The sequence below is a fragment of the Eschrichtius robustus genome, chromosome 3, assembly GCF_028021215.1.
Source record: "Eschrichtius robustus isolate mEscRob2 chromosome 3, mEscRob2.pri, whole genome shotgun sequence".
NCBI classification, from domain to species: domain Eukaryota; kingdom Metazoa; phylum Chordata; class Mammalia; order Artiodactyla; family Eschrichtiidae; genus Eschrichtius; species Eschrichtius robustus.
In genome coordinates, this window is record NC_090826.1 from 167,348,396 (window position 1) to 167,569,251 (window position 220,856).

General features: G+C 44.8%; 2 protein-coding genes and 2 pseudogenes across 2 annotated transcripts; 3 read left to right on the forward strand and 1 right to left on the reverse strand.

Moving 5' to 3' along the window:
* The first annotated feature begins 54,251 nt into the window (after window positions 1-54,251).
* TP53BP2 (tumor protein p53 binding protein 2) lies at window positions 54,252-121,593 on the forward strand. The gene is made up of 18 exons (XM_068541771.1): window positions 54,252-54,604; window positions 80,254-80,401; window positions 85,769-85,882; window positions 89,474-89,556; window positions 93,066-93,167; window positions 100,581-100,755; window positions 101,547-101,728; window positions 102,085-102,249; window positions 102,632-102,860; window positions 104,253-104,366; window positions 104,681-104,829; window positions 105,601-106,066; window positions 107,404-108,179; window positions 111,046-111,183; window positions 111,888-112,021; window positions 114,973-115,139; window positions 118,248-118,447; window positions 120,812-121,593. Exons 1-18 carry the CDS (start codon window positions 54,578-54,580, stop codon window positions 120,851-120,853), a joined length of 3,411 nt encoding a protein of 1,136 aa, XP_068397872.1. The 5' UTR covers window positions 54,252-54,577; the 3' UTR covers window positions 120,854-121,593.
* A 3,768-nt stretch (window positions 121,594-125,361) lies between these two features.
* On the reverse strand, window positions 125,362-180,635 carry CAPN2 (calpain 2). The gene is made up of 21 exons (XM_068541775.1): window positions 180,375-180,635; window positions 175,688-175,757; window positions 150,236-150,354; window positions 149,571-149,704; window positions 148,291-148,459; window positions 146,999-147,082; window positions 145,104-145,189; window positions 144,115-144,189; window positions 143,257-143,417; window positions 140,794-140,963; window positions 139,124-139,135; window positions 137,858-138,069; window positions 136,573-136,609; window positions 135,570-135,635; window positions 134,221-134,278; window positions 131,883-131,947; window positions 130,562-130,630; window positions 129,923-130,001; window positions 128,403-128,519; window positions 128,089-128,147; window positions 125,362-126,327 (listed from the first exon to the last, which is right to left on the reverse strand). Exons 1-21 carry the CDS (start codon window positions 180,609-180,611, stop codon window positions 126,304-126,306), a joined length of 2,103 nt encoding a protein of 700 aa, XP_068397876.1. The 5' UTR covers window positions 180,612-180,635; the 3' UTR covers window positions 125,362-126,303.
* On the forward strand, window positions 171,087-171,950 carry LOC137763043 (poly(A) polymerase alpha pseudogene; annotated as a pseudogene).
* A 10,219-nt stretch (window positions 180,636-190,854) lies between the features above and the next one.
* LOC137760764 (homeobox protein OTX2 pseudogene) lies at window positions 190,855-192,008 on the forward strand (annotated as a pseudogene).
* Window positions 192,009-220,856: the final 28,848 nt, after the last annotated feature.

The window sequence follows — 220,856 nt, forward strand, 5'->3', positions numbered from 1 at the left end:
ATGTAATTGATCATATTTTTTTCTTCTGTCCTAGAATCCTGAATATTCAGAGTTCAGAATTTGTGGCTCCCACCTCTACCCAGTGAATAAGCCCTCCTAGCTTCCTTCTATTTTTTCTGTCCTGATAGCCTCTTCATTCTGATTTCCTCACTAGATTTTATTTTAATTTTATTACAGTGTATTGTAGGATTACTGAGACACTCTATACCCTCTTTGGAAACAATGGCATATAAATAAACAGTAGTTAAGAACTTGTGGGGGAGAAACGCTTTGATAGTAAGGGACCTTGGGCAGTTATCTTGTGGTTTTGCAGTTTGAATTTTTATTGCACAGGTTCTGGACTCTGGCCACTGTGGGTTCAAATCTTCACTTTACTACTTCCTGTTTGATCTAAGGGAAGTCACTTAATCTCTCCATGCCGGTAGTTTTCTGCTTAAGCAGATCCATCTCATTTCTATCATTTACTTAGCATTTCTTAGGAAATCCATTTATTTGGTTTAACCTTCTAGGTTCTCTGTGTTCAGGACATCACTGTCTTTTAGTCACAACGTAGTCAGTATATTAGTTATGTGTATTCTTACGTAACAAATTATCCCAAAATTTTAACAAATTAAAACAACACATATTTATTATTTTATAGTTACTGTGAGTCAGAAATCTGTGATGGGCTTAGCTGGGTCCTCTGCTTCACAATTTCTTATAAGGCTGGGACTTCCCTGGTAGTCCAGTGGTTAAGACTCCGTGCTTCTACTGCAGGGGGCACAGGTTCAACCCCTGGTCCAGGAACTAAGATCCCACATCGGAGTGGCCAAAAAATATATATGTATAGAGAGAGAGAATTTCTTATAAGGCTGAAATCAGGGTGTTACCTGAAGGCTCAACTGGGGAGGGATCAGCTTCCAACTTCACACACATGGTTGTTGACTGGATTCAGTTCCTTTTGGCTTTTTTAAAAATTGAAATATAATTGATTTACAATATCATGTTAGTTTCAGGTGTACAGCAACGTGATTCTGATATATATATATATATATATATATATATATATATTCTTTTTAAAAATTATTTTCCATTATAAGTTATTACAAGATATTGAATATAGTTCCCTGTGCTGTATGGTAAATCCTTGTTGTTTATCTATTTTATATATGGTAGTATGTATCTGCCAATCCCATACTCCTAATTTATCTCTCCCTCTCCTTCCCCTTTGGTAACCATGAGTTTGCTTTCTATGTCTGTGAGTATGTTTCTGTTTGTAAATAAGTTCATTTGTATTATTTTTTGGAATTCACATATAAGTGATATCATATAATATTTGTCTGATTTGCTTCACTTATATGATCATCTCTAGGTCCATCCACGTTGCTGCAAATGGCATTATGTCATCCTTTTTTATGGCTGAGTAATATTCCATTGTATATATATACCACATCTTCTTAAACATCGTATGTTGATGGGCACTAGGGTTGCTTCCATGTCTTGGATATTGTACATAGTCCTGCTATGAACATTGGAGAGTATGTATCTTTTCAAATTAGAGTTTTAGTCTTTTCCAGATATATGCCCAGGAGTGGGATTGCTGGTCATACAGTAACTCTATTTTTAGTTTTTTAAGGAACCTCCATACCGTTCCGCATAGTGGCTGCACCAATTTACATTCCCACCAACAGTGTTGGAGGGTTCCCTTTTCTCTACACCTTCTCCAGCATTTATTATTTGTAGACTTTTTGATGATGGCCAATCTGACCCGTATGAAGTGATACCTCATTGTGGTTTTGATTTGCATTTCTCTAATAATTTGGATTCTGTTCTTTGAGGGTTGTTGGACTGAGGCTTCCCTCAATACCTTGCCTTTTGCTTCATCGAAACCAGTAATAGATTTGATCTGCTAGCAAGATGAAAGTCACAATCTTTTGTAACCTAAAGTATAATAAAGAATTTTTCTTGTCTTTGCTCCTGGTTCCTGGAAGATAACCTCTACATCCTTGGAATTTCCTGAGTTATAGGAGTGTCTTTGTTATTCATGGTGGGACCCTTGACCATACCTGAGTTTATGAGATGAGAAGGATGGAAAGTCAGATTAGAGGGTTGGAATTTTTAGCTCAACCTCCAGGGAGAGAAAGGGGTTGGAGACTGAGCTCAACCAATGATTAAATCAACCCAGGACAAGTAATGAAACTGCAATAAAAACTTTGGAAACTGAAGCTCAGTGAGCTTCCTGGCTTGTGAACGCACTGACATGCTAACAGGTTGCTGTGTCCTAATGTTACAGGGAGAGGACGTGAAAACTCTGCATCTGAGACCCTCCCCAACTTTGTTCTGTGTGCCTTCATTTGCCTGGTCCTAATTTGTATCCTTTACAATTAAACTGTAATTCTAAGTATAACACTTTCCTGAGTGCTGTGAGTTGTTCTAATGAATTGTTGAACCCTAGAGGGTAGTGAGAATCCCTAGATCTGGAGCCAGATGCTCAGAAGAGTCAGTGGCTTGGGGATGCCCAAACTTGTGGCTGGCATCTAAAGTGCGGGCAATTTTGTTGGGGTCTGTGCCCTTCAATCTGTGGACTCTGTAGTCACTCCCGGCAGTTAGTGTCAGATTGCATTGCAGTATTGCACCTAATCATGAAATGACATCCCATCACTTTTGCTGTATTCTGTTGGATAGAAGGAGTCACGAGGTTCAGCTCACACTGGAGGGAAGAGGATAGCATTAGGGTGTGAACCCCAGGAGGCAGAGAACATTGGCAGCCTTGTCAGAAGTTTTTGATCGCAGTCAGTGTAGCCCCACGGAGTGAGGTGACCTTTCTTAGAACATCTTGATCGATTAGATGCACATGAGATCATGGATTATGAAATTTTAATGCTGGAAAGGACGTTAGGTATTGTCTAGTCTAGTTCAACCCTCTTGTTTTACAGATGAGAAAAGTCAGGCTTAGTGTGCGTAGGTGTCTTGTTTGAGGGCATGTGATGAGACAGTGTCAAAGTCAGGACAAGAACTCAATGCTCTTTTCCCAATACCATGCTGACTAAATGATTTAATCTAGCCAATAAGTAAATCAAAACTGCTATAGGTAAATCGTTACATTCATTAAAGTACATTCACAAAGCTTATGAGCTCCTTAGCCAAGGCAGAAAAACTCCTAGGATGAGAAGATTCAGGTAGGGTCAAAGATTTTGAAAGGCAAAGATTTTAACTGGCAGAAAATTGGAAAAGCTCTTTGTTTCCAGTACATGATCCAGTGATTTTTAAAAAATTAGAAAATCAAATTAAGAAGGAAACGTAGAATTTCAGAGGTTAGAAAACAAAATGTAGAAGCAAAAGGGAATTAAGCTTCAGACTCCTAGTTCACAGAGTATTAGTCACGTTCTCTAGACTGGTCCATACATGAATTCAGCTTCTTGATTAGTGTCGTGATCAGTGGCAGAGGAGTTCTAGAACCAGTACTGAAATGAATGTTGCACAGCTCACAACACGCTAGCAGAAATTATATGATGAGCCAAAGTGGTTTGACCTCAAATAAGATGGGCAGAAAAAAATGCTATTAGGACATAATAAAGGAGCTAATTGTGGCTTCTCTAATTGGTTTACAAAATAGCTTCGATTCTGACTTCTGAGCAGGTTGCCAGGAAACAGCAGACTTTGGCATTGTCGGGGTTGGAGGGAGTGGGTAAGAAGCAATGGTCTGCTTCATTTTCAGCAAAGGCAGCAGGCAGCTTGCAAAGTCAAGTTAAACTTCAAACAGCAATTCAGGACTAACAGGGGCTCTGGCTTCCAAAGGCATTATTGGACAAAAGGACTTCTTACAGCAGAGTGTGTTCATGTCACTGACCACAAACAATATCACTAACTCTATTATCTTCACCAATAAGACCGTGCCCTTCAATGTGTAATTCACAACTGATATTCCCAGCAGTGTTGTCTCTCTTGCCACACTCAAAGCGAATCCTTTGTTCCATTCCCACGAGGTTATTCAGGGTTCCTCAGTCAGGCTGTGACATTTTTGCCCTCATGCCTTTCCCTGTTCCATCTAAATCTTCCTCATTTTTCTGGACCAGATAAAGTCTGCTCCTCTCTGGGAAGCCTTCTCATACTACTACCACTTTATCACTGAACAAAAGCCTAGCACTGTGCTAAGTGCTTTATAAATATTAATTCAATCCTTATAATAGCTTTAAGAGGTGGGTACTATTGTTACTGTCAAAGGAAGGCTCAGAGACAGGAGCATTTCAAAAAGGAAAGAAAAAGTTTACTTGCAAAGAATGCGGGAGAGTCATACTTCAGAAGGTCTGGCACAGCAAACCCAAACCCAGGGATTTAAGGAGATAAAACCTACCAAGTTGCCAAGGTTACATATCTGTTCACAGTAAAAAACAACTTTCTCGAGTGATTATCATATTCTCAAAAGTCATGACGTCTGTACAAAAAATAAACAAAATAAAATTCAAAAAAAAAAAGTCATGATGTATTTTCAGACAACAACATTGCATGAAATAGGAGATAGAATTGCTTTTTTAAGGGAGTTTATGGGAAATAGTCAAGATTTCTTTATTTGGGGGGACAGAATCAGACATTTTTGGTTTATCTCGGAGTCAAAGTGGTTTTTGTTCATCTGACTGTGGACTGTAAAAAACATAATCATGTTGAAAACAAGGCGAAGTATCAGTTTTTCCTTCTACGTATCCCCCACCCCTATCTTGGCTCATTACAGATCAGGACACTGAAGCAAAGAGAGGTAAAATAATTTGCTTCAGGTTGTAGGGGTGGCAGATGGTGGTGTGGCTTTGAACACAGGTGGCCGGGTTCCACTGGGTGACGATACCTGCCCATTCTCAATGGTACCTCCTTCCTCAGAAATTACTAGCTACCTCCTGCCCATCCATTCATTTATCATTTAATGATTCATGGCCCTATACTATTATTTCATTTTGCATATGTAATTGTCTTATTTCCCCACTGGCCTGAAGGAACCTTTCTAGCTGGGACTTGGTGATGCTGGCATTAGATAATGCTACGTACACAGCTGTTGTTCTATAAATATTTGAGAATGGTGAGTGACCTTCAGGCCCATTTCCACCTGTACAAGTTGGTGGGGGACTGCTCGTTATTCATCAAACTTTACTCATACTCATGGTTATTGGAAATGTATGCAGCATTATTTTGAGCAAAAGCGAAGTATTGAACATTGAGATTTCTGTGAGGATCCAGAAAGACTTGCTCTAGGCTTGGGAATGCCAAAACTTAAGGTACTTTTCTTCCTGTTTACATTGAAACACTTCCCAGGCCTTCTGAAATGTCATTGAAGGTCAAAATTTGAGGTGGCAGCAAAGAGCTGCTGCCACCAAAGGACATGTCTCCAGCCAATTCCTATAGCAGTGACCAAGGAAAAATGGCTTAATCTTCCTAGGCTTTCATTTCCTATAACACAAGCTTAAGAATCCATCAGTATAATGATCTCCCCAAAGAGTTGAGGTGAGAAATGTCAGAAATAAGCTTTTCAAGTGAACGAGATTCACAGTAATAAACTTTTGCTAAAAAAGCCATCAGTATATTTAACAGGCTAGACAAATAACCACCTTTTCTTTTCCAGTGAAAAATAATGTGTTCTTAGCATTATCGAGAGCTGACTGCCGGTTAGGCATTCAGTATCTGTGGGTTATTTTATGACTGCATTTTAAATTCTTGCAAAGAATGGTTTCTGTCACAAAGCTTGGCCCATCATCATACCACAGAGGTATCTCCAACAGTACCACCTTCATCTCTGTAGCTTAAAAAAAATCTAACTTCCTCTAAGTATTTACACAGTGCATAGTACTCTTTCCTCTGCAAAATGTTGGCTTCAAAATGCATACTTTGGATGTCATTCTGTTGATGCAGAGAATTTTGTAATCTTATTTTAACATACTAGGATATGGTACTCCTTTCCCACTTGGATAATTTTTTTCCCCAGTCTGTAGAAATCCCTTTTTATGAGAAGTAAAGAAAACCACACAGACTGTTCAGTTTCTCTCTGAACATATTATAGTAGCATGCTACCTAAATTTTGTTTTTTTGAATAAGCCAGGCTCTAAACAACACACAAGCAAACAAATAAAAAGAAAACTAATTACGGTACAAGGATGCCACAAAAACAAGCCATCATTCCAGTTTGGGGTAAGTCAAGAGATGTGGCATTGTCAGCCAGTGAAAGAGTTGGTTCTAGGCTTAGGCAGTTATTGAAATTGTTATGTTTTGCCACTGACTCTTGGTTTTGGCCCTTATTTTTTCTTTATTTTTCCTCTTTCTCTTCAGGGACTGTTTCATGTTCCCTGACCCTGTGATCAAAAATTCTCCCAAATATTCTTGGAACTAGGGTGTCTCAAGGCTGGGTTTTTTGGCTGCCCTCGGTCCTAGCTTGTTAAGTGTCTAGGCTCTGCTCAATTTCGCCACCGGCCACTTGATTATGCCTCAAGCTGCTCCATGGAATAGGTCTGATGAGCCAGGACACTGCACATAGAGGGGACACAGTGTGAGCACCTACAGAGAGGTTCAGTGGCAAGTGTTGTTCTGAGAACACTGTTAACCTTTCCATCTTCTTTTATCTTTATTTAATTTACTTATTTATTTAATTTATTTTTTGGCTGCATTGGGTCTTCGTTGCTGTGTGCGGGCTGTCTCTACTTGCAGCAAGCGGGGGGCTACTCTTCTGCGGTGTGCAGGCTTCTCATTGTTGTGGCTTCTCTTGTTGCGGAGCATGGGGTCTAGGCACGCGGGCTTCAGTAGTTGCAGCACGTGGGCTCAGTAGTTGTGGCACGTGGGCTCAGTAGTTGTGGCTTGCAGGCTCTAGAGCACAGGCTCAGCAGTTGTGGCGCGCGGGTTTAGTTGCTCCACGGCATGTGGGATCTTCCCACACCAGGGCTCGAACCCGTGTCCCCTGCACTGGCAGGCGGATTCTGAACCACTGCGCCACCAGGGAAGTCCTAAGCTGCTTCTTTTAATATTTATCTTCCTATCTCTAAATATTGTCATTTAGAGATATTGTTTATATTGTTATTTCTTGGTATTCCCATTTTAGACGTTATCTGTTGACTTCCTTCCATGAAAGGTAAAGATTTAATTCTCTTTCACCACTGCCCTCCACTACAAGATATATATATACACATATATATATGTATATATGTATATATATATATATATATATATATACACACACACACACACATTTCCCATCACGCCATCCCATCTTGGTTAGAGGATGATTCCATGTTTTCATTATTATAACTATGTAAACACTATTCGCAGATGAGCCAGGGAGCATACTATGATTACCCTTTCTTGCAGAACTTTTTATTTCCCCTGAGGTTAATAATTGTCTTTGAAAAGATTGTTGTTGTTCCTTGGTTTTCTTTATACTTGTATTAAATCAACCACAAACTTTCCACAATTGTCTAAATCTCCTCTTAACACTTTCAACCTCATCTATCATTTTCATCTTCTTGAAGAAATCTTTCCCTGAGCTTTCCAACATGCTCCAGTCTGACCTGGTTGCTCTCTGTGCCTGCAGCACAGCTGTCTTCCCAGAATATCTCTGCACCATCATTCTAGAGAAACCCTTTGCCTTCCTCTTGACTCAGAACTTCTGTTTCTTGTAACTTCCCCTCCCATTGTTGACTCCTTTTTTTGGTGGCGTACATACTTCAGGAGCTTCCTGAGAAACTGTACGTAGGAGGGAAAATTTTGAGACTATTCATATCTAAAAATGTCTTTGTTTTACGTTTATACTTAATTGATATATGAGATAGAATTTTGGTTTGAAAAATCATTTTCCCTCAAAATTTTGAAAGCAATGGTGCATTTTCTTCTGTCTTCCAGACGTTCTGATTCCTGATTATATATGGCCTGTCTTCTTTGAAGATTTCCTCGCCTCCATTTTTTTCTGTTCTTTCTTCATTCTTCATATAAATCTTACTGTTCATATATTAGACATTCTTTTTTTTTTGACATTTTTTTTTAAATAAATTTATTTATTTATTTGTTTGTTTTTGGCTGTGTTGGGTCTTCGTTTCTGTGCGAGGGCTTTCTCTCGTTGCGGCAAGCGGGGGCCACTCTTCATCGCGGGGCGCGGGCCTCTCACTGTCGTGGCCTCTCTTGTTGCGGAGCACAGGCCAGACGCGCAGGCTCAGTAGTTGTGGCTCACGGGCCCAGTTGCTCCGCGGCATGTGGGATCTTCGCAGACCAGGGCTCGAACCCGTGTCCCCTGCATTGGCAGGCAGATTCTCAACCACTGCGCCACCAGGGAAGCCCTCAAATATTAGACATTCTTGAATGATCTTTTTATTTTCTTAACTCCACACTCCTGTTTCCCATCTTTTGGTCATTTTCCTCTACTTTCGGGGAAATTTCTTCAACTCTTCTAAACCTTTTACTGGGATTTTCATTTCTGCTAATGGTTTCTAAATATTCTTATTTTACGAATGCAACATCTTCTTAACATTGTGAGGTTATTAATTATTGTTTTGCGATGTTTTATCTCTGCAGTTTCTGTTTCCTCCAAGTTTGTGTGTGTGTGTGTGTGTGTGTGTGTGTGTGTGTTGTGACCTGTTTTTCACACTGGGGATTTTCCTCAGATGCATGGTGAGCCTTAGAAGTCTCCTTATAGTTAAGAGAGGCAGCCTTGCAGGTTGTTTGGAAACTCTGAGGGTGTGGGTGGGGATTGTTTGTGGACTTCACCTATGATGATGGCCTGGCTGAGGTATGTGTTTGAGGAGCACTTAAGTCTCAATTCTTGGCTCTTTCCTGTTGGACTGGTTGGATTCTGTACAGAAGAAACTACTAACATTTTGTCTATAAGAATGATGCTGAGCTGAAAATATTCCCTTTAATCCTCTGAAAACAGTATGCCAACCTTCGATGGTGCCTTATACGCCAGATAATACACCTCCTACTAAGAGGGTAGGGAAGGGGCTCCAGGGGTTGAATAGCAACCTTCATCTAATCAACTGTTTTAGCCCATCTTCCTCTTCACTCTCAGTAGAACCTGAAGCCATCAGTTCTTAAAGTTTTTAGGACTCTGGGGGAGCGCATGGAATTGTGTCTTTCCCCACTGCTGGCTCAGGGACTGGCATTCTCTGAGGTGCTAATTTAGTTACCACTCGTCCATCAGCTTTTCAGATGCCAAAATTTTATTAGTACCATGGCCACTCCGTTCTCTTTATCTTTGTGAGTTTGTGCCTTAAACCAAAAATCCCTGTTTTGTTGACTTACTGGGGTTTTAGGAGGCAGCAAAAGTAAATGCAGGGTTCAGTCTGCCCTCTTAATTTAGAAGTCACTCAACTAGGCTTCCTAGTTAACTCTTTGCTTCTCTGGACTTCTTTCCTATTTCCTTTCCTTGAAGGTCCATTATGATCCCTTTTTGCCTTGAGATTTTCTTATGGAATCTTTCAATACTAACAAGATGAAATCCAACAGGGGTAAACTTTAAGATTCTACACTCCGAATAAAAACCCTAATTAAACATGAGGTGGGGCAAATCACAAGTTAAAGGACAGGCAAAAAGTCTCAAATCCAAGCACACTGGGAAGTCAGGCCCAAAGGCCAGCACTCAGAACACTGTGATGGGAACCTCCTTCCGGGGCAAATCAGAAATCTAGGACGGTATGGGCATAAGCTTGAAAGTCACTTATCACTGTGATTATACCTGGTCAGAGAGGGGATCAGATTCTTGGTAGGGTCTGCTGACCAAATTAGAGAATAGCTTTGAGAATGTCATACTTCCTCCTAATTGACCATCTAAGGAAAAAACTGTATGGTGATACTCACAATACTTTGCAATTATAGGGCACTCCTGCCAGAAACACCAATTAATTCATTCCCTTAAATTTCAACTGGAGAAAACAGTTTCATTCTTGGAAGATAAAGGGCAGTTACAATTATAAATTCCTATGCTGCAGTTTTAGGAACTGATGGGGCAAAGTTCAAAACAGCTTTTCCTGTCTGACCATCAGAAATGAACCAGCACCCCCTAATAGCAAGGTCCTATTTTATCTTCTCCTTGTTCTTTCTCTGTAAGTAAAAGCAGAATAGCACCAATCTTTCTGATTGGGCAAGGGTCAGGAGGTTACGGTAGAGAATAATAGTCAGTGAGTAAAAAGAGTAGACTAAATATTAATTTCTTCATGGGTAAGATGGGTGACCACAGATGAAATGCCCTGTAACCCATGACCAGGCCACTGAGTCATCTAGTTTGAAATGACAGGCTACTATTAAAGTAAATCACACAGTGATGAAAGGAGACCAGAAAAGAAGTACTGAACTTCTTATTTATAAACCTTTTCATTTTCTTAGCTTAAGCTCATTTTAGGAAGTATAATTGTTCCTCTTGATCCAATCAAAGAGGAGTTTCTTTTCTTACATTTTTGGCAAGACTTGAATATGATAACCTTATCCTAGGAGACTTCCTGATTATCTTTGAAATGAGAGAGAGGGGGAAAGCATAAGAGAATTACAAAAAAAACCCAATGGTTGGAAAAAACTTTTAGAGGTTATTTAATTTAACTCTCCTGAGTAGCAGCTTCACTTGAAACCTGAACTATTTCAGGAAAAGGAGTTTCTTTTCTTAAAAGCTCTCAGGGAAGGGCTTATAGCCATTTTAGGCACTTAGGCAAGTACTTAAGTGTTGGGTTTCAGTTAAATTCATCCTGATGTTTCTTGCTTCTTTAAAGGATTAAACCCAGAGGTAATCTGCAGAGCCCTTTTGGTTTTAAGTGATTCCATAGGGAACTTAATTCTTAAAGGGGAAGCTACAAGTTGTATTACTCAACTCTACCAAAAGTTTCATTTGGAACTCATCTTAATATTTGTAGTACACTTTAAACACCAGCCCTAGGGCATTCATTCAACTGTGCATGGCAGGTACAGATGAGGAAACTGAGGTACAGAAAGCTCTGGTAACACTATTCGACAATCTTGCTTTTGCAACAAAGATGATGCTTTCTTTCTGGGTAAAGATTTGTCTAGACAGTGGTTTTTGCAGATGGAAAATGAGTTCAAGAAGAGCCTCCAGCCTTCCATTTGCTCCTTGTGATCAGAATCTAAGATGTAAACCTGGCAATGATGAGTGAGGCTTGGTGTATGCTGTTGCTTGGAATAAGTTTATATTTCAGGGACTTTTTCATGATAAAGGTTGATAACTGACTTTGAAAAAAATTAAGTAAAAAAAAAAAAAAAGGGAAGAAAATTGCCCTGGGGATTTCCCTGGGTGCAGTGGTTAAGAATCCGCCTGCCAGTGCAGGGGACACAGGTTTGAGCCCCGGATTGGGGAAGATCCCACATGCCGCGGAGCAATTAAGCCCATGCGCCACAACTACTGAGCCTGTGCTCTAGAGCCCACGAGCCACAACTACTGAGCCCACGTGCCGCAACTACTGAGCCCATGTGCCGCAACTACTGAGGCCTGTGTGCCTAGAGCCTGTGCTCCACAACAACGAGAAGCCACTACAATGAGAAACCCACGCACCGCAACAAAGTGTAACCCCCACTTGCTGCAACTAGAGAAAGTGTGCGTGCAGCAACAAAGACCCAACGCAGCCAAAAATAAATAAATTAATTAATTAAAAAAAAAAAAAGAAGAAAATTGCCCTTAAAAATGATCAAATAGCAATGGAATTTTCACAGACCAACTGCCTGTATTTGGGACAGTTTAGTGGTTTGCTTAGGTTGTAACTTCCTTCTCATGCTCTTTATCTTTTACTTCCTTTCAATATCCTCCCCAAAAGATGGCATGAGGAGACTTTCTGGGAAGTGAGAACACGCTCATTTTCTACTTTTAGCAATCTGTTTCTTACAGAAGGTGATTAGATTCCCTTTTAGGCTTCTGAAGTACTTGCCACCCATTATCTTTTCATTTTATTTTATAATTTTATTGAAGTATAGTTGATTTACAATGTTGTGTTAATTTCTGCTGTACAGCAAAGTAACTCAGTTATACATATACATATATATATATTCTTTTTCATATTCTTTTCCATTATAGTTTATCACAGAATATTGAGTGCAGTTCCCTGTGCTATACAGTAGGACCTTGTTTATCCATCCTATATATAGTAGTTTGTCTCTGCTAATCCCAAACTCCCTTTCCTTCCCTCCCCTACGCCCCTCCCCTTTGGCAGCCACAAATCTCTTCTCTATATCTGTGAGTCTGTTTTTATTTCATAGATATGTTGATTTGTATCATATTTTAGATTCCACATATAAGTGATATCATATGGTGTTTATCTTTCTCTTTCTGACTTACTTAGCTTAGTAGGATAATCTCTAGGTATATCCATGTTCCTGCAAATGGCATTATTTCATTCTTTTTGATGGTTGAGTAGTATTCCATTGTATATATGTACCACATCTTCTTTAACCATTCATCTGTCCGTGGACATTCAGGTTGTTTCCAAGTCTTGGCTATTGTAGATGGTGCTGCTATGAACATAGAGGTGTATGTATCTTTTTGAATTATAGTTTTGTCTGGGTACATGCCTGGGAGTGGGATTGCTGGATCATACACCCATTGTCTTTTTATATCTTGACCAGTGGGCTTTTGCTTGATGAGTATCATTTTATAACTTATGAGTCAAAAACTTAAGAAATAGATTTGCTGAAATGTCTCTCTCCTTTTTGTATTAGTCTATATTCTGCATTGCACATTATTGGAGGTAAAAAAATCATGATTGTTATTGTTGTCATAAAGGGAATAATGATAGTAATAACAATATCAGACAGACTTTCCAGTCACTATTCAAAGATATGTCTAGAATACTTTTACAAACAAAAAGCCAAGGAAACCACTCTTGTTGTCCTGGTAGATTGGCTAGCAATTGCTCTGTGTTAGAATGAGAGGTCTGCCTTTGCTAGCCATCATTCAAATTCTATGCCAAACCTCACTTTACATCTCATTTTCCCCAAGCCTCTTTTCTAAGTTCCTTGGTATCTGAGCTTACTGAAAACCACGGTTGACTTTGAAATCCTTCAGGATTCTCTTTCCTTAGTAAAAGTGCCAACATGATATTACAGTAATCCTTCTTGCAAAAACTAAATTAGACTAAAATCAAACTTGCCATTATAAAAAAAAGAAAAGATTTAAATCCAGATGGCTCACAATGAAGAACCTCTTACGTAAGAGCCCATGAATATTAGTGGATGTGAGTTCATACATTAACCATGAATGTCAATAAATTTGTCTCTTGAATCATTTACCTAATACATTAGATTAGATGGTTTGAAAAAGGAAGGCCTCAAATCACACAAAACAGGAGACCAGCACAACAGCCTTTTCCCTCCTCATCTCTAACTCAGGCACTGATGGTCAAGTTCACTGGGGAAGGTGGGAACCCTGGATCCGCCCTCTCTTCCTCCTCCACTGTCAGCCCTTCCTTTGTTTCCCCAGCAGTTACACAATGGCCTCTCCACAGAGCTACTTTTTAAATTTTTATTGGAGTATAGTTGATTTACAATGTTGTGTTAGTTTTAGGTGTACAGCAAAGTGAATCAGTTATACATATACATATAGCCACTCTTTTTTAGATTCTTTTCCCATACAGATCATTACAGAGAACTGAGTAGAGTTCCCTGTGCTATACAGTAGATCCTTAGTTATCTATGTATAACAGTGTGTATACGTCAATCCCAATCTCCCAATTTATCCCTCCCCCCACTTTCCACCCTGGTTACAAGTCTGTTTTCTACATCTGTGACTCTATTTCTGTTTTGTAAATAAGTTCATTCATACCATTTTTTACAGATTCCACATGTAAGCGATATCATATAAGATTGGTCTTTCTCTGTCTGACTTACTTCACTCAGTACGACAGTCTCTAGGTCCATCCATGGCATTATTTCATTCTTTTTTTATGGCTGAGTAATATTCCATAGTATATATGTACCACATCTTCTTTATCCACTCCTCTGTTGATGGACATTTAGGTTGCTTCCATGTCCTGGTTATTGTAAATAGTGCTGCAGTGACCATTTGGGTGCATGTATCTTTCCGAATTTTGGTTTTCTCTGGATATATGTCCAGGAGTTGGATTGCTGGATCATATGGTAGCTCTCAGAGCTGCTCTTTTAAAAAGATTTGACTCAGAATTCATTGCCTTAATTTGGTTTCCTTATTCTGTTCTGTCTTGGGTTGGCCATTAATGTTTATATAAACTCTTTGACTCCAATGTCCTAATAAGATTATTCTATTTTCTTATATCACTGGATTTAGAAGAGATATCCTCTTTGATTCTTTTTTTTAAATTAATTAAAAGAGGGAAGTCCCTCTTTGATTCTTTAGTTCCAATTCTTGCTCTATCTTATGAACAAATTTACCATCTCTTTTTTTTCTGTAACCTTTTAAAAATAGAAATATATCTGACATGTAACACTGTGTAAGTTTAAGGTGTACCACATGTTGATGTGACACACTTCTGTAATGCAATATGATCACCATTGTAGCATTAGCTAACACCTCTATCACCTCACACAATTATCATTTCTTTTTTTGTCGTGGGGATAATTAAGATCTAGTCTCTAAGTAACTTTGATGTCTATCTGCTTTCTTCCTCATATTTGACTGGGCTCTTTCTGTAGCGCTACTATATAATAGGTGCTTCATAAATATTTGTTAAAATTTGGACGGAGTTAAGTCAGGTAGCTGTGATAAGATGAGCTTATTACTTGTGAGCTGTTGGCAGCTCTAATACAATAGATGAAAGTACACTTGTGAGAGGAGTAGGAATGAGCCATTCTATGGTTCACAGGCCAGTCCATTTGATTTTGCACAGTTTTTAGATTTCGTTCTCCTTTAGTAATTAGATGTCACCCCTATAAAGCCCACACATTTCTAAAATCAGAAAGTCAGAACTTTGGTTCATTTAAAAACCTCTCAAGGGGCTTCCCTGGTGGCGCAGTGGTTGAGAATCCACCTGCCAATGTAGGGGACACGGGTTTGAGCCCTGGTCCTGGAAGATCCCACATGGCGCAGAGCAACTAAGCCCGTGCGCCACAACTACTGAGCCTGCGCTCTAGAACCTGTGAGCCACAACTACTGAGCCCATGTGCCACAACTACTGAAGCCCACGCGCCTAGAGCCTGTGCTCCGCAACAAGAGAAGCCACCGCAATGAGAGGCCTGTGCACCGCAATGAAGAGTAGCCTCCGCTTGCTGCCACTAAAAAGAAAGCTCGCACGCAGCAACGAAGACCCAACACAGCCAAAAATAAATAAATAAAATAAATAAATTTATTTTTTAAAAAAACCTCTCAAAGCTCAACCACTGACACTATTCAATAAAAATGTTTTATTGATAATAATTTTTCTTAAACTGTGGAATAGAATGGCTTTATAAAAATACCAAGAATGATGCAGATGATAATGCAATCTTCCATCATTTGATAATTGTCCTACAAGTAATTTAGATGTTTAATAAATACCGTGTTTGTGTTTGTGAATTTGGAAGGCCTCTGTAGGTGAAAGAGTTGGAAAGCGGTAAAGGGTTTTTTTCTTGAAGATGGAAGCAAAACTTCACGGAACACTTGGGTGAAGGAAAAAGGTTGCAATTCCTTGCAAATCAGAATTTCTCAGAGAGCTCGTTGCAGCTGTCTGAGTTCTTCTGCTTCTTGCAAATTCCCTTGGGGGAGCGATATTTAACACTAACTATGTTCACCCTCTTTTAAATGGGAGGAATAGTAGTAGAAATAATACCACTGGGGGCCCCAGCACCTTTAAATTAAATGCCCCACTCCCCATGGGTGTTTCTACTAAAAAACACACAGTTTTCTGTCCAAAAGTGTTTTAAATGTTCAGAAGGAAAAAGGTACATCTTCATTAAAGGGAAATCTCTGGAAGGGACAAAGGAGTAGTAGCCCCCTGCTGCTGGATGTAAATTTCCTCCCTGGTCCTCTTCATTCAAGCCCTACCTTCCCTGCCAAGATCTGGATTATTTTTCTGTATCTGCAACACCCTTTTCCCTCTGAGCCTATAAGCATGTTCAAATTTTCTCCCATCTAAGAAAGCAGCTTTCTCCACATTGCATTTCTCTATTTTCTCCTTTACATCATTACTCAAAAGAGTAGGCTACAAAAAAAAAAAAAAAAAGTAGGCGAACAGAGTTTGACACAGAGTAGGGCACATTATACTTTTAGAATATTTTTTGATGCAAGTTTTATAAAGACTTGTTTTGTAAAGAAAAATATTCTCTCCTGGAAAAGTAGGCTTTGATAAGGAAGGGAGGGGAGTTATGAGCTCTGGCAGTGTTAAAACATGGCCTCCCAAATTCTTTGACCCTCCTCTAATTGAGAGGTGGGGTCCACGTTCCCTCTCTTAGAATCTGGGCTCTGTGACTGCTTGACCAATAAAACATGGTAGAAGAGAATGGTGCCAATCTCTGGGCCCAGGCCTTAAGAACCTGGCAGTTTCCACTTCCTGTCTCTTGGTTGCTTGCTCCCTCCTGGAACCCAGCCATCATGTGGTGATGAAGCCCAAGCCACACGGGAGACTTTGCTTAGATATTCCGGCCTAAGCTTCCAGCTGGAGGTCCCAGCTGACAACCAGCATCTCTTGCCAAACGTGAGTAGAGACGATTCCAGGTGATACAAGCCCCACTCATTGAATCTTTGGGCCCAGGCATTCTGGAGTAGAGACAAGCCTCCCCTATGTGCCCGGTCAGAGTTTCTATCCCACGGAGTTTATGGGTACAATAAAAAATGTTTATTTTGGTATTCCCTGGCAGTCCAGTGGTTAGGACCCTGAGATCTCACTGCCGGGGGCCCGGGTCAGGGAACTAAGATCCCACAAGCCACGTGGCCAAAAAAAAAAACAAAACAAACAGGTTATTTTATGGCATATAGGTTTTGAAGTGGTGTAGTACAAAGTCCTAGATAACTGGAATTTAGCCTATCTGTTCCTTTCCTAATCCCATTTCCCTTAATCCTGACTGGCAGGTAGAATTTCTTTAACTGGCCTGTTGTCTCTCATACTTCACATCTTCGGCCCTGTCTTGCCTCTAGGCAGGGGTCACCAATCCAAATGAATGCAGGGTGTGTAGGGCAGAGTGCAGGAAGGATCCAGACCATGGAATTTTCTGTGATGATGGAAATGTTCTAAACCTATGCTGTCCAATACACACTGTCCGGCACATGAAATGTGGCTAGTGCGATTAAGGAACTGAATTTTATTTTATTTTATTTTCTTAAATTGAAGTATAGTTGATTTAAAATGTTGTGTTAGTTTCTGGTGTACAGCACAGTGATTCCGATATATATATTCTTTTTCATTACGGTTTATTACAGGATATTGAATATAGTTCCCTGTGCTATAAAGTGGGACCTTGTTGTGTATCTATTTTATATATAGTGGTTTGTATCTGCTAATCCTGAACTCCTAATATATCCTCCACCCGGAACTGAATTTTAAATTAATTTTAATTTAAAATGTAAAAGCTACATAGAGCTAGTGGCTATCATATACACCAGAACAACTCTAGACTTTAGGTGGTAAGGTGCTTGGACCAAGGATAACAACTGCCTAATTACATGGCTTTAGCATTTTTTAAATCAAAGTTTAATTCCCCTTAGATTTGTAAAGGATTCTTTTTTTAAAAAATTAATTTATTTAATTTATTTATTTTTGGCTGTGTTGCGTCTTCGTTGCTGCGTGTGGGTTTTATTCTAGTTGCGGTGAGCGGGGGCTACTCGTCGTTGCGCATGGGCTTCTCATTGCGGTGGCTTCTCTTGTTGCAGAGCATGGGCTCTAGGCGTGCGGGCTCCAGTAGTTGTGGCACTCAGGCTCAGTAGTTGTGGCTCACGGGCTCTAGAGCTCAGGCTCAGTAGTTGTGGCGCACGGGCTTAGTTGCTCCGTGGCATGTGGGATCTTCCCGGACCAGGGGTCGAACCTGTGTTTCCTGCATTGGCAGGCGGATTCTTAACCACTGTGCCACCAGGGAAGTCCCCCCCTTAGATTTTTTAAAGTAGCACTAATGGTACTAAAAACAGCAGACCCTGCCCTGCCTTTTAATCTCACTCCCCAGAGTCACCCACTTTCACTTCATTTAGGCTTTTCTTCTGGTATTTATCTCCATGTATAAAGAGTATGCTAAACTGCTATTTTTTGATTTATTGACTTTGGACATTACCTATTGATTTTCTGTTTTGATAGAGGAAGATTTAGTGAATATTAGGGAAGGAAATAGAAAGTATTCAATCTTTTTAGCTTCATAAATGTGGCACCATCTCTCACTTTATTAGATTCCTATTGCTATCTGTACAAATTACCACAGATGTAATGGCTTAAAACAATAAAATGTATTATCTTACAGTTCTATAGGTCAGCAGTCTGACGAAAGGCTGACTGAACTGAAGTCAAGGTGTCAGTGCACTGTGTTGCTTCCTGGAGGCTCCAGGGGGAGAATGCTTCTCACCTTTTCCAGCTTCTAAAAGCTGCTAGAACTCTTGGCTCATGATGACTTGTGCTCACAAAGCATGATATAAAGCTCATATAAAGACGGCCCCTTCCTCAATCTTTATAGCCAATGATGTTACATTTCTCCAGCTATTCTTCTGTTGTCACATCTCCCTCTGACTTTGAACTTGGTTGAGAAAGTTTCTCTGATCTTAAGGACCATGTGGTTAGATTGTGCCCACCCAGATAGTCCAGAATCATCTTCTCATCTCAAGGTCCTTAACTGAATCTCATATGCAAAGTCTTTTTTGCTGTGTAAGTGTCCTGTGTTTATTCACATGCTCTGGTGATTAGGAGATGCACATGTTTGGGGGCTATTATTCTGCCCACCAAACTTACCTTTCCTCTTCTCTGTATTCAGGGTTGACATTTTGATGTGTAACCTTTTAAAACACTGTGCTGGTGGGTTTTTAAAGTCATCAAGCTGTTTCCTTGTGCGCTTTACTGCATTATGTATTTTGCTGTGCAGAGCATAAAAAAAAAAAAGAGTCTGCAGGACCTGTGTAGAGACTGGCCTCCAGTCTGTAAGGGTTGCACCAGAGGTACTGTAAAGATTTCTGTTTCAGTGCTTTCTCATTGATGGTCAAATGAGTCCTGTTTCTCAAGACTCCTTGAGGGCAGAGACTAGTCTCCATTGTAAACCAGTGCTTGGTACATACTGAGTGCTCAGAAGATACTGACCACATGAATGAAGGATCTCTTCCTGACAGTGGAGAGCCCAGATTGAAGCCACTTCCCTGGGTTTACAGTCCTTGTCATGTGTGACCTGGAGCATCAGTCTCTAGGACCTATCATGACCTTGTAGAGGGGCATTTGACCTTATAGCTCATCATTCAAGGACTGCTCCCAATGCACCCTTGCTTCCAGGCTGCAGGAGCCTGATGACTGGTTCAATGTGGTCTCTGATGTGCTTATGTCTGCCTGGTACCCTCTCCACCAAAATCGGGGTACTTTGCCTTCTTCCCACCAGCACTGTCCTACCACCAAGTACTAGAATCTGCCCAAGAGACACAGTCTAGTGGTTGGTGCAACCATCTGACAATTACCTGATGTTAACTCCCTGGATTTCTGACTATTACAGGTAGGGTTCCACTTGCCTGTCAGGGCACATGACATATCATGTTAGTCACAGATACTAGCTGTGACCTGTATACCACCTAAGTCAATGCTCCGCCCTTCCTGGAGACTGTCTTCTCTTAGACCAGATGCTGTCCAAATGCTGCCATACTCCAGCTGGCAGATCCAGTTTAGATCTGGGGCCTCCCCATCTGCCCATCCTGCTACTGTGCCAAAGCCTAGAGCTCAGAGTGATAGAAATGTGACTACATGCAAAACAGGTGCAGCCCTGAGCATGCACAGAGCATGACTCAAGTGTATGGAAACAAAGATGACCAAATGGGATGGTGTTAAGTTTAAATGTTCTATTTTGGTGACTCACTTGTGGGTTATACATAATTGGAGAACAAATGGAACCGTGTCATCAGGAATGGTGAACTTTCTATTGATATAAGGCTGATTTCATGAGCTTCCAACAGTTTTATTATTTCCAGGTCATTGTAAGTTTCTCTCCCTCTGGGAGGTTGAAGGGGCTGGGTCTCCCCTCCCACTCCATTACACATTCCCTACACTTTGCTTATGGGTTTCTGCGTCCAGAGTGGGTTTTGAGTGGTATTAGTCAGAGGGTGTCACAGGCATCCATGCTTCTGCTTGACAGAACAATCTGTTTTCAGCTTGAATTCCCTTCTATAATTTGCTTTTCCTGCCCAAAGTAGTGGAATAAAAAAATACCCCTCCTGTTGCCCCAAGGAGGACAAGGCAGGGGACAGAATGGTGGAACTCAGTGGTTACTGCCAGGGAATTATAGAAACATGCAGATTGGAAGGAGACAGAACCTGTGATGATCTGTGGGTGTTTTGTACGGCGTGTGTGAGGGAAGAACCATCCCATCTGGGACTTCAGCTGAACTCTGAGTTGGTGTGGAACAAAGTGAGGGGAGGGCCAGTGCCTCCTCTCCTGTAGAAGAGGCTCAAGGGAAAGGGATGGGGGAGGCACGCATGGAAGGAGGTCTAGAGACCCCGAAAAGCAAGGGGGAAATCCAAGACGGGGCACGTTAACATCAGAGTTCATCTCTGCCAACTTCATGTAGATTTCATTACACAGTGTGAGTTGGTTCATCGTCTTGGCTGTCTTTACAAGCCCTGAGTTAAAGCCCCCATCCAGTGCTGGTGTACAGAGTGGAAGGTGGAAAAAACCACTGGGGTCAGGGCAGGGGATGAGGCCCTTCTTCTGTCCCTTAAAGTCTTCATAGCCTTCTCTGGCATGTGATGGTTAGGGAGATACCCAGACTTACCATGGTATCCAATCCTAGCGCCAAGAGTAGGCACAGCAGATAAATGCCACTCCTGACAAGATGCTGGCTTAGCAAGGGCTCCTTGTGTCTGGCTGTCTGGTAGTAGCGCAACAGTTAGAAGCATCAGTGCTGGAGTCAGATAGACCTGATTAATTCCCGGCTCCTCCATGGAGTAGTTTTGTGACCTTGTGAAATGTATTTACCGTCTCTGTGCCTCAGTTTCTTCACTTGTAAAAATGGCTATAATAATAGTACACATCTCATAGGATTGTTGAGAACCGAATGTTCCAATGCCATTAAAAGATTAATTCAGTGTTTCGTACACTTCACACATAAAAACTTACTACTCATCAAGTATTATTATTTGTGATCATTGAACAACACACCCTCCCTTGGACTGAATGTGTAGAATAATTCAGGATTAATTAGGAGAATCTATGAAGCAAATCAATGCCTTCTTTCTGGTTAGAGAGTAACCTAGCTAGGGCAACCTAGAAAAATAATCTAACCCCCAATGGTTGGCCAGTATTATTCTCAACTTAAAAATGCATTTGCTGTAAGAGCTACATGTAAACTCTTCTCTTACTTGTATGAAAAACCTGTCAAAACTAGAAGTGGAAGACCTGATTCTTGAATGTTCTTCTATTTTTGTGTTTCCTCCTTTCTCTTTCTTTTTAAAGAAAAAAATTCAAATTTACAGAAGAGTTCAAGAATAATACAGAGAACTCCCACATTTTCTTTATCCCAATTTTTAACATTTTGCCACATTGGCTTTATCACTGTTCTCTCTCTGTATGTTCACATTATTTTGTTCACTAAATTATTTGTACCCTTTTGCTTCAAAATACTTTAGCAAGTATCTACTAAGAATAAGGACATTCTCTTGTATATCAATAGTTTATTTATAAAATTCAGGAAGTTTAATCTTGATATAATACTATTACCTAATACTATAAAGTCCATATTCAAATTTTGCCACTTGTCTCAATAATGTCCTTGAAATGACTCTTTAGCCTCCTTTGATCTGCAACAAACCCCTCAGCCTTTGCTATCTTTCATGACTCTGCCATTTTTAAAGAGTATCGGTCCGTGGTTTTGTAGAATGTCTTTCGATTTGCGTTTGTTTTATGTTTTCCCATGGTTAGTTTCATTTTTAGAAGAACAGCACAGAAGTGGTGGTACACCCTTCCAGGTGCATTACACTGGGAAACTCAGACTGTCACTTTGTCCCACCAGTGGTGATGTTAACTATTTCTGGTGTTTTGATCACTGACAAGCACAGTAAACACTGAGGGAACAATGAATAACCAATGTGTTGGAACCCAGTTAAGTGGAGGACTTCTCAGACTAATGCCATAAATTTTCTGAAGATTTTTGTGTCTCTGTTTTCAAGTTTCTTTTTGTCCACATCTTCTAATTTTCAATTAGTTTGGAAAAAGCAAACAATTGTAGTGCTGTAACAAGATGGATTTAGGGAAAGAGGATTTGAAACAATTTGAGACCGGGAGAAGATGAACTGCAGGGCTGATGGGCGCCCCACTTTTGAGTAGAGAGGGTGAGCTCTGGTCCTGGGACTCATCAAAGCCATAGATGGACCTGAAGATTGGAAGGAGGGGCCTGACATCCCCACCACACACACACTCACCTCCCCCTACTTCACATCCTGTATGACTGGTACTCGCCATCCTGCTTCATACTTCCAGTCTTTACACAAGTGTGCTGAATCAGTTGGATGAGAAGCAAAGGGACTGACGTTTATTGAGCTCCTGCTATGACCCATGTACTTTCATGATGCAGAATGGAAAGCTGAGTAAGCAGGAAGTAGAGGTCATCAGAAAGAGTAATCAAACAAAAGCTAAGGTAGTCAAGTGTCAACATCCAGAAGTTCCTTTCCAGAGAGACTTTCCTTACCTTTTTAAAGTCTTTCAAATGTCATAGCAGAACTTGTCACCTGGTGGGAGGGGGCTGTCCTTTCAGGCAGATAGATCTCTCTGGGGAGAGTACTAATAACAACAGTAACAGAAATAGACCTGAGATTAAATGCTGCTCTTTTTATTACCCAGACTATCCCAAAGGATAATCAAGAGTTGACAATGATGAGAATAATGTTCTCTAATGATTGAGCCCTTATTTAAAAAAAGAACAGTGAAACATAATATGTATTTATCTTTGTGACTCAAGTGCTACTTTAGTATGCTTATTGTTTAATAATAAAATATATTGCTGTGTTTCTGGAGGAGAATTGGAGAATGTGCTGGGGTGAAGGGGTGGTTTTCCTGTCATTAAGTACTGAATCTTGATCGCTCACGTGCAATAGTATGTGGTATTTCCAGAGGAAAGATGATAAAGAGAGATATTATATTGATTGAGGGTGACAGAAGGCGTGACTAAGAACCCTGACAAAGATGAGAGGAAGTAGTAAGATTTGTAGGAAATAGTGATGATAAACCAGGAGCCAGTAAGGTGCTTTTGTGTGCATGTAAAGCTGGCCAATAAATGGTGGTCAATCCAAGTCCTACTTAGTTTGTCTTGCTACATCTGAACTCCAGGAATCAATTGAGGTGTAATTTTCTGATACAGCCGCCAGGTGGCCTTGAATTCCCTTGGGTGTGCACGGGCCAAGTCTAGCTGGCCAGTTGGACTGCCTGGGTGCCAAAGGTGGGATATCAGTAGCCTGATCGAGGTATTCTTTCCTCTGCCGGTACTGACCTATTACTGTGCCCATCTGCTCCTCCTTGTTCTGCCTTAATGCTTGCCAGATGGATGTGCTCTTTTCTGAGAATTGAAGCAACCATTCAACCCAAGCCTAATGAAGACTTCATTATAAACTGTTTCCACTCCTCCAAATTCATCTTTTTAAATCTTTGATAATGCCTCTACACAGGCTTTATATAACAAGTTTTTATCTCCTATTTGTTGTTCTGCTTTTAATTCAATGTTATTTCACATATTAGAAGTAGTATAGTCTACATACTTATATGTTAGAAAGTTAAATATTGTTTCAGTGCATTTCACATGTTTTCATTATTATAAATAGCATGGGTAGGAGCATGAGGCTTTTTGATCCAAAATAGAAGCAAAAGATAAAGAATGATTTTACAATTCTTTTCTTTTTTTAAAAAATTTATTTATTTTATTTTTTTATTTTTGGCCGCATTGGGTCTTTGTTGCTGCATCCAGGCTTTCTCTAGTTGCGGCGAGCGGGGGCTACTCTTCCTTGCGGTGCGCGTGCTTCTCATTGCAGTGGCTTCTCTTGTTGCGGAGCACCAGCTCTAGGCGTGCAGGCTTCAGTAGTTGTGGCACGTGGGCTCAGTAGTTGTGGCTCGCAGGCTCTAGAGCACAGGCTCAGTAGTTGTGGCACACGGGCTTAGTTGCTCCGTGGCATGTGGGATCTTCCCGGACCAGGGGTTGAACCTGTGTCCCCTGCATTGGCAGGCGGATTCTCAACCACTGTGCCACCAGGGAAGCCCTACAATTCTTGCTATAGGGACGTCCCTGACAGTCCAGTGGTTAGGACTCTGTGCTTCCACTGCAGGGGGTGCAGGTTCAAACCCTGGTGGGAGAACTAAGATCCTGCATGCTGCGTGGCGTGCCCAAAAAAAAGAAAAAAAAAAATTCTTGTTCTATATTCCCACATGACTTTACAGGAAAAAAATATATATTTTTTCAATTGTCACTTTTCCTAAAGCCTCTAACTCCTAATAAAAAATAAGTTGCTGGTATTTTGAGAAGTTGAAATATGCTCCGTCACCTTCCCCACTTTATGTATGACTTGCCACCTTCTCTATTCAATTGACTGTGAACTTGTTCCTTCTGAAAGATTAGGTAGGATGAGAACTTAAATGTATTTCAGCTGATACATATCAACAATGTTTGGGGAAAAGCGTTCAGACTCCATTCGAATGATAGAACCATTTCAAAAGTTCCAGGTTTATTGGTTTTCATCTTTGATAGTATAATGTTTTCTGCTTTGCCCGAATCTTTATTTCTTTCATTAGTAACACGTGTTGGCCCTCCCCTGCAGTGATTATCTGTTTTCTATTTACTTGTCTGAAAACAACTCACCAGCTCTGACCACTCGTCACAGGAAATCTGAGCACCAACTTTGTTTTTTTAATATTTTTTTGGTAAGTTATGTTTTTCACCTTATTTTCCTGATTTTCAATTTTCGTCAAAATTTTTGTTGCATTTTTCTTGTGAAAAAGTTTTTTTTAAAAAATCAGATGATCATCAATTTTTAAAATTTTTATTTATTTATTTATTTTCTTTATTTTTTTTTGGCTGCGTTGGGTCGTAGTTGCAGCACGCAGGGTCTCCGTTGAGGCGTGTGGGATCTTTCATTGCGGCTCGGGCTTCTCTCTAGTTGTGGTGTGTGGGTTTTCTCTCTCTAGTTGTGGCGCGCGGGCTCCAGGGCACGTGGGCTCTGTAGTTTGCCGAGTCTCTCATTGAGGTGTGCAAGCTCAATAGCTGTGGCACATGGGCTTAGTTGCCCAGGAGCATGTGGGATCTTAGTTCCCCAACCAGAGATGGAAGCCGCGTCTCCTGCATTGGAAGGTGGATTCTTTACCATTGGACCACCAGGGAGGTCCCGAAGAAGCTGTTTGGAAATTAAATAATTAATTGCTTTCAAGTAGGTTAATAAAATCCAAAATGATCAATAGATTATAAGTGAAAAGGAGGTGTCCACCCTTCACCAAGTCTCCCAATTTCCTCTGCCAGAACCAACCACTGTTCCTGGTTTTTTTATATTTCCCAGATATAGTCAATGTATAAAAATGTGTATGTATTTGTACTTATATGTTTATATATGTGCTTTTGTTTTTTAAACACTGAGAATAACTACATATATACGATTTTAGTACCTTGCTTATTTTTAAATTTTATGATATATCTTGGAAATCTTTCCATATCAAGATGTATGACCTGTCTCATTGTTTTAACAGCTGCATAGTATTTCATTGCATGGCTGTATCATAATTTATTAAGCAATCTCCTTTGGATGGGAATTCATGTGATTTCCAAACTTCTGTTACTACAAATAGTAGTGCAGTGAATATCCTGGTATTTACGTTTTGCATCCACTTGCAAGTGTGTCTGCAAGATAAATGTTAGAAGAGGAATTGCTGGGTCAGAGTATCTGAATTTGAAATTTGATAGCTATTGCCACTTTTCCCCCAGAGAATTTTTAATTTGCGATTTTAACATTATAAGTAACGTCAAGTATTTTTTGATAAATTAAGAAGCCACCTGTTTTTTCTCTTCTGAGGAATATCTATTCTTTTGTTTTAAAAATAATTAATTGATGTGAAATTCACATAACACAAAATTAACCATTTTAAGGTGAGAAATCCAGTGGCATTTGGTGTGTTTACAGTATTCTGCAACCCCACCTCTGTCACGTTCCAAAACATTTTCATCACCCCGGACAGAAATCCCATGCCCATTAAGCAGTCACTCCTCACTTCCCTTCCCCTCAAGCCATCCCTGGCAACCACTAGTCTGTGTTCTGTCTATGGATTTATCTATTCTACATAAGAAATATCTATTCTTGTCCTTTGTGTTTTATCAGGTTTTAAAAATTGATATATAGGAGTTCTTTAAATATTAAAGAAATGAGCTCTTTGTGATATGTGTTATAAATATTTTCTTTGGTTTTTTGATTGTCTTTTGTCTTTGTTCATCATAGTTTCCTGCAGAATTTTAATATTTATGAAATTAAATATGTGCAATTAAAATACATATGTACATTTATATGTATATATATTATGTATATCATGAGTTTATATTACCATCCAAATCTGACATCACAAGTTTTTTCCCCACCTTATCTTATTCCCTATTGTATCTCCCTTTTCCTACAGAAAACCTTGTTCCCTGAAACATTAATGAATTTACCCATTACCCTACAATATACACAAGATAGTTTTGGAGCTATATCACCAATGCAACTACTAAAAATAAACCTATAAAGTTCAATATTTTCTTTCTAGTTCTTTTTGTCCTTACAATATGTCCCACTAATGGTATATTGTGTTAGTAATTTCTTTTAATAAATTCCTTTCTCTGTGTCCAATAGAATCTCTTTTTGAAAATGTAATTTAATTCATCGATCTTTTTAAAAAATGGCATCTGGGTTTTGTGTCACACTTAGGATAGCTTCTTCCACTAAGATTATGTAGAACTTTCCCCGTGTTTCTTTAAGTACTTTTAATTTTTTATTTTACATCCAACTGCTATAAGGAATACAAAATTTAATACACTAGTAACAGAGGAGAGAAGAGAATTTAAAAAACAATTACTGGGGCTTCCCTGGTGGTGCAGTGGTTAAGAATCCGCCTGCCAATGCAGCGGACACGGGTCCAAGCCCTGGTCCAGGAAGATCCCACATGCTGTGGAGCAACTAAGCCCGCGCGCCACAACTACCGAGCCTGCGCTCTAAAGCCCGAGAGCCACAACTACTGAAGCCCGCGCGCCTAGACCCCGTGCTCCGCAACAAGAGAAGCCACCGCGGTGAGAAGCCCACGCACCGCAACGAAGAGTAGCCCCCGCTCGCCACAACTAGAGAAAGCCTGTGTGCATCAACACACACACACACACACACACACACACACACACAAAACAAAACAAACCGTTACTAATAGCTACAGACAAAGTATAGACAAGACAGACTTCCAGTCTTGCAGAACCAAGATAGTGACGACATGAGCAGAGCAGGGATCTGGGCTGGGGAACCAGATTCCCCTGCCAGGAGCAGGAAGATAGGGAAAGAGCTCTGTCTCAGGAATGGATCAGGCCTGGGAAACGTGACACTATTGTAACACAGGTGTGACTTCTAAGCATTCTGATGTGTAAAAGGCTTTTTTGGGGGGCGGGGGGGTTGTCATGGGAATCCAGCAGGTCACACAAATGGCACCTCTGAGAGGTCCCTGAGTTCAGGGCTCAGCTCAGTCCTTGGATTTTTAGGTCCAGCCTCTGGATTTTCTTTGTCTACCCAGTGATAGACTCATGCCTCTTAAGCTGACAGCAGACTGACTTGTTCATTAGAATTCCAGCAGAATGACTTGCAACAGGGGTTTCCCTTTGCAGTGACCAGGATGCGTGAGTCTCCAAGCCATGCCTGTGGGAGCAGAGCCATCATTTGTAGTAGAAGGGCTCTTGGGTGACTTTGCCTATGTTCCTGTAAAGCCTGATGAAAAATCCCTTCTCTTCATCAGAGGATACTTCTCTGGTGACAGGGCTGTTTGTCCAGTGACCCCAGGTGCAAGCTCTTGGATAAAAACAGATGCTATTGGTTTCTTTTGTCTCCCTGAACCCATTCTTTCTCCCTAACTCACCTCCTCTCTGACACTTTCTTCTTTAGATGGTTTTAGTATCACTGATTGAAGCTACCATCAAGGGCTATTTCTGTCAGCCTGGCAGATGCTTCAGGTCAAGCTTTCCAGAATTTCAGGGGTGGATTACTGTCTCAGCTTATAATGTTTATTAAATCAGGAGTTTGGGAAGGATTTCAGCTACCCTGAATTTTTTCCAAGTTGACTAATCTGTTATTTGTGCTGGGAAATCAACATGACCCCCTTTCCCAGCAGCCTTGACTACTCTTCTTTCTGCAACTCCAGTAAGAGGGGGTAAGCCAGACTGGATGGAACATTCTGGCTTCTACTCCAACTCCTACAACATGCCTTGGATTCCCCTCCACTGATTTCCCATTTCTTCATCCACAGGAAGAGTAGGTGGCTTTGCTACTAAGCATGGTCCCGGACATTTTTCTGGACCACTGTTTCCATTGTGAATTGTCAGCTCACATTGCTCTGGCCCTGCTCAGGGTCAGAAGTCCTAACCTTTGAAACCTCTTCTAGCACTCCACCACGTTGCAGGATTGTGTGTATGTGTGAATGTTTTCCCTATGAAAACTTTAGAAAATCGTTTGGTGGGAATCCTCTTTTTCATTCCCACTGCAAACCCCTCACAGGCACCAAGGAGTAAGCCTGCAGTGAACACTGAGGCAGAAGGTCTTTCAAGTGGAAATCCCAGGGGGTGGAAAGATGCAGGTCAGTGAATGAATGCCTTCAGGGTTGCTGGCAGGTTGCTACATGGATGAGGACCAGAGAGGATGAGACATCTCAGGAAACGTAATACACGGGTGGAGATGGGAGGTAATGTCACACTGGGCACACTTGTTTTAGAGTTAACTTATTAGTATTGACCCCAGGGATTTAAGCAAATCATTTACCTCTGTTTTTCTGGAAAATAAACATGGAAAACCCCGTGTAATCACAAGGAGGAGATTAAGGGTCATTGACCCAAAGGAAATAGTGCTGACCTGTCTTCTCCTCCGTGGCCTATCACTCTTCAGCTACCAAGCCCACAGGTAGGTCAGGATTACATAGCAGAAAGAGTGGGATTTGGAATCAAGCAGATCTGGGTTTTAATTACAGCTCCACTTACCTGGCTCACATTACCATACCTTTTTGAGTGGTTGAGTATTTTTCCTCTGTAAAATGGAGATCTAATAACTACTTCACCAAGTTGTTGTGAGAATTTAATAAAATAATATCGTAAAAGTTCTCAATAAATTGTAAGCACTCAAAAAATGAGAGCCCTCATTATTTGGAAGAGCTAACAATGTTATTTTTTAAAAACAGTTATTTATTTATTAATTATTTTGGCTGCGCCGGGTCTTAGTTGCAGCATGCGTGATCTTTTAGTTGCGGCGTGCATGTGGGATCTAGTTCTTCCACCAGGGATCGAACCTGGGTCCCCTGCATTAGGAGCGCAGAGTCTTAACGACTGGACCACCAGGGAAGTCCCTAACAATGTCATTTTGTTCTTTTAGTCAGCTGGAGGAAAAGACATTTGGCAAACCTTAAGGTTTCATCTTTGGTTCTATTAGAATCTTGGGGACTAGATTTTATTTCCACATAATTCAGGTTAAGTTATAATACTATAGTTTTGCTGGAGGCTCGGAAAATACACACTTTTTGTTCTTGTTATTTGTTTGCACGTAAGGATAAGACAAAAATCTTGCATCTTCCTACCCAGGAAAGTAAGTTCTACATTGGTTCTAGTAGATTGTGAAAGTCCCGTGCTGGGTACATTAGGCACGCAGAATTCCACTGGGCATGTGATAGCGGGCAAAGGCCAGGGAGAGGATGTGACCACCACAGGCAAAGACACCAGTGGGGCTCATGGAGGTGTGTAATAATTTAAGAGCTGTTGGTACCATCTGGAGCTTTTTCCTCCAGATGGTGGTGGTGGTGGTGTACTGCCACCCCGTTACACAAATAGCAATTGGCATCTATGACATATTTTATGACAAAGGGCAACGGGATATAGGACATAAAACATGACATTAATTGTGGTATATGGCTCTATAATTTGTATATATATATATATATATATATATATATATAGTATGTTAATGCAAATGTTGGTCCAAGAACTGCACAAATTATACATCTCCACTCCACGCTTGACTTTTCCTGCCAATGACCCTCAGGTTTGAAACACTGGTATCTTCTTGGGCTCTTCTCTCTTTGTTCCCTTCACATCCAAAAGGTGAGGTCTACTGCCCAGTTGCCATGCAGTGTTTCTATCCCTTTCTCATCCACACTACCAGCCTGGGTTAGGCCCTCTTTGCCTGAATGTATTGGTGTGGATTTTCCCCAAAGAAGAGACTGATAGAAGGACCTGGGTGCAGGGAGTGGGAGTGACGGGGAGGGGAGAGAGAGAGAAAGAGGAAAAGCCAATATCAGGGCACGTTGCTGAGGGTCTGGATTGCTTTGAGCAATGGAGATGTGATTCCACTGGGACCTTTTAAGAAGGGTAGAGAATACCTCCCAGAACAGTCTACCTAAAGGACAGAAGACAGACAAACATTCAATGCTTCTGTCTCCCATTAGTTGAGGGGAACACTGCACTTCTGAACTGCACTAGCCCAGGGCCTGGAGGGCTCTCCGAGCCTTAGAGAAAGCCTGGGACTGTCACCTGAAATCACAGGTGGGCTGAGGGGTTGGGATGTGGGCCCCATGGTGTCTGGTTCTCTGGGCAATTGTGATAACTTCCTAATTAGTCTTCCTACCTCTGTATCTTTGTCACCGATCCACCCTACATACAATGTCAGCTTAATCGTCCTCAAGAACAGCTCTTATCATGTACTCCTCTGCTTGAAAATCTTCAATATCTCTCCTTGACATCCTGGAGAAAAGATAAACTCCTTGGGATGGCATTCCAGATCCCTGTAAGCTGACTGCAAACTCTTTAACCTCTCAGGAAACCTGACGCCAACAATGTTATCGGCTGCTCCTTGAATGCTTCCCGACACTTCCAGCTCTTACCTTTGGCCATGCTCTCCCCTCTGCCTGGAGAGTTTTTCCTCCTCTTCTCTAGATTTTGAAATCCTGTCCACCCTCAAGGGAAAGTTCAAATGTCACTGTATTAGTTTTCTATTGCTGTGTAACAAATTAACTCAGTGGTTTAAACCAACAGCCATTTATTACCTCCCAGCTCTGTAGGTCTGATGTCTGAGCAGGCTCAACGGGGTCCTCTGCTCAGGGTCTCACATGCTGGAAACCAAGGTGTCAGCTGGGGTGGGCTTTTATCTGGAGGCTCTGGGGTAGACTCTGCTTCCCAGCTCATCCAGACTGTTGGCTGAATTCTGTTCCTTAAGCTGTAGAAAGAAAGTCTTTTTTCTTGCTGGCTGTTGGCTGGGGTTGCTCTGAGCTCCTAGAGGTTGCTCTCGGCTCCTTCCACGTGGCCCCCTCCATCTCAGCGACAGAGAACCTCCCTTGAGTCAAATTCCCCTCACAATTTTAAGTTTTCTTCTTCTAGAAGATTCATGTGATTAGACCGGGCCCACCTGGGTAAGCTCCCTTTTGCCAAATAAGGTAACATAATCACGGGAATAATATCTCAGCATATTCACAGGTTCTGCCCATACTCAAGGGGGATGATATTATATAAGGGTGAGGGTCACTGGGAGTCATTCTTAGAATTCTGCCCACCATACCACCTCTTCCAGAAAGCCTCTTCTGATCCCTTCTAATGAGAGCTATCTCCTTCCTCTGCACCTCACAGCGTGTTGTGGAAATGAATTCATCGTGTCTGCACTGGAGTTACCGTGATCTGTTCTCCTCTCTCCACAGAGAATAAGAACCCATTGGTCTTGCTTACCTCCCATTTGTCTTTCATAGTCTTGGTTCCTCAAAGTCCCTGAATTACTTTTGTGCCAGAATATATTTTGGTATTGTACTATATTTAAATACAGAAAGACCCATGAAGGACAAAACCTTAAAATGTTAAAAAAAAAAAAAAAGTACAGAGCCATGAAATAAATGAAGTTCTATAGAAAAGGAAGTTCTTGAATATAATTTTTACAAGAGCTTTCCATGACATTTTTAGTTATGTCTTCTTGGTGGGTTAAGTATGAAATATCCCTCTTTGTTCCTTTTACTGCTATTTCCTTAAATTCTGTAATGTTTTTATTAAGGTATTAATTTTCTTTTTATAGGTAGTAAGCTGTATGTCCTATAAAGAACATTTAGTTGGAATTTTAAAATCCAGTCTAAGAGTCTGTCTCTTATTTGGTGTGTTTTACCATTTACATTTATCATGATTACCAATATAAGTAGACTTGAAACTGCCATCCAATTTTGTTTTCTTTTTTCCATGCTTGTATTTACTACTTTCTTTCTTCTTTCCTGCCTTCTGTTGAGTTGATAAAATTTTCTTCATGCTACTTATTAAAATTCTGGGTGTAATATTTTTGTGACTACCTTAATTATTTTTTTAAATTTTTAATTTATTATTTATTTATTATTTTTATTTTTGGCTGTGTTGGGTCTTCGTTTCTGTGTGAGGGCTTTCTCCAGTTGCGGCGAGTGGGGGCCACTCTTCATTGCGGTGTGCGGGCCTCTCACTATCGCGGCCTCTCTTGTTGCAGAGCACAGGCTCCAGACGCTCAGGCTCAGTAGTTGTGGCTCACGGGCCCAGTTGCTCCGCGGCATGTGGGATCTTCCCAGACCAGGGCTCGAACCCGTGTCCCCTGCATTGGCAGGCAGATTCTCAACCCCTGCGCCACAAGGGAAGCCCCTGTGACTACCTTAATTTTTAACGTGCATCCCTAGTATTTTTTCTAATAAAGTTTGAAGTTAATCAGTATTTATATCCTCTTCTTGCATGAGGCAAGAATTTAGTGTCTTTCTTGCAAACTCTATTCCCATACGTAGCCTGATATTGGTATTTGTTTTTGTTTGTCTTTAAACATGCAAAAGCTATTTTATTATTACTATTAATGATTTAGGTTTAGATGTATTACCATATATTACCAGTTTCTCTGTTCACTCTTATTCTTCATATTCTACATCTTCCTTTATTCTTTTTTTTTTTTTTAATTTATTTATTTATTTATTTATGGCTGCATTGGGTCTTTGTTGCTGCACGCAGGCTTTCTCTGGTTGTGGCGAGCGGGGGCTACTCTTTGTTGCGGTGCGCGGGCTTCTCATTGTGGTGGCTTCTCTTGTTGTGGAGCAGAGGCTCTAGGCGTGCAGGCTTCAGTAGTTGTGGCATATGGGCTCAGTAGTTGTGGCTCGCAGGCTCTAGAGTGCAGGCTCAGTAGTTGTGGCGCACGGGCTTAGTTGCTCCGCGGCATGTGGGATCTTCCCAGACCAGAGATCGAACCCGTGTCCCCTGCATTGGCAGGCGGATTCTTAACCACTGCGCCACCAGGGAAGCCCCTCTTCTTTTATTCTTTTGCATCCTTTGGAAATTTTTCAGTGAGAATAGTTCGGCAGTAAACTTTCTAAGTTATTGTACATTTAAAAGAATTTACTTTTTTGTTGTGTTTTTTAATTTTTTATAACACAAAATATCAAACAAAGGCGGAGAGTTGTTTTGTGTTATAATCTTTCATGTGTTCATCACAACTTTAACAACTCTCAATGCATGGCCAACATCATTTCCTCTGTGTATCTTCACCTACTTACACTCACTTCCACAGACTACTGATTATTTTGAAGCAAATTCCACATTATTACTAAACTGAAGACAAACAATAATTCCTTAGAGTCATCAAATATCCAGTCAGTGTTTAAATTTCCCAATTCTCCCTTTTTTAACTCTCTCTCTGTAGTTTGATATTCAAATCAGTATTCATATATTGTGATAGTAATATGTCTCTTGTCTCATTTGTCATGGGTTCTCTCTTTCTCTTTCTCTCCCACACTTTTTTCTTTGCAATGTAGTTTTAAGGACATGGGACCCTTTGACCTATAGAGTTTCCCACAGTGTGGGTTTCACTGATTGTTTTTCTTGGATGTCACCTAACCTGTTCTTCCATGCCCTGTATTTCCTGTAAGTCAGTAGTTAGCTCAGAGGCTTGACCTTCTAGGTTCAATTGATTTTAGCAATGACTTATATGCAGAATATATAAATAATTCTCAAAATTCAATAATACAAACAACTGAATTTTAAAAATGGATAAAAGATTTAAATAGACACTTCACTAAAGAAGATATATAGTTGGCATGAAAAGACCCTCAACATCAATAGTCACTAGTTATTTGTATTTTAAATACAAACAAATACCACAACAAGATACCCCTATCTAATTAGCGGTCCAATTAGGATGACTAACATGAAAAAGAGTGACCATACCAAGTGTTGGTGAGGATGTGGAGGAATTAGAACTCTCATACACTGCTGGTGGGACTCTCATGCACTTTGGAAAACAGTTTGGCCCTTTTTTAAAAACGTTAAACATACACCTATTATATGACCAAGCCATTCCACTCCCAGTTATTTACCCAAGAGAAATGAAAACATGTGTCTATACAAAGACTTGTATACTAATGTTTATAACAGCTTTATTTGTAATAGCCCCAAACTGGGAACAACCCAGATTTCCATTAACAGATTAATGGATAAACAAATTGTGGTGTAACCAGACAATGGAATACTACTTAACCAAAACCGCAACAAAAAAATTGGGATAAAATATTGATACACATAAAAACATAGACGAATCTCATAATTATTCAGAGTGGAAGAAGCCAGACAACCCCCCAAAAGTACATACTGTATGATTCCATCTATATAAAATTCTAGAAAATGCAAGCTAATTCTGTACTGACAGAAATCAGGTTGGTAGCCACGTGGGGAAGAAGGGGGAAAGGGAGAGGAAGGAGGTAGAGATTATAAAGGGGCACAAAGAAGCTTTTGAGGGTGATGGATATGTTTATTATCTTGATTGTGGTGACAATTTCAGAGATTTGCGTATATGTTAAAACTTATCAACGGTACACTGTAAATATTGCAGTTTTTAGCATGTCAATCATATCTCAGTATAGCTGGCAGAATAATGGCCCCCCAGAACCAGTGAATATATTACATGGCAAAAAGGAATTAAGGCTGCAGATGGAATTAAAGTTGCTAATTGGCTGACCTTAGAATAGGGAAATTATCCTGGATTATATGGGTGGGCCCAATGAAATCACAAGGGTCCTTAAAAGTGACAACCCTTTAAATATTTGAAGACTTTTCTTAGCATTTTATTATGGAAAAATTTAAACTTATACAAATAACAACTTATTAACAAGTTATACAAATAATTTGTTATAAAATACAAATAACGTCGAACCCTGGTCCGGGAAGATCCCACATGCTGCAGAGCAACTAAACCCATGCGCCACAACTACTGAGTCTGCGCTTTAGAGCCCACAAGCCACAACTATTGAGCCCGTGTGTCACAACTACTGAAGCCTGCGTACCTAGAGCCCATGCTCTGCAACAAGAGAAGCCACCGCAATGAGAAGCCCGCGCACTGCAATGAAGAGTAGCCCTGCTCGCTGCAACTAGAGAAAGCCCACGTGCAGCAACAAAGACCCAACGCAGCCAAAAATAAATAAAAAAAAACAAAAACAGAAAAAAACATATATAGAGAACAATATAGTGAATTCCCATGCACCCATCACTTACGTTTAACAGTTATCTACTTCAGGCAAATCTCATTTCAATTATACCCTCATCTACTCCTGCCATCCTTTATTATTTTAAGCAAAAGCCAGATATCATATCATTCTATCTATAGCTATTTCAACATGTATAACTAGAAGATAAGGACTTAAAAAAAAAGATAGCCACAATAGTATCATTATCACTCTTAAATCTGTAATAATCTCTGATATCATCAATTATCCAATAACTTACTCTTAAGTGATAGTTTGGTTGAGCATATAAACTTTTTTTTTTGTTCTGAAAACAATTCACATAAAAAGACCTGTCTGGTTTTTTATTTTTTAAACATCACACACTTGGAAGAGGAGTATATAGTTTCACCTCTAAGTTGCATGTGTGACAAATTTTGTGCATATGATAATTAGGAAAACGGCTTGGGACTTCCCTGATGGCGCAATGGTTAAGAATCCCCCTGCCAATGTAGGGGACACGGGTTTGAGCCCTGGTCCAGGAAGATTCCACATGCTGTGGAGCAGCTAAGCCCGTGTGCCACAACTACTGAAGCCCGTGTGCCTAGGAGAAGCCAGGCTCTGCAACAGGAGAAGCCACCACAATGAGAAGCCCGTGCATCGCAATGAAGAGTACCCCGCTCGCTGCAACTAGAGAAAGCCTGCGCGTAGCAACGAAGACCCAACGCAGCCAAAAATAAATAAATTAAAAAAAAAAAAGACGGCTCACTTGGAAAGATGAGGAACCTTGTTCACTTTGGTGTATGGTAAAAACTTTATCCAGACTTGCAAAACAAAAATGTTAGGGGTTTCCCTGGTGGCGCAGTGGTTGAGAATCTGCCTGCCAATGCAGGGGATACGGGTTTGAGCCCTGGTCTGGGAAGATCCCACGTGCCGCGGAGCAACTAGGCCCGTGAGCCACAAGTACTGAGCCTGCGCGTCTGCAGCCTGTGCCCCGCAACAGGAGAGGCCGCGATAGTGAAAGGCCCGCGCACCGCGATGAAGAGTGGCCCCCGCTTGCTGCAACTAGAGAAAGCCCTTACACAGAGACGAAGACCCAACACAGCCAAAAATAAATAAATAAAAATAAAAATCCTTCCCTCTACTAAAAAAAAAAAAAAAAAAAAGCAACAAGGTGCCCCTGAGCTCAGTACTCAGACCTCTTTAAAAACAAAAAAAACAAAAAACAAAAAAACCCCCACAATAATGTTAAAATTTATTTATGTTATTTTAAATTATTATTATTATTATTATTTTAATTTATGTATTTTTGGCTGCCTTGGGTCTTCGTTGCTGTGCGCAGGCTTTCTCTAGTTGTGGTGAGCGGGGGCTACTGTTCGTTGCGGTGCACGGGCTTATCATTGCGGTGGCTTCTCTTGTGGAACATGGGCTCTAGGTGCATGGGCTTCAGTAGTTGCAGCACGTGTGCTCAGTAGATGCGGCACGTGGGCCCCAGAGCGCGTGGGCTTCAGTATTTATGGCTCGCGGGCTCTAGAGCGCAGGCTCAGCAGTTATGGCGCACGGGCTTAGTTGCTCTGCGGCATGTAGGATCTTCCCGGACCGGGGCTCGAACCCGTGTCCCCTGCATTGGCAGGCGGATTCTTAACCACTAGCACCACCAGGGAAGCCCCTATTTTTTTATTTTAAAAAATTCTATTGACGTAATAATATTCAAATTTAAATCTAACTCCTTTACAGAGTTCAGTTAGATAAAAATGTCATTTTTAATCCAGTGAATGTTTATTTTTGCAAATGTTTTATTATCACTTAATTGTTAATTCCATTTCTTATAATCTGATGGAAACTATTTGTATGATTTCATACCATTTACAAAGTGTTTCCACATCCGTAGCAGGTATTTCCCCAGGCTCTTCAACCTCTGGAGACGCTCAGACTGTGATATGATAATAAATCTGCTATTCCCTGGGGCCATCTTGCAAACCACCACAGTGGGGTGCCCTCGTGTCCCCAAATTATCTTGGTATGTAGTGCCGCTCCTGCTGCTGAAAGCATCTGTCTTTGCAGCTACAACACCTACACCCAGAGGCTCTGCTGCCCTCTCCACAGCCCCTCTGTGCGGAAAGCACCTGCGCTGTGAGTCACAGCGAGCGAGCAGCTAGATGACCTCATTTCAACCTTCTTGTTACCTGCTCGGGTCCTAGTACAGAGCTGACCACATCTTGCACATCTTATCTTAGTCCTGAGCCATTTTGGTCATTAGGGACCAGATTCTGTTCTCTTTTCCTCTTCCGGGTGGCCAGTCTCCTCACTGAATTTTGCTAGGTCACTTGCTCTTTCCTGAAAAGCACCTTTTCCTTTTTTTCTCACTTCTCGCCAGCTGCTGGTTCTAGAGTTGAGTCAGACATTTTGACCTAAGTCTTATATTTCTCGGTGAGGTTTCACTTCACCTATAGAGTAATATCTGATCCCTACAGCAATCCCATGAGGTGGGAAAAGCAGGCACGATTATCCTCATTTAAAGACAAAACCGAGGCTTAGAAAGAGTCAAGTAGGGCTTTGAGGGAGCATAAACCTGTGAAGGAACGGCTGGGATCAGACACTGAGGTAAGACTAGAGAGCCGCTTTGCTTGGGGCATGAAGGACCTGAGGAAGACGGTCACAGAACCAACCGGGCGTGGGAGCCGGGAGCGACAGGGCTCCCAGACAGAGACATTCAGATTTTCCCAGAGGGTTTGCTCTGTATAATGAACACCAACAGCCAGTGGTCTAGGGTGGGGAAGGTCTGACTTTGATACTATGTAAAAGTACATGTAGCCCCCTTATTGAATGCTTACCAGGACCAGGTTCTGGGCTAAATCTTTTACGTATACTACCTCCTTTGATATTCACAATAGCTTGAGAGAGCGAAATAATATTTTCCTCATTTTACAGCTGAGGAAACAGAGGTTTCCAGAGATTTAAATAACTTGTCCAATGCCACACAGCTATTTAGTGGCAGAGGTGGCTTCCAGTATGGTCCTGTGTGACACTGAGTCCGTGATTCTAGCCACTCTGCTATATTTTCTACAAGGACCGAAGTTCTTAAACATCAAGTAGGCTTTACTTCAGGGGCAGAGTTAGACAGGTGAACCCAGGTTGTCTCTAGTTAAAGAGACTAATTTTCCCCTGCTCGTGGCTGAGAAACATTTATTAACAGAGACTCAGTGGCTCTTTGATTTCTTGACAAATCAATCTGTTGCTGCCCTGCAGTTCTTGGTACCCGAGAACTAACATGCTTGGTCGAGGTTTTCCTTTAACTTGTGGAAAGCACTTCTATTTATTATTGTCCCATACCCCCCTTTCTTTTTTAAAAAATGAAACTTACTCTTAGACTGACTTAAGATTCATGACTTAGGCTGCGGGCATTATCCAGAAGGAGCCATTTACCTGATCACTGTCTACCAAGATCTGCAAACATCTCTCGCCATCCCTAGGTTCAACTATCTTGGGTTCATAGGCCCAGCTTACCACTCAGCTTGGTGTTTAGATTTGACACATCTCCCCAGCGTCCCGTTTTCAGGCTGTCTTCTCCAGCCATCCCCCTGTCACCCCCCGCCCCTCCCTGCTCCACATACACACACAGACATCCCCAGGGATGATGGTGTCAACTCACCTGCTGCTTCTCAATGTAACTGTGAGGCCGCAGCTTTATCCCAACTTTGCCTCCTGGGAGCCGCCTGGCTGTCATCTGGCTCAGCAAGTTCTATCATTTCAGCCCAAGTCCAGGAAGATACTCCTTGTTGGACGCATGTGTGTCCTCGTCAGGACCCTTCACAAGACGTATTTGGGCCCTGCCTCAGGACATTGTGGTTTATAAACCTTTTCATGGTCACCTAGAAGTTTTGGTGACCTTGAATTTGGGGAGGGAATCTGCTAGTTAGTGGACACCTATGCATTTTTGTCCATATAAAGAACTAGATAAGCTGACCAAAAGAAACCTTTTTCCGTCCTCATATAGTTCTAAAAGACGATGAAATCCTTCTTGAGGGTTGAATGCATCAACCTCATCCTAACGGAACACTTCAATTTTTGCAGTCTTGAGCTACTAACAAAAGTGACAGACTTCAGACCCTACTGGGGAGCCTGCAGGGTTGTAGCTGCTGCTGTTACTGCTGCCATAGTTGCTGCTCAGATGTACCTCCAAGGTTTCTTCTAACCATAAAGTTAGAAGTATATGCTTTCACTTCTACTTCTGGCCAAGATGTAGTAATTGGTACTAGACTAACCTTCCTGCCATAAACAAGCGTAAAACTAGACAAAATATATGTGGCAACTGTCTTCAGGCATTTAACAACAGACAGTATGAGATCGTGATCCTTGAGGACAAGGAAACTCAAGGGGTAAGTGCCATTTGCCCTTTGACTTTGGGCAAATTGTACCTAGGGACAGTTTCTTTGGCATCATGATATAGAACCCAGACAGAACATGGAAGTCCCTCTGAGCTGAGGAAGCAGAGATCAGAGTTAGGGGCTGCTGACATAGCTTGAAACCATGGGCTGGGGGGCAAGATACTGGAGAAGAGGGAGCAGTGTGGGTATCTTGATACTATGGGACGTGTAAATCAATGGGATGGAGTGCAGAGCCCAGAAATATACCCACACATATATGATCAGTTGATTTTTTTTTTTAATTTATTTTATTATTTTATATATTTATTTATTTATGGCTGTGTTGGGTCCTCGTTTCTGTGTGAGGGCTTTCTCTAGTTGTGGCAAGCGGGGGCCACTTTTCATCGTGGCGCGCGGGCCTCTCACCACCGCGGCTTCACTTGTTGTGGACCACAGGCTCCAGATGCGCAGGCTCAGTAACTGTGGCTCACGGGCCCAGCTGCTCTGAGGCATGTGGGATCTTCCCAGACCAGGGCTCGAACCCATGTCCCCTGCATTGGCAGGCAGACTCTCAACCACTGCGCCACCAGGGAAGCCCTATGATTAGTTGGTTTTTGACGAAAAGGCCAAAATAATTAAATGAGGAAAGGATAGTCTATTTCATTGGAATAGACTATATATCCATATTGAAAAAAGAACTTTGACCTTATTTCATAACATACACAAAAAAGTAACTCAAAATAGGTCATGGACCTAAGTGTAAAAGATAAAATTATAAATTTTCTAGAAGAAAACATGGGAGAAAAATCTTTGAAACCTTGTGTTAAGCAAGATGTCTTAGGACACAGAAAGCACAAAACATAAAAAAAAACATGATAAACTGAACTTCATCAAAATTAGAATTTCTCCTCTTTGAAAGACACCATTAAGAAAATGAAATGACAAGCCACATAATGGGAGAAAATAGTCTCAATGCACATGTCTGTCAAAGGACATTTCCCCAGAATATATAAGAAATTCTTACAACTCAATAATCATAAGACGAACAACCCAGTTAAAGATGGGCTAAAGACTTGGACAGATACTTCACAAAAGAAAATATACAAATGGCCAATAGCATGAGAATATGATTACCATAAGTCATCGGACAATACCAAGTGTTCTCAGATACGTGGATCAACTGGAACTCTCATACGGTGCTGGCAGGAGTGTAAAATGGTCTAACCACTTCGGAAAAGAGTTTGGCAATTTTTTATAAAGGTAAACACACAGTAACCAAATGACCCAGCAGTTCTATTGCTAGATATTTATTTGCCAAAGGTAAATGAAAATACATGATCACAAAAAGACTTATGAATGTTCACAGCAGGTTTATTCATAATAGCCAGATCAGGAAACAGCCCAAATATTTATCAACAGGTGAAGGGATTGCTGGAGTAGGACATTCTGTGTACCTGGATACAGAGGAGAGGCCCAGCCCTTTAAGACTGAGATTTTTTTGGGACAGGGCTGTGCAGTTAAATCCAGGCTAACTTGCCTTAAAATGGGCTCATTTGACCCAGCAAGGTATTAGCAAAACTCGTTGCTCTTGGATTCACATGTGGTGTTTCATTTCGATAAGGTTTTCTGCCCTCTTTGTCTATGACAGTTTGCCTGGCAACTTGAGCCTGCCCTGCCCACAATTTGGCCCTCTGCCACTTACCTTATGATGACTATCTCAATAACAACTCCTGTCTGAACCTACCACCCCCTCCCATATGCGCACCGGTTTAATCACACCTGACCAGCCAACCCAGCATGGTCTCCTGCAGAACCTCTCGCCATGATGGCTCCTGCCTGCCAAGAGTTCTTCTGTTGGAGCCTCCAGAAGTAGGGGCCCTCCAGACTGAGTAGTTCTCTGCTGGCACCCGTGAGAAGCAGGAAGAATTTTGGACATTAAGCTTATCTGAGCTCCTAATCTGAAGTATTAGAGCTGCCTCCCATCACCCCCAGGGGATTTCAGTCCAAGATAAGAACTGCAGATGCATAATGGGCTGAAGTTAAGCTCAGGGTTAGATGAAACTGGGTTTGATAGAGCTTGTGCAATACAATGCTTTGTTTGTCTTCTTAGCTCCTCTCTTAGGGAAGCCTTTCTGTTTGCAAGACTTCTTTTCTGACTTTTGATTTGATATGTTACTTTTTCTTTGGATTTTGGATTTTCTTTGGATTTTTTTCAAGTTAACTTAAAAACACAGTCAGTGATGACAATATGTAGAACATTCAATTTGTCCCTTTAGGTGATTAGTTTAGTTGTAGAGTGCGGGCTTTGGCTGTAGGCAGAGCTAGATTTGACTGTCGTCTGTGTTATTTATTGGCTGTCTGACTTGGGGTAAGACCCCCCCTGCTCTAGTCACTCTGGCTTTCCTTTTGCTCATTGAACATGCCAGGCTCACGTCTCCCTCAGGGTTTTTGCATGTGCTCTTTCCTCTGCCTGGGACCCTCTTCATCCAGATCTTCTGAGGATAGTTTCTTCTTGTCATCCAGATCTCAGTTCAAATATCATCTCTTCAGACAGAACTTTCCTGACCACCATTTCTAAAGTACCTACCCCACTCCAGTCACTGTTACATCATCGTATTTTAACTTCTTCACAGCACTTGTCCTATTTACTTGTTTATCATCTGCATCCTCTATTAGAACAAAAACTTCTAGACAGCAGAGCAGGACCTTATCCATCTTCTTCACTGCTATATCCCTAGAGCTTAGACTTGTACCTGCACATACATAATACACCCTTAGTAAATACTTATTGAATGAATTAATGAGTTAGCATCTCTAAGCCTTAGTTTCTCCATCTGTAAAATGGAGATTTCAGTACCTCCTTATACAGTTAGTGCAGATCATACAAGAAAAGGTTTGTAAAGGGCTTAGCATGGTGTGGGCATGGTGCTATAAATGGTGGGCCTAGTTATTATTATTTCTGCCTACATTTCCTCCTTCCCCAGTTTCTAAGCTTGTCAAGGGCACAGATCAAGTCTTATTTGTATATTTCATATTGCTATGCACATAGTAGACACTCAATAAAACTTTATTTATTTATTGGCCATGGCGTGCAGCATGCGGGATCTCAGTTCCCTGACCAGGGGTCGAACCCGTGTCCTCTGCATTAGGAGTGCAGTCTTTAATTAATTAATTAATTAATTAGTTTATTTATTTATTTATTTTTGGTTGCCTTGGATCTTCGTTGCTGCACGCAGGCTTTCTTAAGTTAGGTCAAGCAGGGGCTACTCTTCGTTGCAGTGTGTGGGCTTCTCATTGTGGTGGCTTCTCTTGTTGTGGAGCACGGGCTCTAGGTGTGCGGGTTTCAGTAGTTGTGGCACGTGGGCTCAGTAGTTGTGGCGCATGGGCTTAGTTGCTCTGCGGCATGTGGGATCTTCTCGGACCAGGGATCGAACCCGTGTCCCCTGCATTGGCAGGAGGATTCTTAACCACTGTGCCACCAGGGAAGTGCAGGAGTGCAGAGTCTTAACCACTGGACCACCAGGGAAGTCCCAAAACTTAGTTTAAATGAAATTAAATTTCCTTCCAGTTAACCAGGGCTTCAAATAAATGAAATAGAAAATACACCCACTTGGGACTTCCCTAGTGGTCCAGTGGTTAAGAATCCACCTTCCAATGCAGGTGACACGGGTTGGATCCCTGCTCGGGGAACTAAGATCCCACATGCCACGGGTCAACTAGGCCCTCATGCCACAACTGCTGAGCCTGCGTGCCATAACTAGAGAGCAGCCCACACGCGGCAACCAAAGATCCTGCATGTCACAACTAAGACCCAATGCAGCCAAAAAATAAATAAATAAATAAATAAAATAAATATTTTTTTAAAAAAGAAAATACACCCACTTCAGGTAAGCTCACCTGTTTTATTTTTTGTTTTTGTTTTTTTTTGTTTTTTTGGTAAACTCATCTTTTAGACTCTGCTCCTGAGCCCTCCTCCCTATGAGGGCTTTCCAGATTGTCCCAACCTGGGGAGGGTCAGGGGATTAGGTAACAGTTCCCCATGCGGACTTCAACCAGAGCACCTGTACTTGTGATTTCACGCATGCACTCATAAGGACGTTTTCCTCTACTAGGCTGCATGTGCTCTGAACCTTACTTATCTTTATATCCTCACTGGCTGGTCCCGTGCCTCCAGGCATTTGGTGTAGAAGTGTTGAAGGAAAGGACAGCATAAAGGAAAGTGGCATATGGGGAGTTCCCTGGTGACCTAGTGGTTAGGACTCCGGGCTTTCACTGCTGTGGCCCTGGGTTCAATCCCTGGTTGGGGAACTGAAATCCTGCAAGCTGTGGGGCCTGGCCAAAAAAAACTACCTGGGCTCAAATCCTAGCTTCTGCCACTCACCCACTGCCTGAACCCACAGGCTTCAGACAAGTCACTTAACCGCCCTGTGCCTCAGGCCCCTCATTTGTAAGACAGAATAACAGAAGCACCAACCTCACAATTACTGTAGCAATCAACAGATTCCCTGCACACAGCGGAAATCTAAAAATAGTGCCTTCAGACTTCCCTGGTGGCGCAGTGGTGAAGAATCCAACTGCCAATGCAGGGGACACAGGTTCGATCCCTGGTCCGGGAAGATCCCACATGCCGCGGAGCAACTAAGCCCGTGAGCCACAGCTACTGAGCCTGCGCTCTAGGGCCCGCGAGCCACAACTACTGAGCCTGCCCGCTGCAACTACTGAAGCCCAGGCGCCTAGAGCCCATTCTCCGCAACAAGAGAAGCCACCACAATGAGAAGCCCACGCACCACCATGAAGAGTAGCCCCCGCTCGCCACAACTAGAGGAAGCCCGTGCACAGCAACGAAAACCCAACACAGCCAAAAATAAATAAATAAATAAATAAAAAGAGTGCCTTCAATTCTATATGTGTACCTCATTTCACATAGATATGCCCCAGAATGTTCTTGGTTCATAGTAGACATTCAGTAGTATTTATTGAATTAAACAGAAAAGCTCTGTGTAAATTGAAATTTAAGGGTAAATAAAAGCGTATTTAAACAGACTAGAAGAACTTGCTATAGTCAGTCCCATAAGCACGCCTTCATCGATTGGCTTTTTTCAATTGCATATTTATTCTATTAGATGCAGTAAATGTGAAGTATATTTGAGATGAGATTTATACTTTTCTCCCAAATCAATTACAAACACTTTCAGAGAGCAAATTACTTTAAGAAAAAACAAACAAACAAACTTCAGTGGTTACAGCTTGGGGACTCATTAATTTGAAGTGAAAATTCTCTCCAACAAGATTATACTCTCCTTTTTCAGTTTTACAGTCTTCTAAGTTTACCTTCTCTGTGGACCTTTCTTAAGCTTCCTCTGGGCCTTAACTAGAGCAGTAAAAACTGAGTTCAGCTAAGACTTTTAGAAATGTTAGAAATGAGTGTTCTCAACTGTCAGTTAATAACTAACTTGAGTGTCACACATAATTGTTACTGGAAGTGAGTTGCGGACTCCACATAAATGGGTTTTAAATGACAGTATCGAAAATCTGATTTGTTTCTCCTTTTCTAATTGCTTATCTTTAGCTATGGGCATGGGCGGGGTGGGGGGGCGGGGGGGAATATATAGTAGCAACATGATTGCATTTATGTAATACTTAATTGATGATGATGATGAAACATTGTGTGCTCGCCTAAAAGGAATATCAAGAACTTTCAGAATTGGTCCTTTCCGCAAAGGAACTTTGGCCATGTATGTGAAACCACAGTGTTTTTCACAGGCACTCTCATTTTTTTTCTTTTTTTTGGCTGCGTTGGGTTCCTCTAGTTGTGGGGAGCGGGGGCTACTCTTCGTTGTGGTGCGCGGGCTTCTCATTGTGGTGGCTTCTCTTGCTGCGGAGCATGGGCCCTAGGTACGCGGGCTTCAGTAGTTGCGGCACGCGGGCTCAGTAGTTGTGGCTCGCAGGCTCTAGAGCGCAGGCTCAGCAGCCGTGGCACACGGCCTAGTTGCTCTGTGGCATGTGGGATCCTCCCGGACCAGGGATCGAACCCGTGTCGCCTGCACTGGCAGGAGGATTCCTAACCACTGCGCCACCAGGGAAGCCCCTTCACAGGCACTCTTGAAAAATATTTGAATAAAGCCCCGGTTTAAAAATGGTTTTAAATGGTTTTGAACTGACTAGAACTCAGTTCATTCTGATCTAACATGGTGTATTTTAACAGAGACCAGGAGGAAATACATGTATATTCCTCACAGTGAAATAAAAACCCCTTTGCATTGGGGAGAACAAAGCCACAGCAGGCTCTGTTGATGGCCAACGGCCTTTGTGACACCTCGGCACTTGAAAGTGTCCATTTTCAGTATTTCAGGCTAGACTTCTCTTGCTTGCTAACAGTGAAGCCTCAGTTTAACTTTCTGAAGTAACATCAGGTAGACTGTCTTTCTTTTCAAATGCTGTGTAGTAATTATCAGTATAGTCCTTTATGGATGATGACATCATAGACCAATCAGCAGAAGGGCAAGCACATTAGGTCTGTTTTCCAGCAACGGGTTTTTGTTCCATACATCCTTTCACCCTCATTCAATCAGAACCTCTTATAGGCATTTATGAGATGGCTTTTTGGGGTGATGAGTATAACGTATGGCCATAGGATTGGGAAAATGTGCAAAATGCTGACTGTTGTGGACTGAATTGTGTCCCCCCCCCCAAATTTATGTTAAAGCACTACCCCCCCCCAGTGTGATGGTATTTGAGGGTGGGGCTTTTGAAAGATAATAAAGTTTAGATGAGGTCTTGAAGGCCCTCATGATGGGATTCTCGCCCTTATAGGAAGAGACACCAGAGAGCTTTCTTCCTCTTTCTCTCTCTGCCGTGTGGGGATACATGCTAAGACAGTAGCCTGTAAGCCAGGAAGAGAGCCCTCGCCGGGGAACCAAACTGGCTGGTACCTTGGTCTTGGACTTCCCAGCCTCCAGAACCATGAAAAACATAAATTCCTGTAGTTTAAGCCACCTAGTCTATGATATTTCGTTATGACAGCCTGAGCTGACTAATGCACTGGCTTTAATCACATGCTTTACAGGCAAATGAACAACTCATTCATTATTCACTCTTTTGTTCATTCAGTTATTCATTCTACTACTATGTACCGGGCCCCATTTTAGGTACTGAAAAATCAGTGGTAAACAAGGATGAGCTGAAGTCGATACGCTACAGTTTAAAGTCTTGTGGGAGAGACGGGCATGAATTGAATAACACTAGCAACACAAATCGTCTAAATATTCAGTGGTGGCATATGGCATAAAGGTGAGGTTCTCGGAGCCATGCTGCAGTATGTCCTGGAGGGCGAAAGGGACTGAAAAAGGATGGCATGGCTGAGTCTCAGGGGGGGAGGGGACTATACCTGGTAAAGGTAGAGAATGGGCAGGGACAGACATTCAGGGCTTGGAGGCGATGTTAAGGAGAGACTTTCAGTAGGGTTGTCTATAATCAGACGAGTGAGAGACAATAGTGGCTTCAGCAGACTGGCGGCGGTGATGGAAAATGGGGATTTTGAAGACATGTTTAAGAAACAGAATGAACACAGCTTGATGATTGAATAGATGTTGGAGATGAGGAAGAAATAAAGTCAAGCATGATTCCTGGGTTCTCGGCTTGAGAAAATGGATGAACACTTGTGCCATTCACAGAGACAGAACATACTGGGGAGAAAGATTACATGTTTGGTTTTAGACAAGTTGAGTTTGCCATACTTTGAGACAGCCAAGAGGAAATGACTAACAGACAGCTGGATATGACTGGATATGGCTATGCAGCACCCTTCAGTAGAACTTTCTGTGATGATGTAAGTATTCCGTATCTACACTGTCTACCACTACCATCCACTTATATTTAAATGAATTAAAATTAAAATTTTAGTTTCTCAGTTGCACTAGCCACATTTCAAATGCTCAATAGTTATATATGGTACGTGACTTTCTCACTGGACAGCTTAGTTCTAGAGCCCAGAGAAGCAGTCTGGTTTGGAAATATAAAAATTCATACCATGTGTAGATGAGGTTTAAGACTGGGGATAAGACTGTCTAGGAAGAAGGTAGTCAGTGAAAAAAGGAAATCGTTAGAATTGAGCCTTGAGGACCTTCAACATGTAAAGGCTGGTGAGGAGGAATGAGCCTTCAAAAGACACAGAGAAGAAGCAGTGAAAGAGGTAGGAGGAAAACCATGAGAGCATTGTCCTAAAAGTCAAGGGAAACGGGTGTTTTGAGAGGGAGAGAATGAGTCACAGCTAAGTGCTGGTGAAAGGTCAAGAAAGATGAAGACTGAAAATGTTTATTGCATCAATGAAATAGAGGTCACCAGTGACTTCATCAAGAGCTATTTCAGAGGAGGGATGGGGCTGGAAGGCAGGCTGGATGAGGGAGGGGAAGGTGAAGTATGGAGAGAGAATTGACAACAGAAGCTGAGGAACCAGGAGCCCCTGGTTCCATGACTTGCAATAAGCAGGGAATTATTTAAACCAAATCAACATACAGTCAGTAGCCAGACAGATGTCTTCAAAGCACTGAGTTTATTCTGCAAAGTTACCAATTTCAAATCATTTTTTCATGAATTTGGGGAGGTAATTACTGTTCCTCCTTCCCACCCTAACTGTCTCGGAGAGTAGGTATGAGCAAGACCAAGCAAAGGCTTGGAGGCCATGTATGGAGTATTCTTTACCCTAACAGCAATAGAAAGCAATGGAAGGGTTTTCTTTATTCTTTAAAAAAATTTTTTTTATTATCCAGAATTTAGAGTAAACACAAGAAGACAGAAAAGTATGATTAACTTCTATGTACATTTATCACCTGGCCCCAATGTCCTTCAGACCTCAGTTCTACCCCATCCATATGCGCATCCACTTTGATGAAAGACCTTCAAGCATGGGAGTGACATGATTACACTTTTGCTAAAAAGATCATTCTTGTTGCTCTTAGAGCAGGAATGGCAAACTTCCTCTTTAAAGGGCCAGGTAGTAAATATTTCAGGCTTTGCCGGACATACAGTCTCTGCCACAACTACTCAACTCCCCTGTCGTAGTGTAAAAGCAGCCACAGACAACATGTAAACAAATATGTGTGGCTGTATTCCAATAAAACTTTCCTTAAGGACACAGAAATTTGAATTTCATATAATTTTCTTGTGTCACAACATATTCTTCTTTTGATTCCTCCCCTCTCCCTCCAGCATTAAAAAATGTAAAAACCGTATTTGCTCACAGGCAATACAAAAACTGGTAGAGGGCAGATTTGGCCTGTTGTTTGCCAACTCCTAGGGTGGAGAATGGATTGGAGCAAACAGGGCAGGAAGATCTGCCTGAGGCTATTGCAGGAATCAGGAACAAAACCTCACTATACCCAGCAAAGAGAAAAGAGAGCATGGTAAACACTGATTAAGTACCATCAATTCTACATTTATTGAGTACCTACCACGCCCAGGCACAACGTTAGGGCTGAAGATACACAAATAAATGAATAAACAAATAGCTTTTGCCACTGAGTCTAGTTGGGGAGACAAATGTGTTCTTTTCTATATCATAAGGTAAGTACCATAATAAATAAATTACTTATATATATATAAATGGCTATGGAATATAGATGAGATATTGATTAATTCTGTTTGAGAAACATCAAACATGACTTCCAAGAATGACATTTAGGGAGGCACCTAAAAGATGAGCAGAAGTAGGGTGTGGGGGAAGATATTCAAGGCAAAGAGAAAAGTGTGGATGGAGGCAAGGAGGCTTGAGACTCAAAATTCTGCCCCATCTCTGTCTTTTGGTTACTGCTAATTTGAAGGGAGTGTAGGAGAGAACCAAATAAACTTGTAGGCGAAGAAACCTGAAAAATGGAGTATCTGAGATTTCAAGAGGGAGCATAATTGGTAGAACACATGGTCCCACGCGATCGATCTTCTTCCACCTCCCTGACCACTCTTCTTGTTCACTCAGCGCCAGGCACACTGGTCCTGTTTGCTGGTTTTTCTTTTTTTTTGGCTGCACCCTGTGGCTCACGGGATCTAAGTTCCCCTACCAGGGATTGAACCCAGGCCCTCACAGTGAAAGCGCAGAGTCCCAACCACAGGACTGCCAGGGAATTCCCTGCTGTTTCTTTAAGATGCCAGGCACACTCCTGCCTCAGGCTCTTTGCCCTTGTTCTTCCCACTGCCTAGAGTCCCATTGCCTCCCTCACTTCATCCCTCAGAGGACTGCTCTGACCACCCTATCCAAAACAGGCACTACTCTCTTTGGTTTACCTAGTTGTTTCGCCCGCCCCACAAAGCATTTATTATAATCTCATTCATTTATTGTCTAACTCCCTGACTAGAATCCAAGCTTCATGAAGGCAGAGTCTTTGTTTTGCAGGCTGTTGTGTCTCTAGAGTCTAGAATGGTGCCTGGCAACATTCAGGCACACAGAGTGAAATGAAGGAGAGGAAGGAAGCGGAGAAGGCTGCATGATGGGTTGGAAGTGGAGGAAAGGATATTGCAGGAGTATAATGTAAGCTCCAATAGCCTCTGTTTTATTGGGTAAGGAAACTGGGAGTTCATCTTCTGAGCGGGGGGAGGGATGCAAGGTTTGGAACACCTGAGGGAAATGGGAAAGAAAGTAACATGGGGAGGAAGTTGGGAACTCAAACATTTGAACTCAAGCCAAACAAGTGATTAATTGTACTGTGCCTGGGGCTGAGGTGAGATCCAAAGAGAACACAGCTCATCCCCACCCAGCTGGTGGTGATTTGATTTATCTTTCTCGGAGTTGAATATAGAATTATAGAGTCGGGAGAAACGAGGACAGGCTCTCGGCAGAATAAGCAGGTGAGAGCGGGAATGAAGAAATAGGTGGAACTTTGGAAGGGAGAAAACAACCCATCAGAGAGCTATATGTGATGGCACAGAATCTGAAGGAATGAAACCAAAGCATAGACAGGGGTTCACTGGTTTCATGCTCAAGGCTAAAAAAGAAAAAAAAAAAAAAAAGGAAAGAAAGAAAAGAAAAGAAAACAAAACCCTCAACAGAAACACGCCTGCTATTTGGCAGCAGGGAATTCTCAATTGGCTGGAAGTGAGTTTTGGGACAAATTGCCAGCTGCTGTCCCCTTTTCTTCCTCTCCTCAGAAGAAACAGGCAGTAAAACAAACTGTTTGTGAGAACAGGCAGGAAAGAAATAGACCTGGGCCATCTTATTCCAATAATTCTCTCCTTTCTTCTACTGCTGTTATTATTAATAAGCCAGGGCTGTCGATGCTCCCTCTAAATATAATTTACTATTGTGTGTGACCAGTTTTTGGATGGCAAAGAGAGATGTTTTCTCATTGTTGAGAACGGGAGGTTTAGTGACCGATATCCAGAATTCTTTTCCTGGATGACCTGGATCATGGTATCTTATAGTTGTTTCTGAGATTTCTTTGTATGCCAGAAAATAATGAAAGCCAGCGGAATATGAGGTAGGTTTTTTTGTGTTACACAGTCCCTGCCGGTTGCCAAAAGGGAGTCTTGCTTTCCACAAATGTGCTAAATTCCAGGATTAGGGTTTCTCTTATTTTTATTAAGATTCTTAAATTTAACATGATCGCCTCTTCCCTGCAACTTGCCACTCAGGGTCTTCTCCGTCTCAGTTGGTAGCAGCTTCCATCCTGCAGGACAAAAACCTTGAACTCACCCTTGACTTTTTACTCTCCTATTCCATATCTATCCTATCAGGAAATTCTATGGGTTCGGCCTTCAAAATACATCCCACATCTGACCACTTTTCACCACATCCACTGTTACTGCCCAAGCCACTTTCATCTTTTGCTTGGATTATTGCAAGTTCTTCCTACAGGTTCTCTGCTAACTTTCTGTCTGTTTTCCACGGCAGCTAGAATGATTCCATTAAAATATGTCAGATCATGGTACTCATCTGTTCAAAATCTTTCCATGACTCCCCATTTCACTCAGAGTAAAAGCCAAAGTCCTTACAATGGCCCTCAAGGCTGTACATTATCCGGCTCCTTATATCACTCTACCTCATCTGCTACTTCTCTCCACCTTATCTAGTCTCCTCCAGCCATCCTGGCCTCCTTGACGTTCCTGGAGTATGCCAAGTAGGCTCCCACCTTAAGGCCTTCGCACTGGCTGTTCCCTCTGCCTGGAAGCCTTCATGAAGGCTGTAGTTCAGAGATCCCCAACTGCCCGGCTGTGGACCGGTACCAGTCCACGGCCTGTTAGGAACCCGGGCCTCACAGCAGGAGGTGAGTAGCGGGAGAGCTAGTGAAGCTTCACCTGCCACTCCCCATAACTCGCATTCATCACTCGCCTGAACTATCCCCCCACCCCTCCCCCTCCGAAAAATTGTCTTCCCGGAAACTGGTCCCTGGTGCCAGAAAGGTTGGGGACCGCTGCTGTAGTTCACTCCTTCAAGTCTGTGCTCACAAATCATCTTTTCAGTGAGGTCTACCTTGACCACTTGATTTATTTATTCATTTATTTTTAAAGTTTTTTTTTGATGTGGACCATTTTTTAAATCTTTACTGAATTTGTCACAATATTGCTTCTGTTTTATGTTTTGGTTTTTTTGGCCCTGAGGCATGTGGGATCTTAGCTCCCAGACCAGGGATCGAACCCACACCCCCTGCACTGGAAGGGGAAGTCTCAACCACTGGACCACCAGGGAAGTCCCTTGACCACTTGATTTAAAATTGCACCTGCATGCCTCATCCCCTTAGCCCCTTTAATTTTTTTTCTTATAACTATATTTGGTAATTTAAGTAAGTATTAATTATTAATATACTCAGCTACTGATTTTTCCACCCAATTTTTGTTTTCTTCATTAATGTATCCCAGCACTTAGAAGAATACCCAGCATGTAGTAGGTATTGGATAAATATTTACTGAATAAAGGGATGAATTCCCTTTACTTGACTTAGGACAATCCTCTTAAAAAAGCTAGACTTTAAACTAGAGTTTTGGAGAAATTTTAATACTAATCAAATTAGCCATAGTTTAATACTTAATATTTCCAGATGTGTAGCTGGGAGAGTAGGATAGGACTTTGATGGAGATTCTGGTAAGGGATATATTGGACAACGAAAGAATTGTCCATCCTTGAGGCTAGATAAATCCAGGTGCTTCACTCCACTTAAGCTCGCTCACAGGGACAATTTTGCCAGAACTACGGCTTCCTGGAGTTAGGGTTCCCGGAATCTGTCTCCCTGGAAGGTAGAAGAGGGTGCCTGAACCAGCTCTGCTACTCTTTCGAAATGAGCCTCTGCAATTCTCCTAGGCCTTCGCTTAGCTCCCTGCAAAGGGAGCAGTGTGTGGTCATATCCGAGACTGTCCTGAGGGTGTAACAAGCACCCTTCAGAGAGGAAATCCAGGACATTGTTGAGCAACAGAAAAGCAGCGCCTCAGAAAGCTGCTTTGCGCATTTCAAACTTTTTTGGTTTTATTTACTTATTTTTATTGTGGTAAAACAGACAAAATTGACCATTTTAGTCATTTTTGAATGTTTGGGTTTTTTGTTTGTTTTTAGTTATAGTAAGTCACACGTGAGTTCTAAATCAGAATTTGGACGATGGCAAATGAGACGAAAGGCGACAGCCCGAGGACTCCTTCACCAGGAACTCTCGGAATGCGCTGCGGGCTGAGACGGCCCCGCCGATCTCCATCTTGCTGGGACGGGGCAGTCGCCGGGCCTCCAGGGACATCGGCCGATCCAGCCGTGCGGCCGGGTCCTCCCATGAGGTCCGGTCGCCTGGCTCCGGCCGAGCCCCGCGGCACTGCCGCGGGGAGGACCCGTCCAGGTGCCGAGTCTCGGGCCAAGGTTCAGCCTCCCGGCCCAGTTCGAAACTGCGGGGAGGTGACGGCCGCGGCCCCCGGGCTCCTCCGGAGTCTTTCATTATTCCGTCTTTCAGAGGCGGCCTTACAGTCCCCGGCCCCGCCTGCAGGCGCGCGCTCCGGTCGCTCCGCCGCGCGCCCCCGGCGACGCGTCGTCCGAAGGCAAATAAAGAAACGGTGACCCGGCGCCCGCCGACCCGGGCGCGAGCCAGCCACCTCGCCTCCCTCCCGCCGCGGGCTCGCGCAGGCGCGCGCGGCTTCGTCCCAGCGGCCTCCCCTCCCCCAGCCAGCCTCGCGCGCCGCGGGCGGGGCTCCGTGCGGGGGGCGGAGCCGGCGCGGGCTCGGCGGGGGACAGGCCCCGGGATTAGTTGGTTTCGGAGCAAAGAGGGGAGTCCGGGCCGTCGCGAGCGCTGAGGAGACAAAGCCGCGTCCGGGGGCCCGGTCGGAGGTGGGCCCGGGGCTCGGTGGCGCCCCAGACGGCGGGGAGAACTCTGCGGACCCGCACGCCGCCCCGCCACCCGCCGTCGCTTTGCAACAGGTCCGCCGCCTCCCGGGCGGCCTCCCTCTGCGCTCCCCTCCCCCGCACCGCGCGACCCCGGGGGCGCCTCCACTCGGCTCCGAGCCGCGGTCTGGCCACCCGCTTCGATGCGGTTCGGGTCCAAAATGATGCCGGTAAGCGGGCTGGCGGGTAGGGGCCGGGGCCGGAAGTGTGCGGGGTCGCGGGCGGGGGTCTGGTGCGCGCCTTCGTGCAGGTCCCGAGAGGAGCCCGGGGCCTGAGTCCGCGTCGCGGGTGGTCTTTGCGTTGCAAACCTCGGGAGAACTGCTGCGGCTCCATCCTCCGGGCTCTCCACCCCAAGCTCCTGCGTGCGGGAGTGGGGGGACCCTCACCGAGGGGAGGGGTTCCAGCAACTGCTCCAGAGTCGGTGAGGCAGCCACTCGAACTTTTCTTTTTCTCTTTGGCTGGGTCCTGACTTTTTGCAGTTCTTGAAGGTCAAGAACAAGGGAGCCGGGAATCTTGTTATTTGCTTTGTCTTTAAACAAACAGCTTTAAGTTGGAGTGAAATATACCTACTGAAAAGAGAACCCTTGCTTTTTAGTTGAATTTCGATCTTGATAGCTGTGATGGCAGCCAAGCCACTCTATCTCTTTCTGGAAACTGGTTTTAATAAATGCAACCTCAAAGTTTTTGATCGCAGTAAACGCATTTGCCTGGTTCCTGCTGTTTCCCACAACTTGTTTAGCGAGACTTCTGAGAAGATGAGTGAGTTCTTTATAGGCTCTGTAGGCTTTTGACGTGGCCACCAGGACACAGGTGAACAGCAGGTTTGAGACATTTGAAATGCCCCTTTCCTTCAACGGTCGCAGAACCTGGAGGGTTGCAGTGGCTTATGCAGACTTCATTAGTGTGTTTCCTCGAGGAAGTTGTACTTACACCTCTCCCACTGAAGCGGGATCATCTTGCAGTCATCCGATGTTTTCTTATGGCTTCATTTGTTAAGACAGAGAAACAACTTTTCTTTTACTTTTATACAATCTGTGGAATGAGTGGCGACAAATTTTGTTTATATGCAGTCACAGATGCAGAATATAATATTCTGTCCCCAGGCCCCCTAGGTTGTGTTGAAGGAGGGTGTCCTAAACTTTCATGTACTGGTCACACTTAATTTATTGGATTTGATAATTGAGTTTAGATGGTTTGAGATAGTTTGTCCTGCCAGGATTCAGGGAATTTGAAAGTGTTAATAGCATTATGCATCCTATTTTAGTTTAATACCTGTTTATGAAGTTAGGTTTGTGCTGTGAATGCCCAATATTAAAATACGGACATTGGATAAGGGTGAGGGATTTTGCTGTTAAAATTTTTTATTCCTTGGATTTACATTTCTTTGCCTTAAAATAACTTTTGCAAGTTGTCTGTGAATTCTTCTTAAAAATAGGAGCAAGACAACAAGTGTGAGTTGTTGCAATATGATTTTTCCTTGAAGAAGGAAGGTATTCTTTGGGCTTTCTTAATGCTTATGAAAGTTTTCTTTCTCCCAACTACATACCAGATCATCACAATCTATAAAAATGTATGTAGCTCTTTAGACTATATTTGAAATTTAGCAGCATGGTTCTTCTGATTGCCTTTCCTAATGTCGTCAGTAGACTCTTATTGAGACTCTGTGTGGTGTGATGGCATGCGCAGTATTTGCTCAGCTCCTACCTTTGTGACTGTAGCCTTTTTTTTTTTTTACTGATTTGTTCCTCAATTTCACCATCTGCAAAATGGGGATGATAGTAGCTCTTAGGGTGGTTGTGAGGATTAGAGTTACTGTCTATGAAGCAGTTAGTGTCTCATTGCCTTGCTTAGAATAGTTGCTAGATAAGAACTTCTCCTGAATTTGCAATATTGGTTAAACTGGAGATTCTTATACTTGCGACACATAAAAATATGAAACAAATTTTCATTTAGTAACCTCATGTTATATGTGTCTTTATCCTGTAATGTTTGGGGTACTTGAAAATAAGATTGTTTTCTTAAATGTATTCTCCTCTTTAGCTTTTAATATGGATTTTTATTCCACCAAGTGAGGTTTTGAATTTATTACTTTGAAAAATTCTAATTTATCAGGAAGAGCATTATGCTTAATATGGAAAAATGGATAGTCTCAGAAAGTAGATAGTTGCCTTGATATGCTTTCTTGTTGGGGTAAAATGTACGTAACATAAAAATGACCATTTTAACCGTTTTTAAGTGTATAGTTCTGTGGCATTAAGAGTACATTTTTTTGATCTGCTTTTAAAGGCATGTTAAAAATAATTTGCTGTTGATATTTAGACTGCGTTATATTAAAAATGTGCAAATAAATTGTGTTCATGTGTTTTCTCACCAAATGTTAGAGAATCAAGTGATTTTCTTCCATGTGGGACATGAAGTGATACTTGGACCCCAAACCAGAAGGGGATGATGTATTTTAGCAGGCTAACTAGAAATAAGTAGACAAGCGCTGAGGATCACAATAGAGGAAATGATAGGGCACTGCAGAAAAGGGGGTAATAATTACACTCATTTTCAGATACCTGCCATAGTTGGTATGTCTGGTTCTGTGATATTTCCACAACTTGGTGAGGAGAAACTGATTATTCTTTCATACTTGACACCTTATTTTTTCTTCATTAAAGAAAGGGTCATTTGCAGTTTGACAGTATGGCTTTTTAGTGAGCCACTCTCACATTGTATTTACTTATCAAATAAAGGGAAATCATCATTAAAAGCAAAATTTCTCAGCCATTTAAAATTATAAAGAGATATCCTTTTTTCATTACTTTCATTTTGTGAAGTGTTGTATTCAAAGAAGAATATTTTTATGAAGGCGCTTAGCTAACTCTATAAGCATTCACTGTTCTTTTTAGATACAGTTTTATAAAAATTTTTGTTTGTACTTGCTGCTGAAACGTAAATTAACAAAATGAACACACAGAACCACACACAGTATTCTGCAGTGCCACATGGAAGGCCAGAGGACTTGAATTTGCCTGTCTCAGTGGTTGATGTCATATATTTGGCGTTTATATCCAGCTGTGATGGAAACGAACTGCATCTGTGCTGTCCAGTATGGTAGCCACCAGCCACCTGCAGCCACTGCGCTTGAAATGGGACTAGCGGGACCAAGGAATTGAATTTTTAAAAAAAATATATTTAATTTTAATTACATCGAAATAGTCACATGTGCCTGGTGGCCGCTGACTGTATTGACAGTGCAGTTTGACGAAGTGGCACAAAGGATAATTTTACATTTGAATCCCATATTGCAGCTTCACATTTACATTAATAGTTTAAATGAAATAGTGATGGCCTGTTTATCCCTAATGACTTGGAGAATGGTTTTTCCGATTATTTAATTTAGTGTTCTGTTTAAACAAATTTTATCACGTAGCCCTAATACAGATAATATTTTCGAGAAAATAATAGCTTATTTTAAAGAGCTCAATTGAACTAATCATGATTTATTTTTAGGTTTATGGCTTCTTATCTTTTGGTGCTTCAGAGGTATCGTAATTATTTCTAGTTATCCCATGATGCTGTGAAATAATATCTGATTATTTGAGCTTCTAGTCTGGGGAGTCTGGGACCAAAAAAATGGGATATTGTAGTAGCTCCTTTAGAAGTTTGATACCTGGTCAGTCAGGTTTATATATTTCTAAAGGTGACTAGGTGCAGCTTCGTTAGCTGTACAGCCCAAGAGCTTAACTTCTGCTGAAATACTTGTATTACTTTCATGTAGAATTGCTGGTTTTATTTGCACGTATTTTCCCAAACTGAAATTGTGTTTTGAAATTACGAACCTTTCAAGTTATAGCATTGGAACATTGTATTATTATGATTATACCATGTCCTGAAAGAATTTCTTTTTGTTGTTGAGTAGTAATGTAGTGAGTTAGTTAAGGTTTTATTCCAGAAGAAAGTTTAAGGTAGGTTCTCTATAGAATTGTAATTCTCAAAGGCTGTTAAACAAATCGTCTATTTTAAAAAATGTGCAATGTATCTCACATTTCATGTGCTGTAGTGAAAGTTGTTGCCTTGTGACTTCTGCTACGCTAATTAAAAGCTGAAAAGCATTTAATAATTTCTGTATTTTTACCTGTTTCAGAGAAACCAGATTTAGACTTTATAAAGAAACGTAGCACAAACGTATACCTGCTTATATTTAAAAAATTAACTTAGAACTTCTTTATCTGGGAGGGACACGGAGGGTCATTTATTCATACACTGCTTCTAGGAAGAACTGTTTTCTCTCCCTCTTCACGTCCCCTGCCCCCCAGCAGCAGACAGTAAAAACAAGAAAACAAAACCTCTCTTTTCTGGAGCTTTTAAGGAATACTGTAGACCTTTATCTCTTGGTAATCTACCATGGTGTGTGAGACTCCTTAAAAAGTCTTTCTAAAGCTAACTTAACACTGAGCCATTCTTGCAGCTCATGTGAGGTCCAGCCTCTCTCCAGCTCAAATAAGGTAACTGCGTACCAATACATGTTGGTATGATTTGCCATCATGTATTGTAAACCTCTCACCACCCTTCTCTACTAACAAGTATCACAAAGAATATGAAGAATGGGATATAAGAATTCAGGAATCCAGGGTGTTCTTTTCAGCTCATGCCATGTAGTCAAGTCAAACATTATTTAAATACTTCTTTTTTTGACGGAGTGCTAGGTACTGAACAGAACATTTTCCTTAATCAGATGTCGTTGAGAAAAGCAAACATAGGTGACAGACCATGTGAGAGGTATACTTACGCTGGAGTGGTAGGTGAGACAGTAAAATTTTTCATCTTGTTGGGGAGAGCCAAGAAGTCTTAGTCATTAGGAGATCCTTTAGGAGCACTGAGCGTTAAGGAGGATTCTTAAAACGTTCTGCATACTGTCTTATCAAAAGAAAACTATCTTATCGAAGAAATGCAAATTCTCAACATAGTTAGATCATGTGCAAGAAAAGTAGCTTCGCAGACTCAGCCACTGTGGCCATTTTTAGCTCTTTTCTACATAAAATTTATCCAAAAAACAGATGATTTATTTGGTTAATGGAACCAGATTTTCATTGAAAATGTTCATGGGGCCAGTAAATACTGAACTTTCCCTTTTGAAATGCATATTTCAGTGGTTTTTCTAGAAACAGATTTATAACTTAGTACTATTTATTTAAATTTGAAACATTTCTACCAGAAATCCCTAAGGCGCAAGTTTAGGAAAGTAATGGAAAACCATAAGGAGTAAACTATTGTAGAATACCAGTTTAAACTGCTAGTGGTAAAAATAAAAAATGGTCAAGGCAGTGTAATGGTCTTCCACAGTGGAATGAACAATTTCTTTGTAAACCAGCATGGTTGAAAGCCCTGTGCTCTCATTTCCCACCCAGGATGGAGAGGGAGCTTCTCCTGGAACCCCTCATGTGCCCAACACCTGCCTTGAGGTTAGGCTGCTCATCCCAGGTAATCTCCTTATGACCCTGTGAAGCGAGGCTACCCCCTTCTTATACAACAGATAAGGAATTTCAAGCTCAAAGGGTTTCGGTAATTTACTACAGGTCACTTGGCAGAAATGAAATGAAAACGAGGTCTACCTGTGAAGAAATGTTCTAGAATGGTTTTATTTTTGTTTTGTTTTTTTTGGCTGAGCCACATGGCATGTGGGATCTTAGTTTCCACACCAGGGATTGAATCCATGCCCCCTGCAGTGGAAGCCCGGAGTCCTAACCACTGGACCACCAGGGAAGTCTCTCTAGAATGTTTTTATATACTGGGCAGGACAGTAGTCATGATGTTCTTTTGGCTAATGATAACTTCAAATATTGCTTTTCAGAGCATAACTACAATTATTTTTGACGTAGAAAAAGGAAAACAGAGGTATCTTCCCATATTTAAATCCAAACTGGATGAGAAGATTGGTAAATGTTTCTTATCAAGTTTCGACTGATGTGGAGCTGACCTCACCCTGTGCAGAGTAAACATCTCAGTGACTATTTTTTTTTTTTCTATGTCCAATACTTCCATAGAGATCTTAGTTCTTCCACATCAGCAGGGAAAGAGAAGGGGTGTAATGATTACCCTTTTTTTTCTCTTCTTTTTTTTAATGTTTACCTTTTGTATGAGGGGTGTTGGATAATCTTTCTTTCGACGGTATCTTTAAACAGGGTGTGAAGGTGATGAGGTAGGAAAGAAAGGGCAGAGTAGAGTAGGCGAGTTGGGAGCCGTGGAGGGCAAGGAAAGTGTGGCGTCTGCTGAGAGATTGCCATCGTCATTGTGCAGTCATTTCCAGTGGCTTGAGAGGTACAGCAATGACTTGAAGGAATGCCCACTGCTGGTGGGATCTCCGGACGGGGGCAGAGTGACAGCATCTCCCCTTGCTGCCCCAGGGTGGTCTGTATAGTGAGGAATAGTGATTCAGTTTAATCAGATGAATTTATCGGAAATAAACTAGGGACTGATGTCAAACGAAATCACATTAAATCATCGCTCTTCATTCTTCCTCATTAACCTGCTGATTGTTTTTGGATGGCCTTTTGGAGACAACATCTGTTCAACAGGTATTTAGTGAACATCCACTATATTCCAGCCACTGTTCTAAGTGCCATGGACACAGGAAAGAAGAAGAGAGTTTTCAGGGAGCTTACCTTTCAAGAAGTTTAGTGTGGGGCTTGGAGGGGGGCGGATATGGAAAGTAAAAAAAACAAAACATGAGAGTTATGTAGGATTTAAATAGCATCATGTGACTGGGATGGCTGCTTTAGATTGGATGGTCAGGGAAGTGACATTTCGGCTGAGACCTGAATGACAAGACGGGGCTGGTCCTGTGAAGATTTGTGGGAGGGGCATATCAAGTAGGCAGAATTCCCAGGGGCTGGTGCAAAGGCCCCGAGGAAGCAATGGGGATGGTGAGGCTGGAGATTAGCGGGCTGGGGGCGAGTGGCAGGAGTGGAGGTGGAGAGGTGCAGCGTGTAGGCTTTCCTTGGCTGGGGCAGAGATTTTAGGTGCAGGGGAGGGGATGTGGCAGCCACTGGAAGAGTTTTAAGCAGTAAAAGTGACATAATCTGAGAGATTAGAAAAGATCCCTCCGTTGCTGTGTGAGAATGGATGATGGCGGTGCCAGAGCGAAAGAACTGGGAAGGGTGCGAGAGACTGATAACCCACGTCATAGGAAGACTACAGAAAACCACCTAAGATGGACAAAAGCGTTATCACACCGAGGGCCCAGCTGTTATCGTGAAGTGGCTGTGGACTCAGTCCACGCAGTGTGTGACTTGCTCTAGGCGTTCAGAAGCTTCAGGGGTGAGAGAAGAAACAGTAACACCTGCCCGGGGTTGGGATTAAGACCAGGACAGGGATGGGGAGGGTGACGTGTCCACAAGCTCCTCCTGTGGGACGAAAGAGAAACCAGACTTTTTATATCATTAGAGAGCTCTGCAGAGCTTGAGAGAAAGCCTTCTTCTGTCCCCGTGGTTCTTTAAACGGAGCGGGGCACATCAGGTTTCTTACAGAAAGCCATAACCCTGCAAGTGTTTTACAACAACTGTGCCTTTGACCATGTGACCACGCCACCTTGGAAGCTTCTGATACTTTCACCTACAAGTTCCTTGACGTCCTTTTTTTTTTTTTTTTTTTTTTTTTTTTAGCACTGTGATAACCTTCATTTTATTGACAGATACAAAGCAGCCAGCGACCTAGGAAATTCAAGTCAGAGGTGACTTGAATTCTAGAAAGGGTCTCCTCGTGCCAGTGTTTTTCTGCACCACAGCAATATCTAGTTGCTAACTGATAGCTGGTTTGTGATGTGTAGGTCGTTTTTTGGTAATTTATTGATCTCCTGGAAAGGGGGGCTATTTTGGATAACACTTTTATTTTAAAGTTAGATAGGATCCTTTCTCTGGTAGGTTTTGCTTGCTGCTTTCAGTGGTCGGGAGACCTGGGCGTTATCCTGCTTTCCTTCCGTTCTTCTGTTTTCTCCCATAATGGTTTCATCACTGTCACGGACCCCTCCTCTCTAGCCCCTCGTGCTCCTCTTCTGCATTACCCCTCGCCTGCCTGGACTGGGGTGATCCTCTCCTTATTTATCTTCTTACCCTTACTGTTCTTCATGCCTTCAATCCATCTACACACTACTTCGTGGTGGTCTTTCTTACACTACTTCGCGGAGGTCTTTCTTTCTTTCTTTTTTTTTTAATTAATTAATTGATTTATTTTTGGCTGCATTGGGTCTTCGTTGCTGCGCGTGGGCTTTCTCTAGTTGTGGCGAGTGGGGGCTACTCTTCCTTGCGGTGCGCGGGCTTCTCTTTGCGGTGGCTTCTCTTGTTGCGTAGCACGGGCTCTAGGCGCATGGGTTGCAGTAGTTGTGGCATGCGGGCTCAGTAATTGTGGCTCGCGGGCTTCAGTAGTTGTGGCTCGTGGGCTCTAGAGCGCAGGCTCAGTAGTTATCGCGCACGGGCTTAGTTGCTCCGCAGCATGTGGGATCTTCCTGGACCAGGGCTCGAACCTGTGTCCCTTGCATTGGCAGGTGGCTTCTTAACCACTGCGTCACCAGGGAAGACCCCTTGGTGGTCTTTCTGAGACAGCAGTCTGTCTCTTTCCCCTCCAGAATTCTTGAAGACAGACTTGTATTACTTACAGACTATGATATAAACTGCTTAGCTAGATACAAAGTTTCTTTATTGTCTAGCCCAGTGGATTTTGGCCTTTTTGTGTCAAGATAGACTTCCAGAATATTTTGCCTCTAGTGGGCAGTGGAAGTGATTGAAAGACTCAAAACACAGAACAAGTCAGCACTTCAAACCTAGCACCCACCGTGGTGGGGGAGTAAATAGTGTGTTTGCTTTGTGCTGAATGGAAGAGCGGCTACCTCCTCACTGCTCAGCCGGCCTTCCTTCGGGATCGAGGGGCAGTTCTGGAAGATCTGCTCACCACCTCCCATGTGCTCCCAGGGACCCTGCGTTAGGACTGTTTGTGGGGCCTGATCCCTTTTCCTTTCGCTCCTGGTAAGTTGCACCTTCTTGTACATTGCCATCCACCACCTGCTCTGCACCATCTGACTTTGCCATAATTTTCTGTGTGTGTAAAACAAGTTTTGTACGTTGTAGGTTTCTACGGCGCAGCTGCGGCTCACGGGTTGAAAAGTGACCTGTCTCTTCTCTTTGTCCTCACATCTTCCTGTTTCAGCAGTTCCAGGATTGCAGTGATGACAGCATGCTAGGTTTTCTCACTCCTTTACATGTGATGTTTTTCTGCCTGGATGGCCCTCTTCCTGCTTGTCTTACTCATCCTGCAGTTTTCGGTTCAGTAGTACTCCTTGAAAGGAGTGTTTTTTTTCCCTGTTCTCACTGCACGTCATCTGAACCTCCACCAGGAAGTTCTCCCGTTGTCACGTGTTTGCTGTGCCCCTGTGTTGCTCTGTGTGCTGCTTGAGTGTGTGGCCGGTCCTCTCGTCTCTGTGTTTCTAACACGGAGCACAGTGTGTGATACACTGTGCGCTTTTAATAAATGTTGTTTGGGTGACGAATGTTCTTATTTTTGATTTTCTTTGGCGAGGGTAGTTCTTGCCTATTTAAATTTGTGTCCATAGTTGGGTTTTAAGCTTTCCCAGAGAATTTCACAGAGGTGAAATCTTTGAAAATGGAGGACCACTTCCATAGCAAAGTGCGAGGTAGAAAGGAAAGAAGTAGAAGCAGTGGGTTGGTTGTACTCATGGCATCATGGATGGATCTTAAAAATACACTGCTTACAGGGAACTCTACTCAATACTCTGTAATGACCTATATGGGAAAAGAATCTAAAAAAGAGTTGGATATAGGGCTTCCCTGGTGGCACAGTGGTTGAGAATCCCCCTGCCAATGCAGGGGACACGGGTTCGATCCCTGGTCCGGGAAGATCCCACATGCCGCGGAGCAGCTAAGCCCATGCACCACAACTACTGAGCCTGTGCTCTAGAGCCCGTGAGCCACAGCTACTGAGCCGCGTGCTGCAACTACTGAAGCCCGTGCACCCAGAGCCCGTGCTCCGCAATGAGAAGCCACCGCAATGAGAAGCCCACGCACCGCAGCAAAGAGTAGCCCCCACTCGCCGCAACTAGAGAAAGCCCATGCACAGCAGCGAAGACCCAGCACAGCCAAAAATAAATAAATAAAATAAATAAATTAAAAAAAAAAGTGGATATATGTATACGTATAATTGATTTTCTTTGCGGTACAGCAGAAACTAACACAATGTTGCAAATCAACTATACTCCAATAAAAACTATAAAAAAAATTCGGTGCTTAGTGAATAAAAGCAGAAGATAGAATGAGGTCTGTAACAGTATCTTTATGTAAAACAAGACACATGCCTACAAGACAGCAGTACTCAGTTTAGAAGAAAGCATACTAACCAACGTTAAGCTTACAGAATGGTTGAGATGGTGAGATGGAGAATGAACTAGTTGAATATATTTTTTTAGTTCTTTTACTTTGTTGTTTGTCTATGACAGACATTTAAAGCAGAGTAGCCTAAAGCTTTGGTGGAATTTGAAATCTATCTAAATCAGGCTTCAGGCATAGTTGAAAAGGAGAGAAAAGATTTCTGAGGTTATCCCAAAGTTAGCAGAATGCTTTGTTTTCTTCACTTGAGACACTGGCTCTGAGAAAGCTCACTTTGAAGTTATACCACGTGTTCGCATATAAACGCTTCTTAACGCCTGATGACGTGAACATACTCTCTACAAGTCTGTCTCCTGTTCACGTTCCCATCTTCTGGGGAACTTTGAGTCTTCGAACCACAGTATTGGTTCAGTTGAACAAACACGTATTACTGATTTGCTATGTGTAGTATTTTGCGGGGGGAGGAGAAAATCTGGGAGGAGGAAGCATTTAAGGACCAAAACCTCTGTCCCAAAGGAATTTATAGATCAGTAAGACAAATGAGACAGGGATCCAAACAACTATGGTGTGAGTGGTTGTGTGAGAAGCAAAGAGAAAGTTTACTTCCGGCTGGAGGTGTATATGGGTGGGAGGGACGGGGTTGGAGGCAGTTTTATGGCTTTGAATTATTCAAGAAGGATAGGGATGACTTTGACACTAAGGAACAGGGTGGAGGAAACGTGAGCTATGCTAGCGAGAGAAGTGAGGAAAAGAGTGGGTTCTCTAGATTTCTCACTTGGTGATTTGAGGCCCTAACTGTGGGGCAGATAATTTAAAATGTGTTTTGGGTCTTAGTATTTCTTTTTTTTTGTTTGTTTTTTAATAAATTTATTTATTTATTTTTGGCTGCGTTGGGTCCTTGTTGCTGTGTGCGGGCTTCCTCTAGTTGTGACGAGCGGGGGCTACTCTTCATTATGGTGCGCGGGCTTCTCATTGCTGTGACTTCTCTTGTTGCGGAGCACGGGCTCTAGGCGCGCGGGCTTCAGTAGTTGTGGCGCATGGGCTCAGTAGTTGCGGCTCATGGGCTCTAGAGTGCAGGCTCAGTAGTTGTGGTGCGTGGGCTTAGTTGCTCCGCGGCACGTGGGATCTTCCTGGACCAGGGCTCAAACCCGTGTCCCCTGCATTGGCAGGTGGATTCTTAACCACTGCGCCACCAGGGAAGCCCCTGGGTCTTAGTATTTCTTGAAATTGACCAGAAATTCCTTGAAATTCAAAATCTGCAAAGATAAATACCATTGTATATGAATCTGATTTTTTAAATTGAAGTATAATTGATGTTCCGTATTATGTAAGTTACAGGTATAAAATCTGTGATGTTTTGACATTGTCACTGGGTTAACCATTGGCATTATAATAGTTAATATACACTGTACAGATGAAGGTGCACTGCTGTTATCTGTTGGTGAAACAACTAGTGCTTTACTTTATTTACAGCACGTTACCCAGAAACTTAGCTTCGTGTTACGTCCCTGCTTACAACCCCCTAATGCAGTGGTTCTCAAACTTCAGTGGGATTGCTGAGCCCTACCCCAAGGTTTTCTGAGTCAGGAGGTCTAGGCAGGGGCCTGAGACTTTCTGTTTCTGACAAGTTCCTAGGTGATGCTGATACTGTTGGTCTGGGGACCACACTTTGAGAACTACTCTAGTGACTTTTCCCTCATTCTTCACCCCGCATCCCTATTCTTGACCTACAAGGCCCTGCATCAGCTGTTTACCTCTCTGCCCTCGTTCACACGTGCCTGTATTCCTGATATACTGGCCTTCTTTGTGGTCGTGCAACAGGCCAAGCCCGTCCCCCATCTCAGGGCCGTTGCATGGAATGTCGTCTCCGGATGTTTCGAGTGGCCGGCTCCTTCAGCCTCAGTTCAGCTGCCCCTCCCCAGACGCCTCCCCCAACCATGATTGGACGCTTCCTCTCATCATCTGCATCACTTTCTGTCACATCACCTTATACACCGTGCTCATTTGTCTATCATCAGTCTCTTCTTCCCGCCCCAAAGAGTGCAGGCTTTCCCATCACTGTGTTCCCAGTGTGACATTGGTTCTCAGTAAATCCTAATGGATGAGTGGATGAAAGATGTTGAAGTCAACAAGGAGTTGGGATTGAGAGGAAGCAGAACCAGGAACTTCTTTAGAGTGACTGACGTTGATGGGATAAGGCTCCTCTTAGTCTCAGGGGAGGTGACTGTTCTGTTTACGTAGATGAAGTGGTTATGTAATCAGATACCTAAGACCAGCTATTTTTCAGTATGTAATGAATTTTTCCCACAATTAAAGTAGCCACTTCATATTTGCTGTGTCATTTTCCCCAGAATGGTAATTATCTCAGAAAATGATTGTGTACGCTAGGTGACACTGAATGAATGGTTAGGATATTCCACATGTGATGAACTTTTTTAACAGTACTGTTTAAATTGGTAGACGAATGTGTCATTGATTTCTAGATTCTACTCACTTGCTCTTGTGACCACAGAAATAGCTTAATGATGTTAAAAAAAAAATCCATTGAATATGATTTTATAATTTTTTTTTAAATAACTCAGATGTCTCATAGGAACTGATGGACTGATGTTTAAAATATTCCATGCTAAAAAGGCAGTACATGTGGTGTATGAGTGGTACACTTAGTGTAGAAGTAGGTTTAAATATCATTGATCTTTAATACAACATTAGTAGATGTAACTCATGGTAATTGATGAAGATTTAATAAAGCAGTTTAATGGCCTCGAGAGTAAACTCTAGGCAGGAGAGACAGCTCAGAAGTCATAATAGGCCTCTGTAAGCAGTGATCATCTGATAACCGTGATAAGGTTGGACTGATCATCAGGGAGGCTGGAGAGTATCTCTCTGAGGGAAAGGACTCAAAGGTGTAGTGTCCCCGCTGCTCCTGAGGGAGGCTCCACAGAGACCTCTGTTGGGTTGCCCACTGAGATGCGGGGAGAGGGGGAAGGGCCGACCAGGCTGGGATAACTGGGGTAACGGGACAGCACACTTCCTACAGAAGGCTGGCAGCCCAGCCCGCCGCTAGGACGGGCACACTTCCTACAGAAGGCTGGCAGCCCAGCCCGCCGCTAGGACGGGCACACTTCCTACAGAAGGCTGGCAGCCCAGCCCACCGCTAGGACGGGCACACTTCCTACAGAAGGACGGCAGCCCAGCCCGCCGCTAGGACGGGCACACTTCCTACAGAAGGACGGCAGCCCAGCCCGCCGCTAGGACGGGCACACTTCCTACAGAAGGCTGGCAGCCCAGCCCGCCGCTAGGACGGGCACACTTCCTACAGAAGGACGGCAGCCCAGCCCGCCGCTAGGACGGAGTGTGTCCAAGCTGGGGAGCCAAATGAGCCGCCCAGTGTTTTCGGTGCACGGTCCCTGCCAGCAGAGTGACCACAGGAGCAGACAGCCGGGACTCCAAGGAGCAGGACGCTGAAAGTCCCGGAAGATCGGAACTATCTGCATCTCATTTCTAAGCCCTTCCAGGGTTGTAAGCCGTAGTTGGGCTGAATGGCTCTGTGCGTTTGAGAGATTGAAAGACGCTTTGGTTGTTGTTGCTGGGTCTTAATCAGATCCCCTTTCGGTACGTATGAGTGTTGAGAGAGCTGTTCTTCTTGACCAGGTACAGGAAGCCTAGCAGCAGCATCCTCTCCTGGAAGGAAGTCTGGGGACTTCCTTCATTCATTGCATTCTTTCTCCACAGAGGAATTATTAAATACAAAACCCATCTTGACTTTAACCTCACCACTAACTAGCATTATTACCTGGCTGTCCCTATGGTGAGTTTCCTGTGAGTTGTAAGATAGGGGAGGATTTATGTCACTCTTTTTACGGATTGTTCGTTTTTTTCCTAAAGGGCAATTTTTTCTCCTCTTACATTCTTTTTTTTTTTTTTTTTTTTTTTTCCCCTCTTAGGTAATCCTAAGCAATTTGAGTTTTTGTAAATCAAAGCTCTGAAGGTATTATTGCAAAGCTTAATTTCCTTTCTCTGACAGGGAACGTCTTAAACTCTTAATTCTTTTTTTCTTTCTGTGGAACTTCACATGGTGTTTTTCAATAACAGGAACAAACTTTGGCCTCTGACACAAGTAAATTTCTTGTAAATGCACGGGCCAGTTTTTTTTTTTTTTTTTTTAATTTCCTCTTGGAAAAGTCTTCCAAATTTTAATCTGAAATAATTCCTCTTTAAAATGAGTCATTCTTGTGTTAATAGCATAACATTATAGTTACAGCGAATACATGTCCTGTAAAAATGGAACTCTTAAAAATAAATCTTTGATCTATTCTTTTTAAATGAAAATTCTCTGTGATTTTGGATGTTTGGAAAGGCAAGCCTTCCTTCAGACATGACTTGGGTGTGAATTACTGTGCACAGCGTGTGGGGAGGTGTGGCCTGGCCCAGCTTAACATAGTGTTTGATCTTTCCCTGAATCTTCTTTCTCTTCAGATTGATCACTTTAAGAATCGAACCACATTTACTGTTTTTACTGAAATATTTTCACATTCTTTTATCACAGTTTGTATTGTGTTATGTGTACCTTTAAATTGTAAATTATTGTAAAAATATATTAACATTGAGATTTAAACAAATTTAAAGTGACATCTATACCCGATCTCCTAATACCACGGATTTCACTTATGTATTCCATACAAGTCAGTTCCTGTGTCCATATGTTTTAGACTTTTTTTTTTTTTTTTTTAATTTATTTTTGGCTGCGTTTGGTCCTTGTTGCTGTGCGCGGGCTTTCTCTAGTTGTGGCGAGCGGGGGCTACTCTTCGTTGCGGTGCACGGGCTTCTCATTGCGGTGGCTTCTCTTGTTGCGGAGCACAGGCTGTAGGCGCGCGGGCTTCAGTAGTTGTGGCTTGTGGGCTCTAGGGCGCAGGCTCAGTAGTTGTGGCGCATGGGCATAGTTGCTTCGCCGCATGTGGGATCTTCCCGGACCAGGGCTTGAACCCGTGTCCCCTGCATTGGGGCAGGCGGATTCTTAACCACTGCGCCACCAGGGAAGTCCCCAGATGTTTTAAATGGTTACAATCTACAACTTAATATTACTGTTTTATAACTTTATCTTACCATTTTTCTGACACTATGCTTACAGTAGTTGGTAGCTGGGTCTTAGTCCTGCCAGCAGTTGTATTTTAACTTACTTTTCCATGCTTAACTTACTGGATATTCAGTTTTCTATCTTGCTGTTTATTGATCTAGCACTGTAGTGAAAATCTTCAGGCATTTAGAGTTTTTATTCATTTTATTTATTTCTCTAGGGATAATTCATGAGGTATACATAAATTTATGGTTTTTGATACATGATTCATTTTACTTTCCAAACGCGATTTTTAACAATTTTTAGTACCATCATTATGTCTTTGAATGAATCACTTTCCCACAACCTCATCCCTGTTAGATGTTATCTTTTAATAGAAGACTAATTTAATAGTTGTAAGTGACACCTTGTTGCTTTAATTTAATTTATCCTCCCACCCCCAGGTTTTACCATTTGTATTGCCCTGTGTGATCTGTCTGTTACAGCCTCTGCTCTTAAGTATACTCTAGATTTGACTCTTGTTGTTTATTGGGTAATCTGTTCTCTTTGTGGCTCATACTATAAAAGAAATGAAGTTCTTGATTTACAAGTTGGAAAGAAGTTAACAGTTTATGTCTGTATGTCACTGAGAAGGGCTGACCAGCTTTTAAGGGAAGAAAAGCCATCTCCTCTGTTCCATCCAAGCTAGACGTCATGAGCATTTTCAGATGCTCCAGCAATTTATTGTCCTCGTAGCCGCAGGTACAGCTGTAAAGGCTCATGTGTTGTTTTGATCTGATTATTGCTGCAGTCTTTATGATGAAATTGATTTACGTCACAATTTCCCAGGAGCACAGTTGTGGGTCAGTGAGAATAACCGGCTTTCTCACGGCAGCCTCCCAGGGGATTTAACTCTAGGGAACTCCATTTTCCTTGCTTCCATAGGGGAAAGAAGCTAAGGAAGTCACCTCTATTTTCTTGAGAATATGGTGTTTTAAAAAATCTAAAGTGTCAGGAAAAGATGGCATTTTGGAAGTAAGGTTACTATAGATTATTGTTTTTCTATTATTTCTTTATGCTTTCCATTAATTCATGCCTCTTTGTTGAAATCTCAGTCTACCTCAGATCACATTCATCTTTCTCCTTTCTGAATTTCCGTTTTACCTACAGCCTCACTCATGTAATTCGGTACTAAATTGTTCTCTGATCTTTTCATGAGTAAATTTTATTTCTTTTAAGAGATTTTTATATTTCTCACATAGTAAGTATGTAGTAGGCATTTTTAATTGTGATATAATTCACATACCATAAAATTCACCCTACAGAGTATATAATTCAGTAGGGTTTTTTTTTTAAAGTATATTCACAAGGTTATCACCACTAATTCCAGAACATTTTCATCACCCCAGAGAGAAACTCCATCCTCCAGAGTCACTCCCTATTCCGCCTCCCCACAGCCGCTGCTAAACATTAATCTAGTTTTTGTCCCTATGGATTTGAATATTCTGGATGTTTCTTTTTGTGTCTGGCTTCTGTCACTTAGCATAATGTTCTCAAAGTTCATCTATGTGTAGTATGCATCAATACTTCATTCCTTTTATGGCTGAATAATATTCCATTCTAATGGACATTTAAGATATATTTCTTGATTGTTTATTTTTAGTCCCCAGCTAAAGTTAAGGCAGTATGGTAACCCTAGAAAGGCATTGTCAGACAGATATTTGCCTTACATATCTCATAGCAAGGACCCAGGGAATAAAAATGGTACTTTATGTTTATCTTACTAATTTCATTATTGATTCCTTAAAAAATCAATTTTATTATCCAAGTGATGTTTAATCATTCTAGAAAACTTAAGCGTAGATAAGCTCCCCCAAATTTATTTCATAATCTTATCACCAAGGCATAACTACTGTTAATTTGGTGAATTTAATTCCAGGCTTTTTTTTTTTTTTTTTTGGCATGTATTACATGTATGTATGCACATATTATATTTTTCCATTTGTATAGTAAGATATGGTGAATACTGTTTTGTAATAAAACAATACATAACTGACACATTTTTGAAAGTTTTGCTCTTTGTGCTTTTTCCTTCTAAAATGTTTTGGTATCAGATGCTGAAAACGTCTAAGATTTAGCAGTTTTACTTTTTATCATTAAAGATCATGAATTCTTGGCCACAATTGTTTTCAGAAGGACTTAGTTGATAGAATAGGCTAAAATTTCTTTCTTTAGTAAGTTTTCAACATGCTGATAAAACTGCTTCATCAAAATGAAATAAAAACAGCTTCATCTTGATTTTGTTTTATTTTTTAGGTAATTAAATTACATTTTGAAGAATTCTTTTATCTTTTGTAGCACAGTACACTTATGAAACAAAGGTGAAAGGAAAGTAGCAATATAAAGAGCATGTGTGCCTACTTTTTCTCAGGTTAACATGATAGGTTAGTTTAACCAGCCCTCTGTTTTGACCCTCTTTTCTTTTTTCTTTACATTCTTCTTTTATTTTTTTTTTTAATATTCTTTTCCATTATGGCTTATCATAGGGTACTGAATATAGTTCCCTGTGCTGTACATTAGGACCTTGTTGTTTATCCATTCTCAGTGTAATCGTTTGCATCTACTAACCCCAAACTCCCAGTCCATCCCTCCCCCCACCCCGCCACTTGACAACCATATCTTTTTTCTTTTTTGCTCCTTTTCCAAGTAAAGTTAAGAAGAAGAGAATTGATACTTATTGAGAAAATGCCTGTTTCACTTCCTCTATAAAATTTGAAATAGTTACAAATTATCAGTGAAGCCCATAATTGTGGGCAGATTATAATTAAAAGATTTAAAATTATTAAGTGATATATAAATGCAAGTGATATTTAACCTTTAAAACTTGGGGACATACTTAAAGTCTATAAATTTAAAGATGGGTGAAATGAGTTTTAAAGGTTAATTTCAAATGGTGTGATGCCTTTTTGTTCTAATCAGAATTTTCTAGGGGGAAGTGTAGCAATTATAGGTATTATGGCCATCAGGAGCAGCTGGACCCGGTGGGTGGTCCCTCTCCCCCACCCCTTCTCTGGTGTGGATGGGAAGACACTTGCTCTCAGCTGCACATGAACTGTCATACTGTCATGGCTCAAAGCCACCTCTTCCAGCTCTATCGTTGTCACCGTGCTGTGGTGTCCAATTAAGAAATCTTCAAAATAAAGATAAACTATCTTTGTTACTTAAAAAGTAAAATAATCACTACAACAAAGAAAATAAGTGAGAATGGGACTCTGCTGCTTTGGCCAAGCCTAGCATAAAGTGTTTGTGGGTCCTCCGGATGCAGATCACCGCTGGGCAGTCTAGGGAGCAGGCAGTGGCTAGAGATACAGATTCAGCATCATCAACATCATTTCCTCTCTTGACTGGATCATTCCATCCGTTAAAGCGTCCTGTAAAAACTCCATGTTGAAATAAAGAAGAAACAAAACACCCCTTTTACTGTGTCTTCTTCCATCTGCGGCTCCATTTTTTCCGTCTTTCTGTTCTGAGTCTCTGCATCCTTCCCTCAGGCTCTCAGCCTGTCTCAACCAGGCCTTCAACCTCATTCCTCAGACAGCGCTGGTCAAGGCGCCCAGCAGCCTCCATCTTGCCGCGCTGGGGACCAGTCCTCAGCCCTCATGTCTGAGATCTCTGAGCTTCATCTGAAACACTGTGTTTGCTTGGTCTCTGGTACTCCACACTCCTTTGGGTTTCTTTCTGTTTTTTTATGGATGGATCTTTCCCAGTCCTTTGCTGGATCCTTGTTCTCTGTGGGACTTCTGGACAAGACCCCTGACTTGTGGGCCCTTCCCCAGCCTGTTCCTCCTTCCTCAGCTCAGTAAGTCACACTACTCTTAACTCTGTTGCTTAGACACCAAATCCACGTTCACTCTTAATTTCTCTCTACGCTCACATCCCATATTCTGTCCATTAAGCAAGTCTTGCTGGCTCTGCTTCAAAATATAACCCCAGTCCAGCCATTTTTCACTACCTTTGCTGTTACCTGCAGTCTGTGCTACCATTATATCTCATTTTATGTGCTACATTTCCTCTTAATTGGTCTTCCATGCCTGTCCCCCTGTAGTCTATTCATATAGTAGCCAGAGTGATTTTTAAAAAAATGACATAAAAATGACTTCAATAGCCTGTTCAGAATCCTCCAATGACTTCTTTTTTTTTTTTTAATTGAGATAGGATTTACGTACCACCATTTTGAAGTATCCAATTCAGTGGTTTTTGGTGTGTTTACAAGATGGTAGAACCATCACCACTAATTCCAGAGCATTCTCATCCCCCCAAAAAGAAGCCCTGTACCTCTGAGCAGGCACTCCCCCAGCCCTGGCAACCACTGATCTGCTTTTTGTCTCTAATGATTTGCCTCCAATGGTCTCTTAGGTTAAAATCCAAGTTCCTTGCTCTGGCCTTTGAACAGTGGCTCTCGAGCTTGTGGTTTCTAGAGCAGCAGTGTCGGCAGCTCGTTAGAAATGCAGCGTCTCAGTCCCCATCCTAGATCTACTGAATCAGAAACTCTGAAGGTGGGACCTAGCCATCCATAGTTAAAGACCCTCTGTCCGCACCACATCTTGAGGACCAGTGGCCTCTAAGGTCTGGCATCATCTGGCCTCTTTGACTTGATCTCCTATAATCCTTTCCTCTTGCTCTCTCTACAGTGACCTTCCTCTTCCACAAATGTGACAAACTTGATTCCTCCTCAGGGCCTTTTACATTTGCGCTTCCCTCTGCTTGGGATATTCTTTTCCTACATCTTGTGTTCTCATTCTGTTTAGATTGTGGCTCAAGGGCCCTCTCTAACCACGTAGAGGTTGAAGTAATTGAGTTTGAGCATGGAGAGGAGGACCAGCTTTTGCTGGCCTGTCTCTACCCTGCTTTATGCCCCAGGAGGTTGACTTCTATAAACCACATGAATGGCCTCCCTTGCCGTCCGACTTCTAGTTGGGTTTGTCCAGTGGGGAGTGGTAGGATGGATGATATAAGAAGGAGGGAGCCAGGTTGGGGTATTTATTCCTCTGGGCTGGCTGTGTCCTCTCCACACAGCGTGCTCTCTCTCTCTCTCTTGAATTTTGTGCTGTGTGCTGTAATAACTATTTAGTAAGGATGATTTCTACATTAGAACTTAAACCACAAAATAGATGGCCTATAGGGAATTCCCTGGTGGTCCAGTGGTTAGGGCTCAGTGCTCTCACTGCCGAGGCCCCGTGTTTGATCCCTGGTTGGGGAACTAAAATCCCACAAGCTGGGCGGTGTGGCAAAAAGAAAAAAACAAAAATAGATGGCCTGTATATCTTTCATGAATGAAAAGAATGTTGAAACAGAAGTAGGAGGACGTAGCATGATGTAAGCTTGAAGAAATGAGGAGAGGAAACTAATTTCTGTCAGTGCGTGTAGCTGTGCTTTATACTATCTGCTCTACCATCTGTCAATACCTGAGGGAACACTTACTCTGAAAATAAATCAGAGGTGAATCTGTCAAGTGCAGTAACAGCTACTGGACGTATTCATTCATAAACACATACTTATTGTGTGCTCGTCACAGACCAGGCACAGATCAATGTGCTGAGGATATTGTATGGAACAGAAAAAACCCTGGACTTCGTGGAGCTTATGTTCTAGCAGGGAAGACAGATATTAAAAGCAAGTGAAATAACTATAATATATGGTATGATGGTCACTGTGCCAAGGAGAGACCGCGGAGAAGCGCGTGTGTGCACGTGTGAGCACGGTGGTGGGATTTTAGGCAGGATGGCCAGGGAAGGCCTCTCTGGGAAGGCAGTGTTGGAGTATAAAGACCCGGGGAGATGAGGGGGCAGGCCATGCTGGCACACAGGGAAGAACGTTTGTCGGGGAAGGTCATCAAGAAGGCGTGACCGCAGGTTTGACTTGCAAGCTGGACCCCGGCTTGGAGGCCATGCACCCGCTTTCCTGTCCTTGGAATGTGCGCTCCGCCTGCCTTCCCCCGAGCTCGAAGCTGCCCAAGGACGCAGCCTGGAGACTGGACCCAGTTAAAGCCTCTCCATAAGCTTTTTTTTTTTTTTTTTTAATTTATTTATTTAATTTATTTATTTTTGGCTGCATTGGGTCTTCGTTGCTGCTCACGGGCTTTCTCTAGTTGCGGCGAGTGGGGGCTACTCTTCGTTGTGGTGCGCGGGCTTCTCATTGCGGTGGCTTCTCTTGTTGCGGAGCACGGGCTCTAGGCGCGTGGGCTTCAGTAGTTGTGGCACACGGGCTCAGTAGTTGTGGCTCGCGGGCTCTAGAGTGTAGGCTCAGTAGTTGTCGCGCACGGGCTTAGTTGCTCCACGGCATGTGGGATCTTCCCGGACCAGGGCTCGCACCCCTGTTCCCTGCATTGGCAGGCGGATTCTTAGCCGCCGCGCCACCGGGGAAGTCCCCTCCATAAGGTTTTAACATTCTGGTCGGGGGAGGGGGCAGGGATCCATGGGTTCTGCAGCCGCGAGACAAGTCTCAGAAGCAAGCTACCTTGCTTACTGAGTGGCCACCCGCCAGTCCGGAGTGGGCTGCCTTTTCCTTCGGTCTCTCCCTGCCCTCCGCGCCTGGGGCCCGTTTCACATTCGACCCCTGGAGCTCCGAGGAGGTTTCGACCCAGCAACCTTGCAGACAGGAGCAGCCAGTGCACAGGCTCTAGGGGACGGACAGCAAGGAGGATGCTGGCGGAGCAGAGGGGAGAGAGGGTTAGAAGGAGGTGCGGACTGGAGAGGGGGTGGGGACAGCTGTTGGAGTGGGCAGATCCCAGGTCGGCTCACGCAAGCAAAACTCCCTCCCTCCTCTCTCCTCCCATTCCTGCCCCACCCCTATGTGCTGCACACCCCCTGCCCCCATTTAGTCACCAGATCCTGTCTTTCTGTTGAATCTATCCTTCTTTCCTCTGTCCTCCTTACCACTGCCTTTATTTAGGTCCTCATTTCGTGACTGAATTGCTGACTTCTAGCTTGTAGACTGTCGTGAAGATGTTGGCTCTTACTGTGACCCCCCAGTAAACACCCGAACTAAATGGCAGCTCTTAGGGAACTTAGGACTCTTATTTTGAAGACAAGGAGGCTGAGATTCAGAGAGCTGACATTACTTTCCTAATAATTATTAACAAGTCTGGGGTTAGAACCCAGATCTCCCACCTGGGAGTCAGCAGCAGGTCACATTGCTGGCCCACCTCCAAGCGCTCAGCATAGCTAGAAAAAGTCACCACAGAGCTGTCTTCATGGATGACAGCAGGAATAGGGTCCACTCATGTACTCACCATTCATACCAGTGTTAATCCTGTGGATTTTGGGGGAAAAGTAATCTTAGAACACATTTCTCATCATTCTTATTTGTAATTGTACTTTTTTTTTTTTTTTTTTTTTTGGCCGCACCGTATAACTTAGGGATCTCAGTTCCCCGACCAGGGATTGAACCCGCACCCTTGGCAGTGAAAGCTCGGAGTCCTAACCACTGGACCGCCAGGGAATTCCCTGTAATTGTACTTTTAAATAAATGAAGCTGTTGTTTTCTAGAAAGTAAAAGACCAGATCTCTATTCAAGTTTGGTTACTGTGGTTAAATAGGCATTTCCTAATATTCTTCTGCTATAAAATATTTTTTTGCTATAAGGAACAACTTAAAGAGTAGAGGATGGATAAAGAAGGACATAATTGCTCCGTGACCCTCTCATTTTAGTAGCCAGTTTAAAGACTCATTTATAAATGAGTCTTTTGCTTCATTTATAAAGAGAAAGTAACATCTGCTCTGCTTATTTGAGGGTTGATGTAAGTTTCTGAGATAATGTGTGTGAAAGGACTCTAAGAAGATGAAGTGTACGAGGTAAGGTGCTGTTGTCTTATGTAATAGCCTTTTATTTGTTGATACAGTATGTTTCGTATATATACTGTGTATTAAATATTTCTATAATTTAATAAATGCCTCGAGGTCTCATATTTACAAAGAAAACAGTTACTATGTTTGAAGTGTTGAACTTCAAAGAAAGTATTGGTGTGGGTAGGGAATACTGAGGAGGAGTACAGTTTAATACTCAAGTGTAAATTATTTATCTCTCTAGTTAAATACACTGTATGTGTATCCAGAGCAGCAGCAGGGTGGAAACCTGTGTTCATTTTGTGTAACAGTTTGAAAGTGTTGACTGAGTTGAGGCCTAGAACTGTGTATCTATCTTTATGTAGCACAGTTTATCAGAATGTGAAGAACCTGATAGCAGCGTGAAAGCTTCTGAGCTCATCCTGGCAAATTCTAGTTTTGTTTTTATGTATTTTATTGTTTCAACATTATCCACTTAAACTTTTTTTTCTGGGTTACCCTCTAGCTGTAATGAGTACCCTTCTCGTGTTTTCTAGTTTTGGGGGTTACTTTCTATGTTACACATGTTTATGTGAGTTAAAGAGTTTTGGTTGCAGGAAGTGGAGACTTGGCTTACCTTAAGAAATCATGGTTTTAGTGCAGGGAGGAGGTGGGAAGCCCTCGGGGGCTGAGCCCGCTGACCCAGTGGGCCGTCTTCTCTTGTGCATGTCGTCTTGTCCCCTTACTTGGACCGGATCCTTGAGGCACCCAGTCTGCTGTTTTAGCCAGTTTCCATCATAGTTTCCATGAGGCACTGCCTTCCCCCTCCTTCCCCCCTTCCCCACGCCACCCCCCCCCCCCCCCCAAGAAAAGAAGAGCCTAATGCATCTGTCTGACTTCTGGGGTAATGGGCAGAGAGGTTTAAGCTGCATGGGAAGCTGTGTGGTTGACTGTCGGCAGGTGCTGCAGCTGTCGTGTGATGTCCTTGTGTCAGTGTGATCACCGTGCAGATCCTACTCATTCTGCTTTGTCAGAGCCTTAAAACCCCAATTTCCCCCAGTGTTTGGCATAGTCTCATTAATTATTTTTACAGAATGTATAATGGCCCATCAAGTTCATGTTTCACAGGCTTTGTATTCTCTTTGATTAGAATTATTTTCACAGGATAAATTCTCACAGTGGGATTACGCTTTCAAGTTGTCTGGTTTTTTTGTTTGTTTATTGTTTTGTTTTATCCTGATACACGCTAATCTTCCCGGCATAGGTCCTCACTGAGTGAATGAGCATGGGAGTGTGCCGACTTGCATTGCCTTGCATTGCCGCCATCAATTTGTTTGTTGATTCACTCAGTTTCTTCAGTACTGGGAATTAACAATGGTTTTTTTTGTTTGGGTTTTTTTTTTTGGTTATTTAATAGGTACGAAAACTTGTCTTCCTTTTTTTAATTGTCATGCATTTTTATTTATTTTTTTAAAACTTGAATTCTTTAGTAGCAGTGTCTTTAAGATGCAGTATCAGGCTTCCCTGGTGGCGCACTGGTTAAGAATCCGCCTGCCAATGCAGGGGACACGGGTTTGAGCCCTGGCCCGGGAAGATCCCACATGCCGCGGAGCAACTAAGCCCGTGCGCCACAACTACTGAGCCTGAGCTCTAGAGCCCACAAGGCACAACTACTGAGCCCACGTGCCACAACTACTGAAGCCCGTGCGCCTAGAGCCCATGCTCCACAACAAGAGAAGCCACAACGAGAAAAGCCCGTGCACCACAACGAAGAGCAGCCCCCGCTCGCTGCAACTAGCGAAAGCCCACGCACAGCAACGAAGACCCCAAAATAAATAAATAAATAAATTCATATAAATAAATAAATAAAACTCAATAGCAGTCTTTCTCCCAGTAAAAGTAGATACTGCATCTTTTCTTTTTTATAAAAAAAGACATCCCCACCCTCAGAAGCAACACATGTTTTGTTCCTGTGTATCCTTCCCAAAAGAGGCTTTGCATAAATGTGTGTGTGTGTGTGTGTGTGTGTGTGTGAGTGAGATCATCATCCCCTGATCATCTTCACAGGATTGATAAGATCTATTTGTAGTATGGGTCTGGCACATCATACTAAGAACTACATAAGTATTTGGTAAACAAATAACATGAATAAAATGTCAGAGGAAGATTTTTTTTTTGGCCGTACCACGTGGCATGTGGGATCCCTGACCAGGCATTGAACCCACGTCCCCTGCATTGGAAGCACGTAGTCTTAACCACTTGAGTGCCAGGGAATTCCCAGAGGAAAATTTAATACGACCTTTTGTGTGCACTGATTTGACTGTGCTCCGGGGATCCCCAAGAGCTCTGCAGGCGCTGCCAGGAGAGGGGGGCGGGCCGGTGTCCATCGGCCGAGCTCCAGGTCCCTCCCTTCCTCAGGCCAGGGAACAGCCAGACGGTCCTGTTGTGCATTTGCACTTCGACTGAGACCATCTGGGGAAAGGAATCCGAGGTGAGTAGAAAGTGACCAGCGCCCGTGTAGACAGTACTGATAACTGTTGCGTTTCTCCTTTTGTTTCCAGATGTTTCTCACCGTGTACCTCAGCAACAACGAGCAGCACTTCACGGAAGTCCCAGTTACTCCGGAAACCATCTGCAGAGATGTGGTGGATCTCTGCAAGGAACCTGGCGAGAGCGATTGCCACCTGGCTGAAGTGTGGTGCGGCTCCGGTATGCCTGCTTCGGTCGTGCCATCTTTCATTATCATCGGTTTTAGATGAGGCGCTGTGTGCCGCACGCGTGTATCCGCGGAGAAACTGCAGAATAGGGTGCCCATCAGAGATAGTGTTCTCAGTCCAGTTCCGTTGCGACCTACAAAGTCTTTTCGCTGTTTTCGTTTTCTGCAAGACACCGTAGGCACTACAGTATAAAAGGTCAAAAGATAGGCAGCTGATACATAGGGTGGAAGCTTCTGGGGTGTTACGGTAAAATGTATAGTGCTCACAAGTGTTTCTTGTATGCTTAAGCTGCACTTAGTTAGGAATTTGAGGCGTCCTGATTGTTTTGCCCTCTCTGAGGTTTTGTAGGTTTTTCGGGAAGGCTCTTCGGTGTTGAGTTACTGTGGTGGCAGGAGACATAGGCATTGTTTTAAGCTTTGACATCAACCCCCTTACTTAGTTCTTTGGAGCCCTGAAATGGGACAGCCTGGTTTCTTTTTGGCCCCTTAGGAGTTTGTAGATGGCGGGAATAATTTTTCATGATTTCTGCTTTGTTTCTGTGCAGCCTGGGTGAGCTCCCACTGTTTCCTTTTTCTCCCCTGGGGGTGCAGTGTCACAGCACACGTTTCCCACTGTGTTCATTGCATTCACACCGTTCACGGTATGTGACTCCAGCTGAGCGCCCACTGCTTGCCAGGCGAGTCCTCTTATTCATCTTCCGTTGACTTCCCTACAGCTGGGTGTTCAGGAAGGTCTTCTGCACTCTCCCCGAATTGCTTACTTCACATAGGAGCTAGATTAGACCATTCCCATAAAGAAACCCAAGTGATCCTTTTTCAATAAAAATCTGATAGTTCGACTTTCCTGTTTAAACTCTTTGATGGCTTTCTCTTCTACTTAGAATAAAATCCAATGTCTTGATCTGAGATTGTGAGGTCTTTGATGTCATCTGGTGCCATTTTCCTCCTTGCCTGCCTCCTGCAGCTTTTTTATATTCCTGGATAAACGACGCTCTTTCCCGCCTAAGAGCCAGTGGCACCAGCTGTTCCCACTTTCTCTATTGCTCTCCCTCCAGATTTTGTCATTGCCGGTTCCTTCTGGCCATTTGGATTGCAGCTAAAACACTGCCTCCGCAGAGATGCTTCTCCCGAGCTTCCTACGAAAGCAGGCATGAGGTTCTCTGTTATACAATTCCATCCTGATTTGATCCTCTGCGTGAGATGTGTCTGTCTGTTTTCTTGTGTGTGTTTATTAGTTTATTGCCTCTTTAATCCCCGTAGCCTCACACACACACACAAGAATGTAAACTCCCTAAGAGCAGAGACCTGCTTGTCTTGTTCCTTGCTGCACCCCAGCTCAGAGGGAGTGCTCCAGAAATATTTACTGAATGAATAAATGAGCCTCTAGTTGCTCTGGTGGCCTCCTTGCATTCTGCAAATTACTTTCCCGAGATGATTGAAACCACGCATTGTGAGCTTCCTCAGTTTCCTGCCTCTGTACTTACCTCAGGTTTCTCTGCATGTGCGCCTACCCTTCTGGCTGATTTTCTTAGAGTAAGAAGTGTTCTTTCTCTTTGCCAAGGCTCACTCTCTGAGTTGAAACTTTTTTTTTTTTCTGGGAGCCTGGCATGGTGTCCTTTTTTTTTTTTAAATGGGAATTATTTATTTATTTATTTATTTATGGCTGTGTTGGGTCTTCGTTTCTGTGCGAGGGCTTTCTCTAGTTGCGGCAAGCGGGGGCCACTCTTCATCGCGGTGCGCGGGCCTCTCACTGTCGCGGCCTGTCTTGTTGCGGAGCACAGGCTCCAGACACGCAGGCTCAGCAATTGTGGCTCACGGGCCCAGCTGCTCCGCGGCATGTGGGATCTTCCCAGACCAGGGCTCGAACCCGTGTCCCCTGCACTGGCAGGCAGATTCTCAACCACTGCGCCACCAGGGAAGCCCGGTCTCCTTGTTTTTGATTATTGATGGAATTCTTTTATTTATTTTAATAAATTTATTTATTTATTTATTTATGGCTGCGTTGGGTCTTCGTTGCTGCGCTCAGGCTTTCTCTAGTTGCGGTGAGCGGGGGTTACTCTTCATTGCGGTGTGCAGACTTCTCATTGCGGTGGCTTCTCTTGTGGAGCGTGGGCTCTAGGCACGTGGGCTTCAATAGTTGTGACACACAGGCTCAGTAGTTGTGGCTCACAGGCTCTAGAGCGCAGGCTTAGTTGTGGCGCACAGTGTCACAACTGTGGCGCACAGTTGCTCTGTGGCATGTGAGATCTTCCCGGACCATGGCTCGAACCCGTGTCCCCTGCATTGGCAGGTGGATTCTTAACCACTGCACCACCAGGGAAATCCTGTGAATTAAAAAAAAATTATTTATTTATTTATTTATTTATTTATTTATTTGGTTGCGCTGGTCTTAGTTGCAGCAGACGGGCTCCTTAGTTGCAGCACGTGGGCTCCTTAGTTGTGGCTCGCCAGCTCCTTAGTTGTGCCCCGTGAATTCTTAGTTGCGGCATGCATGTGGGATCTAGTTCTCTGACCAGGGATTGAACCCGGGCCCCCTGCGTTGGGAGTGCGGAGTCTTATCCACTGCACCACCAGGGAAGTCCCCCGTGAATTTTTTTTAAGTGTCTTATTGAACAGCTGTTTTTTTCCTTACTGATGTGAAATGTCGCTTTGAATTCTTGTTATATCTCATATGAAGTTGTGTTTCTATAAGCTTTAGTCAGTTACTTTTATTGTTTTCTTCTAGTTTTATGATAGGACCAAATAGTTTTAATTACTGTAGTTTTATAAAAGGTTTGGTATTGTAAGGCAAATGCTTATTTCATTGTTATCCTGTAGTATTCTTGTGTATTTTCTTTTTCAGATATGTTTTAGAATTACCTTGAAATGTTCCATGAAAAATCCTTTGGGGCTTTTGATTGCTTACAGTGAATTCATAATTCATTTGAGGGTTGTTTGTATGGTGTGATTAAGATCAAGGTCTGAGGTATCAAAATCCTGTCTCTTTCATTTACCAGCTTTATAACTTCAGACAAGGTACTTAATCTCGGTAGTCCTCAAGTGTTTTCCCTGCAGAATTGGGATAATAATTGAATCTATTGCATAGGATTGTGTGAGGATCCCAGGAGCTGACATTTGAAGGGGGTCTAGCATAGCCCCTGTTAGCATAACATTTAATGTTAGCTCTCAGCAAGTAATAGCTGTTATGTTTTCAACTCCTCCTTTTTTGCTGTAAATTGTTCAAGGTGCCCCATTTTAAAAATAGTACATTTGGACTTCCCTGGTGGCACAGTGGTTAAGAATCCACCTGCCAGTGCAGGGGACACGGGTTTGAGCCCTGGTCTGGGAAGATCCCACATGCCGCGAAGCAACTAGGCCCATGAGCCACAATTACTGAGCCAGCACTCTAGAGCCCATGAGCCACAACTACTGAGCCCGTGTGCCACAACAACTGAAGCCCGCGTGCCTAGAGCCTGTGCTTCGCAACAAGAGAAGCCACCACAATGAGAAGCCTGCGCACTGCAATGAAGAGTAGCCCTCGCTCGCTGCAACTCGAGAAAGCCCGTGCACAGCAACAAAGACCCAGCACAGCCAAAAATAAATAAATGAATAAATAAAATTAAAAAAATAAAAATAGTAAATTTGTTGCTTCCACTTCGTTAGCTTCTCAAGTTTCCCATTTCCTTTAACTGACAGTCTTTTAAAATATGTAGCTTTTATCTGCCATCTCCATTTCCTTACTCCACACTCATTTGTTTGCTAAGAGAACATTTCTTGGATTCCTATAATGTACTAGGAACTGTGCTTGATTGTGAGGAATAGAGAGATGAAAGTGTCCTGCCCTCAAATAAAAGCAGGAATCAGCAGACCTTTATCATACCGTGCGACGACTGCAGGAATAGATGGATGTGCTCCATCTGCAGAAGGAGAAAAGGGTGCTGGGGACAGTTCTCAATGCTAAGAATGGCTTGTTCAAAGTCACATAGGCACGGATGCCAGGACAAGGGGATTGGTGTGGTCAGAGCATGGGGTGAATAGGTGGCTTTGAGACCCTTTGAAGTGTATTTCAGCGTGTGCTGGCCTAAGCCTGATTTTTTGTCGTCATAGGCCATCAGGACCTTAGCTCCTAGACCTTGTAAGACGGTCCAACCCAGCGTGGACTGGAGTTACTTCACTTCCTTTGAATTCCCTCTTTGCTTCTGGAACCTGGGGATTTCACTTCTTTTGAAATAAAGTGTGTGTGTGTGTGTGTGTGTGTATGTGTGGTTTTGTTTTTTTTGTGAGGAGGTGGAGGGTCTGCTGAGAGTTTCTTTTGGGTGGGGGTCTACTCAGCTATGGGTGTTTCCTCTTGGGGGGGGTCTTAGTTAGAATTTCCCCGGTTTAGAGGAGAGGGGTATCTGTGTCAACTTAGTATGTCAAGAACCAGAGCTGTACTTCGTTGCAACCGAGCAGATTAAGTTCAGGGGTTCACAGAATTGGCTGCTGAACCCTTGGCTGCTCCGTTCTCTGCCCGTGTTGTTTATTTAAGGTACTCAGATAGTGTCTTTGATTACTGACAAGTGCGTTGAGTTTTCTTAGACTGTTTCAACTTTCTTATATTAAAAATTATATCGATGTTACTGAAGTTCTTTGGTTTTAAACAGTTGCATCCTCAGACAGTATATTTGGTTTTTATATCCAGGTCCCTTAAGATTGGAAGATTTTTTGAGGGGAGCTTAAGATATCTGGTTTCTCCCAAAGTTCCCATTTATTAGGGTATTTAGCTATGCCCTTCTTTTTGTCTCTAGAAAAGTTCTGACAACTGGCAATCTCACTGGAAGAAGGACCAAAGAAGCATATTTTCAGGGCAGTAAAGAGGCTTTTGTTTGGAAATGCATGTGTTTGATTTTTTTTTTTAACGTAGTTTATAAAATTGTAATTAAAAAAAAACCCCAATAGACTGTAAGACTACACGATTTAGAACGCTATTTTTTAATGTTTCATTTGTACACTTAGAGAATCGTAGAACCATTAGAGTTAGAAGGGGCCTCAGAGACTGTCCTATGGAATAGATGACAGGAGCTTTGGAACCCGCAGAGCTTCCCAGCCTGCCTGTGGCTAGTGAGGGGCCCCTGAATTAGACTCCTGGGCTCCTGCTAGCGGCCCGGATCCAGTCCTCCCCCCTGTACTCCGCCCAGGTTTGACCCTGATTATATGTGTGGAAAGTTGGTGATGCTTCATTTTCTAAGGGTTCTTTTAAAAAAAAAAAGATGTAAGGTGCTAAGTAACTTCTGCATTCATAATGCATAATTTGCATGAAGGATAGACAGTAAATGATATGTTCGTCTTTCTTTTTACCTGCAGATAACATGATTTGTACCTCATTTATTCGTTTCTTTTAGAACGTCCAGTTGCCGATAGTGAACGAATGTTTGATGTCCTGCAACGGTTTGGAAGTCAGAGGAGTGAAGTTCGGTTCTTCCTTCGCCATGAACGCCCCCCTGGCAGGGACGTTGGTAGGTAGCATCCTATCAGTCATAACAAAGATCTGAAGTTTTATTTCATGCTCGGGTGTAGCACGTGATCAGGAGCCAGGTAATTTGGGAGGTAAGTGAGAGGTAAGGAAGTGGGAACAGCGAGGATAGACGGCTCTTCTAAGCCTTGACTGGGGGGTGGGGAGAAAGGGGTGTGGTTCTGTTTGTTCTGATTTCTTGGAAGATGGGAAAAGTTTGATGACAGTTTTTAATGTGGGCGGGAAGGAAAGAGTCAGTAGAGCAGGGGGTTGAAATACAAGAAGGAGGGAATGCTCGATGGGCAAGTCAGCCAGTGGGAGGTGGGGGCGGGGAAGGGTCCCTCTTCCATTATTTATTTATTTATTTAATTTATTTTTTATTTTTAAAATTTATTTTTAACATCTTTATTGGAGTATAACTGCTCTGCAATGGTGTGTTAGTTTCTGCTTTATAACAAAGTGAATCAGCTATACATATACATATATCCCCGTATCTCCTCCCTCTTGCATCTCCCTCCCACCCTCCCTATCCCACCCCTCTAGGTGGTCACAAAGCACTGAGCTGATCTCCCTGTGCTATGCAGCTGCTTCCCACTAGCTATCTATTTTACATTTGGTAGTGTATATATGTCCATACTACTCTCTCACTTCGTCCCAGCTTCCCCTTCCCTGCCCCCCCACCGTGTCCTCAAGTCCACTCTCTAAGTCTGCGTCTTTATTCTGTCTTCCATTTTAACTGGGTGGAAGGGAAACTTTGCAGAGGCAGGTAAATGTGTGCTCCCTATGGGAGCAGTGGGAGGGGCTTCTCATCTGAGAACATTTGTTTTCTCTGAGATAGGAGGCACAGCCATCTGAAAGTGATGGTTGGAGCCATGGTGGAGAACAGGAGAGAGTGCTGCTAGGGGACCAGGGTCCCCTGGAGGCCAGTTGAGACTAGAGACCAGGAGACCATGGGTGGTTTTTCCCCAGTGATGCTCTGCAGCCCAGAAGGTTGTAAGAGGAGATGGTTGGATTGACCCAAGGTTGGGGCTTGGCCAGACCAGTTCAGTGGAGTCAGTGGGACAGGGAAGAAGAGGATGTTGGTGAGATGGCATCTAAGCTGGGTGGGGATGAAGTGAAGGCAGAGGGGCTGCAGGGCAAGAGCAGACCAGTGCTAAGAAACTACAAGTCTCAGATTCATGCACAGGTGCAGTGAGAGGAAATTATGGTCAAAAAGTAGAAAGTGTGAATTTAAGATTTCAGGGGTAGAGCACTTCCAGGTGACGTGGTCCTGCACCGGGCCATGAAATGATCCTGAATTAGAGAGGAGGCAGGAAGCCACGGATCTGAGAGGTGAGCTTTTGGATGGTGAGGTCATCCAGAATGAAGGCAGGACTTGGAGTGGGGAGAACAGGGTGTCAGGTGGTCACATCTGCGGTGACTGAGGGTTGTGACCAGAGTTTATAGATGACAATGAGGAGAGGGTAGAAGGTAATACGTGAAGGTGGAGAAATAGTGGGCTGAAAGCAGCCCTAGACATCAGGACACAGCCATCCCTGTGACCCTGGAGGTCTCATAGGACGTGGGAGAACAGGCAGTTTCAGGTCTGAGATCTGTGGGGAAGCTTTGTTCTCAGTGGGAAGCCGCTGGTCGGAGCAGGATTACTAGGTGTTTCTAAAAATGTTGGAACTTTTAAAATGGGAGGTTTGTGACTTCAGTATATATAATTCTTGGGAGTAAGACTGTCGGTAACAGAGGCTAATTATTAGATGTCACAGAATCTCAGTTTTATTCCTTTAGTACAAATGTCCACATGGTACCCAGCAATTAGACATTCAGACCGTGGGGGACCCCAGAATTGACTTAGTCTGGCCTCTTACTGTACAGATGAGAAAGGCTGATACTCAGGGGTTAAATGACTTGTCAGAGGCCACGTCCCTAGAGGCAGAGCCAGGAGTGGAACCTGAGTCACCTCAGCCCGGCTGGCTCACAGGCCTTTCAATGTCTCTGGTGTCTGTAATTTTATTTTAAATAAGCATGGATTTTTTTTTTTTTTTTCCTAAAGCAGCCTTTTTTTTTGTGGTTTTAAGTTGGCATCTGCATCTTATTTTTATTTTGTTCTTTATTTACATTACTGCGTACATCTTCTTGTAGTAAATTAGATGAATTTTCCCCGTTCATCTACTAGTTCAAATATCTTTCTCTATCGTACCGGGTAAATTATTAAACAGCCTCTCAGTAGTGCAGTACGCAGTTTCAGTGTGTCTGTAATGTGAGAAATATAATCTGAAGATAAAGACGCTGTTTTCACATTGTCGCAAAACACCAGTGCCACATAGTGTCTAAACTGGGATAAAACAGGATTGCTGTTCAGTGTCAGCCTTTGTGGTGTAGACTTCTAGATTACAGATTAGGAGACTGTTACTGTATTCTTTTTCCAGTTTAACTAGGACCTGTGACCCAGAATGTATATGACATTAATTTGAAAGCTCTTGCTTTTTACTCTGATTATGTAACTGAACATGCCAAGGAGAAACTGGTGGAGTGCTCTTTCTTTGAGGCAGCAAAGAAAGCAGTTATTCCTAAATGATAGATTTTTTTTTTTTCTTCTATAGAAATATTGTCACAGGTTACCTGAGCTATTTTGTCAGAGAATTGAACAGTATTTAAAAGTAAAGCTAACTCATTGGAGTTAGATATAAGCGTGGTACGTGGCCCTGAGGATAGACATATTTATTTACTGGAAATTTGTGCTAAGCTTCCAGGCAGGTACAATAGAGATTTGATTCAAAAGAAATTTTAATCTAACACCTCTTGGGAGATAATTTAATAAATTTTCTAACTTCTGGGAAGTACAGGTCGAAGCTTAATTTCACATATTTGAGAAATTCTCTTTGATATTGTTTCTTATAATTTATCAGTTTAAGACTGTTTTCCCTTCATGATGCTTTAAGTGGTACTGAGAGACCCATATATTTGGGCTTGAAAAATTCTTTTTAGCCAAAAAAGCAGAATGCACAGTGTTTTCCAATTAGTACTTTCCCAAGCTAAGAAAATGGAAATTTTTTTACTTAAATAAACGGGCAAGTACTTGATAATACTTCGGAATTACCGCAAAATGACCAAATGTTCGAAATGCCACTTGTTCTGTTTTCAGTTGCTTCCTTCCCGTGTAAGGTACAAACTCTTTAATGAGTACAAGGATGGGTTGATTTAATTTTCACTTTTATTTCTTTCAATGAAACTATTCCCAATTTCACTGCTGAGTAACTAAATAGAGAACTGGGAGGAGCCACTTAAGCAAACGGTGTGAATGACCCGTAATCAGAAGTACATTTATTTTCTTAACTTTGCCTCCTGTGGTATCTGACGCATGGGAATGGTTAGCATGTGACATTTTCTAGTGCTGACTATTTATTCACCGTTCCAAGTAAGGTTTTCCAGAACAGGCTGAATTACGAGACCTTAATAACTTCATTGCTACTAGAAAGCATTTTAAATATATTTTCAACTTAAAATATCAGAGAGCATTAACAACAGAACTGAGAAATGAACTGGGACTTAAAATATCTGTCAACTCTAGTGTTAATGCCTGCTTTCTGAATTTTGTGCTTAGTGAGCGGACCAAGGTCTCAGGATCCAAGTTTAAAAAGAAATGGTGTAAAAGTTCCGGGTGAACATCGAAGAAAGGAGAATGGCGTAAGTGATCATTGTTACCCATGCCGTGTATGGACCACAGTGATACTGCTTTTTTAACCTTTAAATCTCATTCACTGTTACTTCTTTTTTCAGTGGGTTATTAAGGATGGCCCTCTTTAAAAGGCTTATTTTAAATTTATTTCTTCAAAACGATTAATTTTAATGATCTCCACGTGGCTGTCAAAAGAATTCAAATGCTGAATATACCATAAATTCAGAACAAAACAAATGTTGAGCAGGTTTGAGGAAGTGTCTGTTTTTTTGGTGATTTTATTTGTTGCCGTCATCGTTTTTAGCGATTAATGATATATTAATGCTCTTGCTACTGCGTATGAATTTTAGCAGGTATCTTTGGGATTCCTTGTAGGCATTTTCTTTTCAGAGCTTAGAATTTTTAATACTGTTAAGGATTAGCTAAATTACCTCTCTCCAACCTTCATTTGCTTCTACTCTGCCTTTCCCCAAATTCTTTGTTTTTCCCCCCCAAATTCTTCCTGTTTCTCTTCTCTGATCTCATATTTATCTTACAGTGAAGAAAGGTTGATATGATGATAACAAAAATGGTCTCAACCATTAACAGGATTTCAGTGCATCTTGACACAATGTATCTTTCCCTATCACTGGGTTTTTTATTTTTTATTTATTTTTTCGGTAACGCAGCATGCGGGATCGTAGTTCCCCGACCAAGGATCGAACCCATGCCCCCTGCACTGGAAACGCAGAGTCTTAACCTGCCAGGGAAGTCCCATCACTGGGTTTTTAAGAAACATCTTGATAGAAGTATAATTGTCATATGATAAACTGCACATATTTCAGGTATACAATTTGATAAGTTTTGACATATGTGTACACCTGTGAAGCCATTACCATAATCAAGATAATGAACATATCCATCACCCCCCACCCCCAAAGTTTCCTTATGTCCTTTTGTAATCCTTTCCTTCTTGCCTCCCTCCCCATCCTCAGGGAACTGCTAGCAAGTCTCCTTTCTGTCACTACAAATTAGTTATATTTTCTAGAATCTAGGATAAATGGAGCCATCCAGTATGTACTCTTTTTGTCTGAATTTACTCAGGATAATTATTTTGAGATTCATCCATTTTGCTGTGTGTATCAGTAGTGATTCCTTTTTATTGCTGAGAGATACTTCATTGTCTGGTTGAACCACTCCTTATCCATTCATCTGTTGATGGACATTTGGGTTGTTTCCAGTTACTCCATATCAAGCTACAATGAGTATTTGGGTACACATCTTTGTATGGACATATACTTTTATTTCTCTTGAGTGAATACTTAGGAGTGGAATGGTTGGGTCATTTGGTAGATGTATGTTAACTTTTTTTTTTTTTTTAACATATTTATTGGCGTATAATTGCTTTACAATGGTGTGTTGTATGTTAACCTTTAAAAAGCTGCCAGGGCTTCCCTGGTGGCGCAGTGGTTGAGAATCCGCCTGCCAATGCAGGGGACACGGGTTCAAGCCCTGGTCTGGGAAGATCCCACATGCTGCGGAGCAACTAGGCCCGTGAGCCACAATTACTGAGCCTGCGTGTCTGGAGCCTGTGCTCCGCAACAAGAGAGGCCGCGATAGTGAGAGGCCCGCGCACCGCGATGAAGAGTGGCCCCCGCTTGCTGCAACTAGAGAAAGCCCTCGCACAGAAACGAAGACCCAACACAGCCATAAATAAATAAATAAAAAATTAAAAAAAAAAAAAAAGCTGCCAGAGTGTTTTCCAAAGTGATTGTTTTATTTTACATTCCCCACCAGAGAGTTCTAGTTTTTCCACATCCTTGCCATCATTTGGTATGGTCAGTCTTTTTCATTTTGGCTGTCTAATAGATGCGTAGTGGTATTACATTGTGGTTTTAATTTGTATTTCTCTAATGTCTGATGATGTTGGGCATCTATCATGTGCTTATTTGCCATTTGTGTATTGTCTTTGGTGAAGTATTTGTTCACCTCTTTTGCTTAATTTTTTCTTTATTGGGTTGTTTACTTTCTTATTACTGAGTTTAGGCTTCTTTATATATTCTGGATCCAAGTTTTTTATTAGATAGATGATTTGCAAATATTTTTCCCAGTCTGTGACTTGGTCTTAATTTTAATACAGTATAATTGATCAGTTTAGAAGTTCTGTAGTTTTAGATTTTACATCTAAGTTTATGATCCATTTTGCGGTAACATTTGCATATGGTGTGAGAGTTAAAGTTCATTTTGTTTTTCGTATATGGATAGCAGTTGTACAAGCAGTATTTGTTGAAAACACTAAACTTTCTCCACTCAATTGCCTTTTTTTCTAAAATCAATTACCCCATGTACGTGTGGGTCTATTTTTGTACTCTCTATCCTGTACAATTGATCTATTTATCTATCATGATTTCAGTAACACACTGTATTGGTTACTGAAACATGGTAAGTCTTGAAGTCAGGTAGTGTATGTTTTCAACTTCATTCTTTTCAAAGTTTTGGCTATTGAATGTCCTTTGCACTTCCATATGGAATTTTAGAATTTGGTTGTCAATTTATACAAAAAAAACCCTGCTGGGATTTTGGTTGGGATTCTGTTGACTCTGTAGATCAGTTTGGGAAGAATTGCCGTCTTGACAATATTGAGCTTTTCGGTTCATGGGCACCACCTCGCCATTTATTTAAGTCTTCTCTCTCTCAGCCATGTTTTGAAGTTTTCAGTATGCAGGTCTGGCACATCTTCTGTTAAATTTATTCCTAAGTGCTTCATGTTTTCTATGCTATTGTTAATGGTATTAAAAAAATTTTTTTTTTTTTTTCAGTTTCTGGTTGTTGCTAATACATAGAAATATAATTGATTTTGGCATATTGATGTTTTATCCTGCATTCTTGCTAAATAAATTATTAGTTCTGGTAGCTTTTTTGTAGATTCCATAGGATTTTCTTCATAGATGATTGTGTTGTCTTTGTGTAAAGACAGAAAAGAAACTTTTTCCTTTTCAATCTGGATACAGTTTATTTCTACTTTTTTGTTCTGTGGCACTGGTTAAACCTCTTAGGACCATGTCCAATGGATGTTTAGAGAGTGGACATCTTGCTTTGTCCCTGATGACCCAATGTTTCTTGAATTTTTAAAATTCTAGTGTCATAGTTTTAAAGGGTGTTTTGATGACTGTATTCTAGGTTTGCTGCGAGTGTCCCAATATCATGTTTAATATGGTCAAACACTGCCTTCCTAATTTAACTATATAACGAGGTAATTCCAAATTGTTCCATCTGTGTCACTGACTATTGAAACTAGTTAATTTAAATTTACAACTTAGAAGAGTGTTGGTCTGTATGTTAGTATGTTTTATATCTTAATAAGTCAATGTGGGGTATTAATATAAAAGTTAATGGTTTCTTTAATATTATGGAAGAAAAATGGCTAAATAATTTTGTCATGATTGGCTCAGGTGACGCTTATAAATAGGCCTTTGAGGGAGGAATCTCTGTGATCATTTTGTACTAAGTTGGATTGTTTGCATTTTTATTTTGGTAGGTTAATAGTCCTAGGATGGACCTGACACTTGCTGAACTTCAGGAAATGGCATCTCGCCAGCAACAACAGATTGAGGCCCAGCAACAAATGCTGACCACTAAGGTAATATCGTGTTTTCAAAGACCTAACAGGCCGCTCCTGTTAATGTGTGTGTAAAGCCGTTTACGTTCCATCCTCACTAGTAAACCAGTTACCTCATAGATACGTGCTGATACCATCAACCCGAAAGGTACCTGCTTTCTTCTCTTCACTACAGCATTGTGTAGAAATCTTAAATCATCCAGTTGTTCCAGATCTTCCTGACCACCATTCTGATCAGAGTTAACCGTGCTATGTTGAGTATCAGTAAAACAGGAACAGCGGAAAGAACCTTTCAGCTTTGCTTGTAGGCACTAGTCTGGGCTAACCTTGTCCTGAATCATTACTACAGCAAGAGGAGCTTTCTGCTCTCGCTAACCTGTCCCCAGCTGCTGCTTGGCCCTGGTAACAGGCTGCTTGCCTTTATCTGGGGACATTCTTCACCCACCACCTAATTCTCATCCTGCCCTTGGACAGAGAAGACATGGGAAGCCTCTCCATTTCTATCAAAACCAGTCTCCCTGCTGCTGCTCCTGCCAGCCACGGGCTTCTGGTCTAAACCAGATGTTGTCAGACTTTGTAAAGGGCTGAGATATTTTAGGCTTTGCAGGCTGTGCTGTCTCAGCTCTGCAGTTGTAGCAGGAAAGCAGCCATAGACAATAGGTAAACGAATGGGTGTGGCAGTGTGCCGAGAAAACTTTACTTAACAACACGGATAGCAAGCTGGATTTCGCCTGCAGGTCTGCCGGCCCCGGGTCTAAATACCCTGTCTCTGCCGCCGACCAGTCTTTGAGGGACTGTAAGTTCACTTGGGGTGAACAACTTGAGGGTTTGAGTAGCAAGTTCCCCAGCAGGGCTTTGAAGTGATGGCCAGGGATTCTTTAAGGTGGTTCTCAACATGCACGGCGGCCTTCCCTGTAATACGTCCTAGGGTTTCGATGCATCCTTTCTACTTTTGATGCCAGACACCAGCTTTTTTCAAAATCATGTATATCGTTGCTTCTCAAACTTTAATATGAATATGAATCACCTAGGGATCTTGTTAAAAATGCATATTTTGATTCAGTAGGTGTGGGTTGGAGTCTGACATTTTGCATTTCTAACAAGGTCCCATGTGATGCTGACGCAGCATTCCTTGAGTTGCAAGGACATGAATTCAAAGAAAAAGGTTGATTGTTAACAGAATAAATCTCTACCTTCAGGGTCTTATTTTGAAACTATTTCTGTGTTATTTGTATGTTTTAGGCATATTAATCTGTGAAGTTTACCCTTGATTATAAATTGTGTGGCTCTATTACTCAGTTAAAAATTTTAATATAATAGAAATAAAATTGTAAGTTGCGACAGCAACAGTCAGCTCTACCCACCACCAGAGCCTCCCATCAAGCCTCTTAGATAGCCTCAACCACCAGAGGGCAGACAACAGAAGCAAGAAAAACTACAATCCTGCAGCCTGTGGACCAAAAACCACAGTTACAGAAGAAAGATAGAGAAGATGAAAAGGCAGAGGGCTATGTACCAGATGAAGGAACAAGAAAAAACCCCAGAAAAACAACTAAATGAAGTGGAGATAGGCAACCTTCCAGAAAAAGAATTCAGAATAATGATAGTGAAGATGATCCAGGACCTCGGAATAAGAATGGAGGCAAAGATCGAGAAGATGCAAGAAATGGTTAACAAAGACCTAGAAGAATTAAAGAACAAACAAACAGAGATGACCAATACAATAACTGAAATGAAAACTACACTAGAAGGAATCAATAGCAGAATAACTGAGGCAGAAGAACGGATAAGTGACCTGGAAGACAGAATGGTGGAATTCACTGCCGCAGAACAGACTAAAGAAAAAAGAATGAAAAGAAATGAAGACAGCCTAAGAGACCTCTGGGACAACATTAAACGCAACAACATTCGCATTATAGGGGTCCCAGAAGGAGAAGAGAGAGAGAAAGGACCAGAGAAAATATTTGAAGAGATTTTAGTCGAAAACTTCCCTAACATGGGAAAGGAAATAGCCACCCAAGTCCAGGAAGCGCAGAGAGTCCCATACAGAATAAACCCAAGGAGAAACACGCCGAGACACATAGTAATCAAAGTGGCAAAGATTAAAGACAAAGAAAAATTATTGAAAGCAGCAAGGGAAAAACGACAAATAACATACAAGGGAACTCCCATAAGGTTAACAGCTGATTTCTCAGCAGAAACTCTGCAAGCCAGAAGGGAGTGGCATGATATACTTAAAGTGATGAAAGGGAAGAACCTACAACCAAGATTACTCTACCCGGCAAGGATCTCATTTAGATTTGATGGAGAAATCAAAAGCTTTACAGACAAGCAAAAGCTACGAGAATTCAGCACCACCAAACCAGCTCTACAACAAATGCTAAAGGAACTTCTCTAAGTGGGAAACACAAGAGAAGAAAAGGACCTACAAAAACAAACCCAAAACAATTAAGAAAATGGTCATAGGAACATACATATCGATAATTACCTTAAACGTGAATGGATTAAATGCCCCAACCAAAAGACATAGACTGGCCGAATGGATACAAAAACAAGACCCATATATATGCTGTCTACAAGAGACCCACTTCAGACCTAGGGACACATACAGACTGAAAGTGAGGGGATGGAAAAAGATATTCCATGCAAATGGAAATCAAAAGAAAGCTGGAGTAGCTATACTCATATCGGATAAAATAGACTTTAAAATAAAGAATGTTACAAGAGACAAGGAAGGACACTACATAATGATCCAGGGATCAATCCAAGAAGAAGATATAACAATTATAAATATATATGCACCCAACATAGGAGCACCTCAATACATAAGGCAACTGCTAACAGCTATAAAAGAGGAAATCGACAGTAACACAGTAATAGTGGGGGACTTTAACACTTCACTTACACCAATGGACAGATCATCCAAAATGAAAATAAATAAGGAAACAGAAGCTTTAAATGACACAATAGACCAGATAGATTTAATTGATATATATAGGACATTCCATCCCAAAACAGCAGATTACACGTTCTTCTCAAGTGCGCACGGAACATTCTCCAGGATAGATCACATCTTGGGTCACAAATCAAGCCTCGGTAAATTTAAGAAAATTGAAATCATATCAAGCATCTTTTCTGACCACAACGCGATGAGATTAGAAATGAATTACAGGGAAAAAAGCGTCAAAAAGACAAACACATGGAGGCTAAACAAGACGTTACTAAATAACCAAGAGATCACTGAAGAAATCAAAGAGGAAATCAAAAAATACCTAGAGACAAATGACAATGAAAACACGACGACCCAAAACCTATGGGATGCAGCAAAAGCGGTTCTAAGAGGGAAGTTCATAGCTATACAAGCCTACCTAAAGAAACAAGAAAAATCTCAAGTAAACAATCTAACCTTACACCTAAAGAAACTAGGGAAAGAAGAACAAACAAAACCCAAAGTTAGCAGAAGGAAAGAAATCATAAAGATCAGAGCAGAAATAAATGAAATAGAAACAAAACAATAGCAAAGATCAATAAAACTAAAAGCTGGTTCTTTGAGAAGATAAACAAAATTGATAAGCCATTAGCCAGACTCATCAAGAAAAAGAGGGAGAGGACTCAAATCAATAAAATCAGAAATGAAAAAGGAGAAGTTACAACAGACACCACAGAAATACAAAGCATCCTAAGAGACTACTACAAGCAACTTTATGCCAATAAAATGGACAACCTGGAAGAAATGGACAAATTCTTAGAAAGGTATAACCTTCCAAGACTGAATCAGGAAGAAATAGAAAATATGAACAGACCAATCACAAGTAATGAAATTGAAACTGTGATTAAAAATCTTCCAACAAACAAAAGTCCAGGACCAGATGGCTTCACAGGTGAATTCTATCAAACATTTAGAGAAGAGCTAACACCCATCCTTCTCAAACTCTTCCAAAAAATGGCAGAGGAAGGAACACTCCCAAACTCATTCTATGAGGTCACTATCACCCTGATACCAAAACCAGACAGAGACACTACAAAAAAAGAAAATTACAGACCAATATCACTGATGAATATAGCTGCAAAAATCCTCAACAAAATACTAGCAAACAGAATCCAACAACACATTAAAAGGATCATACACCACGATCAAGTGGGATTTATCCCAGGGATGCAAGGATTCTTCAATGTACGCAAATCAATCAATGTGATACACCATATTAACAAACTGAGGAATAAAAACCATATGATCATCTCAATAGATGCAGAAAAAGCTTTTGACAAAATTCAACACCCATTTCTGATAAAAACTCTCCAGAAAGTGGGCATAGAGGGAACCTACCTCAACATAATAAAGGCCATATATGACAAACCCACAGCAAACATCATTCTCAATGGTGAAAAACTGAAAGCATTTCCACTAAGATCAGGAACGAGACAAGGATGTCCACTCTCACCACTATTATTCAACATAGTTCTGGAAGTCCTAGCCACGGCAATCAGAGAAGAAAAAGAAATAAAAGGAATACAAATTGGAAAAGAAGAAGTAAAACTGTCACTGTTTGCGGATGACATGATACTATACATAGAGAATCCTAAAACTGCCACCAGAAAACTGCTAGAGCTAATTAATGAATATGGTAAAGTTGCAGGATACAAAATTAATGCACAGAAATCTCTTGCATTCCTATACACTAATGATGAAAAATCTGAAAGAGAAATTATGGAAACACTCCCATTTACCATTGCAACAAGAAGAATAAAATACCTAGGAATAAACCTACCTAGGGAGACAAAAGACCTCTGTGCAGAAAACTATAAGACACTGATGAAAGAAATTAAAGATGATACCAACAGATGGAGAGATATACCATGTTCTTGGATTGGAAGAATCAACATTGTGAAAATGAGTATACTACCCAAAGCAATCTACAGATTCAATGCAATCCCTATCAAATTACCAATGGCATTTTTTACGGAGCTAGAACAAATCATCTTAAAATTTGTATGGAGACACAAAAGACCCCGAATAGCCAAAGCAGTCTTGAGGCAAAAAAATGGAGCTGGAGGAATCAGACTCCCTGACTTCAGACTCTACTACAAAGCTACAGTAATCAAGACAATATGGTACTGGCACAAAAACAGAAACGTAGATCAATGGAACAAGATAGAAAGCCCAGAGATTAACCCACGCACCTATGGTCAACTAATCTATGACAAAGGAGGCAAAGATATACAATGGAGAAAAGACAGTCTCTTCAATAAGTGGTGCTGGGAAAACTGGACAGCTACATGTAAAAGAATGAAATTAGAATACTCCCTAACACCATACACAAAAATAAACTCAAAATGGATTAGAGACCTAAATATAAGACTGGACACTATAAAACTCTTAGAGGAAAACATAGGAAGAACACTCTTTGACATAAATCACAGCAAGATCTTTTTTGATCCACCCCCTAGAGTAATGGAAATAAAAACAAAAATAAACAAGTGGGACCTAATGAAACTTCAAAGCTTTTGCACAGCAAAGGAAACCATAAACAAGACGAAAAGACAACCCTCAGAATGGGAGAAAATATTTGCAAACGAATCAACGGACAAAGGATTAATCTCCAAAATATATAAACAGCTCATTCAGCTCAATATCAAAGAAACAAACACCCCAATCCAAAAATGGGCAGAAGACCTAAATAGACATTTCTCCAAAGAAGACATAAAGACGGCCACGAAGCACATGAAAAGATGCTCAACATCACTAATTATTAGAGAAATGCAAATCAAAACTACAATGAGGTATCACCTCACTCCTGTTAGAATGGGCATCATCAGAAAATCTACAAACAACAAATGCTGGAGAGGGTGTGGAGAAAAGGGAACCCTCTTGCACTGTTGGTGGGAATGTAAATTGATAACAGCCACTATGGAGAACAATATGGAGGTTCCTTAAAAAACTAAAAATAGAATTACCATAGGACCCAGCAATCCCACTACTGGGCATATACCCAGAGAAAACCGTAATTCAAAAAGACACATGCACCCGAATGTTCATTGCAGCACTATTTACGATAGCCAGGTCATGGAAGCAACCTAAATGCCCATCAACAGACGAATGGATAAAGAAGTTGTGGTACATATATACAATGGAATATTACTCAGCCATAAAAAGGAACGAAATTGAGTCATTTGTTGAGACGTGGATGGATCTAGAGACTGTCATACAGAGTGAAGTAAGTCAGAAAGAGAAAAACAAATACCGTATATTAATGCATGTATGTGGAACCTAGGAAAATGGTACAGATGAGCCAGTTTGCAGGGCAGAAGTTGAGACACAGATGTAGAGAATGGACATATGGACACCAAGGGGGGAAAACTGCGGTGAGGTGGGGATGGTGGTGTGCTGAATTGGGCGATTGGTTTTGACATGTATACAGTGATGTGTATAAAATTGATGCCTAATAAGAACCTGCAGTATAAAAAAACAAACAAACAAACAAAAAAATTGTAAGTTGCATTATTGCAGTTTTCTAAAGGCACTAAGTAGTTCTTTAGCTCTTTTCTAAGTGTATTGAGTGTGTACTAACTATGTACGATACTGTAAACAGAGATTTCCATTTCACATTGCATTTAATCCTCACTGTAGCCCTAGGAGCACTAGTGATGATCTCATTTTTTTTTTTTTTTTTTTTTAATTTATGGCTGTGTTGGGTCCTCGTTTCTGTGCGAGGGCCCTCTCCAGCCGCGGCAGGCGGGGGCCACTCCTCATCGCGGTGCGCGGGCCTCTCACCATCGCGGCCCCTCCCGTTGCGGAGCACAGGCTCCAGACGCGCAGGCTCAGTAACTGTGGCTCACGGGCCCAGCCGCTCCGCGGCATGTGGGATCCTCCCAGACCAGGGCTCGAACCCGTGTCCCCTGCATCGGCAGGCAGACTCTCAACCACTGCGCCACCGGGGAAGCCCATGATCTCATTTTATAGGTGAAGACACAGACTTGTGGATTTGGTGAGATTATGTAATTTGCCCAAAGTCTCATAGCTAATAAGTGGCAGAGCTTGGGTTTGAATCCAAATTGGACTTCGAAGTGTATCATTTAACAGCTTTCTTTTACTGCCTCCCCCCTCTACATGAGCTCCTTCTTAAAATTATAGCCGCAGCTCATGAAAACTAGTTCAAGGATCACTGCTTGCTTGCTGCACAAGGACCACTTGGATAAAAACACTGATTCCTGGATCTTACCCCCTAAGAGGTAGATTCTAGGCTTGGGCCTGGGAGAGTCTGTTTTTCACAAACTCCCCAGGTGGTTCTCATAGCAGCGTGTAGGACAGATGGTGAGACCAGAGCAAGCCACCGGTGTACCTCAGCCTGGGCACCTCAGGGTATGGTTAGATTAATTGTGGGTTAGTGGTCTGCTGTTTAAAATGACATGCCCGATGATGGCTTATATCTTCAGGAACAGCGCTTAAAGTTTTTGAAACAGCAAGATCAGCGTCAACAGCAGCAAGCTGCTGAACAGGAAAAGCTTAAGAGACTCAAAGAAATAGCTGAGAATCAGGAAGCTAAGCTGAAAAAAGTGAGAGCACTTAAAGGCCACGTGGAACAGAAGAGGCTAAGCAACGGGAAACTTGGTGAGTTGCTCCTATTTGGTTTACCTCAGTGCTAAATGCTACAGTGTTGAACTGTTTGGGTGTAAGAAAATGCATTGGTATAAGAAAACACGTTGGTGTAGGAAGTTTATATAAATTTGCAGTAAGGAAGAAGAATAAGATGAGACTCTGTATGTAGATCAACTTAAAAGGATTTTTTGGGAAAAGTATGATTCACTGCAGTTTTGATGCTGCTGGTTCCCCCTGAATTGAATTCAGCTGTTGAATGTTTTAGACGAGGTTTCCAAGTTCCCTTTGGAAAACGTAGTAGTAGTAGTAGTAGTAGTAGTAGTTTCCACCACCACCCCCCGCCATTGATTGATTTATTTATTTGGTTGCACCAGGTCTTAGTTGCAGCAGGTGGGCTCCTTAGTTGTGACTCCAGGGCTCCTTAGTTGTGGCATGCGAACTCTTAGTTGCGGCATGCATGTGGGATCTAGTTCCCTGACCAAGGATCGAACCCAGGCCCCCTGCATTGAAGTCCTCTTTCCTCTCTCTATTTTTTGACTGAAAATTTGATGAAGGTAAGGATTTTTATGCGTATAATGGCTCCATCTATTATAATACCATTTTAATTAAAATTGTAGTGATTTGATTTAGAGATGTCTGTTTGATTTAGAGGTGCTTATAAAGGAATAGGTTGATTCTAGGACATTTCTGAAAATTTTCTCTACTTTTTATGAGAAAGTTTATGGTACATCCTGGTTGCCCGGGAAGCAGTCCGTTCTCATTTTTCTTTTCAACTACTGTTGCTTTTCTCATTCTTACTTTAGTGGAGGAAATTGAACAGATGAATAGTTTGTTCCAGCAAAAGCAGAGGGAGCTCGTTCTGGCTGTGTCAAAAGTAGAGGAACTTACAAGACAGCTAGAGATGCTCAAGAACGGCAGGATTGATGGTCACCATGACAACCAGTCCGCGGTGGCAGAGCTTGATCGGCTCTACAAGGAGCTGCAGGTAAACTGTGGCCGCCTGTGACATTCAGTGGCACATTCTCTCTAGGATGACAGCGTTGTCCACATAAGGGGCAGGAAGTCCTGGATTTCAGCCTCTTTTCCTTAAAGCGGGGAGGGGGAGGAAGACCTTAACCCCACAGAATCCAGAATAAACTTTATATACCTCAAACAGGAGATCTGAGGTGTTCCTTATGACCACAGCTGGTGGTCCAACACTTAATTTTAAACCATGAGTTGGGAAGTGTGGAGGGACCTGACATTTTTAGAAATTGTATAATAGCGAACCGTGTGATTATCTGTTGGAGAAATTTTTCTTCCTACTCCTTGGCTACCTTTTTTCCCCTTAATTTTATTCAGTTAAGAAACAAACTGAACCAGGAGCAGAATGCCAAGCTGCAACAACAGAGGGAGTGCTTGAATAAGCGCAATTCAGAAGTGGCGGTCATGGACAAGCGTGTTAATGAGCTCAGGGACCGGCTGTGGAAGAAGAAGGCGGCCCTGCAGCAGAAAGAGAACCTTCCAGTAAGTGCGCTGTTGGCAGGGGTCGGGAGGAGGGGACGATGACCATCCCAGTGAGGTCAGTACTTGGAGCGGCACCTTCAGAATCATTGCTCGGTGGGTCCTCCGGAAAGGGACGGGACCTGTGACTTCCTGGAAGAGAATCCACTGTTCTTATACTTTCAATATTATCGCCTACGTAGCTCTGCTCTTTTTTCTAATTCTTGTAATAAAGTGTGGGTGAGAGTTCACCACGGGGTGTTTTTGTCTGGGGACATCTCTTGTAGATTTGATGGCTAGATCCTGAAAATGCCGGTTTTTAACACAATTATGAACACGTCACGGGCTTTTCTGAGTCAGATCCAGCCTGACTTGCAATACTAAAGGCTCTGTGCTTTCTCCTAAGGTTTCGTCTGATGGACACCTGCCCCAGCCGGGGGCGTCGGGGCCGAGTCGAGTGGCTGCGGTCGGTCCCTATATCCAGTCGTCGACTATGCCCCGGATCGCCTCGAGGCCTGAGCTTCTGGTGAAGCCAGCCCTGCCCGATGGGCCTGGGGCCACGCAGGCTTCCGAGGGGTCCATGAAAGTCCAGACACTGCCCAACATGAGATCTGGGGCCGCTTCACAACTGAAAGGTAAAACCAGGCATTTCCAGGTCCTTCCAGGGCTTAGCTGCTCCCGTGCTCACTATGATTTTCCCCCAAGTTTGAGTTATTTATTTATTTGTTTGTTTTTGTATACCTTTCTTTTATTTGTGCTTCACAGCAAGTCGTTTCTTTTTTTTTTTTCTATCTAGATTTTTTTTTTTCCTCCAAGTTTGAGTTTAAAAGGATGTCTTCCTATCCCTTGTTCATGTGGCAATTCTAAGAATCTCCTTGTGTTCTTTGGGGTTAAGAAATGATAATTTTCTTAACCCTAAGTAATAATAGGGTTCTGTTCAGGAAATGAAATAAAACATCAGGTTTTTGAAAACCTGGAAATTGTTTTGAATTCCTTCTCGTTAATAAGGAAATTTTGATCTGATGTTAATAACTTGAGAACTTTCCTTGTGGTATAAAAACTCCAGATATGTTAGTGGTGTCGTCTCCACAGAACGCGAGACAGTGGGTCCATTCTGTTGATGATTGGTGTTTGCTATTCGTATATGTTTTTGTGTGAGAATTTGCCTGATGATAATTTTTAGAATAAAGGTAAACATATTGGGAGATAAAAGTGAAAGTAACAGAGGCTCCTTGTGTTAGTGGTCTTTGCATTCTGTGTGTAGTCCTCAGATACTTGGCCGGGGGTAGGGGGCAGGTGCAAGCCAGACTTTTATAATAGGAGGAAAAAATGAAGGCAGAGTTGTAGGAAAAGCAGGGCAAAAAACATCCTTTAATGAGCTTATTAAACTGACCCCTGGAGAAAAAAAAATAGAATCATCTCTTTTCCCTAACCACTATCATGTGTAAATAATAGCTACCTTTAAAATTATTTATTATTTTGCAGTAATTACCAACTGTGAAGCAGTAGTGCTGCATAGTCTGGGTTTTATTGTAGAAAGAGTTAGTTTTGTCTTTTTAAGGAAAAATGAAAGCTATGGCTTTGAAACTTAAATACCAGTGTAGAAAAAACCTGAATACTCTGATTTACCCAAGACTGTGGTCAGAGTCATGGGCTGAAAGTCCGTGTTTTTGCTTTTGTTGTGTGTGCATCACTTGTGGTAGTTATGTAAGACACACCGGAGAGCCCTTGGTCTGCTAGATTGGATTTCTGGGTGGGATGGTGACGTTTTCTTACCTGGGGAGGAGTAATGCGTCCTTGCTGCTTCAAACGGACTTTCTGTTGATCGTGATTAATTTGTTTGAGTTAGCAGGAACACTCTTAAATTACAAGTATAAAGTCTGATGTTTTCTAAGTAAGTTTACTGAGGTTTTTGTGAGTCTGAGATTTAAACCCATTTTTAGAGATTTAACTTCTTAGCAGTAAAGTGAACCATTAAACATCTCCTTAGAAGGCCGGGTTATTGCAGTTGCTTTTCTGTGTTCTAGGCTCTAAAATCCATCTGCTTGGCCCTGATTGGACTCCTCCGAATGCAGATCTTTTCTCGAGCCAACAAGCGTCTGCTTCTGTGTCCAAAAGCTCTGGGAACGCTCCAGACCAAGGTGAGGTTTACTTGTGCTGTTCCTGAATATTCTGTTTTGGCCATCTAAAGGTTCTGTGTATTCTTTTTTAGATAGCTTATTTTCTAGTGTGTTAAGACCAGGGACTGTGTTTATTTCCAGAACAGCTTCATTTAGCCAGGGAATTAAGGTACTAGCATTGTAGTGTTGGGTTATCCTTTAATCAACTTAGTTTAAAAATAGAAGAGCATTTAGTGGGTATAGGTGTGAGGAGAGAGGAACATGTGTGAATAAGAAATTTTATTACAAGCAGTTTGATTATCAGTGTGATTCTTTTTTTTCCCTGTCTTCTTCAGCTGATGATGGGGAGGTTCCGCTGAGGGAGAAGGAGAAGAAAGTGCGTCCCTTTTCAATGTTTGACACCGTGGACCAGTCTGCTGCCCCACCCGCCTTTGGTACCCTGAGGAAGAACCAGAGCAGTGAAGATATCTTGCGGGATGCTCAGGTACTTGAGAATATCCCAGTTTTAAGATTTAATGGTAATTCTATATACATTTTTTTTTTTTTTTTAGAAGAGAGAAAGTATTATGTAAGGGAGAGAAAAAAACAAAATCTATCTGGGAGATTAGAAAATACAACAGCATTATGTTATTTTAAATTCTGTTGCTTGAGTATATTTGTGGTCTCACATCGTACTGGAACATGACTAACATGCTTGCTTCTGGGTCATATTTTGTATGATTCTCTAAAAAAATACTGGTGCATTGAAGAACATTGTATTTGTGCTGCTCAGTTACCTTGTTTCTTCAAAATTTGGAGCTTAGGTTATGTCAAGCAATCTGATGATGAATCTTCCATAACTGTTAGGATCCCAGCGTTTGACAACCAGTCTATGGCTGCATGCTCCAAGTTAGGAGTTTTTTTTAACCACGTGGCCCAGATTGGGTGAAGTTCCGATGAACGAGAATGGTTTTCAGTTATTGGTGCCATCCGTGAATATGTAAAATGGCAGTTAAAAGTTTTCAAGTGGCCACTTACAGTTGCCCAAATAGGAAGGGGCAATGCGGAGGAAGTCGTATGGGGCAGGAATTGTATTGCATTACTGAAGTCCCTTTTACGTGTGATTAAGTTCAGAGATTTAAAAGTTTTTAATGATTTTTAAATGTAGAGCTAGTCTTTTCAGTCTGTACTTAACATTTGTGAAGTTTAGGTTGTCTGGAACATCCTGTATACCCAGTTACACAGTATTTTGATTGGCTGTTGTGTGTGTTTACAGGCTGCAAATAAGAATGTGGCTAAGGTACCACCTCCTGTTCCATCAAAACCAAAACAGATTAATCTGCCTTATTTTGGACAAACTAATCAGTCGCCATCAGACATTAAGCCAGATGGAAACCCTCAGCAGTCGTCAGCGGCTGTTGCATCCATGGGAAACAAACCCAAGCCAGCAGGGCAGCAGCAGAGGGTCCTGCTGGCCGCCAGCATCCCTTCAGGTGGCCAAGCAGACCAGACCCTTCCTCCAGGTTCTAAGCAAGAGAGTCCCCCTGCTGCTGCTGTCCGGCCCTTCACGCCTCAGCCTTCCAAGGACACCCTCCTTCCGCCCTTCAGGAAACCCCAGACCGTGGCTGCCAGCTCCATATACTCCATGTATACCCAGCACCGGGCTCCCGGCAAAAACTTCCAGCAGGCCGTGCAGAGCGCGTTGACCAAGTCCCATTCCCGAGGGCCCCACTTTCCGAGCGGTAAGGTTCTTGGTCTCATCTTCACCTGCGTGGATGTGTTTCCATCCTACACCAGAGCTGCCGTCAATCAGTAAACAGCACAGTGACTTGTACCTCTTTTGACTGATGCTTTTGTCCTAAGAGATTTGTTTCATTATGGCTTCTGTTCTTCATGGGGAGTTTAAAAGAGTTTGTGCTCAATGTCAGCTACTGTAGTAGCTGAAGATGGTAGGTGAATAAAATGAAATAAATATGAAAATTGATGAATAAAACCTATAGCGATGACATAGCCTTCTGTGTTGAATTTCCTGTGTGTGTTTGTTTCCTGCTCACGGACGAGCTCCTCGGTGAGTGGGGAAAAGTGCCTGCAGGGGATCGCTGCGCAGAGGGAGGTGTCTTCACTCTAGGTCTGACCAGATGTTCTTGGCGCATAGAGGATTAGACAACTGCCTCTGTATATGTTTTTTTTTTTTTTTTTTTAATGTTCTCTACTATATTTTAAGTTGTTCTAATGAGGACACAGTTACTAGTTAAATATAAATCACAAAAAGATTACTTTGTGTTCAACATACATAATTTGGTAACTTGTTGGGTTCTTTCTAAGAGTCATTAGTTTATGGGACTGGAATAAAATTCACTATGTTTTAATGGAATGAAAATGGCTTTCTAGTTGTGAAATAAGCACGTAATTGTGGCCCAAAATGTCATGAAAGTAATTACCCAGCAGAGCATTAGTATATATGCTACATCTTACTCTTTTTCATGAGTCTGGTGAAAACTGCTAATATAATAATTCGGGAATTAGATAATGATGATGTAATCAGAATGTTTAAGGAGAACAGTTTTGGTAAATAGAAGTGGTTATTAATAATTTTATAAGCCCAATGATTTCTCACATTGATTTCCTTTTGAAAATTGTGAAAGATGGGATACTGCATGTTTAGTTTTAATCTGGACACGTGAAAGGATCACCAGTTTTCACTGATTCTAAATTCTTTTCACATTTTGACATTTTATTTATTTATTTTTATTTTTTTTTTTACATTTTGACATTTTAAATTTGGATACTACGGTCTGATTTCTTATAATTATAATTGACAGCATTTTCTTTCATATTGGTACATAAAATAATGGTACCTCTTTACAATCAATGAGGGTTTCGATTCTGTAATAAGTTTATTACGCAACGACGGAAACCTTGCTTTGTCGTTTGTTATTTTTAAAAATTAGTTGTATTGAAGGGTATTATGTAATAACTATGAAATTAAAAGAGGCCTTAATTATTGTTAGCTATGTCTGTTATTTGCTAGTTTTGTTTAATTAATACTAATCAGGGCTTTTTTTCCATTTCCAATTAGTTTATGGCAAGCCTGTGATTGCTACTGCCCAGAACCCACAGCAGCTCCCAGAGAACATTTATTCCAATACCCAGGGCAAACCTGGCAGCCCGGAACCTGAAACAGAGCCCATTTCTTCAGTTCAGGAGACCCATGAAAACGAAAGAATTCCTAGGCCACTCAGCCCAACCAAATTACTGCCTTTCTTATCTAATCCTTACCGAAACCAGAGTGATGCTGACCTAGAAGCCCTGCGGAAGAAACTGTCGAACGCACCACGGCCACTAAAGAAACGCAGCTCTATTACAGAGCCAGAGGGTCCTAATGGGCCGAATATTCAGAAACTTCTGTATCAGAGGACCACCATCGCCGCCATGGAGACCATCTCCGTCCTGGCGCACCCATCCAAGTCCACTTCTGGGACTGCCAGCCCGGAAAGCCCAGTGGAGATCCAGAATCCATATTTGCACGTGGAGCCAGAGAAGGAGGCGCTCCCTCTGGCCCCTGAGCCTGTGTCCCCGGAGGAAGCAGGGAGCGCCAGTACAGAGAGCAGTGACCTGCCCGCTCCTTCTCCGGGCCTTGAGTATGAACCTGAAGGAGTCTCAGACAGCAGTCCAAGTTTCCAGAACAACGTGGAAGATCCAAACCCAGAGGCTCCCCCTCTGCTTGAAGTGTACCTCGAGGAGTATCCCCCCTACCCACCCCCGCCATACCCGTCTGGGGAACCAGAAGGCCCAGGAGAAGACCCTGTGAGCCTGCGTCCGCCTGAGATCACTGGGCAGGTTTCTCTGCCTCCTGTAAGTACTGTGGTGTCTTGTGGTCACTGCTGAAACCTTTTGTCTTGTCACAGCTTTCTAGGTGGCTAGTTGTCACTACTCAGTGAAACACCAGTGAGTACTTACAGCCGGCCATTCACAAAAGATGGTCTGTGTTTAAACTGCCTATTGCAGCAAATGTGTTCTACAGCTTGCCCTTTATCTTACAGTTCTCTTGGTACAGAGTGGATCTTATAAATGTTATCAAAATGCAATATATTCAGCATCACAAACAATTTAATTTGGGGGGAAGAACCCCTTTCTTTATGAAGGCAACAAAGTTTTGCTCTTATACCTGTAAACACCATGTTTGCCGTTTCTTCTCTAGCTGGTGTCGCATATTATGGAAGGCAACACTGGGAATGAAAAGACCTGGATTTGGAACTTTCGATCACTAGTTTAGCTCTGTGAAATCGGGCAGATGGTTTAACTTCTCTCATTGGTGATATCACTCTTTCAAACTTTTCTTTTTCTAGCAGTGAAATTTATTTTCAATGTCATATTTAGGTGGAACCTCAAACTCCCAATGCTGATAAAATTGGAAGGGTTCTGGATGAAATGGGGGCTGGGGGAGGTAACTGAGCAGAGAGTGGGGTGGACCCTCTTTAGCTTCTTCCTCTCCTTCAGCCTGGTTTGAAGTCTCTGGGTATCATGGAGATCCCTCAGGTTTCCTTGTGCTCTGACATTAAGTTATTCTATTTCAGTACTTGTGATTGGTCTGTTCATATTTTCCGTTTCTTCCTGGTTCAGTCTTGGAAGATTGTACCTTTCTAAGAATTGGTCCATTTCTTCTAGTGTGGACAGTCATTTTATTGGCATGTAGTTGCCTGTAGTAGTCTCTTATGGTCCTTTGTATATCTGCGGTGTCGGTTGTAACTTCTCCTTTTTCATTTCTAATTTTGTTGATTTGGGCCCTCTCCCTTTTTTTCTTGACGAGTCTGGCTAAAGGTTTATCAGTTTTGTTTATCTTTTCAAAGAGCCAGCTTTTAGTTTCATTGATCTTTTCTGTTGTTTTCTTTGTCTCTACTTCATTTATTTCTGCTCTGATCTTTATGATTTCTTTTCTTCTGCTAACTTTGGGTTTTGTTTATTTTTCCTTCTCTAGTTGCTTTAGATATAAGGTTAGTTTGTTTGAGGTTTTTCTTGTTTCCTGAGGTAAGTTTGTATCACTGTAAACTTCACTCTTAGAGCTGCTTTTGCCACGTCCCATAACTTTTGGATGACGCTAAGTTATTCTAAAGCTTTGTATGTTTTGACTTGGGCGTGTCTTCTGCACTCCTTCCAAATGTTAAGTTTTTCTTTGGAAGTTTATTATGTCACTTTGAAATAGGTGAGAGAAGATCAGAATCCCAAAATGTCTTTAAAGTTGGTTTTTTCAGAGTTTAGTTTGAAGTCATTTTGTTTCAGTAGGATGCCAAGAGATGAATTTTTAAAACCTGGGCAAAAGCACAATAGCATATTGTAAGGATTTTTTTTTTAAGTGCGTTATATGTTTGATCCCTTATTACATCTCTTAGATGTGGTAGAAGTCAAAGATAATGATTATCCAAAGTTGCCTCAACTACTAGTTTACAGTCGACATTTGTTTAAAAGTTCTATATGGTAAACATTGAGTTCTAGTGAAAAAAGTTTTAAAATAGAGGTTAACACTTTTTTAACAATTCTGTGCTTCTGTGTCATGAGGCGTGATTCTCTTTGAGTTAAACATGCGAGATTCTGTTATTCTCTTCCTAGGAAAGTGATCTATAAACTTTTTCCTTCTTGGTTGAAGTAAAATAGAAGCCACTATCTCGTACTGTTGTTTGGAAGTGGGTACGATTGTATTGTTTATGAGTTGTATTATCTCAGCCATGTAATATTTTCTCTTGTTTTCTTTTTTTCAAGAGACAGAAACATTTTAGCCATTGTACATTTGTGAAGTATATTCATTGCTACTTAACGTTTTTCAAAACTCAATAGTTTTCCACATCTGAGATAAAAAGAAGTATATGTAGCATATCATACCCTAGGAAATGTTTCCACTCTGTTGGTTGTGTTTAAGAAACCCATCTTACAGGATGTTAGATCTAGTTTTAACATTTGCCTTATTTTTTTAAGCCTGACGTATTAAAGTGTAGAAAAGACGGTTAATTTACCCATGTGTCTTGGAGTACAGTTAAATTTTTAAATATAAAATAGTGATAGCATTTTAAGACTTGTAGGATTCCTCCCTGGTATGTCTAAGACAGACTAATAATCTTTATTTTTTTCCTTCGTAATATGCTCCACTCCCCTTCCCCCTAGGAGGCATTATGTTGGATATGGTTAAAAGGAGGGGCTTGGAAGAAGCCAAATTCCTTGGATTTGAATTCCAGCTCTGATGTTTACTGGCTGTGTGCCTCAACTTCCTTATCTGTAAAATGGGATAATAGGGTTTTCGAGAGGAATAAATGAATAATCATTCAATAAATGTCAGCTCTCACAATTCTCAGTTTGTGCTCTTGCCCAGTTTAATAATGTGGGGTTAGCGCTACCGTATTAGGTAATTTAAAGACCAATCTTGGCTAATTTTGATCCTTGACGGAGAACCAGCCTACTTCCTACTGCAGATTATACTCTTAGCGCGTGTTACCCAAATGTAGTTTTCACTAGGCTTTAAAGAGTTAGCTTCTTCCCACTTAGTTACGTGGGTTTATTCATTAAGCGCTAAATATATATATATATATATATATATATATATAAATATATATATATGTATTTTCAAAGTTCCTTTTACTATCTCAGCCGAGATATTATTCCTCCCTTTTTGTTGTTTTTTGGTCTCTTGCTTAGACCGGGATCCTTAACCTTCCGTGCATTTCTTTTGCAGGGCAAAAGGACAAACTTGCGTAAAACTGGTTCAGAGCGGATTGCTCATGGAATGAGGGTGAAATTCAACCCCCTTGCTTTACTTCTAGATTCCTCTTTGGAGGGAGAATTTGACCTTGTACAGAGAATTATATATGAGGTATGATTGAATTAGTACATTTCTTATATACCACCTTGTATTTTGTTTTAAAGCTCTAATCAAAAGGCTACTGTAGGGAAACTGTACTTTTGCATTGTTTTCTCTTTTGGGAGGTGGGGTTGTTGAGAGGAACTCTTAATCATGCTCCAAAACCAGCTTCTCTGTTTTAAAGGTGTGGCTGTAACACTTTCAATAAATAGTGCGGAAGTTCAGTTATTCACTGGGGGTACTTTTCTTAGGGACATCATGACCCTCCTTTAAAAGTTGCTCAAGTATGGATTTGTACTCTGCAGGGTTAAATTACAGATGTGGTCCCTACTTTTCAGAAACCTGCTATTTAAAATATTTTCAGTTGACCTTTCTTCCCTTCCATGGCAAATGTGACTTCTCCTTAGATGCTAATCTGTGGTGGGAAGTTGGAGGATAAGTAAACAAAAATGACTGTAAGGATATATAGTTTCTGGGACTTCTTCAGTTTTTAAAAACCTTTTTATAGGGAGTGCCTACTTAATGTCGTATTTCTAGAACTGTTCTTGGTATAGTTTTCTTGGCTCCTGAAGGTTTTAATTATGTTCAAAAAAAAAAAAAAAAAAGACTACAAGAGTCTCTTTCAATTCTCTTGATCCTAGAGCCAGTTAATAGTTGACAGTTAAGGTGACAAAAAATTTGAGTGATGATCACCCTTGTTCTTATTGATGTTACAGGTCGATGACCCAAGCCTGCCTAATGATGAAGGTATCACAGCTCTTCACAACGCCGTGTGTGCAGGACACACAGAAATTGTTAAATTCCTGGTACAGTTTGGTGTAAATGTCAATGCTGCTGACAGTGACGGATGGTAAGATTTTCTTTTAAACTCCACTCGGACTTCAAGTGTATCTGCTGCGTAGGCAACGAATGAGCAGTGTTGTAGACGCTGTTAGAAGGGAAGAAGTATGTCAGTGTGTGTCCTCACGCTGCTTGTAATCTAGAAGGAGAGACGGGGGAGACATTTCTAAGGTATTAATATGTCTTCATGTAATAGTCATCTCACTCCCGTTCTGGAAGCAGATGGAGTTTTGTTTTATCTTTTTATATAAAAAATTTTTTCTCGGCCGCACTGCATGGCTTATGGGATCATAGTTCCCCGACCAGGGATTGAACTCGGGCCCTTGGCAGTGAGAGTTTAGAGTCCTAACCACTGGACCGCCAGGGAATTCCCCAGATGGAGTTTCAGAAGTTTAGTAGTTAAATAATAAAAATAAGAAATGTCCCAAAGTGGTACACAGTTCATTGGCATGCTTCAGTGAATATGAGACATGCTGATCTAAGCAGGGTTCCCCCCACCTCCCTGAAACTACTGTGTGTCTAAGAGGGGATTATAATTTGTAAACTTCTCCCAATATTTTTGACCGTGGAATCCATTTTTCATGGAGCGTCTTGTGGAACTGGTGTGTGGCTAAAACCCAGGAGATATTATTGTAAATGATGAATATTATTATTCCTAGGGTAATGATTTAATGATTATGATTATTAATTAAATTATGATTTAATGATTAATAATGATTCCTAGGAAAGATTTACTTCTTTCTATATGAAAAAATTTTTTAAAGTTATAATCACACTATATCTACTCAAGTATTTTAGTTCTATAGCTTGTATTTCTCTCAATATGGAAATAACTGTAATATCAAATTTACAGGTATACACATATAAGTTGCAGACACCCATATGCATACATTTGAAAAAGCCTCATCTCTTACCACATGGCTGTGACTCATTCATTGTCGCTGTCTCCTTCTCGCTAGACGTTTAGATTGCTTTCCAGTTCTTTGTTTGTTATAAATAATTCTTGGAGAAGCATTTTTGGTTGCACTTTAAAAAAATTGTATTTATAAAAGTAATGTGAGCCCATTGTGGAAAACGTACAAAATAGAGAAATCAGAGGAAAACAAGCCATTTGTATCCTACAATCTAGAAGTAAACACCATCAATATTTTTTTTTTATACAATTCCGGGCTTTTTTTTTTTTTTTTTTTTTTTTTAATTTTATTTATTTATTTATTTATTTATGGCCGTGTTTCTGTGCGAGGGCTTTCTCCACTTGCGGCGAGCGGGGGCCACTCTTCATCGCGGTGCGCGGGCCTCTCACTATCGCGGCCTCTCTTGTTGCGGAGCACAGGCTCCAGACGCGCAGGCTCAGTAATTGTGGCTCTTGGGCCCAGTTGCTCCGTGGCATGTGGGATCTTCCCAGACCAGGGCTCGAACCCGCGTCCCCTGCATTGGCAGGCAGATTCTCAACCACTGCGCCACCAGGGAAGCCCAACACCATCAATATTTTAATATAGTTCCTGCAGGCTCATTTATGTATGGGTATATATATAATTTTTTATGCCTATATGTTTTTTTTAGTTTAGCTCTCAATAGGTTTTTTTTTTTAATTGAGGTATAGGTGAGTTACAATATTATACTAGTTTCAGGTGTATAACACAGGGTCAAATTTTTTATAGATTATACTCAATTTAAAGTTATTAAAATATTAGCTACATTCCCTGTGCTGTACAAAATATCCTTGTAGCTTATTTATTTTATACATAGTAGTTTGTACCTCTTAGTCCCTGATCCCTGTCTTGATCTCTTCCTCGCTTGGCTTTCCCCACTGGTAACCTCTGATTTGTTCTCTGCATCTGTGAGTCTGCATGGTTTGTTCTCTTCATTCATTTGTTTTATTTTTCAGATTCTACATATAAGTGATAACAAACAGTATTTGCCTTTTTTATGCCTACTTTTTTAGTTTACCTTTACAACATAAGCAGAACAAATTCTTAATGTGTCACAATGGCTTTGTTTCCTAATATTGGGAGTTTAGATTGTGTATAATTTTTTACTATTAAAAAAATTAAAAATTAAAAAGCCACGCAGTTAAAAAGTCTGTAGTAATATTCACCAAATTATTAGTGATAGTGTTTGGGATGGGGGGGGTGGGAAATAAATTTCTTTTGTGAAAGACCCAAGTGGAATAACATGAAAAGGGGAGGGAAGAAAAGGGTAAAGAACTCTCATGTACTTCAGGGCTTGATTAACATCCTCAAGCCCATCTTCTGAGTTTGGGCAGTGGTCCCGGCTCTTCCACCTTTACCATGAATCTGGAGTCATTTATAATACATTATAAAACATTTGAGATGGTGGAGAAGATCCTTCGTCATGGTCTTCCTAAGTTCCTGCTAACCAGTTGCTAATATAGATTGAAATGTGTATTTTCCAGTCATTTTTCTGGTCTGAATTGAATTGGCAATTTTTTTTCCAATTAAAATTGAATTAGGATTAAAAAAAATGTTGGGTAAAGGTAGTTGTTTATGTGCAACTTAATTCCTTCAAAATTGGTGGTGATAAAGGGACATTTACAGGCACGTGTTTTGAGGGGAGGCCTATTATTTAAAGATGTTATGTCCTTCATCCTGGCAGAAATAATCAGGCTGGATGCTCCAGAACATGGAACTAAATATATTCTATCCTGCTTTAGATCAGTATACAGATTGCATGTCCTTTCACTCATGTCCTTGATCCCTCTCACCCGCGGAGCTGCCCTGGCCCCAGTGCCGTCCCGACATTTTTCTTTGTGGCTGTAATTCTCGGATGGGCTCAAACATCTATGTTTAACTCATTTCTTAAAATCTGTGAGAGCGGTTTTCAGGAGAAAGGGCCTGGTGGGTGACAGGCTGGAGAGCTCTCCCTGCGGGTGCCGTGTTGCAGCAGGTGTTGCCCCGTGTAGGAAGGCATCCCCAGCCCTTGCTGTGCCCTCACCCGCAGGACCCCGCTGCATTGCGCTGCGTCCTGTAACAGCGTCCAGGTGTGTAAGTTCTTGGTGGAGTCCGGAGCTGCTGTGTTTGCCATGACCTACAGTGACATGCAGACGGCGGCTGATAAATGCGAGGAAACGGAGGAAGGCTACACCCAGTGCTCGCAGTTTCTTTACGGTATGGAATAATTCGATTTACGTGCACTGATTACTGCGTTCATTTATCCTTTATCTCTAGGGGATCGTTCCAAAGGGTTTTTATTATTTGGGAAAGCATTTTGTGTTGCACATAGTCCTGGGCATTGAAGATAGGGCAGCCTCGATCACAAACATGAATGCAGCTTTTGTGTGTGCCTAGAAGCGGCTGTTATCAGGGACATCTTCAAAGACAAAAGACAGTGATGCAGCCTTGGATCTAGTGGGGTTAATAGCTTTTGACCATCGAAAGATCCTCTAGTAAGACTTCAGTACTTAGCGAGTGATGCTGTATCTGTGCAAATAAGTAAACAGACCCCCCCCCCCCCCGCCCCCGCAAGATGATCAAGAGAAATGCAGGGTTGGAATAAGAATCCACAGATCCAAGTTTTCCTGCTAAATCAAACTTGTCGCAGAGGAAAAGAAAGGCAACGCCATATTTTAGAACTGATTGTTTTGACTCTTTTGTTCTCTTGTTTTTGAGTTTATGATTCTGATGCATCCCATCAGCTCTGTCCCTAGAGAAAAAAGGACTTGAAGTTTTAGACGAATATATGTTGATTGGCACTGTTACTTACAAGGAAAATTTTTTTTATTTACAAGTCTTAGAAGTTGAGGTTAATGTTTCTTTTTAGTCTGGCTTGAGAGAAATGGAGAAGGGGAAAAGACAGAGACAAAGGAGGAGGTAGGTCCCAGGACCCCAGACCACTCAAGCATCAGGCATGGAAAGATGCCTGAGGTGAAACATCTTCCCCGTTTGACTGTTTTCCTAGTCTCACTAGGCCTAGTCTCACTAGTTTTCAGGCTCTCGGAGAGAAGGGAGAGGGGTTAGAGGGAGAACCACAGACCGTAGGTTCTCTTCTTCATCTCTCAGCTCTTAGTTTTTATCATTGATATTTATGATCACTCTCTGTTTGTGTTCTGAACTCTACATCAAAGAATAATTTTGACATATGAACACATTTTAAAATCAGTATGTTATATTAATATGTATTTTGTTACATTAAACGTATTGGCGATCAAGCTATATGTAAGTATGGGATATGATTTTTTTAAAAACGCTTAGGGACATTTGATCAGAGATTCTTTAAATTTATGAAATATATCGTGGATACCGAGAGCATTTGTGACATAAATGTGCATTTAAGTAATGATGGTACTAGATTAACATCCAGGTATCCAGCTTGGGAAACAGAACGTGAGCTCTGTCTGCCGTCAGCAGGGGCCCTGCCCTGATCTAACTCCTCTCACATCTGTGGTGACTGCTCCCTTGAATTTATAAAAATAGGTATATCACCTCTGTGTGTATCCTACAACTGATATTGTTTAGTTCTGCCCGTTTTTGACCTTCATATAAAATAAACCATACTGGTGATCCTGTGGCTTGCTTTTTTCACTCACCATAGTTTTTGAGATGCATCTGTGTTGTTGCATGGAGCTGTTGTTTCTTTTCACTGTGCTACTGTTCCATTTTGGGACTCTACTACAATTTATCTTTCCATTCTACTTTTGGCAGACGATGGGTTATTTCCTTTATTTATTTATTCATTTATGCATTCAATTATAAACATGGCTCCGGCCACCATTTTTGTCCTCATCTTCTGGTGTCTCTCTAGAAGTAGAGTTGCCAGGTCACAGGAATGCACGTCAAGCAGAGAGTACCTTTTGCTCTGTGTTCTCTTTGACCTTTGGTGGATTTGGAATCCTGTCTCATTGTGCCTTTAGTTTGCATTTCCCAAAGTGCCAGTGAGATGGAGCATGTTTTTAGGACCCTCAGAAACTTTTGAAAACTGTTGATTCATAACTCTTAGTTTGGTAAATAGCAAAGTAATGAGAAATTGTCTTCCATGCCTAATGGTTTCCTGGAAATGAGACTCAAGTTGTTATTTTGAGTGCACCATCCTGATCCCAAACAGATAGCGGGTCTGGCGTGCTTTAAAACTTGGTGGAATTACAGTTATATCAAGTATAACTTGAAAGTTGGAAATTTACTTGTCCCCATGAGTAGGAACCTGACCATTTAGATAGGTAGAGGCTTCTTTTGGAAAAGAACAATTTAATTTCTTGTTTTGCCCAGAGTGAGAGACAGGTAGCGTGTGGTACGTCATATTAATTGACACAGGAAAAATAAGTTCATAATAATTTAGTTTCACATAAGTTGAGAAACCTGACTGTTCACAGGCAAGCAGGTATTTTCCTGGCTTTTCTAAAAAGGTAACAATGATAATGACCTCTGACTTGCTCAGGACATTGTCTAATTCCTCCTCCCTTTTCCCCATGTTGCCTGCCCGTTGATGATTGTGACTCCTTATTAGTGTCACCTTATAGGATAGGAAGGTATAAATGGAGAAAGGTAAAACCTAAAGTCGTAGTTCATTTGCAAATCTGTTATTAACTCTGGTAAGAAGTGGACATTTGGGGATTTTTTTTCCTTCCCCAGTTTGTGGACTTCAATATCTTTTAGAATTCTGATTCTCATCATTTTAGAGTTGACTATATGTGGACTTCTATATCCTGTCTAATATACCTGGCCATATTTCTATATTCTAACATTTTATAATTTTTTTTCTTTATCTTTCCCTATTTGGAAATTGATAGAGACCACTTTAATAGGCACAACACTCTGGTCATTTTTCTCTGTCTGCTTTAAGTTTTAGGTAAAGAACAAAAATGATTCCAGAGTTCCTTGGTCATTACACTTAGTGAATAGGCTAAAATAGGACAGATGTTTCACTAACTTTTTTAATATCCTAGACTGGAACAGTTCTTTCTTTATTCCTGGGTTTGTAATCATTTTGTATTCTGAGTAAGAGAAGTTTTGAGAGCTGCTTTAAGGTGTTGGTTAGTTTTTAGAGCTGGTTTAGAGATGATAGCATATGTTAACTTGTCTTTTATATGTTCCCTCTACACGGCTGGCCTTCCTCTGCTCCCCCTGGCCCCGGGAAGTTTATTTATTGAATGTTTAATGTAGTAGCTCTACCATTCCAGCAGGTCCCCATTTCTTCTCATTTGGTTTTATAGAGTGACAAGTTCTGAGCGTGGTATCCTCTGAGTTACATATATTCTGTTCTGTATCTTAACGTGATTTCAGGAGTTCAGGAGAAGATGGGCATAATGAATAAAGGGGTCATTTATGCCCTCTGGGACTATGAACCTCAGAATGACGACGAGCTACCCATGAAAGAAGGAGACTGCATGACAATCATCCACAGGGAAGACGAAGATGAGATTGAATGGTGGTGGGCCCGCCTGAATGACAAGGAGGGATACGTCCCACGCAATTTGCTGGGAGTAAGGAAGGATGTTTTTTTTAAACAATTTTTATTTCTTTGTTGTCTCTATTTTATTTATTTGTTTATTTTTGGCTGCATTGGGTCTTCGTTGCTGTGCGTGGGCTTTTCTCTAGTTGTGGCAAGCGGGGGCTACTCTTTGTTGCGGTACATGGGCTTCTCATTGCAGTGGCTTCTCTTGTTGTGGAGCACGGGCTCTAGGCGCGTGGGCTCAGTAGTTGTGCCTCGCGGGCTCTAGAGCGCAGGCTCAGTAGTTGCGGCGCACGGGCCTAGTTGCTCTGCGGCATGTGGGATCTTCCTGGACCAGGGCTCGAACCCGTGTCCCCTGCATTGGCAGGCGGATTCTTAACCACTGCGCCACCAGGGAAGTCCCTGGATTTGTTTAAGTCAGGATTTTCGAATCTGCTAGGGAGCTTGAACAGGGCACCAGAGACAAGATTCTTTGTTCTTTCTCTACCGTTGGATTTTAAGTTTCATAAAAACCAAGAAAATGATCAAATCATATCAGCACATGTAATCCAATAACATCTGTATTAGTCTGAAGGGACTGCTGTCAGTGGGCAGACGTTCTTGGCGGGGGGAGTATTTCCAGGGAAAGGTTAGTATAGTTGGACGGAGTCTAATGTACAACAAATGGGAGATATTTTCACTGTATTTTCATCAGCTGTCAGACAGACATGGTCTGTGCCCGCAGAGAGCTTCTGTCCCACTCGAGGCCCTGAACCAGGGCTCTGTCTGGGATCATCCTGCTGTCTGGACATTACTCTCTGTGGAGCTCGTTAAAATGACCCCGGTGTTGGGACCTGGAGCTTGGATTCTGGCCTGTATCTCCTCCTCCTGACTCTTCTCCTTTGTGGTTTGATGTGCAGTATAAATGACATCATATATCCTGACTGCTGTCTTCCTGGTAGCAAAATTTGCTATTAAATAAGCATTTGGGGTTTGGAAAATATTCATTTGTGTGATCATACTATAAATTATAAAGAGTAGTGAAACTGAAAAAAACAATTAATCCATGGAGCCCGTTAAAAAAATCTTTCCAATTACCAGACGAAAGTAGAAATGTAAAGGTAGTTCTCTTTCGAGCCCTCCTGTTTGCTTCTACAAAGTCTTTGGCGCCGGAGAAGCATAATCTCTTGCATGCAGCCTCTTTCATTCTTTAATGAACATCAAGAGTAAACAGGTACTTTTACTTTTTATAGTTTCTTATCTGGGAAAAGCTCTACCTCTTAGAAGTAGTTGCTTATTTGAGTCTTATCTTTAATTTTCTGACAAAGAGGTCCAGTGGTGAATGAAACATGGGGAGAATGATTTGTTCCCAAGTGTGGAAAGCAGCTGGTCAGAGACCAAGCTCTGCCTCCTGTGTGGCTTTCAGAGGTTCTGTAATCAGTGGACTGGATTGAAGATTTTCATTTTAATCGGACATTTAAATATTCTCGGTTCTTTGGAAGTCTTTCCTGGGTAGAAATGGCCTCTACACAACTTCTTTGGGTTCCTTTTGAGGTTTTTTTTAAAACAGGAAATTGCATAAACGTTTTAGTCAGAGGCTCACATACAAGTGTAGAAAATTATATTGGCTAAAATATCTTTCCTCACAGAGAAAAACAATCCTTGATATAACATTGATCCCTCAGTTAACTTTTCAGTTTTGGCTGGAAGTCTGACTTGACTTTCTTTCAGTAAACCTTTCTTTCCCTTTGTCTAGGGGAGGAGGAGGAGGGTTTTTGTTTTGTTTGCCAGTTGAATTACTGGTTTGACTTGCTCTTGGCTTCGTGAACACTCTCCTTGCCAGCTCTTGTTATGGAAAACACAAAACCATCAAATCCTAAAACAAAAAACTCCACTTATCCTTCCTCAAATCTGTAGACTTCTGGTCTGTGGCATTTGGTTCCTGATAGTCTCAAGTCCCATGACACCGTGTGACAGTCCATTGTGAATAAAGTTAAAATAGAGACTTCTTAACCTCTTTATCTTTTCCCTTGGAATGGAAGCTCCCAGCATTGGAGCTTATAGCGTATTGCACATCACCTCTAGTCCTTTGTGGTCCTTGTTGGACTTGATTTACAGTTCAGTAGGCTGTGTAGATGGAGTTAATGCTGAGAGCATCCTGGATTTTATATCACTGCACCATGGCGTTGTCCCTGTTGAGGGAACCCCTGTGACCTTTGAATGTCCTTTGCACAAGAGTTGGTGTATATGAATCTTTGGGCAGCTCTGGGTGTTTCACATGGCAGAGAGTTCTTTCTTTGGTTTAATTTCTTTCCTGTGACATCAACACCCGCTCCTACCCCCCATATTTCTTGAAAATGTGTTATACTCCCACGTCTGTGCAGCATGTAAATATTTTTAAAATTCCTTTTTACAGCTATACCCAAGAATTAAACCAAGACAAAGGAGCTTGGCTTGAAACTTCGCACACTTTTAGTTAATGAAGAATTAATCTGTTACCAATAAGAAGAAATAATACGATCGTTTGTGGCAAAAATTTTGTAAGACTTATTGTAATGACAAAGTAACTTGAAAGCAATGAAGAACGGGCTCTGGAAGCTCATGAAGGCTTGGAGCAGTCACTGTTGGAGGAGAATGCTCAGCACGACGGAATGAACGGAGCTGGTCAGGAAGCTGACCGCTCCGCACTGGATACAGGCCCTCCGTGTCGCGCTCCGAAAGATACACGGTGACGGTCCTGTTCTCTGCAAGAAATGGGACCACTTACTGGGCTACTGGGAGATCCGCTTCATGGCCTGTTTAAGTGGGCGTTTTTCAGTGCCTGCCCCTGTCCCTGTCCTCCCACCAGAAGGAGCAGTGCCATCATGGTGCCATCTCGGATTGTCCCCCAGCACCAGCAGGCCCGTGGGGCACTCACACGGAGGCTCGAAGGTGCCGCACACCTGTGTGTCGTCCGTGAAGAACTGTTTGTAGGTTGTCAGTGAGCAATAACTTTATGGTATGAGTTCTCGTAGCATCATGTATTCAAAATATTGAAACCACACTACACTACAGGTAATTAGATTTAGACTCTTGTTTTTAGGCTGAAGTTTGAATCTATATTTATTGTCTTTTGTATCTCGGAAATTAGAGACTTGCTATATAGACTTACCCATGATATTTGTCAAGATCATAGCTGACTTTAAAAACAATTGTAATAAACTTTTTGACTCTAAGCTTTTTACTGGCTTTAGTGTCTTATGTCATGTTAACAGCCTTGTTTAACATTCCTAAGCCATTGGAATATCGTACCCTGCTGAAAAATAATAAGAATTTTTTTTTTTTTTTACCAGCCATGTGATTAAACATAAGTATTTCTTTGCTCAGTTTTGCAATTTGTGAGTTTTGTGGTGGTCTTTGTTATAGAATTAAGACGTTTTTTAAAGATCCTAGAGGCCATGGTGATAGAAACTTGTACCTTTACCTAGAGCTTCTGATAGGCTGTTTCAGTGTCCTCATTTTGTTTCAGATTCTTCATAGAGTTATATACATTTATGGGATGAAAACTTACGTAGACACAGTCTGCACGTCGTTTTATTAATATGTTACCAAGTTTGTGAATTTGGGGGGAACTCATTTTGCTTAGTGAAACTTTCATTTAATATTAGATACAGGTGAAAAAAACCAATGGTCACTTTTCCTTATACATTTTTATGAGTAGCTAACTTCTAGCAAAAAAGGAAGATAGATGAATGACAGAACATATGATGCCTTTCAGAGTAATGCAGAAGTAGTGACAACATGGATGAAACATCAGAAGACCTGTATGGTAGACAGAATTCTAAAGATGCCCCTCCAGCCCCTCATATTCCTGTCCTGTGGTGCTATGGACTGAATGTTTGTGTCCCCCTAAAATTCATGTTGAAGCCCTAACCCCCAATGTGATAGTATTTGGAGGTGGGGCCTTTGGGAGGTGATTAGGTTTACATGAGGTCCTGAGGGTGGGTCTGCATGATGAGATTAGTGTCCTCGTAAGAGGAAGAGTCAGTCTAGTGCACTATGTGAGGATACCCCAAGAAGGCTGCCATTCTCACCAGACACTGAATCTGCTGGCACCTTGATCCTGGACTTCCCAGCCTCCAGAATCATGAGAATTCAATGTTATTTAAGCCACACAGCCTGTGGTATTTTGTTAACAGCAGCTTGAGCAGACTGAGACACCTGGTTACTTAATCAAGCACTAATCTAGGTACTGCCGTGAAGGATTTTTCAGATTTAAATTAAATTTACTAATCAACTGACCTGACAATAGGGGGATTATCCTGGGCCCATCCCAGGTGGGCCCAACTTGAGCCCTTCAAAGCAGGAGAGATGAGGCCGAAAGGGAGGTCAGCGAGACTTGAAGTGAAGGGATTCGACCTGCCATTGCTGGCTTTGAAGGTGAAGGGGTCATGAGCCAGGGAATGTGGAAGCTGAGGAAACCCCTGGCTGACAGCCAGCAAGGAAACGGGGACCGCGGTTTTACAACGACACGGACCTGAATTCTGCCAACCCGAGTGGGCCTGGAAACAGATCCTCCTCCAGTCTCCAGCAAGAATGCGTCACCCGATAAGAGAGGTGTTGGACTTTCACCTACAGAACTGGGAGATGGTGGGTGGTCTTCGAGCCACCAAGTTTGTGCTAACATGTTACAGCAGCATAGGAGCCAAAAAAACAATGGATTCTCGTCCTGGGCTGGTGCACTTACTCATCCATCCTGTGACCTTGCCCGGGACACTCAGCCTTGTGTGTATAATCTGAGATGGGGTCGAGGGAAACCATACTGAGGACTATACGTGAGGGTACCTGGGAACCTGCAACAAATTGTGCCAATGTATGAAAACGGAAGATGGGAAAACGTGATCATCTCACTTTTATTTCCTTAGTCCGAAACTTAGAGCATCATTTGTTTTTATTCTCCCTTTGGGGTTTTTTTACTTGCTTGTTTTATTATCAGAGTATCCGTATATTAAAGCTCCCTATAGGGAATTCCCTGGCAGTCCAGTGATAAGGACTCTGTGCGGCACAGCCGGAAAAAAAAAAAGCTCCTTAAAAGTATAGAAAAAGGTCATGAAGCAAGGGGGGAAAAGACCACTATGGAGGCAACCATAACTAACATTCGGGCCTGTTTCTTTCTGGTCTTGCCTATGATTTTCTCTTCACATAGTTGAGAGCATACTGTTTAAGCAATTCTGCATGGTCCTGTTTTATGCTTCATGTTGCATCACAAGCATGATTTTTAATGGCTGCGTAGTATTCCACCACGTCATTCATCCAGTCGTTTGTGCTGAATGTGTGGCTGCCTTTCGCTTGTGTTATCATCGATGCTGCGCTCACATCTTTATGGGAGCAGAATTTTTAGATTGTTAAAAAAAATAAGTGGGGATAAAGCAGCCGGAGAACGGGCCCTGCTAAGGAGGGTAGGGTATAAACGCTAGCTGTGCTTGGAGTCTAAAAGCAGTGGAGCCACCGAGGGGTTTTAACCAGGGGAGTACGGGAGTCAGCCAGGGAGGCCGGCGAGCAGGACGCCAGCCAGAGCGGGTGCCGAGAGGGAGAGGGAACGGCAGGGACGGCAGCACAAAGTCTGGGAGGGTGATGGCAGATACGTGTTCCTAGCTTTCGGCTTTGGGAGGTGAGTGGTGATCATCAAAAGCAGTTTTAGGAGAGTGGTCAGGCCATTAGCCAGATCGTAGAAGGTAAAGGAGTCACAGAAAGATGCAGGGGCATAGCTGCTGGGGAGGCCTGGCTCTGGAGGAAGGAGGGGAGGCAGGGAGGAGGCGGGTGGTCTGTGTGTTACCAGGTGGCAGGCCTAAGGCACCTGAAAGAGAGTGTGAAGATAGAGAGGGGCCAGATGATAGGCTGAGACTGCAGTTCAGAGCAGAGATGGGGAGGGCTTTTCTTTTGGACTGGAGGGAAGGAACAATGGGGGTTTAGATTAGGGTGACTTCCTCGGGGCAGAAGTCTGGGGGGGATTTACTTTATCATCTGGTTCTTTTCCCCTGTGAAATCTCTCCCCTTCTAGATCTTTTCTAAATTTGCTACGACAAGCATATACTGTTATCTTTTTTTTTAAAGCATTATTTCTTATCCTGTGACTAAAAGTGAAGTTGTGAACTCCAACTTCAGGCAGCGCGGCAGGTCAAAGTGCACCAGGAGGGGCGGAGCACCTGGAACAGTGGGAAAGGTTCGGAGCAGCCTGGGTGGATCGGGAGGGGCCTGTCCGCCCTTCCCTCCCAATTTCTGCCACTCCTGTATTTCAACCGCCTTGGCACCCTCCTCTCCGCGTCCAGTGGTCAGCCTGCCCTCTCCCCACCCCGCCCCTCCCATAGCGATCCCGTGCCACTGGGAGCATCCAGCCCTCCCAAACCCGGTTCTACTGAATGGAGAAAATCACCCACCGCCCCCAGGGAAGTGCTGCCTGTTCTTGGTTCCCCGCTTCCTCTGGGACCTGAGATGCTCCGCAAGCAGGAAAACTTAACCTCCTGCGAGTTGAATTCGGGAAATCCATCTTCCTATCTTTTCATGAGATAGTAGGCTTCCATTTGCCTCTCTCTAGTCATCTGACATCTTTCCCTTCTATGATTCCTCAAGGATCCCCAGCAGCCGACCAGTGGTTTAGCTGCATGTCTTCCTGGCTCTCTCTTGTTCCCTCCACCAAAGTGACAGGCAGGTGGCGGGCAAAGCACGAACTTGCTGGTACCTCCTTAAGAGACCAAGAAGCAGTAGAAATTGGAGCTGACTTTATGGTCAATTAGCAAAGCTTCTGAATTGGATTTTTAAAAAGCTTTATAGTTCCACATTGAAATGGAGGTCAGCTGCCCTTTCCTCTCGATACCGGCATTTACGGAGGGAGGGAGCGCGCGCGCGCGCGCCTGGCTAGAGTGGGACGGGATGTAATTGGGTGCGCTCACCGCTGGGCCCTCCAGGAAAAGCAGCACCCACGTGGGATTGCCTGGGCGACTCTTTATTGAACAGTACATTTGGAAGAAGTTAAGGCAACAAGGCAGTATTTGTACAGTGTCGCTAGCATTTACCCAAGGTGAAGCCAGGAAACAGGTTGATGATGTGGTTTCCACGGACGTACCCCCCAAATCCATGCACGAACGCTAGCGGTGAAGTCTGGGAAGGTTTGAGGCAGGCGGCGAACAGCTGTGCTGTCTTCCATCACCATGGGCTTGCAGACGGGACCCCCGGTTTGGGTCATAACTTCAGCTGAGCAAGAGGAGCGTCCCTTCAGTATCGTAACGCTCAGTTTATAAGGCCAGACATGCTCAAGGACTTGAGTTAAGACATACTGTTAACCAATCAATTTTATATAAAATCTGTCTCTTAGTTAACCCAAATGATAGAGATGTGCTTCTCACCTGGCCTCTTCAGATGCCTTCGTGATGCATCATATTTTTCCATTTTACTCAAGGGAAATGGTAATCCCTGGACAGCTGTTGCGGTACATGTCACAACCGTATTTTTAAACTCAAAGTTGCTTTAAATATTGCCGGCAAGGACCTTGTGTCCTTTAAGGTTGACTGAATGTTCAATTAAGCTCAGCTGTTAAATACCTCCCTGCATTTTTTCCTGATTTAATATTGTTAGAAACAGGAAAGTGTGTAAAAGTAAAGTGTATACTATCTACAGATTGAAGGTTTTCTCTAAATTTTTCAAGGGTTAAGTGACTCACTTGCATTTAGTAGGATTATATGTAAATCTTTTACTTTGATATCTGAAAGTTCTGCTTTCTCAAGTACATAGTATCATCATTTTCAGCTCTAATCATCAGTTTAAGTAAATGTTCCCATAATTTCAAGATCCAGATAAAAAGTTTCTCTGTGGAGGCTTAGTCCTTGGCTGATTTTCTTTCATGAGAAGTCTTCAGGCAGATTAGTTATAACTTCAAAGTACTGAAAAACACAGCCACTGTGGGGAAGGAAAAAAAACAAATCAGTTCAGTGAGCATTCTTAAAATTAAAAGGCTATCTAAGTACCTATAGATTATTCTGAAAGATTGACTGTTGTACGAGAAAAGCTGATCAAGGGTTACGATATCAGAGTATTAACTCACATTTTTTCTACCTGATTTCTAGAATCTAGCTTTTTACAGGGTCGTAAAAAGCTGTTACCTGAATCAGGTGGTCATGAATCGTATTACAGGGTTGACTGAAACACATGAAACGTGAAACTTGGAAAACATGAATTAGCATTTCTGTATCTCTGCCTCAGTGTCACATCAGAGGTTAGCTTGGATAGCCCTTAAACTAGTGGTTTTCAACCTTGGTTCTCTACTGGAGTAATCTGGGAACTTTAAATCAGACTCTAATGAAATTAGTGTGGGATGGGCCTGGACATCAGGACATCTGCGAAGCTCCCCAGAACTGCAGCCTGCGGGCAAGGCTAACAATCACTGCAAACTGAAGGAGAGGTCTTCTTCTGTTGCAGCCTCAGCAAAAAGAGAGTTGAGTGTGGGGAACTCCAGGGACTTGTGAAAGGCAAGGCTTAGAAAAGGAGGGAAAGCCAGTGGGTAAGATGTTTCTCAGAGGAAATGGGAGGATGGTCTGAGTAGGCTGGCCGCATAAAATAGTGGGAGCCGGGGAGGAATAAGATTTCCAGCGAGAAGGATAAAGGGGGCTACAGTTTCCCAAACTTCACACGTGGCATGTTCAGGTCCCAATTGTATTGCCTCTACCTTAGACTGCAGTCTCAGGGGAGGGTTATTTCCTGAGCTACATAGAGTTTTATGCAAGTTAGTGTTCTTTGGAACCAGCTAAAATGTATTCTGCAGTTGGCTTACGTTACTTTAAAATGCATGATACCAGAGTGAAAGAGCTATTTAGTTGCTGGCTTCCTCCAGAGTTCGAAATTCAATGGAAGGAGGTGCCAGTCCCTCACCCTTGTCCTTCTTACAACTCTGCTCCTCTCTGGTCCCTGGGACTTGGTCATTCCTACCCAGCACTGGCCACCCAACCCCAGTCTCTGTAGCCTGTGTTGCTGCAAGCTCAGTTCCCCCTTGGACAGAGGAAATGCAAGCTGGAGCCAGGCGAGGATGAAAAGTAACCCCAGCTGGCTTCCTTCTTTGAAGTGAGAGAACTTTCTGTCTTCGGATGACATGAGAACATTTTGCGCTTTGCTTTCTGTGGAATTGGCATACCAACTGAATTTCGATTGATGATCGTTTCAGAGGTGGCCATTGCTGGGGTTCCAGACTCATGAGCACAATCATTATATATGGTAAGCTTATCTACTATTGTTATTTTAAAGTTGGAGGAAGTAGAGAAAAGTAATTTGTGCAGAAAGTATTTTAAGTAGACCTAAGAATGACAGATCTTCCCAAGACCCACTTACATTTCATCCAAAGGGTTTCTTTGCATAATAAGCATCTTCTCCCATGCATGCTAATTAGGTCATTTTTCTAAGAGGGATTCTGCAGCCACCCTCTTCTTATTTTAACCTTGTGCTATTCTCAAGGCAAAGCTTCTGGGAGGAGGGACCAGGTGTGTTTTCTTGGACTCGAGAATCAATGGGTAGTCGGGAAATGACTGCAAATAGAGGTGCACCGTGGGATCTTACAACAATTTACGGCCTGACCCTGACAGACCAAAAGCCACAGATCTCTGTCGCCCAAGTAACAGCCCTTCTCCCCTCCGTCCCCTAGGAGTAGGGGCTGGGAAGCTGCTGACTTACAGAGATAAGGTCGAGCTGGATCATACCAGTATCCTCGGGGTCCAGCTGCTTAAATATCCCTGTGGAGGCAGAAACAGGATGTCATATAAGTGAGCTGCAGTAGAGGTCCCATTATCCTTTTCCCCAGTCTGGCAGCTGATTTCACTGAACGTCACAAGTTATGATTTCTTCCCTCTGTCCCCAAATTAAAGAAGGATTTTCATTCTTAACTGGACAGACACGTCTCTGGCTCGGGTGGTTTCACCCGTGGGGAAAGGCAGGCTACTTTCGTACTGAGAGAACTGAGATGGGCCTTTACCCAAATGGGCACTTACTGAATAGTGTTTCCAGGCGAACCAAACACCTAACAAAATTGTCAAAATCGATGACGAGCTGGTCGTCTGCGAACCGAGCAACGATGACTTGGTGGAGCTGACAGGGCATCTTGAAACCTGCAGTTAAATGAACATGCAGACCGATTGCCAAGTGTTCGATTGCACCCTGGGGCTCTGTTCATGGGCTCTGGACCCGGCAGATGACAGTTACAATTGCTTTGGTCCCCAGGCTGCTCTGCTGTGAGACTTGTTATTTTGCAAAGCCAGTGCCTTCTGCCATTGCTTCTGTTTCCACACTGTTCACCTCCACCCTGCCTCTCTCCTTTTCTTTTCTTTTTTGTTGCATTTTAATATTTATTTATTATTTATTTAGGCTGTGCTGGGTCTTAGTTGTGGCATGCGTGTGGGATCTGGTTCCCCGACCAGGGATCGAGCCCGGACCCCCTGCATTGGGAGCACGGAGCCTTACCTACTGGACCATCAGGAAGTCCCATCTCCTTACTAACATGTAAGACTTGCCTTGCCTGTTCCTACTTTCATGGTCAGGCTATTTCATGCTATCGATCCTATCTCCTTTTCTGTTTGTCTCACTCTGAATCACCTTGGAGACCAGACTCTTCCTGGATGTATGTGTCAGGAACTGTTCATGCTAAACTAATATTAATTCTCCCTTTTTCCATAGATGTAGAATTTTTAACAGGCCATGGCTACCTAGAATCAAGACTGCATTTCGCAGCTTCCCTGGCAGCCCTCTGAGGCCTTGTGACTTAAGTCCTGGCACTGGGATTTGTGTACAGAGTGACATGTGCCCTTAAAGGCAAGGAGCCCCTCTTTCCCTCCTTCTGTCAGCCCATTGCTAGAACATGGTTGTGGTGACAAGCTGTCCCCATCCTGCAGATACGGGTGACGATCTAAGGGCTGGTGACACAGTATGATAGAAGGAGCCTGGGTCCCTGACAGCAGGAGACACCATCTGGCCTTGGACGGCTTGAGCTTGAATCGTTATGTGAGAGGAAGGTGTATCTTGTTTAAACCACTTATTTGGGGTCTCTGCTGCAGCGTTACATCCCAACGAATGGACAACCTCATATTGTCATATTTGTCCCCTAAGCACACCAGTCTCCCACTCTGCTGGTCTCCCACAGCTGGTGTCCCTTTTACTGACATCACGTGCTGCTAAGGACTCACGCAGGGGTGGAGCTGGACATCCCACTTCTGCCTGACCAGCCCTGCACCCGAACGGATGAGGGCGGGGTGTGTGGGTCTGCTGAAAACTGGCTTTGCCTGCGACCCGCTGGGGCCCTTGGAGGGAAACTGAGATTCCAGAAGGCTTAGAGGGCAGAGCGTCCTGGACTCCATTTCATTTTACCAATTAGTCTTTAAAAGGCGAATGAAAAGGATGTGTTTGTACTGAACCAGCACCTACTCTATTTCATAGCTTACCAAACTTTGTATCGTGTAGACTAAGTTTTCACATATTCTACAGATAAAAGAAAGAAAATACAGTTAGGAAGTGTTACCTGCTTCTTCTAATGCTTTCCGCATCTCATAGGAGTTCATGGTTCCGGACCTGTCCACGTCGATTTCCCGGTAAATTTTCTGGAACATGCAAAACGGTTAGAAAACCATGACCCAAAAGGTGGCAAGTTACCTCTCTGTGCCGTGTGCTAAGTGGGACTGAAGTTCTTCCAGCTCCATGCCTCTAGTTTGGCCTTGGAAGCATCACCCATGTTTCTGCCTTAAAGAGTATTTTGCCTCTCTCCATGAGCTAGTTTATCAATATGCCTGTCAAATCACCTAGCCAACTACATGAGCCCCTGTTATTATCTTCTCTAATTTTTGTACTTCAGCTGTCAAAAACCCAAACTACAAGGGGCTGCATGGCCTTTTCAGGACACTTGATGGTGGCTTTTAGATGACCCCGTTTCCGGTCAATAAGGCAGGGAGTAAACCACTTAACTTGCGAAGTCTTTGTTTTTTTCTGTTTGCGTTTGCCCAGCCCTGTCTTCACCCATTCTGAGCTCGTTATGAGTACAATCCCCTCTGCTTGGAGATGCCCTTCCACCGTCCTGAAGAGCTGCTGCATCCAGAAGTACGTGCCTGGCGTGTTGCCCACACAGATCCACCGCCCCTGCCGCCCGGCCCTCCTGGGCTCTTACTTGGTATTTCTGAATCTTGGTCCAAAGAACGTAGAACTCCTTCAGGCCCAGCTTGCCACTCCCATCCGACTGCCTGCAGTTAAGGAAAGCTCCCAGAGTCTGGGTTCAAGTGGGCCGTGGCACCTGGTTGGTCCTCTCCCCTGGGGAGTCTGGTAACCACAGCTCGATCACGAGGAGCTCTTGCAGAAGGACCCTTTTCCTGCTCTTCACACTGGCTACACCTCCATCTAAGGGTTGGTGGAGGGGCCCAATAGAGACCTGCCGGTCCCCCCGAATGTGTGTGCTGATGGGTCTGGGGGTGCTATGCGGCTGGCCCCAATTCCTGCTAAGAAGGAGCTCTTGGAGGATACGCAGAGGCTTCAGATGGCTTCTAATGGCTGCGCCCTTGCCCATTTAGGGAGTATCATTATTTCTAAGAGGCCTTTTGTGAGGGGAGCTACACAGCAGGTGCCATGAGCCCACCAGATGAAACTTCATAGAAGCTTAAGCCATCCAGGCCATCCTTGCCCAGCACCTCTCAGTAAGCAGCAGGGACAGCAGATGGATGACGAGTCGGCCTCAGGGCCGGGTGGTGGCCTGGGAAGGAGCCAGAGCAAAGAGGAAGGACAGTGCTCTTGGAGGGTGGGCCCCTATCTTATGAATCAGGAAGAAAATCATGACTGGGAAAAGCATTCACATCAGAAGTATCATGGTAGGGACTTCTCTGGTGGCGCAGTGGTTGAGAATCTGCCTGCCAATGCAGGGGACACGGGTTCGAACCCCGGTCTGGGAAGATCCCACATGCCGCAGAGCAACTAAGCCCATGCGCCACAACTACTGAGCCCGTGCGCCTAGAGCCTGTGAGCCACAACTACTGAGCCCGCGCGCCTACAGCCCAGAGGAACCACCGCAATGAGAAGCCCGCGCACCACAACGAAGAGTGGCCCCCACTCGCCGCAACTAGAGACAGCCCGTGCGCAGCAACGAAGACCCAAAGCAGCCGAAAATAAATAATTAAAAAAAAAAAAAAAGAAAGGAGTATCATGGTTTAGGGACTATTTCCCTAGAGGTAACACATCCAAGCTGCCCTGGGCAGAGAACAGTGGGCATGCTGTCGGGAATTTCCTGCAGGAACCCCTCAGCCTGTGGCATCTCACATTCCCTCAGCTGAAGTCCCTCGAATTTCCCTACCAAGGGAGGTCAGCGCTGAAAACAGTCCTACGCCTCAGCCAGCGGGGACAGCTGGCCGCTGTGAAGGCGAGGAAGGCCTGTGTTTGAATCTTCCTGGAGTGAGGTTTCAAACTCCCCCAGCCTCTGTCCTGCGGGGCCCATTAAAGGATACGTCGAGCATGTCAACCATGATTTTGCAGGTCTCTATGCTGAAGCCGTCTGACTTGATATCTTGGCCTAGGAGACAAAATAAGTGTGACAGGAACATCTTCTAGAGCAGTACTGTCCAATACAGCCTTCTACGATCGCGGAATATTCCGTATCTGCACCCTCCGATACGGGAACCACTTAAATTGTTTTAAATAGCCACATGAGGCAGGTGGCCACCATACTGGGACAGCGCAGAGGCTGTGTTACATTTGCCTGACTTCTCTGGATATTGGCCATGGGCATACGGGGTTATAATAAGTGCTTTTTAAATAAATAAGAGAATGTTAAGAGTCTGGGCCTTGAAGTGTTCATAAGATGCAAAGTCACCTGTGGAGACAGCGGGGGCCCTGCGTGTTCATTCTAGGCAGGGCCCTGAGAGAGGAAGAGGTTTACTTAACTGCCCGCCTGCAGGCATTTAGGGGGCCTCTGTGTCCCCAGCTGGGTTAGCCTGAGGGCCACAGCCTGTCCGCAGCCCGTGCTCTCCTAGGTGAGTCACTCACTGGTTGAGTCCCGTCTAGCTGGTGGTCGACAGGCGGCGTGAGAGCCCTGTCACAGATGTGAGTCTGTTCCCACAGCCTTCAGGGGAGCCCACCCTCTTCATCATGTCCTTGTGGAAGGTTAGGACGCAACCTGTCTCAAAGCTGCTGTTCTGGGCTCTGACCCCTTCTCGGGTGTGGGTGTGGGCTGTGCCTGGGGCCCTTGGGCAGAAGGAGTCGTCACCGGGTGTGGGAGCTCCGGGGCACGGGTGAGGCTACTGCTGCACCCTGAACAAGCAGCAGCTGAATCCGAGCGTGGCCCGATCCCTCCCCTCCCCCTCCCCGCATCTGTGCAGAAACAATGGGGCTCAGTGTCCCTGGGTTCATGACAACCACACAGCTTAACAGCCTGTGACCTCACTCGTGCCTGGTGGCCTCGAGGGTAAACACCACTTCTCGTCACCCCCAGATCGGAGGAGGGGGGCCGAGGACCAGGGTCCGCCTTGGGGAAGCCCTACCCTGGCCGCTGGACCCCCTGGCTGCAGCTCTGCCAAGAAGCTCAAATGCAGCCGTTCGTTTGGAGGCCACAGGGCATGGATCGGTCACACGTGGTTCCTGTGAGGGACCACATGCGTGTCGTTCACGTGCACTGTGATGGAAGACCCCGCTGGCCTGGATCCTTCTTTGGCTTCAAGAGGAGGATTTTTATCTCTTGGGGTTGGGCCAGAGTGAAGTCCACGGGACTTCTGGAGACCATCCCCAGGCTGACGTTCAGACCTGAGGACATATGCTCTCGTTTCGGGTCCGGGCTGAGAACTCCTGATACCGTGCAGACCCCTGCTCAGCGGACTGCTGTCTTATCAAAGCAGCACAGTTCTGGTGATAACTTGAGGGGGAGAATAGCAGTGTGTGTGGGTGTGTGCGTGGGTGTGTTCTCCCCACCCCCTGCAGCGGTGATCAGCACTGGGGAGGTGGACAATCCATCCTTTGATATCTCTTGCTTAAGAAACAGTTTAACCTGAAAAGGTGCGTGAGGACCATGGCTCTCCAGCTGCTTCTCAAGTCTCCACCCAGTTCTGTCCGTTCTTTATAGATGCCCATCAGCCTGGGCTGAGAGCAGTCATTTCTGAAGCCTTGAAGCCACTTGCCTGGCCTACTGGCTCAACTGAAGTGACATTTCTCCCATCAAGAACTGGCTCGACCAGCCTCCCTTAAACACACATTTGGGAGATGAGCCTTTTTAATGCCATCCCCTTAGCTGGAGTGGAAGATGGACCACTTATTTTTCCATTCTGGCTCATCAGTGAGCTGTCGTCACTCTGTCAGTGGTTCCCCACTAAATACAGCCTGGAATCCAGGGATGGGGATGCTTTCTGGCTCCCATCATGCTTTTTCTTAGCAATTAATCATCATAAGAGTCACCGTTTACGGAGCCCAGGCTTTGTGCTAGGCAATTCCTACACGTCATCTCATTTAAGACATTCAACCACTCTGAAGAGGTTAAGTAATAATATGCCTATTTTGCAGATAAGGAAACAAGAGTCAGGGAGATTATCTAACTCGGTTTAGATCACAGAGCTAGTAAGTCGTGGAATCCTGGATGTGATCTTTGACCTCTAGACTCCAGAAACCTTCGCCCTTTTTGATCACATCGGGGAGAACCTCCTTCATCCGGTTCTTTGGTGGTGATGGTGGTATTTAAGCAGGAGTGGGAGTGACGGTTCAGCCACCGCCGCTGAGCCGGGGAAGGGGAAGGATCCCCGTGTCCCCTCACGTTGCAGCAGAAGGAGCGGGGTGAGGGGTGTGCGAGGAGTGGGTACTTACGCTTTGCCAGAACTCTCCTCAGGATTGTCTGCAACTCAAAGGCAGAGATCTCTGCATCCTGTGGACATGCAACCAGAGCGTCGTTATTGGCTCCCTTGGGGCTGGTGAAGCAGGGAGCAGCAGCCGTGTAACGGGTGTCTGCTCTGGCTGGGCCCGCGAGGCGCGTTAGAGCTGGGGCGGGGAGGGGTCTGTGGATGTGCATGTCTAACAAGCCCCCAGGAAACGCTGCTGCCGCCCCCAGACCGCACTACAAGGAGCACAGCCACAGCCCAAGTTTTCGATAGTGTTTTCATGCACAGTGTGCTCCAGGCAGAGTTCATTCGCCATTGCTCTGCTGTAGAGAATATAAAGAATACATTCTCCATTCTACCCATGTCTGTGGTCTTTTGACTCAGTTCTCTATACCCTTCCTCGCACCCAGCTTGCCTTCCTCTCCCTTTAAAACCCAGATCTGGCTTCCTGCAAAGCTTGTTGGGACCAGCTGTCTCTAAGAACTGGCCCAGCGCTTTTTCTGTGGCCCTTGATGCCAGGGCTCCTCAGATGTGGTGCAGGTACCTCTGTTCACGTACACATATCGTGTAACTGGGGGACAAGCCCCATTATTTAAGACCAAGACTGACATTGTGCGTTCTTGGGGTGTGTGTGTGTGTGTGTGTTTCAATCAGTGGGGAAATATGTCTCTATGATGCCCCTTCCCTTAGAAACCAGGAGGGAGGGAGGCAGACAGGCAGGCGGAGGCATGGAGCGGGTGGCGCCTGCTTTAGCTCTGATGAGGAGGCCCAGGTAAGCCGACAGTGGACACCTGAGGGAGCTAGTGTCCGCCACATGTGGAGGAGAATGACTTTGGAGTCGTTGGAAGAAGAGGCCTGCTAACTTTGTAGTGGACGGAAGCCTAGATGCCTCAGGGATTTCTTTTTTAAGAACAGGGAAGGCTGACACTCTGTTGCTTGCATCCTTGAGATTGAAAACCCTCCACGTCCCCAAATATTTTTGTGGCAATCAAAGAGAGGGGGCCGAGTTCCACGTCTCAGTTGCAGTGGCACAGAGCAAACAAAACAGCCACAAGGAGAGGCCCAGAGTCCTCAGGCAGGAGGATCACAGCCAGAGCCGACCCCCCCACCACCACCCCCCAGACAGCAGAAGCCCCTGGCGACTGACGTGCAGAGGCCCTGGGGAGGCCTCGGGCAAGGAATCTGAGCGGAAATCCCAGTTACGTTTGTCGTTCCTCTTTGCTTTTTGTTCTGTTTGTTTCCTCTCCCCCCTTAGACTGAAGTCTCCTTGAGGACAAAGATGGTCTCTTCCTTTGCGTCAAGCAGGGCGCACAGCACAGGGGTTTGGGGAACACTTACCTCCCCTGCCAACTGGGCAAACAGCCTCCTGAATCCATCATCGATGTCGTCCTCGCTGACATCAATCTGGAAGGCGAGGCACAGAAGTGAGACGCAGTGACGCAGTGACCAGCAGGCGCCTCGTCTCCCTTCTGGGGCGGGCTCCCCTCCCCGCTCAATTACCCTCTCTCCCTCTCTCAGGCCTGAATTCTAAGGTTACCGGGATTGAGACAAAGGACAGTGTGAGGAATTAAGGAGTTATTTTCCAGTTAAAACACATAAGAGGGACTATAAACTATGTGGGAAGGAGTTACACTCTAATTTCTCACATAGGCATCTTCTCCAACATTCCACCAAAATGGCCTTTTATGATCTCACTAGTGGGGACTCAGAAGTGTAGAGACTAGCTGGCGTGGTCTGGAACGACTCTGAACGTGGTGAGAGCACAGCCGTGAGGCCCTTGGAAATTGTTCCACGTCTCACTGAGTACACGGAGCTCCAGCAGCTGAGGAATAACGATCATCAAGCCACTGCGGGCACCAGGACGGAGGGAAGAGCGCTCCTTCCCATTTGCGTGCTTTCCTTCCTCAACTCTGGACTCTTAGGTTGGGTCTGAAATTCCTGAGCCGTAGTCCTCAAAGCCCTCAGGATTTACCACTGAATCACAACTCCCAGAACTCTAGGGAACCTGAAAGATCTTGTCGTGCAACGTTTCCATTTTGTTGATGAGAAAACTGAGGTCCAGAAAAGGGAGCGACAAGACCGCCCACTGCTCAGAGCAGCCTGGTGTCCCATCCTCCAGGCACCCTGTGCGTGTGGGCTACATCCAGGGGACCGTCCAGCCCCACGCAGCGGCCACAGCCGGGGCAGGAGGTGCTCTCGCACCCCCAGGCCAGGGCCGCACCCTAGTTTCAAGCTGTGCTCGTGAAATCCTGGGGGCCTCCTAAACCCTTGGGGTTACTTTCTGCTCCGCTGCTCCTGGGTTGTTCAGGACAGAGCGGGTGGAGTTCAAGCAGTACGGTACCTCTTCAAGGTTGGCCTCGATTTCATCGTCGACGACTCTGGAAACAGAAGGAAACTGTGTGTTACTGAAAAGGGAGTGTTGCAGAAATCCCGGCTAAAATGGAACTGCGCCGTTAAACCCAGCATGGGGTGGGCACAGGGGGGTTTTCTGCATCCCAAGTTTCTGTGACAACACATCCCCTACAGCAGAAATTAGTTAGAAATGATCCAAGGAAGTGTCCTGGCTAAAACAACTTGGAGAGTCAGAACTGTTTTGTTTGCTAATTTTCAATCTTCATCAGAGAGGACAGGCTTCCCCAGTACTACGGTGCTGGCACTCTGGCCTGGAGGCACAGCTCGTAGGTTCCCTCTGAAACGCTCTGTGCCATCATAAATCTTCACATGGAGAATCATGCAGTGTACCCTGCTGCCTACCTGCTCTGCCGAGGGTGGGAGAAGGCAGGGAGGCCTGGGTGAGATTTCGGCTGAAGCTCGGGCCCTGGTTAGTTTATCCCACACACAGTCCTGTGTGCAGGGCTGGGTCCTTCTCCACAGTGAGGGAAATTCCTTCTCTGCTGTGCACTGTCTTGGAGCCCGGGCGATCCCTGCTCCTCCCTCCCACTGCCCCCCCCTCCATCCCACATGGATCTGAGCATGTGGCACAAGGTCAGAGGGGGACACGGCAGCTGCCACGCCCCCTGCTTCCCACACCCTGGCCCTCTGGTGCCCAGCCTCCTATCAGTTCTAGAGGGTTCCAGGGCCTTCCAGTAAATCTTGTGCTTAAGTTGCCCAAGGCTGATTACATCTCACGCAGTCAAGGGCCCAGCTGAACAGACACGGTTGAGGCAGCAGCCATTGTGAATTGAGGCCACGCTGACAGCGGTGTCAGCCAAAAATGGTCCCTGAACATCGGGGCTCCAGTGAGGAAGGGGGAGCCCCTGCAGACCTCGTGACTGTAGCGGGGAGAGGCTCTGGAGACATCTGAGGGACCGCTGGGATTGGCACTTAGACCCTCGGCTCTGCCAGGCTGGTGGGCTGGGAATGCAGGGATTCTACCAGCACTGCCCCAAATGACAGGCATTTGCAATCTGCTCTACAGCCATCCCTTTCTCATCAGAAAGATCCCGAGTGTCTATTTTCTTTGCTGACCCGAGGACAGCACTAACGTTCTTCGACACCTCAAGCCCTCACACTAAGCCTTCGAAGCGGGCGGGAACTACAGAAAAAAAAGCTGACGAGCAGAGGAGCAAGGGGGCCCAGGCGGGTCAGGAACAAGGGGTGGGGACGAGGAGGGCTGAACGACTTACTGGTAGTCGGCTTTCTTCTCGGAAAAGACCCGGATGCAGAAGTCCCCGTCCTTGTTGGGCTCGAAGGTGGACGGCACCAGGATGTACTCCCCCGGGGGCAGCTTGAAGCGGTTGAGCACCTCCCGCAGGTTGATGAAGGTGTCCGACCGCTCCCTTGCTCGGTGCGTCAGGAAGAAGTTCTTGCTCAGGTGGATGCTGGTCTGTCCTGTGAACTGGTGAAGAAACGGGAGCAAGTGGGAGTGGAGGGTGGAAAGGGCTCCAAGCACCGTCCCTCCACTCATCCAGACAAGAGGCTCACAGCGAAAACTCTGCATCATCTGAGATGAAAAGTTAACTTTCTACCCCAAACAGGAACTCAGAGGCACACATGGCAGGGGACCCACATTCACCCCCCGTCTTCAGATGCCCCATCTCTCCACTCGGACAGAGGACCTCAGCCTTCCCCTTACGACTCAGGGACGTTAAAGTGCCCTCGGCCGGGATCCACTCAGTTCTGTGTGGTATAGACACACTGACACAAGCAGCCAGGACCGCGGCGAGGAGGGGGCCCAGCTCTCAAACGTGGGGTGTCAGTCTGACCACGGCATCCACAAAGGCGCAGCACGCCACCAACTGCCCCGTCCTGTGTGTTGACTTGAATAACTGTGGCCTTTAAAAACACACACTGCGACTGTGTGTCTCACCAGCTCACTTAAGCCGAACTGTGGGCCTACTAAGTGCTCTCACATATCACAGTGCATCCCAATAGTCTGGCGAGGTGGATGGTTGACCAGTTTTACTGACGAAGAAACTGCAGTCCAGAGAGGACAGGTTACCTGTCCAAGGTCACACAGCCTGCAAATGGCAGAGCTGGGAATGGGGTCCAGGCCTCTTTCTGTGCTCCCCCATCTTCTCCTAATACCACCGCAGGGCTCATCATTTCCCTTTAGGCCTGTTTTAAGAGCACTACAGGACTCCGGGAAGAGTCTCCTGCAGCCCCAGGACCACGGACCCTCCACCCGGGACTAAATATGTGCAGGGGCTTTGCCAGGTCTGGGGAGACAGCATGCCCCGTGGCGACTGCCCCTGCTGCCTTACCCTGTGCTTAGACCCTGGGATCTAGGACCTGAGCAACCTCACCGGGGCCCAGAGGGGCTGGGGACTCATCCTTCACAGCCACCAGCCCCTGCCCAGGCTTCACAAGACCCCGGAACCAGCAATCTAAGCCTCTTCCTTGTTGGTGAACCTGAGCCCCCAGGGACGGCGGCTGACGCAAGCCAGACGTACCTCCTCTGGAATCTGCAAATAAAGGAGAACACGCTGAATTCAGACTCTGGAAAAGCTCCAGAAAGAAATGTCACCACTGAGATGGTCTCCTTTGCTACCCCCCTTTCTCTGTAGCTTTAGCAATAGGAACTAAGTCAACCCGGTAATTATTTCCCAAGGAACTCAACGTACTCCCACATTTAAAAAAAAATCTTATGAGCCGGCAATAATGTGCATGAGCCCTTAGCACCGTTCTTAACTTATAGAGCAAGAAACCGAGGCCTGGAGCTATGAAGTGACCTGGCTGACCTGTCTGAGGTCACCCAGCTGCCTGTAGCAAAGCCCACACCCCACCCTCGCCGGCAGGGAAAGCAGGGCTGGAGGAAGCAGCACAGGGGCTGGGAGCCAGCAGGTGCTGGTTCTAAGCTTCTGCCGGCCACATCCATCCATATTTCCTCAAGCAAGTCATTTCCCTTCTCTGGCCTCAGTTTCCTTATCTCTAAAACAGGACCAAACGATCACGCAGGTCCTTCTCGGCTCTGAAAGCCCATGGCTGGATTTCCAAGTCTGGGCTGTGTGTCACAATTCAGTCTGCATTTTTCCTGCAGCTATTCTGTCCCAGATCTGAAGTCCTCAGCTCCTACTTCAGAGACTGAGAAGCTTGGAATTATGTGCATTTTTAGAAATGATGGTGCTTGCCCAGCTCCACCTGCTGGTGAGTGAGCAGGCAGATCGTTGCCCCACGGGCGGCAGCTGCGTTTCCCTGTTGAGTGAAGTGAGCAGACAGCCTTCTCCCCGACACTGTGTCTGACTCCTATGTGCCGTGCTGGGAGCCCGGCTCTCAGGGTTCGGTGGGAGACCTGATGTGTAGTATTTGCTAATTTCCATGCTGTACATACCGCCCCCTCCCTGCCATGGTTGTTTTCAGGCTGCCCACGTGACCTCACTGAATGTTGGGCTGGGAAGAGTGGGCCAGCTCCAGCACATCACTGCGGCCCACCCATCACACCAAAGTGCACCCCACTTCAGCGGCTCTGAAGTCTTCCTTGCACCCCTCTTCTCCCACTGCTCACCCCAGGCCAGGAGCAGCTCTTCTCTGTGCGGGAGAAGGGAGAGGGGAGGGGACCGGGCCCAGCGTGTTGGGCCAGTTGGTTCGGAATGAAAGGACATGGGGGCAGTGAGAGCGCCTGTGTTGGGCGCGGGGCTCTAGCCGGCCGAGCCCTGGTGGGAGCAGAGGACCAACTGCTCCCCTGCCCCGAGCACGGGCTCTGCCCAGCGGGACGGGACCTGCTGGCTCAGTTCCTGCCCTCACAGTGGCTCCTGACATGGTCCAGTATACTCCGCCCTCATCTTACGTCTGTTCTGTTCTTCGGAGATTGGTGGCCAACCAGAGTGCCAGGCCTGGGGGAAGTGAGAAGGGACACGGAGGCCATTTGAAAGAGCGGGACTCGCCAGAAGCTGGCTGCAGGGGAAGGGGGGGCTCCTGGTGACCCAGACCAATTGCAGGGACCTCCCTGCATGAGTCTCTTAAGACTGGCCCGGCCCGTGGCTTTGCTTTTCCTTGGCCAAGCTCCCGGCCTGGGGTCCCATCTCCAGGTCTGCCTCTGGGGTTGGCCTTCGTCGCAGGGGCTGACACGAGCCAAGGAGGAAGGGAAGGAGGAGCCCCAGCCCTGTGGACACCCCTCCCATACCTCATAGATGCCGAAGCCAATGGTGTGCATGTCCTCGCCCATCTTCCTCTGTCGCCGCCGGTGCTTCTGGATGAGACCCACCAGGAAGGTGCAGCCGTTCTCCCCGTCCTCCTGGTCCTCGTCCTCCTCCTCCAACTTGATCAGGTACTGAGGGTTCATCCAGAAGGTATCTGTAGCCAGAAGGGGCGGGGTCAGTCACTCAGAACACAGGAGCCCAGCGTGAACAGGTGTGCATGGGGGGACGAGGCGCCGAGGCCGCGCTGGTCTCAGGGGTTGGAGGCTGCCGGGAGGGGGATGAGGCTGGGCAGGGGGGGATGGCAGGGCAGAGGAACCACAGACCAGGGCTGGTTGGCAGCCCGTCCGGGTGGGAACAGGCCATGAGCAGCAGAGGGCTGGGGGTTTGTCTGAACCTCACGGGAACCTAAATTAGAAACTCCCCTTTGCAGTTCTCTCTCGCTCGCCCTCAGGCTGGCCGGGCTTGGGAGGCATTCCTCATCCTGGAACAGGGTGGTCAGAGCTGAGGCCCAGATCTCCTTTGGCTCAGCTGTGATATCTCCCCGTGGTATCTTCCCCTCACCAGGCTCTAACTCGGGGGTCAGAGATGGCCCAGCTGGCCTGGCTGGGGAGACTTGGGGACTAGGTCTGCATCCCCCTCAATGAACCCAGGGGCCAGGAACATCCTGTGCCCAGTCTCAGCCTCTTGTTCTGTGTCCCCGTCCTCCTGGGCCTGTCCCCTTGCCCACTCCCATGGTGTCTCTGCCCTCCCCACTTTCAAAACCTATTTGCAGGAAGGAACTGAGATTCATTCATGTTAAGGATAATTAATGTGATCTCCTTCCTTTACCTAATAACATTCTACTTGTGGAAATAAAGGTATCTAGTGTAGGGTTTGGCAAACTACGGCTCTATGGGCTGCTGGCTGCCTGTTTTTACCAATAAAGTTTTATTAGAACACAGGCATATCTATTCATTTAAGTATGGCTGCCTTCGGGCTACAGCAACAGTTGAATAGTTGCCATAGAGACTAGATGGCCCACAGAGCCAAAAGTGTCAACTATCTGGCCCTTAAGAGAGAGTTTGCCAACCCCTGACCTAGTGGGTAGGAGACATAGTCTTATCTGAGGCAGAGGACCATCCCAGCACCTCTGGAACTTGCTTGGTGGCTGAATACAGGGCTGCATACATGGCCTCAGCCATGAGGTGAAGGACTAACAGCACCAGAGCTGGGCTTCCCTGGTGGCGCAGTGGTTAAGAATCCGCCTGCCAATGCAGGGGACACAGGTTCGATCCCTGGTCCAGGAAGATCCCACATGCCACAGAGCAACTAAGCCCGTGCGCCACAACTACTGAGCCTGTGCTCTAGAGCCCATGAGCCACAACTACTGAAGCCCGCGTGCCTAGAGCCCATGCTCGGCAACAAGAGAAGCCACTGCAATGAGAAGCCTGTGCACCGCAATGAAGAGTAGCCCCCGCTCACCACAACTAGAGAAAGCCTGCACACAGCAACGAAGACCCAATGCAGCCAAAAATAAATAAATTTAAAAAAAAAAAAAAAAAAAAGCACCAGAGCTAGAGGCACCAATCTGCTAGTCCCAGGCTGACTACTTGCTCTGTGGCCCAGGTATGCCACTGAGAGCCTCGGTTTCCTCATCTGTAACAAGAGAATCAATATATGACCATGACTTGCCACTGCAGTACTTAAAGACTGACTCCACAGTCAGACTGCCTGGGTTCAAATCCCAGGCACAGTCAAGGCTGTGTGGCCTTGGGCAAGTCACTTAACCTCTCCAAGCCTCAGTCCCCTCATCTTAAAGATGGAGATGATAATAAAGTGCCTGCCTCAGAAGGCTGTTTGAGGATTAAATGGAGTAATATATTAATAAATCACTTAGCACAGTTCCTAGCACCCAATGTATGTTCCATAATTGGCAAATGTCATCATGATGGGACAATTTCTGAGTGGGAGAGGGCAGGGGAGGACTGGGCCATCAAGGCAGAAGAGTCAGGGGAATAAACAAAGGATAAACCAGAGGAGGAATCCTTGCCCCCATCTGAGCAGGACCCCATCAACATCTGCTGAGTGAATTGGGCACAAGAGGATCGCCGGGCAACAAGCAGGGCCTGGATGTGCCGAGGCCCAGTGGGTGAGGTCCCCCTGCTGGGCTAGGCTGCGTGGGCTTTGTGTGGATAAAGTAGCCCATGGGTATGAAGCGGGATTAACGCTGCCTCAGTGGGCGAGGCCGTGGCATCGGGGAATCTAGGGCCTGGAGAGGAATCACAGAAACAGCACGTCTTGGGTTCTGCGTGGGCAGGGAGGCAAGTGAGTGCAGAAGGCAAGGGGCTGAGGAGCCAAGAAGGGTGTTGAGGTGGAGACGCAGGGAGAAGAGGCAGAGGGTCCTGGTGGGTAGGAGCGGCCAGGATGGGGTGCAGCACTCCAGGGTGGGGCGGTGGCAGGGTGCTCACTCGGGTAGTTCCTGCAGCCGCCCGCGGTGGAGCCCCGCCTCCAGTTCCCATCCATCTTGGTGAGTTTCCACTTCTTGTAGGCGTCACTGGTCAGCGTGTCAGGGGTCAGGTTGCAGATCTCCAGGCGGGAATAGTGCCTCAGGAAGTCGTTGAAAGACATCCTGCAAAAGGACGCAGCACCCAGGTTACCGGAGGACACACGGATAAGCCTGGACCTTCCACCCAAGGCCAGACTAGGACCCAGTCAGGGCCAGGCAGAGCTGCTAGGAGACAGCACCTCGGGGCCACATGGCCACCAGGTCCGCCAATGGAAGGTGCCAATTCTAGTCCTGGTGCTACCACCTTCTAGCCAGGTGACCTTGAGCAAGTTACTTAAGCTTCAATGAAACTCAGAACTCTCATCTGTAAAAATGGGGGCCATGTATATCAAATGAGATAAAATACGGCTGCTCATTTGGTAAAATGCCAGTACTGTACAGAGATAGGTGGTCCCAGAGTAGCACAGACACAGCCGCGTGGGCCCACTGCTACTCTCCAAGGGACCCATTTCTTAAGGCCTGGGGATGAATCTCTAGGAACTGGTTGGGAGAAAGGCCCATCTTTCCCCTCTTTTCTTTTGGGACCTGAACACGCCTGCAGGAATTCTTAGCCTTGTCTGCTGAGTTGCTCAGCTTTGAAACCCTACTGCTGAGATGGACAAGTTGAAGAGGTTCAAGAATTTTTTTGTTCAGGGTCTTATAGTGAATTTAAAACAACAACAAGACCAGGATCCCACGCCCCTGCTCCCTCAACACGATAATCTCACTCATTTTCTAGTAAAGATCAGACACCTCTTTTCCTAAAGCCTAAGGATCTTACCAGAATTCCCCATCTTCATGCTGTCTGGTCAGCCTTTCCCTCACCTCTGGGTCAATAGTGGTCCAGTTTGGGCAGCTGGAAAACCAAGCAATGGGAGAGGCATTAGAAACTAGTGCGGGACGATGACTTCTCCCCAAGAAGCCCCAAAGTTGAGGACCGGGGACGTGCTCTCCCACCTGAGGGCCCAGACCCCAGTACGGGAGGGGAGTAAACACACAGGTGGCTGAGAGGTGCAGGGCAGCAAGGTGAGAGGATACATTATCCTGGAAGATGGTGGCAAGGAAGATTCCAGAAAATAAACACAGCCCATCAGAGAGACATGAAGTAGCATCAGTGGCCCAAACTGAGACGGGCCTGTCAGCTCTTTTAAGGGGTGACTGGAAATTCGATGTAGGGGAGAGGGCGCTCATCTTGGCCTCTGCAGCTGACCTGCAGGCCCTGGCAGGCGTCTCTATGCCATGGCAGAGGCTGCCAGGGAAAAGGTGAAGAACTGTGGGTGCTGGGCTGTGGAGGAGGACGGGGAGACGGGAGCAGAGGAAGACCATGAGAGGGGCTCACAGAGTTCACCCCAGAGAGTCGAAGGTCTAACGGGCCTACCAGGAACCCTGGACATCAACGGAAGGACTTCTCTCCGGTCATAGGCACAAAGTTTGCATCCTTGGGATAGAACGAGTGCTTGGGGGAGGAAGGGTGTATTTTTTCCCTGAAGATCCAATAGCAAGGTGACGCCAAGCTAGGGAAGGGAGGAACCATGAGGTGATGAAAGGATGAGCATCCCAGGAGCCCTGGGCCTTGTAAAGGCACCCAGATGGCTGGAGTGCACTGGTTAAGAGCCTAGAGGGCCACCAGCCCCAGGGGTCCCACTCGGGGTGGCCTGTGCTCTTGGGGCTTTATTCTCAGCATGGCTACCATGCCCCCCCTCTCCTCAGCTCCTCAGAACCCCCTGGAAAGAGTGCCCCTACCCCGGCTCCCGACCCTGCCCTCCTCACTTGTCGTTCCACTGCCCGGTCCACTCCACCTCTCCCCAGGGATTCCGGATGCGGATCAGCTTCTGCAGGCTTCCTCTGCTTTCCACCTGCAGGAGGGGTGGGTGAAGGAGAGGGGAGAGATGTTGAGTTCAAGCCAGGCCTGGAGGTTCTCCGGCCCAAAGCCCCTTTTTTTCCATGAGCCAGGGGCGGGAGGCGTCAAGTCCATGTAATAAGGGGGATCACAAAAGGGAGAGAGAGGGCCTTGACTCCCAGAACCTCGCTGCTGCTCAGCTTTGGCAGCTCCCAAGGTCTGGCCCTTGGAGGACCAGGGCTCTTTAACCTCTATCCTGAGTCTGAGGCACAAATGTGCTTGTTCTAGACTCTGCGTTGGCACGTCACCTCTGAACCTCAGTTTAACTAACTGTAATAGGATGTACTTTTGTCACAGGAGCTCCATCAAATGAACACTGGTGATGACAAGCAAATGCAGTGCATGAATCTTGATTAAACCCTGGACTGGGGCATTGAGGGTACTATAAAGGACATTTTGGAGCAACAGGGAAAATGTTTACATGGACTATATATATTAGATCATGCTATTGAATTAATGTTTATTTCTTCAGCATGAAAATATTACTGGGATTACGTAAGATAGCGTCCTTATGGGTAGGAGATAAATGCTGATGTATTTAGGAGCGAAGTGTCCGTTGTGACATCTGCAATTTACTTCCAAATGGCTCAGAAAGAAAGTACACATACATAGAGACAAAACAGGTGTGGAAAATTTCAACCATCCTTGAATCTGGAAAAATAGCATATGGATGTTTATTATACTATTCTGTCAACTTTTCTGTAGAATTGAAATTTTTCAAAATAAAAAGATATATGCGGGGGTGTTAAATAAAACAAAGATTCATGGTTTAAAAAAAAGAGAGAGAGAGAGAGCGCTGCACGTGTCAGAAGACCTGGGATCTAGTCTGGGTTTTGTAGTTAACAGTGGATGGTGGCTACCTTACAGTATTTATAGTATAAAAACAAACAAACCAAAAACACAGCAAAGTCCAGGACAGCGACCTGCTTAGACACAATGTGTCAGGTACAGTCTGAGCGCTTTACATATCTTAACTTGTTTGAATCACCTCAACAATCTGCAATGGATTTTTAAAATAATTAATTAATTAATTAATTTTTGGCTGCATTGGGTCTTCGTTGCTGTGCATGGGCTTCTCACTGCGGTGGCTTCTCTTGTTGTGGAGCACGGGCTCTAGGTGCGCGGGCTTCAGTAGTTGTGGCACGTGGGCTCAGTAGTTGTGGCTCACAGGCTCTAGAGCGCAGGCTCAGTAGTCGTGGCACATGGGCTTAGTTGCTCCGCGGCATCTTCCCGGACCAGGGCTCGAACCCGTGTCCCCTGCATTGGCAGGTGGATTCCCAGCCACCGCGCCACCAGGGAAGTCCCTACCATGGATATTGTTATTACTGTTTCTAATTTAAATTTGAGGAAACTAGGGGGCAGAAGGGAGTTTAAATAACTGCCTAAGGCCACACAGCTGGCAAGAGGCAGAGTCAGATTTGACCACTACAGTAATTGGGGCACCAATGCTTCTGTGAGATCAAATGTGAAAGCACTTTGAAGAGGATGGAACACTACACAGATGCAGTGTTGTTGTATTATCTTAGCTGGTCCAGAAGAACGGGACAATTCTGGAACTCAGTGGCACAGAGCGCCTGGACCGACCCGCGGCCAGCAGAGGGCAGCGCACGGCCGGCAGGGGCTGGGGAGGGCCGGCCCATCCCCTTGGCCCTGAATTTCAGCGAGGACTGGGGAACGCGGGCCCCACCCTCAGCAAGCAGCAAAAATGGCTTTCGCCATCATGTGAGCAAGAGAAAGACCCCTGAGAATGCCTGCCAGGCGTTACCTCCTCGGCGCCAGTGACCGAGTACGCGTGCCCCTTCACCAGCTTCTGGAAGGTGATGGCCTCCGAGTCTGCAGCACTGGTGATCTGGAAACGCGGGAGAATCAGTCCCAGCCCGGCCGCCGCATCCCGCCTCCTCCCTCCCTTCCTCCCTCCCTCCCTCCCTCCCTCCCTCCGTCGCTCAGGGCTCAGCAGGGCCTTGGCCCGGGTGGAGGGCCCCCGCTCCCGCCTGGAGGCCCTCCTACTACTTCTTTGAGGTGTTGACGGGCTATTCACAACCAGAGAAGAGGCTGAGGGCAGCCCTCTGGGAGAGCGGCATTTGCACTCATGTGTGTGCCCGGCGCAGTCACAAATTCCCGCAGGAAAGGGCACACCGTGGAGGGGACTCAGGACACACACCTGGACGGCATCGGTGGCCCAGGTGTGCTGAGTCCCCTGAAACTGCGAGGGCTGCCCTGCCCGCTGCAGGGTTTACACTAGGACAGTCCTTCGTTTCTGCCTGACTTCAGAATTGGCTCCTGTTCTATGAGAACTTCCCCAGTCATTCCTTCCCCCATCTGTTCTGATGGAGGTTGTTATTTTTGTCTGGGTCAATGAGAAGGGCTGCGTGGGAGTAGAAAGGGTCTCTGCCTCGAAATGCTTTGCAGAGAAAGTTTGAGAATCCCTGCCTGGAGTCAGACACAGACTTGGGCCCCCAGCGCCAGACTTCTTACCCCTGTCCCCACAGGGACCAGAGCTAGGACAGGGCTCCGGTGCCGGGCACAGGCAAAGCCTGGAGGCTCCTTGGGGACAGGGGTTGTGCCCACCTCCCTTCCTCTGGCGACGTTTGCCAGCAAGGCTGGCACGTGGGAATGGTTCCTTCCTGTGCCTTCTGAAGTCTTCCCACGGGCCCCTTAACCCTGCAGCAGTGGAGGGAAGGCTGCTGGGCTCCCTCCGGTCACAGGCCCTGCAGGTGGGGCAGAAGGTGTCTGGAATGGTCCTGCCTTGGGCCCAGCAGAGGGCAGGGGACTCTCAGGGAAGCTGTGGTCCGGGGTGGTGAGTCAAAGGAGGCTGAGGGTTGTAAGTAGGCTGGAGAAGGAAAGGCTGGAGTCACCATCGCCCCAGCAGTTGTACCCCAGCCAGCCTGGTTGTCGCCTAGCCACCCCTGGGCTCCAGGTGATGTGCAATATGGTGGACAAAGGATGCGCTAACCACGTGGGGAATGAGGGCAGTGGGTTTCTTTGGTCACTGTTGGAGGAGGCTCATTTCAGCTAGAGGAGATGGGGGTGCGGCCAGGGAGGGAGGCCTGGACTTACATCGATGGAGCAGCCAAGGAGAGAGCCTTTCTGCAGAGCCTTCTGGATGATCTTGAACAGGTTGGGAGGGGCCTTCCTTAACTCATACCACTCGGCGATGCCTCCGGTGAAGTCCTCGAAGCCCTCAGTGGTGGCACCCCCCGAGAGTGCTTCGTAACACCCATTGATCCTGCAGGAAGGGGACAGACGCCGCTGCCACCTGGTGCTGACACTTCTGCTTTTCCAAGTGCCCCTCCCCCCATGCCTCTTTTGTTGGATGCTCCAGGGACCCTCTGCTCAGTCTTTCCTTGGTTTGTCTCCACCTCGGGGTGCCCACGAGGGCAAGTGACTGTCCCCACAGCTACCACTGCCTGGTACTTTGTGAAGTTTTTGGAAAAATCTCACAGAACCTTAGAGTTGGAAGGACCTCGGTGTTTATCTGGCCCAACCTCCCATATCAATTCTTTCTACATCCTGGCAGGAAAGCGGAGGTCTGCTAAATTGGCTGTTTGGCATTTATAGCTTAAGAGAAAACAATTCAGTAATGAAAGCAGCTTCCCTGGGCTGTGTTAGGAGGGGCTGGTCTCTCCCCATGGCGATGTTGGCGCCCTGTGGCTTCCCTACCTCTACTCTTAGAGCATAAGACTTAGTAGCACCTCAGGCCCCAGATTCTCACAGCTGGGTGTGTGACTCCTGGCCCTCCTCCCTGGCAGGGGCTGGAAGGAACAGAAATCCTCCTGATGCCTGAGAGCCGGTCATTTTCCCGAGGGGAGCCCAGGCAGCAGGGCCAGGACCAGGCCACTCTGGAGCGGGGGGCCGACGTGGGCGTCCCGCTGAGAATGGGCAGTGCTGAGCGCTGGACAAGCTCGGCTCCGGGCAGCCTGGGGGGGGGCGGGGGCCCGGCTGGGAGGGCTAGGGGAAACCAGTTTCACTCAGCGTATTATGTATCGTGGGCAAGTCTGCATCATTTTCCGACCTCTGCGATGGATAGTTTTGCCCACGGGCAGCAACTCTTTGCTGTATTTAGCTGACAAAAATGTAACATGACCTGCCAAGGACGCAGAGGTCCTTCTCAAGGCCAGCACGATCAGTACCATGACTTGTTCCTGTGCATTTGGTTAAAAACGGCAATAGCTGGGTGCGTTATCTCCTAGAATTGAGAGCCCAATTTTGTCCAGAGTAGTCCTTCTGTACAATAGGACTTCTCTTCAGGACAGCCCTTGACTAACTCCCGTGTTGCTTCCCAGAAGGCAGGGCAGCTGGGGGCAGGCTGCCGGGGGACGGGCACAGCGGGCACTTACTTGGCGTAGGCCTTCTCCAGCAGCGCGCTCCAGAACTCGCTGCCCTCTGCCGAGTGCACGAAGAGCAGCTCCCCGTCCTTGGTGGGCAGCCTGTCGTCCACCACCACCTCCACCCACTCGCCGTACTGCCAGAACTGCAGGACGAGGAGGTGGTGGCAGCGTGCGGGTCGCGAGCCTCAGCCACGGCTGCCTCCTCCCTGCCCGGCCCCTCGGCGCCGCTTCCCCAAGCCCGTCGCATCCCGGAGGAGACGCTCCCTCTGGTCCTCCTCCTGCAGGTACAGCCTCGCCGAGAAGCGAGCGCAGAGGCACCTGCCCTTCCCTCCCAGGCCACACCTGCCCCTCCGGCACTCTGCCCTGTGCCTTATGCCTTTAAAAATACTATTTCTCCTTTACCGGCATAAAAGGAGGACAGTGAGCAGTGCCTTCACATCAGACCCCAAATAATCAACTTTCTTAACAAAATGTGGGAATTACTTCCTGAGTACCCTGCCCTACCGCCCTCCTCCCCATCGCTGCCCTTACAGGGCCCCAGGGCGGCGACCGGCCAGGCAGCTTCCTGCTGTCTCTCAGTGTCCTTCATAGAAGAGTACTGTGCCTGGCCCCCAGCACCTGCTCCTAGCCCTCAGGACCCGTTCAGGAGAAGCTCGAGCCAACCCTTAAGTTACCTGGAAGTGGAAGATCCCCGCGTAGTTCTCCTGGAAGCTCTGGTCCAAGGGGACGACTCGAGCCAGGATTTCTTCATTCAAGGTGAGGGAGGCAATGGCTGCCAGCAGCCAGCAGTCACCTGTGAACACGGTGTAAGGAGCTCTCATCAGAGAGGTCGCGGTGCCGGGAGGACGTTAAACCTCTTGTTCCCACCTCTGGCACTTGAGGCCTAAGGCAAGCCCGGCACAGGTGTTCCCCCCGGTCCTCACATGAGGGGTATGGAGGAGGGCTGGGGGGATGCGTTGAGGGAATGCTGAGGGAGAAATGTTTTCGCTGTGATAGTTGAGATGGGAGAATTCATTCCCTGAAGGACGCAGAACCCTGTGATGGCTGGACTGTGTCCTCACAGCCGGCTCTGTGCCTGGTCCACCGAAGGTGCATGGCAGCGAGCCTGTGTGGAGTGAGGACTCCAATTCAGCAGCAGAGGCTTCTGACAACACAGGGCGTAAAGGTGGGCGAGTCTGAGGAAGAGGAAGAAGACACCGGCAGGCAGCCCCACGGACACAAATGCAAGAGCCCGAGTCTGAGAAGGCACCCTGGGCTATCTCCCTGAGGACGGGCGAGGAACATCTCTGGGCGGGTGTGTGGGTACCACACGTGGGAGTCAAGGATGGGGACAGTCAGATGGTTGGCTGTCTGGCAGTCTGGCTTCCCCTTAGCCTCGGTGCCCTCCTCTGTGACACGTGAGTAACTGGGAGGCGTGACGAGAGCATGTGTGTAAAGCACACACCCGTTTCAGGTGGTCAGAAGCAAGCTGGTAGCAGGGAGGGGTCATGTTTGCCACGAGATAAAAGGCCCGACTGATGGGGGTGTTCTGGGACGAGGATGAGGAAGTTTACTCCATTCTTAAGGAATGTGCACTTTCCTACAATTTCCCATGACAAGAATAGGAAATAGCCTCAGATGAGTTTGATTTCTGTGGCTGGGTTTATTTTTATTAATTGGCAGGTCTATTAAAAGTGTTACTGAAGGACTTCCCTGGTGGTGCAGTGGTTAAGAATCTGCCTGCCAATGCAGGGGACACGGGTTCGGGCCCCGGTCTAGGAAGATCCCACATGCTGCGGAGCAACTAAGCCCATGCGCCACAACTACTGAGCCTGTGCTCTAGAGCCCGTGAACCACAACTACTGAGCCTGTGTGCCACAACTACTGGAGCCCGTGCTCTGCAACAAGAGAAGCCACTGCAATGAGAAGCCTGCACACCGCAACAAAGAGTAGCCCCCGCTCGCTGCAACTAGAGAAAGCCTGTGCGCAGCAACGAAGACCCAATGCAGTCAAAAATAAATAAATAAAAATAAATAAATAAAATTTTTAAAAAATGTCAACTCTTTTTAAAAAGTGTTACTGAAATTCACCGCAATCTTTGAATTCTGTGGACTAGTTGGTGTCCTGAGAGTTGCTGAACCGGCTGAACTGCTAACACTTAGCAATGATGGGGGAACAGCTCTGAGGCCTCTAGGTGCTCACGCTGGCCCTGTGGGAAGTGGAGGCACACCCCTCCCTAACCAGCCAGTCGGTAGCCAAAGGAAGTTAAATCCCTTTGCTCCTTAGGTTGGGCGGCCGCTGTGGGTTCACCACAGTTTTCCACTCGGCGGCCATCTCTTCCCTCCTGGCGCCACCAGTGACCCTCTGGGAAGCAAGTCTCCTTGCCTCCTCCCTGCCTGAGAGGTTTGGGTAGCGCTGGCCCTGCCCCCAGTTCCAGAGGTGGATCTGCAGCAAGCTAGGCTGCACATTCTCTGGCTTCAATGGTTCGCTTGGGGAAGGTTCCGTTATCCAGCCAGAGCCAGGGAGGTATGAGGAGACCACTCCTGGGGCTTCAGAGAGAGTGGACAGGTGCCCTCTTCTACTGCATTGGCTCTACAATGAGGTACAGTCTACTGCTGAAGCCATCTTGCAGCCAACTCAGAGGAAGAGGGGCTGAGAGCTGGAGAGAGAGAAACCATGTCCTGGTGTCATCACTTGAGTCCCTGTATCAAGCTGTACCTGAAGCCACACCTGCCTTGGACTTCTCAGTTACAAGAACAGATCATGTCCCTATTTCCTGACCCATTAGCCAGGGCTACCAGTTCCTGCCTCTTGACTGCTAGGGGAGCTTGGGCAGTAGCCATTACTGATGAGGCCTTCCTATGTGCCAGCCACTGTTCTAGGAACTGCAGTTTCATCATTTCATTTATTTCTCACAACAGCTCTATGAGGATGGTGCTATGACCATCTCCATGTTAGAGCTGAGGATGGCAAGGCTTGGGAGGTTAAGTGCACTGCCAACAGTAAAACACGACAAGGAAGAGTTTAAAAGGTGTGGTGTTTGTCAGATGTCAGAGACAACCTTTTGGGTCAACTAGATCTTTATATAAACCAAACTAGAGACTCTTTGACACACTGAGAATAGGAGCTTGCAGAGAAACTTGGCAGTGAGGGTTTTAAGCACTGGCCCTGGGGAAGGAGCCCCTGGTTGGTGAGGATGGAAATCTAGGTAGAGGAGCTTTTCCCGGCTTGATTCCATACGCTGCCTTGTAGGAACCAGACCGTCATTGAAACAGATGACATTCAGGCCTTTTCTGAGCACCCGCCCCTCTCTCACTTAGACCTTGTCATACTGTCTGTCCTGGAGGATGGCTACACCAAGTGACAGCTGCTCTTCGAGTCATGAGCTCCTCCTTTTCAATCTATTCCCCTTCCTCCAACTTCAGATCTTCTCCTGACTTTAGTCCTTCTTTGAGAACCTGGAGATGCCTGTGATTCTTATTTTTCTTGAGGTTATTTGAGATTTTCTAGGAATCTTGGAAAATGACTTGGGTCTGTCAATACATGGAGGCAGACAGGCTTGTGGATAAAGTGGGCCCAAGTGTAGGAACTTCAGCGACATTTGTCCTGAAACCAGTTATTCCCATGGTTCCTCTAGCTCTTCTGTCAAATCCTCAGAAGAGCTGCCCAGTCTGTCTGACTCTGGGGGGGGGGGCCATCTTAACGCCCTCCTGGTTCTGTTTCCCGTGGTACCAGGAGTCGATGCCTTTCCCTTGTGCGTGTGTGTAGGCATCACACGAGTGTGTGTCTGCAGGACCTGTCGATTGTTTTTTAGTGTTGGAGGTCACAGCTGACTGTGCTGCTATTCGTGGGACAGTGACTGAATTCATAGTGATGCCTTTTCCTTTTTCTTTTTGTGGGTCATACATCTAGGTCAGTGCTGACTGTACACGTGTCTCAGATTACCGCTCACCACCAGACCTGGACGTTCTTGCGACATCCCAGAAATCAGTGGCCACGTTTCATGGCTCCCTGTTTTTTTCCTTCATGTCCCAGAAGTATTTTTCCTGGTCACCCCGGGAGGAGCAAGGCCTCATCTCCCCCTGCCCTTCAGAGAGGATTGCTTTCTTCATCCCTTCCTATTCCAATCTAACATGTTTCCTCTGAAAGGATTCATAATCCTAGAATGTCTCCTAGACGACAGAACTGTACCTTTTAGAGATTAAGTTACAAAAAAAAAGGGAATTCCCTGGTGGTCCAGTGGTTAGGACTCTGCGCTTTCACTGCTGGGGCCCAGGTTCAATCCCTGGTCAGAGAATTATGATCCCGCGAGCCGCACAGTGTGGCCAAAAAAAAAAAAAAAAAAAAACAGAGAGAGATTAAGTTTCTTGAGGTCACAGGTCCTGGAAAGGGCAGACAGGGACAGGAATCTAGACTCTTCACTTCTGGTCTGTGCTCCTTCCACCAGAAGGAATGAAAGAAATAACAAGTAGGGGCTTCCCTGGTGGCACAGTGGTTGAGAGTCTGCCTGCCAATGCAGGGGACACGGGTTCGAGCCCTGGTCTGGGAGGATCCCACATGCCGCGGAGCAACGGTGCCCGTGAGCCACAGCTACTGAGGCTGTGCGTCTGGAGCCTGTGCTCCGCAACAAGAGAGGCCACGACAGTGAGAGGCCCGCGCACCGTGATGAAGAGTGGCCCCCGCTCGCCGCAACTAGAGAAAGCCCTCGCACAGAAACGAAGACCCAACACAGCCAAAAAATAAATAAATAAATAAACAGAAATAACAAGTAGTTAACATTGTATATAATACTCTGCAATTTACAAAGAACATGGTCCACATTTTATTTGATACTTACAGAAATCTTATGAGATGATTATCCTAATTATTATCACCTTTTTTGGATGAAGCTCAGGAAGTCTATGTTCTACACAGTTAGCAGGTCTTACATGTAAATCCTCTGAATCCAAATCCTGGGTTTTGTTTAAAAACCATACCCTGCTGAAGATTTCCTTTGGTTAAGAGTATCTGATTCTTCTAACTAGGGAAAGACTCCACTTCTAACTAGGAAAATCCAACTGCAATTCAAATTTAAAACTAAGGGGTAACGAGCTGGCAGCTTCCTGAAATCCTACATTGTATCTTAATACCCCAATATCCTTGGCTCAGAAATATTAAAACATATCACCCATTCACTGCAATGCAATTCCTTACAGCAACAGGACGATGGCCTGTCATTGCACAGCCAAGACCCTGGCACTAAGATCACAGCACAAGCAAGAAGCAACAAGAGTTAGATGCATTTTACAGTCAAAGGTTCAAAGTTTTTTTATCGGGTCTCCAAATTCTGGAGTTGAGGGAGACTTAGAGCCACTTAGAAGAACATCTTGATTTCTAATAAGGTGGAAGCACTTGAAATCCTATTTTATTATTCTGATTTCTTAACTTTCTCCCTCACCCCATGCAGCAAAATATTTTTAACTAAGTTGGGAAGCTCCCTTATGTAGAGCCCATTTTTAAAGTTTATTTAATATCTGTTCATATAAGCTTTCTCAGTAACAAGATCTGAAGACAACGGTTATCGTAGTTTACATTCACGGAGACTTACTGTGTGCCAGGCCCTGTGCTAAAATGCTTTACATGCATTGCAAACAACAACAACAAAATGTTGCCTGTCATTCCAGGAAACAACAATGTTGCGGCCATCAAGCCATCAGCCACGGTAGCCACCCAAACAGGGCACCCTGAGGGGATTCAGGATGGAGAAAAACTGGTCCTAGATAGTTAAGATGCATATCTAGGGAATAATTTCAATGAGCCCAGACTCTTGGATCTTCCCATACATAGAAAAACACTAAAATCATTAACTTGAGATGTCTGTTTTTTTGTGATTAGCGGTGATCTTTTGATGTCCACTACATTATTTTTTTCAGTAAAAACTCCTACATATCCTGCTCCTCCCTTACCTCTTTGGAACAGTCCCTCAGAGCTACCTGAGAGGCTGTCTCCCAGGCTATAGTCCTCAGTTAGGTCCCCGAATAAAACATAACTCGCGACTTTTAGGTTGTGCGTTTTTTTCAGTCGAAAGTATCATGACGTTATCTCATTTCCTCGCCACAAAACAATCTGGGGTAGGTGGGTACTATTACCACCCTCTGTAAGGAGATCGGGTGGCTCACCCCAAGGTCTCAGCTGATGAGTGGCTGTCAGATCTGTCTGAGCAAAGCACATGCTTTTAATGTATAATCTGAACAGTCTCCTTTACAAGTAGGTGTCAATGTCTAATTCACCCAGTTCACAAAACATGGTCTTGGGGGCTTCTGTCCTTGAGAGGTGACTCCATTATGTTTCAGTGTTTGGGCTGCACAGTGTTTTCTCTCTAGCTTCCTGCTCGCTCTGCCTGGATGGCCACGTCCGCCTGAGGGTTTTCTCCCCACGTGGAAACCCGTTCTACACCCTCATTAGCTGTAGCCTCACACAGTGCCACTCCTTCGGGCTGAGGGTTCTCCCTATCAAGGTCACAATCTACTCTCCCTAAAATGATTTATGAAAACCCGTCTCCTCTGGGTAATCCCATGGTGATCTGCTTCTGTAGAGGTGACCTGGTTGGAGAAGTCACTGGAGTCTCCTCCTGGCACAGCCTGTCTGGGTCAGTCACATCCTGGTCTGGATAAAACCAGGCCAGGGACTTCCCTGGTGGCGCAGTGGTTAAGAATCCACCTGCCAATGCAGGGAACATGGGTTCAAGCCCTGGTCCGGGAAGATCCCACATGCCGCGGAGCAACTAAGCCCATGCGCCACAGCTACTGAGCCCGTGCACCACAACTACTGAAGCCCGCGTGCCTAGAGCCTGTGCTCCGCATCAAGAGAAGCCACCACAATGAGAAGCCTGCGCACCACAATGAAGGGTAGCCCCCGCTCGCCGCAACTAGAGAAACCCTGCACGCAGCAACGAAGATCCAATGCAGCCAAAAATATATATAAATAAATAAATTTATTAAAACAACAACAACAACAACAACAACAAAACCAGGCCAGCTGGTACGGGCCAGGCAAGACAACCCGTTGACCTCTGGGGCTCCAGACCACTTGTGGTGCAAACTGGTTTGAGAGGGTGCCTGCCAGTCACCAAGGCCTCTCCTGGAATGTTGCCACATGGATGGGGCTTGAAAAAGAAAGATCCGGTGTGTAGTTTTCTACGGGTGTTTAAATTATGTATCTATAAGGGACTCTGGACTTGAGCAAATATTTCTTCCTCGTGCTCATTTGTTTGTCTGTTTGGCTCTGCTCTCCAGTCACACAAGAAGATATTTTGGCAGAGGTGAGGGTGGCCGCCCAGACCGCTCAGGGGATGTGTCACTGAACAGTGCACCACAAAACTCCTGCCTTCCCTTCCTGGTGGGTTTTCCAGTTGTTACATGATTTTAGCCTTCCTGCCCAGATACAAAGTCCTTTTAGAAGGGGCAGAAGGAGGCGATAACCTTCTGATCTTTATTTACTCCATTTATCTCAGAGCAGACACAACTGTCTTGGGGGCCTGAGTGCCAGACTGCGTGAGCTGGAGGTGAGGATGGGTACCTTCTGGTTGCCTCCCCACATCCAGCCTACACCCTTTTCCATCCTGCCCTCTGCCCCAGAGCTGACCTCAGTGGATGAAATTGTGGGCTCCCGGGGCCTCTGGCTGCTGGGAGGGTTTGGCCAGCGGGGAGCCCTAAAGACCAGAGGGAGGGAGGAAAGTGAGATTAGTGTATTTCTTCCCTGGCTCCTTCTTTGTGAGCTTGGCTTGAGCTATGTCCCTTGGCTGCAGGCACTGTTCCTTCAAGGTGGCATCTGTACACGACCCAGTTCTAGAATCCTGACAACTGCCTCCGACTCACATCAGGGCTCTCTTCTGGGAGGGATGGTTATGCTTCCTCATTTGATTACAGAGGCTTCCAGCCACGCTGTTTATGTCCAACAGTGTTCAAGACTTCTCTGACTAGTGTGGTTCACCCTTATAGCTAACTCCAAGGACACCACCCTGCCTGGAGAGGCGTAGACAATCATTTACTCCATTTAAAAGGTGGCCCGCATTCTTGGCTAAAAAGATTCATCATCATAAAATTGGCACTTCCTCTTAAGTCAGTCTATAAATTTAACGCAGTCCCAATAAAAATAGCAAGAGGATTTTTTAAAAATTGGAACTTAGCTGATCCTAAAATTTACAAGGAAAAAGTAAACATAAAGCCTAGCCAGAAAAAAATCTAAAGGGAGTGGAGTCTAGCTCTATTAGCTGTTAAAACACATATAGAGCTACAATATTTAAAATAGTACAGAACTTGTGCAAGAGCATACAGAGATTCATAAATGGCACAAAATAGAAAGTCCAGAAATAGTTCCAAACATAGGAATTTAGTAAAGATAAATTATTCACAACTGGAATTGGAACTGAGTAGCCATCTAGAAAAAAATCAAGTTATAGCTCATCTTGTCATGGGGATAAATTCTAAATGGAATAATATTTACATAAACATAACATTATATATCTTAACAATGTACTTTATATTATTTATATGTTATATATAAATATGATAAATCTAGCCATTTGTATTATTTACATATTTATTGTTTATGTATTTATATGATATATTATATTTTAATATGTTCACATTATAAATATATTTATAAATCTATATATCCTAGAAGAGACAATGGGAGAATTCTATTATAATCTTAGAGTGGTGATAGGCTATCAAATTGTAACCTAGAAGCCATAAAAATTTTAAATGATAAACTTTACATTAAAGTAAAAAAAATTTGCATGGTAAAAAAAAATCACAATAAGCAAGGTCAAACTAAAAATTAATAGGGAAAAATATGTTATTCAGATCCCAGACCACAAGTGATATATAAATCTTCCTAGTATTTAAAAGGAAGAAAATGAAAGCTCAATAGAAAAATGGGCAAAGATATAAACAGTTAATGGAAAAAGGAAAAATTAATGTCTCTTACACATATTAAAAGGCATTTATCCTCACTCATCATAAAAGAAACATAAAATAAAACTATACTAAGACACCATTTTTCACCTTTCGGATTGCAAAGGTCAAAGCATGATCATTTGGAGAGGCGTGGGGGAATGTACACGCTCAATCCCGACAAAGGCAATTTGAGGATATCGTCAATATGCTCCAGCAATTCCACATGTAGTAATCTTCCTACAGACATACTCATGTGTGAAAATAATGTACGTGTAAGGTTATTTATTGCAGCATTGGTTGCAACAGAAAAGACTAAAGGTAAATGTTCATCCATAGAGAACAGGTGAAACAAACTATGTTCCCTCTACGACAATATTCTGCGCAGCCCTAAAAAAAAACGAAGATGCTTTCTGTTGATACGGAATAATCTCCAAGATGTGTTAAGTGAAACAAAGCAAGGTACAGAACAGCAACAACAACAAGGGGGAAATAGAAATAAAGAAAAAATGGGCGAACATAGTATTGGCTCCCCTTTTGTAATTCATATCTTCACAATCTGAAGTTATTTTTGGATGATTTATTATATAGAACATGTGCCTTCTATGTGCTTAAATTGTAGTTTTATTACCAGAAACTCTAGTTTATTGCCTTTATTGCCTAGTTTATTATCTAACCAATAGATAATTGGTTATGTCAGTATTTGCAGTAAAAAAAAAAGTAGCTCCATATCAAGTCTTCTAAATGAAAATGATTATTTTTTGGTAAAGTCTTCCATAATAACTGGTCTCTAGTCAGTAAGAACAAACAACCAATCAAGTCACTTATTCCTGTGTCCCCTAAAGTGTGTTCTGTAGAAACTAGTTCCTTGGGGTTAACAGATGTTCCTTGAGAAATGGGTTCTGTGGTCAAGTAAGTTGGGGAAATGCAAAGCTAACCAGGTCAAGTGTGGAGACATCTCAGAACCTTTCAATAATTACACACTGTGACCTTCCCAAGGGTAAGGGGAGTTGGGTATAATATGAATGTTACCCAAATTTATTTGACCCTGGAACCCTTGCTGTTGACATCTCACACAGGCAGGGACCATGGAGCTCACTGGAGCCGCTGGCTCACCCTGGGAGGTTCTCCAGGAGCTGGGCTGCTCAGAACCAGATCTCCCCCGGGGGCCCAGTGAGCAGCTGTCAGGCATCAACACTAGCTGCAGGGCCCACCTCTAGTGGCTGAGGTCCTTCTGACAGCACCCATGTTCTTTCTCCTCTCTCCAGGTTTTGACATCCTCTTCTTTCTGGATTGTCTATACTTTATTTATTAATTTAATTTAATTTATTTTTGGCTGCTTTGGGTCTTCGTTGCTGTGCGCGGGCTTTCTCTAGTTGCGGCGAGCGGCGGCTACTCTTCGTTGCGGTGCGTGGGCTTCTCATTGCGGTGGCTTCTCTCGTTGCGAAGCGCGGGCTCTAGGCGCGCGGGTTTCAGTAGTTGTGGCACACAGGCTTCAGTAGTTGTGCCTCATGGGCTCTAGAGCGGAGGCTCAGTAGTTATGGCGCACAGGCTTACTTGCTTTGCGGCATGTGGGATCTTCCCGGACCGGGGATCGAACCCGTGTCCCCTGCATTGGCAGGAGGATTCTTTTTTTTTTTTTTTTTTAAATGGGATAACACTCTGCATATTATTTCATCACCTCCTTTTTTTTTAACTTTAGGGACATCTTGGACATCAGTTTAAATCAAGACATTCTTTTTTTTTTTTTAAAAATTTTATTTATTTATTTATTTATTTATTTATGGCTGTGTTGGGTCTTCGTTTCTGCGCGAGGGCTTTCTCCAGCTGCGGCAAGCGGGGGCCACTCTTCATCGCGGTGCGCGGGCCTCTCACTATCGCGGCCTCTCTTGTTGCGGAGCACAGGCTCCAGACGCGCAGGCTCAGTAACTGTGGCTCACGGGCCCAGTTGCTCCGCGGCATGTGGGATCCTCCCAGACCGGGCTCGAACCCGTGTCCCTGGCAGGCGGATTCTTAGCCACTGTGCCACCAGGGAAGTCCTGTCTATAGAATTGATTATTTTTCTTTATAATATATGGTTTCATTGTATGCCTTTTCTTGGGGGGGGTTTAGGCCAAAAAAATTTCTGAGGAATGAGGCGAGGCCTATCTAAACACTTAACACCTTCTGACTCACCACCTCTCATCTGCCTTTCTCATTCTGGAAGCCTGATACCTGCCTCGGTCTGTCCAGAGCCCTGCACACAAGCAGGGACAGGTATCAGAGCTAGGTCACTAGAGGTCCTTGACCACCCTGGCTCCCTGCTACATTTCCTTTCAGCAGGTGGCTGCTGGCCCCGTCCATCACTGAGGCAGACAGGGCCCTGCCCAGAGGTTCCTGAACCACCCCGAAGGCCTGCCCGCAGGCTCGACAGGCTGACCACTCCCACATCCGGGCTCCCCCCACACCCAGCTAAGCTTCTGCCCCTCCTTTCTGTCCTGGGAGACACTCAGCCAGTACAGGCCTGTGAGGCTGGGGAGGGAGGCTGGGGGATCTTCTGCCCTGCTGCCTATCCTAGAAGCCCACCTGGGTGCCCCTCCCTACAGGAGCCCACTGCCCCCTTCCTCTGCACATCTGCACCACGTGCAGACGAAACTCCCGGGACAGAACAGTCCTCACCCTGCACTGAGGTGGGACCTCGAACGCAAGTACTGAGGGAAAGGGACCCGTGCATTTACATGCCCTAACGTGAAAATGACTGAGAGCAGGTTAGTGGGGAAAAGGGAGAGGCAGGGTTCTGGGAGTCTGGAGCGGGGCTAGGGGTGGAGCAAATAAAAAGCACGAGAGGGGCTTCCCTGGTGGCGCAGTGGTTGAGAATCTGCCTGCCAATGCAGGGGACACGGGTTCGAGCCCTGGTCTGGGAAGATACCACATGCCGCGGAGCAACTGGGCCCGTGAGCCACAACTACTGAGCCTGCGCGTCTGGAGCCTGTGCTCCGCAGCAAGAGAGGCCGCGGCAGTGAGAGGCCCGCGCACCGCGATGAAGAGTGGCCCCCGCTCGCCGCAACTAGAGAAAGCCCTCGCACAGAAACAAAGACCCAACACAGCCATAAATTAAATAAATAAATAAAAATAAATAAATAAACAGGAGCTGTTGTTTAAAAAAAAAAAAAAAAAAGCACGAGAGAAAGGAAACCAGCCGAGGCTGGGGCGGGGGCAGTCCAGACCTCACGCCAGACCTGCCCCTAGAACTTGGACTTAGGTGGGAGCAGAGGTTCCCTGCCCTCCCCAGTGGGGACCTCTGGATCCCTATAAAAGGCGTGTCTCTCTGGAGGCTGTGTTCCTGCCCGTTCCCTTAAAGAACTGCCCTCACTGGTTCCTCATCTTGCTTCACACCGCGTTCTCTCACCTTCCCGTGCACCTTTCTGCCTCCTGGCACCAGGAGGCCCCTGCACCAACTCCACCCTCTCGGGGTTCCTCAGATGCTGGCTCTCGGCTGCCCTGTCAGTCCCCTTTGGCCGGGTTCGTTCCTCCAGCCCAGGCCCTAGGGATCACCCTTCCTGCACAACCCCCTCTACAAGTCCACTCCACGTTGTCCTGGGGCTCTCTCTGCCAGCACTGAGCTAGGAGGAGGTGCACAAGCCCGCTGCAGGGTGCCTGCCCACTGGGAGCGCTGGCCCGCTGGGTGAGAACTGGGTGCTGTCAGCCTGGGTGCTGATGGGTCCCAAGTAAGGCTGCGGCTGGGCTGATGTGCTGACCCACCACGGAGGTTAGAGGGGGAGGAGTGCCTTGGCTGGCCTTCCCAGATCCCAGGCACAGGGCAGGGGCTCCACAGGCACCCATAGCCCCGCGGGGCCTCCAGGTGATCCCCGAACCAGAAGGGAAAGACCCCCTGGATAGAGCTAGGAGGACTGACCTGGATTTGAATCCTGATCCTGCCACTTAAGATTGTGTGATCTTGGACACATTTCTTAATTTCTCTGAGCCCATGTTTTCTCAGCTGTGGAAGGGGGATAATATACACATATCCTCAAAGGGTTGTTAGGATCAGATGAAAAAGGGAAACTGGGGGTCCTGGATGGGCTTCAGAGATCTGGAACCCGAAAACACTGTGTGCACATTTTGCATGTCTGCAAATATATGCATTTTCTAGGGAGGAGTCAGGTTTCCCTCCCACTCACACCCCCAAAATTAACAAACAACAGAGCCAGAACATGGAGTTCAAATTCCGGCTCTGACTCAGGGCAAACTACTTTGTGCTCATTTCCTCATATATACAATGGGTTTGATAGGAAATGGCCTCACAGAGTTGAGAATTAAATGGGAGAAAAAAAGTCAAGCATTTAGAACACTGTCTCTGAGGGTTTGCTCTTTTTATCTTCTAAGTTTATAAGGGAGAAAACTGAGGCCCAGAAGAGGTGAAGTCTCGACTGAGGATGAGTTACGCCCTGTTTCGGAAAGGGTGACAGCTCAGGATGTGGGGGCGGGTAGGTGGCAAGGAGGAGGGGGTGAGATGGGGGAGGAATGTGACCTGCTGAGTGCATTTGGGGCCTGTCTCATCATCCTGAGCCCCTGCCAAATCTTCAGAAGCAAGCAGGGGGAAGGGGGGACGGTAAATAAAGGTAAAGGATGCGCACTGACGAGGATGTAGACACGAACGCATTTACTCAAAACCCAAGAATGGCCCCTGCAGTGATGGAGCCCCTCACCTTCACCCCTGCCCGTGCCTCACCTGGGACTGTGGCCATTGCCCCCTACGCCCAGCCCCACCCCAGCGCAGGACCAGGGGCCCGATACCCGCCCCCTGGGCTGAGTATGGCTTCGCGGACTCTTCTCTGCTCTGTCCCCTCACAGAAGACAAGGCAAGAGGTTCCTTTAACAACCAAACTGCCTCCCCCGTGTCTGCAGTTTGCTACTCACTTTCTCTCCCTGCATGCCTTTCCCATGGGTTTTCGCACAAAATTTTACTGTTTTTGTGCCTACGGCAGAAGAGTATTCATGCATTAATTTTGAATTTATTCACTTGTTCAATGACTATTTAGTGTGGCTCTCTCTGGCCCACCCTTGGGCACCTGCTGAGATCGCTTAAGCCACTTTTCTCAAGGGACCTCAGGAATCCCCTCCTAGTTCAGACCTCCCGCTCCCCTTCTAATTTGCTTGGGAAAAGAAGGCTTGAGTAGGATCTTGGCTCATTCGTTAAGCACAGCTGCCTCACCCTCCTGGACTCGGGCACCCAGGCTATCTGGATAAAGGTTCAACTGTCCCCAGCTGGGCTGCCCTTGTCCGGCTCCTCTGCGGCCTCGCTGTGACCGTGACCATGTACACACAGGCTTCCCTCCACTGCACACACTTGGCAAGCCCAGATCCCCACCCTCTGAGCACACAGCACCCATGGGCGGACCTCATGAATAGCTCCTTTAAGCTCCAGAGCCCTCTTCTAAAAAGATAAATTCATGCCGAGCCACGTCGGTAAATTTCCAGAGCTGTGCTCCACGGGCCTCTGTGTCCAGTCCTGAGGGTCAGCGCTGAGCGCAGGCCGAGGACGCCTGGGGCCCGCTGTAGTGGGGGGGGGGGTGGATGGGGCCGGCATGGTGACGCGGATTACATCTGTGGCTGCTGGAAGTTCTCTCAAGAGGGGAACGTGATGTTTGTTGTGTGCGTTCTCCTCCTTTCCCTCCCACCATCACTGTCTTTCCTCCACCCACAGGGAAGTGCAGCAGAGAACCCAGGAGGTGCTGGCTCCCGGCCCACCTTCCCACTGCAGCTCCATCACTCTAGGGCGTGATGCCTGCTGACAGTCCCAGGAGGACGGAAGCTCTGTGAGGGCAGGGACCCTGTCAACGTGGAGCACGTGCTCCGGGAAGCAACACAGGCTGAGGAAGCTCTTCATCTCGGAGGAGAAAGAGCGGACAGGACATGAAGCCCAGGGCCAGCCTCGCAGAGCTCTACACCCCCAGCCCGGCCTCAGCACCCCTCACTGCTGCTTCCCGTGGCTCCTCGGGCACACCAGCCGCCCCGAGAGCCTCTGAGCACCGACTCTGGCGCACGTGCCTCTTCTGCCTCCCGTCTGGTCTCAGACGTCCCTCCTGAGCCAGGTCTAGAGAAGGGTGCTTCGCACTCTCAGGGGCTCACCAGCCGGCGTGGGGAACAACGTGGAAACACCATCAGAGAGGACGGGGGAGAGCGCCAGGACTCAAGTCCAAACAGGGCACACGGGCTGTAGGGGCATGGGGTTCGCAGAGGGGAGCTCGGACTGGTCCCGAGAGCGAGGTGGAGGTGGGGTGGGAAGCGCTTGCAGGGAGAGAGAAAGTCAAGTGCAGGCACCGGAAGGTATGGGGGGTGGTGTGGCACTGTCCAGGAGGGTGGGGGGCAGGGCAGAGGGGGTGCGAGGACACCGGGGGGCTAGGGGGGACAGAGTCTGGAGATGGGTTACACTTCTGCAGAGTCTGAACTGACCCCGAGGGAATTTAAACGAAGGTTCCCTTTCACCCTTTCTTCTTCTGCACAGACCCTCCAGGCACAAGAAAATAGCACTTGTGCTTTCCAGAATGGGCTCCTTCCTGCTGGGGAAGCACACACTTTGCTCTGCTTCCTCTGCCCCACACCTTCCCTCCACCTCCTTCCTTAGTCTTCCTTGGGGACTGTCCCATCCCTTGCCGTCCCCTCCTGTGTCCTCACACTGCAACCCAGCTGACCCCTACTACAGCATGATCAGAACTTATATTTAATGTGTCCATTTAACTGTTTCCCCCACTGGCCGTCACTTCCCTGACGACAGGGCCTCTGGCAGTAACGTCAGAATGGACCGGTGACAGGCAGGCACCCAGAGCAGGAATCCAGGTGAGAACTAAGGCGCACCGTGGAGTAATGGGGGGTTGGTAGGTGGAGAGGCTTGGAGAGGCGTGAGGAGGGATTAAGGACCCAGAACAGAGAGGACCAGATGGATGTGGGAGGAGGAGCTGGAGACGAGAAGAGTCTGGTGTGGAGAAAGGACCGCGGGGCTTTTGGTTGTTGTTGTTTGTCTTCTTCTGCCTAAAGTCCCAGCCCACTGCTCTTGCGGTCACAGGCACCCAATAACGCTGGCCGAATGGAAGCAGAAAGGGCCTCGGGGCCCGGCAGGGTGTCTCAGGAAACCTCAGCAGGTGAAGGGAGTCCTGAAGCTGGCAGCACCAGCCCAGCCCGCTGAGTGCCCGTCCGCCCTGCATACTGGGAAGTCCCAGAGAACACACCTGCCCCAACCACGATGGGCTAGCATCCGAGCAGCCTTGGGTCACCAGCGGTGAAGGACAAGACCATTATTCAAAGGGGAGGAACCGTGGCAACTTCCCAAAATGGCAGCCACGATATTTCTGGTTTCACATGTTCTTCTAGAACCGTGCCCTTCCCCACCAGGGGGTGGCATCTGCACCCCTCCCCTTGAAGCTGGTGGGCCTCTGTCTGTCTCAGTGAACAGATACGGCAGAAGTGATGTTCTGTGACTTCTGAGGCGCTCTCTCTATAACTTCCGTGTAAGAAGTGGAGCTCCCTTAACGCCTCCATGGAAGAGACCACACAGGATGCAGGAAGACCCTGGAGACTCAGCTGACTAGCCTCCAGCCCAGGCACCAGACACATGGGTGGGGGGCCCTCGGGTGACCTGAGCCCATCCCCATCTGACTGCAACCCCACGAGGGACCCTGAGAGAGTCCCCCCGCTAAGCCCAGTTATCTATCCTTCAGGACCACAGGAGAGAACGAGAAAATGATTGCTGTTGCTTCAAGCCTTTGATGGTGGGGCAGATTGCTACACAGTAGATACAGGTGCAAGGAGACCGGGACCTTCCTGAAATCTGTGCCTGGCCAGGGGCAGTAAGAGGCACCTGCCAGCTGACAGAGTCTGCCCCTGGGGCGGGGGGACATGCCAGCAAGAGAGGAGTCAACACGGAGAGATGCCAGTGCCAGGATGCCGTGCCCAGACACCCAGTCACTCTGTGGTCCCCGGGGCACCCCAGGACCTGAGATGTACCGCACATGCCTGCTCCGGGAAGCTGATGAGACAGACGGCCCGCCAAGGGGAGCGTCCCGAGACGTAGAAAGGGCCGATCTCCTCCTTTGCTGCAGCAGCTCCCCGGGAAGGGAAGGTTGGAGCTCCTCTCCATGGGGTCAAACATGCCAGCAATGCCGCCCTGACCGCAGCTCGATGTTTCCTCCTTCCCCAGGACAACGCTTACTGCTAACTGTGGCTGGCTTAGGGGAGGTGATTCTGGACGTGTGTGGGGTTGGTCTTCACCAGCTGCCAGCCCAGGCATCGCACCCTGGATGCCCAATGACTACCCTCCGCCTGCCCCGTGGTACTTACTGTGTCCATAGCCCCCTTCTCTCCCCGGATCTACCACTGGTTCCCCGCCAGGAACGTTTTTGCTCCCCTTACCCCCAAGGGATTTTTGGCTCTGTGTGGAGACATCTTTGGTTGTCATGCTTGGGGAGGGCTGCCAGTGCATCTAATGGGCAGAGGCTGGGAACGCTGCCACGCATCCCGCAGCACTCAGGACACCCCCATGATGGAGAATGAGCCGGCCGCAACCACCAGCAGGGCCGAGGTCGGGAAAGCCTGCTCCCTCTCAAGTCCTGCTTGTCCTGTGTTTCATCCCTGCAGGGCTCTGTGCCTTTGCTTTCCATGGTGACAGCTAGATAAATGATAAAGGGACCAAGATATTGAGGCTGCTTCTGGCTAAATTTGACCCTTCCCGAGACACTGGTATTTAACAGTGTCCAGGAGGCCTGAGACCCTGCTGACAGAATGACTCTCTCCTGGCCGAGGCAGCCTGGGGCGTCTCAGCTTCGGAAGGAAGTCCCTGGGAGCCAGTAGGCGCTCCCCCAACCCCTGGGCTGCTGGTGTTCCCCAGAGGAAGTGCACACCCTGCCAGCGCCCGGCCCTGCGCGATGGTGGCCGATGAGTCCCACGGGGCCAACCCTTCCGTGACTGCTTCATTTTCTGGAGCAGCCCAGAGAAGGGTACCCCCGAAGCGGAATGACACCCTGCACACAATCACGTCTCACTACATCAGCACTGTCGGGGGGAGGTGGAGGTGCTCCGTTCTGCTCACATCCCAACCCTGGTAAACACGGGTCTTCAGCCTCCTTCCGTGAGCTGCAAGCAGAACTGCAGCAAGAACAAATGATCCAAACCACATGTGTGCCCTCTCCCTCCCTTCCCCCTGCTGCTCCTGAGGAGAGGGGCCCTGAAAGGGAGAAGGAGGAGGGAGGATGGAGGGGGACGAGGATGCCGAGGCCTCAGGGTCACACTGTCGCAGGCCGAACTTGCATGGACAAACCAGACTCTCGGAAGGGAGGCCCCGCCCCGTGCCACCCTTGGCCGCCCTGGACCGGGAGGACGCGGCCTCCCGGTTGTAGGTGTCGACTCTGCTCCCCAGCTCCCTGCGGCCGTGGACGCTGCGGTCACTACCAGATAGCAGAGTTACCAGCCAGCTCTCCGTAGCCCTGTGTCTTCCTGCCATCCACATCCACGTCCTCGCCTTCCTCCCCAGCCCCTCCGTGGCCAGAGGCCCCAGCAGGCGAGGAGGTGGAGCCAACCCCATCTTAGATTCCTACCCCTCAGAATTCCTTCCTCACCTCCCGGGGGAACCAGAGGGTGAGGATCTACTTCCTGGTTTCCTGGGGGCCTTCACAGTGTTGAACTAAAGGTAAAGTCTCACTGCAGCTGGGGCGGCAAAACACAGGGGAGAGATCACATCGGGGATTGCAATAAGAATGAACGTTAGAGGTTTTCTCACTCTGGTCCTGATCCCCAGAGAGAGAGAAACCATCAGTCATACAGCCTTAAGGTTCTCCGCCTCATGGGAAAAGGAAAGGACAGACAGGTCACCTTGTTCCCATTTCACAGGTGGGTAAGTAGAGGCTTGAGACTGAAAATAGCAGGCGTGCTGCAGGCAAAGTGAGTGCTGGGAGAGGAGAGGGCCCAAGCGCGGTGGCAGTGAGGAGTCTCCTGGCCTTTTGGGAAACGTCAGGGAGCAACGGCCATTGCACGAGCCCTGAAAGTTGGAGCAGGAGACTTCACCGAGTTTCTTGAACTTTCCTCCAAATACCAGCTCCTTGGTCACCTCCTAATGCCAAGTGCTAGAGACAGACCCCATTGGTTGTTCAAGACACAGCAGGGCATGCTCCACCTCCCCTCCCCAGCCTCATTTCCATACTTCCCTCAAGCCACACTCTCCCCAAAGGTAACTTGCAATTTGCAGTTATTAAACCCTTACTAAGTGTCAGCCTCTGGCACTCTGAGCTTTCCACGCATTATTTAATTTCATCCTCACAGCCCTCTGAGGTAGATACTACTATCATCCCCACTTTATGGATGAGGAAACTGAGGCTTAACGAGGACGGTGATTTACCCCATGTGATAGAGCCAGGAAGTGGCAGAACCAAGAGGCCAACCTCTAACTGATGGACACCCAAGTCCTCACTCTGGACCCTGCCATTTACAGATGTTTACTGATGTATGTGCCTTGCTTGGCTCTGTGTGGAGACCATCCCATCCCGGAAAGTCAAGGATGGGAGGCCGGATCCCAACGCTGCAGTGGCCATAACGCACATGTGGCTTTTCACGTTCAAACGGAAGAAAATTAAAAATTCAGTTCCTTGGCTGCATTAGTCACACTTCAAATGCTCCACTTGTGGCTTGCAGCTACCATATTGACAGCGTAGAACTTTCGCATCACTGCTAAACGTGCTGGTGGACAGTGCTGGTCTAGAGTCTGCCCCACTGCACACAGGCCACCCAACGCTGGCCCAGCCAGAGCAGACTACCCTCCTCCTGGGGCTTCCTCGCCCCACTGTTGCTGCCCAGGACCCCACTAGACCTCGCAGAACACGTGGCCCTTCATTTCTGAAATCCCCTGGATGGGGGCCTCTCTGTGGCTGATCCTGTGGGGGACGATCTGAGCAAGGGTCTCAGACCCTGGGGTGGAGACGTTATTGCTCAACAAACATGATCTGCAGCCTGGTGCCGGCGGGGTGCGGTGGAGGGTGGGGACTGCCAGTGGAAGTCACAGAACGTCAGAAGTAGTGAGACCTTACGGAACTAGGATCCAATCCCCTCAACTCAGAAACAGACCAGAGTCCACACAGGGATGTGGCCTGGCTCCTGGCTCAGGGAGCACCCGAACAAGCGAAAAGTCACACTCTGATCCACAGGCCCACAGGAAGCAAAGGAACCGTGTAAACTCTTTGGAAGTTTCCTCTGGCTTCAGAGGAACATGTACATGACAATGGGGCGGGGGAGATTCTTTGGGGAGGATTCCTGCTGCCTCTCCTCCCTGGGGAGAGGAGGTCAGGGACAGCCAAGGAGAGATGTGCCCAACTTTAGGCCTCGGATGAGGCAGGAACCCCGCTGTGTGATTGCCAAGGCTGGGGCAGCCCGGGCAGGACGGGGCCTCTGGGAGATTCAGCCCTGGCCCGTTTATGGGCCTGTCTCAGGTGCAGCAGGAAAGGAAGCTGGGAGCACAGGCAGCAGCCACAGGGGAGAAAAGCTGTGAAAAAGCATTTATAGGGCTTCCCTAGTGGCGCAGCGGTTGAGAATCTGCCTGCCAATGCAGGGGACACGGGTTCGAGCCCTGGTCTGGGAAGATCCCACATGCCGCAGAGCAACTGGGCCTGTGAGCCACAACTACTGAGCCTGCGCGTCTGGAGCCTGTGCTCCGCAACAAGAGAGGCCGCGACAGTGAGTGGCCCCCGCTCGCCGTGACTAGAGAAAGCCCTCGTACAGAAACGAAGACCCAACACAGCCATAAATAAATAAAATAAATTTTAAAAAAAAAGGAATCATCTATTTAAAAAAAAAGAAAAAAAAAGAAAAAGCATTTATAACCAGAAGAGCCGCCGGGGAGAGGACAGGAGGACTCACGGACCGCACACATCTGCCCCAGGAGCTGGGAGAAGCCCCTGGGGTCGGGGGCAGTGAGGGTGGTGCTGGGGCTGGCGGTGAAGCCATTGTTTTAAGAAAAAGGAAAAAATATATTTATTTTCCCCACCAAACTAGCCAACACCTATTTTCTAGTTCTTTTTTTTTTTTTTTTTTTTAACTACAAGCACTCTTTTTTAAAAAGGCACCTACAAATTCCAATAGAGGGGCATCCTACAAAATCCCGGACCAGTACTCCTGAAAAGTGACAAGGTCATCCAAAACAGGCTGAGAAACTGTCACAGCCAAGAAGAGCCTTAGGAGACATGACGACTAAATGTAATGTGGTGTCCTGGATGGGATCCTGGGACAGAAAAAGGACCTTAAGTAAAAACTAAAGAAAGCTGAAGTATGGACTTTAGTTAATGATAATGTATCAATACTGGTTCATTAACTGTAGCAAATGTCCCACACTTAATAATGTAAGAAGTTACCAGTAGGGGAAACTGGGCTGGTGTGTATGGAATTCTCTGTACTATCATCTCAATTTTTCTGTAAACCTAAAACTGTGCTAACAAAGTCTATTAAAATGTTTAAAAGGCACCTATTAAAATGGCTTCTAAAAAGTATAATTTAAGGGGGTTGGACCCAGGGCTGAGGTAGGCACCCCTCACCCCCTTCTCAGTGGGTCATGCCCAGGGCGGCAGGGTGACTGGGCAGTGCCCGTGCAGGAGACCATGCGGTTTCCAGTTACAACACAGGGATCACAGCAAACACAGCCGCCACAGAAGCACTATGGCATTACCTCTCCCATCAGCTTAGCAGCCCCCAAGGAGACTGACTGCCTACGTACACAGAAACTAATTGAGACTCTGAAGCCCTTTGGCGTTTTTGAAGAGGAAGAGGAACTGCAGCGCAGGATTTTAATTTGGGGAAAATTAAATAACCTGGTAAAAGAGTGGATACGAGAAATCAGTGAAAGCGAGAATCTTCCACAATCTGTAATTGAAAATGGTGGTGGAAAAATTTTTACATTTGGATCTTAGAGATTAGGAGTACATACAAAAGGTGCCGATATTGATGCGTTGTGTGCTGCACATCAAGACATGTTGATCGAAGTGATTTTTTTCACCTCATTCTATCATAAGTTGAAATTACAGGAAGAAGTAAAAGATTTAAGAGCTGTTGAAGAAGCATTTGTACCAGTTATCAAACTGTGTTTTGATGGAATAGAGATTGATACTTTGTTTGCAGGATTAGCACTGCAGACTATTCCAGGAGATTTGGGCTTAAGAGATGACAGTCTGCTTAAAAATTTAGATATAAGGTGCGTAAGAAGTCTTAATGGTTGCAGGGTAACCGATGAAATTGTACATCTAGTACCAAACATTGACAACTTCTCAGGTTAACCCTGAGAGCTATCAAACTGTGGGCCAAACACCACAACACCTATTCCAATATATTAGGTTTCCTCGGTGGTGTTTCCTGGGCTGTGCTAGTAGCAAGAACTTGCCAGCTTTATCCAAATGCAGTAGCATCAACTCTTGTACATAAATTTTTCTTGGTATTTTCTAAATGGTATGTGTTTAGATTATATTAAAATAAAATTGATTGTAGACACTGAAAAAAAATTATAATTTAAGAATCATTTAAAAAGTTATTTACAGTATTTAAAAATGGGAAAATAGGGAGAGGTTGAATTTGTTCAGGATTCTACAATTTGCCAATGTGTTTGCCTATATTAATCGCATTTTTCATCACAGCCCTGGGGAAGGAGTATTATCATTATTCCCATTTTATAGAAGAGGAAACTGAGGCTCAGAGAGCTTGGGTAACCTGCCCAAAGTCACCCAGGCTAGTAAGCAGGGGAGGAAGCAGGAACTGGAAACCTCCTTCCTGCACGCTTTTCCCACTGGCCCTGCCCTTCCCCACTCTCTGCTGAGCAGGGCTGTGGGGAGGGGCACCCTCTAGCCAAACATCTCCCAGTGTTTGGGGGCCCACGTGACTCTTAGGGGTAGAGGCAGGGTGATCCACCTCTGAGAGGCCAGGTTACAAAGACACGGGGCTGTGCGGTTTCAACAGCTCTGACAGCGTTGGCAGCCTCGAGACTTCCCCCAGGAAGCCGAGGGCCTATGGGGGCACCTGGCCAGGGCAGCTACCTTCCTCTGAGAGCTTTGAAGGCTGTGGGGCCCATAGGGGGCTATGAGGGGGCAGTGGTTAAAGCCCAGCAGTGGCCCAGTGAAAACCAAAGGTAGGAGGAGCTCAGCTCTGGGATCTCCTGGGCTCCTGGGGCCACTCCATGGCCATCACCTGTAAGAAGAGGCTGAGAGCAGCAACTCCAGAGCCATATTTAGCTGTAGGGCCAGGCTGGCCGAGGCTCAGCCTTGGTCTCCAGCCCTCCCTCCAGATGGGCAGATTTTTCTTCACTGACTCAATGCTGAGCACAACCAAGGTCTGCAAAGCAGATGGCTCACGTCAGAGCAGTTCTGCAAACATGGCTGGAATTACTTTGGTGAGGCTTCCAGCTGACCCTCTGGGAAAGTGGGTGGGAGCTGGTGGATTAACCATTGCTGGGCCGCCCTGTGAAGTGAGGCAGGAGGCTGAGAAATGTACAAGTCCCAGGATGGGCCCCGCCCAGGTTCATTGGTGAACTGAGTGAGTCTCAGGGTAGAAAGTACAGGGAGGAAAATAAATTTCGCTTTGAGAATTTTACCTCCATAATCCCTCAACATAGCCTCATGGCCACTTGTGATGGGAATGAGAAGAGCGTGGAAAGCTTTAAAATCAGATCAGGGTTCTTTCCTTTGGCAATTTTTAGCTTTGTGGCCTTGCATGGGCTCCCCACCACCTGCCTCAGTTTTCTTATCTGCAGAGTGAGGCTGAAAATATTTACTTGGATGATTACATGAGACAATGCAATGAAAATGCTCCACGAGTTGCATACTGTTATACAGTGTGTTATACAGTGATAGGGGCTGTTATCATTCCTCCTCTGAGATAAGAGATCTGGACCCGGTGCTTTGATTCTCTAGCACAAGATTTACACTCAATGTCAGGCATGAGGAACTACTCTAGAATAGCTGACTGCCCCATCGTAGGGGATCTCTGAGGTCACCCCGTTGACTCTCCCCGCCACTCCCATTTTTAGAAGAGACTGAGGTTCCAAGTGATGACGTGCCCACGGTCTGCCAAGTAAGAGCTGAGCCTTGACTCGTATCTCTGGTCGTGTGGCCAGGTGTCACTGCCGTGGCCCCCCTGTTCCTGATGTTTCTGAACCTGCTGGGACCTGGTGACAGTCACCACCCCATGCCCACCCTGTGTCCGGACGCCAGAATCAGAGTGAGAATTCAGTCCACCACATTTCACAGATCGCAGTCAAACCCAGATCCTCCAAAATAAAAGGCCAAGAGAACAAAATGGCCAATGTGGTGTAAAAAAAAAACCTTAGAAATTACAGACCTGATTACTGAGAAATGTTTTAAAGGACTTACACTTAATCTTGTTTCTATTTGATTTGGTGCATATCATGGGGATTTTTACCCCAGGAATGTAAGCTTTGCGGGTCTCCTCTCCAAATGGCCTGACAGTATTTAACCAGGACTTAAATCTTGCAACTTGGCCCTTAAGATGTCATTAAACTTTAAAGGAGATGTTTAGTCTAGGTGTGGAATTTAGCCCAGGTATGACAGTTGTCATTTTTGTTTCCAGGTTTCCTAAAGCCCCCATGGTTGGTCAAAGTCTCCATCAACTTCTAGTCCTGTTAACTTCCATTTTCTCTAACCAATGGATTTTCCTGGAGCACCCACCTAGGTGCCCTAGGCCCCCTGGGCATCTCTCTTTTGTGGGGGAGAGAAGGTGGGAAATGGGAGGTATGTTTTCTGTGGGCAAGAATGTGCTCTGGCATCTCAGGAATTTGCACACAGAGGCTGAGCTCAGAGAGCGGTGTTCGCACGCCCAGCCCTGGGACATGCTCTCTGAGACCCATTTCACAAGGGGTTCCCAGTGTGCCTGTCCTAACGATTCACACAAATGCCCCGACATCCCTCAGAGACTGAAAACTTTCCATGCCCCTTCTGGGGAGCCTAGCTCAGGGGTTAAACACACAGACTGTCTGCATTTGCATTCCAGGCCCTCACTTCAGCTGTTGGATGACCTCAAACAAGTCACTCCCAGGACAGAACCTCTGCTGGGTGGGCCAGGAAAGAAGGTCCAATTCAAGATGATTAATTTTGTTACTGATAGACTAGTCTGGAAAGCAAGTTGAAGCTGATGGCTCAAAACAAGTTTTTGGTTATTCGCAGCAAATAATCTGCTCCAGCGATCGTAGGCCCATATCTATTATGAGTAAAAAAAATGAGCGTGGATTCTTTGAGAATCTTAAATAGTGGTCCCAGGCCCCATCGTTAAGACTTCTTTGCAGAAACCTCGGGTCCTGTATAGCAATAAACAACAGGCTCCTACTGTATAGCACAGGGAACTATATTCAATATCTTATGATAAACCATAATGGAAAAGAATATGAAAAAGGATATATGTATAACTGAATCACTGTGCTGTACAGCAGAAATTAACACAACATTGTAAATCAACTTTACTTCAATAAAATAAATTAAAGAAAACTTGGGGGCTTTCATGCCAAAGCTGGAGCAGGTTTCAATCTCAGCAGGCACTATGTCCAGAAAATCAGAGCTCAGCGACACAGAGCAAAGTTTCAGACCCTCACGATTCAGCTACTCCAGTTAAACTTACTTAAATGAACATTTCAATTGCCTCTGTGACAATACGCACCACGTTCACTGTTGTGATACCATGGTGAGCTCGGCCTGCAAACACTGAGAATGCCCTGGTGCGTTAACTTCCTCCCAGCAGTGAGTGTTAGTTAGGGTTTCCTCCTCCTCCACACACTGAGTCACCATCCCATCCCTGAACCCCAGAGAGCTGACGTCTCAGTGCTGCAACCGGGCCTGGGCTAGTCCTCCCAGCTGGCCCTCAGCCCAGAGCCTGACTGTTCCGTGGGCCATTAGCAACACTGGCCCCGGGACATACAGACACCAAGGGTGCCTGAGATCCAGAAGCTCCTCTGTCTTCTAGTGGAAGTGTCTTTGTAACTTCAACAACTAGCCCAGTGCAGGGGACACAGGAGGCCTCACTGCACATCTGTGCATTTGTCTGCTGCAGCACAGGGTCCTCAGGGGACAAGACATTCCAGGAAGCTTCTAGAACTGGAAATTGCCAAACTCTTTGGCAAGGGAGCAGAGCCATAGGTCATCCCTCACCCCTTCTATCCACAACCTTTCAGACAAGCCCCCGTAGCCTGTTTGAGATGCCATCACTTACCCAGGGCTCCTTGGCAGATGTCTGTGCGAGTGGCTCCTCCAGTAATAAATTGGGGATCATCGCAGATCTCCTGGAAACGAGACCCACAAAGTGCTGTCAACCCACCTGACATGTGCTTCTGTAGTCAGGACACCTCGGTTCCCAGAAGGTGCATCGGACCCCCTCCGCCCCTTCCCCTCCCCTCTAGGGAAAGCTATGCAGTTACAGTTAGACTGCCATGGGACCCGACTGCTCCACTGGACCCCAACGCTCCACATTGCCTAGAGCCCACTTCATCACGCTACTTCCTAGGGCCAGGGCAGCGCCAAGTCCAGCCTCCTCTGGGGGCCTTGAGACGGTCCATGCACTGGAGCTGCCCTGCCCACTATGTCGGTCCCTCTCCTCTGTTCCTGCATGGAATTCCTCCCTCTCCCACCCTCTTCTCTCCTTTTCCACATCTTACTGTATCTCAAGACCCACTGCCACCAACTCCACGAAGCCCTCCTTCACAGTCCGGCCCTCACCCATCCTTTTGATCCCGAATCCCAGAGTACGTGCACTCTGCAATTTAGCAGCTAGTTGTGTGCCATGTGGTGGTGCTGGGTACCAGTCTGTCTTCCTAACACTCACACGCTTCTTGAGGGCAGGGGAAGGTATCTAGCCTTCTGGATTCGTCCATAGGCCATGATACTTGGGGGTCCACATACCGTGAGCCTGCTGTGTGTCAATACTGTGTGTGGTACTTTATCTCAGGCAGCCCTCTCGGGAACACAGATGGACACCGACCCCATTTCACAGGTGGGGAAACAGGCTAAGAGATAAAGCCACATGTCCCAAGATACACGGCTCGTAAGCTGTAGATGGCACTGGGATTTGAACTCACCAGTGTAAACCATATAGTCTTTCCCTCCTGCCCTGCCCCTGATGGATTACTAACAAGCCTTCAAGGGCTGTCCCACCGGTCGCCTGCTGGAAGCCAACCTTGAACAGTGCTGGCCCTTCTGCAGCCCTCTCTGAGTATGCTTCTGATTCTGAAGAGCCCCACCCCAAAACCACAGAGGAAGTCAGGGCATAAATCTGGGCTTCCCTCGGCCTGGACCCCTTGGTTCGTAAGAGCTCCACCCCATAGTGCCCAGCCCCCTGCACGCATCCCCCCCCCCCCCTCCCTGCCAAGCAGAAGCTCTTCTTGGGCGAGGCCTGGATCTAGCCCCTAGCCACCCCAGCTTAGGCTGTAGAGGCTCTTTTGGAATCCACAGCAGAACACGCTCCTTTCATGCCCCTGCACTGTCCCTTCCCTGTTCAGGTTGGTCTGTTTGGGGGAATGACAGGGACAGTGAGAATGCTCTTCTGCTGAGGCACATGAAGCCAGCTTTGCCCAAGGCCTGCCAGCCAAACACTTATCCTGCTGATGGAAGAGACTGGGTTTGGTGCTGGGAGCCCAAAAGTCATACTGATAATCCTCAGTGTGCCAGGCACTTACCCCAGAAGGATTTTTCCATTATGTTTGAGAAGCTTCCTCACACCTTTGGCACCCTCTCCAAAGAAGGCAAAGTTTAGAGTGGCCCTTAGAGATGCTTCAGGAAATTGAAACTTGTACACAACATACAGGGCACGGAATTAAATACGGAACTTAACAGTCCCAGGAAAGGGGTTGAGGGCTTGGGCTTTGGAGTCAGACAACCTGGGTTTGAATTCTGGCTCTGTCACTTCTTAAATGGGTTCTATGACCCTGGCAAGTTACTTCACCTCCTTAAGCCTCAGTTTTCTCATCTGTATAATGGGGATGGTGCTGACAAGTGAACCTACCACATCAGGTTGTTCTGAGGGTTAAATGAGATGACTACGTACACGTGCCTTGATAAGCGCTCTATAAAAGTCACCTACTATTAATTATTACTGGAGGAGTTGATCATAATCACTGAACTTGAGGCAGGAGATGCAGGTTTGAGGCTGAGTTCAGCCAGCTGAGTGTAAACAAATCATAAACCACTCAGAGGCCTTAGATGTTTCCGGGTAAGGTGGGGACTCACACACCTGCCCTCCTCCCACCTGACTGGTGTCACCCTCGGATGGTGCCGGCTTTTTCCTCGCTGTGCCTCTGCGCCAGCCCACAGTGACTTCAGCCATGTGCTCTTCAGCCTCCTTCCCAGCCCCAAGCCCTCTGTGGCCAGTGCCGGGAAGCCCCCTCTGAGGAGCAGCCCCCGCTCCAGGGCTGGCCTGCTCCCCTGCCTCGCTCCTGCAACCCTACTCTCACTTCCTTGTGGCTCCGTTTCACCGTCTCCCCCCCTGCTTTTCTCTCTGGGACTTGACATATAACACATTCCAATTGCTCTCATCTGAAAACCAGCCTGTCAAGCCCCAGGTCCCACTCTCCCTGACACTTTTCCTCCTCTCCTTTCACAGGCACCCTTCTGGAATTAGCTGGGCACGCTCTTCATTTCCGGTTCCTTACTTTGGGGTCTACAGCCACCCGGCTTCTACCCCATTGCAATTCTATGCCATTGCAATTGCTCTGTTACAGTTACCAATGACTTGCTTCCGTCTAGATCCAGTGGACACGTGTCTGTTTGCCTTGCCTGACCCGAACCACAGCTGTGTTTGAGAAGGCAGAGAGGGCGGCTGTGAGCTGTGGCTATTGACACCCACAGGCTGGACACAGTCCTGGCTCCACCCCAGACACCTGTATGAGTGAAGAGTTAACCTTCCCCAGCCTCAATTTCTTCAACTGCTGAATGGGACAATAACAGCTACCCTCCCCCTTGGTTGTGCAGTGCACACCCTGTCCCGCCCTAATCTGGGGCCCTAAAATGGCCTCGGATCTCTATTTCCCCATCTGGAAGTCCTACAGGCATTTCCAACCGTTGGGTGACCTGTCCGTGTCCCCTCACTAGCCCCTAAAGCCTTCAGAGGCAGAAACCATATGCACTGTGCCTGGCATACAGCAGGTGTTCAATATACACTTATTGAGTGAATGAAAGAATAAGCAAAGAAGTATGTAAATTCACTTTGTAAACTGTAAAGTGCTATACAAATGTAAGGCGAATACCTTCTCATTTATCACTTTCACAGCTGTAATTCTGTTTGAGGCTCATTACAGTCCTACATTCATTCATTCACTCATTCCACAAATGGTCACAGTCTTTGTTCACAGATGTATCCCAAGCATTTAAGACACTGCCTGACATATAACAGGCACTCGACAAGTATTGTTAAATGAATGAATGAACGAATGAATGCATACTCTGAATGCACTGGGGCTAGATTGGTGCACAATACACACATGGTCCCTGCAGTTCACTAGGAAGGACAAACAAATATATGTAATTATATTTATAAGTTGTGAAAATGCTATGAAGGAAATTAGCAGGGTTCAGTGATAAAGAATAACAAGATGAGAAGGGGGCTGCTAAGAATGGTCAGGAAAGATCTCTTTGGGGAGGTGACATCTAACTAAGTCCCAAAGAGTAAGTGAGCCAGACTCCAGAAAACCAGGAAAGAGCATCCCTGGCAGGTGAGGCAGGAAAGAGCTGGGTGCCCTTGAGAAACTAAAAGGTGCTGGGCCTGGTGAGCCAGTGGGGAGAGGAAACTATTTAGGTATCACCTCTTCTTTTAGACGAAGAAATGGAGGCAAGGAGGTTAAATGGCTCATGCAGCTTAGCAAGAAATGAACTCAAGTGCTCCAGGCCAAGGACACTTCCTACTGAACTTGCTGCCTATGGGCTGGGTTTGGGGTGACAGAAGGTGACTAGCGGGTGGGGGTGAGGGGCTCAGAGGAGTGGGAGCAGGGCAGGAATGTTAATTTCCCTAACAGGAATCTAGAGGCTATATTTCCCAGGAAGCCTCCTTGAGGTTTGGCGGGGGAAGATGGGTGAGGTGTCCCACAGGACATGGGGCCAGGAGGGGTTCCAGGGGAAACAGGATGGACAAATTGATCAGGAAGGAAACTGTTCCAAGGCCTGCCAGGGCAAGGAGGGGAGAGACCCAGGGGGGCAGGATAAGGGAACACCGAGGGGCCCCTGAGACGCCAGGGTGAGGATTCTGGGAGGGTGAGTGAGGAGGAGGAACTGGCTCCTGGATGCATCTCCCCTGTGCTTTTGATAATCACCAGGGTAAATGTTACGGGGAGGTCGGCCCCCTTTGGAAAAACAAACAGGAAACCCCGACTGGATAAATCTAACCATCGCTGCACGAGACAATCCTTAGTCACAAAGGACCAGGCCAGGCGTGGACTTTCTCCCTTCCTGAAGCAGGCTAACCGAGTTAGAGACTGACTTTTCCCGGTTAGATAGTGTCCCACTCACCCCACACCCCACCTCGGCACCCCGCCTCTCTTCTCCGCAGACTCTCTCCCCACCGGAGTCCAAGAAGTTTTGTCCAGGTCCCCCTATATCAACCGAGTTTTTGTGAGTTTTTGCTGGCGGGCCTGCTAGTGGGATTTACGGGCAGCGTGCACTTCGGCCCGTCCTGCGGGCGCCGTGGGTGGCAGAGGGGACACGGGCGACCGCGGAGCTTCCCCCGACCCCGCGCCTGCAGAGCCCCAGGCTGGGCAGCGCGGGGACGGGGCTCCCGGCTGCGGGGCTCGGCTCTGCGCGCTCCCCGGGCTCCCCGCGCGCTGGGCCTGGTTCTCGGCTGCCGCGAGGCCCGGTCGCCGCGCCTCCGGTTTCCGCGCCCCGCCCGCCCCGCATCCCGCCGCGGGCGCGCTGCCTACCGTGGGCCGCTTCCACTCGATGCCCCGGGTCTTGCTGGAGTAGGGTCCCAACTCCTTGAAGCCCAGGGAAGACGGGAGGGCCGGGAAGGACGGGTCCTGGAAGAGCGCCCCGGCCTCCAGCCACTCGTCCCGCAGCGCCGCGTAGTCCTGGTTGAGGTACTTGACGGCCCTCTCGTGCGAGCCCAGCCCCTCGGCCGCCTCCCGGTCCTTCGCCAGCTTGAACGCGATGCCCGCCATGGTCGGCCCGGTGCCCGCGTTGCCGCCCAGCGAGCGAGCGTGGGTCTCAGCGGCTGCTCGGCGCGGCGCTCCGCAAGGGCGCGGCCAGGGTTCGGCGCGCGGCAGCGGGACTGCAAACGGCCGCCGCGGGCGATGATTCACCCGGCAGGGCAGCGCCCTCCGCGCGTCGGGGCGTGGCCTGGCCGCTCCCGGCCAGCTCGGCGCCGGGCCCTGGACCCTGCCGGCCGGCGGCCTGCACAGCGCCGGCGGGAGGACGGCGGCGGCGGCCCACGGGGTCGGTGCTGCCACCTGCGGCCGGCGCCTGGGATGGCCAAGCCGGCCCGCGCCGCGCACCTGGACGTCCTGGAGGAAAAGTGGGGACTCAAACCCAACCCCGATAGACGACTTCCCACTTGTCGGGGAGGAAGGCTGGGCGAAACCCGAGGCTGGGGCTGTCCTGACTCTCCAGGACACACCCTGTGAGTCAGAAGATCGGGGAGAGAGCTCCAGGGGACTAAATCAGCTCTGTGGGAAGGTGTCCCTCCGCTATAGTCCCCATTTGACAGATGGGAAAACTGAGCATCAGAGAGGTTCAATGACATCATCCAATGTCGCACAACTAATCAGAGGCAGAACAGGGATTCTAAGTCACCAGAAGCGTGTTACAATCGTGATGCTACACACTGCTACTGGTTAGCTATATGATCACAGATAGGGTGGCCAGATTTGGCAAATAAAAATACATCCACCTGTAATAGGGAAGAACAAATCTGACTCCATATTAGATGTTTTGTTGCCTGTGTTTAGTCATGCTGGCTCTGAACCTTTTGTAAAAGAATGTTATCTACAGCCTGAAATATACAGGATAGCCTAGTCTCAGGGCTCTGACCTTTAAGAGTACATTCATATAGAGATAAAAAGTTGCAGAACAGAGAATAACTTTTGTTTCATCGGAGGTTTACAGGAACATCTTGACCTGACCAACATGAACAGCTACAAGAAGGAAGGATTCCAACACCAAGAAGTTTGCAACAACTAACCACGCCCCTCCCTCATCTTGCCTTTAAAAGTGCTTTGCTGAACTTCTTGGAGAAGTTCGGGGCATTTTAAGCACGAGACAGCCTTCTTGCATAGCCCTGCAATAAACCTTTCTCTGCTCCAAACTCTGATGTTTCGGTTTGTTTGGGCTCACTGTGTGTCGGGCACATGAACTTGTGTTTGGTAACACACCCAGTTAAATTTGATTTTCAGGTAAACACTAATGATTTTTAGTATAAGTATATCCCAAATATTGCACGGGGGCATACTTAAACTAAAAAATTATTTCCTACGTAGGGGAGCAAAATTTGCCACCCCAAAATATCTCTCTGGCATGCGGATTGTTTTGAGCTGAAAACAGTCAAGGCCCAAAAGACTCAGGAAGAAGCTTTGACCTTACCGGTAACTGCCTAAAGAATTTAGATAAAGAGCCTGTTTCCAGAAGAGAGCCATCACCAGAGATATGTGCAAAGAATATGGGCTCAGTGTGGTGGGGAAAACTGCAGGGCCTAGAGACCAGATTCCTCTCTGTGTCCCATTGTCTCCACCTGGCCCAGCAAACATCTATTTACCAAATATTTGCTTTTCCATCTCCAAGTCAATTGTCTTCTTCCCCTTTGAAGTCCCAAACCCCTACCACCAACATCCTCATTTGTCTTTAGCTGAAGATGGTGTTTAAGGAGAGGGCTTCAGCCAATTTAGCGAGTTACTCAGTTTTTCTGGATCTCTCCCATGTATACATGGTATTAAACTTTTATTTGATTTTCTTTTGTTAACCTGCCTCATGTCAATTTAATTTTTAGACCAGCCGGAAGAACATAGAAGGGTGGAGGAAAATTTCTTCTTCTCTATTTGCTATTTATCTGAAACTCACTTTTAACTGGGAGGACGGAGTCCATATTGCTAAAGCCTTTAGAACACTGCCTGTGTTCGGGACCACTGTGACCATTCTGCTCGCTGAAGAGGTAGCGTGAGATTCTTGGCTCATACACAGGAGTGGGTGTGTGCCAAGGAGTGCGGTCGTCCCTTCCTCTCCATCTCTGCACTAATATGGAAGAATTCATGTTTCAGTGGAAAGCTATGCATTGTTTAGAGCAGTATTTCTTTTTTAAAAAATGTATTTATTTATTTTTGGCTGCATTGTGTCCTCGTTGCTGCGTGTGGCATTTCTCTAGTTGTGGCGAGCGGGGACTACTCTTCATTGCGGAGCATGGGCTCTAGGCGTGCGGGCTTCAGTAGTTGTGACATGCGGGCTTAGTAGTTGTGGCTCGTGGGCTCTAGAGCGCAGGCTCAGTAGTTGTGGCGCACGGGCTTAGTTGCTCCGTGGCATGTGGGAGCTTCCCGGACCAGGGCTCAAACCCACGTCCCCTGCATTGGCGGGCGGATTCTTAACCACTATGCCACCAGGGAAGCCCTAGAGCAGTATTTCTTAACTGGGGGTGAATTTGCCCCCTCCTCCCAGCCTTGGGGGACATTTGGCAATGTCTGGAGATAATTTTTGTTATGATGGGGTGCTACTGGCCTCTATTGGGTAGAAGCCAGAGATGCTGCTAAACATCTTGGATGTCTAGGACAGTTCCCCACAAAACAAAGAATTACGTGGTCCATGTCGACTGAAAAAAAGAAAGAAAAAAACACAACGTGAGAGCTGTGAGTTAAGTTTTTTTGGGGGCAAAATGAGAATTATAGCCTGGGAGACAGTCTCTCAGCTCTGAGGAACTCTCTGAAGAAGTAGGGAGGAGGATACATGGACAGTATACATGTGATTTTGGTGACGGGGGATACATACAGTCAAGCTCACATCTTGGCAGAAGGTTGCAGCTAGTCACAAGGAGCAGATGTCTCCATTAATGATTTTAGTGCTTTCCTAGATGTGAGAAGATGCAAGAAATTGGGCTCATAAAATCTTCTCCTGAAAATATCTAACTATCTGAAGGCCTGTTCTGCCAGTTTTCCCCAGAGCACAGAGTGCCTCATTCCTGATCTCCACCCTGAACTCCTTTCAGGGGGTGTTGAAGGTCAGCAACTGCAGTGGCTTAGTGAGAACCAGATGGGAAGTGACAATTGTTAGTGGGCATCCAAATGTCATTAATGCCAAGGCTGAGAAAGTCTGGTTTAGAGGACCTCCTCCCAAGTTATCTGATTCCAACCTTTCACTGTTTTTGAGTCATTTTACAACCCAAAGTTGTAGATAACAGTAGCAGTGCAAAATAATTTTTCTCTATATGCAGATTAATTCTGTTCAGTGAGGGGTGGGGGATCTCTCTCCCCACCGTGGAGAAGCCAGTTGAGTCCATTTGCACATTCATTTCAATAATCTTTATTCTTCACTTCATATAAATCTGTGCCTCTTTGACTTTTCCTTTGAATCAGTCATAACATATGCTTAGTTGCCTCATTTAATTAATAAGTTAAATAAAATCTTTAAAACTTGTTCATTTTATATCCATATGTGAGTCATGATTTTACCTTTTTTTTTTTTTTAATTATCTTTTAGTCTGAGGAAGACCAGATAAAGTGGCATTTTAGTCAATCTTGAAGGACAGTTTGAGATTTGAATATTCAGGATTTTTTAGTGAAACAATGATCTGTCAGGAAAAACTGAAAAGTCTTTGGAATTAAAAAGTATTCCTGGTGTTCTATGGAATTAGATGAAGCCTAATCACCCTGCCAGGGGTCAGATCTGCAGCGGTCTGTGCCTTTCATAGTCTTCAGGATATTTTACTACTTTGTGCATTGTAGAAATTGATAGTGATGCAAATAATTATTGTCCATGCATATGAAAATGAACTTCTTTGGGTAGAAGTGCAATCAAACGGATTCCCTCCCTCAGTTTTGCATCTATTAACAAATTCCATTCAGCATTCCTAATTGTTCTTTTGGATTCTCCTTTAAACTATTTTTTTTTTTAATATCTACTGGTTCCCTCATTTATTCATGAGTTAAATCAAGTCTTTGACATGTAGTTATTTTATATTTGTATGAGAGTCATTATTTACTCTTTTAACAGACACTTTGTGGACAGGCTCTGTTATGTCATGTGCACATTATCGCCTCTTAATAAATGATGGAGAAATAAATAAAATGGGTGAGAAATATTCAAGTAAAATAGAGGCATTTTTCTTGGATAAGAGATGGATATTGGGCACTCAATGCTCTAACTTCAAGTGTTTACAGGATTGTCCTGGAGAAGAGGAAGTGTATTCATTCTGTGTTGCTCCAGAGGGAGAAGTGGAACTAGTGATCGACTTAAAGGGGCACAGATTTTAATTCAACATAAAAACTAATTAAATAGTGGCTTGTGACGCGGAGATTCCAGCAGCACTGGCTGTGTTCAAGGGGTCAGGGGTTCCCCAACTTGGTTGAGTATCAGAATCACTTGGGGTCACAAAGTGTTTGCTCTTTAATAATGATTGAGGGCCAGCCAGATGGGGGTCCTTCTGCTGGAGGGGCCTGCAGAGATAGGGGCTGGTGACCTATGGGGTCCTTTCATAGCCAAAGATTCCACGGCCTGAAGGTTTGCTGGCAGGTGGTATGAGCCAGCCCTCTAGGTACTTCTCCATCATCATCAGGGTGCCAGCTTCCTCTTAGCTTTAAAGTCAGCACTGGCCTTGTTCTTGAGGGCCACACACCCATTCTATAAGTGGGGGGGGGAGTGGTTTGCATATGAAAGAACTACTCTGTCCCTCAGAATCTTTTGGGGATTGCCTATTGCTCCCCACTTTCTAAATTTCCCGGATAGGAGGAGGAGTCATAGGATTTTCGAATTTCATTGGCTGCCATGAGTATTTATTCACATTTAAGAACTGAGCCCTGGACTTCCCTGGTGGCACAGTGGTTAAGAATCCGCCTGCCAATGCAGGGGACACAGGTTCGAGCCCTGGTCCGGGAAGATCCCACATGCCACGGAGCAACTAAGCCCGTGCGCCACAACTACTGAGCCTGCGCTCTAGAGCCCGTGAGTCACAACTACTGAGCCTGCACGCCTACAGCCCGTGCTCTGCAACAAAAGAAGCCACTGCAATGAGAAGCCGGCGCACCACGACGAAGAGTAGCCCCCGCTCGCCGCAACTAGAGAAAGCCCGCGCGCAGCAACAAAGACCCAACGCAGCCAAAAATAAATAAATAAAATAAATTAAAAAAAAAAAAGAACTGAACCCCTTGCACCAAGAGCTTCAGGAGTGGAATTCCCAGGCACCCCAATTCCATGGAATCAGCCTCCATTTGGGTTTGGTTTTGTATTCACCAATTTTATTCCTCCTCCCTCAATCTATCTTGTCCTTGACCAGGTGTTCACGTGTCCATTTCTTACACTCTGCTTGACCAAACGTTAGTCAGGTTTCTCTCTTGCCTCCAAGTCTGAGCAAACACAGAAAAAGTGGACCAGGTCCCGCTTATCAGCTTCTCCTGGGAAATCTCCTGACCCCCAGCATGACCTTTTCCTATCAGACCCCATTCGTTTCCCCTTGTTTGTCCAGCTTCCCCTCCAAAGATTCTGCTTATGTCTGTTGCCCCTCCTTTACCCTATTAAAAAACAAACTGGTTTTTTTTTTTTTGATTTTGAGATTCTTGCAGCTTTCTGAGACCTGAGAGTTCCCCCTGTTGCAACAGTCTTTCTTTCTGATTAAAGTCTTCCCCATCTAAGTCTGGATGTGTTTTTACCTGACATCCTGCATCTCCAGTTTGCACTGCCCGATGGACGGGTACCACTGCCACCACCAGGCTCTGCTTTCTGTACCCTTGGATGAAATGGGGGACACAGGCATTCATTCCTAGCTCACAGGTCTCTGGTGCAAGTGTTTTACGAAACCATCCCAGTTGAGAGCAGAGGAAAGAGACAACCCTTCCTGGAAGCTGTTAATTTCCTTCACTGTCCGATTTCCGCTGGGCTCAGGGAGAAAGCTTGTCCACCCGTCCAGCAGCAGAGTGGGCAGATTTCTCCTCCAGCTGGTCTGCTGGAGGACAGCCCATCCTGGGAAAGCACCTCCTCCCAGGCGGGTGGCTAAGGTTCCCCTTCCCAGGCCTTTCAGCGACAAAGGCAAACCAGCCCTAAGAGAAGCTTCCTGCAGCCCTTCACAGAGGAGCCCCCTCGTCTCCCGGGAGTACCATCCTCTGGCCTGGGCCACACCCTCTTCTCTGCAGTCCTGGCAGATGATTCGTCAGCCTTCAGGGCCTCTGCACACAGGACTCTGCTCACAAAGGAACTTGGTGGTCCTGAGCTACTCATATTTACTTGTAGTTACCCATGATGATGACCACACCCGCCACTGGACAAGGTCCAGTTTTTTAAACCTGAATAAACACTCCTCTGTACTTTTCAAAGCCTCCCACATGATTCTATCTCTCTGGATCCAGCAAGATCTCATCTCTCTCTGACGGCACAATCCCTTCCACAGGAACTCACCAGTGCAGGCAGACAGACATACATCCTATCAGCCTCACTGATGCAGCGAGTCACCCAGCCCTGAGAGCAGGGGTGAGTCAGAGCAGCTGGGATTACCCACAGCTGCCTGGGGGCGGGCCACAGGCCTGTGTGCCACTAGGGGTGTGTGTGTATGTGTGTGTGCGTGTGTGTGTGTATGTGAGAGAGAGAAAGAGAGAGAGGGAGAGAAGAAGAGAGGGAGAGAGAGAGAGAGAAAGTGTGTGTGTCTCAGAGGGCCAGAGCAAAGGAATCTCTTTTTGTAGAATTTTTCTTTCTGTTTCTTTTTCTTTTTTCTTGGTCAATATTGTGTTTTTATTGGAGTATAGTTGATTTACAATGTTGTGTTAATTTCTGCTGTACAGCAAAGTGATTCAGTTATACCTATATATACATTCTTTTTTAAAATATTCTTTTCCATTATGATTTATCATAGGATACTGAATATAGTTCTCTGTGCTATGTAGTAGAACCTTCTTTTTGTAGAATTTTTCTTTAGATTATTTTCTCCAAGTGAAAAGAAGAGAAAATAAAGCATCTAGGTCATACCAAATCCATAGCCCGGATGCTTAAGAGGTGTTAGGGGCACAGTCTGCAGGTCCCGGGGATACTATTCCAAGCCACCTCCTTTTTTTTTTTTTTTTTTTTTTTTTAAATAAGTACCTGATTATTTTTTATTTTATTTATTTATATTTATTTATTTATTATTTTTGGCTGTGTTGGGTCTTCGTTTCTGTGCGAGGGCTTTCTCTAGTTGCGGCAAGTGGGGGCCACTCTTCATCACGGTGCGCGGGCCTCTCACTATCGCGGCCTCTCTTGTTGCAGAGCACAGGCTCCAGACGCGCAGGCTCAGTAGTTGTGGCTCACGGGCCCAGTTGCTCCGCAGCATGTGGGATCTTCCCAGACCAGGGCTCGAACCCGTGTCCCCTGCATTGGCAGGCAGACTCTCAACCACTGCGCCACCAAGGAAGCCCCCCAAGCCACCTTCTTAATTGAGCCCCTCCACGTGCATTATACACATTTACACATTTAATCTTCACCATTGGTCAAGGAAAATCTTATTTCCTCATATTATAGATGAGGAAACGGAGGCCTAGAAAAAGGGCAGCTAATATGTGATCGAGCCACAGTCTTGTCCAGTCTCTTTTTTCCTGGCTTAGGAGGGCAGAGGGGCTGGCGGGGGGCCACCTCTTTCCTAGGGCTGAGGCTGAGGAAAAGCCAGTTCTGTCTTCTCCTCCGTCTTTCAGGTCTGTGATCAGAATCCAAAAGAGAGCAAGGAGAATACGAATTCCACAGTGTTATAACATACGGTTTTGTTTTAAAGATTTCTCCCTGGCTAGAGCCGTTACAGGCCTTAGTCTTTCCTTATGACTGTAGAGTGAGGGTTGGATAGGCCTGTTGGATTCCACCAATGGGATGGGGTGTCCTGTGTGTTTCCAAGGACTGATGGGATAGGCTGTCCTTGGTGCTGCAAAATCTGGGAGGTGCTAAGAGTAGGAGGACAGAGGAAAACTCCAGAAAGAAAGCTTCAAAAAGCCCAGACAGTTTCCTGGGCCCCGTGATGATTTTACTTATCGGCTGGAGCTCAGGATATTATATCTGACCCTTGCCAAGAGGCCAGAGAGGCAGGGCAGCTGCTGCTCACCCACCAAATACCATCTCTGGGAGGAGTTTCCATAGAAGGGGTCCCCTAGTGATAGCTTTGCTAATAATAAGTTATATCTTGTATTTGTGGGGTCCTTTGCAATTTTCAAAACACTAACCATCAATTCTCTCATATCTTCAAATGGGGAAAAAATATCTACTCTGCAGAGTTCACAGAGTGGTTTGTAAGCATTGAAATCACGACGTGTGTGAAACTGCTGGAACTGGACCACCTCGGGTGCTGTCACTGTTCTCATCAGCAGCTGCATACCTTTCTCCTAAAGGCCCATGAGTCCTGGACACATGGGGAGCAATTCCTCTATTTTCACGCTGCCCGCTGCAGGGAAGGAGCGCAGGGTAGTGTGTTCTCTCTGTAGGAAGTGATAAGCTCCAGTGTCTGCACCAGGGGTGTTGGGAGAGGCGCTGGCCTCACCCATAATTTCCATCAGCACAACCCCCAAGTGCCCCAAATAAATACGTTTCTGAGCCCAGAACAGGGGGCTTACTAGGCAAAAAAACTCAAGACAAGCCCCAGTGCACCCTGCTTCATCTACCATCAACGTTTTCATCCCCAAGTCCTTCCCATGTAGAAACTGTAGAACTGCCCCATATATGCTCCAGCTCACGCGATGAGAAGGTGGAAGTGGCCCCCTCCGCCCTCCTGTGTCTGCAGGTTGGTGGTCGCAGTGCAATTGTCCCTACTGTGCCAGCTGTGGCAGAAACCAATTTCCCAGTAACGTTTACAGCTGTTCAAAAAAATGGTAAATATCACCGGTACTTGTTTGTTTACACTGTGATTCAGGTAACCACATTTTGAGAAGCGTGGCTCTATCTGGTCTCCTGGATTCATTACTTCTCCCAATTCCGTTCCTTTCTTCAGCCAATCAGTTAACAGGCTTGTTACCAAGAAGTGAAATTGAAAATGGTTAATAACCACCGTGGCCCGATTTACCCACCCATTGGAAGGGAAAGTGATGCCAGCACTGGTGTAGGAAACCTCTGCTGAGTTAGGTGCGTGGATTGGGGCAGGGGGCGGGGGGAGATCTGGGGATTGCAGAGAAAGGGCTGGGGGATCAGGGGGGCTAGAACAGTGGGGGCAGGGAAGGAACCAATCCTGTTGTCATAAAGGACAGCCACCCACCCTTATCTCCTAATCCCTTTGGATCTCCACATTTCCCGCACCCTGTTACATTTGTTGTTTGGCAGTTTCGACATGTTTCAGCATTTTTTCTCCTCTGTGCAATGTTGTATTCCAACCTGGGCTCGGACACAGCTCTCTTGCTGTTACTTTTTATCTCCTCCCTCTTTCGGGCACAGGGCTCGGCTTAGTGACGGCAGGTTCTTGCTGTCACCCAACATATTCATGGAACTTAGATTCCAGGAACCCTTCCTTTCCCTTCCCCTTTAGGCCTTCCATCAACGCAGCGTCTCAGACTGACCACACCGGGAACTCGAGCGTGGATCTGAGGCAAGCATCTTAAACTTCCTGCGTCTCAGTTTTTCCATCTGTAAAATAGGGATGATGACATCGGGGGTGTTAACAAAGTGTTATGTGCCAAGATGGAAGGAGACTCATAAATATAGCTTGGGTTGTTGATACAAATCAAGTGAGGCCTTGGGACTTGCTTTCTGTACAATGAGGCCCTGGACGCACTATAATTATTGAAGTGTTTCACATTTTGAGATCCATGTGACAGAATCCAGGGTTGGATGGAACTTGAGAGGTCTTCTTGTTTAGTGTTTACAAAACTTTACTTAGGGGAATTCCCTGGAGGTCCAGTGAATTAGGACTTGGCGCTTTCACTGCAGGGGCCTGGGTTCAATCCCCGGTCAGGGGAACTAAGATACTACAAGCTGCGAGGCGTGGCCAAAAACAAATAAATAAATAATAAATAAAGATTGAACCAATGACAGCAGGCTTACCTTGAAAAATATTTAAAAAAAAAAACACTGGCTCTTCTTAAGTTAGTGGTGGAACGTGGAAGAGCTGCGTCCTCCGAAGCGGTAAACCAGCACCTCTGTTTGTTTGTTTGCTTTGCCTCAGTTCCACCACTCCAAACCCACCCACCAAGGACTCTGAATCTGTCCACCCCAGGAGAAGCGAGACTTTCTGGCTGGGTCCCCCGGATTTGGGCCAACTTTGCGCCTCCAAACAAGCTTAGCATGATGTCTTTTCTTAAGCAACCGCCTTACGCAGTCAATGGGTTGAGTCTGATCACTTCGGGCATGGACTTGTTGCACCCCTCGGTGGGCTACCCGGCCACCTCTCAGAAACAGCGGCGGGAGAGGACGACGTTCACCTGGGCGCAGCTAGATGTGCGGGAAGCATTATTTGCTAAGACCCGATACCCAGATATCTTCATGCGGGTGGAGGTGGCGCTGAAAATCAGCTTGCCCGAGTCCAGGGTGCAGGTGCGGTTTAAGAATAGAAGAGCTGGGGCTTCCCTGATGGCGCAGTGGTTAAGAATCCGCCTGCCAATGCAGGGGACACGGGTTCGAGCCCTGGTCCGGGAAGATCCCACATGCTGCAGAGCAACTAAGCCCATGCGCCACAACTACTGAGCCTGCACTCTAGAGCCTGCGAGCCACAACTACTGAAGCCCACGTACCTAGAGCCCGTGCTCTGCAACAAGAGAAGCCACCGCCATGAGAAGCCCGCGCACCGCAACGAAGAGTAGCCCCCGCTCACCGCAACTAGAGAAAGCCCGCACGCAGCAACGAAGACCCAACACAGCCAAAAATAAAAACAAATAAATAAATTTAAGAATCGAAGAGCTAAGTGCCACCAACAGCAGCAGCAACAGCAGAATGGAGGTCAAAACAAAGTGAGACCTGCCAAAAAGAAGACGTCTCCTGCTCGGGAAGTGAGTTCAGAGTGGAACAAGTGGCCAATTCACTCCCCCATCTAGCACCTCGGTCCCAGCCATTTCCAGCAGCAGTGCTCCTGTGTCAATCTGGAGCCCAGCTTCCATCTCCCCACTGTCCAATCCCTTGTCCATCTCCTCTTCCTGCATGCAGAGGTCCTATCCTATGATCTATACTCAGGCTTCAGGTTATAGTCAAGGATATGCTGGCTCAAATTCCTACTTTGGGGGCGTGGACTGTGGATCTTATTTGATCCCCATGCATCACCAGTTCCTGGGCCAGTGACCACACTCAGTCCCATGGGTACCAACGCAGTCACCAGCCATCTCAATCAGTCCCCAGCTTCTCTTTCCACCCAGGGATATGGAGCTTCAAGCTTGGGTTTTAACTCAACCACTGACTGCTTTGATTATAAAGATCAGACATCTTCATGGAAATTCCAGGTTTTGTGAAGACCTGCAGAACCTCTTTTTGTGGGTGATTTTTAAATACACTGGGCTGGATATTCCAGTTTTAGCCGGGCATTGGTTAAAAGAGTTAGATGGTATGATGCTCAGACTCATCTTCTGATTAATGTCCTGCGAGGCATAGAAAGAAAAATGAAAGGCCTTAGAGGGGCCTGCCAGCCAGCTACATGAAATGGACAAACCAATACACTTAAGATCCTATCATAGTTTTAGGTCATTGGTTTTCCTGAGTCGCAAAGTGATCGAAAGCATTCTAGCCACGTGCAGCCAAATACCACCAAAAATAAACAAACAAAACTAAATTGTGAGGGAAAAGAGGGAAAGACATAGCCTTCTTAAGCAGAGGTGTTCCAATGTCTTAGCCAATCCTTGGATGAATCTTAGGAATGGACAGTGTCTCAAGCTCACTCACGTTTCATGACCAACTGGTAGTTGGCACTGAAAAACTTTTCAGGGCTGTGTGAATTGTGCGACTGATTGTCCTAGATGCACTACTTTATTTAAAAAATAATGTTCATAAGGAGTCAATATGTAGTTTAAGAGACAATCAGTGTGTGTCTTACATGAATGGTACATCTGTGGTTTTTAATCTGTGCTAGACTTCAAAACTGTGATCTCCTGTTATTGTATGCAACCTTGAACTCCACCTCTGCAGGGGTTCTTCTATGATTAAAGAGGTTATAATTATAAGTAAATTCAGAGCAACTGAGTACTTATCTAAAAAGATTACCTTTGGCTGGAGGTAAGCTGCACTGAAACTTTACAACAAAATGTCTCTGGACAAGGAGAGTGAGAGAAGAGAAACGAAAGGACACTAATTCATCTGTAATTTGCTGTTGGTAAGCCTAGCAGTAAAGAGACATTGGTCAATTGCTCTGACCCTGATGAATTTATAAACTGAGATCCTCGTTGTTTATGCTTGCAAATGTTAACTGGAAAAGTTATATATGCATAAGCCTTTCTTCCTGGATCTGGCAGATATGTATAATTATATTAAAATGGTTCTAGCACACAAAAAAAGAAAAGCAAACAAAACAAAACAAAACAAAAAACCCAAAACTTTACTTAGCAGATCATAAGTTCCATGAGATGTTAATGGATGTTCCATGTTGCCGTGGCTGTGAGTGGGTGGATGTTAGCTTTTAGTGATCAAGTAAATTTGGGAAACACTTCAAATTATGTTCCCCTCTTGAGAACCATAATGTATATTCTTACATTAAAGGCTCAGGCAAGTCCTGTAGCAAAGAATTCTGTTTTACCTAGTTTGCCAATTTGGGTCCTCCAGGAAGCAAAAGGCCAACACAAAGTTAGACGTGCAAGAGATTGATTGGGGGTGATGCCTGTGGAAGAGAAAGGGGGGAGGGAGCAGAGGAGGTAGGGGAGCCTTCGGACCACAGTGCAAGCCTGACACCTGTGGAAAGAGAGAGAGAAGGAAAAACAGTGGGGTTGGTGGGCCAGCAGTGCCGCCTGAGAAAGCCCCAGCCAACCCACTGGGGACTCCTGAGCAAAGCAGGCCTCTTAGAAGTCAGCAGTGGGCAGAAATGGCCAGCCCAGTGCCTCTGCTGTATTGTCAGTGGCTGGAGCAGCCTGGGGAGAGCTTGTCTTCAACTTGAATGCTCTACACATATTTTTTCATTTCATTGATGGGTCTTGTCATTTTTTCCACATTTACAGATGAGGAAACCGAGGCACCACGAGTTTCAGTGACTTCCCTGGGGTCATCCAGCTAGTGAGTAGTGGAGTCGGAATTTGAACGCAAAGCTGCATTTGGGAAGCCCTGCCCTAGACATGGGGCAGTGTGATTTGCAGAGCGAATGGGGAGAAAAATGAACATACTGACCCTTATTTATCAGCACGCCGCAAACTGCCATGGCCACAGTCACTGATGGCTTCCAGATCCTCAGTCAAGGATCTACTTCCTCCTCAAGGGCTAGAGATAATATTTTGAGCCATACCCTGTGAGCTGTTTTGCAGATACCAAGCCTTCCCTGTTTTCACCTCAGGTATTGTGCGCTGCCTCTGGCACTGCAGTCCTTCCCCTCCTTCTCAAAACCTTTCCTCCTCTGCTTCCGTGGATGACTCCCTCTCCCGGCTTTTCTCCCAGCTCTCTGCCTGTTCTTCCTCAACCTCCTTCACCAGCTCCTCTTTCTCTGCCTGTGCCTTTTGTGTACATTGTTCTGGCTTTTCCTGCCCCAGAACCTGCCTGGTCCATCATCTCCTCTGCTTCCAACTTCCAATCACAGGGGCCACTTGTAAATGTAGCCAGCGCTGGGGGTAGAATAACCAGGATATTTCCACTGCCTGAGGCTTCTTCCTCCTCTGAGAGGTTGTTTGTTTGTTTTCTTTTACACACACACACACACACACACACACACACGACTTTTCTACAGACTTAGAGATATTTACTTTTTAGAACATTAATTTGGGCTTCCAGGCACAATGAAGCATAATGGTGCCCAAGGCATTCTCCATACAATTTATAACTTAAATTTCCATGTGATTTAAAGCTTGGAAAGACATTCCTTTTTTTTTTCTGGGTGTTGGGTGCCCAGGTTCTTCCTTGGCCCAGAGAGAGGCTCTGCCCAGCACCTCCCAAGAGAGACCCTGCCTGGGGCCAAACAAAGGAATTACAAAAGGAGCCTCAGAGCCCTGTCTGGGTCTGAGTCACCTCTTAGTGATGCGGCCACAAGACATCTGACTCAGAGCCTGGCGATTCTTCAGCTCTTAATGGCAAGGATGAGAATCACAAAGGTGACAGGCTTAGAGGTGGAGAAGAGGGCAGGACCATTTCCTCTCATCTAATCGTTGCAGATGAGAAGCCGAGGCCAGAGAAGGGCTGTGACAGCTGAAGGGCCAGCAGTCATACGGGAGGGCTGGAGCCAGCACTGGGGCCTCTGCCTCATGTTGGGGGCGGGTTTCCCATCTTGCTGCCCACTCCCCAGGCTGTGCCCAGCCTCTGGTTGGAAGATGTCCTGGAGCCCAGTCAACCCGCCTCTGACCGGGTTATGCCTGGGAGGCCTCGGCTTCCTGACTCATACTCAGAAGGGAGTGTCTTGGAGGAATTTCTTTCCACCCAAGCAGTCTAGGTGTTAGGGGAAACACTGACTGAAACCGCCCTCCGGGGCCAGGCAAACACAGCAACAATTTGCATGAGTTATTTTATGACAGGAGATCCTGGTTAGGAACACGGAACTAACAAGCCACCACCAACCAGAAGAATCAGAAAAGGTCAAAAGGAGAGAGGAGACACCTGTCCACATGTCTTACCAGCCTCCCAGAATCCTCCTCGCTGGAATCCATCTTGGCTGAGCGGTTGTGCGCCCCACCGGAAAGGACCCTGAGTCAGAGTGATTGGCCAGAGGCAACCGGAAACTAATCGCATCACCATGAAACCCAAGGCTGCGAGCCGCGTGGCAGAGCACGTCTCTTGCAGTCCCTCACCCTGCTGCTCTCCCCCCGGGCGCCCCTTCCCAATAAGTCTCTCGCTTTGTCAGCACGAGTGTCTCCTCGGACAATTCATTTCCGAGCGTTAGACAACAGCCCACTGTCAGGCCCTGGAAGGGGTCCCCTTCCTGCAACATAGGCACTGATCAAAAATGCAAGTCACGTGAAGACATAAGTGCTCTCTAATGTATATTCTGTGATGTGGCTTTGAATGCAAATCAGAAAACACAATAATGAATAATCAGAGCTATTACCTTAGCACTTTTGTGTCACTTCTGTTACAGTGCTTATAACCAGGTGCGACAAATACTAACGGGTCTGATTCCCTGCTAGCCTGTAAGTTCCTGAACTGGAGAACTGTGTCTTTCTTATTCACCCTGTGATCCTGGCACAGTGCCTGGCACCTGGTGGGTCCCTGGTGAAGGTCTGTTGACTGAAGGAACATAGACACAAAGCTTACCCTAGGCAAAGCTTGCTGTATCTCCCATGGCTGTGTCACCTATATAGGTGGGGGAAATGCTGCTTAGGGTCCTGTGTCCTGCTAAAGGGGTCCCTGAATTGAGAGTTTTTAGGAGCCCCGGCTTAACAGCCATGAGGGTTGTGTCTTGTGTCTGTGTTTATCGTGGGGTGGGGTGTACCATCCCCCTCTACAGAGAGCCAGAAGATCTCTGCCCCAGGGTGGGGCGGCTGTGATGTCTACTCTAGGAGAAACACGAGAAGGTTCTTGGTCAAGGTCTTGCAAGCGTTTCCTGCTGACTCCCTCCTCCCCTCACTCTCCTTGGCTGGACTGGTCCATCCTTCACGTGTGCATGCTGATGCTGGCCTATGGGGTTGGGGAGCCTGAGAGTCTTCAGGGAGTCTGCCTGGGACCAGACTGGCCATTACACAGCTCAGTCTCTCCACCCCATTTCCACCCACTGGGGTGTGCAAATGCCCTGGGGCATTCAGGGCCGATTACAGAGTACTGCAAACCAGGAGCCCGCCTCTGCAGGGCCTTGTAAGGGTCTTGAGGGAGTCATCAAAGGGTTAAGGAGGTGAGGGTAAGTAAGGCTGGGCGGGGGGAGGGGGAGGGATCTGGGTGGAGGGGGCCCCTGAGCCCCATCACAGGAAATGCCAGGAGCACTGAAGGCTCCTTCCAGAAGCAGGACTCTGGCCAGGATTGCAGAGCCCCACCTCTCAGTGCTCAGGGCCTGCTCAGCCCTCAGAGGCAGGCCCTGAGGGAAGAGTACTCGGCTTTTCTGAAGACAGCAATTCCCCAAGGTTTCTCCTCGTTCACAGTGAAGCAGCCTGCACCCTTATTAGCACAATAGGCTGACACGCTTTCGTGGGAGAGGAAATTACCCTCTCCACCCTTCTGTGGAGCTGGGATGATTTCTCTGAGTCTCAGAGAGCTGTAAATATTGCCAAGACTTCCCGAACAATGAATACAAGCCCCTAATAAAGGCTTTACACCACAATAATGCTGTCCACTGTCAACAAGGGTGGGTGATATCACCCCCCCGTCTGATGATGGGGGCGAAATGGCGCCTCTGAAGTCCTCTTTGGTGTTGTGCTGGCGCCACCACGTGGCAAAACATAGTACTGTTACTTCAAAGCCATAAAACCCCCAACCTAGCTGTGGAAAAGGAAATCTCTACCTCAAAGGCCTTTGATACTGTTCGGCCGTAATGAGTGAAACTGACAAAGTGTATTGCTCTGGATCTCAGGAAGTCATGAGGCCAGATTCCAAAACCCTCTGGAATTTATACTGAGTTGTTTGTTTGTGTACCTATTCTCTATCATCTATCTATCTATCTATCTATCTATCATCTATCTTTCTATCATCTTTCTATCATCTATCACCTATTATCAATCAATCATTTATCTATTGATCCATCTATCCATCTATCCATATCTCTATCATTATATGTGGCCAGGTATAATGTGCCAGGTATAACGACGAGCACTGAGACGTCAACCATGAACAAGACACAGTACTGTCCTCACGAGGATAAAGACAAATAGGAAATTACAGTTCACCATGGCAAATACTATGGTGGGAAGTGCATTATTGGAGATCCTCAACCAGACTTGGTGAGTCTTGGAAATTTTCATAGAGGAAGTAGTAAACAAGCGACGCGTGAGAGCTGAATTCAATTTATGTAAGGGTGAGTGGGTGGGTGGGAGAAGCACATGGAGTGAGGAAGGGTAGGAAGGGGAGAGGTTTCCAAACTAATGGGGGGATACTGGGTTGGAGGAAGTGAGGGAAGTTTGAGGGGCTGGCATGTAGGGTGCAAGAGGGGAGAGGCAGTAGGAGATGAGGCCAGAGAGGAGAGCAGGGGCCAGAACACACAGGGCTGCGTGAGTTATCTGGAGGAGTTCAGACTCAGGTTAAAGTGCTCACCCACGGCGTTTAACCTCAGTGTGACACGTGGCCTAGAGGGGGAGAGGACAGCTAGGAGGCTGTTGCAATGATCCAAGGAGAGGTGGGGTCAACGGACTGCCAGGCAGTGACTGTAGTGATAGAAGCGGACGGGTGTGAGAGAGAATTAGGAGGCAGAAAAGACAGGACTCAGTGACTGACTGAAGGTGCTCAGTGCATAATGAGACTCAGGGTTCCGTCTTGAGAACAGGATATTCTCTGAGGTAGAGAAGACTGGAGCAGGAGTATGGCAGAGTGAACAGGAAGACAGTGAGTTCCGTTTGGGACATGTTGAGTTTGAGATGCCGCTGGGTGCAGGTACCCAAAGGACAGGTGGAAATGTAGCTACGACTTAGAAGAGCAGGACCTGAGCAGGAGATGAGGGTGGGAGATTCTTCAGCATGAGGTGGTCATGGAAGCTGTGAGCATAGATGAACCTGATGTGGAAGACTGTGAAGGGTGGCGAGACCAGAACCCTGAATGTCACATGCACGAAAGAAATAGGCAGAGAAGGAAGAGCTGGGAAAGAGATGGAAAGGCAGAAGGAAAAACCAGGAGAGCCACGCCAGTGGAAGTGGAGGGAAGAGATGTTTTCAAGGAGACAAAGTCAACAGCAGATCAGAGATCAACAAGGAAGATGACCGGGGAGTGGTCGCTGGACTTGGTCACTGCTGCTTCATTGAAGTGGTGAAATTGGAGGCCAGAAGGTTCAGGTCCTCCCTATTCTCTCAGCAAATCACATTCCCTGTGTCTTTAGCAGCCATTTCCAAACCTCATCATCTTGCAAGCACCAAACTCCTTCATTTCTTTTATATGCATATAAAATGCATATAAAAGAATATATGCATGTATCATTATGTATGCATACATATATACATATATATATAAAATACATGAATGTATGTTTTTCTGAACCACTTGGGAATCAGTTGCAGACATTGTGTCTATTTGCCCCTAAATACTTTAAGGAGTAACAAAGTCAGAATATTTTACATTGATACATTGCTATTATCTAATTATCTAATCAATGTCCTTCAATTTGGGTTTGTCTGATGTTTCTTCATGATCAGATTCAGGTTATGCATTTTGGCAATAATATTACAGAAATGATGTTGTGTCCTTCTTAGGACATTACATCAGGAGGCACATGATATTGATTTGTCCCATTACTGGTAATGTTCATTTTGATTACTTAGTGAAAGTGGTGTCTGTCAGTGTCTCCATTGTAAAGTTACTATTTTTTTCCTCTGTAATTAATCAATCATTTGATAGGAAATATTTTGAAACTGTATAAATATCCTGTTCCTTATCAAACTTTCATCCACTAGTTGTAGCATTCATTGATATATCTTGCCTGAATCAACCATTACTATGAGTATTACAAAATAGTGTTTTTTCTCGTTTTATTATTTCTTCTACCTTTATTGGCTGGCATTCCACTGTTAGGAAGAACTTTCCCTTCTCCTCCAGTTATTTATATAAAGACACACAAATTCTTATTTTACTCAATGGATTCTATTCCTTTACTAGCATTATTTATTTCTATGCTTAAATTGCCCCAGATTTGGCCAGTTGGAGTCCCTTCATGCAGGCTCTTGAGTCCTTTTAACATGCCCCCACCATTCTTTGAGCACTCCCTTACTTTCTGGCACATAACTACATTCCAGATCTCTCTTATACATTTTCTGCCCTAGCTCTGTAATTAACCATTACTTCATGGAGTCTTTGTTCCTTTTAGTGGAGAATGGTGTTTAGAAACTAAGATCCTGGTGCTTGCTTATTGCTATTGAAGTAGCAATGTTTCCTGGCCCTCATGGCAGACATATCTTGTCCTCTCTATAAAGGACACTGTCCATTCTGCAGCTAAAGGCCCACTCAAGGTTTTTTTTTATTTTTTAGGGAAATGTACTTTGGTTTGATTTGTTCTTCACCATTGAATAGAGCCCAGACTGTATAAGGTTACATGTTAACATGCAGATTTTTGTCTGGTACTGATGTAAATCATTTCTTTCAGGTGAAAAATAAAACAACAAAAACCAAAGAAATCAGAAACAAAATCCCTGGGACTTCCCTTGTGGCACAGTGGTTGGGAGTCTGCCTGCCAATGCAGGGGACAGGGGTTTGATCCCTGGTCCAGGAAGATCCCACATGCCATGGAGCAACTAAGCCTGTGTGCCACAACTACTGAACCTGAGCTCTAGAGCCTGTGCTCCGCAACAAGAGAAGCCACTGCAATGAGAAGCCCACGCACCACAACGAAGAGTAGTCCCCACTCGAAGCAACCAGAGAAAGCCCGTGCGCAGCAGTGAAGACCCAATGCAGCCAAAAATAAATTACTTAATTAAAAAAAAAAAGAAACAGAATCCCAAGATCCCAAAGGTTACAGCTTCCTTGCCCTGTATGACATTAACCAGTTTTGTATCTAACCCAGAAATCCTATTCTTTATTCAGTGCCTATAATGTTAAAAATTTTTTATTGAAGTATAGTTGATTTACAATATTGTGCCAGTCGCTCTTGTACAGCAAAGTGACTCATACATGTATATGCATTCTTTTTTTTAATATTCTTTTCCATTATGGTTTATCACAGGATATTGAATATAGTTCCCTGTGCTATACATAGGACCTTGTTGTTTATCTATTCTAAATGTAATAGTTTGCATCTGCCAACCCCAAACTCCCAGTCCATCCCTCTTCCTCCCCCTCCTCCTTGGCAGTCACAAGTCTGTTCTCTATGTCTGTGAGTCTGTTTCCGTTTTGTAGATGGGTTCATCTGTGCCATATTTTAGATTCCACATATAAGTGATATCATATGGTATTTGTCTTTCTCTTTCTGACTCACTGAACTTAGAATGATAATCTCTATTTGCATCCATGTTGCTGCAAATGGCATTATTTCATTCTTTTTTATGGTTGACTGGTATTCCATTGTATATATGTACCACATCTTCTTTATCCATTCATCTGTCGATGGACATTTAGGTTGTTTCTGTGTTTTGGCTATTGTGAACAGTGCTGCTATGAACATAGGGGTGCATGTGTCTTTTGGGTTTTTTTTAAATAAGTTTTAGGATTTAAAAAAAAGATTTATTATTTATTTATTTAATTTATTTTTGTCTGCCTCAGGTCTTAGTTGCAGCACCCAGGATCTTTGTTGAGGCATGCGGGATCTTCGTTGTGGTGTGCGGTCTTCTCTCTAGTTGTGGCATGCAGGTTTTCTCTTCTCTAGTTGTGGCGTGTGGGCTACAGATCGCGTGGGCTCTGTAGTTTGTGGCATGCAGGCTTTAGTTGAGGAGCGTGCAAGCTCAGTAGTTGTGGCATGTGGGCTTAGTTGTCCCGTGGCATGTGGGATCTTAGTTCCCTGACCAGGGATCGAACCCGCGTCCCCTGCATTGCAAGGTGGATTCTTTACCACTGGACAACCAGGGAAGTCCCTGTCTTTTTGAATTATAGTTTTGTCTGGGTATATTCCCAGGAGTGGGATTGCTGGATCATATGGTAATTCTACTTTTAGTCTTCTGAGGAACCTCCACACTGTTTTCCATAGTGGCTGCACCAATTTACATTCCCAAGTGCCTATAATATTTAATCTCTCAAATTCTCTTTGAACCACCTTTGCTACCCTGTTGGTTTTCTTTTAATTAGGTAAATAAATTATTTTTAAACATTGGGTAAATAAATGCATCTTCACTTTATATTTATGAAAGTGAATAAATGAAATAACATTTTAACTTATTAAATATTATACCTTGCACATGAGCTCCCATTGACCTTCAATTTCCAAACGCCACATGAATTTGTTTTAAAGTTCCTTCTCTCCATATTTGTAATTCCCTTCACCAGCAATGAAAAACATGGCTTCCATCATTCTTAATATATTTCTTCATTTACTTAATCCAAGAATACACAGAAAGTAGTTTTAAATTGCTAACCCATTCTACTGTGAAAATCAAAACTACCAACCAGTATTCAATATTTGTTTACAGTTGTCTCTGCTCAGGATATATGGTCAAAATGCTGTGGATAAAGTCTCTTGGATTAGTTTTCCTTCTGTCTGAGAGATCCTTTCTGAGTCTGAAATCTGTTTATAAAAGGACTGGAGCAGTTTATTCCACAACTGTAGCTAGAGTGTTGTTAACTGTAGAAGTTCCTTTCACATGAAAACAGATTCTTACTTTTTGTACAAAGTAGCCATGTAAATAGAAATATCAAATGCACGTGGAATAGAATGTAAAAAAAAAAAAAAAAAGTTGTGCTCGCTTCCCAGGAGTTGTACATTCAATTTACCAGTGACATATTTTTACTAGCCTTTTGCTGATATCCTAACTACACATTAGTTCTTTCTGCCCCACATGGAAAATGACAGTATCGGCACATTTTAATTAACTCCAGATATTTTTCTCTATTTAGAACTCTGATTAGTTGATATCCCTTCAGAGAACCCCAGGTAATAAAAAGCATCTCCAATTCTCCAGAGTTGGGCCATTCAAACCCAGTTTTAAACAAGAGGTTGAATGACGTTTCTGATTGTTCACTCTTATATGTGGTGTTAGCGTACTCCTGGGGGTAAGGGAAGTTTTTTATGACTCATATAAACGATGTCTTAATTTTTAGTTTTTAATAGCTGGGCTGTACGTTTTATTCACATTAGCATCAGGAATAAGAGTCTAACAAAGCCTACCTGGGTAAAAAATTTGGAGTTTATCTTTAACCCCTGACCCCCATTTCATCACCCTTTCCCACCTTAATGGTATTCTTTCTATTTTCCAGGTATGTAGTGCCCCTAAGCTCGTTTCTTACATGTTTTAAGATCTTTCATAAAATGATCTGAAATTCATTTACATTAAGGGGTAAATGACAGATAATAGCTTAAAGTATTACTCCTCTTTTCCAAACTCCCGTGGGACAACCAAGTTAGTGGCACAGGATCTCACCTTCAGGGCCTGCTGCATAATTTACAGGGCTCAGCACGAAAAGAAAATGTGACCACATTCTCAAAACCCAGGAAAAAAATGCTGTTAAAATATAAAGCTTTTGGGTTTCCCTGGTGGTCCAGTGGTTAAGACTCTGTGCTTCCACTGTAGGGGGCATGGGTTCAATCCCCAGTTGGGGGAGTTCTGCATGCCGTGCAGTGGAGCCACAAAAAAAAAAAAAAGTAATATATATATAATATATATAACATATATATAAAGCTTTTTCCTTTGAGAATGTTTTTAAATTATAAAATGTAATAGGAATCATAGTTAAACCTGAATAACAACATAAACTTGCAAATGGCAAAAATGTACTATTTTTGGTACCATAATTTTATGTAATACTATGAATAATAATACTGTATTAATGTGATATCTTGATTGATCATAAGATTTTTCTGGATTACTTTTATGCAAATTCATTTATCAGGCCATCAAAATTTATCCTCTCAAGATGGTGACAGCGGCGCATTAAACCAAGCATGGGGCCCTTCTGAGAGCAGGGCCCTGTAAGGCTGCCCATGTTGCATGCCCAGAAAACTGGCCCTGCCTACTCTGTTGCTAGTTGGGTTTTCCAGAAGTAGATGCTGAGATGGAGTCTGGCCGGCAGGGTATTAATTAGGGATCAACATCTGTGAATGGAAGAAGAGGAGGTAGTCTTGGTCAGAGGGTGAAGTCAAAATGTGATACAGCTGAGACAAAATTTTGGCCAATCCCATGGGATGTCCTGGACCATCCATGGCCAATAAGAAATGCTAGGTTGGGCCAAAATGTCTTTAGACCTTTGTCTCTGTCAATCACTGGATGTGGGCTGCTCCAACGGCAGGGAGTGTGATTAGCAGAAAGTTTCCAACTCTCAGCTCCTTTAGGGTGTGTTTTAGTTGCAGGAGGCCTCCTCACCCAAGGACACACCCTTCCCACCTGGACCCACATCCTGCTTTGTCTTCTGAAGAGAATGTTAACAAACCAAATCCAGCTGTATACATATGGTAATAATCACACCCAACAGCTTGGGTCTGTTCCAAGAATAGAAGGTTGGTTTAACATTGGGGAATCAGCGAATCAATCACTGATTGACTGATCTGCATTAACAGAATGGTACATAAGCTTACCGATAAGAAAGGGTGAAAATAAAATGATGGGAAAAGATATATCATGTGTCAATGATAAATTAATCAGTTGGTCTAAGAAAGGAATGGAATATTTTATTGAAGCCAAGAAGAGGATTATAACCTGGGAACAGCAACTCAAAAAGCTCCAAGAACTGTTTCATCCATTAGAAGTCAATGCACAGTTATATAAGTTTTTTGAGACAGAAGGCTGTGTATTAAATGATGTATTATTGACAGTTTACACAATCCAGATCTAAGTGTCGTCATGGTCCCTTTCAAGATCAAGAAGGAATGTTACCTTTTAAGGAGTTGTCTTGTTGATGCTACGAGAATGTTGTTCTTTATGGCTGAGCAGGTATTTCTGCCAGTGGGGCAGGTTTGGTGGATGCAAAATCCAGATACACAATGCACAGTAGAGGGGAGAGAGGAGGCTAAAGGACAGAGAAAATGTTTTCATGTTTAAATTTTTCTTGTTTTGCCATAAAATATGAATTTCATTTCACACATGTAAACATTAATGAGAAGGAAGTTGGCATAACTTTATTAATATCAAACAAAATAAACATTAAGGTGAAAAACATTATTAAAAAGAAAAGGGGATCACTTTCTAATGATAAAAGCTCAAATCATGAGGATACTGAAAAGATAGGAAGAAGGGCGGCTGAAAGGAAGTGTGGCAAAGAATATGGAAGCTCAAAGCCTCCTCATACCTCTCCCACCAGTAGCAGATAGATATTTCAGTTTAATTTTGTCATTGTATAGTTGAAATTAAAAAATTAAAAATAAATGAAGAAAGAAAGGAAGGAAGGAGTTATCAAGGTACAAAAAGACATGGAGGAAATTTAAATATGTTTTGCTAAAGAACTCAATCTGAAAAAACTGCTTACTGTATGATTCCAACTATATGACATTCTGAGAAGGGCAAAAATATGGAGACAGTAAAAATATGGTTGCCAGGTGACGGGGGGAGTGAGGGAGGGATGAACAGGTGAAGCATAGGGGATTTTTAGGGCAGTGAAACCATTTGGTATGATAGTGTAATGGTAGATACAAGTCATTATACATTTGTCAAACCCATAGAACGTGCAACACAAAGAGTGTACTCTTATGTAAACTATGTTAAAATAATGTATCCATGTTCGTTCATCAATGGTAATAAATGTACCACACTAACACCAGATGTTAATAATAGAGGAAGAGGTGGAGTCAAGATGGCAGTGTGGGAAGACCGGAGTTAGTGTCTCCCCACACCTGGGGTGCCTGCCAGCCACTGGTGGGGGACTCTGACACCCAAGGAGATGGGAGGAACCCCAAAGTGAACCGGTAGCATGTAGGGGGACTGAGGGGAGAGGAGAAGTGGAGGCCCGACAGGATTGGTGCCCCTGAGGCCAGGGAGATCAGGAAAGGCAGGCGGGAGGGACTCTCCAGAAAAAGTGGGAGAGGAGCAGAGGGTGATCGTCTGGCCCACTCGGATCCGGGAGCCTGCTGAGCTCACAAGCCGGTACCCCTCCTCCAAAGCCCCCTCCAGGCCATATGGGTCCTGGGGGCATAGGAGGGGGGCTGGGGAGATCAGGAAGCAGGTGGGAGGGGCCCTCCCAGACTGGAGGAGCAGGAGAGGAGAGGAGGGCATTTGCCCCACCTACTCGAGCCCAGGAATCCTGCTGGGCTCCCAGGTGAGGTCCCCTGCCCTCTGAGACCAAGGGTGGGGGGCAGGCCTGGGCCCCTTCTGTTCCTTGAGCCTAAGCCCCACCCCCCACAGTCCCCAGGGCCTTTTCCAGCCCTGTGGATCCTGAGCATTGGCCCCACCCACTGACCAAATCTCACCCTTACTTAGGCCCCGCCCTCCAGAGCCAAGGCATTTTCTCTTTTTTTTTTCCTTTTCCCTCCTCCTCCTTTTCACTATTGTGGTACTGATGTACCTTGCGGTTGTTGATTCATCTATATTTTTATTTTTATATTCTTCCTAACATATCTCTTAGTTTCCTAGTCTAATTTTATTTTTTACTTTGTTATTGTTCTTCTTTTTTTTTTTTGCCACCCCATACGGCTTGCGGGATCTTGGTTCATGAGCCTGGGGTCGAGCCAAAGCTCCTGCCGTGGGAGGTCCGAGTCCGAACCACTGGACTAACAGAGAACATCAGACCCCAGGTCTCACAGTGTTCCTCATCTCAGCACCAAGACAGAGCTCTACCCAATAACCTACAGACTCCAGTGTTGGAAGCCTCAGGCCAAACAACCAGTAAGACAGAAACACAATCCCACTCATAAAAAAAAAAAGAAAAAAAATATAGAGAGACTGCCAAAAAAATATGTCACAGATGAAGGAGCAAGGTAAAAACCTATAAGACCAAATAAATGAAGAGGAAATAGGTAAGCTACCTGAAAAAGAATTCAGAGTAATGATAGTAAAGATGATCCAGAATCTCAGAAATAGAATGGAGGCACGGACTGAGAAAATACAAGAAATGTTTAACAAAGATCTAGAAGAACTAAAGAACAAACAAACAGAGATGAACAGCACAATAACTGAAATGAAAAAATACACTAGAAGGAATCAATAACAGAAAAACTGAGGCAGAAGAACGAATAAGTGAGCTGGAAGACAAAATGGTGGAAATAACTGCTGAGGAGCAGAATAAAGAAAAAAGAATGAAAAGAATTGAAGACAATCTCAGAGACCTCTGGGACAACACTAAATGCACCAACATTCGAATTATAGGGGTTCCAGAAGAAGAAGAGAAAAAGAAAGGTCTGAGAAAATATTTGAAGAGATTATAGTTGAAAACTTCCCTAACATGGGGAAGGAAATAGTCACCCAAATCCAGGAAGCACAGAGAGTCCCATACAGGATAAACCCTAGGAAAAACACACCAAGACACATATTAATCAAACTAACAAAAATTAAATTCAGAGAAAAAATATTAAAAGCAGCAAAGGAAAAACAAAAAATAACATAAAAAGGAATCCCCATAAGGTTATCAGCTGAGTTTTCAGCAGAAACTCTCCAGGCCAGAAGGGAGTGGCAGGTTGTACTCGGAGTGATGAAAGAGAGAAACCTACAACCAAGATTACTCTATCCAGCAAGGATCTCATTCAGATTCAATAGAGAAGTCAAAAGCTTTTCAAACAAGCAAAAGCTAAGAAAATTTAGCACCACCAAACTAGCTTTAAAACAAATTCTAAAGAAACTTCTCTAAGCAGGAAACATAAGAGAAGAAAAAGACCCACAAAAACAAACACAAAACAACAAATAAAATTGTAATAGGAACATACATATTGACAATAACCTTGAATGTAAATGGATTAAATGCCCCAACCAAAAGACACAGACTGGCTGAATGGATACAAAAACAAGACCCATATATATGCTGTCTACAAGAGACCCATTTCAGAACTAGGGACACATGCAGACTGAAAGTGAAGGGATGGAAAATGATACTCCTTGCAAATGGAAATTTAAAAAAAGCTTGAGTAGCAATACTCATATCAAATAAAATTCACTTTAAATTAAAACTGTTACAAGAGATAAGGAGGGACACTACATAATGATCAAAGGATCAATACAAGAAGAAGATATAACAATTATAAATGTTTACGCACCCAACATAGGAGCACCTCAATACATAAGGCAAATGCTAACAACCATGAAAGGAGAAATTGTCAGTAACACAATAATAGTAGGGGCCTTTAACACTCCACTTACACCAGTGGACAGATCATCCAAACAGAAAATAAATAAGGGAACACAAGCTTTAAATGACACAATAGACCAGACAGGTCTAACTGATGTTTATAGAACATTCCACCCCAAAGTGGCAGAATACACTTTCTTCTCAAGGGCACAAGGGACAGTCTTCAGGATAGATCACATCTTGGGTCACAAATCAAGACTCGGAAAATTTAAGAAAATTCAAATTGTATCAAGCATCTTTTCTGACAACAATGCTATGAGATTAGAAATCAATTACAGGGAAGAAACTGTAATAAACACAGATACATGGAGGCTAAACAGTGTGCTACTAAATAACCAAGAGATCACTGAAGAAATCAAAGAAGAAATAAAGAAATACATAGAAACAAATGACCATGAAAACACGACAACCCAAAACCTATGGGATGCAGCAAAAGCAGTTCTAAGAGGGAAGTTTATAGCAATTCAATCTCACCTCAAGAAACAAGAAAAATATCAAATAAACAATCTAACCTACACTTAAAACAACTAGAGAAAGAAGAACAAAGAAAACCCAAAGTCAGTAGAAGGAAAGAAATCATAAAAATCAGAGCAGAAATAAATGAAATAGAAATGAAGAAAACAATAGCAAAGATCAATAAAACTAAAAGCTGGTTCTTTGAGAAGATAAACAAAATTGATAAACCCTTAGCCAGACTCATCAAGAAAAAAAGGGAGAGGACGCAAATCAATAAAATTAGAAATGAAAAAGGAGAAATCACAACAGATACTGCAGAAATACAAAGGACTATAAAAGACTACTACAAACAACTATCTGCCAATAAAATGGACAACCACAAAGAAATGGACAAATTCGTGGAAAGGTACAATTTTCCAAGACTGAACCAGGAAGAGTTAGGAAATATAAACAGACCTATCACTAGTAATGAAATTGAAACTGTAATTAAAAATCTCCCAACAAACAAAAGTCCAGGACCGGATGGCTTCACAGGTGAATTCTCTCAAGCATTTAGAGAAGAGCTAACACCAATCCTTCTCAAACTCTTCCAAGAAATTGCAGAGGGAGAAACACTCCCAAATTCATTCTACAAAGCTACCATCACCTTGGTACCAAAGCCAGAAAAAGATATCCCCAAAAAAGAAAATTATAGACCAATATCACTGATGAACATAGATGCAAAAATCCTCAACAAAATACTAGCAAACGGAATCCAACAGCACATTAAAAAGAACATACACCATGATCAAGTGGGATTTATTCCAGGGATGCAAGCGTTCTTCAATATACACAAATCAATCAATGTGATACACCACATTAACAAATTAAGGAATAAAAACCATGTGATCATCTCAATAGATGCAGGCAAAGCTTTTGACAAAATTCAACACCAATTTATGATAAAAACTCTCCAGAAAGTGGGCATAGAGGGAACCTACATCAACATAATAAAGGCCATATATGACAAACCCACAGCAAGCATCATACTCAACGGTGAAAAACTGAAAGCATTTCCACTAAGATCAGGAACAAGGCAAGGATGTCCACTGTCGTCACTCTTATTCAACATAGTTTTGGAAGTTTTAGCCACAGCAATCAGAGAAGAAAAAGAAATAAAAGGAATACAAATTGGAAAAGAAGAAGTAAAATTGTTACTGTTTGCTGATGACATGATACTATACATAGAAAATCCTAAAGATGCCACCAGAAAACTACTAGAGCTAATCAATGAATTTGGTAAGGTTGCAGGATACAAAATTAATGCACAGAAATCTCTGGCTTTCCTATATACCAACAACGAAAAATCTGAAAGAGAAATTAAGGAAACACTCTCATTTACCATTGCAACAAAAAGAATAAAATACCTAGGAATAAACCTGCCTAAGGAGGCAAAAGACTTGTACTCAGAAAACTATAAAACACTGATGAAAGAAATCAAAGATGATATAAACAGATGGAGAAATATACCATGTTCTTGGATTGGAAGAATCAATATTGTGAAAATGATTATACTACCCAAAGCAATCTACAGATTCAATGCAATCTTTATCAAGCTACCAATGGCATTCTTCACAGAATTAGAACAAAACATTTTACAATTCGTATGGAAACACAAAAGACCCCAAATAGCCAAAGCAATCTTGGGAAAGAAAAATGGAGTTGGAGGAATCAGGCTCCCCGACCTCAAACTATACCACAAAGCTACAGTAATCAAGACAGTATGGTACTGGCACAAAAACAGAAATATAGATCAATGGCACAGGATAGAATGCCCAGAGATAAACCCACACACATATAGGCACCTAATTTATGACAAAGGAGGCAAGAACATACAATGGAGAAAAGACAGCCTCTTCAATAAGTGGTGCTGGGAAAACTGGACAGCTACATGTAAAAGAATGAAATTAGAACACTCCGCAACTCCATACACAAAAATAAACTCCAAATGGATTAAAGACTTAAATGTAAGACCAGACACTATAAAACTGTTAGAGGAATACTGAGGAAAAACACTCTTTGACATAAAACACAGCAAGATCTTTTTTGACCCACCTCCTAGAGTAACGGAAATAAAAACAAAAATTAAAAAAATGGGACTTAATTAAACTTAAAAGCTTTTGAACAGCAAAGGAAACCATAAACAAGACAAAAAGACAGCCCTCAGAATGGGAGAAAATATTTGCAAATGAAACAACAGACAAAGGATTAATCTCAAAAACTTACAAACAGCTCGTGGAGCTCAATATCAAAAAAACAAATAATCCAGTTAAAAAATGGGCAGAAGACCTCCATAGACATTTCACCAAGGAGGACATACAGATGGCCAAGAGGCACATGAAAAGATGCTCAATATCGTTAATCATTAGAGAAATGCAAATCAAAACTACAATGAGATATCACCTCATGCCGGTCAGAATGGCCATTATCAAAAAATCCAGAAACAATAAATGCTAGAAAGGGTGTGGTGAACAGGGAACACTCCTGCACTTTTGGTGGGAATGTGCACAATGGAAATGGAAAACAGTATGGAGGTTTCTTTAAAAACTAAAAATAGAACTACCATATGACCCAGCAATCCCACTACTGGGCATATACCCTGAGAAAAGCATAATTCAAAAAGAGTCATGTACCACAATGTTCATTGCAGCACTATTTACAATAGCCAGGACATGGAAGCAACCTAAATGTCCATCGACAGATGAATGGATAAAGAAGATGTGGCACACATATACAATGGAATATTACTCAGCCATAAAAAGCAACAAAATTGAGTTATTTGTAGTGAAGCGGATGGACTTAGAGTCTGTCATACAGAGTGAAGTCAGAAAGAGAAAAACAAATACCATATGGTAACGCATATATAGGGAGTCTAAAAAAAAGAAATCGTACTGTTGAACCTAGTTTCAGGGCAGGAATAAAGAGGTAGACATAGTGAATGGACTTGAGGACATGGGGTGGGAGGGCAAAGTGAGAGTAGCATCGACATATATACACTACCGAATATAAAATAGTTGGCTGGTGGGAAGCAGCAGCATAGCACAGGGAGATCGGCTCGGTGCTTTGTGATGACCTAGAGGGGTGGGATAGGAAGGATGGGAGGGAGGCTCAAGAGGGAGAGGATATGGGGACATGTGTATGCATATGGCTGATTTGCTTTGTTGTGCAACAGAAACTAACACGGTATTGTGAAGCAATTACACTCCAATAAAGATCTATTAAAAATAAATAAATAGAAAAGCATTTAAAACAAAACAAAACAAAACAAAAATAATAGAGGAAACTGTGTGTGTGGTGGGGACGGGGGTAGGTAGTGAAGGGTATATGGGAACTCTTTGTACTCTCTGCTCAATTTTTCTGTCAACCTAAAACTTATCTAAAAAATAAAGTCTCCTAATTAAAAATAATATTACTAGGAGAATGTAATATTACTAGGAGAGATTCTTTTGGTGCAAGTAACAGAAACCAACTCAAACTAAGCCAAAAACAAAAGTATATGCATGAGGGTGTGGGGGCCGGTTGAGTTAAGAGTTAAATCCAAGGTCATAACAAAGCATCTGAAGTTCTTAGCAGGGCTGTGATGGTACAGAAAGGAAACATGGAAGGCGTGGACAGGACCCCAAACCGAACCCTCACCATGGTGAGGCTCACAGAGGACATGGAAGTGATGGCAGTACTCTGAGAAGACGCCGCCAGTGACAGCAGGGAAGCTGTGAGATCTGATGGCAGACCCACAACGTGGAAATGGTCTGCAAAATCAACTTCTTGAAGACAAAGAATGGGGCAGACTCGTGGCAGGGCTGCTGAGGCCTGGAGCTAGGATGCCCAGTACGAAATCCTCATCTAGTTTGTCTCTCCACCCATTTTCTTTCTCCAACCCCATCTTCTCTTAGCTTTCTCTACAGTAAACTCAATCCCAAATATGTATGAAGGCCTGCATATACAGAAGCAATCTCACTAGTCAGCAATGGAATCTCTCTTTTATTTATTGATTGATTGATCGGTTGGTTGATTGATTGGCTGTGCCATGTGGCATGTGGGATCTTAGTTCCCCAACCAGGGATTGAACCCGCGCCCCCCTGCATTGGAAGCACAGAGTCTTAACCACTGGATCACCAGGAAAGTATGGAACCTCTCTTTTATTAAGGAAAAGACAAATTGAGTCAAAAAGTAGTCTAGGAGTAGAATGGTGGTTGCCAGGGGCTGAGAGAAGTTCAGTATGGGGAATTATTGTTTAGTGGATACAGAGTTTCAGTTGAGGAAGCTGAGAAAGTTCTGGATGGCAGTGAAGTTTGCACAATAATGTGAATGTACTTAATGCCACTGAACTGTACACTTAAATGGAAAAAATGGTAAATTTTTTGTTATGTATATTTTACCTTGATAAAAAATTTTTTAAAAAGTAAGTGCAGAATAAAGATTCTGGAATATCATGGGAAAACCACAGGAAGAACACAGATATGCCTCAGAGGACAAGTGAAACAGAGACTCAAATAACATTAGGATTCTCCCTCCAAACCTTGCCTCTCTGGCCATCATGACAGGAAAGGTGGGAGGAAAAGTATTAAATCTTTACTCATCATAGTTTCAGCCTTCAGATCTGAGTCCAAAAATCCAGACCCACTGGCCCATCTTGGGCCAGATACACTCCCCTGCATCAATCAATTATGGGCAAAATGGTGCCCAAGGCACCAGGATGATGAGGTATGTGGTGGTCAGTTTTCATAAATGCTCCATGTGCACTTGAAAAGAACGCATGCTCTGTTGTTGTTAGGTACAGTGTTCTATGTATGCCAATATATGAGGCTGTTTGTTAATTGTGTTGTTCACATCTTCTATATCCTTATTGATATCTTTGTCTGCTGTTCTATCAGCTACTAAAAGTATTATATTAACATCTCATACTAAGACTGCATTTTTTCTATTTTTGTCCTGCCAATTTACTATTTTATATATCTTGAGGCTATGCTGTTATGAGTATACAAATTTAAAATTATTACTAGATCTTCCCAGTGAATTGATCCATTATTATTATGAAATAGCCTCTCTTTATCTCTAGCAATGCCTTTTGCTTTAAAGTATACTTTTTCTGATATTAGTATAGTTATACCAGCTTTCTTTTGGTAAGCATTTGCACGAATTTTTTTGTCCTTTTACTTCTAATATTTCTATAACCATATAATTAAATTGTATCATGTTGTAGTTTTTTTTACCTAGTCTGAGAACTTTGTGTCATTTAGATTTAAAGTAATTACTAATATATTTGTATTTAAACCTCTCTTTTTTTTGCTTTTTGTCTCATCTATTCTAGTCTGTTTTCTTCTTTTCTCTCTCTTGAGAAAGAAGAGAGATTTGATTTATCTTGGATTGATTAACTATTTTTTTACTATTCCATTTCACCATTAGGTTGGTTAGTTATACATTCTTCTATTATTCTTTTAGTGGTTACCCTAGATATCACAACATATACCTTTGTTTTATTAAAGTCTAATATAAATTAGTACTTTCACCATTTTCTGGACAATGCAAAGATAGTAGAACACTTGAATTTATTTGACCTCCCCACCTGATTTATGTGTTTTTGTAATTATGTATTTTCATTTTCTCTATATTTAAAATCCCATAAAACAACATTATTGTTGTTATTTTACACAGTCAATTTTCATCTGGATACACATACATATTTACCTCTTTGCCCTCCATTCCTTCTTGTATCTCAGGACTTTTATTAGGAATCACTTTTCTGCTTGGAGTTTACTCAGTTTTGTTTGGGTTAGGGTTAGGGTATTTTAAAAAATACCTTTAAAAAATGGTATTTTTTAAAATCTGAAAGTATCTTTATTTTAGCTTAATTCTTGAAGGATATGTTGGCCAGGTATAGAATTCTAGCCTGGCACTTATTTTCTCACAGCACATTGAATATTTTATTCCACTGTATTCTGACTTCCATTGTTGCTGTTGAGAAGGTCAATTGTCAGTCTGTTATTTTGTTGAGGTAATACTCTTTTTCTTAGGATATTTTAAAGATTTTCACATTTTATCTGGTTTTCTGGGCTTGCCATTATGTATCTTGATATTGATTTCTTTTCATTTATTCTGCCTGGGCTTTATTGGGCTTCTTGAATCTGTGGTTTGATGGTTTTTCTCAGTTCTGGAAAATTCTCAGCCATTGTATCTTCAAATATTCTCTACCCCATTCTTTCTCTCCTCTCCTTTGGAAATTCAATTTTATGTTATTATACCTTATTGTAGTCTTTATGTCTCTAACCCTATCTTTTTCTACTTTACATATTTTTATCTCTCTGTGCTTCAGTCTTCTGATCTAAGTTCCAGTTCACTAATTTTCCCTTCTGTTGTATCCAATCCACTGTCAAATATATCCAGTGAGTTCTTAATTTGGGTTACTGAATTTTTCAGTTCTAGAAGTTCCTTTTGACTTTTTCAAATCCATGATGTACCTTTTTATAGTTTCCTGGTCATGCAAATATTTTAAAGTTTGAATTTTATCAGTTTAATCATAGTAATCTTAGGTATTTCATGAATGAAAATTCTTAAAGCTTAAGTCTTTGTGAGTCTTTCTGTTTTCTGTTATTACTTATGGCTCTCAATAAATATTGTTTTTGAAAAATTATTTATAGGAATATTAATAGACATAGGATAGCATCACCTTCCTCCAGAGAGGATTTTCATTTGGTTCAGCCAGGCTCCTGGGTCTAGTCAGGACCACTTTTGTCCCCTTTTAAGGACTGAGGTTCCCTGGAAGGGTCACTTAGATTCAGCCTGCAATTCTAGGTGAGAGTTTACTTCTGGTTTGCCTTAATCTTTAAGAAGTGAAACTTCCGTGACTCATTTAAAGTGTAGGAGGGTATTGGATTTCTCACCTTGGTTGAGTTCTGTGCCAGACTGTTGTTCCCTTCTTCCCACAGGGCTGCTGAAAGTTCAGCTTAATTTTTAAAGCTATTATTCAGCTGTTCCTACAGGAGCAGCAAAAACAAACATATAAACAAACCAACACCCTCAGGGCAAAAGCAGGTTTGTATAAATGACTTATCTCTCTGGCTTCTTCCTAGAATTTATCTGGTTCATCCTCATTAGCTTTTTTTTTTTTTGGCTGCACTGTGGCATGAGGGATCTTAGTTCCCTAATCAGGGATTGAACCCATGCCCCTGCAGTGGAAGCGTGGAGTCTTAACCACTGGACTGTCAGGGAAGTCCCTCATTAGCTTTTTTTTTTTGAATTGTATTTTATTTATTTTTTTATACAGCAGGCTCTTATCAGTTATCCATTTTATACATATTCGTGTATCCATGTCAATCCCAATCTCCAATTCATCCCACCACCACCCCTCCCACCACTTTCCCCCCTTGGTGTCCATACGTTTGTCTTCTACGTCTGTGTCTCTATTTTTGCCCTGCATACCAGTTCATCTATAACATTTTTCTAGGTTCCACGTATATGCTTTAATATATGATATTTGTTTTTCCCTTTCTGACTTACTTCACTCTGTATGACAGTCTCTAGAGCTATCCACGTCTCTACAAATGACCCAATTTCGTTCCTTTTCGGCTGAGTAATATTCCATTCTATATATGTACCACATCTTCTTTATCCATTCGTCTGTCGATGGGCATTTAGGTTGCTTCCATGACCTGGCTATTGTAAATAGTGCTGCAATGAATATTGGGGTGCATGTGTCTTTTTGAATTATGGTTTTCTCTGGATATATGTCCAGTAATGGGATTGCTGGGTCATATGGTAATTCTTTTTTTAGTTTTTTAAGGAACCTCCATACTGTTCTCCATAGTGGCTGTATCAATTTACATTCCCACCAACAGTGCAAGAGGGTTAGGGAAGTCCCTCATTAGCTATTTTTAAAAATTAATTAATTAATTAAATTTTTGGCTGTGTTGGGTCTTCATTGCTGTGCACAGGCTTTCTCTAGCTGCAGTGAGCGGGGGCTACTCTTCGTTGCGGTGAGCGGGCTTCTCATTGTGGTGGCTTCTCTTGTTGTGGAGCACGGGCTCTAGGTGCACAGGCTTCAGTAGTTGTGGCATGTGGGCTCAATAGTTGTGTCTTGCGGGCTCTAAAGCTCAGGCTCAGTAGTTGTGGTGCACAGGCTTAGTTGCTCCGTGGCATGTGGGATCTTCCTGGGCCAGGGCTCAAACCCGTGTCCCTTGCATTGGCAAGCAGATACTTAACCACTGCGCCACCAGGGAAGCCCCCACATTAGCTATTTTTAAAAAAAATTTATTTATTTATTTTTGGCTGTGTTGGGTCTTTGTTGCTGCACACGGGCTTTCTCTAGTTGCGGGGAGCAGGGGCTACTCTTCGTTGTGGTGCGCAGGCTTCTCATTGCAGTGGCTTCTCTTGTTGTGGAGCACGGGCTCTAGGTGCGTGGGCTTCAGTAGTTGTGGTTCATGGGCTTAGTTGCTCTGCGGCATGTGGGATCTTCCTGGACCAGGGCTCAAACCCGTGTCCCCTGCATTGGCAGGCGGATTCTTAATCATTGCGCCACCAGGGAAGTCCCCCCTCATTAGCTTTTAATGCTCTTAAATTTAAACACCTTCATCCAGATTTTTTATTTTTGTCCTTAGTGGGAGGATCGTTTTGAATAACCTGACCTACTATTACTAGAAGCAAAAGACCTTTTGCTTTTATTTTATTCTATTTTTACCATCTTGTTATGGAACATGTAAAACCTACAAAACAAGTAAAAAGAGAAGCAGAATGAGCTCTCTTGTACTTATCATCAGCTTCAACAATGATCAACTTTTTTTTTTAATAAATTTATTTATTTATTTTTGGCTGTGTTGGGTCTTTGTTTCTGTGTGAGGGCTTTCTCTAGTTGCGGCGAGCGGGGGCCACTCTTCATCGCGGTGCGCGGGCCTCTCACTATCGCGGCCTCTCTTGTTGCGGAGCACAGGCTCCAGACACGCAGGCTCAGTAGTTGTGGCTCACGGGCCTAGTTGCTCCGCGGCATGTGGGATCTTCCCAGACCAGGGCTCGAACCTGTGTCCCCATGCATTGGCAGGCAGATTCTCAACCACTGTGCCACCAGGGAAGCCCGATCAACTTTCTTAATTTCTTGTTTTATTTACTCATCTCTGCTGGTTCTTTCTTTCTTTGTTGAATATTTTAAGTCAAAAAACAGAAAAATATAATTTTAATTGAAAATACTTTTGTGTGAGTGTTTATCTGTTAAGGAGTTAAATATATATATTTTAAAGTATATATGTACAATAAAAATATATCTACAGTATCTTATCATACCCAACAAAATTAATGATAATTTCTTACTATCATATAGTACCAATCTTATGTTCAGTTTTCCTCAGTTGTCTCCAAAATGTTTTTTTACAGATTGTTCAAATTGGGGTCTAAAGAAGGCTCAAACATTGCATTTGATTGATGAATTTAACTACATTTAGATCTATAACATGCCTTCACTCCTTTTTTTTCCCCCATGGCATTTATTTTTTGAAGAAAGTGGATCATTTGTCCTGTAGACTTTCTCACATTTGGGAGCAGGCTGATGGTAACCTCATGGTGTCATTTAACATGTATCTCTAACTCAGTGGTGCTTACCTGGGGGTGATTTTGCCACCTAGGGAATATTTGGCAATGTCTGGACATTTTTGGTTGTCATGACTGCAGGGATGCTACTGATATCTAGTAAGTTGAGGCCAGGGATGTTACTAAATATCCTGTAATGCACAGAATAGCTCTACCCAACAAAGGATTATGTGGTCCAAAATGTCAATAGTACGGACATTGAGAAAGTGCCTAATGTTTTTTTTTTAATTGATTGATTGATTGCTGGCTGTGTTGGGTCTTAGTTTCTGTGCGAGGGCTTTCTCTAGTTGTGGCGAGCGGGGGCCACTCTTCATCGCGGTGCGTGGGCCTCTCACTATCGCGGCCTCTCTTGTTGCGGAGCACAGGCTCCAGACGCGCAGGCTCAGCGGTTGTGGCTCACGGGCCCAGTCGCTCCGTGGCATGTGGGATCTTCCCAGACCAGGGCTCGAACCCGTGTCCCCTGCATTGGCAGGCAGACTCTCAACCACTGTGCCACCAGGGAAGCCCCCCCTAATCTTTGATTTTCTCTAAAATGGCAATTAGATCTAGAGGTTTTATCAGATTTAAGTTCAGTTTTAGGGAGAGGATAGAATTCTTCACGGGTGGACTTGTGTTGTATATCCTAGGATATCATGTAAGAAATCAATAATCTCACATTTTTAGTGATGTGCAGATTGATAAATGCGTTTAGGTATTGTCAGCCTGATCCATCCATTATAAAGTTTCTAATTAACTTTTCATCTAATAGTTTTATCATGCATTGGTGGCTGCTTAAGTCCATTATTTCTTCAAAGGTTGCAAAATGGTGACTCTTCTAATTCTGTTATTTGTTCTATTACTAGTTGCAATTCTTCTATACAGAAAGGCATTGCCTTATCAACTACTTACCCTGAAATACAGTCCATACTGGAAAGGCAGGATGAATGCATGATTCTTTCCCTTTCTCAATTCTCAGAATGCCATAGTTGCTTATAAATATGTTTAAAATAGTCTTTATAAGTGTTTTTGGAAAAACCAGCTAGCTACCACCCTCTGAGGAGCGAAACAGGAAACGAGTGTTACTACGCAGACACTGTTACACCAGGCACTTGGTTTTAAATGAATCCACAAGGCGGGTTGGGATGAGACAGGGATCTAGGGGGCAGCAGAGACCACCAGCTGCTGGAGTCAGAACACCTTGGCTTTGATAACCTTTAAAAATTCCTTGCCACTGACGGTTGCTGCTTGCAGCTCTAATTTCAGCTAGATAGAATCTCAGCTAATCTGAGAAACCACATCCCCGCCATGGCTGCAGGGAGGAGCTGGGCTCGCTCTGGACCTCCTGGCCCTTGTTACCTGCTACGTAAAGAGTCTCACCTCCCACTAGCAACGGGAACCTGGCAGTCCCTGTGGGTGGGGTCTGTCTGTGACAAGAAAGCATCCTCTGCCAAGTTCAACTCCAGCGTTCATTCTGTGTGTTTCCAAGCGATCATTTGTCTCTTTAAACAGTGTCAATATGGTATCCTGGAGAAGAGCATGGGCTTTTAGGTAAGACAAACCTGCTGCCAAGTCCTGGTTCTGCTATTTATGAACTGTGTGATGAAACTCAGTTTCCACATCTGTAAAACGTGGTGGATGAGAGTTGCTACTGCACAGTAGCTACTGCTACTGCTACTGTTGTTGCTGAAACAGAGGGTGATGGAAGTAAAGGGCTCAGTCAGGGCCCTGACGTGCAGGGCAGTGCTGTGCAGTGTGTGCGCGTGAGTGCGCAGTAACCGCAAAGGAGCGCCCCTCACCTTCCCCTGGCACGGCTTGTCCCAGCTCCAGGGCTGATGGCTGCGTTCAGCTTGCCCGGGAGCCGCTCACCTCTGGACACGTGTAGCTTGGTTGAGCGCATAGTGGAGCTGTGCTCTGTGCCCCCCCGTGTCCTCTGTGTCTGGTGAGCAAAGGAAGACCTGGGAGAAAAGTGACTTCTCCAGGTCACCATGAGGATGGGACAGGGCGGAGGATGGAATCCACTACAGACTCTTGGTCTAGGGCTCTTATTAGCTGCATTTATATTACTATTTTGTCTAGATCCCCCTAGGCCTTCCCTAACCCCTTCTTACATTGTCTTGGTTTAAGTCATACTTGCAAACGTTTTCAGAGAATTACGCATAAAATAAGAGCCCTCAGGATACGTGTGTACTGAAATTCCTATAATTTTACCCATCCTGGGCTTAATTATACTCTGTCTTTTGCTAATCCAAGGATGCAAGATACAAAGCCTGAATATAACTTGTATGTTTAGCTAGTTATTCATTCATCAAACATGTATTGAATATCTGATATGTGCTGGGTACTGGGCCACAGGAAAGGGGTTTGAGATAATGGGGTGGGGGAAGGGTGAGTGGAGACATAGGGATGAAAAATGCAGTCCCTGCGTGCAAGGAATTTTAACTCTAATGGGAGGAGTGGAGGAAATTCAGAACCAAGAAGCAAACCGATGATTACACTTCAGTGTAAAGCACAGGATGGCCTTTACCTTGGGAGCCTTTCTGGAAAATTGATACTTGAATGTAATCTAGAAAGATGGGTCATGGCAAAGCAGGGAGAGAACAGGGTGACTGTCATTTCAGTTAGAGGGAGCATGGGGGGTTGTAAAAAGGCATGGTAGGTTTGGGGGAGTTTCCCATAGTTCTGTATGGAGGAAGCATGGGCAGATGGGGTTGTTGTGGTAATGGGGCTGGGGTAGAAGCCAGGTGGTGAGAGCCATGATGCCATGGCAAGGAGTTGGGACATCAACTTTAAGGCAAGATGAGGGGCATTGAAATACTTAAAGTAACAATCAGACTGGAGATTGGAGAGATTTGAGAAATTTGGAAGACTATCGCCGTGATCCAGGCTAGAAGGGATAAAGGATTGTACTTAAGGGGCTTCCCCGGTGGTCCAGTGGTTAAGACTCTGTGCTCCCAATGCAGGGAGCCCCCCGGGTTCGATCCCTGATCGGGGAACTAAGATCCCACATACTACAACTAAGCCCGCGGACCGCAACCACTGAGCCTGCGGACCCTAGAGCCCGCGTGCTGCAACTAAGAGCCCGCGAGCTGCATCGAAGACCCAGCGCAGCCAAAATAAACAAACAAACAAATTAATTAATTAATTAAAAAAAAAGAATTGTACTT

What these genes read in the sequence shown, in the direction of transcription:
- TP53BP2 (XM_068541771.1), top strand. Translation starts at nt 54,578, where the DNA reads ATGCGGTTCGGGTCCAAAATGATGCCG. An exon ending in AGCAGAAAGAGAACCTTCCA is followed by an intron (nt 102,250 to 102,631) that starts GTAAGTGCGCTG and finishes CTTTCTCCTAAG; the next exon opens with GTTTCGTCTGATGGACACCT. An exon ending in GGCCGCTTCACAACTGAAAG is followed by an intron (nt 102,861 to 104,252) that starts GTAAAACCAGGC and finishes TCTGTGTTCTAG; the next exon opens with GCTCTAAAATCCATCTGCTT.
- CAPN2 (XM_068541775.1), bottom strand. Translation starts at nt 180,611, where the DNA reads ATGGCGGGCATCGCGTTCAAGCTGGCGAAGGACCGGGAGGCGGCCGAG. An exon ending in CATCTGCCAAGGAGCCCTGG is followed by an intron (nt 150,355 to 175,687) that starts GTAAGTGATGGC and finishes CCGTGTTCACAG; the next exon opens with GTGACTGCTGGCTGCTGGCA. An exon ending in CGGGGATCTTCCACTTCCAG is followed by an intron (nt 149,705 to 150,235) that starts GTAACTTAAGGG and finishes CTCGTCCTGCAG; the next exon opens with TTCTGGCAGTACGGCGAGTG.